The sequence below is a fragment of the Gobius niger genome, assembly GCF_951799975.1.
Source record: "Gobius niger genome assembly, chromosome: 19".
NCBI lineage: Eukaryota > Metazoa > Chordata > Actinopteri > Gobiiformes > Gobiidae > Gobius > Gobius niger.
Genome location: NC_136870.1, coordinates 6190444 through 6447943, shown reverse-complemented (window position 1 = coordinate 6447943; position 257500 = coordinate 6190444). Strand labels below are relative to the sequence as shown.

The 257500-nt window shown below is 43.2% G+C and overlaps 10 protein-coding genes and 1 long non-coding RNA gene across 11 annotated transcripts; 3 read left to right on the top strand and 8 right to left on the bottom strand.

Annotated features, from left to right (window-relative positions):
• The first annotated feature begins 6926 nt into the window (after nucleotides 1-6926).
• LOC306979092 lies at nucleotides 6927-8437 on the top strand. The gene is made up of 3 exons (XR_013793940.1): nucleotides 6927-7048; nucleotides 7677-7732; nucleotides 8273-8437. It is a non-coding gene; the product is annotated as an uncharacterized lncRNA (long non-coding RNA).
• Nucleotides 8438-40591: 32154 nt separating this feature from the next.
• On the bottom strand, nucleotides 40592-41016 carry LOC306978420 (histone H2B 1/2). The gene has a single exon (XM_079576949.1). It carries the CDS (start codon nucleotides 41003-41005, stop codon nucleotides 40631-40633), a length of 375 nt encoding a protein of 124 aa, XP_079433075.1. The 5' UTR covers nucleotides 41006-41016; the 3' UTR covers nucleotides 40592-40630.
• Nucleotides 41017-42771: 1755 nt separating this feature from the next.
• Nucleotides 42772-43083, bottom strand: LOC306979009 (histone H4; the record flags this gene model as incomplete). Its single annotated transcript, XM_079577777.1, has 1 exon — nucleotides 42772-43083. The coding sequence occupies one exon, from the start codon at nucleotides 43081-43083 to the stop codon at nucleotides 42772-42774; it is 312 nt and encodes a 103-aa protein (XP_079433903.1).
• A 3039-nt stretch (nucleotides 43084-46122) lies between these two features.
• Nucleotides 46123-46745, bottom strand: LOC306978972 (histone H1-like; the record flags this gene model as incomplete). Its single annotated transcript, XM_079577726.1, has 1 exon — nucleotides 46123-46745. One exon carries the CDS (start codon nucleotides 46743-46745, stop codon nucleotides 46137-46139), a length of 609 nt encoding a protein of 202 aa, XP_079433852.1. The 3' UTR covers nucleotides 46123-46136.
• Nucleotides 46746-48963: 2218 nt separating this feature from the next.
• Nucleotides 48964-49448, bottom strand: LOC306979169 (histone H3.2). The gene has a single exon (XM_079578024.1). It carries the CDS (start codon nucleotides 49428-49430, stop codon nucleotides 49020-49022), a length of 411 nt encoding a protein of 136 aa, XP_079434150.1. The 5' UTR covers nucleotides 49431-49448; the 3' UTR covers nucleotides 48964-49019.
• A 1131-nt stretch (nucleotides 49449-50579) lies between these two features.
• Nucleotides 50580-50996, bottom strand: LOC306978949 (histone H2A). Its single transcript, XM_079577701.1, has one exon. It carries the CDS (start codon nucleotides 50978-50980, stop codon nucleotides 50603-50605), a length of 378 nt encoding a protein of 125 aa, XP_079433827.1. The 5' UTR covers nucleotides 50981-50996; the 3' UTR covers nucleotides 50580-50602.
• Nucleotides 50997-51834: 838 nt separating this feature from the next.
• Nucleotides 51835-52293, bottom strand: LOC306978178 (histone H2B-like). The gene has a single exon (XM_079576688.1). The coding sequence runs from the start codon at nucleotides 52220-52222 to the stop codon at nucleotides 51848-51850; it is 375 nt and encodes a 124-aa protein (XP_079432814.1). The 5' UTR covers nucleotides 52223-52293; the 3' UTR covers nucleotides 51835-51847.
• Nucleotides 52294-53589: 1296 nt separating this feature from the next.
• On the bottom strand, nucleotides 53590-53916 carry LOC306978822 (histone H4). Its single transcript, XM_079577503.1, has one exon. The coding sequence runs from the start codon at nucleotides 53905-53907 to the stop codon at nucleotides 53596-53598; it is 312 nt and encodes a 103-aa protein (XP_079433629.1). The 5' UTR covers nucleotides 53908-53916; the 3' UTR covers nucleotides 53590-53595.
• A 2479-nt stretch (nucleotides 53917-56395) lies between these two features.
• Nucleotides 56396-96633, bottom strand: LOC306978814 (ras-associating and dilute domain-containing protein-like). The gene is made up of 18 exons (XM_079577494.1): nucleotides 96345-96633; nucleotides 94000-94169; nucleotides 91741-91912; nucleotides 82288-82520; nucleotides 80059-80471; nucleotides 76408-76698; nucleotides 74661-75029; nucleotides 73641-73678; nucleotides 72724-72908; nucleotides 72544-72653; nucleotides 62277-62541; nucleotides 60501-60673; nucleotides 60276-60423; nucleotides 59059-59219; nucleotides 58060-58321; nucleotides 56937-57073; nucleotides 56715-56854; nucleotides 56396-56606 (listed from the first exon to the last, which is right to left on the bottom strand). Exons 1-18 carry the CDS (start codon nucleotides 96464-96466, stop codon nucleotides 56513-56515), a joined length of 3483 nt encoding a protein of 1160 aa, XP_079433620.1. The 5' UTR covers nucleotides 96467-96633; the 3' UTR covers nucleotides 56396-56512.
• Nucleotides 96634-104655: 8022 nt separating this feature from the next.
• On the top strand, nucleotides 104656-184022 carry abcc3 (ATP-binding cassette, sub-family C (CFTR/MRP), member 3). Its single transcript, XM_079577942.1, has 31 exons — nucleotides 104656-104761; nucleotides 126899-127075; nucleotides 130515-130637; nucleotides 132071-132208; nucleotides 140711-140827; nucleotides 142271-142332; nucleotides 143965-144096; nucleotides 144186-144434; nucleotides 145488-145665; nucleotides 146896-147057; nucleotides 147171-147263; nucleotides 148797-149000; nucleotides 149284-149430; nucleotides 151298-151385; nucleotides 152280-152346; nucleotides 153216-153342; nucleotides 153443-153619; nucleotides 155921-156088; nucleotides 157693-157876; nucleotides 158895-159003; nucleotides 160507-160663; nucleotides 161879-162086; nucleotides 164018-164328; nucleotides 172401-172600; nucleotides 173062-173188; nucleotides 174052-174153; nucleotides 176581-176727; nucleotides 178203-178361; nucleotides 178456-178622; nucleotides 179488-179682; nucleotides 183856-184022. The coding sequence occupies exons 1-31, from the start codon at nucleotides 104726-104728 to the stop codon at nucleotides 183965-183967; spliced, it is 4623 nt and encodes a 1540-aa protein (XP_079434068.1). The 5' UTR covers nucleotides 104656-104725; the 3' UTR covers nucleotides 183968-184022.
• Nucleotides 184023-189648: 5626 nt separating this feature from the next.
• Nucleotides 189649-196385, top strand: LOC306979008 (WAP, Kazal, immunoglobulin, Kunitz and NTR domain-containing protein 2-like). Its single transcript, XM_079577776.1, has 2 exons — nucleotides 189649-189839; nucleotides 194832-196385. The coding sequence occupies exons 1-2, from the start codon at nucleotides 189657-189659 to the stop codon at nucleotides 196371-196373; spliced, it is 1725 nt and encodes a 574-aa protein (XP_079433902.1). The 5' UTR covers nucleotides 189649-189656; the 3' UTR covers nucleotides 196374-196385.
• The last annotated feature ends 61115 nt before the right edge of the window (nucleotides 196386-257500 follow it).

The following is a 257500-nucleotide window of genomic DNA, read 5'->3' as shown; positions in this document are numbered from 1 at the left end:
GGTTTTGCAGGTGGAGACCACAGACCATTTCCCTGTCTTCATCCTTTGTACCGTATTTTTGGAACACTTTTGCATTTGTCCAGTGTTCTCACCACTAGAGGTATCATGAGGAGCATCTACAACCCACAGAAGTTGCTCAGGGAGTGATGCTCATCCAAAATGGCACGTCCAGTCGTGCTGTGGCAGGAGGGTTTGCTGTGTCTCCCAGTGCAGTGTCCAGAGCATGGAGGAGATACCAGGAGACAGGCCAGTACACCAGGAGACCTGGGGGGGCCGACCGAGGTCAACAACCCAGCAGCAGGACCGCTATCTGCTCATTTGTGCACGGAGAAACAGGAGAAGCACTGCCCGAGCCCTACAAAATGACCTCCAGAGGGCCACAAATGTGCATGTTGGTCCTCAAACGGCTCCATGAGGGTGGTATGAGAGCCCGACGTCCCCAAGTTGGGCCGGTGCTTACTGCCCAACACCGTGCAGCCCGATGGGCATTTGCCCGAGAACACAGCGATTGGCAGATTGGCCAATGGTGCCCTGTGCTCTTCACGGATGAGAGCAGGTTCACCCTGAGCACATGTGACAGACGTGACAGAGTCTGGAGACGCCCTGGAGAACGTTCTGCTGCTGCAACATCATCCAGCATGACCGGTTTGGTGGTGGGTCAGTGATGGTCTGGGGAGGCATTTCATTGGAGGGCCGCACAGCCCTCCATGTGAGAGCCAGAGGTTCCCTGACTGGCATTGGGGACCGGGATGAGATCCTCAGACCTATTGTAAGACCATATGCTGGTGCTGTGGGCCCTGGGTTCCTTCTGATGCCTGATAATGCCAGGCCACATGTGGCAAGAGTGTGTCAGCAGGTCCTGCATGATGAAGGTATTGATGTTATGGACTGGCCTGCCCGTTCCCCAGACTTAAATCCAATAGAGCACATCTGGGACATCATGTCTCGGTCCATCCATCAACGCCACGTCGCACCACAGACTGTCCAGGAGCTGACTGATGCTCTAATCCAGGTCTGGGAGGAGATCCCTCAGGAGGACATCCGTGGTCTCATCAGGAGCATGCCCAGGCGTTGTAGGGAGAGCATTCAGGCACGTGGAGGCCACACACACGACTGAGGATGATACAGACTCGTTTGGAGGAATTTCTACAGAATTTGGATCAACCAGTGACCTGATTTGTCACTTTGATTTTGACTATAATTTTGGATCCAGACCTCCAGGGGCTGAGAATTTGATTTTCATTTATCATTCTTATGTTATTTTGTTCTCAACACATTGCCCTACACTATGAATAAAGATTTTCATCCGAAAAATCGAATTGATTGACATCTAGGATGTGTTTTTTGAGTGTGCCCTAAGTTTGTGTGAGCAGTGTACATTTTACTATGTACCCAGCGTGCTGCATCAAGCTCAAGTATAGTATGTACTGCTTTCCAACTGGATAATGTTGACTTTGGGTACGACTGTTGGCTATAGCCCAACTCATGTTGTTTCCGATGATGATCCATTCCAGCAGTTTCTGATTCCTCTCCGTTCACTAAATGGCTCAGTTTGTTTTACTTTGGCACCTCCGAGTGTTGGATTGAAAGTCGGCTACAGAATATATCGCTCATGGTTTTCATATTTCAAAATTGACATGATGTTTAGTTTGTTTGAGCAACATAAAAGAAGCATACAGGTGTAGTATACATATAATTTACAGAATTATTCACAACATAATAAGCATAAGTGCAGTGCCGCTCAAAGTGAGTAGGAAGAATTGAATAACTTGTCCAGCCCTACCCCTCCATGATGATTACACTCCGCAATGATCATTATGTTTGAATACTGTTAATTATCCCTAGTGTGCAAGAATCGAGGAGTGAATTTCTCCATTGTAAGATCAATAAAGTCCTATCTTATCATATCTTATCTTCACACATCAGGTCACACACTGCAGAGGCTAAAAAAAATAGCCTACATGATGATTGTAACCATTCCAAGTTGCAATCCACCCACTTCAAAATAGCTTGTTGCTCACATGGTGTTACAGCCCACATCAAAAGCTAGTAGTTCTCCAGTTACTTTTTGAAGTCATTGCCCTGAGTAGTTTTAAAATATGGTAGGCCTACTTTATTTTTTACTATATTTTAGCCAACTGAAATGTTAATCATCGGCCCTGAGGCCCAGAGAGAGAGACTTTTACCCAAACTACAGTCACTGTCTCTGAATCCTTCCTCACAGGTGAAGAACCTGGTGTGATCTTTGACTCTGAGCTGGCGTTTATTCCACACATTAAGAATATCACAAAGATAGGTTTTTACATCTAAAGAACATAGCCAGAGTCGCCCCATTCTCTCTCGGGCCAACATGGAGACGCTCATGCATGCTTTTATCACCAGTCGTATCGACTACTGTAATGCCCTGCTTTCTGGTCTTCCCAAAAAGAGGATCTCAGGTTTAGAGCAGCTCGTGTCCTGACGAAGACCAGGAGGCGGGACCACATTACACCGGTTTTAGAATCGCTGCATTGGCCCGTGTGTTTCAGGGTCGATTTTAAAGTTCTTTTAATGGTTTTTAAATGTCTTAATGGTCTTGGTCCTTCTTATCTTTCAGAACTGCTTTTACCGTACGATCCTTCACGGCCCCTTCGCTCCTCCTCAGGGGTCTCCTAGTTATTCCTAAAGTCAACAAAAAGACTCATGGTGAGGCGTCTTTCCAATATTACGGCCCTCGCCTCTGGAACCACCTGAGGAGGAGCTCAGGGCTGAGGAGGAGCTCAGGGCTGAGGAGGAGATCAGGGCTGCAGAGAACGTTCATGTTTTCAAGACCCACCTTTTTAGCTTAGCTTTTAACTGACTAATCTATTTATTTAATCCTACTATATAAATATACATATATGGGAGGTTGTTCCAGGCGCATTGTTTTAAATGTTGTAATCTGTAAAGCACTTTGTGATACCTTTCGGTATGAAAAGCGCTTTATAAATAAAGTTTGATTGATTGATTGATACTTTATACTTCTACTTGAGTCATATTTGAATGAAGTATGTGTACTTTTACATGAGCAAAAATGATAGTTACTCGTTCCACAGTTTGAAAAAAAAAACCTTTACTTTGACACATGAAGTAGATGTAGTTTGTGTTTATATACTTTATTCTTCAGGTAAATTATTTGGGTTTATATGAGCTAAGGGCATATGAGACCTACACATTTCTTCTTCTGAAACACTGAAGTGGCACCGAGAGCCCCCACACCTGCAGCACAATGATGGCATCACAAGAGCTGCTACAGGAAACAAGGAAGGGACAAAGGAGAAGATGGTGAAAGACTGTTGTGGCGCGGAGGGAGCTGTGCAGGAGGAAGAGGAAGAAGGAGGAGGAGCTGACCAGTGCAGGACACCACGCTCTGAAACATTGTCAAAGGAGGAGGCGGTGCACCATTTCAGAGGATCAGAGGAGCACTGAAGGCAGCCAGCCACCAAAACCAAAACTACCTCCAAAAACATGCTGGTCAGGTTGGCCCACATGGTGAGGACACAGTTTCATTGCATGGTTGTACAATTGCAATTGCACTTATTTATTTACTATCGTCTTGGGTAGAGCGGGCTAATGTGAGACAGTTTTCACATTTGCTGCCCTCGAGCTGAGCTGAAATTTTATAGCTGTAAAATTAACAAATTTCCAATTAATTCAGGATGTTGCCCGGCTCTGGAAATGATGAGCATGTCTTCAGGACAAAAGACAATGAAAATATGATTGTTGTTATAAAAAAGTGGTCACGGGGGAAAATGGGACAGATCAACGAGGTAAAGTGAACCACTTTAGAAATACCATAATGAGGCATGTTGTAACAATAAAAGCTAGACTGACAACCACACATTCCCAAACTAATGTTGGACTAGTGACAGAATCATGGGGATTGGTCAAACAAGTATATGTTTTTAAATGTTTGAAAGTGATCAAAAGTTGGCTACTTTAGAAGTCAATCAAATACAACATCATTCATTCAAAATATTTTAATTAACAATCACAGTGTGGGGGTCAGAACAGTTAGTGTCTGAAGGTCAGAACAGGACAATGGTAGGCGCTATTGTTGCTAGTTCACAATCTCGGGGTCAAATAAACCATTTTGATCCAAAGTAGGGTACTTTAAAAGAAGTTCAAATACAACATAATATGACTCAAAAGTCCCCTACCTTGGATGAATGATGTATTATGGAAATAAATGAGAGAAAGAGACTCGGCTCTAAAAAAATATTTTAGAACAAAACTTGTAACCGATCGATCAATATTTACTGGGCTTCGAAATAAAGTTACACAGGTTTTTAGAAAAGCTAGGGCGACATTTATTCTTAATATAATTAAACTTAAATTCTAAAAAGCTGTGGCAAACCATAGATAAAACTACAGGAAGAGGGAAACCAAAATGCACGACCATAGAGCTTAAAATAGATGAAACTTACATTAATGATGGTACAGTGGCTGATCACTTCAGCAACTATTTTATAGACTCTCTGGTTCCTCTGGTTCCCTTCAATTGCTCTCACCACCTGCATTTCTGTCCAATACTGCACTAAAATTCAAAAGTATTGATGATGCCAAAACAGATAAAATAATACAATCTTTATCAAATTCAAAGGCCAAAGACTACTGGGGACTTGACAACACACTTATCAAAAAACATAGGGAGACTCTAACAACAACAATAACCCAAATTATCTAAATCTAAATCTTAAATCTATTAATGAAAGTGTGTTCCCTAGTGTCTTCAAAGCAGCAGTTATTACCCCAATTCATAAATCTGGTAGTAAAAATGAGGTTAGTAACTATAGGCCCATTAGTATACTACCTGCAGTGTCAAAAATCTTAGAAAAAGCAATAATAGGGCAGTTAACAGAACATCTAAATGATAATAATGTTTTGCACCAAATGCAATTTGGTTTTCGCAGACATCATTCCACTGATGCTGCCTGCTGCTACCTAACGGAGAGCATTAGGGCCGGCTTGGACAGGGGGGGCACAGTGGGTGCTGTGTTCTTGGACTTACGAAAGGCCTTCGACGCGGTAAACCACTCTGTCCTCTTGTCCCTAATGCCCAGTGTAATCTGTCCAGTGAAGCACTGGAATGGCTACATTCATACCTTATTGACCGAACGCAGTGTGTGAGAACTAATAATGCAATGTCCTCCTTTAAGCCTTGCACAACCGGGGTCCCACAAGGATCAATCCTGGGGCCCTTGCTGTTCAGCATTTATATAAATAGCCTCCCTGATGTGTGCAAAGACCTGGATATCATTATGTATGCAGATGATGCTGTCATATTCACACATGGAAAGGATATGCAGACAGTGGCCGCAAAGTTGTCTTCAGCATTGGAAGAAATCCAAAATTGGCTCCAATCCTCATGTCTGACATTAAACACTCGTAAAACAGTTGGCATGTATTTTCACAAAACAAATAATACAAAAGAGATGCCTAACATCTATGTGAATGGAGAGGCACTAAAGAATGTAACCGAAACAAAATACTTAGGGCTCTATTTAGACCAAACACTGACATTCAAAAAGCATATTAAAAAGGTAACCAACACAATTAAATATAATATTTCCTCTAAAACATATGAGGAACAGCCTGACAGTCGCGGCGGCTTTCACTTATTTCAACGCCATGATAATTCCTCACTTTACTTACTGTTTATCCAGCTGGTCACAGGCAAAGAAGACCACACTCAAACCACTAAGATCCGTGTATAATCAGGCTTTAAAGGCACTCGATAAAAAACCACTTCATCATCATCATTGCAATATCCTGAGTAAGTACAAACTGCTCAGTTTTGACAATCTCATTTTATACAATAATCTAAGAACTATATTCAAAATCACCAATAACGCAGCTCCACCACCACTGAAGAACTTTGTCAGACTTTGTTCTGAGCAAAATACAAGAGCCACTCGATCCACTGCAAATAAAAACTGTGTCATACCAAAAAGATCGTCGGCCTTTGCACAATGTGCCTTCTCGTTTCGCTCCATTAAACAGTGGAACGAACTTCCAGACCGTCTGAAACTGTCTGTGGATTTTAATAGTTTTACTCAAAATTTGAAAATGTACATTTTAGATCATCAGTCGTGTCAGCATTAATGAATGTACTGTGAACTATAGAGATTGTTTAGTTTTTTTTTGTGTGTGTACACTTTTAGGAAAAGCAAAGAATGTATTTTATACAGTGATTTTATTGTAGATTGGATTTATAGATTGTAATTGTAATGTTTTATGTTCACACATGTCCAGGGACTGCGGATGGAAAATAGCTGCTGAGCTAAATCTGGTACAAACCATCTCCTCTTGTAAAGACTAATGGTTCTGTACATTGTCCCTGTTTCAATAAATAATGATAAGATAAGCGTGCTGAAGGTCCTGATTTGTTGTTAACAGAACATGCAACTTTAGAGAGCACAATCAGTCTCCAAAGTCCAATAACACCTGGGACCACCTCTTAGTACAATGGAGCAGAACTGATTCCTCCCTCTCCTCTTTTAGCCCATATTTGTCCACCCGCCATGCCCTATGCCCTAAGTCTGCATTATTATTATTATCATTATTATTATTATTATTATTATTATTATTATTATTATTATTATTATTATTATTATTATTATTATTATTATTATTATTATTATTATTATTATGATTATTATTATGATGATTATTATTATTATTATTATTATTATTATTATTATTATTATTATTATTATTATTATTATTGTTATTATTATCATTTTTATCAGTCATGGCGTCGGCGTCGTTGCCATTGGCAACAGGCGCGCTATATAAACCGCATCTGGAATGTCATTTTTCAGAGTCACTTTGACGCTCGACTGAGAGATTACACGAGAGGTCTGTATCGTCATTTCTCACCAAGTTTCTGTCAGTTCTTGCTCATAGACACATTCAAAACGCTTTCTAACACTTTGTTTCTGTGCTTGTATGTGTTTTTTTCCAGATTTACAAACCAACGCTCAACTCTGATTGATCATGGCACCGAATCTGCAGCTCTTCCCTGGCGGTAAGTGTCTTTATAATACTGTATATCAACAAATATTGCAAAAATAGCTTGAATTTTCAATGTTAGTACCCGTTTTGTCCGTGTGGGGGCAGTGCGGCTTTTGCTAATGCTAATGTTTTGGTCAAAAGTGGTCAAAGTAGCTAAAGTTAAGGAAGCTGGTCAGGTTTGGTAACTTTCACTCGACGATAACTTTTTAAAGCATGGTTAATACCTGATAAAAACGGCTGACATTTATCAGTAGGAGTCCTAAGTAAAAAGTTATCGAGGAATTTGTTGGAAACATAAGGTAGTTTAGTTTCACGACGTCTTGTTGTAGTAAAAAGTGGTCAAGCTAAGGGAACGGTCAGTCTTGAGAGCACTTGGTAAATTTCACTGGTCTATTTCTATTTTGGACGTGGTTAATACCTGATAAAAATGGTTTAAATTTATCAGTAGGAATCTTAAGTAAAACGTCATCAAGGAATTTGATGGAAAACTGAGATAGTTTAGTTTCTGGGCGTCGAAAATCATCGTTGTTTGATGTAAACCTTTCCAGTCCAACATTCTAAATTGGTCGATTATTTCTCAGAAATGCATTTGCTTTGCTTAAAAGTAGATTAATATTGGTTCACTTTTGATGCGTTGTTAGGTTTGGATGGCATTACCAGGTGCCCTGTAAACTTACACCAGAGATGCCAGCCTGAGGTCAGTCATATTGAATTATTAACATGAATTACATTTGTTGGTGCCAGTGTTCATTTTGTTGACTCAAATATTTAGTCATAATTTTATTCAATGTATGTTTTTGTCGACTAAAATTGGACTAAAACTAAGTTAAAAGTTGATAATGAGACTAAAACTATGACTAAAATGTCCAGATATTAGATAAAAATGTAAAGAAGAAACTAAAATCATCCAAACTTCCAATGACAGTTTGAAAGAGCCTCATGTCATTTACAGTCAGTGCCAAAGGAACAGCTCTGAGCTTTGTTCATGAGGAGAAGCTCCATGAAGCCGAGGACTTGATTAAATATGATCATAATAAATAAAAAGTTTGTCTTAGATTCGGTCGACAAAATTTTACCTGCAATTTTAGTCGACTAAAACTAGACTGAAATTGAAGAGAACTATTTGACTGAATCGTGTCTAAAATTGAATTGCATTTCCGTCAAAAGACTAGAACTAAAAACATGTTGTCAAAATGAACTCTGGTTGGTGCGAGTTGCTCATGTTTGTACTTTTCAGACCCTGTGGACGCTCCGTGGTTCCCTCCGTGGGACGACCCGTGGGACGACCCAGAGGACGCTCCAGCGGAGGCGGTCGACTCAGACGCGGACGACGGAGGTGAGGTTCATGTGCATTGGGCTCCTGTTTTGTTGCAGGTGTTCGCCCTTTCTGATGAAGAGGAGGAGGAGGAGGAGGAGGACTGGGACGACGGGGACTCTGGCTACGGAAGTCTTGAAGAGGAAGAGGAAGAGGAAGATGAAGACCTGCGCGTTCCTGGACTGGAGCTCCGGGCCCCTCCTGCTCAAGCTGTGGAGCCGGTGGGTCTTCCCCAGATCCCTGCCCCACAGCAGCGAGCAGAGAGCCCGTCTCCAGCCTTCAGCGCCCTGCAGAGGATGGAAGAGGAAGCGCTTCACCGTCAGGACCTCGGTCAGCTCTCTCTCCCTGCACCCTCCCGTCCCGTCCTGGATTTGTCTTCAGGCCCTGCTCCGGACTTCCTGCCCCTCGGCGGTTTCAAGCGCAGCAGGGATGAAGATGATGAAGACGAGGAAGACGACGCCAAGCGCCCCCGCCTCTCCTCCTCTGAAGACTTCGACGGCCCCTCCACTTCAGCTGGGACGTCCGGAGGCTTCACCCGCTACTTCCTCCACCCCCACCTGTTCCAGGACCCGGATTCAGACTCGGACTGAACTTTAGCCTCTGAATTCCGGACCTGGAGAGTCCGTAATGGCGACATTTACCACCGTCCACGCGCCGACCTTTGACCTGTAGATAACCTTCACTTAGTCGTGTCTGCGTGAGCTTCAAACACCAAAAGACACGTTTCTGTAGTAATAGTAGTAATAATAATAGTAGTAGTAGTAGTAGTAGTAGTATTTTTGTGTGCTTTCAAGACAAAAAGACAAAAAACATATTTCTTGTAGTAGTAGTAGTAGTAGTAATAGTAGTAGTAGTAGTAGCAGTAGTAGTAATAGTAGTAGTAGTAGTAGTAGTAGTAATAGTAGTAGCAGTAGTAGTAATAGTAGTAGTAGTAGTAGTAATAGTAATAGTAGTAGTTGTAGTATTTTTGTGTGCTCTATAAACAAAAAGACAAAAAACATTTCTTGTAGTAGTAGTAGTAGTAGTAGTTGTAGTAGTAGTAATAGTAATAGTAGTAGTAGTAGTAGTAGTAGTAGTAGTAATAGTAGTAGTAATAGTAGTTGTAGTAGTAGTAATAGTAATAGTAGTAGTAGTAGTAGTTGTAGTAGTAGTAATAGTAATAGTAATAGTAGTAGTAGTAGTAGTAGCAGTAGTAGTAATAGTAGTAGTAGTAGTAGTAATAGTAATAGTAGTAGTTGTAGTATTTTTGTGTGCTCTATAAACAAAAAGACAAAAAACATTTCTTGTAGTAGTAGTAATAGTAGTAGTAGTAGTAGTAGTAGTAGTAGTAGTAGTAGTAGTAGCAGTAGCAGTAGTAATAGTAGTAGTAGTAGTAGTAGTAGTAGTAGTAGTAGTAATAGTAGTAGTAATAGTAGTAGTAGTAGTAGTAATATTATGTGTGAGCTCTAAAAACAAAAGACATAAAACAATGTGGTAAAAGTATCTGTGTTTCTAGTTTTCTAAATGTAAAAGTATCTGTTTAAAAATGACTCTATTTATTCTACTCTTAGTCATAACTGTTGCACTTTAAGACAAAGTGAGTGAAAAAAGTGTCTTCTCTTTGTGTCGGCCCTTTTCCACTCTGGGCAGAGCAGGGTTAGACAGGACGTCCCATAACCAGAGGGTTGTTTTCCACTCGGGGCAGAGCAGGGTTAGACAGGACGTCCCATAACCAGAGGGTTGTTTTCTACTCGGGGCAGAGCAGGTTAGACAGGACGTCCCATAACCAGAGGGTTGTTTTCCACTCGGGGCAGAGCAGGGTTAGACAGGACGTCCCATAACCAGAGGGTTGTTGGTGCGACTGCTTCTCTGTATTTTAGCTGTGTGTGTTGTAAACTGAACGTTGTCCTGGGGCAGCAGTGGCTCAGCTGGTAGAGTTCCACCTCTAATTCAAAGGTTGGTGGTTCGATCTCTAATACTGGCAGCGCACACTGTCGTTGTGTCCTTGGGCAAGACACTTGACCCGCATTGCCCCAGTGTAGATGTGTGAGTGGAGAGCGTGTGTGGGTGAATGACTGACTGCTGTACTGTAAGGTAAGTGTGTGTTTGGAGCCGGTCCATTCACACTTGCTGACTGTAATAAACTGTAACCAGGAGATTTGGGTTTGTCCATGAACTCAGCAGTTTGTGGGACACTCCCTACTTCCCCCGTTTCTCATGTTTTTGTTTGGTATTGTATTAACTGTATTAACATGTTTAATAAAAGGATTTGACTCTTTGCACTTGATTTTGGTTTGTCAAAAGAAACAAAACCAATATTAAAAGGTGTGACAGAGAAGGAGCTTTTTATAATAAAAGTTAATTTAAAATGGGCCAAAACGTCTTCACCTAATGCCTTCCATTCATGATGATACATGAATATTGGAGATGAATAGGACTGTTAGTTTTCGGCGGTCGGGTTGTGTGTGTTTTTGTTTTGTTTGTTTACAGGGGAAACAACTGGGAGTGATGGCCGCACCAGCAGAGGACGTCCTGACCCGACACCACACGACCTCGGAGTGACCTGTGATTTCTCAGGAGGCCGCTGCTCTTTATAAATGGTAAATTGTCTCAACATTATATGTATATTTATATATGTGTATATATAAGGAAGGAGCCGCTCATCCATTGGCTCTCATTCATACACCGATGTGCACAGGTACTGGAGGCCAGGTGGACCACATGCCCAAGGACACAACGCTCAGGAGCCAGGAATCCCACCTTCTGATCACGAGACCACCCGCTCTAAAGGGTAAATGCTCACATTTATATAGCACCTTTACATCAAGGAACCACTCACCCATTCACTCTGTCATTCATACACCAGTGTACACAGACACCGGAGGCAAGGAGGGGGAAGTGTCTTGCCCAAGGACACGATGACGGTTTGCATCTGCGGAATTGGAACCGCCGACCCTCCGGTCACAGGACGACCCGCTCTACCATCTGCACCACTGTCTTCCTTTCTTGTGGAAGTCACATGTCCCTGACCTGCCCGTAGAGGAGCTCCGGCAGAGGTGAGACGGCGCTGCAGCCGTGTCCTTATGATGTGTCCCCCTGACTGTGCAGCGCCACCTGTACAACACTTTGAGCAGTGACAAATAAACGTAAGTAAATAAGAATGATGATTTGTATTGTCTTTTTTGTTCAGAGCTTATTTAGAAAGCATTGGGGAGTTGTTACAAGTACAGTTTTATAAACAGCCCAGATTTTGCCTCAATGAGAGACAGAGGAGTTTGTTTTTTCAGTTGCACCATTACATTACAGTGGTCTGGTCATAACAGGTTAGTTTGTAGTTGTGAGACACAGAGGGTCAACGTCCTTGTTTTTGCAAGTCCAGTGGTTCACAAACACCAGGGCTTCTTCAGGAGCTACAGAGTCAGCTGCCATTTCTGCCTGGAGATGGAACCAAACGGACACGGGCTCCAGGCTGCGGGTCCCGGAGAAGAATCTGCCGCTCACACACAAACAGCTTTTTGTCAAGGAGGCAGGTTTATGGTTCTCCAATCACAGCTTTGAAACACTATTTGGTTGTCGCGTTTAGTTGTAGAAGAAGTAATCAATCCTGGATCAATGGTGGAAATAAACAAGAATGGATGGATAAGAAGTAGGAATTCAGATTTCTTGGCAATAAGGGAAGCTGTTATTTCTGAAGAAATACTGCCCTCGTGTGGTTAGTGTTTTACATTACAGCCATGTGGCCACACTGGCAGCTCTAAAATGCTTTTGTGCATAGTACACCTTTGGATGGAATCATTTCAATGGTCTGTAGTGTGTCTTTGAGATAATCAGAACACTTTTCATCTGTTTACTGTGTATCATTGCTTTAATCAACAGAACAGGTCAACCAATATCACACATCTTTCAATTAAAAATGCTAAATACAAAAAAGTAAAGCAGTGTTCTGGTGGGTTCAGCCTCACACAGGAGGTATTGGGGTCCAGGTCTATCTTAAAGAAATATGTAACTAACAACGTCACATTAGATCACGTGTAACATAGATGTTGTGCACACAGTAGCATGGCATTCTGAACCAACTGTCTTATTTGTCATGGTTGGCACCACTCATGCAATCCAACTCACTTTGAATTACTAAAATAAATGAACTTTTATTCAATATTCTGTTGTTATAACTTCCAGACATGCAGGTGTAATCTTTAAGTGCATGTATTTTGGAAAACATCACGCCGCTCAAAGGGAGTAGGAAGAATTGAATAACTTGTCCAGCCCGACCCCTCCATGATGATTACACTCCGCAATGATCATTATGTTTGAATACTGTTAATTATCCCTAGTGTGCAAGAATCGAGGAGTAAAACTCACAGGATATATCAAGTAATATGTCTAGTTACTATTACTTGATTGCCTATTTTGCAGCCCCTGAGTGTTTCTTGAGAGCTGAGAGAACAAGTGAATTTCTCCATTGTAAGATCAATAAAGTCCTATCTTATCACATCTTATCTTCACACATCATGTCACACACTGCAGAGGCAGATGTGCTTCATCACTGATACGTGGCTCAAATATTCCATGTAAAAAAATAGCCTACATGATGATTGTAACCATTCCAAGTTGCAATCCACCCACTTCAAAATAGCTTGTTGCTCACATGGTGTTACAGCCCACATCAAAAGCCAGTAGTTCTCCAGTTACTTTTTGAAGTCATTGCCCTGAGTAGTTTTAAAATATGGTAGGCCTACTTTATTTTTTACTATATTTTAGCCAACTGAAATGTTAATCATCGGCCCTGAGGCCCAGAGAGAGAGACTTTTACCCAAACTACAGTCACTGTCTCTGAATCCTTCCTCACAGGTGAAGAACCTGGTGTGATCTTTGACTCTGAGCTGGCGTTTATTCCACACATTAAGAATATCACAAAGATAGGTTTTTACATCTAAAGAACATAGCCAGAGTCGCCCCATTCTCTCTCGGGCCAACATGGAGACGCTCATGCATGCTTTTATCACCAGTCGTATCGACTACTGTAATGCCCTGCTTTCTGGTCTTCCCAAAAAGAGGATCTCAGGTTTACAACTTTTACAAAATCCGGCAGCTCATGTCCTGACAAAGACCACAGGCAAGATCGATTTTAAAGTTCTTTTAGTGGTTTTTAAATGTCTTAATGGTCTTGGTCCTTCTATCTTTCAGAACTGCTTTTACCTTATGAACCTTTCACGGCCCCTTCGCTCCTCCTCAGGGGTCTCCTAGTCATTCCTAAAGTCAACAAAAAGACTCATGGTGAGGCGTCTTTCCAATATTGCGGCCCTCGCCTCTGGAACCACCTGAGGAGGAGCTCAGGGCTGAGGAGGAGCTCAGGGCTGAGGAGGAGCTCAGGGCTGAGGAGGAGCTCAGACCTGAGGAGGAGCTCAGACCTGAGGAGGAGCTCAGGGCTGAGGAGGAGCTCAGGGCTGAGGAGGAGCTCAGACCTGAGGAGGAGCTCAGGGCTGAGGAGGAGCTCAGACCTGAGGAGGAGCTCAGGGCTGAGGAGGAGCTCAGGGCTGAGGAGGAGCTCAGACCTGAGGAGGAGCTCAGGGCTGAGGAGGAGCTCAGGGCTGAGGAGGAGCTCAGGGCTGAGGAGGAGCTCAGGGCTGAGGAGGAGCTCAGGGCTGAGGAGGAGCTCAGGGCTGCAGAGAACGTTCATGTTTTCAAGACCCACCTTTTTAGCTTAGCTTTTAACTGACTAATCTATTTATTTAATCCTACTATATAAATGTACATATATGGGAGGTTGTTCCAGGCGCATTGTTTTAAATGTTTTAATCTGTAAAGCACTTTGTGATACCTTTCGGTATGAAAAGCGCTTTATAAATAAAGTTTGATTGATTGATACTTTATACTTCTACTTGAGTCATATTTGAATGAAGTATGTGTACTTTTACATGAGCAAAAATGATAGTTACTCGTTCCACAGTTCGAAAAGAAAAACCTTTACTTTGACACATAAAATAGATGTAGTTTGTGTTTATATACTTTATTCTTCAGGTAAATTATTTGGGTTTATATGAGCTAAGGGCATATGAGACCTACACATTTCTTCTTCTGAAACACTGAAGTGGCACCGAGAGCCCCCACACCTGCAGCACAATGATGGCATCACAAGAGCTGCTACAGGAAACAAGGAAGGGACCAAGGAGAAGATGGTGAAAGACTGTTGTGGAGCGGAGGGAGCTGTGCAGGAGGAAGAAGGAGGAGGAGGAGGAGCTGACCAGTGCAGGACACCACGCTCTGAAATATTGTCAAAGGAGGAGGCGGTGCACCATTTCAGAGGATCAGAGGAGCACTGAAGGCAGCCAGCCAGGTTTCCTCGAAGGGTGCGCCCAGCCACCCTGCGAAGGAAACTCATTTCGGCGGCTTGTATCTACGATCTTGTCCTTTCAGTCATTACCCAAATCTCATGACCATAGGTGAGGGCGGGAACGTAGATCGATCGGTAAAACGAGAGCTTTGCCCCGACTCAGCTCCCTCTTCACCACGACAGACCGATACAGCGACCGCATCACTGCTGACGCCGCACCGATCCGTCTGTCCATCTCACGCTCCATCCGTCTCTCACTCGTGAACAAGACCCCGAGATACTTGAACTCCTCCACTTGAGGCAAGGACTCCCCACCGACCTGAAGAGGGGAAGCACCTTTTTCCGGTGGAGAACCATGGCCTCGAGGTGCTGACCCTCATCCTGGCTGCTTCACACTCGGCTGCAAACCGCCCCAGAGCAGCTGAAGGTCCTGATTTGTTGCTAACAGATCATGCAACTTTAGTGAGCACAATCAGTCTCCAAAGTACAATAACACCTGGGACCACCTCTTAGTACAATGGAGCAGAACTGATTCCTCCCTCTCCTCTTTTAGCCCATATTTGTCCACCCGCCATGCCCTATGCCCTAAGTCTGCATAATGATTATTATAGTTATTATTATAGTTATTATTATAGTTATTATTATTATTATTATTATTATTATTATTATTATTATTATTATTATTATTATTATCATAATAAATCTCACATCTGTGTCATGGCGTCGGCGTCGTTGGCGTCGTTGCCATTGGCAACAGGCGCGCTATATAAACCTCAACTGGAACGTCATTTTTCACTGTCACTTTGACGCTCGACTGAGAGATTAGACGAGAGGTCTGTATCTTCATTTCTCACCAAGTTTCTGTCAGTTCTTGCTCATAGACACATTCAAAACGCTTTCTAACACTTTGTTTCTGTGCTTGTATGTGTTTTTTCCAGATTTACAAACCAACGCTCAACTTTGATCGATCATGGCACCGAATCTGCACCCCTTCCCTGGCGGTAAGTGTCTTTATAATACTGTATATCAACAAATATTGCAAAAATAGCTTGAATTTTCAATGTTAGTACCCGTTTTGTCCGTGTGGGGGCAGTGCGGCTTTTGCTAATGCTAATGTTTTGGTCAAAAGTGGTCAAAGTAGCTAAAGTTAAGGAAGCTGGTCAGGTTTGGTAACTTTCACTCGACGATAACTTTTTAAAGCATGGTTAATACCTGATAAAAACGGCTGACATTTATCAGTAGGAGTCCTAAGTAAAAAGTTATCGAGGAATTTGTTGGAAACATAAGGTAGTTTAGTTTCACGACGTCTTGTTGTAGTAAAAAGTGGTCAAGCTAAGGGAACGGTCAGTCTTGAGAGCACTTGGTAAATTTCACTGGTCTATTTCTATTTTGGACGTGGTTAATACCTGATAAAAATGGTTTAAATTTATCAGTAGGAATCTTAAGTAAAACGTCATCAAGGAATTTGATGGAAAACTGAGATAGTTTAGTTTCTGGGCGTCGAAAATCATCGTTGTTTGATGTAAACCTTTCCAGTCCAACATTCTAAATTGGTCGATTATTTCTCAGAAATGCATTTGCTTTGCTTAAAAGTAGATTAATATTGGTTAACTTTTGATGCGTTGTTAGGTTTGGATGGCATTACCAGGTGCCCTGTAAACTTACACCAGAGATGCCAGCCTGAGGTCAGTCATATTGAATTATTAACATGAATTACATTTGTTGGTGCCAGTGTTCATTTTGTTGACTCAAATATTTAGTCATAATTTTATTCAATGTATGTTTTTGTCAACTAAAATTGGACTAAAACTAAGTTAAAAGTTGATAATGAGACTAAAACTATGACTAAAATGTCCAGATATTAGATAAAAATGTAAAGAAGAAACTAAAATCATCCAAACTTCCAATGACAGTTTGAAAGAGCCTCATGTCATTTACAGTCAGTGCCAAAGGAACAGCTCTGAGCTTTGTTCATGAGGAGAAGCTCCATGAAGCCGAGGACTTGATTAAATATGATCATAATAAATAAAAAGTTTGTCTTAGATTCGGTCGACAAAATCTTACCTGCAATTTTAGTCGACTAAAACTAGACTGAAATTGAAGAGAACTATTTGACTGAATCGTGTCTAAAATTGAATTGCATTTCCGTCAAAAGACTAGAACTAAAAACATGTTGTCAAAATGAACTCTGGTTGGTGCGAGTTGCTCATGTTTGTACTTTTCAGACCCTGTGGACGCTCCGTGGTTCCCTCCGTGGGACGACCCGTGGGACGACCCGTGGGACGACCCAGAGGACGCTCCAGCGGAGGCGGTCGACTCAGACGCGGACGACGGAGGTGAGGTTCATGTGCATTGGGCTCCTGTTTTGTTGCAGGTGTTCGCCCTTTCTGATGAAGAGGAGGAGGAGGAGGACTGGGACGACGGGGACTCTGGCTACGGAAGTCTTGAAGAGGAAGATGAAGAGGAGGATGAAGACCAGCGCGTTCCTGGACAGGAGCTCCGGGCCCCTCCTGCTCAAGCTGTGGAGCCGGTGGGTCTTCCCCAGATCCCTGCCCCACAGCAGCGAGCAGAGAGCCCGTCTCCAGCCTTCAGCGCCCTGCAGAGGATGGAAGAGGAAGCGCTTCACCGTCAGGACCTCGGTCAGCTCTCTCTCCCTGCACCCTCCCGTCCCGTCCTGGATTTGTCTTCAGGCCCTGCTCCGGACTTCCTGCCCCTCGGCGGATCCAAGCGCAGCAGGGATGAAGATGATGAAGACGAGGAAGACGACGCCAAGCGCCCCCGCCTCTCCTCCTCTGAAGACTCCGACGGCCCCTCCACTTCAGCTGGGACGTCCGGAGGCTTCACCCGCTACTTCCTCCACCCCCACCTGTTCCAGGACCCGGATTCAGACTCGGACTGAACTTTAGCCTCTGAATTCCGGACCTGGAAAGTCCGTAATGGCGACATTTACCACCGTCCACGCGCCGACCTTTGACCTGTAGATAACCTTCACTTAGGCGTGTCTGCGTGTGCTTCAAACACCAAAAGACACGTTTCTGTAGTAGTAGTAGTAGTAGTAGCAGTAGTAGTAGTAGTAGTATTTTTGTGTGCTTTCAAGACAAAAAGACAAAAAACATATTTCTTGTAGTAGTAGTAGTAGTAGTAGTAGCAGTAGTAGTAATAGTAGTAGTAGTAGTAGTAGTAGTAATAGTAGTAGCAGTAGTAGTAATAGTAGTAGTAGTAGTAGTAATAGTAATAGTAGTAGTTGTAGTATTTTTGTGTGCTCTATAAACAAAAAGACAAAAAACATTTCTTGTAGTAGTAGTAGTAGTAGTAGTTGTAGTAGTAGTAATAGTAATAGTAATAGTAGTAGTTGTAGTAGTAGTAATAGTAATAGTAGTAGTAGTAGTAGTAGTAGTAGTAGTAATAGTAGTAGTAATAGTAGTTGTAGTAGTAGTAATAGTAATAGTAGTAGTAGTAGTAGTTGTAGTAGTAGTAATAGTAATAGTAATAGTAATAGTAATAGTAGTAGTAGTAGTAGTAGTAGTAGTAGTAATAGTAGTAGTAGTAGTAGTAATAGTAATAGTAGTAGTTGTAGTATTTTTGTGTGCTCTATAAACAAAAAGACAAAAAACATTTCTTGTAGTAGTAGTAATAGTAGTAGTAGTAGTAGTAGTAGTAGTAGTAGTAGTAGTAGTAGTAGCAGTAGCAGTAGTAATAGTAGTAGTAGTAGTAGTAGTAGTAGTAGTAGTAGTAATAGTAGTAGTAGTAGTAGTAGTAGTAGTAGTAATATTATGTGTGAGCTCTAAAAACAAAAGACATAAAACAATGTGGTAAAAGTATCTGTGTTTCTAGTTTTCTAAATGTAAAAGTATCTGTTTAAAAATGACTCTATTTATTCTACTCTTAGTCATAACTGTTGCACTTTAAGACAAAGTGAGTGAAAAAAGTGTCTTCTCTTTGTGTCGGCCCTTTTCCACTCTGGGCAGAGCAGGGTTAGACAGGACGTCCCATAACCAGAGGGTTGTTTTCCACTCGGGGCAGAGCAGGGTTAGACAGGACGTCCCATAACCAGAGGGTTGTTTTCTACTCGGGGCAGAGCAGGTTAGACAGGACGTCCCATAACCAGAGGGTTGTTTTCCACTCGGGGCAGAGCAGGGTTAGACAGGACGTCCCATAACCAGAGGGTTGTTGGTGCGACTGCTTCTCTGTATTTTAGCTGTGTGTGTTGTAAACTGAACGTTGTCCTGGGGCAGCAGTGGCTCAGCTGGTAGAGTTCCACCTCTAATTCAAAGGTTGGTGGTTCGATCTCTAATACTGGCAGCGCACACTGTCGTTGTGTCCTTGGGCAAGACACTTGACCCGCATTGCCCCAGTGTAGATGTGTGAGTGGAGAGCGTGTGTGGGTGAATGACTGACTGCTGTACTGTAAGGTAAGTGTGTGTTTGGAGCCGGTCCATTCACACTTGCTGACTGTAATAAACTGTAACCAGGAGATTTGGGTTTGTCCATGAACTCAGCAGTTTGTGGGACACTCCCTACTTCCCCCGTTTCTCATGTTTTTGTTTGGTGTTGTATTAACTGTATTAACATGTTTAATAAAAGGATTTGACTCTTTGCACTTGATTTTGGTTTGTCAAAAGAAACAAAACCAATATTAAAAGGTGTGACAGAGAAGGAGCTTATTATAATAAAAGTTAATTTAAAATGGGCCAAAACGTCTTCACCTAATGCCTTCCATTTCTGATGATACATGAATACTGGAGATGAATAGGACTGTTAGTTTTCGGCGGTCGGGTTGTGTGTGTTTTTGTTTTGTTTGTTTACAGGGGAAACAACTGGGAGTGATCGCCGCACCAGCAGAGGACGTCCTGACCCGACACCACACGACCTCGGAGTGACCTGTGATTTCTCAGGAGGCCGCTGCTCTTTATAAATGGTAAATTGTCTCAACATTATATGTATATTTATATATGTGTATATATAAGGAAGGAGCCGCTCATCCATTGGCTCTCATTCATACACCGATGTGCACAGGTACTGGAGGCCAGGTGGACCACATGCCCAAGGACACAACGCTCAGGAGCCAGGAATCCCACCTTCTGATCACGAGACCACCCGCTCTAAAGGGTAAATGCTCACATTTATATAGCACCTTTACATCAAGGAACCACTCACCCATTCACTCTGTCATTCATACACCAGTGTACACAGACACCGGAGGCAAGGAGGGGGAAGTGTCTTGCCCAAGGACACGATGACGGTTTGCATCTGCGGAATTGGAACCGCCGACCCTCCGGTCACAAGACGACCCGCTCTACCATCTGCACCACTGTCTTCCTTTCTTGTGGAAGTCACATGTCCCTGACCTGCCCGTAGAGGAGCTCCGGCAGAGGTGAGACGGCGCTGCAGCCGTGTCCTTATGATGTGTCCCCCTGACTGTGCAGCGCCACCTGTACAACACTTTGAGCAGTGACAAATAAACGTAAGTAAATAAGAATGATGATTTGTATTGTCTTTTTTGTTCAGAGCTTATTTAGAAAGCATTGGGGAGTTGTTACAAGTACAGTTTTATAAACAGCCCAGATTTTGCCTCAATGAGAGACAGAGGAGTTTGTTTTTTCAGTTGCACCATTACATTACAGTGGTCTGGTCATAACAGGTTAGTTTGTAGTTGTGAGACACAGAGGGTCAACGTCCTTGTTTTTGCAAGTCCAGTGGTTCACAAACACCAGGGCTTCTTCAGGAGCTACAGAGTCAGCTGCCATTTCTGCCTGGAGATGGAACCAAACGGACACGGGCTCCAGGCTGCGGGTCCCGGAGAAGAATCTGCCGCTCACACACAAACAGCTTTTTGTCAAGGAGGCAGGTTTATGGTTCTCCAATCACAGCTTTGAAACACTATTTGGTTGTCGCGTTTAGTTGTAGAAGAAGTAATCAATCCTGGATCAATGGTGGAAATAAACAAGAATGGATGGATAAGAAGTAGGAATTCAGATTTCTTGGCAATAAGGGAAGCTGTTATTTCTGAAGAAATACTGCCCTCGTGTGGTTAGTGTTTTACATTACAGCCATGTGGCCACACTGGCAGCTCTAAAATGCTTTTGTGCATAGTACACCTTTGGATGGAATCATTTCAATGGTCTGTAGTGTGTCTTTGAGATAATCAGAACACTTTTCATCTGTTTACTGTGTATCATTGCTTTAATCAACAGAACAGGTCAACCAATATCACACATCTTTCAATTAAAAATGCTAAATACAAAAAAGTAAAGCAGTGTTCTGGTGGGTTCAGCCTCACACAGGAGGTATTGGGGTCCAGGTCTATCTTAAAGAAATATGTAACTAACAACGTCACATTAGATCACGTGTAACATAGATGTTGTGCACACAGTAGCATGGCATTCTGAACCAACTGTCTTATTTGTCATGGTTGGCACCACTCATGCAATCCAACTCACTTTGAATTACTAAAATAAATGAACTTTTATTCAATATTCTGTTGTTATAACTTCCAGACATGCAGGTGTAATCTTTAAGTGCATGTATTTTGGAAAACATCACGCCGCTCAAAGGGAGTAGGAAGAATTGAATAACTTGTCCAGCCCGACCCCTCCATGATGATTACACTCCGCAATGATCATTATGTTTGAATACTGTTAATTATCCCTAGTGTGCAAGAATCGAGGAGTAAAACTCACAGGATATATCAAGTAATATGTCTAGTTACTATTACTTGATTGCCTATTTTGCAGCCCCTGAGTGTTTCTTGAGAGCTGAGAGAACAAGTGAATTTCTCCATTGTAAGATCAATAAAGTCCTATCTTATCACATCTTATCTTCACACATCATGTCACACACTGCAGAGGCAGATGTGCTTCATCACTGATACGTGGCTCAAATATTCCATGTAAAAAAATAGCCTACATGATGATTGTAACCATTCCAAGTTGCAATCCACCCACTTCAAAATAGCTTGTTGCTCACATGGTGTTACAGCCCACATCAAAAGCCAGTAGTTCTCCAGTTACTTTTTGAAGTCATTGCCCTGAGTAGTTTTAAAATATGGTAGGCCTACTTTATTTTTTACTATATTTTAGCCAACTGAAATGTTAATCATCGGCCCTGAGGCCCAGAGAGAGAGACTTTTACCCAAACTACAGTCACTGTCTCTGAATCCTTCCTCACAGGTGAAGAACCTGGTGTGATCTTTGACTCTGAGCTGGCGTTTATTCCACACATTAAGAATATCACAAAGATAGGTTTTTACATCTAAAGAACATAGCCAGAGTCGCCCCATTCTCTCTCGGGCCAACATGGAGACGCTCATGCATGCTTTTATCACCAGTCGTATCGACTACTGTAATGCCCTGCTTTCTGGTCTTCCCAAAAAGAGGATCTCAGGTTTACAACTTTTACAAAATCCGGCAGCTCATGTCCTGACAAAGACCACAGGCAAGATCGATTTTAAAGTTCTTTTAGTGGTTTTTAAATGTCTTAATGGTCTTGGTCCTTCTATCTTTCAGAACTGCTTTTACCTTATGAACCTTTCACGGCCCCTTCGCTCCTCCTCAGGGGTCTCCTAGTCATTCCTAAAGTCAACAAAAAGACTCATGGTGAGGCGTCTTTCCAATATTGCGGCCCTCGCCTCTGGAACCACCTGAGGAGGAGCTCAGGGCTGAGGAGGAGCTCAGGGCTGAGGAGGAGCTCAGGGCTGAGGAGGAGCTCAGACCTGAGGAGGAGCTCAGACCTGAGGAGGAGCTCAGGGCTGAGGAGGAGCTCAGGGCTGAGGAGGAGCTCAGACCTGAGGAGGAGCTCAGGGCTGAGGAGGAGCTCAGACCTGAGGAGGAGCTCAGGGCTGAGGAGGAGCTCAGGGCTGAGGAGGAGCTCAGACCTGAGGAGGAGCTCAGGGCTGAGGAGGAGCTCAGGGCTGAGGAGGAGCTCAGGGCTGAGGAGGAGCTCAGGGCTGAGGAGGAGCTCAGGGCTGAGGAGGAGCTCAGGGCTGCAGAGAACGTTCATGTTTTCAAGACCCACCTTTTTAGCTTAGCTTTTAACTGACTAATCTATTTATTTAATCCTACTATATAAATGTACATATATGGGAGGTTGTTCCAGGCGCATTGTTTTAAATGTTTTAATCTGTAAAGCACTTTGTGATACCTTTCGGTATGAAAAGCGCTTTATAAATAAAGTTTGATTGATTGATACTTTATACTTCTACTTGAGTCATATTTGAATGAAGTATGTGTACTTTTACATGAGCAAAAATGATAGTTACTCGTTCCACAGTTCGAAAAGAAAAACCTTTACTTTGACACATAAAATAGATGTAGTTTGTGTTTATATACTTTATTCTTCAGGTAAATTATTTGGGTTTATATGAGCTAAGGGCATATGAGACCTACACATTTCTTCTTCTGAAACACTGAAGTGGCACCGAGAGCCCCCACACCTGCAGCACAATGATGGCATCACAAGAGCTGCTACAGGAAACAAGGAAGGGACCAAGGAGAAGATGGTGAAAGACTGTTGTGGAGCGGAGGGAGCTGTGCAGGAGGAAGAAGGAGGAGGAGGAGGAGCTGACCAGTGCAGGACACCACGCTCTGAAATATTGTCAAAGGAGGAGGCGGTGCACCATTTCAGAGGATCAGAGGAGCACTGAAGGCAGCCAGCCAGGTTTCCTCGAAGGGTGCGCCCAGCCACCCTGCGAAGGAAACTCATTTCGGCGGCTTGTATCTACGATCTTGTCCTTTCAGTCATTACCCAAATCTCATGACCATAGGTGAGGGCGGGAACGTAGATCGATCGGTAAAACGAGAGCTTTGCCCCGACTCAGCTCCCTCTTCACCACGACAGACCGATACAGCGACCGCATCACTGCTGACGCCGCACCGATCCGTCTGTCCATCTCACGCTCCATCCGTCTCTCACTCGTGAACAAGACCCCGAGATACTTGAACTCCTCCACTTGAGGCAAGGACTCCCCACCGACCTGAAGAGGGGAAGCACCTTTTTCCGGTGGAGAACCATGGCCTCGAGGTGCTGACCCTCATCCTGGCTGCTTCACACTCGGCTGCAAACCGCCCCAGAGCAGCTGAAGGTCCTGATTTGTTGCTAACAGATCATGCAACTTTAGTGAGCACAATCAGTCTCCAAAGTACAATAACACCTGGGACCACCTCTTAGTACAATGGAGCAGAACTGATTCCTCCCTCTCCTCTTTTAGCCCATATTTGTCCACCCGCCATGCCCTATGCCCTAAGTCTGCATAATGATTATTATAGTTATTATTATAGTTATTATTATAGTTATTATTATTATTATTATTATTATTATTATTATTATTATTATTATTATTATTATTATCATAATAAATCTCACATCTGTGTCATGGCGTCGGCGTCGTTGGCGTCGTTGCCATTGGCAACAGGCGCGCTATATAAACCTCAACTGGAACGTCATTTTTCACTGTCACTTTGACGCTCGACTGAGAGATTAGACGAGAGGTCTGTATCTTCATTTCTCACCAAGTTTCTGTCAGTTCTTGCTCATAGACACATTCAAAACGCTTTCTAACACTTTGTTTCTGTGCTTGTATGTGTTTTTTCCAGATTTACAAACCAACGCTCAACTTTGATCGATCATGGCACCGAATCTGCACCCCTTCCCTGGCGGTAAGTGTCTTTATAATACTGTATATCAACAAATATTGCAAAAATAGCTTGAATTTTCAATGTTAGTACCCGTTTTGTCCGTGTGGGGGCAGTGCGGCTTTTGCTAATGCTAATGTTTTGGTCAAAAGTGGTCAAAGTAGCTAAAGTTAAGGAAGCTGGTCAGGTTTGGTAACTTTCACTCGACGATAACTTTTTAAAGCATGGTTAATACCTGATAAAAACGGCTGACATTTATCAGTAGGAGTCCTAAGTAAAAAGTTATCGAGGAATTTGTTGGAAACATAAGGTAGTTTAGTTTCACGACGTCTTGTTGTAGTAAAAAGTGGTCAAGCTAAGGGAACGGTCAGTCTTGAGAGCACTTGGTAAATTTCACTGGTCTATTTCTATTTTGGACGTGGTTAATACCTGATAAAAATGGTTTAAATTTATCAGTAGGAATCTTAAGTAAAACGTCATCAAGGAATTTGATGGAAAACTGAGATAGTTTAGTTTCTGGGCGTCGAAAATCATCGTTGTTTGATGTAAACCTTTCCAGTCCAACATTCTAAATTGGTCGATTATTTCTCAGAAATGCATTTGCTTTGCTTAAAAGTAGATTAATATTGGTTCACTTTTGATGCGTTGTTAGGTTTGGATGGCATTACCAGGTGCCCTGTAAACTTACACCAGAGATGCCAGCCTGAGGTCAGTCATATTGAATTATTAACATGAATTACATTTGTTGGTGCCAGTGTTCATTTTGTTGACTCAAATATTTAGTCATAATTTTATTCAATGTATGTTTTTGTCAACTAAAATTGGACTAAAACTAAGTTAAAAGTTGATAATGAGACTAAAACTATGACTAAAATGTCCAGATATTAGATAAAAATGTAAAGAAGAAACTAAAATCATCCAAACTTCCAATGACAGTTTGAAAGAGCCTCATGTCATTTACAGTCAGTGCCAAAGGAACAGCTCTGAGCTTTGTTCATGAGGAGAAGCTCCATGAAGCCGAGGACTTGATTAAATATGATCATAATAAATAAAAAGTTTGTCTTAGATTCGGTCGACAAAATCTTACCTGCAATTTTAGTCGACTAAAACTAGACTGAAATTGAAGAGAACTATTTGACTGAATCGTGTCTAAAATTGAATTGCATTTCCGTCAAAAGACTAGAACTAAAAACATGTTGTCAAAATGAACTCTGGTTGGTGCGAGTTGCTCATGTTTGTACTTTTCAGACCCTGTGGACGCTCCGTGGTTCCCTCCGTGGGACGACCCGTGGGACGACCCGTGGGACGACCCAGAGGACGCTCCAGCGGAGGCGGTCGACTCAGACGCGGACGACGGAGGTGAGGTTCATGTGCATTGGGCTCCTGTTTTGTTGCAGGTGTTCGCCCTTTCTGATGAAGAGGAGGAGGAGGAGGACTGGGACGACGGGGACTCTGGCTACGGAAGTCTTGAAGAGGAAGATGAAGAGGAGGATGAAGACCAGCGCGTTCCTGGACAGGAGCTCCGGGCCCCTCCTGCTCAAGCTGTGGAGCCGGTGGGTCTTCCCCAGATCCCTGCCCCACAGCAGCGAGCAGAGAGCCCGTCTCCAGCCTTCAGCGCCCTGCAGAGGATGGAAGAGGAAGCGCTTCACCGTCAGGACCTCGGTCAGCTCTCTCTCCCTGCACCCTCCCGTCCCGTCCTGGATTTGTCTTCAGGCCCTGCTCCGGACTTCCTGCCCCTCGGCGGATCCAAGCGCAGCAGGGATGAAGATGATGAAGACGAGGAAGACGACGCCAAGCGCCCCCGCCTCTCCTCCTCTGAAGACTCCGACGGCCCCTCCACTTCAGCTGGGACGTCCGGAGGCTTCACCCGCTACTTCCTCCACCCCCACCTGTTCCAGGACCCGGATTCAGACTCGGACTGAACTTTAGCCTCTGAATTCCGGACCTGGAAAGTCCGTAATGGCGACATTTACCACCGTCCACGCGCCGACCTTTGACCTGTAGATAACCTTCACTTAGGCGTGTCTGCGTGTGCTTCAAACACCAAAAGACACGTTTCTGTAGTAGTAGTAGTAGTAGTAGCAGTAGTAGTAGTAGTAGTATTTTTGTGTGCTTTCAAGACAAAAAGACAAAAAACATATTTCTTGTAGTAGTAGTAGTAGTAGTAGTAGCAGTAGTAGTAATAGTAGTAGTAGTAGTAGTAGTAGTAATAGTAGTAGCAGTAGTAGTAATAGTAGTAGTAGTAGTAGTAATAGTAATAGTAGTAGTTGTAGTATTTTTGTGTGCTCTATAAACAAAAAGACAAAAAACATTTCTTGTAGTAGTAGTAGTAGTAGTAGTTGTAGTAGTAGTAATAGTAATAGTAATAGTAGTAGTTGTAGTAGTAGTAATAGTAATAGTAGTAGTAGTAGTAGTAGTAGTAGTAGTAATAGTAGTAGTAATAGTAGTTGTAGTAGTAGTAATAGTAATAGTAGTAGTAGTAGTAGTTGTAGTAGTAGTAATAGTAATAGTAATAGTAATAGTAATAGTAGTAGTAGTAGTAGTAGTAGTAGTAGTAATAGTAGTAGTAGTAGTAGTAATAGTAATAGTAGTAGTTGTAGTATTTTTGTGTGCTCTATAAACAAAAAGACAAAAAACATTTCTTGTAGTAGTAGTAATAGTAGTAGTAGTAGTAGTAGTAGTAGTAGTAGTAGTAGTAGTAGTAGCAGTAGCAGTAGTAATAGTAGTAGTAGTAGTAGTAGTAGTAGTAGTAGTAGTAATAGTAGTAGTAGTAGTAGTAGTAGTAGTAGTAATATTATGTGTGAGCTCTAAAAACAAAAGACATAAAACAATGTGGTAAAAGTATCTGTGTTTCTAGTTTTCTAAATGTAAAAGTATCTGTTTAAAAATGACTCTATTTATTCTACTCTTAGTCATAACTGTTGCACTTTAAGACAAAGTGAGTGAAAAAAGTGTCTTCTCTTTGTGTCGGCCCTTTTCCACTCTGGGCAGAGCAGGGTTAGACAGGACGTCCCATAACCAGAGGGTTGTTTTCCACTCGGGGCAGAGCAGGGTTAGACAGGACGTCCCATAACCAGAGGGTTGTTTTCTACTCGGGGCAGAGCAGGTTAGACAGGACGTCCCATAACCAGAGGGTTGTTTTCCACTCGGGGCAGAGCAGGGTTAGACAGGACGTCCCATAACCAGAGGGTTGTTGGTGCGACTGCTTCTCTGTATTTTAGCTGTGTGTGTTGTAAACTGAACGTTGTCCTGGGGCAGCAGTGGCTCAGCTGGTAGAGTTCCACCTCTAATTCAAAGGTTGGTGGTTCGATCTCTAATACTGGCAGCGCACACTGTCGTTGTGTCCTTGGGCAAGACACTTGACCCGCATTGCCCCAGTGTAGATGTGTGAGTGGAGAGCGTGTGTGGGTGAATGACTGACTGCTGTACTGTAAGGTAAGTGTGTGTTTGGAGCCGGTCCATTCACACTTGCTGACTGTAATAAACTGTAACCAGGAGATTTGGGTTTGTCCATGAACTCAGCAGTTTGTGGGACACTCCCTACTTCCCCCGTTTCTCATGTTTTTGTTTGGTGTTGTATTAACTGTATTAACATGTTTAATAAAAGGATTTGACTCTTTGCACTTGATTTTGGTTTGTCAAAAGAAACAAAACCAATATTAAAAGGTGTGACAGAGAAGGAGCTTATTATAATAAAAGTTAATTTAAAATGGGCCAAAACGTCTTCACCTAATGCCTTCCATTTCTGATGATACATGAATACTGGAGATGAATAGGACTGTTAGTTTTCGGCGGTCGGGTTGTGTGTGTTTTTGTTTTGTTTGTTTACAGGGGAAACAACTGGGAGTGATCGCCGCACCAGCAGAGGACGTCCTGACCCGACACCACACGACCTCGGAGTGACCTGTGATTTCTCAGGAGGCCGCTGCTCTTTATAAATGGTAAATTGTCTCAACATTATATGTATATTTATATATGTGTATATATAAGGAAGGAGCCGCTCATCCATTGGCTCTCATTCATACACCGATGTGCACAGGTACTGGAGGCCAGGTGGACCACATGCCCAAGGACACAACGCTCAGGAGCCAGGAATCCCACCTTCTGATCACGAGACCACCCGCTCTAAAGGGTAAATGCTCACATTTATATAGCACCTTTACATCAAGGAACCACTCACCCATTCACTCTGTCATTCATACACCAGTGTACACAGACACCGGAGGCAAGGAGGGGGAAGTGTCTTGCCCAAGGACACGATGACGGTTTGCATCTGCGGAATTGGAACCGCCGACCCTCCGGTCACAAGACGACCCGCTCTACCATCTGCACCACTGTCTTCCTTTCTTGTGGAAGTCACATGTCCCTGACCTGCCCGTAGAGGAGCTCCGGCAGAGGTGAGACGGCGCTGCAGCCGTGTCCTTATGATGTGTCCCCCTGACTGTGCAGCGCCACCTGTACAACACTTTGAGCAGTGACAAATAAACGTAAGTAAATAAGAATGATGATTTGTATTGTCTTTTTTGTTCAGAGCTTATTTAGAAAGCATTGGGGAGTTGTTACAAGTACAGTTTTATAAACAGCCCAGATTTTGCCTCAATGAGAGACAGAGGAGTTTGTTTTTTCAGTTGCACCATTACATTACAGTGGTCTGGTCATAACAGGTTAGTTTGTAGTTGTGAGACACAGAGGGTCAACGTCCTTGTTTTTGCAAGTCCAGTGGTTCACAAACACCAGGGCTTCTTCAGGAGCTACAGAGTCAGCTGCCATTTCTGCCTGGAGATGGAACCAAACGGACACGGGCTCCAGGCTGCGGGTCCCGGAGAAGAATCTGCCGCTCACACACAAACAGCTTTTTGTCAAGGAGGCAGGTTTATGGTTCTCCAATCACAGCTTTGAAACACTATTTGGTTGTCGCGTTTAGTTGTAGAAGAAGTAATCAATCCTGGATCAATGGTGGAAATAAACAAGAATGGATGGATAAGAAGTAGGAATTCAGATTTCTTGGCAATAAGGGAAGCTGTTATTTCTGAAGAAATACTGCCCTCGTGTGGTTAGTGTTTTACATTACACCCATGTGGCCACACTGGCTGCTCTAAAATGCTTTTGTGCATAGTACACCTTTGGATGGAGTCATTTCAATGGTCTGTAGTGTGTCTTTGAGATAATCAGAACACTTTTCATCTGTTTACTGTGTATCATTGCTTTAATCAACAGAACAGGTCAACCAATATCACACATCATTCAATTAAAAATGATAAATACAAAAAAGTAAAGCAGTGTTCTGGTGGGTTCAGCCTAACACAGGAGGTAATGGGGTCCAGGTCTATCTTAAAGAAATATGTAACTAACAACGTCACATTAGATCACGTGTAACATAGATGTTGTGCACACAGTAGCATGGCATTCTGAACCAACTGTCTTATTTGTCATGGTTGGCACCACTCATGCAATCAACTCACTTTGAATTACTAAAATAAATGAACTTTTATTCAATATTCTGTTGTTATAACTTCCAGACATGCAGGTGTAATCTTTAAGTGCATGTATTTTGGAAAACATCACGCCGCTCAAAGGGAGTAGGAAGAATTGAATAACTTGTCCAGCCCGACCCCTCCATGATGATTACACTCCGCAATGATCATTATGTTTGAATACTGTTAATTATCCCTAGTGTGCAAGAATCGAGGAGTAAAACTCACAGGATATATCAAGTAATATGTCTAGTTACTATTACTTGATTGCCTATTTTGCAGCCCCTGAGTGTTTCTTGAGAGCTGAGAGAACAAGTGAATTTCTCCATTGTAAGATCAATAAAGTCCTATCTTATCACATCTTATCTTCACACATCAGGTCACACACTGCAGAGGCAGATGTGCTTCATCACTGATACGTGGCTCAAATATTCCATGTAAAAAAATAGCCTACATGATGATTGTAACCATTCCAAGCTGCAATCCACCCACTTCAAAATAGCTTGTTGCTCACATGGTGTTACAGCCCACATCAAAAGCTAGTAGTTCTCCAGTTACTTTTTGAAGTCATTGCCCTGAGTAGTTTTAAAATATGGTAGGCCTACTTTATTTTTTACTATATTTTAGCCAACTGAAATGTTAATCATCGGCCCTGAGGCCCAGAGAGAGAGACTTTTACCCAAACTACAGTCACTGTCTCTGAATCCTTCCTCACAGGTGAAGAACCTGGTGTGATCTTTGACTCTGAGCTGGCGTTTATTCCACACATTAAGAATATCACAAAGATAGGTTTTTACATCTAAAGAACATAGCCAGAGTCGCCCCATTCTCTCTCGGGCCAACACGGAGACGCTCACGCATGCTTTTATCACCAGTCGTATCCACTACTGTAATGCCCTGCTTTCTGGTCTTCCCAAAAAGAGGATCTCAGGTTTACAACTTTTACAAAATCCGGCAGCTCGTGTCCTGACAAAGACCAGGAGGCAAGATCGATTTTAAAGTTCTTTTAGTGGTTTTTAAATGTCTTAATGGTCTTGGTCCTTCTATCTTTCAGAACTGCTTTTACCTTATGAACCTTTCACGGCCCCTTCGCTCCTCCGGCAGGGGCCTCCTAGTTATTCCTAAAGTCAACAAAAAGACTCATGGTGAGGCGTCTTTCCAATATTGCGGCCCTCGCCTCTGGAACCACCTGAGGAGGAGCTCAGGGCTGAGGAGGAGCTCAGGGCTGAGGAGGAGCTCAGGGCTGAGGAGGAGCTCAGGGCTGAGGAGGAGCTCAGGGCTGAGGAGGAGCTCAGGGCTGCAGAGAACGTTCATGTTTTCAAGACCCACCTTTTTAGCTTAGCTTTTAACTGACTAATCTATTTATTTAATCCTACTATATAAATATACATATATGGGAGGTTGTTCCAGGCGCATTGTTTTAAATGTTTTAATCTGTAAAGCACTTTGTGATACCTTTCGGTATGAAAAGCGCTTTATAAATAAAGTTTGATTGATTGATACTTTATACTTCTACTTGAGTCATATTTGAATGAAGTATGTGTACTTTTACATGAGCAAAAATGATTGTTACTCGTTCCACAGTTCGAAAAGAAAAACCTTTACTTTGACACATAAAATAGATGTAGTTTGTGTTTATATACTTTATTCTTCAGGTAAATTATTTGGGTTTATATGAGCTAAGGGCATATGAGACCTACACATTTCTTCTTCTGAAACACTGAAGTGGCACCGAGAGCCCCCACACCTGCAGCACAATGATGGCATCACAAGAGCTGCTACAGGAAACAAGGAAGGGACAAAGGAGAAGATGGTGAAAGACTGTTGTGGAGCGGAGGGAGCTGTGCAGGAGGAAGAAGGAGGAGGAGGAGGAGCTGACCAGTGCAGGACACCACGCTCTGAAATATTGTCAAAGGAGGAGGCGGTGCACCATTTCAGAGGATCAGAGGAGCACTGAAGGCAGCCAGCCAGGTTTTCTCGGAGGGTGCGCCCAGCCACCCTGCGAAGGAAACTCATTTCGGCGGCTTGTATCTACGATCTTGTCCTTTCAGTCATTACCCAAATCTCATGACCATAGGTGAGGGCGGGAACGTAGATCGATCGGTAAAACGAGAGCTTTGCCCCGACTCAGCTCCCTCTTCACCACGACAGACCGATACAGCGACCGCATCACTGCTGACGCCGCACCGATCCGTCTGTCGATCTCACGCTCCATCCGTCCCTCACTCGTGAACAAGACCCCGAGATACTTGAACTCCTCCACTTGAGGCAAGGACTCCCCACCGACCTGAAGAGGGGAAGACACCTTTTTCCGGTGGAGAACCATGGCCTCGAGGTGCTGACCCTCATCCTGGCTGCTTCACACTCGGCTGCAAACCGCCCCAGAGCAGCTGAAGGTCCTGATTTGTTGCTAACAGATCATGCAACTTTAGTGAGCACAATCAGTCTCCAAAGTACAATAACACCTGGGACCACCTCTTAGTACAATGGAGCAGAACTGATTCCTCCCTCGCCTCTTTTAGCCCATATTTGTCCACCCGCCATGCCCTAAGTCTGCATAATGATTATTATAGTTATTATTATAGTTATTATTATAGTTATTATTATAGTTATTATTATAGTTATTATTATAGTTATTATTATTATTATTATTATTATTATTATTATTATTATTATTATTATTATCATAATAAATCTCACATCTGTGTCATGGCGTCGGCGTCGTTGGCGTCGTTGCCATTGGCAACAGGCGCGCTATATAAACCTCAACTGGAATGTCATTTTTCAGAGTCACTTTGACGCTCGACTGAGAGATTAGACGAGAGGTCTGTATCTTCATTTCTCACCAAGTTTCTGTCAGTTCTTGCTCATAGACACATTCAAAACGCTTTCTAACACTTTGTTTCTGTGCTTGTATGTGTTTTTTCCAGATTTACAAACCAACGCTCAACTTTGATCGATCATGGCACCGAATCTGCACCCCTTCCCTGGCGGTAAGTGTCTTTATAATACTGTATATCAACAAATATTGCAAAAATAGCTTGAATTTTCAATGTTAGTACCCGTTTTGTCCGTGTGGGGGCAGTGCGGCTTTTGCTAATGCTAATGTTTTGGTCAAAAGTGGTCAAAGTAGCTAAAGTTAATGAAACTGGTCAGGTTTGGTAACTTTCACTCGACGATAACTTTTTAAAGCATGGTTAATACCTGATAAAAACGGCTGACATTTATCAGTAGGAGTCCTAAGTAAAAGGTTATGGAGGAATTTGTTGGAAACATAAGGTAATTTAGTTTCACGACGTCTTGTTGTAGTAAAAAGTGGTCAAGCTAGAAACCATCAGCTTTGAGAGCACTTGGTAACTTTCACTCGACGATTTCTTTTTTGTGCGTGGTTAATACCTGATAAAAACGGCTGACATTTATCAGTAGGAGTCCTAAGTAAAAAGTTATCGAGGAATTTGTTGGAAACATAAGGTAGTTTAGTTTCACGACGTCTTGTTGTCAAAAGTGGTCAAGCTAACGGAACGGTCAGTCTTGAGAGCACTTGGTAACTTTCACTGGTCTATTTCTATTTTGGACGTGGTCAATACCTGATAAAAATGGTTTAAATTTATCAGTAGGAATCTTAAGTAAAACGTCATCAAGGAATTTGATGGAAAACTGAGATAGTTTAGTTTCTGGGCGTCGAAAATCATTGTTGTTTGATGTAAACCTTTCCAGCCCAACATTCTAAATTGGTCGATTATTTCTCAGAAATGCATTTGCTTTGCTTAAAAGTAGATTAATATTGGTTAACTTTTGATGCGTTGTTAGGTTTGGATGGCATTACCAGGTGCCCTGTAAACTTACACCAGAGATGCCAGCCTGAGGTCAGTCATATTGAATTATTAACATGAATTACATTTGTTGGTGCCAGTGTTCATTTTGTTGACTCAAATATTTAGTCATAATTTTATTCAATGTATGTTTTTGTCGACTAAAATTGGACTAAAACTAAGTTAAAAGTTGTTAATGAGACTAAAACTATGACTAAAATGTCCAGATATTAGATAAAAATGTAAAGAAGAAACTAAAATCATCCAAACTTCCAATGACAGTTTGAAAGAGCCTCATGTCATTTACAGTCAGTGCCAAAGGAACAGCTCTGAGCTTTGTTCATGAGGAGAAGCTCCATGAAGCCGAGGACCTGGATTAAATATGATCAGAATAAATAAAAAGTTTGTCTTAGATTCGGTCGACAAAATTTTACCTGCAATTTTAGTCGACTAAAACTAGACTGAAATTGAAGAGAACTATTTGACTGAATCGTGTCTAATATTGAATTGCATTTCCGTCAAAAGACTAGAACTAAAAACATGTTGTCAAAATGAACTCTGGTTGGTGCGAGTTGCTCATGTTTGTACTTTTCAGACCCTGTGGACGCTCCGTGGTTCCCTCCGTGGGACGACCCGTGGGACGACCCAGAGGACGCTCCAGCGGAGGCGGTCGACTCAGACGCGGACGACGGAGGTGAGGTTCATGTGCATTGGGCTCCTGTTTTGTTGCAGGTGTTCGCCCTTTCTGATGAAGAGGAGGAGGAGGAGGAGGAGGACTGGGACGACGGGGACTCTGGCTACGGAAGTCTTGAAGAGGAAGAGGAAGATGAAGACCAGCGCGTTCCTGGACTGGAGCTCCGGGCCCCTCCTGCTCAAGCTGTGGAGCCGGTGGGTCTTCCCCAGATCCCTGCCCCACAGCAGCGAGCAGAGAGCCCGTCTCCAGCCTTCAGCGCCCTGCAGAGGATGGAAGAGGAAGCGCTTCACCGTCAGGACCTCGGTCAGCTCTCTCTCCCTGCACCCTCCCGTCCCGTCCTGGATTTGTCTTCAGGCCCTGCTCCGGACTTCCTGCCCCTCGGCGGTTTCAAGCGCAGCAGGGATGAAGATGATGAAGACGAGGAAGACGACGCCAAGCGCCCCCGCCTCTCCTCCTCTGAAGACTCCGACGGCCCCTCCACTTCAGCTGGGACGTCCGGAGGCTTCACCCGCTACTTCCTCCACCCCCACCTGTTCCAGGACCCGGATTCAGACTCGGACTGAACTTTAGCCTCTGAATTCCGGACCTGGAAAGTCCGTAATGGCGACATTTACCACCGTCCACGCGCTGACCTTTGACCTGTAGATAACCTTCACTTAGTCGTGTCTGCGTGTGCTTCAAACACCAAAAGACACGTTTCTGTAGTAGTAGTAGTAATAATAATAGTAGTAGTAGTAGTAGTAGTAATAGTAATAGTAATAGTAGTAGTAGTCGTATTTTTGTGTGCTCTATAAACAAAAAGACAAAAAACATTTCTAGTAGTAGTAGTAGCAGTAGTAGTAGTAGTAGTAGCAGTAGTAGTAGTAATAGTAGTACCTGTAGTAGTAGTAGTAGTAGTAGTAGTAGTAGTAGTAGTAGTAGTAGTAGTAGTAGTAGTAATATTATGTGTGAGCTCTAAAAACAAAAGACATAAAACAATGTGGTAAAAGTATCTGTTTAAAAATGACTCTATTTATTCTACTCTTAGTCATAACTGTTGCACTTTAAGACAAAGTGAGTGAAAAAAGTGTCTTCTCTTTGTGTCGGCCCTTTTCCGCTCGGGGCAGAGCAGGGTTAGACAGGACGTCCCATAACCAGAGGGTTGTTGGTGCGACTGCTTCTCTGTATTTTAGCTGTGTGTGTTGTAAACTGAACGTTGTCCTGGGGCAGCAGTGGCTCAGCTGGTAGAGTTCCACCTCTAATTCAAAGGTTGGTGGTTCGATCTCTAATACTGGCAGCGCACACTGTCGTTGTGTCCTTGGGCAAGACACTTGACCCGCATTGCCCCAGTGTAGATGTGTGAGTGGAGAGCGTGTGTGGGTGAATGACTGACTGCTGTACTGTAAGGTAAGTGTGTGTTTGGAGCCGGTCCATTCACACTTGCTGACTGTAATAAACTGTAACCAGGAGATTTGGGTTTGTCCATGAACTCAGCAGTTTGTGGGACACTCCCTACTTCCCCCGTTTCTCATGTTTTTGTTTGGTGTTGTATTAACTGTATTAACATGTTTAATAAAAGGATTTGACTCTTTGCACTTGATTTTGGTTTGTCAAAAGAAACAAAACCAATATTAAAAGGTGTGACAGAGAAGGAGCTTATTATAATAAAAGTTAATTTAAAATGGGCCAAAACGTCTTCACCTAATGCCTTCCATTCATGATGATACATGAATATTGGAGATGAATAGGACTGTTAGTTTTCGGCGGTCGGGTTGTGTGTGTTTTTGTTTTGTTTGTTTACAGGGGAAACAACTGGGAGTGATGGCCGCACCAGCAGAGGACGTCCTGACCCGACACCACACGACCTCGGAGTGACCTGTGATTTCTCAGGAGGCCGCTGCTCTTTATAAATGGTAAATTGTCTCAACATTATATGTATATTTATATATGTGTATATATAAAGAAGGAGCCGCTCATCCATTGGCTCTCATTCATACACCGATGTGCACAGGTACTGGAGGCCAGGTGGACCACATGCCCAAGGACACAACGCTCAGGAGCCAGGAATCCCACCTTCTGATCACGAGACCACCCGCTCTAAAGGGTAAATGCTCACATTTATATAGCACCTTTACATCAAGGAACCACTCACCCTTTCACTCTCTCATTCATACACCAGTGTACACAGACATCGGAGGCAAGGAGGGGGAAGTGTCTTGCCCAAGGACACGATGACGGTTTGCATCTGCGGAATTGGAACCGCCGGCCCTCCGGTCACAAGACGACCCGCTCTACCATCTGCACCACTGTCTTCCTTTCTTGTGGAAGTCACATGTCCCTGACCTGCCCGTAGAGGAGCTCCGGCAGAGGTGAGACGGCGCTGCAGCCGTGTCCTTATGATGTGTCCCCCTGACTGTGCAGCGCCACCTGTACAACACTTTGAGCAGTGAGAAATAAACGTAAGTAAATAAGAATGATGATTTGTATTGTCTTTTTTGTTCAGAGCTTATTTAGAAAGCATTGGGGAGTTGTTACAAGTACAGTTTTATAAACAGCACAGATTTTGCCTCAATGAGAGACAGAGGAGTTTGTTTTTTCAGTTGCACCATTACATTACAGTGGTCTGGTCATAACAGGTTAGTTTGTAGTTGTGAGACACAGAGGGTCAACGTCCTTGTTTTTGCAAGTCCAGTGGTTCACAAACACCAGGGCTTCTTCAGGAGCTACAGAGTCAGCTGCCATTTCTGCCTGGAGATGGAACCAAACGGACACGGGCTCCAGGCTGCGGGTCCCGGAGAAGAATCTGCCGCTCACACACAAACAGCTTTTTGTCAAGGAGGCAGGTTTATGGTTCTCCAATCACAGCTTTGAAACACTATTTGGTTGTCGCGTTTAGTTGTAGAAGAAGTAATCAATCCTGGATCAATGGTGGAAATAAACAAGAATGGATGGATAAGAAGTAGGAATTCAGATTTCTTGGCAATAAGGGAAGCTGTTATTTCTGAAGAAATACTGCTCTCGTGTGGTTAGTGTTTTACATTACAGCCATGTGGCCACACTGGCAGCTCTAAAATGCTTTTGTGCATAGTACACCTCTGGATGGAATCATTTCAATGGTCTGTAGTGTGTCTTTGAGATAATCAGAACACTTTTCATCTGTTTACTGTGTATCATTGCTTTAATCAACAGAACAGGTCAACCAATATCACACATCTTTCAATTAAAAATGATAAATACAAAAAAGTAAAGCAGTGTTCTGGTGGGTTCAGCCTAACACAGGAGGTAATGGGGTCCAGGTCTATCTTAAAGAAATATGTAACTAACAACGTCACATTAGATCACGTGTAACATAGATGTTGTGCACACAGTAGCATGGCATTCTGAACCAACTGTCTTATTTGTCATGGTTGGCACCACTCATGCAATCAACTCACTTTGAATTACTAAAATAAATGAACTTTTATTCAATATTCTGTTGTTATAACTTCCAGACATGCACGTGTAATCTTTAAGTGCATGTATTTTGGAAAACATTCAGTTCAACCTGACATTATACATTTTACTATGTACCCAGCGTGCTGCATCAAGCTCAAGTATAGTATGTACTGCTTTCCAACTGGATAATGTTGACTTTGGGTACGACTGTTGGCTATAGCCCAACTCATGTTGTTTCCGATGATGATCCATTCCTGCAGTTTCTGATTCCTCTCCGTTCACTAAATGGCTCAGTTTGTTTTACTTTGGCGCCTCCGAGTGTTGGATTGAAAGTCGGCTACAGTATATATCGCTCATGGTTTTCATATTTCAAAATTGACATGATGTTTAGTTTAGTTGGTTTGAGCAACATAAAAGAAGCATACAGGTGTAGTATACATATAATTTACAGAATTATTCACAACATAATAAGTATAAGTGCAGTGCTGCTCAAAGGGAGTAGGAAGAATTGAATAACTTGTCCAGCCCGACCCCTCCATGATGATTACACTCCGCAATGATCATTATGTTTGAATACTGTTAATTAACCCTAGTGTGCAAGAATCGAGGAATAAAACTCACAGGATATATCAAGTAATATGTCTAGTTACTATTACTTGATTGCCTATTTTGCACCCCCTGAGTGTTTCTTGAGAGCTGAGAGAACAAGTGAATTCCTCCATTGTAAGATCAATAAAGTCCTATCTTATCATATCTTATCTTCACACATCAGGTCACACACTGCAGAGGCAGATGTGCTTCATCACTGATACGTGGCTCAACACGCTTGGGTCTGCCAGGTCTGACCGGCTTCCTCCCCTGCCAGCGGATCCAGCTCACCACCAGGTGGTGATCGGTTGACAGCTCAGCCCCTCTCTTCACCCGAGTGTCCGAGACACGCGTCCGGAGGTCAGACGACACAACTACAAAGTCGATCATCGACCTCCTGCCTAGGGTGTCCTGGTGCCACGTGCACTTATGGACACCCTTGTGCTCGAACATGGTGTTCGTTATGGACAAACCGTGACTAGCACAGAAGTCCAATAACAGAACACCACTCGGGTTCAGATCGGGGAGGCCGTTCCTCCCAATCACCCCCTCCCAGGTCTCACTGTCGTTACCCACATGGGCGTTGAAGTCCCCCAGCAGAACAATGGAGTCCCCAGTCGGAGCACTATCTAGTACCCCTCCCAGAGACTCCAAGAAGGCCGGGTACTCTGCACCGATGTTGGGCCCGTAGGCCGAGACAACGGTGAGAGACCTGTCCCCGACCCGAAGGCGTAGGGACGCGACCCTCTCGTCCACCGGGGTGAACTCCAACACGTGACGGCTGAGCTGGGGGGATATGAGCAAACCCACCCCAGCCCGCCGCCTCTCCCTGCGGGCAACTCCAGAAAAATGGAGAGTCCAGCCTCTCTCCAGGAGTTGGGATCCAGAACCCAAGCTGTGCGTGGAGGTGAGCCCGACTATATCTAGCCGGTATCTCTCAACCTCCCGCACAAGCTCAGGCTCCTTCCCCCCCAGCGAAGTGACGTTCCATGTCCCGAACGCCAGAAGCTGTGCATGTGGACCAGGCCGTCGAGGCACCCGGCCATGAAAACCCACTGGAATGCACTTCACAATGTTGTCGCTGACAACTCACAGTGCCAAAGTATAAAATCACAGTCAAAGTGACGCATACTTGAAGGATTTTTTTCTGTTCATGAAAAGATTTAATACAACTATATGCTGAAAATATTGCGAGTAGAAAATGCATCCTCCTGAGACTCAGACTCCAAGAAAAAGCTCCTTCAATTTAGCCTTAAAACACAAAAATCTAGTGTTACATTTCCGAAAGAGGCAAAAAGTCATCACTATTTTGTAATTACTTTGTCAGAGTCACTGACTGTGCAGAGCTGGGCTTTGAAAGAGGAACATGTGTCACGTTGAACAATAACAGGTGCATCACCATCTTCAATTATAAAACGTTTTGTGTCCTTATTGTGTACCATATCATTTAAGAAAAAAGACTTACCTTCTAGTCCAGGAACACCATGGAGGTCAAGTGACAAGGGCAAATTACACAGTGCCTCCATTTTTGCATGAAGACCTTTGTCATGTTTTGATGATGCAGCTCAATAAGTACCAAAGAGTATGTTTTAAACGAGGCTCCTTCATATAAGGAAAACCTCACAGTTGCTGGTTACGTTGTTCAGCAACAGCAGAGTTTACGAGAGTACAGAGCGCTGGACAAATATTTAAGCTTCTCAGCGCTTCCTCTGGCCTCCTGTTTTTTGTGAGTATCGTCTGTTAAGCTACACAATTACCTACTTACAAATTCCTGCTCTTTGGTATGTTGTCGAGTATGTTCAGGGGGTCAAATTCCTGCTCAAACTGACTCAGGTGGAAAAAAATGTTGCGACAGCGCCACCTACAAAAGTGAAAAGAATTGTTTGGTACGCTAGCACCCTCTGCAGGTTTGAACTATTTACATATCGAGGCAAAAATGTAGTTTTGATGTTTTCTGACCAAAATCAATCAGAGCAATAATATAGGGTTACAGAGGGGCATAAAACGAAGCGCGGCCCACGAGAGCCATTTAATGCCGCTTGCAGTTTTAATCCGAAATATAATGGATCTTTTAAAATCAGTCCTAACAGACTGCACGTTCAGTGAAAGGAGGGGCTCTTTAATTACTTGATAATCTGGCTCTGCTTCACAACATATGAAACAAATGCAATAAAGCACATCTCATTTTAAGCGTGAGGCTTTCAAAAGCCTTTACATTTTCTTAAACTAATTAGTAATTAAAATGTTAATATGACAAGTTCAGAAAAGGACTTATTTGAGAAACTAGAAGCACAGCTCGTTTGGTGAAGTGTGTGGCTCTTAAAAGAGCCGTTGTGTTGTTCAGAGGACGGACAGTTTACTTGGAGCTGGTGTACTTGGTCACGGCCTTGGTGCCCTCGGACACGGCGTGCTTGGCCAGCTCTCCGGGCAGCAGGAGGCGCACGGCGGTCTGGATCTCCCTGGAGGTGATGGTGGAGCGCTTGTTGTAGTGCGCCAGGCGGGAGGCCTCTCCTCCGATGCGCTCAAAGATGTCGTTGACAAAGGAGTTCATGATGCTCATGGCCTTGGAGGAGATGCCGGTGTCGGGGTGGACCTGCTTCAGCACCTTGTACACGTAGATGGCGTAGCTCTCCCTCCTGGTCTTTCTCCTCTTCTTGCCGCCTTTCCCGGCGGTCTTGGTGACGGCTTTCTTGGAGCCCTTCTTGGGCGCGGACTTGGCTGGTTCAGGCATGTTTCTCTGCTCAGGATCAGCGGAGTGATTGAAGAACAGAGACGCAGCCTTTATTCTGGACTCTGTAGACTCCGCTGTGCCGGGTCTGAGCTGGGATTGGAGGAGCTGCTCTGACGCAGAGGGAGAGGGGGGAGAGTTGGTGGCGTCATGCGCCTTAGTTTGGCCAGTAGCCCGCCATTAACCCGAGAGAAGAGGGGGGAGAGGATCTTTTTAACAAAGAACTGAGTTCTGGAGGGAAAATAAAAAAGCGTTGGGTCTGTTCAAATAGACAGTACAAGCATGAAGGTGACCCAATAAGTAAGTCCTACATTGTCTTTATTGTAAACATGAAACAAAGTCTGGTTCAGGAGGAAAATAACAAACTGAAGCTTAGTAATAAACGAGTCATAAATCTGTTCATGGCTTCACTTGTTTCTCTGCAGGACCATGATGTCGTTTATATCTGACTGTTCTAACAATCAAGCACAAATGCTCTTCCTGTGTTTTGACTGCAGTTCATAGTAATATTTTGATCAGGGAAACCCATGGATCCATGAAGCTCCTTTAGAGCTGAGATATTTGGACATCTTTCATGTCGTGGTCTTTGGCTGCACAGCAGTTTCACACTCTGGGAACAAAGCTCAGGAATGGAGTCCATGTCAGGATTAATTATTAACACCACACTGAGTTTGCAAAACTTGTTTCATCAGCACAGTTTGAAAGACAGTGTAGATAATGTTTTGTAATAAATACTTATAAAATATTATATGCAAGCAGTGTTAATTTCATCGACTAAAATATTTAGTCTTAATTTTAGTCAAAGTGTTATTTTTAACAACTCAAATAGACTAAAACTAAATTAAAAGTTGTTCATGAGACTAAAACTGTGACTAAAATGTCCAGATATTTTAGTCGACTAAAATGAGACTAAATAAAAATGAAAGGGAGAGACTAAAATCATCCAAACGTCTATTGACCGTCTGAAAGAGCCTCAGATCATTTAAATTCTCTGCCAAAGGATCAGCTCTGAGCTTTGTTCATGTGGAGCAGCTCCATGAAGCAGAGGAACAAGATTAAATATGATTATAATGAATATTATCAATGCAAAGTCGACTAAATTCGTCTTAAATTCAGTCGACTAAATTTACTTGCAATTGTAGTCGACTAAAACTAGACTAAAATTGAAACGATTTTTTTGACTTAATCTCGACTAAATTTAAATTACATTTTAGTCAAAAGACTAAGACTAAAACTAAATTAAAATATGCTGTCAAAATTAACACTGTATGCATGTGTATTCATGGTTGCTAACGGATACTAAATAGGGATGGGCGGATCGATACCAAACAGCTACTTTTAAAGTATCGATACTAATTTGCATATAACACAAAAGGATGATTTATTTCTTTGTTCTGAGCCAAAACAGTCACAACAGCAAAGGATTGAACTGAGCCAGACATCATTCTGGTTTAGGTTCTGTTTGTTATTTAAGTATTCATTTTACATTTTGTTTATATATTTAATTTCACATTAACATGGTTTAATTAACCAGTTAAATTAATATAGTTTTAATTGACCAAATTATATAAAACAATCAGCTTTAGAAATGTGTATTGATTGAAATACATTCACCCATATGAAATGACCAGTGTCGGTATCGACATAAAAAGACTCGGTATGGAATAGATTCAAAAAAAAATGTGGTCTCGCCCCTAATCCTAAATGAAAAGCGCCTCTTAGGAAGTGGTGGCCCTTAAAAGGGCCGTTGTTCAAATTCAGATGAAGAGTTAACCTCCAAAACCGTACAGAGTGCGGCCCTGTCTCTTCAGGGCGTACACCACGTCCATGGCTGTCACGGTCTTCCTCTTGGCGTGCTCGGTGTACGTCACGGCGTCACGGATCACGTTCTCCAGGAAAACCTTGAGCACCCCGCGGGTCTCCTCGTAGATCAGACCGGAGATGCGCTTGACTCCGCCGCGGCGAGCCAGACGGCGGATAGCGGGCTTGGTGATGCCCTGGATGTTGTCACGGAGCACTTTACGGTGACGTTTAGCGCCTCCTTTTCCCAGGCCTTTGCCTCCCTTGCCTCTTCCGGACATTTTTACTGTTCTGTGGTTTCAGGATGATATGACCTGAGACTCCACACACTCAGAGTATATTCACTGACTGAGAACCTGAAGGAAGACATGTGCGCACCAGCGTCACCGACTGGACACACGAGGCAACAAAAAACTGCTCTTTTTTCCTAAAATGCTTCATATACACTCAGGAATGACTTTAAACATTTACAAACATCATTCAAGTCATTTGTATTTATTATTAGCTGAGGATGTTTGATCAAACATTAAAAAAAGACTGATTTACATTTTTCATGCTCACCATAATCACTAAGTCAAAGATGTGAATAAAATGTTCACACTGTTAGTGAAAATCAAATGACTTAAAACCAGATGTTTTTTTTTTACACAAAAATGTGAAAACCGACACAACTTCAACACAACCAAAAATGAGAAATGACACAGAAATAGTGTTAAAAATCACACATGGTTTTAAAGAGTGTGTTTTTGCTCAACCAGAGAAAACCAGAAACATCAGTTCAGGAGGGTCATACATTTCAATAGATCTGAACCAATTAGGTTCTGTTTTCAAGCTCAGAGCCATTTCCCAAAGTGTTTCTTCAGACAGAAAAGAGACAGAGATCAAACTCTGAACACAATGATGGAACTCTTTTTAGAACTTACTTTTAAAGAGGGGGTATTATGCTTTTTTCAGCCACATAGCACCAGTCTATAGCACACTACAATGATGACCAAACCTTCTGTTGGTCTGTCAATGCAGTAAATTAGAATAACTGCCTTGTATAAAATTGCTCTTTCAAAATGGCGGAAGCAAATGACTTGAAATAGGCCCCTGTCTCTTTAAGAACCTCTGACCCTTTCCGACACGCCCCCTCCACACGCTGTCAACACTGCGCTCGTTGCGCTCGTTGTCTCAACAGTATTGAAACTACGATCGGTGCATTTTAATTTTTATTGTTGGAAAGGAGCTACTGTTTATCACTTTGTGAACAATGGCCACACAGGATATTATTTGGAGACGAACCTTCCACACCGGACGCTTGGAAGGGGCTCTTGCCTGAAAAATAACTGCTGTTTGGAGGCTTCTCTTTGCATCTGCCATGCCCTATGGATCTCTAACTATACCCCCATGGACGACACCAGGATCTGCAGGAGCCCATACGATTCAAAAGACGGACATTATCTGTGCAGGTGGACAATGGTTTTTCGAGGTTACCCGTTAGCTTGTTATAATCGACTACAGCTCATTGTTGATGAAAAGTCTGCAATAAACCACAAATGTGTAAAGCCAGGCTCATTGTGTGATCATCGTAAAGGCTGCTTCGAGTAGTTGCTGCTTTATTGACGTTATTTGTGCATAATATGCTGCCTGTTTTCAATGAATGTTGTGAAGGTGAAGGTTGTTAGCTTGTCGCGGCTAATAGGGCCTTAGCTCCGGGAGAAAACCACTCGGCTACGACACACTGCAGATGAAATGTGAGCAATAAACTACAAAATCAACAAGCCAGGCTCCGTGTGTGATCGTCATAAAGGCTGCTTCAAGCAGTTGCCTGTTTTAGTGACGTTTTCAATGCATAATATGCTGCTTGTATTCAGTGAATTTTCCCGTTAGCTTGTCGCGGCTAGCTTGTTAGCTTCGGGAGAAAGCCACTCGGCTATGACCCATTGTAGATGAAATGTGAGCAATAAACTTCCAAATCAACAAGTCAGGCTCCGTGTGTGATCATTGTTAAACGGTTCTTTATGAGTGTGGTGGTTTTATTGACTTTATTTGTGCATATTTCTCGTTTTCACGTGATGACTCGAGGTTTAGCTTAGCATTAGCTTTCTCCGGAGGCTCTGTGCATCATCAAGGCCCAGCGCAGAACCAGACACTGAAATAAGTGTTCTTGTCACCGGTTTTAATCCTGGGTGTTTCGGTAACAGAAACACTGATGTGTGTCTTTGTAAAAGTCTGCTGTGGCTCCGGTTCACAACACATGAAGCTAATCCTCCATGATGACTCTGTTTACATCTTAGGGCTAGACACTGCGGGGAGGGGGTTCTGCTGAGGAGCAGTGGTTGGTTACTCGGCTGGTGACGAAAGGTCGGAGGCGTATCCTGGAGGTCGAGGGCGTTTCCTGAAGGAATCAGGCGTTTTATCCCTAAAATGGCCGCCATCAGAGTTTTTACAGATTACTCGAAAATACGTGAATGTGCTAAGGCAACACTTCAGGCATGTTTTCAATGAGGGAATGACTTAATAACATGATGTAAAGCTTGAAAAAGTCGATTTTGCATAATACCCCCCCTTTAAACACATGTATTCTTATTTAACTTTTGATATCATATAATATACTCAAACATGAACAACGCGCAGACCTGTTATTATATATAATTATTTAAATGGCTCTTTTAAAGTGTCTTAGTCGTAGTTGTAGTTGTAGAACAGAAACAGAAACAATTCTACACTGGGATGCTCGGACACTGGTGTAATCTCGTGCGTAAAAGCGCATTCTGTGCGTGATAGTCATTTTACGCACCATCTGGAAAAAACTCAACTTTTAACAATATTTTTATGTAATAAATAAATAGATCATTTCTCCAGCACCACTTTGATTTGTAAGTTCTAAGTGTTATTAGTTATTTGATTGTTATAATATTCAGCATGTTTTAATATCAGGGAAATATATATTTAATGACATCGTCTGCTTCAATGTTTCTCCACATGGACAAAGCGCAGACCTGTTCCTGAGTGATTTAAATGGCTCTTTTATAGTGTCTCAGTCGCTAATATTTATTTTCATTCTAGCCTCATTCAGCAAATATATTCTGTTATATTATCTGCATATTTTAGCCATTCTTGTCTCTCATTAACAATTATTTGTTTAGTTCAATCCTATTTCTAATAAACAGAGACATTTCCACACTGGAATGCGCGGACACTGGTGTAATCCCGTGCGTTAAAGCGCATAATGTGCGTAATAGTAATTTTCCACATTATCTTGACTGACTTTGCCTGAAGCTGCGTCTTTAGCGGAGTGTGTGGCCCTGAAAAGAGCCGTTGTAGGTTCGGGGGGAAGAGAGTGAAGGAGTTACTTCTTCTTGGCCGCGGCCTTCTTGGCTTTAGGCTTGGCGGTTTTCTTTGGGGCCGCTTTCTTCGCCGCGGGGGCCTTCTTCGCAGGCTTCTTGGGGCTCTTGGCCGCTTTCTTCGGACTCTTGGTCACTTTCTTGGCCGCGGGCTTGGCTGCCTTCTTCGGGGACTTCTTGGCCTTCTTGGGAGTGACTGCTTTCTTGGGTGCCTTGGCTTTCTTGGCGGCAGCAGCCTTCGGGGCTTTCTTAGCGGCCGCGGGCTTCTTGGCTTTAGGGGCGGCTTTCTTGGCCGCGGGCTTCTTGGCCTTCTTCGGCTCGGCCGCGGGCTTGTTCATCTTGTAGGAGCCCTTCTTCTGCACCAGGGTGCCCTTCTCCAGCAGCTTCTTGACGGCGAGCCTGACCCGGGCCTTGTTCTTCTCCCCATCGTATCCGGCCGCGGTCAGGCCCTTCTTGAGCGCGTGCAGGGACACGCCGCCGCGCTCCTTGGAGGCGGACACGACTTTGACGACGAGTGCGCTGACGCTGGGGCCGCTCTTCTTGGCTTTGGCGGCGGGCTTCTTCTTGGCGGCTTTGGCCGGAGCCGCGGCGGGAGCGGGAGCTTCTTCTGCCATAGTTTTCAAAACGTCACTCACAACAACAGTCTGAGAGAGTGGAGTTTCCCCGAGCACGAGGCGCACTTAAACACAGCGTGAGAGCCGTAGAGACTCAATGTAACCCGAGGCTGCTGAGCGCGTTTGGATCAGAGGCTGTTGTGCTTTCTGCGCGTCAGGAAAAGGCTCGAAAAGTGAAATAAACGCGCTGGTCAGGACAGAAAAGAGCAGGAGACGGAGCGGAGGAAGTTTCCCCTCGGACTGAAATCAATTACAACATAAATGTGAACGAGTCTGTGCGTCTGGAACGATCCAAACCTTACACTGTGCGCATTCTGGAACAGACTAGTCCCACTCATTTCCTCCTCACATCATCCCAGAGCCGCTCAGGACTCAGGAAAGACACTTTTCCTGTTCCAAACTCGCCTCTGCAGAGGCACAAAGTCAAAGTGTCTCTGTCAGGAGTGAGCTTTGCGTTTGGAAGCCACTTCAGCAGCAGCAGCAAACACACATGAGGTCACGGACTGGAGCTCCTGACCAACTGAGCGGACAAAGGCTTTCTTCTTTTGACCTAGTTTTACTTGATATTATTTTGTACCTGCACAAAACATCCAGCACTAGAGTCGATCGTAATGGAAACAGAGGCGCAGGAACAGGCAGAAAGTCCACATTATCCACGAACATGAGCTATTTGTAACGGGAAACAAGTTCATTCACACAATTACAAAACATTTCACCCTCATATAAAAGTTGAAGGAAAATGTGTCTTTTATAGTAAAATGTTTTTCTCTCTCCTTGTTTATATTCGGAGCAAAGAAACTTTCAGATTCCAGATTACTTTACAGACTTTTTCAAACCAAATCAACAAAACACTTCATATTAAGTGTACTTATTCCACTCAACATGGAGAACACTAGATTTACAAAGTAGCACAAACTGTACAGGCCTAAACTGGCTCTAAAGTCCTGTGATTAATGTTATTGAACCATATCGTGCATGTATATTACTGTCGCTGTCCAGGGTTCTGAAAGTGTTTCCTGTAAACCTAAACGGACTTCTCTTAAGACAGAAGATATTTAAACCATTGACCATATTTAAATATGTACTTAAAGCAGGCGGCCAGTACTCCATTACATTTACTCGAGTACAAGCAATGTACTTGAGTAACTTTTTGAAGTAGCCTAATTGTACCTCTTAGGTAGAAAGAAGTACCAACTACCCTGAGTAATATGATGTGCATAGCATAGCATAGCATAGCATAGCATAGCATAGCATAGCATAGCATAGCATAGCATAGTATTAGTATAATACAAAGAAGGCCTACTCATGAGTAAAAGAGGTTCTCATTCCAGTGGAGTTTCATGCGCTTTATTCGGAGGACACACAGGCTAATTTCATGTATGTTTCATTTTATATCACTACTTAATCATGCATTTTATATCCAGTCCTTTTGAACGATATGAACGGGTTCGCGCAGGTGAGCGGCTTTTTTATTATTTTATTCCTCTTCGGAGGAGGGGCGTCACTTGTGCATGTGCTTATTTTGCGAAACAAAAGTCACTGCTGGAGTGGGGCAGACGGAGAGAGGAGTGGCAGAGGGACTGTTTGTGAATGCATGACCGCGGCCTGCGGGGAAAGGGTTTTAGAGCGTGGCTCTGGGGAAACAGCGCCCGAATTCTCCAAGTGCACGCGCTCTACCGGGCCATGGGAGAGAAAAGGCGCGTGGGTACCGTGAGTGACGAGGCGGCTACAGGAGCGACATCACCGCACACTGCCTCCTCCTCAGTCCGCCCCGGTTTCGGCCCCACGAGCAGCGTAAAGTGAGCATGCGCAAGGCAACGAGTCTGAGAAATAAAAGTCTTAATGAAATAAACTACGGTAAGAGATCGCGTTGAAGCTCGACCTTTCACAAAAGTGTTTTTCCTCCGCTTGCGCGCGGGAGAGATAGGCAGAGAAAAAGTTACGTGAATGAGAGCAAGTTTATTCAGGTCGTGTGACTGTCACTAAAACTCCATAGAGAAATATCGATGTTATACTGTTGAAATAGTTACATATTACGTACTCTGATTCTAGGCGGCTCTTTAAAGTGAACGGAACCCCTCAAAGAGCCATAAATCCCACCACTATCAAGTGCACCTTTATTCTTAAGGCAAAAGTAAATCGGGCACTACTTCTCTAGTAAACTGAAGTTTTCCTGAGTTTGACATGTACAGTGTCATATTAGACTGAAGCGGCTCTTTAGTGAAGTGGTGGCTCTTAAAAGAGCCGTTGTTTCGTCAGAGGAGCCGGTTGTGTCTAAGCTCTCTCTCCGCGGATGCGCCGGGCCAGCTGGATGTCTTTGGGCATGATGGTGACCCTCTTGGCGTGGATGGCGCACAGGTTGGTGTCCTCGAACAGACCCACCAGGTAAGCCTCGCTGGCCTCCTGCAGAGCCATGACGGCGGAGCTCTGGAAGCGCAGGTCGGTCTTGAAGTCCTGGGCGATCTCTCGGACCAGGCGCTGGAAGGGCAGCTTGCGGATCAGCAGCTCGGTGGATTTCTGGTAGCGGCGGATCTCCCTCAGAGCCACGGTGCCGGGCCTGTAGCGGTGAGGCTTCTTCACTCCTCCCGTGGCCGGGGCGCTCTTACGGGCGGCCTTAGTGGCCAGCTGCTTCCTGGGGGCTTTGCCTCCGGTGGATTTACGCGCGGTTTGTTTGGTTCTGGCCATGTTTGTTTGCTCCTGACTGTGACAGAGAAGAGAACTGCAGACGAGCGGAGAGGAGCTGGTTTTATACTGTGAGCGCCTCCCTCTGAGCACACGCTCACTTTCTATTGGTCACCTTGGAGAAGGGGGAGGGGCTGAGCTTCAGCAGTGTTGGGGAGACTTTGGGATTGTATTTAGTTTCAGGACTTAATACTTACAAGAGTTTACGTTGATTTGCGTTATATTCATGTATAAATACGACATATAGTTACACAAATGTAGTTTGTTGTAACGCCTGTTATAAACTTATTTAACACTAATTAGGAACTGGAAACCTCTTGGCAGATGCTCACGAGCAGATCATGTGACACATGTGTTTACTGTTTGTATGAAATCTTTGTTTTATTTTAGGGAGAAATAGTTCTCTCTTAACAATGTGCACTATGAAGCTAAAATGTAGTGATTGAGCACTGGGATGTAATCCTTTGATTCGAGGAAAGAAACTAAACACTCTTCAATGAGAGTAACTTTACCACAATACAGTTACTAAAAACGACTATTCAAAATACATGCAGTAGTTAGCAGTTCCTCAGGCCACTCTAACGGAACCTTTATTATACTTGTAACGATTCTTCTTCTTATATAAAGTATCTCAATTGCTGGGTTGCAGGTTCTAGAATATGATGTCACGGGACCCAACGGGGGCAGGAGCCAGTTTTTCCTATTAACAGCATTACACTTTCACAAGTCGTAGCTAAAAAGAAAATATATGAATTTAAATATGATCATTAAAATCAGTCACTGGGTCCATGATCTCTCTGTACAAGACCAAAAATGTCCTCAAATACAAAATAATTTCTCCTCTATATAATAGTATAAGGCCTTTAGAACAATGATGTCACCAGCAACCCAGCAATACTTCAAGCTTCATGTCTGACCACTGGCACAAAGCACTATCATATCTGTGAATTATCAGTGTAGTTTTATCCAGTATGGATTATCTGTATTGCCACCCAGGGCAGCTGTGGCTACTTATGCAGCTCATCACCAGGTTTATTGTGAATGAATAATAAATGTGTGTCTGGAAACGCGCTGTACCGTGGCCGATGCGTAAAAGCTCAGTGACTGAAGCGGCTCTTTAACGGCTGTGGGTGGCTCTTAAAAGAGCCGTTGTTGTGGTCAGTGCCTCGGACACTTTACTTGGCCTTCTCGGTCTTCTTGGGCAGCAGCACGGCCTGGATGTTGGGCAGCACTCCTCCCTGAGCGATGGTCACTCCTCCCAGCAGTTTGTTGAGCTCCTCGTCGTTGCGCACGGCCAGCTGCAGGTGGCGGGGGATGATACGGGTCTTCTTGTTGTCACGAGCTGCGTTTCCCGCCAGCTCCAGGATCTCAGCGGTCAGATACTCCAGCACGGCCGCCAGGTACACGGGGGCTCCGGCGCCCACGCGCTGAGCGTAGTTTCCTTTGCGGAGCAGCCTGTGCACACGGCCCACAGGGAACTGCAGCCCGGCCCTGGAGGAGCGGGACTTGGCCTTAGCGCGGGCCTTTCCGCCGGTTTTGCCTCTGCCGCTCATGTTTGGGTTATTTACTGTGGAATAAAACTCACAGAGAGAATGAGCTGAGACTGAAGCGCTGCGCCTTTTATGTGCGCGAGCGCGGACCTTTGAGCACCGCACCAATCAGCGGCCAGGCTCAGTCTGAGCCCCGCCCTCTTCTCTCTGATCCAAATGTTGGGACTTTTATTTATGTAGCGATAGATTTGTTAATTATTATTGTTCCAAAGTTTGTGTGAACTCTCGGGCGCAAGTGCCTCCTCTTATTATAGCAGCCTGTACCTTATGCAGTGAGCCTTTTGTACGCCCTTCCCCCTCTCTGCCCTCCTCCATGGACAGTAAAGCATCCCCACTCTGCAATAACAGTGAACTGGACTTTGAATTGCTGCATTCATTATATCTATATTCAGTTCTGACGCTTTGAGGCCCTTTTGATCTGTTTTGTGCCAAGAAAGATTATTCCTGTTTTTGAGCTGTAAACAACCATGTACTTTTGACCTGCCATGATTACACAGTGGGTGTTTTTTAATGGGATCCGACTGAGACATGGTAGAAAGAAAAGTAAATCATTGTGCGTAATCGGGCTGGTAGGTTTACCTTGACAGACTTAATAAGCACCGTAACAAATCGTAGGCTTTTAAATAAGCACGTCCTTCTGTTGCTTTATTTCACAGCATTATATGTGTTCATTATTAAATGGAGATACAATCCAGCACCATGGACAGGGACGTTCTGTTCACTTCATTACACAGGACAGAATGGTTGGTTTTTATGGAGTAACCAAAGAAAGAGTAACCATTTCTCGAACATTCAATCAAGAAGCACAGCTCATTTAGTGAAGTGTGTGGCTCTTAAAAGAGCCGTTGTGTTGTTCAGAGGACGGACAGTTTACTTGGAGCTGGTGTACTTAGTCACGGCCTTGGTGCCCTCGGACACGGCGTGCTTGGCCAGCTCTCCGGGCAGCAGGAGGCGCACGGCGGTCTGGATCTCCCTGGAGGTGATGGTGGAGCGCTTGTTGTAGTGCGCCAGGCGGGAGGCCTCTCCTCCGATGCGCTCAAAGATGTCGTTGACAAAGGAGTTCATGATGCTCATGGCCTTGGAGGAGATGCCGGTGTCGGGGTGGACCTGCTTCAGCACCTTGTACACGTAGATGGCGTAGCTCTCCCTCCTGGACTTTCTCCTCTTCTTGCCGCCTTTCCCTGCGGTCTTGGTGACGGCTTTCTTGGAGCCCTTCTTGGGCGCGGACTTCGCTGCTTCAGGCATGTTTCTGTCTGAGAGAGACTAACGACCAGAGGCGCAGCTGCTGCTTTTATCCCAGCCTCTGTGCCCTGATTGGTGGAGCCTCTCTGTGAGCTGCGGAGATGAGAGGATCTCCAGGGGGTGGGGTGGGGGCGGAGTGACTTTTGGAGGGAAACAACAGCTGTATTGGCCACACCACGCATTTGATCGAAAAAAAGAAAAGAAAGATCCATGATAACATCACAGCACTCACATTAGTGCCTGTCTGTAGTTTCATATTGTCTTCACGTGATGAAACATGTGACCTCCGTTTGTTTATTACATTTGTGCTAAAATGAAATGTGATTCTGGTTTTAGTTCTCTCAGTTTTGGTTCCTGCTCCAGGCTTGTGCAGAAAGTGTCAAATGAATAGACCATAGTTGGACACATTACTGTATGGAGTAGGCAACGTCAGGCTCGGGGGCCACATTCGGCCCTCCAGCATAAAACCTTTGGCCCCCAAGAGAATTTTAAGAAACATTTATTCATAAATCAGAGACCAAATATGTGAAAAGGACTCTAAAATGTGGAAAATACTGTCAAATATTTTCACAAAGCACCTTATAAGGTCATATATTATGTGCAAAACTTTTCTTTGTAGAAAAAAAGGTGGTTTACTTTGGGCTATAATAGTGAGTTTCGGCCCTTGGTGTTTTGGCACTGAAGAAAATTGGCCTCCATGACACAAACTTGCCCACCTCTGGTGTAACACTGATCATAAACTGTACACCATAAAGAGCAGGCAGTGAACGCTTTGACGCAGTGGCTGCGCGCATGGAACATATGACACATTTTACGCACAAGACAAGCTTTTTTTTATTGGTTATGGAGCAAATGGGGGCGGAGGGAGGGAGGCGGATTAAAAGTTACGTGAATGAGAGAAACAGAAGCTTAATCAGGTCCTGTGATTGTGAAACTCCATGGAGGGAAATAGCAATGTTATCTTGTGTGAAATAGTGACATTTTCGTTCAAACAACGTCCATTCGGAGGGAATTTACCTTTTTTTTTTAATGTTCAGAAGAGCCAGTCTTTAAAGTGAACAGCTCCCGAATGAACGGCTGCCTTCAAAGAACCCCATCAAAAGTCAACGTCCCATCACCACTTGATACTGGACTCTCAAAATGAACAAATCCACCAAACCTCCACAAAAACAGTTTGTGTTCTTGTCATAACACTATGAATGCGAGGATGATTGTGGTATGAAAGGGGATGGTGGGTGGATGGAGTTGTAGCTTGCCATGTCATTTTATTCTGTGTAAAGAAAAATTAAGCAGCATTTTAAAATACATAATAAAAAGCTTCTCTTTAAAGAAGTGGTGGCCCTTAAAAGGGCCGTTGTTTAAGTTCAGATGAAGAGTTAACCTCCGAAGCCGTACAGAGTGCGGCCCTGTCTCTTCAGGGCGTACACCACGTCCATGGCTGTCACGGTCTTCCTCTTGGCGTGCTCGGTGTACGTCACGGCGTCACGGATCACGTTCTCCAGGAAAACCTTGAGCACCCCGCGGGTCTCCTCGTAGATCAGACCGGAGATACGCTTGACTCCGCCGCGGCGAGCCAGACGGCGGATAGCGGGCTTGGTGATGCCCTGGATGTTGTCACGGAGCACTTTACGGTGACGCTTAGCGCCTCCTTTTCCCAGGCCTTTGCCTCCCTTGCCTCTTCCGGACATCGTTACAAGTCGAAGAATTAAACGTGGAATGACTGCTGGCTTCAGCCCCTCAGTCTATATTCACTGACTGAGAACCAGAAGGAAAACACGTGCGCACGCTGGCGCCCTCAACTGGATAAAATGTGCAACTCGCCTTTTGTCGGCCCTTACTCCCTTTTTTTTTCTTTCTTAACCCTTGTGTCCCCCATAATGCAGAGTTACACTCGTGGTCACCTGGGGTCATGTTTGACCCCATTTTGTTTCTCTAATATCTCAGCCATAAAATAACATTTTTCAATAAGTTTGGATTCTATCTTTAGTGTAACTTCAGACTAATGGCCTGATACAAAATTTTTGTGTTTTTATTTTTATTTTTTCAGTTCGTAGGCCTTGTTTATGTAAAAAAACCACCAAATCCTGAACAAACAACAGTCAGAAAATATCAAAAATCTAATTCGGAGGATAACTCGGACTATCTGGTCAGTTTCCAAGTGGAAATAGTCAAAATTTTGTGTTAATGCAATTTTTGAACAAATAGTTACACTCGTGGTCACCTGGGATCATTTTTGACCCCATTTTGTTTCTCTAATATTTCACTCATAAAATAACATTTTGAAATAAATGTGGTTCTATCTTTAGTTTGACTTCATAAAAAAATGCACTGTTAGTAAATTTACCAGTTTTTATTATTTTTTGGGTCGGTGGGACATGTTTATGTAAAAAAAAAAAGTTAATTTTTGAGCCAAAAACGTCCCTGTAACACTGAAAATCCTGAAGTGGATATAACTCGAAGTATTTGGTGAATTGGGCACTGGGAGAGGCTCAAAGGTAGAGCAGGTTCTGTTTTTGAAAAATGTTTCATTTTTGAATGAGAGCAAATTGTTACACTCGTAGTCTCGTGGCAAAATCCCATTCATTTCAATGGACATGAGCCGATCCTGCATGTTTTCTGTCTTTGACCTTTTGTACCGACTTCATTTGTGCTTCAAATATGAAAACATTATTATGTTTCCATCCCAGAGGACCTCCTTGACATGCACATTCATCAGATTTTGAATTCACATATTTTTACAATAGTTATAGGGCCTAAAGCCTGAAAACAGCAGCAGCTCTCCATTCATTTCAATGGCAGTGTCTTCCATGTCTGTGAATCCAGCTATATTTTTGTCTTTTGCCTTTCATACTAACTTCACTTCAACTCCAAATCCATAACTTTTTTAAATATACACTCCACAGAGCCTCCACTACATGCACATGTACCGAATTCTGAATTCAGTCATTTTTTCATAGTTTTAGGACCCAAAAACCAGTGCTATAACCCAGTTTCGAAACATAGCCAAACTGTGATTCTCACTCTCTTATTTCAGGAAAGTCTCTATATTCTCATCAAAAAATCTGCTCAAAGCAGAGTTTACATCTTAATTTATGAACTTTTATCAAATTATTAAAAGTGCAGTTTGACAGTGAAAGTAAAAAAGCAAAAGACAACTACATTATTGGTCTGGATTTTAAAAAAAAAGGTTTTTGGTTTTGTTTTGGTTCTCCTAATGATTGTATTGACATGATAAAATGTTTATATGTAAATTATGTTTACTGAGTCTTTTGCCGTTGATTGTGGGGTAAAACAAGTATGTCCAATGACTATAGTACTCTATATTTTTGTGATTTTGTGATGTTTGTGATCAACCCACTCATTTGAGCTATTAATAAAGACGTAAATATTACTGGTATACCCATAGGCACAGCACAGAACATCTAGGCTTTAGCCTACGCTGACGATGTTACTGTCATCATCAAAGACCTATCCTTTATCTGGGGCCGGGTCGTGGAGGCAGCAGTCTAAGCGGAGATGCCCAGACTTCCCGATACACGCGCCTCCCCGAGGCGACACCAGGCTGGCTCAGAGGTCCCTCCAGCATGTCCTGGGCCTTCCGCGAGGCCTCTTCCCAATAGGACATGCCTGGAACACCATAGCTGGCTCCTTTGAACGTGAAGGAGCAGCGACTCTACTCCGAGCTCCTCCCAGGTGACTGAGCTCCTCACCCAATCTCGAAGGGTGCGCCCAGGGGGCCAAGTTGTATCACAAGCACATAGTTTTGAGAAGAGGCTTTTCCTGTCTGCACCAGGCTTTTATTGTTTCAGGCTAAATGTAGTCATTAAACACCAATCTGTTGTAAAAACTGAGGATCAGGTTTCAGATTAAATCTTGTATTCCATATTTAGGTAAAATAAAATAATAGATTTCATGCAGCTTTTATTTCAATGAGCGCAAAATTTCATAGCAACAGGAAATAAATGTTTTCATGTTTTAGTTTAGTAAAGGGCAGCGACATAGTTAAATGAAATCAGTTCAAAGCACAAAAAATCTCTGCAGAATTATGCAGTTCTATTTACCACCAGCAGAGAGCAGCATAATCACAAAAATGACTGTAGCATCAATCATAAGACTTTAGCATTCCATCCATTCAAGTGAAAATGTGTTTGTAATAAAAAGCTACAGGCCCATGAACGAAACGTCATTCAGAACAAGTGTAAAAGCATGTTTATTATCATTTCAACTGACATATAAATACATGTGACTGGTCTGAAGCTGCCTGCCATGACTGAACAGTCTCTTCTCATACACTCAATACTGAGTCTGCACGGCCTTGGTCATCCAGTCCGATCGAGCCACAAGTAAGTGCACCGTGTCTCCTGCCGACTGGATCAGCTCCTTCCCCCTGAAACACACAACAAACACTGAGGCCACAAAGTCTAAGAACACCTGGCAAACCTTCTCCAACAGTCTCTTAACCACAGACAAAACAACTTCCGTTTGCGTGACTGACCCTTGGTAGTCCAGAGGCTGCAGGCTGACCCCATTGACGGCCAGGATCCTGTCTCCCGGGGCCAGTCTCTTGCACAGATCAGCGGGGGAGTCCGGGAGCACCGCGCTGATGAACAGGCCGCTCGCCTTCACCGCCAAGTTCTGCACAGAACACCAAGTACGCAGGGTTAAAGAGAGAACGCTGGTCGCCAAGACTGAAACTACAAGTCAAGCTAATCCTGACCCGTGTGTCCAGCAGAGCCAGTCCGATGCCCCTCTCTCCACGCTCCAGTTCCAGGCTGAACACCTCATCGTTGTTGTTGTCGAAATCCCACCCGTCTTCCTCTTCCTCCGCTAAAGGCTTCATACTGGAGCCATCGGCTTTGAGAGCGGGCGAACGCACAGAAAGAAGAAAAAAGAGAATATTTTAAGTGAAAGTCTAATCTGTGTGAAAGGCTTTTATTTTCAGTCAGTTGGCGTCTGAAAGGTTTTGAAGATTGAAATGCACTATTACAGACTTTGGTCAGGACCATCTATCTATCCATCCATCCATCCATCCATCCATCCATCCATCCATCCATCCATCCATCCATCCATGCCGTTGGAGATCTCTGGCCTTTCAACACAAACTATTTAGCCCGTAATGCTAAGCTAAAACAAAGCTAGCTTGTTTCTGGCCTGGGAGTCCGATGACGACACATGGTGTAAACTTTCAAGCTAAACTGTTTAGAACACGGTCTAAAGCTTGATCGAAAGATGAAGTTGCGTCTACTGCTGTCATGTTGGATCTGTAATTTTTTTTTATTTTTTTTTATCCGTAAACAAACTACAAGCTTCCATATGGCGAATAGTGCCTCCTTGTTCTGTGATTGGTTACCTAATCCATGCGAAAATTTCAGCCACGGTCCCCAGGCTGCTGTGCAGTTCGAAATGATTCGAGCACACACAGCAGTCTGACGTTAGCCAGGCTAACAGGACCCCACAATAGGGCCCAACCTTTAGGTATATTCCAATATCCATTATCAGCCAATAAAAATGAGTGAGTCCTCCCTTTACTTCCTTGGCCTCAAGGGGGGCGGAGAAACATCATGGAGAAAATCGGTCACAAGTTTGTTTCTATTTTATATATTTTATGTTGCAGAATTTTGCTTAGAATTTTGGAACTACAGGAGATAGAGACCATTGGTATCCACTGACTTTTTGTCTTTCAAACAAGCTCTGAAGAACCTACTAATCATGAATGTCCTGAATAAAATAGCACTATGCCCCTTATACAGCTCCAAACTTCACAAACTCACTTTATCGACTACAACCAGGCACCAGAATACACCTTTGAACACATAGAAAACCCCTCAAACATGCTGCACCTTCTTTGTGCACGTCCTCACTGGAGCTGCGTGGACTGGCCTCCTTGTCTCGCGTTGGAAGTCCTTCGGGGAAGCTCTGATGCGGGGTGCGTGGGGTGTTGGGAGGGGTGAGCAGACAGGGGTGCCCGCTCTCCTCATCTTTGTTTTGAAGCTGGAGATGCTGCAGACTTTGCGATAAGGAGCTGAGGCTGGGGTGCAGGGGGCTGGTGGGAGATGGAGGAGGAGTGCCGCTGTGCGCTTTAAGGCCGGACTCTTGAAGGGCCTGATGAAAGGTCAAATAGATCCATGAATGTGGGGTTTTGTAGGAAGGGGAAAGCAAAAACAGAATGCACAAAAGCTTTATTATTCACACATTATACAAATCATCTGTGAACCCAAACGGCCAGGCTTTTTTCCCCCCCAGTAAGGTATTCTTCACCTAATTTGCCTGATTTACTGAGATTTATATACAACTAGTTCTGTTTTAAGCACACAGGTTATGGGGCAGGATTGTGGTGAAAACATATTAGCCTCACAACATATTTTTATCAGAAAGTATTAAAACAAAGCCAACCTGTAACAACACTGGCTGCTCGGTTACACTGCCCTCACTCCCCATTTCCACCTCAATATTTATCTTGTCGCCGCAGCTGCTCGGTTGTATGGTCGAAGTCGTAAAGCCTATTATTCCAGCTGTACTTTTTGTTTTCACTCTAACTTGAGTAAAAAAAAAAATCCCATTATGAGTGAATCTGGACGTGGCAATAGCTTCTGTTTTTTTGTAATTAATCTCAACTTTACCTTAACCTTTTAACCCCCGCCTTAAGTTCCATAAGCCTATAGGCCTTAAAAAACAATAATAATCTAATCTTTATGCTGTTCAACTATTATTTTAAAGCTATGTTCCTCTTACTTGAATTAATATTACTTTATTTCTCCGTCTTTTGTCTAAAAAGGCCAGTCAATCGTCTGAAGTTTCATTCTAAAGAACTAAAATAAAGGTTTTCCTCCTGTGTTTACCTGCAGCTCAGTGCTTCCACAAATGTGGCCGATGAACTCCTTGAGCGTGTCCAGCTGCTGCCTCAGGCCCGGGTCTGTTACCTGTGCCCCCAGGTGGAGGAGGAAGCCCCCGTCTGGCAGCACCAGAGGGTGGTGGGTGTCGAAGCTCTCCAGGATGTCGCCTGGGAATGACACAAACGGAGTTCAGGATCCTCGACTGGATTGGGATTACAGTCATTTTTTGGACGGTTATTTGACTAAATTTAATGTGAAGCCTGAAAACCACTTATTTTGTGATTGCAAAATAAAAACAACATACAAAAACTAAACTAAACTAAACAGAATAATGAAATTTAAATCGAGCACTAAGACAATGAGAGGCACGATTTCAACACCTCACCAGTGTCACTTAAAGTTAAGAACCATTTCCTACAAATGCCAATGTTTTACATCAGTGGTTCTAAAGTGGTCTGGCTCCGAGACCCACCATTACCTTCATGACAAGCTGCCACCCAAATAAAACTGTCATTTGTCATATATTGTATAAAATATTGCATTTACCACATGTTTTTATTATGTTTTTATAAGCCGTAGATTTGCTTTTAAGACAAATTATGATCAAAACAACCCAACAATGTTAATTTGAACAGACTCCAGTGTGTTTCTGTGTAGTTTCAGATGGAAAGTATTGAAAAAAAGTTCCCTTTTCTCGCGACCCACTTTTGAGTCCCAACCCAGCAGTTGAGAATCACTGTTTTACATTATATATGACCAAGTGGGATGTTCTGCAAGGACATTTAAAAATACACTATAAAAACACACTATTTCTCACATTGTTGAGTACTTTAACAGGTATTTGCATAATAATATTTCTCAAAATCATCTTAGAGGTTCTGTGCTGGAGGGCCGGATTTGGCTCCCGGGCCTGACGTTGCCTATCTCTGCTGTATAGGCTGTACATCTGAACACCGGACATGGACAGTGTTTAATTCACGGTGGGATAAATAAAGTTCTTAGTTTGGCTGATAGAGCTTATAGACAGTGGAGAGGGGAATGTAGTCATGTGCTCTTGTTGTCTGGTCCCTGGACTATCTGTAGTCTGGAGCACGGTGTCGTAGTGTAAAAGATGAGTGCTTCCGATAGAAACGTACTGCCAATTTGCAGCGCTACACAATTCAAAACTTAATGTGCAGTTAATGTTACAAAAATGTGCAGCATTTTCCTCGACTAGAACTTACACGTGTGCTGGGCCGCCGCTCGGTCCAGGACAGAAGGGCTCCAGACCCGCCGGGCCTGGTGCGCCATGGGGCTGTAGAGGCTCAGCAGGTGGTGCAGCTGGGCCGGATGCAGAGCACCGTGCAGCGAGCGCAGGGAGGACCAGCACGTCTGCTCCAAACACAGGGGAAGATGTTTATAAAAAACAACAGAGAGCAGCAGGCGTTCCAGTGGTGCGATGGCCTGACCTTCAGCAGAGTCTTGCGGGGCGTGGCCAGCAGGTTGATGGCAGACGATAGTTTGACTGTATGGTCTTGGGCCAGTTCTCCCAGTCCGGTGTCGTGAGACCAGTCCAGGATGAGGTCCAGGCTGGCCCTCAGGTGGACCCCTCGGGACCACTGGTAGAAACCCTCCTCGGAGCCTGCACAATAAGAAAGGATTCAGACATATGTTTTATTGAAATGTATGTATTTATCCAAGTAACAAATGACTTATGTAAAGATTTTGAGGATCTGTACTGTTTGAGGAGGTTTTTTATTGAGAACTTTTTACTTTTACTCCACTACATTATAATAGATAAATATAACACTTTCTTCTCCACATCATTTCTATAAAGACTCCAAAGTAAAAAGTCAAGTTGTCTATGAGTTTTGTTTGCTTTAAAAGCCTAATAATGCACACTCCAGAACAGTAGGTGGCGCTGTACAGATGTACTTTCATGTTTTTGATGTTTGCTGTTTTCCAAACACTTATTTGAACGGAAAACAGTTCAGTACTTTTAACTTTAGTAATCATTTGTCTGAGCAACTTTCACTTTGATCAGAGTAATATTTGGCCTGTAGTATCTGTGCTTTTCGATACCAAGTATTGTGAGCAGCTCTGTTAATGTATTACTGCAGGGTAATGAGTGATAAAAAAAAAAACTAACACATGTTTTGGATTTTTGTTAACAGCTGCTACGTAACGGAATACAACAAATTGAAAGCAGTCTGAAAACCTCTTCATGGTTAAAGTTTCTGTGCACATAGTCAGTAAAGACTGTTGTTCAAAATACTGCAGTTCTCGTCATCACCAGCAGAGAGCGGTAAAATCCCAATAATGACTGGCCATGAGGACTAAAATATCATATTCATAGGGCTGGAAATATATAGACCTTTTTCTTATGATAATTAAAAGCTGTGTTGTAACATGTCATGCATATTAATGAGCCTGCATAACTACAGTCAATAGTGACATGAACTCTGCCAGGACAAGAGACAGGCCCCGCGAAACACTATGACACTATTAAAAGTCTTAAAAGGCTCTTTCATGCTATTTCATGTAGCAAATACATTTGGGTAAACAGACCCAGCTACACTTTTAATACTCTCTGTCAGACAGTTAGTTTACAACTTTTGAAAACAAGACATGCCTTGAATTTTAATTTGTGAATCATAATACTTATTGCAAAACCATTGCAAAAATGGCCAAAGAAAGGCCATGCGCTGTAATATTTGGTTGTAAAGCCTTTAGCCTTAAGCGTTGTTTCTCAAAGCTTCTGCAACATCCAAAGACCCAGTGTTCCGTTGCCTTTTTCACCAAGATCTTGTATTGATGATGGGAGAGTGTGACCACAGTGCAAAGCCTTCTCCAGCACATCCCAAAGATTCTCCATAGGGTTAAGATCTGGACTCTGTGGCAGCCAATCCATCTCTTGCTCCCTGAACCACTCTTTCACAATGTGAGCCTGATGAATCCTGGCATTGTCATCTTAGAATAGGCCTGTTCTGTCAGGGAAGAGCTGATGGAATAACCTGGTCATTCAGGATGCTCAGCCGATCTCATTCTTTGGGCTCAGAGTGTTGCTGAACCTCCTGGTGGACACTTGTGGTCAGGCAGTGTATTTTCATTTAACTGTAAATGCTAAGTTCATGTTTCAGTTTTCTCTCAAATAATAGAGCTCGCCGTGGGCATGTTTTCAAAAGTTTCCTATAAACTGACTTTTCCCTAAAGGAGTTTTCACTAAGCGAGTTGCGAGCCCAAACCTCTCTCCATGAGCGAGTTGAACAGCGACGCGTTGATGAAATAGAACAGATAGGCGATGAGCTGGGCCGATAACTCCGGATGCAGTTGGCTGTCCTGAAGCAGTCCCCATGTGTGGCTGAGGACCCCCACCACCCGCCGGACCTCATCAGGAACGCGGAGAGCGGCACCATCCAGGCCCGGAGCACTCCCTGTGGGCTCGGGAGTATCCGGACTCTCCCTGAAGGGGTTACAGTCCAGAACAGGCGGCAGGAGAGGGTACAACACCTGGAGGAGGAAAATACATGTGAAGTTGTGGGAATGCACAATATTATTGCAATATTTTTCCACTTAAATTCAAACATAGCAAGACCTAACGCACGTTTGACTGATTGATTTTTGAGCCCGCAAAGTTCATGCAAAAGATCCAATGCAAAACAGAAGCCTGTAGAAGGGACCACTCCCCCTCTGATGGGAACACGCTTCTCCATGGAAACAAAACAGAAAAGACGATTCCTGTGGGCTCTTTGCGGTTGGCAAAGTTCACTTTATGCTGTAGACTTATTGATTTCCGAGGTAAAACAAAGCCTTCTGCACTGCAGCTCAATTTTCAGACCACCCAAACTTCCTCTACCCTCACATTACTAGTACCAGACACATTACTGGTGTGCGTGAGTTAAAGTGTCTTACCCAGGGACACACAGCAGGGATTTGAACTGGCAACCCTCCAGTTTATAGACCATTTTACTACACCACTGATGCCACTGAAAAGTATCTAATATTCAAAGCAGACCTCCAGTGTTTACCAAGGGGATCCTACAAGAACTACAGACTATTGAAGTTTTACTCTCTGCTTTTGCTGCCTGGTCTTGTCAAGCTCCGAGTGAGTGACGGGAGATTCAAAGAGATCACAGGCAAGTGTGAAGTTTCAGAAGAAGCAGATGGCTGACATTCAACACCAGGTCATGGGGAGGAAGCGAAGTACAGCACCATAGATCTGGCATTCCACGAGCAGACTAAGCACAGGGAAGAGGGAGATGGAAGGAACTTGCTCCTGGCCTATGCACTGAATGGAACAAAGAGGCTAGGTCAAGTAAGTCAAAAGCAGTGACGTGCGGTGAGGTTTTCGACTGCTGTGGCACATGTTGTATAGACTCCAATAGAAAGTCAGCAAAACTGCAGCCCTATGCGATTTGTAGTCTCTGGTAGCTGTGTAGCTGTCTAATCGTTTTCAACTTAAAAATGTATTCTCACAAAATAGCTATAAAAAGACTCGGATGACATTAACGGGGCACAGACTCCACCCGGCTGCGTGATAAGTTGTTGACGGTCGTTCCCGGATAGTGTGGAGGGCCACAGATCAGTGGTCAGTGCAGTGATCCTTTCTACTCGATGCATTTAGCAGAGGTTTTCCTGTTCCCCACACCTTTCATTAGACTTGGAACAATAATGGCAGCTCTTTCAGGTTAAAATCATGTAGAGTTATGAAACCTGTGGTAAAATGTGCCATCTCTGGCAAAGTGTGCCAATTTATTTAGCGATAGAGAGTTGCCAATTGCATCTTCAAAAAGCCGGTTTGATCAATAAAGTTTTCGCTTTTAATCATTCTTTACGCTTAAAACACCTCCCCATAAACTGTGCAGACATATTCGACATCTGAGAAAACAAATCATAAAAAATATATATATAGGAAATCACTATCATAACAGTTTATTGTATATTGTATGTATTTATTTCGCCTGCCTCCCTTCACCCACACTGGTCCAAAGGCATTATATTGACAATTGCGCACAGGAATCGTGATCAAATGCGATCTACTATCGGCCACCCGTGGACGACGTCGTCCAAGTCTGTCCTCTGCATTTGACCCTTTCTTCCCCCAACGCTTTTCCAGACCGTGAGCTAGAATCTTGGTCGGGACAGTTTATCTGGAGGATCAGTCTACTGTACATGCTTTGAATAGTTGGGGGACAAAACAGTGTGCTTGGGGGAAGTCCATCCAGAAACACAGGCAGAACATGCAGAAGGGCTTCAACATGGCTCAGGAATCGAACCTCCTCACTGTGCCAGTTCAGTATAAAGATTAAAAGTCATTAAAGTAGTTGTTGAGAAGTTCAGTTATCCATCAATCATTCGTTGCCGCTCTTGTAGTTTCTTTTGCCAAGTCTGCATGCTCCTCACAATGTTCGCTTTGTTCTACTACTTCCTTTTCAAGTCTTCCGGGGCCAGTGCCAGCTATAGATTCCTCCAAAAGGCTGAACATAAGTGGCGTGGGCAGAGCATGGCACCGCTACAAGCTCGCTGAGAGATGACTTCTGAAGGAATCCACCCTGAAAAGATCCTTTTACGCGTGCGCTAAGGCCGGGCCAAACTGCTGAAATGACTCCTGTCTAGGGCTGGGTACCATGACATTTTTTGTTTTCAAATATCAGCACTTTAACCTCTTACCACCCACCTAAACCAAATGCAGTCTGTCCTCTTTTGGCTGTGTAACACCTCATTTGAAAGCTAAGACCCACAAAACTGATCTTTTTCCCCGCGTTGTTGCTGTGTTGTGTCACCTTTTGTAAGTTTTTTTTTTTTTCTTTTTTTTCTTTTCTTTTTTGTCACATTTTTGTTGAATTTTTGTCACTTTTTGGTTGAGTTTTTTGTCACTTTTTGTTGATTTTTTGTCTTTTTTTTTGTTGAGTTTTTGTCATATTTTTGTTGAATTTTTGTCACATTTTTGTTGAATTTCTGTCACATTTATGTTGAATTTTTGTCACATTTTTGCTTTCTTCTTATTTTTTGTGCCTATTTTGGTGTTTTTCCCAAGAGGCTTTTTGATCAGGGTAAAGCCAAACTGGAGAAAATGGGTTAACAATACTTGGTTTTCGATACAATACCTGAACGATACCTATACAGAAATATTTGTTGTCAAGAACCAGAAAACAGAGCAATAATGTGTGGGAGATCTGCTAATTTACAATATCGGGTCCATCTCCAGTGTTACGAAATGTGTGTAAAATGGGGAATAATTTGGGGAAAATGGGAGAAATTGTGGCAAAATTAAGGAAAGATTTTGTCTGTGTTTTGTTTGTTTTGAGAAAAAAAAAAGTGGGGAAATAGGGATAATATTAGCAATGAAAATGAGAGAAAAAAAATTGGGAAACGAGAAAAAAAATGTGGGGTAAAAATTGCTGTCCCTGGACCAATAGCATTTTTTATATATTTTTTTATATTCTTTTTTTACTGGTAGTACCTAAACCTGTTTTTCTACACCAGACTGGTAATGTTTAACACTATCCAGCCCTATTCCTGTCACACATGGACCAACGGGAATTGAAGCCAAGTAATCTTTCGTAATCCAGCAGGGAGCCGCTTCTTTCGGCAAACATTGATTATGGGATGTTTGCGCCGTGTTGACAAGTAAACAGGCCTTTAGCCGCAAAGCTGGATGAGTCTCTGACGTGCCTCGAGATGAATTGCAAAGTCCGCGGCATCTTTTGTTTTCCGTGACCGCAGCCATTTCGGCGGACAATGGAGGGGCGGGTGGGGGGCGGCCGCAAGTGTAAACATGGGGTTTCTAATAATATGTTGTGTGTGAGTTGAATCCGAAAGTTTGGAATTTTTGGAGTCGCTAGATATATAAAGCAACGATCGCCAAACAAAGAAGTGCTGCACAATGACTAAGCAGGATAACTACATGTGTATTTTTATAACTGCTGAAGTTAAAAAAACTGAAAAGAACAAAAACAAGACAAGACAGTTGATCTGAAAGAGCTGCAATTTCAAGTTTGTCGTGGTGTAGTTGGTAGAGCAGGTCGTCGTTGTGATCGGAAGGTCGTGGGTTCAAATCCCAGCTCCCCACCTTGCCTTCATAGTGTCTCTATGAATGAAAGAGCGAATGTGTGACTGGTTCCTTACTGTAAAGCGCTTTGGGCCTGATAAAGGTAGAAAAGCGCTATATAAGCTGAGTTTACCATTTACAGCGCCCCCCACAGGCCACTATTTCAAGCGAACAACCTGCTAGCAGATAAATGGCTCAGTATGGGATGGTGATGGTTACTTTTGCACAATAAGCCAGGTGTTCCCAAAGTGGGGAACTATGACTTCTAGGGCAGTGGTTCCTAAAGTTCCCAAAGCACAATAAGCCAGGTGTTCCCAAAGTGGGGAACTAGGACCTCTAGGGCAGTGGTTCCTAAAGTTCCCAAAGCACAATAAGCCAGGTGTTCCCAAAGTGGGGAACTAGGACCTCTAGGGCAGTGGTTCCTAAAGTTCCCAAAGCACAAAAAGCCAGCTGTTCCCAAAGTGGGGAACTAGGACCTCTAGGGCAGTGGTTCCTAAAGTTCCCAAAGCACAATAAGCCAGGTGTTCCCAAAGTGGGGAACTAGGACCTCTAGGGCAGTGGTTCCTAAAGTTCCCAAAGCACAAAAAGCCAGCTGTTCCCAAAGTGGGGAACTAGGACCTCTAGGGCAGTGGTTCCTAAAGTTCCCAAAGCACAATAAGCCAGCTGTTCCCAAAGTGGGGAACTAGGACCTCTAGGGCAGTGGCTCCTAAAGTTCCCAAAGCACAATAAGCCAGCTGTTCCCAAAGTGGGGAACTAGGACCTCTAGGGCAGTGGTTCCTAAAGTTCCCAAAGCTTATCTAGAAAACAAGTCAATTGAAAAATAAAAAAATGCATACCAAGCGTACAAATATCCAAACCCCCTGAGCCTCCACTAAACGTAAGCATGAGCGTAAATGATTATCTCCACTAAATCATTAGCCGCTACTCCCGGTGTCTGACCTGCACTAGCCCCCCCACCCCCCCACCCAGTCTGTGTCTGACAAGTTTTGGGAGAAAAAAGTGCCTCTGAGCCAGCTGTGTGGTGACAGGCGTGATGGATGTCAGGGCCCCGGAAAAAAAAAACTGGAGGGAAAAATGAACCTAACCTCAGCCATGTAAAAATGTTTGTGTTTAGCGAAAACCCCAAACACAATAAAATATCTGCTTTGCGTCTTGTTCGATAATGCAGTAATTACCCGACATCAAAATATGCACATGTCGGCAGAAAATCTCCAGTCGACCGGTCGGCATCTGGAAGTCGTTTAAGGCCGGCTCCGATAACCGCATCCACTCGCTCAAACCGAGACGGACAGCAACTATTTCGGAATTTGTAGTTTCCTCTTTGAGACTTCTTGCAAGCTCTTCTTATATTATGGGTGTTTTTTAGCATGATTTTTTTTATTTATTTTTTTTACTGTGAGCCGGCTCACCTCTCCGCAGACCTGACTCGTGATTTTGGGAGTGATAACCCTCAGCAGAAATATAGCATTGCTGCAGGCGGGCAAGTTTATGTTTTGAGTTTTATGGCGGTTTAGTTGCTGTTGCACCATATAACCTGGAATGCTCCGCAGTGCAGCTTTAATGACTGCTTCTCATTTGGTTGGATCTGAAAGTAGAACAATATGCAACAAGAGAAAAAGGGAGTCAGACAAAAAAAAAGAATAAATTGAAATAGTTTAGGACCACATGCCTTTAAAATGCCAAATCTGTGCAAAAATGTGGATTCAGTGTCATTTTCTGTCAGGTTTTCACACTGTTATGATGTCCTGATGGCAAAGGCTAAGAAAGCCCGTGGTCTGGTTGTTGAGCTGCATAAGCAGAGACTCTCGTAGCCCGCCATCACTGCTGAGGTGGGACGCAGTAAGACAGTGAGTCGACTCCAGTAATGTGGGTCCAAGATCCTCCAGCCAATCGGATCTTCCGGCTCAGTGCAGGTGACATTTTTGGGGGGTCTTACACTTGACTTTTTTTGTTACAAAACTTAAAATAAATATGGTGTGAGGCGAGAGGCCCTGCTTATGCAGCTCAACAACCCAAACTTGAACTAAACGAGAATGTTTTTTGGCCTTTGCATCAGGACGTCATGACAGAGTGAAAATGACACTCATGACACTCCCCATTTTTGCACAGATTTGTCCTTTTAAAGGCATGTGGTCCTAAACCTTTGATCAGCTGCATAAACGGACTATTTCAGTTTATCTGCTGTTTTCAATAAAAGATTAACAATGTGTTGCTTTTGTCTCACTTTGTCTCACCTTTTCTTCTTGTTGCATATTGAAGTTCTACCTTGTTAAGATCCAAATTTTCAAATTTTTAAACTAGTCTAAAGGGATTATACGGAGTTTAAAAATGTTAAAATTATGTATTTTCCTCCCGCAACATGTTCCAGCCATGTGTAGAATGAACCTGTTCACCACAACTGCCTCTAAAATCCTGCAAGTTTTACTTCGGGTCCGAATTGTCATCATGCACGAGCTTAATATAGAAGATGCAGTTACATGTATGACCTGAGGTGGCAGTAGTGAGCATAAAATGGCCAACTTGCATCTAGCCCCTTTAAACTTTTGATCAGGACTGTATACATAAACTACTTCAAAGTGTTAAAGCTTACTAGTACTGTAAGCTTGGGGGATGCCTCTTAGTGATTTGAAAATGTAACATATTCCAGTAAGAGTAGTGTTACTTTTACATGACTTTACTAGTAGTGATCCAAATACTTTGCCTGACCAAAAGCCAAACGTCAAAAGATCTAGTGCGTTCATTTTTCACCAAGATCAAGAGTTTGCATGTTCTCCCATGTCTGCGTAGGTTTTCCCTCCGGCCACTCCAGTTTCCCCCAACCACTAAAAACGTGTACAATAGGTGAATCCTCCAGCCAGGTGATTCTGACCATCAAAGAGAATCACCTGGCTGCTCCTGACGGGTCGCCCCAGCGGCATCAAAGGATGGGTCAGGTGCAGAGGACCGATTTTCAATTAATTATACCTTAACCTAAACCTAAAGCCTTCTCCAGCACAATATCTGCGTGACAATGATGTGTCATCCACTGGTCATTCAGAATGTTCTTTGGGCTCATAGTGTCGCTGAACCTAGACCTGACCGGCTGCAGCGACCCCAGATCAGAACATTTAGCTACATCCAGACACTTGATTTTGTCCGGCAGTGAATGGAGAACTTACCACATAATACAAGGCAATGAATCAAAGTTAAAACTATGATTTCTTATACTCCCATGTTAACCGTGTGACAAACCTACTCCCGCTGAGTCCTGCCCGCCTCTGCTCATAACTGGCATGGACTTGGCTGCTTCTGCTCGTATTCTTCTTGATGTGGTCATTTAAATTGGGCATATACGTCACTGGTGAGGCAATGTCATTGTGAATAAAGGTTTTTCTTTCCTTTCTTTAAGAATATAAAATAGGGCCATCTCTTCATTATGTTTTTTTTTTTGGGACAGCGTTTTTGACATACGCCCACACGACTGGAAACGGCTCCGAAACTTCCCCCGGGCCAGCTCTGGTCCACGCCAAGCCAAGCCAAGCCAAGGGTGTGGTGCTTTTTGGTGAATGTGCATGGAAATCCACAATGCAATACTCATTGGAAAAAAAAAAAGAAAAGGAAAAGATCACCAGTGCTAGAACATCGTGGAAGAAAGAAGGAGAAAATCATACAGTGCCGTTGAGTAAAGTCAACATGTGCTTGTAATCGTCTCTTTGTGTTGCAGTGCTTTAAACAGGCAGATCTATTTCAGTGCCAGAAAAATATGAAATCACTCCTTCTTGATCAAATCAGCGCTTTGGGAAAGAGGGAACGTCTGGTCCAACTTTGGGGTTAGCAGGTTTTATTCTGTTTTGCGGCCGCCTTTGCGATTTTCTAAACGTGACCATCACTTGAGTAAAATCGCCATTTCAAATTGTTGCCATCGGATAATGACAAAAGGTGAGTGATTCTCAAACTTTGAGCACCACCTCATTAAAGATTTGACCTTTACCTTAAAAGAACCACTAGGCCTAGATAAAATCAGGACTAAAATGGGTATGAAAATCGACCTAAACCTGAACTGAGTTTGGCATTGCCCATTGCCAAAATAGGGACAAAAACATAATTTAAAAAGTGACAAAAACATGACTATCCATCCATCCATCCATTTTCTTCCGCTTTATCCGGGGCCGGGTCGCGGGGGCAGCAGTCTCAGCAGAGATGCCCAAACTTCCCGATCCACACACACCTCCTCCAGCTGTTCTGGGGGGACCCCGAGGCGACACCAGGCCAGCTCGGAGACATAGTCCCACCACCGTGTCCTGGGCCTTCCACGAGGCCTTGTCCCACTAGGACATGCCTGGAACACCTCCCGCGGGAGGCGACCAGGAGGCATCCGAAACAGATGCCCGAGCCACCTCAGCTGGCTCCTTTCAACGTGAAGGAGCAGCGACTCTACTCCGAGACATGACTAAAAGGTGATGTAAAAGTCACAAAAAAGTCACAAAAGAGACAAAAAAAGATGAAAACATGAAGAAAAAAACACTTAAAAAATGTGACAACACAACAAATGATCGTAAAAAAAAGTTACGATCAGTTTTGTGGGTCTCGAGATGCACAAATCCAGCTTTTTTGTTACTGATGACGATACTGGGGTTTGAGTAGGGTTGGGCGATTTTGGGGAAAAAAATATTATGATTATTTACCTCATATTGATTGATCTCAATTTTTGATTCGATTTTATTGTTTCATAATAAATTAGATACATCTTGCTGATTCATAAAATTAGATTTTTTATTCTATTCAAACCTCAGCTCAATCAAAAACCAACACTTTCCTTCAGTTTCATTTTCACACACAAAAGTCTTCCATCGTCTCATCCAAACTCCATCATAGGACTTTAACGTCGACTGGTTTACATGTCTTTGACACAAACGATACCTAATTTTGAGATTGACCAATTTAGAGATTGCGATTTCGATTAAATTTCAATTAATTATCTACCGATACCAAGACTTCCTTAAAAGTGTCTTTCTCTGAGTGAAAAATGTTATTGACTCTTCTCCATTGTATGATCAATAACGTATTTTATTGTCATGTTACAGATCAATTATCGATTATATCTACTGATAAACTCTTGGAAAAACATTTAACAATGATGACTTTTCTACACTAAATATCCTTGGGCATATGACAGGCTTTAGGTTAGGCTACATTTGTATAAATAACTCTCATGAAGTGATCTGATCCTTACAAATATGTTAGATCAGTTATTTCTAAAACACAAACACTTGGCCTCAGCAGTGGCCGATTTTGCTTTATTTGGCTACTTTAGGTATTTCTATCATAGTTTATGACCCAGCCTTGATTAGTTTTTGTTAGCATTAGCATGCTCCCGTTAGCTTTAGCATGCTATTGCTATTGAATTGTGCAGGTTCTAAGCTTTACAATGATATACAGCATGCCCATATTCACTTTGATTAAGGTGGTAAAAGTTAAGTGTTTTTAAGGCATTGAGAGCCAAAACTAGTATCGGTTCAGTATCTGATATATGTAGCCGATACCCAATATCGTATATTTTCCAGTATCGGCTCCGATATCCGATATAAGTATCGGATCGATGCATCCCTAGCTAGCTTTCAAATGAGGCGTCACACTGGCCTATAGGCTGTAAGCTCCAGTCGAGAAGCTCACAGATTTCGGTAAAGGCAAACTGGAGAAAATGTGCTGGGTCCAGGCGGGTGGTAAAATGGTTAAACTAATCCATGCCTAAACTGGGTGTAAACCAGAAAAAAAAAACGAACTTAAATGCACTTTGAGTTGTATTTCTCCCTTACTAGGCCATTTGGGGTTTACTTACTGCTCAGCATCAGCCTATACGGACATGTCGTTAACCGTTTCTTGTAAAACATTTGCTCAAATTCCAACAATTAGCTAAAAATGCGATCCTGGCAACAATTAAAGCCACCAAACACACACGCCAACACAAACGCACCTCTGCGGCCGCTCCGTTACAATCCTGCAGCCTCTTTTGTCCTTGCCTCGCCTCGGATTATTGACTTTACTTAACGCACACATCGTTACCAATCGGTGCGAGCCCACACGGAGGCAGGGTTACAGCTAAATGGATTGAACACGCTTCCGCAGGGCCGGGGTTGAGGCTAAATGTTGTGGTCGCGCGCTAAAACATCAATTGATCGCTTTACGAGAGTTCAGGAAGTTCAGAGAGTGCAGCGAGAAGCACAGACCCGCGCGGGACATGCTGTTGCAAAGAGGAGGAGGCATTCCAACATTGCACTACAGTAGATTGCTATGCTCCGGATCTGGATCTGGAGGCCTGGGCGCTGCGCTGTCAACTGCCAACAGCTGGTGACAGGCTGCCACGGTGGCGGCAAAGGATGGGTCAAATGCAAAAGAAACAGACTTGAAGCAAAAGACTAACATTTTTAAAAGGAATTGAAGTCACATTAGCGTTGGATGAGTCGACGAACGTGTAAACTGACCTTGGTGACATAATAGACGCACTGTTGAAACGCCAGCATTATCACCTCTTCCAGGACAGCGATCGTCTCCTCCATGGCCGAGCGCACACAGGAGATATATATCTGGAGAACTGAAAATGGAACAAAGCAAATCCAATTTAAGGAACACTTTGTGAAACACTGGATTCCAACATGACTTACTCAAGTGGCATTCAGTCCCTGATGCGTGACCCTGCTCTTGGCGGCTCCTCCACTCCAGGAGCACAGGCAGCTGGGTCTGAACAAAGTGCAGAAGCTCCAGACTGTTGGACATCCACTCCACCAGAGGGCGCAGGCCCGAGATCACAGCATCCAGGTAAAGAGGCTGCAGCTTCTCGGATTCTAAACTGGAGAAGAAGAAATAGACCTGTTTGTTTTACAACGGTCTGCTGTGATTTTGTATAGTTGGTTTGTCTAAAAATACAAATAATCCTAATCCTAACCCTAATCCTCACCTTAAGGTTAACCATTTCCCTGGCCCTTTCACAGCAGACTGTCCCTCCGGAGCATACGATCTAGCACTAACCTTTGTTAAACGGCATGGGAATTTTACGGCCTAAGGCCCGACCTATATGGATTTTTGGGGTCCGATACAGACACCTAAAATGAAGGCATGGCCGATAGTCGATAATTATGTAGTCCTTCAGGCCAATAATTTAAATAATTTAATATTATGCATTTTTTTTTATCTCTATTTTTGTGGCTCCGCATTAGCATTGAGTGACGCTCAGCTAATGAGTACATTTGGGCAGGAAACATGGTCTTGCTCTGTACTGCAAGCAGTGCGTAATTTGATTCCCCCGTTTGGGAGAACGCATTCCCCCAATTTCCAGTTTTTCAGGATAAAGGATCCGGGAAATGTTTAGGAGGATCCAGCAAAGCTTTGATCTGATAAAATGGTGTTTAATGAGAGTGTTCCGGCAATTTTTTGGCGCGTTCTCCGAATCCATCACATCAGACAAAAAGTGTTCCTGAAAATACTCATTTACAAATTAAGCACTGACTGCAAGTAACAGGAACAAGCCTGATGCCGTCATAAAAGGATATACATTCTACAAAGTACAGGGTACAGAACTTACTCTACAGCCTGAATTGCACTGATGGCTTTGGTCAGCTCCTGTGAAAAGATGCAGGGAGGTCATCTGATGAGTGATGTTTTAGCAGCATTCCAAAACACAATAGGCAGAGGTGGGTAGAGTAAAAAGTACTGTATGAAAAACTATATGAAAAAGTACAATTACTTCAAAAAGTTACTTAAATACATGTACTTGAGTAAATGTAGCTACCCACCTCTGACAATAGGTATGATAAAGGAACATATATAGCATTTAGTTGAGCAGAATATCACCCATTCATTATCTTCTATGGCCCACAAATGATCCACAGTTGGAGGGTGTACTTGGACAGACAGTTCTCTGATGCAGAGAGACCAGAGTATGTCGCTAACTCACTAGCGCTAAAACAAAACTCCATCATTCTATTGAAAATCAGCAGGGGAAAAGATCCACGCAGTTTCAACTCCCCACAGTTTGAGTTAAAGCCTTGAGAGCCGCGATCTGCAGCGTTTCGTTTATTGAAGACCTTCAGATGGCAACACTGGGATTCTTGTGTTTATACATCGCGCCACACAGGTTTGTGGAAAAAAAGAAACCGACGAGTGCAGTGTGTGCTTTTAACAACTGTAAACCTAGACGCTAAAACATCTCGCCTGATGCTGACTGGTCGTTGTAAACATTACCGTCACGCTGTGCTCCTTCAAAGGTGTGAAACATGGGGACTCCCAGAAGCTTCAGCATTTTTGCCAAAGTGGAGAAAAAAAAACTGCGACAAAAACGAGGAGAAAGTGTCCACTCCTGTAGTGTGAGGAGGTAAAACATTCCAGGGCACATTTACTGAGCATTTAGAATATCTCATTTTAATAGGCTTCACTGCTCAGAGGCAAAAGCCAGTAACAACAAAGTGAAAGACTGGTATGTTTTTGTTTTGAACGTCCAAAGCCTGCTCGACATTAAGTTTTTGTGTGTTCAGGCTTTTGGTTAAACTGCATCGCCGGAGTGTTCCTTATTATCTAATAACTGAACTGCAACTCTGTGACTTACCCAGACCGTGCTCTGCAGACGGCTGGCTGTGAGCAGAAGCAGCCGGCGCAGCTCGGAGGCCTGGAGGCGGCTGGCGCAGTGCTGGACACACGCGCTCAGCAGAAAGGCGACGGTCAGAGGCGGCCGCTCGCTTGGTCCCGACGCGATGACGTCCTTCAGGACCATCTCCAGCGCGTGCGCCGGGAAAGTGACAGTCAGGTCCTGTCCGTCGGGGCCTTTGAAGCACGGTGCTGCTACGGTGGGGGTGTGGTCGGGGCACGCGGAGAGGCAGGTGTTGCACAGGACCGGTTCGTTCGGAGAGGTGGGAGAGTGGGCCGGCAGCCAGGGCACAGCGGGGAGTCTGGGCTCCGGGTCCGTTTTAGAGGATTCCTGAAACACAAAGAGAAACGTTAACTGTCACCGTTAACTGCGTATTATAATAAATCTTTAATATTAAAGCCGCTGTACCCAGTATTCCCCAAACAAAGCCAAGCTGCACCGTGCTAAATGCTAACAAAAACTAGCCTACTTTGCTTGAAAATAACCCGCTGATTAGCTTTAATCTCTTACGCCCGCCTTTTCTCCAGTTCGGCTTTACCTAAATCTAAAAGCTTCTCGAATGGTGCTTGCAGCCTATAGGTCAGTGCAACGCCGCATTGTTGATAATTTGTGATGTTTCAATGCTAGCGGCTACAGGACAAATACATTGAACAGGCTAATGGAAGAGAAAAGTTTCCCGGACTAGGCAGCTTGCTAAGTGTCCGTAAATGTTAGCATTGAACACCACTCTATGATCTCTCTTTAAGAAGAATTCTGTATACTATCAGTACATGATCAGTGAATTGGTTTGGGATACCGCTAATAAGTGGCTGGTATTGACATGAAATCTGATATCGGTATTAGTATCGGAATAAGCGTAGACCAATGGATTAGCTAAAGTAACAAGACTGCATAAAGAGCGCAGTGCCCATCTCGACTGCGCATGCGTGGGTCAGGTTCAAATTTCGGCGCCTAAACAACCCACGCCGCCATCGAAATGTGTGAGCGAGTTCAGGTAGCAGACCGTGAACACTGAAGTCGATTGAGCCACAAACCGTGAACTTACAGGCTTTGGTTTAAAGACTTTAGGAATGTTTGTTGCACAAATTTATTTGGTCAAATAACTGAGAGAAGAGATAGAGGCTCAGGGCGGCTGCTCTGTAGGCAGTAGCGGGATCACCCCATACTGACACTGTCACTTTTTAAAATCATTATCAATGCTGTGGCGTACGGCGTCAATCATGAAAATATAATAAAGGAAAGAATGAATTTAGATCCACTTGTGGGTCGGTCTGGACGCAATTAAAAAGGTTGTTTTCTGTCCACCTCCCAAAGCAAAGATTGGGTCTGGACTTTTTATGCAGTCAAAAGGCCAAGAATTTAGTAAATACGAAGGTGGAGAACGATTTCTCATTCCTGTTGTCTTTCTCAGTAACAGTCCTGGCTGTAACATGAAATCCTCAGCGACTAGAAACTAAAGCATCAACTTTCCAGCGATTGACAATGTCCAAATCATAGCTCTCCGCATCGCTTTTTGCAATCGGTGAATAGCGTTGTTTGGTAGCCAAAACATTTGCCATAATGCAACGCACGGCCCGAGATGGGCACTTATTACAATTTAGATGTGCCAAATGTGTTTATGGCATTGTTTTAGTTCACAGTGCACTTTTTCAGATAAAAAGAATCACAAGCAGGGCCAAAGATTCAGCCCTTCTCAGATCCCGCCTACCGCATGATCCGCGGGGTCTTTGAACATGAACAGGTAGCGCTCCCCGAAGCCGATGATGTCGCCCGAACTTAGGGTCGTTTCTGTCGTCAGCGGCTCAGCGTTCCTGGTCACCGCGGCGTTGGGGCAGGGGTGCAGGGATGTCGGGCAGCCGTCTTGGTGACGGTGGAGCTGGCAGTGCGTCGGGAGGATGTCGTCGGCGAAGAGCGCTACGTCGGCTTTAGGCTCCTGGTTCCGACAACGCGCTCGACCGACCGTGATGTTCTGATTCGCCAGGAGGTAGATGATGAAGTCCTGAATAGCAGAGAGACGGGGGACAGACAAAGTTTTACCACATGTTGAGTTTTTAAGCCAATTATTGCAATTAGTAGCTATTGAGTTTTTTAAGATTCAGTCAAAAGTGAAATTCTAGGAGTCTAGGAGCATTACAGTGGACGCACGCTGCATGTGAGGCTTCAAAATAAACTTAAAAACATTATTTTGGAGCCTCAGCGTTAGTACTTTACTTTTATATTTTGAAATGATGTTTTTGTAAGAAATAGCTGGTGAAGAGTTTGACTGGGGCTTCTCCTGCTGGCACCTGTAGGAATAGCTTAATAACTAACATGGACTAATATTTAAGATCTCTTCAGGTTTTAACAATGACACGATAGTATCCAGGAGAGACAGAAATACAACCAGCTGAAAACAAGAATCATGTAGATTTTGTTATATTTGTAGAGGTCAAACTACAGGGTTAGAGAGTTTTATACATTAAAGTAGGGCTGGGACTATGTCATTATTATTGAAGCAGTGCAGGCTGCTCTCCAAGCGATTTGCAGTATAGGCCTCGGTTTCTGGGCTGCAAAGTGTTTGGAGGCATTTTTATCTTGCACTTTATTTCCCCAGGATGCAAACAAAATACTTTTTGTTAAAGCACTTTTTAATCTGAACACTTAACACAAAAATATGACGTTTGATTTATTTTGATATACAGATTGATACAGAGGGCCCACTATGATACGTATTGCGATACAAACTGCAATACTCACGGTAAACATAAATCAGTCAGAGATGAGTCAAACAGCTATTAACCCTATCAACTTTAAGTCAAAAACATTTGTGTCTTTTTTTTTTCTACAACTGAGTCAAAAGTATTGCGACTTTCGGCTTCCGATACAATGCACGTATCACAACAATTGCGATATATTTGACGATATAATTGACAATGGACAAACTACTTGCACCTTGCGCCTATTGGGAAGAGTAATTCAGTGATATTTTATAATTTTTATTTTTTAACCACACACTCATTTCCCCCGCAAACATGATCTACTCAAGTAATTTACATCCTTCACTTTGTTTTTTCACTTTTCAAGCACCTGTCCCCGTGTTCTACAGTCAGTGTTTACGCACGAACATAAATTATATCGTGTCCACAACGATATCAAAAACACATTTCTAGTTGCTCTTTTTTTTTCCGTCTTTGTTATTTTTTGTCACGTGTTCTTTAAAATTGTGTTATTGTTGCATTTCCGGCCAGTTTTATGTCGCTCTTTTGCCACTTTTTTTGTCACTAATTACTTGTCATGTGAATCCATTGTATTTTCAATCCGCGCCCTGATTAAACAAACAATCTCCCGTGATCCCAGTGAGTGGCGTGGCCTTTGTGATTACGTCGGTCAGTCCCTTGTGACGCCTTCTCTTTCCAGCAGAGCAGATTTACCGCCAGAGCCTGTGGAGCTAGAGCCGAGCGTGTCCTGTGAGTGCAGCAGTGACAGTTGCGGCGGGAGATAATCATTCAGGAAACAGCACTGGCTCTGTCCTCTCTGTTTCCAGTTTGCTGACCGTTGACACAATAACGACTCTCCCCTGTGGTTTTTGTCTCTGAAATGATGACACAGAAGTTTGCATTGGACCTAGTTCAGCGTAACAGTTAGAGGAGGGTTTCTTTTGAATGTGTATTAAATGCAGTTACTCAAATCTCAAGGGTTACAGCCTATAGGCCAGAACAACGCCTCATTTGAAAGCTAAGGCCTACAAAAATCATCTAATCGAATCTCTTTCCTCACGCTGTTGGTCACTTATTTGTCACGTTTTTGTCACCTTTTCATCGCTTTTTCCCCTCACGTTCTCGTTTCATGTTTCCTACCGTTTTGACACTTTTTCAAGAAGCTTTTAGATTCGGGTAAAGCCAAACTGGGAGTTTTAATCAAGAGGTTAAGTGTCTGCCAAAGTACAGCTTCAGTGACTACTTATGTGACTTTTATACCGTTCATTCATTGACACACACATGCAAGTTAAAGGGGCTAGATGCAAGTTGGCCATTTTGTGCTCACTACCGCCCCCTCAGGTCATACGTGTAACTGCAGCTTCTATATTAAGCTCATGCGTGACGGCACTTCGGACCCGAATTAACACCTTTTTGAGCGACAGTGCAGGATTTTAGAGGCAGTTGTGGTGAACAGGTCTGGGCTCATTCTACACATTGCGACATTGCTGGAACATGTAGGGGGAGGACAATACTTAAAGGTACACTGCGTAACATTTTGGACTATACTGTTGCCGGCAAAACAAAACATGCTCCTAATGACCAGCTCAACACAGAAAATGCTATTATTGCAGTGTGTAATAAAAGCATGGACATGGATGAGAACCTAACCTGTTTAAATCTCAAAATCTACTTCCTTTCGTCACATCTCCATGGAGACGAGCTGGAGACATACCCACTCCCGGTTAAGTTTACAGTCATATCGTAGGACGGGTGCGCTTCATAAATGTTTGTTTGTACATTAATGGGGTATTTTTCAATGATGAAAATATCTGTCATAAAATAAATGCTTGTATTTCAATTGTATTTATTGGGTAAAATTCTACGCGGTGTGGCTTTAATTTAAAAAAATGTTTAACTCCGTATAGTCCCTTTAATATTGATTAGGGCCTAGACATTACACTACTTGCTTCTGCCAAGTAAGGAATCATTCTTCTTCCAAGAAACACCTGACCCCACTATATCTTTAGATACCAAAACAAACAAAGTTTACCTGTACTGTCATGAATACGTAAAACTGTAAGACCTTTTAATGCATTAAAATTGCCCAAATAATATTTTCGGTGATAACATCTGAGTAATGGATAGACAGGATCAAATTCATGAGGTTTGTGAAAATCTGTAGAAAGTTCAAAGTTTGCTTGTTTTCTGGGGTCAAGGATCAGGATTGGGATTTTATAAATCCTTCTGACCAAAAAACCTTTGAAATTCTTGCACAAGACGATAAACTGTGTTGTCTGTAGGTGTTACTTCAAGAGCAGATGTCGTCACCACAATTGCGAGTCTTTGGGATCTGTTCATTTCAAAGAGCCGTTCAAAAGACTGGCTCTTTTTAATATAGAATTTTAATAACGCCATCCAGATAACTAACAATATCTAAGATCCCATCGATAAAAGGCACGTTTTTATTTCAGTGCATTTAGCTTTGACTCTAGTGCAAAAAGCTTCACTTGTGTGGAAGTGACTGAGAGCTGACACAAACATGTCCAGGGAGTACTTAGCTTACGTCTCATAATTACTCAAGTACACCCAAAGTAACTCTGTTTAATACCCCTGGCCCAGACTAAACAGATCATCTGACTTGTCCCGTTGCGGTGCTAAGACAAGGTGCCTGAATGCCTCACCTGTGTGCGGCTGTGCCCCTGCAGCAGCAGCAGGTATGGACAGTCGTGAGGCGGGTGAATGGAGTACTGTGTGCCGCTATCGCCGCTGCTCTCCGTCTCCTCTCTCTCCCACTCGCCGGCCTCTCGCTCGGCCCCGGGCCCCGGCTCACACTGGCCCTCTGTTGTGGGGTCCCCCACGCGTCCCTCCTCTGAGCGTGCCTCAATGTGCCTCTGTTCCAGGCCTGTTTCGGGGAGCTCAAAGATTTGCAGTGAATTCTGGCTTTGATGCGTTGGGCTTTTATCCGCCGCACAGTCCAGCATGTCGGTGGAACTCCTGCTCCGCCACAGCTGGCTGCGGCCGCTCGACCTCTCCACGAGCGTGGAGGCCACTCTGGAGCGGCTCTTCTGAAGCTTCCGAGCCTGCGCGTTGATACCTGAAACAGGGAGAGTAGACAAAGTTACTGGCTGTAATTGGTCTGAACATGGAAGCAGTTGAGACGTGGACAGTCTCACACTTTGGAGCTTCTTCTGGATCAATCCAAGTCATTAAACTCTTTGAAAAATGTGATTATTAAGAATGTGAATGCGTGACAGAGGCTCATCAATTATGCAAACTACTGACCATAGCGCAATTATTTTACAAGCAAATAACACATTTTAGAAGATACGGCAAAAAGCTTTTATCAGTTTTCAGTATATTAAGTTTCTAATTATTTAGGCCCGAGCACCATCAGGGCTGGTGACAAGGCTCTTAAAACCGTTTAGCACTCGCCTCGCCTCGAACACACATAAATATATAATGCAAAAATCAACATTGTAATTGTGCAGAGCGATAAAAGTCAATAGGCAACAGTAGCAGTAAATACTAGGGCTGGAACGATCCACTTTTGTCACGATTTGATAAGTATCACGATTCTACATACAATACAATACAATGCAACAAGTAATTATGATAAGTCATATGTTTACATTAAAATGACTCCAAAGTTTGTCAACCAAGTGTTAAGATTGAATTGTGGATCAACCCAAAATGCAACAATGTGCTGTAACTGTTCCTGGAATGTGTGTGATGAAAATACCTCCAAACATAAGTATAGAAAGTATTGCAATACTTGATAAAGTATCGATACTTGGTATAGCAGAACAAAGTATTGCGATCCAATAATAAATACTAATCTGTCATCACAGTACTTTGCAGTAATAATACGTTAATGACTCTATATGTAAAAGACTGTACATTTATGTACAAATGTCCCGCTTATTACCAACAGTGTATCATTTGTTTCAAATTTTCGAGCACGTCCACCCGTTTTGGCACTGGACGTGAAACATGAACATTTGTACAAATAAATGCACCGATAGACATCCACCCACGCTCTTTTCCCCCCACAGTAAAACAAGTTGTGCGCAGGCTGGTGAGGTGCCAGCCGTTAGCACATGCAGATTTGGGGCCAAAGTCAACAAGAAGCGGCGTACAGGAAGCAGAGCCGCTCGGAAAGAGCATGGAAAGTCGGAGAGAAGAGGCCGTCCACGCAGCGGGCATCCACAAACGCACTGTCACCGGCTGTGTCATCATCCCGGGCGGAAAACAACACCAGAACACATAAGATCATGGAAATAGCGCTGTCGGTGTCAGATTTGGATGTTTGGAGGAGTCAGATGGAAACGTGTTATGAGCTAAACGGTAAAAGTTTTACAGAATATTGTAAAAGCAAAACTGTAAAACAAGGGTGTGCCGCAAATGTTTTTAATAGGTTTAGAGCTAGAGGCTTTCGGCTATTGGCTTCTTAAAAAGTTGTATTTCAATTTTAAATATCCGTATCAGCATTGGCCTTAGAAAATCCCATATTGGTCGACCTCTAGACACAAAGTTTTGATCAGACTAAGCAACGACACGGTCAAAGCTTGGCTCCTCTGCTGGACTGAACTACGACAATCCTGTCCCGGAAATTGGCACGGAATGAATCGCGAGCTCAAATTTGTAGCCGAAATCTCAATGAGGAAAAATAAACCCATTAAATACAGTTTGTCCAGTGTGGTCTGGCAAAGTGTTCTCTGGAAAAATAGTGCCCAGAAACCACATTTAACCGTGGGAACGCTACGGCTGACCTTAACACCGACAGCTCAGTGACTTGATGCCAGGGTTTTCAAAGTTTTCTCTCGTAATGAACTTTTTTTTTTTTTTGGGTTGAGGCGATGGTCGTGCAGGCGGGGGGGGGGGGGGGGTGTGTGGTGATGAAGGCGCAGTACCGGCAGTGACCGTGTCCCTTTCCCTCGACGCCATCTCCTCCACAGAGCTGCGTCTTTGGATTTCGAAGCGCCGGGCCAGGCCCTCCCGTGGCTTCCATAGCGACTGCAGGAGGAGCGGCTTCTCGCTGTCGCCGACGACGCGGACTCCCTCCGTCTTCCACTGGCGGTTGCTGATGGAGCCGATGGCGTCGCAGAGGACGTACGAGTCGGCTTCCCCTTTGCTCAGGCCATAGCTGAAACAGAGCAGAGTGTCGAAAATGAAAGCTAGATCAAACATTCTATGCGTCATTATGGCTAAGACACGTGCTTTGTGGGGTAAAAAAAACAAATAAAGAAAGACACCATAAAAAGTGACTGGACATCTTTGCTCTCTCTATGAAGAGATGTTGCAAAATTAGACCTGGCTTGATACAATTCATGTTCAGCAAAGATGAGTTGAGGTAATTAGCTTTTCTGACCTGTTTCTAGCACTGGTTGCGAAGGCTCTATAAGACCTAAGAAATCAATAATAAGCGGATACGGCATTTCACCGAGCGCAATGCATGCTGGTCCAGGTTAAAGGTCAGGACTACCCAGATCGTATCCCAAACTTAACATGACCGAGTGTTACACAGATATGGAATATTTTGAGCGTTGAAAATCAATGTTTTAAAAGAATTCTGTAAGAAACGGGAACACAGTGTTACTGGGAAGACAACAAGAACTCGTGGCCCTTGATAAATCAATCAATCAATAAAAAACAGTTGTTGTATTAAGTAAATAGACGTATCAGTTACAAATAGCATTACTAGTTAGCTCTATGTCAAACTTACTAATTTAATCCATTCGCGTCACGACATTCTGGATCTTTTCTTTCAGTAGGAAGTTTGATGAGTACGTATGGTGGCTCGCATATACACTGCTGTGAGGTGGACAGTCGCACTGCAGTGGAGAATTAATGTGAACCTGGCATATCGCCATAAAACCACTTTAAGCGACGTAATAGTCAGTAAACAGCCGGCTGTTCTACTACGATAGTCTGGTTTTAATGGGCTTTGTTGAAACCGTGGGTAGTTGTGAACTTTGGCCGCGCATGCGTACTGACAATGCTGATTTGGCTTATTACAGATAAAGGATCTATGTGATGCCTTCCCTTAGTCTTTAGAGTGGAGGTAGCACATGGCAGGTAGCAGCAAGTCAAACACTTTTCAAGACCATTTTTATGTCTATACAAAATATTGTAATGCCACAAAAGCAGACGCAACACGTAAACCACGCTAAAGACCCTTCATTGGTCACTTTCGCTTGCACGCGGTCTCTGTAAACACTATAACAAACACTGGTGGATTATTCAGATATTCATCGTGATGCTCCTCAAGGCAATGGGTGAGTCCTTGTTTACACCACGGATCTGTCCGGGTTCAGCGCTGTTGTTAACTCTATCAGGACATAAACAACTTCTTTGTGCTCTCATATCATTGTGCTAAGGGTAAATGCATTGTTAGGGAACAGTCTGCAGTTTAAATTAAGCTACGTAGCTGTTTGACTGCCGTCTATAGAGTAAACTTTTGTCTTGTTGTATGTAATGCTAGTTCTGTGGGTATTTGCTGGTATGTGGTTACTTCTTTTTAGTCTGAGAAGCAGGTATAAATGTGTTGAGTACATCTGATAGTAAAAAAAACAACACAAACACGGTGTGCAACAGCCTCACCTATAGTTTACATCATCAGCCAACACTGCATTTATAACTTCTCAAGATGTATATCTATTTCCAGGAAACATAAGGCAAATCGGACACAATGGGAAACTTTTGACTAAAAATGTGTGTAGAACAATTGAATGTGTTTTGGACCAAAGTGTTTGTATTTTAAGACGCATTTCGAGGAATGTCCATTTTTCCAAAGAAATTGTGATTTGATGTGTTTGATGTGTAGGCCTTAGCACGGCCTACTAAATTACCTTTAAAGGGATATTTTAGGATTTTTGACATAGGGCCTCATTTCCTAGTTATCCAGAGTGTTGCAGATTTCTGGAGATATTTGTTTTGTAATTCATGCAGTTCTTATATTTGAAGAGTTACGTGGCGCTAGGCTAATGCAAGGCTAACGCATTTCTATGGTATCTGCTACACTGCATTAAAAACAGTCTGACCCGCTCCACAGAGCACCTGAGGCAAATCACTTAACGCCAGACTAACCATATAAATGTCTGTGTCGATAGAATAATTTTTGGAATATACCTGACCTTGCATCACATGAATGGACTATTTTCTAGCAGATCACTCCGCCGCTGCGTGGCTTATACAACCACGAAGCTGATGCTGCTCAAATAAAAGGTCTATTAAATCCAAAATGGTTAAAATTACTCTATCGACACAGACATTTATATGGTTAGTCAGATTTTAGTATATGTCAAAAATCCTGAAATATCCCTTTAATGCTTTTCAATACATCCGGAGACCGACTCTAAGCACGGTTGTTTATTACACACAATTAGCAATGTGTACTTGGGTTTAGCATCTGGATATCAACTGGGTGAAGTCTAAAAATGGCTGACCCTGATTACCTCCTGAAGAAGCCCATGTTCCACAGTTTGAGAATCACTTGCACAGTGAGCTGCTCCCCCCCCTTTACTTGTGCAAAGTAAAACAGTGTGGAGCCTGTAAGAGCTCGCGGCTGCAGGCTGTAGGTCAGGTATGTCCCATTAAACGCACTCTGGAGGATCTACAATTAGGTTTTAGGACGTGCACCAAAGTCTGTAAATCAGACACAGGCACACACGCTGCTAAAGGCGCACATTCCACATAGGATACAAGTTTCAAACATTGAGCTGTTGGTGTATATTGTTTCAATGTCCTGTATTGTGCTGTTTCAATCTTGTGCAATTATGTTTTACAATATAAACTCAAGTGCGTTCATCGGGAGCATGTCGGATGATGGTAAACGTTTTATGGAGATTTTTTTTTAATCAAAAGTAAAGGCGCCACGCTGATGGTCGATCCCGACGCGTGTTCGTTTTATACATGGAGCTGGGGCAGGTGCGAGGGCAGGTGAGGGGTGTGTTGGGGGTGCACCATGAGAGGTGAGGGGAGGTGTTGAGCTTGTCTCTGCTTCTGCGAGGAAGCGATCACTTGCTGTTTCGAAGGTGGCGTATCTAGCCATGCAATGTGGGGATGCAACAATTCCAGTCGGGCAAAATGGAGTAGATGAGGACAGCTTTAAAGGAACAGGCCACCGTATGTTCTTACCTGAGCTAAGACAAGTTTATCCGCACCACTTCCAACTTCACCCACGTTTGGAGCTACAGGAATATACTAGGAGAGGCCAAATGCTAACAACATCTTTGGTCTTTTTGCGTGACTGAGAGCAGACCGGACAGGAGCGCATCAACTCGTAGGTAAGCTCAGGTAAAAAAACATATCTCAGTATGGAAAAATGGTGGCCTGTTCCTTTAACTCTAAATCAGTGGTGTTATTTGTTTGAAGCCTTTATTTTTGCAATAATGACTTAATCCTAAATATTTGGTAACCCGGCTTTGTATTTGTGCCTTTTCATTGTATAACAGTAGGTGCAACACTCTACAAACCCTATGTTTAAAGAGGGGGTATTATGCTTTTTTCAGTCACATGGCACCAGTCTATATCACACTACAATGATGACAAACCTTCTGTTGGTCTGTAAATGCAGTAAATTAGAATAACTGCCTTGTATAAAATTGCTCTCTCAAAATGGCTGTAGTGAATGTCTTGAAATAGGCCTCTGTCTCTTTAAGAACCTCTGAGCCTTTCCGACACGCCCCCTCCACACGCTGTCTGTGGCATCAGTGGGGAGGGGGTTCTGCTGAGGAGCAGTGGTTGGTTACTCGGCTGGTGACGAAAGCTCGGAGGCGTCTCCAGGAGGTGGGGGCGTTCCTAGGAGGACTCAGGCAAACCTATCCCTAAAATGGCCGCCATCAGAGTTTTTACAGATTACTCAAAAAAAGGTGAATGTGCCAAGGCAACACTTCAGGCATGTTTTTAATGAGGGAATGACGTAATAACATGATGTAAAGCTTGAAAAAGTCGATTTTGCAAAATACCCCCCCTTTAATGATTCTTCAGTTCTATTTGGAATAGAAAAATTCCCTTTGCTTTGTGTCTGAAATGGCCGGTGGCGACAAACACGAGCCAACTTTTCCGAGCTCGTAAGTTTGAAATACAATTGGACAGCGGCTGTAACCTTTTGATTGGACCGGCCCCTGCAGTTCAAAGCGTTTCCTGGTCTGCGACAGCTGATTCTGATCAACCTGCTGTAAGTGTAGGAGATACAGGTCTTAACCCTGCAGTCTGCGACGAGAGGGGTGCAGGAGCGCAGAGGCGCAGGGGGGCCCGAGCCGACGCATTCATCACCTCCAGGTAAAAAGCTGCCGCGATAATGACTCGCATGTGTCTGTCTGTTCCCTTACACTACACAAAGAAAATCTGAAAGGTTACATCCAGGTTTATGGTGAGATATGCCAAGAGGAATGCTAGAGCGAGAGGCCACGGTGGAGTAGTGCTTTTTTATAGAATACCTTCTTCTTCTTAGAATACCTTCTCTGTGTGAAAGATGGGGTACTATGCTTTTGCAGGTATTTGGTGAGTTGGTCAATCACATCTTAAACATAGTCTTTGTCTCTCACTGAAACATGCATAGCACTTTGGGCAGTGTCAACTGTATTTTAAATGTGCTTTATGAAAAAACTTTGACCTTGACCTTTACACCAGTGGGGTCATTTATCATGAAATTCAACCTGGAAGACTAATTTCAGTATCACCCACCTCCACCTTAGCCTATCAGTGCAGAGCCACACTTTCGTTGCAGCCAATTATCGCCCTCGGCCCCGGGTTTAAGCCTCTGCTTTGCGGCTGTGCTGGGACCCACCTCCACCCCTTCTATCCGCAGCTTCACCCTGCGACATCTTTCACTGGTCTCCCAAACCACCACCAGTGTCCAGGCTCCGGGAAAGACATTCCTAACTCTAACCTACCCATCCATACTAACTATAATCATATATCAATGTCTAATGCTGGGGTCTGATCGCCAAAAGTATGTCAATAAATCTTTCTAATCGCTGCTCGTCTCTGTTTGAGTCTATCCAGGTTGAAATGCATGTGTTACAGTTGTAATTGACGCTGGTTGGTCTTGAGACAGTTTCGTGGCTCTTACAGCTCAAATAAATAAAACATGTAAATAAATGGTCTTTCATGAAATAGACAAACATCACCTTTCAATTGTAAAGTTCCAGACCGGGGTGCCCAAAGTGGGGCCCACGGGCCCGCCGACACAATTCTGTTGGCCCGCCAGAGAGAGAGTGACCTACTTTTGCGCTGTGTGGGGTTAATAGTAACTCTCTTCCATTCATCTCAATGGTAAATATGGATGCAGTACACTTTTTGACCACCAGCGTCAAATTGGGGGCGCTGTTTCACTCCTTTCGCAAAGTTAAGGAAACACTGTTGTGGTGTTTTGGCATTTATCAATTACAGAGCGTTGTAGCAGCAACATTCCCAGTTTTCCAACTTTTATTGCAAAGGTTGTTGATGTCAACAACACTATATGTTAAAAACTGACTCATAAAAGAATTGATGCTGAACTGACACAAAATAATCTAATGTGGCATTTTCTTTGAGTGAGCGAATGAGGTAAAGTTACTGTAGGGGCTGTAGATACAGGTGTTTATGCACTAAATTGCTACAATTGTTGATTTTGTTCTACTAAAACTAGGCTTTTGCCATAGTTACCATTCATTTTAATATAGCATGTTATTTGCATAGATAGAATCAAATGCAAATGTTGGCTATTGAACAAATAACAAGTAAATAAAATAAAGTAACTTTATAATTTGCAGTTATGTGTGTTTTTCGTGCTTGACATCGCCGTGTTTGGCCCGCGACTCACAGGCACTTTTTCATTTTGGCCCTCGGAGAGAAAAAGTTTGGGCACCCCTGTTCTAGACAATGAACAATGTAGTATAGTAGGTATGAGGTATCAATGAAGCATGTCAAAAATCAAAGAACCCTGCCCTATATACTATAAGCTTTAGACTTATCCAACCTTACAACTGATAAGACTAAGAGCAAATGTTGTCTTTTCTCACTGCAACTTGAACTCGAACCATTGAGGGGGACAAAGCCATCAGAGATAAGCTAACTGAATCTATTTGGCTTTGTAAACGCCACTTGTACAAGCTGAACGATCATGTCCCGTTAAGTTGAGGCTAAACCAGCGGCTGACATTTTTCATTCACTCTACAACAAGTTCGGACCGACACCAATTGAAACCGAAACAGTCCTGGTTTGTCGCTACGTCTCGCGAAATAAGACGTTTGGCACGTTGACACTGCGCTCATTGTGTCTCCGTCAGAATAAACAAGACAGATCTCGCTGCGTTAAAGATACAATGAGCTCATGACATTAGGGAAATCTGTGAAAACAACAAACATATCCACACATGTCCACATTCCAAAGCATTGGATACGTTTGTTAAATGAGTTTTAGACGATCATTTTTAGCGAAGTCATTATGTACATTTGACGCCAATTTGAATCCAATGAAATGCTTTTAAATGACACTGACCCTCTTGACCCCCGCCTGAACCGAGCTCATTTTCTCCAGTTTGCCTACACCCAAATCTAAAAGCTTCTTGAAAAAAGTGTCAAAAATAGTGACAAAAATGAGACGAAAACAAGGATGAAAATGTGACAAAAAAGAAATGACCCAGAAAAGTGATGAGAAAGCGATGAAAAAGTGACCACAATGGGACAAAAAAAGCAATGAAAACATACATTTTAAAAAGCGACGATAACGCGGCAACAAGGCGGCAAAAAGATCCTTCTAGATCAGTTTTTAGGTCTTAGCTTTCAAATGAACAATGTAGTGATTATCGTAACGGACCCAGCGGTTTCTATTGTGAGAAAAATAAGAAAAATGGGGGGAAATATCAGTAATACAAATGGGAAATTAGGGGGAAAAATTGGGAAAACAAGAAAAAATTCAAAACTTGGATCTTAAGATAGACAATACTTGCTTTCGATACTTTCATTTTGTCGATACCAGTAGTATCTAAACTTTTTTTATTTTGTTTTACAATACCACACTGATATGGTTTAGCGGTACCCAACCCTACTTTACATCATCTGTGCTGACGGAGAACTCCATTTCTTTCTGAACATTTTTTCCCGGTGCATCGTATTGTTTAACTTAAGTATAAAGAGAGTAAAACCAGGCTCACGGAGGGACTGGCTTGATCCGCAGCCGAGGTGGAATGTGCTCATCTGTTTTCACATAAACAAGTGATGTAGCGTGTGTGTAATGGATGCAGCATAAGAGCTCATACTTCGCACATGTGGCCGACACTTGTCCTGACGGGATTCGAGCCAATATCAGCGAGTCCCATTTCTACAATTTAACAGTTCGTCATGTGCACATTGTAAATCATGTTTGTAAATCGGAGAAATGGAACAACGGAGAGGACTTTTGCTCATCGGACTGTTGACTATACTAAGGTTTCCAATTCCCGATGCGCAAGATCTGTGACAACACGAGTCAGTGGGGAGCTGCTCTGATTAAATATAATGTGTTTTTAAGTGGGTGCTCTGGTTTCTATAATTGAGTAAATAATTAGGACACATTTGTCTCTGTATTTCATTAAACATGTTCTGCAGTCGACTTTCACCATTGTCACAATAAGCAATTTTAGCAGAAAATAGAAAAGCATTTTCGAGCATGTTTGTGATGAAGCCTAGCCTATAGTCCTAATTATTCATAATTTTCCTCCATATTTAGCCTCATTTTTGGTCCTGATTTGACACAACTCATTGGGAAACAATCACTTACAGTTATGTTTAAATGGAAAGTAGTAAATACAAGCTTTCATTTTAGCTAATGGCATGCAAACAAATCAACAGCGCTGCGATGAACAAACACTGAGTGAATAACTGCCCAGGGGTTTTACAATTTAAGCTTTCAACATTATTGATGCTGAAATAATACCCTCGGTATGTTTTTGACGAGGGAACAATGCACAAAACATTGAGTTGAAGCTAGGCCTGGCAGGTGAAAAAAAAAAAATAGATTTGTCCCATAGTACGCAATGTTGAGATTCTTTTTACCCATAACATCCTTGTTTTACTATCAGAGTAGATAAAAAGACAGATCTCACCCTTTACGATGCTTATTTTATAAAGTTTTGTCCACTAGCGAGCCGGAGATTTCCCAGAAATAACAACATTGCGGCGCCCCGGCCATTTTTCCATTCATTCATTCGCAAATATTGACATGTATGTATGTGTACTAGGTAATATTTGTAATCCAAATATGGTAATTTCCTTTCTTGGAGACAGCAGTGGCTAAAGACAGGAGGAATATGCACGTGCATGTGCAGACGTCGCAAAACTTTAGGGCCCGTTTGCTCAAAATGAGGTTTTCATTCCACTCTTGCAACAGCGTCTCCACTTTAGTCGCTCCTACAGGCTCCAAACTTTACAGGCTTGGACTTAACATTATTTTTTCAGAGGAATTTTTTAATGACTAATTCCCAATCAGATTTCTTGAACACAAGGCGCAATGTGAATTAAAAAAAAGAAACTTCTGTTATAATTAGCTTATAGCAGATCCAAAATGAAAACAATCTATGTAACTAACCTTAACTAACCTTATACCTTTAAACCTGGTTCATACATTATTGGATTTAGTCGCTGAAAACACAGCATACATTTTGGCCATTTTTATGCAAAAAAATGTGTTATTTTTATAGAATGTTTGAAAACCAGAGGTCGACCGATATTTGGGGATTTTACAACATCAGCTATCGGTCGATCTAGCGATAGGTGACATCTTTGGAATAGGAAAGAGCTAAAACATCCCACATCTGCCTTGGCCTCAGGGGAACAGAGAAACATTGTGATGAAAATTGGTTAGCTACGAGTTTCACTAAACCTTAGTCGATATGGATATGCTGCATGTTATTCTGAAGCACAGAACCTGGAGAATTCAATCGCTGAGTTAGTTTTAACCTCCGCAATTTTTTTTTGATCGCCGCACAAAATGCTACGGCTCGAAACAGTATAATAATGCTAGCGGCAGCATGCTAATGCTAGCGGCAGCATGCTAATGCTAATGACAACTAATCAAAGCTGGGACAGAAACTATGATTGAATCACCTAAAGTAATAAAATATAATTGGCCACTGCTGGATTGGCCAAGTGTTTATGTTTTCACAGGATTATAGACATTTGGAAAAATCTGACAAAAATATAGGTCAAAAATATTGGCCGTGCATATCGACATCGGCCTTAGAAAAACCCAGATCGGGCGACCTCTAATGAAAACATAACACCGTTTTTTCTTCTCATATTTATGTCAGTAACGTACGTAAAAACAAAAAAGTCTCTTCTTTTTGCCCTGTTCACCTGCAGGGTCTCAGAAAAAGCGGATTGAGTGAAATCCGGCCTTACCGTTCCAGCGCCTCCTTGACCAGCTCTTTGGCGCTGGACTGCGTGGTGGCCAGGACGCTCTTGTAGTGCGCGCCTTGGTAGATCTCGCTCCCGAAGATCTTCAGCACGCCCGGCGCCGTCACGTGATTGGACAGTTCACACGGGTCCTCGGCGATCGGACATGTAGGAACGGCTGCAACACATGATTTAACTGCGTTATTTTTAACCGCTGCGCGCGCCAAAACCACACTCGTAAAAGCCAGCACTTCCCGGGTTTATGGGGGATTATAAATGTTTGCCAGCCGGGGAGTCCAACCATTATTTCGCTAATATTTTGGAGAACTTCACATATTTGTTCTAACCAGAATGGGAAAACTCACCTTCCAAGTTTTGTTTGCAGTCTTAATGGTACTTTTTATGGACTTTTAGCGGAATAGCCTCAAGAACATGCATAAAAACCAGGTAAATTGTGCTGCCTCAAATTAGTACAGTTAGTACAATTAGCAAAGGCTATAAAATGTTGTGTGGTATAATAAGCAAGTAACACAAAAAAAACTATTTAGCCATTCCATTTCCTATGAACACACTTATGGTGGATAAGTGCCCAAGGTTAGTCTTTCCGTGAAAAATCGTTCATTTCTTAAAATAGCGAAGAAATAATGCAATGTAAACATGACGTGAGACAAAAAAACAACGAAAAACAAAAAAATAAAGGAGGAAAAAAAGCAATGAAAACAAATAAGTGACAGAAACATGGTGAGGCGTTACCCAGCCCTATAGTCTGTAAGCTCCAGTCGAGAAGCTTTTAGATTTGGGTAAAGCCGAACTGGAGAAATGTGCTTGTTAAGGTTAAAGAAAATATATTATTATGAAATCAAATAGAGAATTGTTTGCATATTTAGTTATGTGTTTCATTGCCCAAACCTTCTCTATTTGAATAATAACTGTATATTGTAACTCATGCATTAGCTTTAAACAATCTCATAATTTGCCAGTTTAGTGCAACAGTGGTTCAGACGTTACTGAATTTACCCGCCTGAGAATGAAAGTTGAGGGAAAAACAAACAAAACAAACATTGACATGAGTTCAGGACTGGGTACCGTTAAAAATTCAGGGTGAAAAGTTACTAAGGCGAGACACTGCAGGTGAATAGGGAAAAAATGTATATTTACAGATATCAATTTGAGACTGTTGCTGTGGATTAACTGGCATAAATGTGAGAAAAAAAATACATTGCAAGTTTTCTGTCATTTTATCTTTTCATATAAGAACAAGGTGTTTTATGTCTAAAAATGCCCCAAATTTCCCATCTTTTCGGCGGCAAAATCTGAATAATGGACAGAGCTACATTCAAATTTATGGTTTCATTTTATTGATGAATGAGTTACCAAGACGTTTTCAGAGGGGATTTGGGATATCTTGTTCAGTTTTAAAATAAGCTGTTTTTTAGCAGAAAATTTTGTAAAAAAAATATTTTCGCCTTATTTTTTGACATTCAAAACTCAATAAATGGGGCTAGGGATTAAATAATAAAAAATCCCTCTGAAAAAATCTTCCAAATATTGTTCAGTCCAAGGCTGGAAAATGTGAAGTCTTTAGGTCCGACTGACGTGGACATAGTGTCGCCACAATGACAGAAAAATGTGTTTTGAGAAAAAGGCCCTTGAAATTGCATTGTCCCATATAAGTCTATGGGGGAACATTGAATCAGCGCAATGTTTAAACATGTTATTGTGAAGATTAGGCATTTTTTCTGTTTCCGGGTGAAAGCTTGTATGTTCAGAGACCAATTTGGCCCAAAACCTGAAAACTGAAAAAATTGAGTTTTGCCTGTAATGTCTCCCCTTAAAGTAAGTATAATAAGTACACGTGATGAAATCTAAATTGTAACTTTATTATTTGCTGCACCGATCAAGCTAATCCCCAAATGTGGGGTGTGAACGAACAGTGTAGAGCTTTGAGAGTTGTCTTAACTCCCATCTGAACCGAGCACATTTCCTCCAGTTTGGCATTACCCAAATTGAAAGAACAAAAAAGCATCAAAATAGCGACGAAAACGAGGATGAAAACGCAAAAAAAAAAATGATAAAAACATGACAATAAAGCGATGGAAAAAAAATGTGACAAAAAATCACAAAAAAAAAAAATTAAAGTGAGGACAAGGCGGAAACAACACATGGAAAAGGATCAGTTGAGATGAGTTTTGCAGGTCTTAGCTTTCAAATGAGGCGTGACTCTGGCCTGTAGGCTGTGAGGTGGGGGGTTAAAGTGTCCCTCACCGCTGGCCTTCCTGGTGGAGATGGACAGCGAGGTCTTGATGCTGGACGCCATGGAGCCCGGGGCGGACGACGAGGTGCGCAGGAAGACCCCGGAGAGGCGGTTGCTGTGGTTACGGAGGCGGCTTTTGCCGGACTGCCTGACGAGCGCGCCCTCGGCCGATGGCCCGCACCTATAGTGGCAAGGGAGGCGTCGGTGAGACTTTCACAGACTGATATATGCAAGTATATCGAACACTTTCAGAGTCATTCAGTTGTCGCAATAAAGATATGATTGTTGAAGAAACGTCTGTTCAAATAATGAAGGTTGCGAATATTATAAGCTACCATTTGTTTTTATTAAGTAAAAAAAAAGATTTCAGCCTGATACTTACAGTGTGAAGAGTCTCTGTGAAAATGTCCAACACCACATTGAAATAATTAGGTTTTGTTCGTTACTGCACAAGCTTAAGCTGCTTACGGCTCAAAGGTCGCCATGACGTCAACAGCGGGAAATCTCATTTTTGAGGCGGCATTCTTTTTATTCTCTCTGAAAATGCTTTTTTCCCCCCTCTCCACTTCTCCACGCAGAGCAGCACGGAGTTGATATTTTTTTTAGTGTTGAAACCATTTTCCACCGACCTTTATTATTTACTGTTCGTTGTCCCAAATATAGAGAATTCTGTCATTTATTTATTTGTTTGTTCATTTTTAACCCATAAAAGGCCTTACTTCTCTATGGAAATATGAAATAATAGAAACATTTATTTCAAAAATGTATATACTATATCGGAAATCTGCATAAGTTCCAAAGTGATGTCGCTAAATTTAGACTTTTTCCTATTCACCTGCAGTATCTTGCCTTAACAGATTAGAATTGGTCGTTTATGTAGCTATATATTTGTGTTATAATGTTTTTTTCTTTCATTGTAAAGCAGTCAATAAATAAAAAATACGCTGACTCAACTTACCTTAATTCAGACCTGGCCAAACTTCAGTTCTGCTTCTAGATAGTTTTGTTTTAGGCCGTGCACTTGTCTAAACGACCCAAAAAATGACAAATAAATCCATCTCTCTATCCGCTTTGTGATCAATTTGAGGTACAAGAACGGCAGAAATGTGCTGCAACATCACTTTACACCTTCCACTTCTCACTTTTCAGCAAAAATATTAAGATGTTTTTGTTCACGAGCATTTTTTTCCCCACACTTTATTGAAATAGTTTACAAATACACCTGCAAAAAGTAATTCACCAGATTAGTTTCAACGTCTCAATTTGAGCATAATAATCCAAATTTGAGTTGTTTTAACTAGTTATGATGTAGTTGGGCATTTCACATAGATTATTCCACTTTGTTTCTGACATAAAAGTTGAACCCAGGTCATTCTCTGTGCCAATGGGGTATGAAAATGTCTCTTATCCCATTGGCAGCTTTACTTTCTTATTTCAAGCCAGACTACTTCAGAACTAGTCTCAAATGTCATCAAACAAGCAAAGTAATCTTGGTCACATCAGGAAAAAAGTCTAAATAACTAAAACAAAATACATTTCCTCAATTCAAGTCATTTAAGCCAAAGCTTCATATTTACTTGTTGTACCGTTTTCAAAGAAGTCCCTTCGAAAAATGTTGTCAACTGATATATTTAGTCATAATTTTAGTCAAAGCAATACTTGAAAATTGGACAAAAACTAAATTAAAAGTTGTTATTGAGCCTAGAACTATGATTCAAATGTCTTCGTAGACTAAAATAAGACTAAAGAAGCCTCGTATCCTTCAAATAAAGGAACAGCTCTGAGCTTTGTTCACATGGAGGAAGCTCCATAAAGCAGAGGAGCTTGATTAAAGGCACACTGCGTAACATTTTGACCTATGACATTTTGTCATCAATACAAAAACATGCTCCTAATGACCAGCTAGACACAGAAAATGCTATTACTGCAATGGATAATCAAAGAATAGATTTGGATAAGAACCTAACCTATTCAAAACAAAAAATTCTGCTGCCTTTAGTCAACACTTCTATGGAGACGAGCTGGAGACGTACCCACTCCCGGCTAAGTTACAGTCTTGACTTAGGAGAGCTGAGCCGCTCAAAGCAAAGGCATTTATGAGGTGTTTGTCAATGATGAAGATAAATGCTTTTATTTCAATTTTATTTATTGGGCAAAATTCGACGCGGTGTGGCTTTAAATACGAGTAACGTAAAGTTGACTAATGACTTTGATTCAATCGACTAAACGTACACGCAATTTTAGTCGACTAAATCTCGACTAAAAATTGAATCACAATTTCGTCGAAAGACAAAAACTAAATGACCCTGAGGCGACTACATTTCAGTTTCGATCTTGCTCATAATCGCGCACTCACTGCTGGGAGCCATCGCTCGTCTTCCTCCCCAGTTTGGCGAAGCGTCTCTTCGGCGAGGCTGCGGACGGCGGGGGCCGGGCCGCCGGTGGGGGTGCTCTCGGCGGGAGAGAAGGTCCACTCATCCCTGTTTCACTGCGCTTCTTCCTCCTCCTTGAGTGCTTCTCTCTGTGCGTGGAAACGTGTGCGCTTCAGTCATGTCCCTGTAGCTCCCTCCTTCCCTCTCCCTCTCTCTCCGTGTCTCTCTCTCATTCCAGGGATGTTTCGGGGGCATTCAGCTGCTGTCTCATCATCATCATCACCATCACCATCACCGCACACAAGCACACGCTGCAGATGTTTCCACTTCTTCTCCAAACCCCATAGACTTGACGTTGCAGCAGCAGCAGCAGTACGCGTGCGTCACTGTGGGAAAGGGAGATGAGCGATAAGGCTAAACGTCAAGTTGCATCTGAGTGAAAGGCTGCAGAAGTCTTACAAGTCTCGTCTCCAATTAAAAACAAACACAAAAAAGTGAAATGTAGAAGGTGTCGCGTTTCAAACTCCCTCCTCCAGGCGCGAACCAGATGTGCGCGCGTCTGCCGGGGATGAGCCAAGCGCGTCCCGCCCATGCGCTGCGAAAATGGAACTTTTCATTCATGCGCCGACATTAAATCGTCTGAAAGGTTTTGGACTGTGTGTTGTGTGTGTGTGTGATAGCAGGGAGGAGAGAGGCTAAGCTAACAAACTACAGCACGTTCAGATAATGCTGGGATATTTTGTTCTGGTAAAGGTTTCACCCTGTCTATGTTTCAACTACTGGGACGTCACTTTTGGAGGTCTTAGCTTTCAAATGAGGCATTGCTCTGTTGCTCTCCAGTCGAGAAGCTTTCAGATTTGGGTAAAGCCAAACTGGAGTAAAGTGCGCGGTTTAGGCGGGGGTTAAGGGGTTAAAGGGGTCACAAGAATGTACTGGAGCTCTGTGACCTGCTGTGTTCTGAAGAAAACCCATTGATTAGGATGAAAGTTCAGCATGGGTGAAGCCTTGCTCGTCTTTGTGCTTCCACGACTCCATCTGGTGGCGGGACTTGGGAAGTTCTGTACAAGTCATGGCACAAGAAGGCGAAGAGAAAACATTCATTTGGTGTGTGATTATGGTGAAGCTACATGTAGAATTGAAGTCTAATTTAGAAATAGTAATTTATTCTATATCAGTGATTACAGCTTTAAAAATGTAATATGTTTGTAGTACATATTACTGTTTCAAAAATGTCGCTGAGTTACGCTACTTTGTGTTACTTTTGGAAAAATATAAACAGAAAATAGTCACTGAGCAAAAGTGCAGCAGGGTGGATGATAAAATACACTGTTTTATGGTTGTGTTGCATCTGATTTAACATTTGAAATGCAGTGTTTTATGATGTAGATGCTACAGACCTGATCTGAAACTGAGAGAGTTATTAATGCACAAATGCAGCTGCTGCTCCATGGTTTCTGGTAAATGACCCTCGAATGTTTTTCAAACTCTGTCATCTTTTGGGAAGCTAATGGCGAATAAAAACAACATTTGTTTTATTTTATTGTTTATTTTTTTTGTAACCTTTATTAAAGCAGTAAAGTCCCACTGAGATTAAGAATCTCTTTGTCAGGGGAGTCCTGGGCCCAAAGGGGGAACCATAAAACCGTAAAACAGGACATTGAGGAGGTGGACAGTTCCAAGTACCTGGGTGTTCACCTCAACAATAAACTGGACTGGTCCCACCACACCAACAGCCAAAGTGGCCTCCACCTTCTGAGGAGACTGAGGTCCTTTAGAGGAGACTGAGGTCCTTCTGAGGAGACTGAGGTCCTTTTGAGGAGACTGAGGTCCTTCTGAGGAGACTGAGGTCCTTCTGAGGAGACTGAGGTCCTTCTGAGGAGACTGAGGTCCTTCTGAGGAGGCTGAGGTCCTTCTGAGGCTGAGGTCCTGCTAAGGAGGCTGAGGTCCTTCGGAGTGAGCAGGCCTCTGCTCAGGACTCTTTATGACTCTGTGGTGGCCTCTGCTCTCCACGACGCTGCCGTGTGCTGGGCCCCGGGCCGCACAGAGCGGGACAAGAACAGAAGCTGGTCAGGAGGGCCAGCTCTGGACTCTGTGGAAGAGGTGAGGGACAGGAGGGTGTTAGCCAAGCTCACCTCCATCATGGACAACACCTCCCACCCACTGCACTGGACTGTAGAAGAGCTGAGCAGCTCTCTCAGTGGCAGACTGAGACACCCTCAGTGCAGGACGGAGCGCTACTGCAAAGCCTTCATCCCCACTGCTGTCAGACTGTACAACAAGACTGCAAAGTAAGATGTGCAATAATCTCTGAATAAGCTGCACTACTGACAACCTGCACTAGGACTGTAAACTTTACATCCCGATATTATACTCATATAATCTGTTCTGATTTTTATCCTATATTTATTTATTTTTATTTATTATTTCCTTATTGTTATATTTCCGCCCCCTCAGATTTTTGCTTTACTTATTGTACATAAGATACTGTTCCTGTCTGTTTTTGCACAACCTGAGTGATCTTATTGAAGCCGATTGTAACAAGTGAATTTCTCCGTTGTGAGATCAATAAAGGATTTTCTTATCTTATCTTATTTTGCTTCAGGAATATGTGTTAATAGTAAAACCATCTATCTCAGGGGTTTGCTTATCTATTGTTTTAAAATCCCGTGTGTTTAATACTTTATTACAGCTTTGGTTTACTGGTAAGTAAATTATGTGGGATTCTAAGATTAAACAGCCAACAGTTACAATAATTGGCCACTAGATGGAGCTCTCCCCGCCTGTTTTTATCATAGCAATAGAAATTGGGTGTATCCAAGCGAGCGCATTACTACAGAGTGTAATCAAAGGGGAAATGCTGATGACTATGTATGAATGATATAATTATGAGTATGCTCCGCTCTAATAACACGTGCTCTCTGCAGTATTGTTTGCTTCATACAAACAGCATTAAACAATTGTTTGCTATGCAGAAGTGGCATGTCTTCATTTGTCTGGGCACAGTGCAGCAGGTTCCTTGTGTAAACCAACACTTCACGTCTGCCTGCAGAGCCACAGTAAATGGGCTTAAAGGGCTGTGGGAGGAGCCACATTAAGCCTACTTGCCAAACTTGACCCGTGCGATACCTGAGGGATTGTGACAGCTCCCACGGTGCAAGGGATTTCCTCAGCTCAAAACTGTCTTCATTCATCTCTCACAAAGCCCATGGAACACTCAACACCCTTTTTTTTGCTTTTAACCTGGTATATAAAAGTTTGGCCAGTTCTGTAGCTTCTGTAACCACAGTCTCTAACCAGCACAACAGTTTTCAGCAGTAATGGCATAATTGCACATGTTTTCACAATGTACCATTAGAACACTGGAGCCTCTGCACACACATGTAGGTATTACATTAAGTATCATGTCTAGACTTTATTTCTGATTTATATAATGTTATCCTATCTTCCAAGAGAAAATATTACATTCATTAAACACAAATCTGTGCCTACTGAGTCTTAAAACACATTTTTAAGATAAGTGGGGGCCAAGCTGGACTTGTTTATAGTCAGCTCTATGAAATATTAAACACCAGTCCTTTCCCCTTTGCTTGTTGACTCTTCTTTAAGTCTGTAAAGCCGAAAGCAAATGCATAAACTAATGATCGGAGACACACGCCAAACCTATGATAACTGGAAAAAAAACTGAAATGAAATTTGGAGTGGACACCCATACGACATTTAAAAAAAAAAAAATGTCGTATGGAGAAGATGCATGTCATGCTTGTTTCACCAACAGAAGTATTAAAGTTTTAAAAAATGAGGTTATCTGCTGCACCAGAGCCCCGGGCCGAGGCGTAGGGGTTGCAGTGATATCACGCTCTAATCTTTCTTCTTAATCCCAAAACTAAGAAACAGTTTCATTCATTTGAAAGCCTAACATTGTCACTTATCCTTCTAAACTGGAGAGATAAAACTGTAATAGTTTTAACTTGCATGTGAATGTAAAATTGTTCCTGATGATAACTGAGCATTATCCTTGAACTAAGTCAATTTGCGTGACTAAGAAATCTAGTATTTCTTACACTTCATTTTTCATTTTTTTCATTTTATTTATTTATTTCATTCAAAAGTGATGTTCACAATCACAATAAAACCGCCAAGCCAACACAGTATGAATGAAACGGAGCAGAGGAGAAGAACAAGTCTTATAATATCTGCCCCTTTTGTTACTTCACACTTTACACTTCACATTGTTGTTGTATGTCTACATACATATATTTACAGTCTTATGTATATACATATGTATATTTACAGTATTAACAGATGTTTTTATATTCTATATTCAGTTTTTCAATATATAAAATACAGAACCTTTGTATTCTTTAATGTTTACAAATGGTCAAAAAGAAACAAACCGTCGTAATCATGCTTGTTCAAATCAAATATCCCACATTATTCATGTCCAAGTACTTCATACTTTTTTAACATTGTGGCTTTTATGCGTTTTTTAACACTTTAAAGGAGCTATCCTTGATTTTTTTTTTATTTTCTGTTATTGGAATAAAATGTGTTTTGTCCTGTAGTATATGGTAAAAGCCGACATTTATCACACACAAAAAACACTAGTTAATTAAAGCCTTTTAAACAGCATTTTTCACAGTGAAGTGACAGTTTTCCTTCCTGAAAGTTGTGAAACCTGGTTTAAACTCAGTCCCTGTGATGAATTTTGATGTTGTAAATGCATTAGGAAAGTTTGAGATGAGTTTGGACCAGAAAATAGCTATTGGAAATGAGTGAGTGTCCCTGTTTCTTTGTACAATCAGGTATAGCTCCTTTAAAGAAGAAACCTAGCTGAGAGGCTATAACTGCTCTGGCAAATCATTTTTTCTTGACTTTGTTCACATCACTACTTAACAGTGACCGAATCTTGGCTTGTAACGATTATTTCAACATTATGACACAGTAGGTGAATAATTGTGCCTCTACTTGTTGGTCTGGAGGTGGTAACCATGCATTGCTCAATCTTGAGGCAAGTTGCAGCGTATAGAGATAGCCTGCTGTTGTCCTATAGATAGACATAGACAGTTAAACGATCTTCTTAATGCTGTTATAGATACTAGACCGGGAGCCAGACCCCCTCCTCAGGCACATTTTTGCTACCTTTTCCAAACTAGTATCTTTCAATAGAGTATATCCTGGGTCATTACCAGTGGGGACCCCCCATTGCAACTCGGCCCCGTTCGGCTGTGGGACCCCAAAAACCACTAACGGGACAGGCTTCAGACGGACTTTGTGATTCTATCCAAAGTGGTGCTGTGGTCACATACAGAGTCAGAGATAAATGAAATTTAGAACAAAGAAAGCTGACATGATGAGGAACAAAGGAATATGACAGTTTTGGGCTTTAGCTTTTTCTTTTTCCTTATATTAAACTATATATCTACAAAAATGCTAAATAAATGTCATATAGATAAGAAAAGCGCTTCACAAATGAGTGCATTATTGTATTTTGTGTTTATCTTTACCTTTTCAAATGTAAATAGAAAACTGCCCTAACTCATTAGCTTCACATTGAGCCCAAGATGAGCTCAGTACCTCTAACGGATCAGCAGCTATAACAGAACATGTGTTCATGCTCCCTCTCAGTCTAGAGCTGTGGATCCTCATGCATTTGTCCATAAGCATCCAATAGCATTTTTGTAAATATATGGTTTAATATATGGAAAAAAGAAATAGCTAAAGCCCGAGACTGTCATATTCCTTTGTTCCTCATCATGTCAGCTTGTTCTTAATTTCATTAATCTGTGACTCTGTATGTGACCACAGCACTACTTTGGATAGAATCACAAAGTTCCATCTGAAGCCTGTCCCGTTAAAGTGGTTTTTGGGGTCCCACAGCCGAACAGCCGAGTTGAAATGGGGGGTCCCCACTGGTAATGACTCAAAATATACTCTATTGAAAGATACTAGTTTGGAAAAGGTAGCAAAAATGTGCCTGAGGAGGGGGTTAGGGGTTAGGGGTTAGGGGTCTGGCTCCTGGTCTATACTAGACAGTAGTGTGGCTATCACCAGACAAAATATCACAAGTTATATTTAGTCTGGGGACCACCGATTCATTTTCTCGTAGGAAAGGTGTGGTTAACGATCGACCATAGCTGTTTATTGTCATTATTATCTGTAGCCTAAATAAACTTAAAAAAAAAAAAAAAGTTTTATCCGTAAACAAACTATAAGCTTCCATATGTTGAATAGTTCGTCATCGTCTTGCCGTCCCTCCTCGTTCTGTGTGATTGGTTCCCAAATCCATTTGAAGATTTCACCCATGGTCCCCAGACTGCTGTGTAGTTCGAAATGATTCGAGCGCACACAGCATCATGGGTATTCCCAGGCTAAAAATGCCGATATCTCCGAAACCGATCACATTTCCGAGGCCTCGGGGGAGCAGAGAAACGTCGCGGTGAAAATCGGTCACAAGTTTGTAGCTATTTCATACATTTTATGACCTTTGTTTATCATTTCGGAACAATAAGAGATAGAGACTTGCCGTTTTTTTTGTTTTGGAATGCCTTTCAAACAAGTTTCGTCTAAAGTACCTACTAAGCATGAATATACAGCGCCCCCTGCTGTCACAGTTCAACACTTAAAGGGGGGGGTATTATGCAAAATTGACTTTCTCAAGCTTTACATCATATTATGTCACTCCCTCATTAAAAACATGCCTGAAGTGTTGCCTTGGCACATTCACGTATTTTTGAGTAATCTGTAAAGACTCTGATGGCGGCCATTTTAGGGATAGGTTTGCCTGAGTCCTCCTAGGAACGCCCCCACCTCCTGGAGACGCCTCCGAGCTTTCGTCACCAGCCGAGTAACCAACCACTGCTCCTCAGCAGAACCCCCTCCCCACTGATGCCACAGACAGCGTGTGGAGGGGGCGTGTCTGAAAGGCTCAGAGGTTCTTAAAGAGACAGAGGCCTATTTCAAGACATTCACTACAGCCATTTTGAGAGAGACATTTTATACAAGGCAGTTATTCTAATTTACTGCATTTACAGACCGACAGAAGGTTTGTCATCATTGTAGTGTGATATAGACTGGTGCTATGTGACTGAAAAAAGCATAATACCCCCTCTTTAAGAAGCTTCTGTCACGGTTTGAGGTGGAACGAAGAAAATAAAAACCCAAAATGCAGGACTGCAACAAAACTGGCGATGTTTAATGAACGAAAACTAAAATAACAAAATCAGGGCGGGGCAGGCAGGTAACGAGGGAAGTAAAGCAAAATCACAAGGACAGAACACATGTCAAAATAAAACACACTAGACCAAAGACAAAGACATACAAAAACAGGGGAACAAAAGACAAATCATGACAGCTTCATTCACAGGATTATAGACCAGACATTTTCCAAAAATATCAGCGGTGCATATCAGTATCGGCCAATCGAAAATCCCCGATAATCGTTATCGGCCTTAGAAAAAAAACAATATCGGACTCTGTTAGATATATTTCTATATATCTATCTATTTACTACATCAATAAATGTTTTGCTATCAGCAATTTTAGAGATAAAAAAAACAAAACAGCTTATATGTCGCCAATCGGCCATGCCAACCCCCTTTGTATCAGTATCAGACCCCTAATATCCATATCAATCAGGTACTATACTCGGTGCATAGCAGATGGGTAAATAATAATAATAATTTTACTTTTTTTCACTTTCCCATACCAAACTAATCTTAACCAGGCTTCTTGGTACAAAAAGCAGGCTTTTGTGAATCACCAAATAGGTTTTCATTTGAGCTATGAATTAAAGTTCCGTCATGGCGCAGCCTTATTTGAACTTTTAACCCCCCCAGCTACTACCAAGCCACAAGAGAGCAGACAGGAATGCGTGGGTGAGGCCTGGGCTATTCTCCTGCAGCTGGTGTAGTATTAAAAGCTCTCTATTTCACTACACTCAACCCCATAACTATTTTCTCGATCGGAAACGTGACTCGGCAGTTTTTGCGGACTTGTCATGTTGACTTGAGTCATGCTGCGTATGCGCGTGGAACCAGAGCGGAAAGGCGGAGCCTGGAAAGCCCTGCACACACACACAGCGAAAAGCTCCTCTCGCTTTTTAACCCCCGCGACAGGATCATTCTTTAGCTCGGGCGGCCGATGACTTTACTTCGACTCGCCGGAGAGGAAGCTGCGGGGGAGCGGCTCCGCGGCGCAAAGCAAACCCAGAGGTCGCGATCGTCTTTGCCCGCGCGTTTGGGAATGTGAACAAAACGGCCTCGGTGCGTAAAAGGGGAAGAAGAAGCAAAAGAAAAAAAAAGGTGACTGGCAAGTGAGGGCTCGACCTGTTGCGGGGGCTGAAGTCGCTCCCGCCGCCAAGGAGGAGATGGAGCGGCTGTGCGGACCGGAGCGCCCCTTTTGGGTAAGTTTACGAACACATCCTGCGCCTCCGTTGGGGTTTTGCGTTGACTTCGCGCACTACCTGGCGAGGTTTAGACCGCGCCGTGTTATCATTGGCTGCTTTTGTTTTTCTTTCCGGGCAGCCATTCAGTCGGAGTCCTACGCCACGGCATATAGGCTCATGGCTCCCTATAAATAACCCTCTTAATGCGCATTTGCTCGGTTAACCGGCTCCCAATTAATGTCGCACCGAATCACTGACGGAAGTTTCAAGACTTAACACGTGTTGCACGATCATACTGCTCAAAGCCTGGGGTAGCAATGAATGAGATGTTCTATTTGTCCCATTGTAACCCAACTTAAACCTCTTAACCATTAACTCAGCGCATTTTCTCCAATTCATAAGATTTTGCCTTGTGTTGTTGCGTCACTTTTTCATTATTGTCACTTTTTCCACATTTTTGCAATTTTTCTGTCGCTTTTTAGTCATTTTTTGTCGCTTTTTTTTCAGGAAGCTTTTTTTAGATTTAGGTAAAGCTGAAGGCTCATATCCCCCCAGCTCAGCCGTCACGTGTTGGAGTTCACCCCGGTGGACGAGAGGGTCGCGTCCCTACGCCTTCGGGTTGGGGACAGGTCTCTCACCGTTGTCTCGGCCTACGGGCCCAACATCGGTGCAGAGTACCCGGCCTTCTTGGAGTCCCTGGGAGGGGTACTAGATAGTGCTCCGACTGGGGACTCCACTGTTCTGCTGGGGGACTTCAACGCCCACGTGGGTAACGACAGTGAGACCTGGGAGGGAGTGATTGGGAGGAACGGCCTCCCCGATCTGAACCCGAGTGGTGTTCTGTTATTGGACTTCTGTGCTAGTCACGGTTTGTCCATAACGAACACCATGTTCGAGCACAAGGGTGTCCATAAGTGCACGTGGCACCAGGACACCCTAGGCAGGAGGTCGATGATCGACTTTGTAGTTGTGTCATCTGATCTCCGGCCGCGTGTCTCGGACACTCGGGTGAAGAGAGGGGCTGAGCTGTCAACCGATCACCACCTGGTGGTGAGCTGGATCCGCTGGCAGGGGAGGAAGCCGGTCAGACCTGGCAGGCCCAAGCGTGTCGTGAGGGTCTGCTGGGAACGTCTGGCGGATCCCTCTGTCAGTGGGGTCTTCAACTCCCACCTCCGGAAGAGCTTCACCCAGATTCCGGGGGAGGCGGGGGACATGGAGTCAGAGTGGACTCTGTTCTCCTCCTCCATTGTCGATGCGGCTGCTCGTAGTTGTGGCCGTAAGGTCTCTGGTGCCTGTCGCGGCGGCAATCCCCGAACCCGGTGGTGGCGCCCGGAAGTAAGGGATGCCGTCAAGCTGAAGAAGGAGTCCTACCTGGCCTTGTTGGCTTGTGGGACTCCTGAGGCAGCTGAGAGGTACCGGCAGGCCAAGCGTGCTGCGGCTCGGGCGGTCGCAGAGGCAAAAACTCGTGTCTGGGAGGAGTTCGGGGAGGCCATGGAGGAAGACTATCGGTCGGCCTCGAAGAGATTCTGGCAAACCATCCGGCGCCTCAGGAGGGGGAAGCAGTGCTTCACCAACACTGTTTACAGTGCGGGTGGGGGGCTGCTGACCTCGACTGGGGATGTCGTCGGGCGGTGGAAGGAGTACTTCGAGGACCTCCTCAATCCCGTCGTCACGTCTTCCAATGAGGAAGCAGAGGCTGGGGGCTCGGAGGTGGGCTCGCCCATCACCGGGGCTGAAGTCACCGAGGTGGTGAGAAAGCTCCTCGGTGGCAAGGCTCCGGGGGTGGATGAGATTCGCCCTGAGTACCTTAAGTCTCTGGATGTTGTAGGACTGTCTTGGCTGACACGTCTCTGCAACATCGCGTGGCGGTCGGGGACAGTGCCCCTGGATTGGCAGACCGGGGTGGTGGTCCCTCTCTTTAAGAAGGGGGATCGGAGGGTGTGTTCCAATTACAGAGGAATCACCCTCCTTAGCCTCCCCGGTAAGGTCTACTCCAGGGTGCTGGAGAGGAGGATCCGGCCGATAGTTGAACCTCGGATCCAGGAGGAACAATGCGGTTTTCGTCCTGGTCGTGGCACACTGGACCAACTCTATACCCTCCGTCGGGTGCTTGAGGGTTCATGGGAGTTCGCCCAACCAGTCCACATGTGTTTTGTGGACCTGGAGAAGGCGTTCGACCGTGTCCCTCGTGGTGCCCTGTGGGGGGTGCTCCGGGAGTATGGGGTCCGGGGCCCTCTGTTAAGGGCTGTCCGTTCCCTGTATGACCGCAGCAGGAGCTTGGTTCGCATTGCCGGCAGTAAGTCAGACCTGTTCCCGGTGCGTGTTGGTCTCCGCCAGGGCTGCCCTTTGTCACCGGTTCTGTTCATTACTTTTATGGACAGAATTTCTAGGCGCAGCCAGGGGCCGGAGGGTGTCCGGTTTGGGAGCCTCAGAGTCTCATCTCTGCTGTTTGCGGACGATGTTGTTCTGATGGCTTCAACGAACCAGGACCTCCAGCACGCTCTGGGGCGGTTTGCAGCCGAGTGTGTAGCGGCCGGGATGAGAATCAGCACCTCCAAATCCGAGGCCATGGTTCTCCACCGGAAAAAGGTGGCTTCCCCTCTTCAGGTCGGTGGGGAGTCCTTGCCTCAAGTGGAGGAGTTCAAGTATCTCGGGATCTTGTTCACGAGTGAGGGACGGATGGAGCGTGAGATCGACAGACGGATCGGTGCGGCGTCAGCAGTGATGCGGTCGCTGTATCGGTCTGTCGTGGTGAAGAGGGAGCTGAGTCGGAGGGCAAAGCTCTCGATTTACCGATCGATCTACGTTCCCACCCTCACCTATGGTCATGAGATTTGGGTAATGACCGAAAGGACAAGATCGCGAATACAAGCGGCCGAAATGAGTTTCCTTCGCAGGGTGGCTGGGCGCACCCTCCGAGATCGGGTGAGGAGCTCAGCTACCCGGGAGGAGCTCGGAGTAGAGTCGCTGCTCCTTCACGTCGAAAGGAGCCAGCTGAGGTGGCTCGGGCATCTGTTCCGGATGCCTCCTGGTCGCCTCCCGCGGGAGGTGTTCCAGGCATGTCCTAGTGGGACAAGGCCTCGTGGAAGACCCAGGACACGGTGGTGGGACTATGTCTCCGAGCTGGCCTGGTGTCGCCTCGGGGTCCCCCCAGAACAGCTGGAGGAGGTGTGTGTGGATCGGGAAGTTTGGGCATCTCTGCTGAGACTGCTGCCCCCGCGACCCGGCCCCGGATAAAGCGGAAGAAAATGGATGGATGGATGGATGAAGGCAAGAAAATGTTCAGGTGGGGGTTTAGGAGTTAAGGAAGTTTTGAAGTCTTAATAGCTTGGAGAGCTTTGACAATACACTGTACTAACACGTCCATAGGCGGTTGGTAAGGAGGTAGTGTCAAGAAAGGATTACTGCCGCTTTAAGTAAGAAAGACATTCACATCCATAATCTCAAGAGAACAGGCCTGGAGCGAAAGCAAGTGTGCTATCGTCTTCACGGCGGTCACACAAGAGGAAGCGGTCAATTTGCTGTTCAAGATGACAAATCACTGTCTGGTAGCAAGCAGAGGGCACAGTTCTCTGTGTGGGAAAACGTCTTTCCTCGTCCATGCAAGTCCACCAAGTGAGTGTTAGGGTTTAAATTGTATTCAGATCATAGATGGTGCCCAGTCAAAAAAAAAAAAAAAAAAAAAAGTTGGGGTCAATCCCGCAGTCTCGTGGTTGGGAGCCCGGCGCTCGACCTATGGAGCTAAACAAGCGGAGCGAACTGGCACTGCCGCACGTAGATTATTATTATTTGCCGAAAGCGGAGTAGCAGCTTTACAGGTCAGGCGATATTTATTGAACCATTTTGTAATCAAATTTCGTCCGGGTGCCCAAAGATTTGAGTGGGTGCCCCAGCCCCGCAGCACCCATGGGATCGCCGCCTATGATTGCCAACTTGGGACTGTAAATGGGGGTGGGGAACACAATTTAAGGCTCCCTATCCCTCCCCTTTAAACGTTCTGTACCCTGCATATGAGCCACCATTGTGCAATTCCCTCATACAGCGCTCCAGAGACATTCTACATATTCGTTATCTTGTTTTGGACTAAATAGCGCCACAATAAATCACAACTGAACCAAAACCACAATTGAACAAATACGGCATTCATTTTCCCAGCGCAATATCCAATGCAAACAACAATATCCTGTTCATGTGTGCACAAGCCGCTGACTCTGTAGTTTCGAGCTCTATAAACTCGTGAGGAAATGTAACATGTCATTCTTGTATTTGTTAAGCAGTTCCATCTTGCTTTCAGTGCCCCCCCCCCCCCAAATGTCGGTGCTTCTGGATGTATTAATGCGCACTGTGACCGGAATCTTGAGTTCAAATTGCAAAGCTTATCGTATTTGCAATTTGAGTTTCTGTAGTTCTAAAATTCATTTCAGTTCTCGATAAGTGCCTCGCCGCAGGGACTTAAATATGCGCAAAAGTTCCGTTTTTGTCTCAATTTTAGCCTTGTTTCTGTCCTGACTTTTTCTATTTTAAGCCTTGTTACGACACGCTTTGAACATTAAATGATGATCAGCTCACACTGTTTGTTCCATTTTAATTGTGCGTACAGTGTGTTGCCATTGTTTCCCTATAATAAAAACTTTGACAGAGTTAATTGGGGTTGTTGCGTGATGTGGTTTGGGGCGGCAGAACTTCCTGTTGTTCATTTCCTGTTAAAATGACCTCGTACCCATTAGAGTAAGTATTTTATAAAGAGTCTGTGGTGGACAGTTGGGCTGAGTGATTTTTCCAAAAAATCAATATTGCGCTTTTTTTCAATCGACATTGTGATTTCAATTTTGTCGCATATAACTAAAATATAGCCTAAACTGAGACAATGTTGTTGCTCATTAAATATTTAACTGACTTATTAAAGCATTACTTACTTCTTCGGCCTTAATAATAATTTTAAATATTCAAAATAGCCCACATTTATATAATTGTATTTGTTGTAAATAGCCTAATCAATGTGTTGCTGTTTTCTCTTACTTGTGTATTAGTGAGTGCTTGTGTCTATTATTCTGTAGTATCGTGATGAAATTGCAAATGCAATGAATCATTCAGCCCGAGTGGAGACTGAGCTCCTGGTGGATGATACTTACGCTTGATGTAGGATGTAAATACTTCAGTGGATGAGACATGTGTGTTTATAAAGGTGGGAGAGTTTGTGTTGTGTAAAGGCTCATGTTAGTATGATGAATTATGAAATATAAATAATTCTCACTCATAACAACAATCGTCTTGACCGTAGTTTTCATTTCATTTTGGTTATGTGGTTTTATTTACTTCAAGACAAACCCTCCGACCTTTAGTAGGTGTTTATCTTACATCAAGTGGTTAACAGTAAGTACCATCTACCGGGAACTCACTGTCCACCATGTTCCAATCTTTAGAAATCATTATAAAACATGATTATCGGAAAGGGTCTGAATAGGAGTTTCCACAAGCACCACAACTAACTGCAGGTTAGCGCTTCCGCCACGTCGTGCAAAAACTGGGGGCCTAAACCCCCGCACCGTCTGCACCCACTCGCCCCGAGGCTGGGAACCACTTCTAGGACAGACTTGTATGAGTAAAACTTATGACCTAGAAATATATCATTCATGCTACAAAAGTGCCCGCTCTCTCTCAGCCGTTATCTACGTTGGCCGTCTTGTTCAAACATCACCTGGACTCATAATGAAAGCTATGGCCTCTTTGCGTAGACTTCACCTTTACATTGTGGTCGTTTGTTTGTTTGTTTGCTCAGTGTCATTCAGGGTTGTAGTTGTCGTGCACTTGGCGTCATCGACTGACTGTGTGGGATCCATGAATGAAACCTGGATATGTTTGTTACGGGTCGGCCTGCGCTCACTTTGCATCTCTCCAGGAACAAATGACAAACAGTGTGTTGTAATAGGGCTGCGTGAGAAACATGTGTGAGAGACCACAACTAGCATTTTAATTGTGTTGCTTCCTCTTTCATGGTTTGTAATAAAGAAACATCAGGTTGTGGACCCTTTAAAAGAAACACGCAAGAAATTCGTCTATTTACTGTTTTGCTTGTTTTCCTCCTTGCAAAAACTAGACTACTAACTTAGGAAAACCATCACTAGAACCTTTGTTTGAAAAGAAACAGTGTAAATCTAGTCAGGTGGAAGACCTTGGTGACCTTGGTGACTTGTTGCAACATGGATATTGTGTCATCTAATATTGAAAGAGGAATTTGGCCAAATATTGTGCAGCTCAGACTATACTGTTATAACTTTGTAATGTAACGAGTTTCCCAAGTGTCTTATTTAATGAAATTTACATCACACTAGTTTGGACTTTTTTTTTCTGTTTGTGTATTTTATGTTTATCATATCAATTATATCCAAGTTGTAATAGTTTCCCCACACTGTTTGTACAATTAAACATGGACTAATGCCAAACTATTGACATAGATCTAGAAGGAGGAGATGAGTCTTTGAGATCTGTCTATTTCAAAGAGCCGTTCAAAAGACTGGCTCTTTTTAATGTGAGATTTTAATAATGCCATCCAGATAACTCACAATATCTAAGACGCCGTCGATAAAAGGCAACCTTTTTTTTTAATTGAATAACCTTGAAAGTACAATGGGACTGCAACTGTCTGACAAAAAAACTTTCACTCGTGTGGCCTGATCCGGTATTGGGCTGATTCTCGTGTTTTTCAGGGGAGTTTTTTTTCACCTTTGAGATCCAATTCAAACCGTTCACCCCATAACCCCCTCTTGAACCAACCCAAGTTTGGCTACACTAAAGCAACAAAAGAGTAGCAAAAATGTGGCAAAAAAGCGATGAAAGCATTTGTTTTTTGTTGTTGTGGTCCTGAAGTAGATGATTGAACAATTCTAGTCAACTGTTGCCGCTTTATTTCTTGACAAATGAAACTTTTTTTTTTTTTAAACAGCCAACGACTGCCCAGCCCGTTGCGGCTTGGGTTACGCTCAGCCGCGGTGGTGTGGCCATACATTTCACGCGTGCTTATGTGGGCAGTAACGTGTTGCGTAAGCTTTGGAATGCATGTCTTTGTGAATTTAAGGCGAACTGCTGAAGGGTCTGTCAGGCAGAATGGAAAGTGAGAGCAGAAGTGGAGGATTTATGATGACCTAAGAGAGATTCGCTGGGAGTGTTTGTCTCTTTAAGTTCAAATTAGTTCCCCAAGGCTTGGTCAAATCCGTGTAATTTTTCATTAGCAACAAAAACCACGACCTGGTTTAGATTACAAATATTTGTGTAGGAAGAGTGAGGCTCATGGGATGATCAGAGGCCGGGTTCGCTTGTTCAGAGTGTTGCTAGGCTTCTAGAATGTTGAAACTCGAATTCGATATTAAGAAAAATCAATATTCACACCACAATACAAAGAAACTGAAACTAAAGATACATTTGTCAGAGTCATATTTTGTATTTCGTTTTTGTCATAGTCATTCCTCCATGTGGGTGACAAGTTAAAGTGCTAAAATGTTGAAAAACAGCTGTTTCCAGTTAGGCACGTGCCTCAAGAAGAAAACAATGTATTTCTTGTTTGGAAAACCTGCATGTAACACTGGTTAAATTCCGGATATTGCGTGATGAGTTGTTACGTGTTGTACAGTAGGACAGAAGGGGGAAATCAGTATCAAAAGTTGGCAATAAACAGGAACAACAGACTCATTGGTTACTCCCAGTCATTTACACCAGTTTATTCTAAAAAAAAAAAAAGTAAAAATTCTGCAGTGTCACAGCGGTTAGCACTCGTGCTTCACAGCAAGATGGTCATGGGTTCAATCCCCGAGTGGGGCCTTTCTGAATCAGAATCAGAAAAAAGTTGTATTGTCAGTGAACAGGTTCACAGACCAGGACATTTCTTTGGTGCAATCGTGCACCATGAAACACACGACATAAAACTTAAGATAAATAATCAACTATAAAAACGTTAAAACTACAAGGGAATGCATAAAATAGATTAAAATAATAATAATAATTTAACACAGAAGAACAGCGCCTGTGTGGAGTTTGCATGTTCTCCCCGTGTCTGCGTAGGTTTCCTCCGGGGGCTCCAGTTTCCCCTACCACTAAAACATGTACAATAGACCAGGATGAATGAGAGTGTGTTTGAGAGATCGAGTGTTGTTCAACGGATGGAAATCATCCCACGGCTACAATCCAGCGTGGTGTGTTTACATGCATGAGCCAACACAGAAACAAAGAAGGTTGCATGAAGGTTGTCATTTTGTTTTAAATGAACTGGGCCTTGTTTGTGTGCCGGTAGTTTTCGTTGTATCAAGCTGTAATATTGACTAAATAAAGCATCGATACCTGCTCAAATGAATGAGTGACTTCCCATTCATCTGTCAGAAACAACTTGCAGTTTCACTGAGAGGAAATCGAAAGTCCAACTCAGCAAGTTAACTGCGTGCGGATGTGAGGCGGGGATTTCCTTTGCAACATGGAGTCAGTGGGGAAAGAGACAAAAACAGGGAGCACTGTTGACCAGGGAAAAATTCACTTTGATACTGAGTATTAGTGCGAGCCACATTAGCAACGTTATTATCATTATTTTTCCCCAGATGGCCTTTAGCTTCAAGACAAACACTGTATAAACAGGGACGTCTCCTCCACTGAAGTGTTTACATACTACAGTACAGCCTGTTCATTCACCACTGTCTGCCAGGTTATCTTTATTTATTCTAAGTGGAAGATAATCCCCATAGGAATTTCACAGGTCTTCGCTGTCAGTAAAGTAATTGCGCTAGAATTAAGGTGTCTAAAAAGCATGACATTTGATTCCAACATCTGCATGTCTTTGAAATGATTGTCTTTGGTGTCAAATGTTTATTGAAAGCACAAAACATATGCCCCCCCCCCCCCCCCCCAACAACATTCAGTTGCAGATTTTGCCACAAATTCTGTTCATTTTAAGTAAATTCTAGCATAATTGTTCCAAAGTCAAATATCCACATTTTCCATCATTTCTCTGTTCACTGGAATGGATGAAAATCTTTAGATATTAATATATATGCAAAGACTGTCGTTTGTGGCATTAAAACAATTAGTTTAGGCATTAGATTCATTGTCAGAAGGGGGGTGCGACAAGGATGTATTTTATCCCCAGCACTCTTTAACCTATAGTGACTTTGTGTGACGTGACTGTAACGGAATGACTGTGGATGGATTAACAAGCACATGCAGTGTCCAGTCGCTGCAAGAAATGCTGAACTTGCTTTGCTTTACTTGTCAGGAGTACGGAATGGAGTCAAATGCCGAAAAGACCAAGACTTTGTGTGTCAGTCAGACTACACCAGACAGTTTTGTGATAATTGCTGAAGGCATTTGTTTGAAATGAGATCAACAGTGCCGATATCTTGGAAGTACTGCCACAGAGGATGGAAAATTGGACAAGGAAATAAAGTGTGTGGTTCTTAAGAAGAAACCTCAATCTTCCATTGAAGATAAGGCTGCTTAGATGCTGTGGGTTTTCATTGGTCACAAACACCATGAAGAAAAAACTGCGCTCTGAAAGGAAAGCGACAGACCAGGAGATGTTAGCTACTGCTGGCACCGAAAAAAAAGAGTTGTTTTTGTTCTAACGCAGAGGAAGATGAGGTATGCTGGTGAGATTCTGCGAGGATGTGGAGGAGAACTGCTAAATTTAGTGTTGATAGGATGTATAGAGGGGACTCAAGCCAGAGGAAGGCAGAGAGGAAAATAGTCTGACGATATCAAGAAATGGAGTCTGCCTTTCCATTCAAAGTTGTTCAGGTGTATCCCATTATATTACCTAAGTAACTGCAGCCTTCACAATGTTGTTACCGTTATTTTAAATTCCAATTTTCCTTCTTTCCACTAAATCACTTCCCCTAATACCCTTTAATCCGTTTGAGAAATTGGACATTCACTTTTTAATCACCCAAAACCAGCCCGTTGTTTTCCACGTGCAGTTATGGCTCGGCCCGGAGCGATTCCTGACCTCCTGCAGACTTTACTGCTGTGTGAGCCCCTGACACTGGTGCTCTGTAACACAGACCAGATGAATGGCAAGAGCTCGGGTCACAGCGTTAAATATACACACTTCCTTCTCTTTATGTTTGAAATATATTCGAAAGAAAGTGGAATAATCCAGTTTAGAGTAATAGTTTGTTGTTTGCCCTGCAAAAGCTTAATAACTTGCGTGAAATTTAATAAAGCCGAAAGAAACAAAGCTGTCCCTCCACTCACTTTGCAGCAGCCACTACAAAGTCAGATCTGAGATGAGCGTGAGCGTGGCAGCCCTCGACACCACTCAAATGCCCAAATTTACCAAATGAAAAGGATTTAATTGGTCAAAAACTGTCATACTGGCTGTGGAGTTCTGCAGTAGTCGCGAGGCAATTGTAGCTTATTGCGCTACAGCTGCAGAATTCTTGGAGTGACTGAATCGGGAAAAAAAAAAAAGTTTGCCATGTGCCCTGTTTGCAAAAATGCACAAAAGAAACACAAGGCTTATTAGAACGCCCGCCGATGATGCTCTCTTCATGCATCAGGAGGTAAACGCAGCACAGTGGCACTTACACACGTTGTAAATGTTACCTTAAACCGCAGAGTGGTGTTGTGGCACTTAAAGGCATGTGTGGTTTATTTATAGAAAACTGTAGTTGTTTTGGTGTTGGGGGGGGGGGGGGGGGGGGGGCGGCATGCTGATCGACTGTATAAGCCTGTTCATTTTAAACTTTTTTCGTTATTGCCGTTAGACTGGGGATCACTGTACCAGGGACACAACCCGGGATTATTGTTGAAGCGTATACTCCATAATCACACCCTGAGCCTGTGCTTCAACGTGCGTACTTCAATTCAAGCATCCGATTAAATGGTTGAAAATCAAGCAGTGATTTTATTTCATTACATTCACGCACCCTCACGCAACTTTGACTTTCATTGGAGTGACAATACTATCTGTGCTTTAACTTAAGTAATGAAATCAAGTACTTTGACCTCCACTGGCCCCAATCAATTTGTAAGTCCTCTTTTGACATAAAGTTCACTGCACGGCCTCTTACACAAATGTGAGGAAGCCAAATGCCACTCTTGTTGTGGTAGAAGGGCTTTTACCCTGGATAATGTATATACAATATCATATTGCTGCAACATTAAACGAGATCAAAAGAAAATTGTGATTGGAGGTGAATGAGAGCCGCCTAGTTACTTTCAGTAACTGCTCTTTAAGTTCTCTGAATGTGCATGGCTAAGAACTCATTGTCACCAGGCGAAATCTCAATGGTATCATTAAATATAACCGGTCAGGGTTGGTTCTAAATCAGTGGTTCTCAAACTGTGGTCAAGGAATGGGACCAAAAGTTGAGGCCGCTATGATACACTTGCCCTGCTCTACTTACTGTGTGTGTGACTCTTTTTGACAGTAAACGAGTTCACCCTCTGCCGATTAGCCTTGGGATGTGTCCAGCCGGGCTCCTTAGCAAAGAGTTTGCTCCGGGCGCCAGAAAGGCTAGCACCAGCTCTGGTTTAAATCCCCCTACAGGGTTTTATGGAGAAAAGGCATTTTGTTGTTTGCAGGGGGACACAAAATTTCCTTCATTTCCGCTTTTGCACTTCTCTAACTGACCATTTCAGTCCGAGCTCGTACTGAGATGAACTTGTGCCTGTGTGGCCTTTCCTAAATGATGATGAAAGCGGCGCCAGCTCTGTTGCTTCTAAAGCGCTGTCATTTGTCCGGCGTAATGTTCACTACAGAGCCGGATAAATCAACTTGAGATTCAGTAATAGACTTTTTCCACTGCTTTCAAAACACTCCGAGATGCTTTCCACATCCGGCACACAAGTACAGTCGCCTATAGGAAGATATGGGACATGAGAGAAAAGCAGCAGGGTCAGGAGTTTTTTTTCTTTCATGCTCATTTTATTCTTGTTCTTGTCACTATTTTTTGACGCTTTGTTTTGAGAAGCTTTTCGATTTCGGTAAAGCCTAGAGGTCAAGTAACTCTTTCAAACGACAGCTCCACCTCGAACAGCCCCGTCCAGCGTTCGGCACTCTGACATGTTACTTAGCGTGTTCATTAGCTCAGGTGTAGCCGAGGTCACGTCTCCCCGGGGCTCCTATTGTGTACAACCAGGAGAACGAGCTGCTCAGCAACCGCCCCCGCTGGGAACTCAGACGTGTCCGCTCACAGAAGCACTTGGGATAATGGTTACTGTAACGCACGGAGGGGGGAACTGCACTTTAGACGATAGTAACAAGATCCTTTTTAACATGTTCAGCTGCATCGACATTTAAGAGGAGGCTGGATTATGAACCCGCCGACCTGACGGGAGCATCAGGTTGAAGGATTGTACACATAGGAGTAGCTAACGTTCTCGCAGGCGTGGACCTGAGCCACACCTGTTCATCTTATTTATCTTCCACATTGACAGCGATCTGTGTTGCCTCTTGTCGGTCACGGTGCTTTCTTCTGAGACCAGTTTGCCCCGTGTCACAGGAACAATGTGTCACAAGGACCTGTATCTGCGGCGGTTCGGGTTTCGCCTTTAAACTGCAGTGAGGCATAACTGTGGAGGGGAAGCAGCCCCTTGCATTTGCTACCAGCTGTCTCTTAGGCCTTTTGTTGACGTCGCGTTGCCACCTGGTATTTTAGATTGTTTACTGTTGTAGCAGGGGCGAGGAGGGTGGCCTGAAAAGATTCACAAGACAGTAGGGCTGCTCGATTATTGACAAAATAATAATCACGATTATTTTTGTCATAATTTAAATCACGATTATTCAAACCATTATTTGTTGCCTTTAAAAAAAAAAGTCGATCTTTGTTTTATTTATTTATTAATCAAAACACTATGATGGTATTTTATGTTTTCTGGACAGTCATAAAAGTACAAATGATTTCAAGTGCGCCTTGATTAAAGAGAGGTCTCTGTTTCACACCTGCCCCCTGCTGGCCAGCCCTCACACCTGCGCAAGTAAACTGAGCAGCGCGGCCTAATGACATCATCACACAGCGCCGTTTGTTTTTATGTCAGACAAAAGCTTGAGCCGTGGCACGTAAAAAGCCAAGGGAAAATAATCCCAGCGGCCTGAAATAACGCAAGTCTGCTTTGCAAAAAAAAAAGAAAATTGGAAAAAAAAAAAAAAAAATTTAAAAAGAAAAAAAAATGAAAAAATGAAATAAATCGATTTTTTGCGATTATGCTCATTTTGTAATCGTTTACTGTTGTAATCGAAATCGTAATCGAATTTCGATTAATTGCACAGCCCTACAAGACAGCTTTGAGTGAGTAACTGTTTTAGTAATGGCGTAATCCAACAAACAAATCATAAAATAAGATTCAATTTAGGGGCTGACCGATATATCGGGCGGGGCGATATTTGGGGATTTTACAATATCGGCTATTGGAAAAAAGACAATATTTCCGGGGCAGAAAATGACAGAGACTTCCCGTTTTTTGCAAAGTCAGACCTTTAAAATGAGTCGTCCCACAACTCCCTCGGCCTCAGGGGATGTGAGAAACATCGCACTGAAAATTAGTTGGCTTCAAGTTTCACTAAACCTCCGACAATATGGACATGCTGTTTGTCAATTCAGTCGCTGAGATAGTTTTAGCCTCCACTATTGTATTGTTTATCGCCGTGCCAAATGCCGCAGCTAGTAACAACATGCTAACGCTAACAACAGCTAATCAAAGCTGGGACAGAAACTATGATCGGATCACCTAAAGTTATAAGATGAAATCGGCCAGTGCTGGAGCGGCTAAGTATTTGGTTTCACAGGATTATAGACCAGACATTTGGAAAAATTGGCCAAAAATATCGGGCGAGCATATCAGCATCGGATAATTAACAACCCAAAATATCGACATCGGCCTTAGAAAAACCCCAAATCGGTCGGCCTCTCGTTCAATTGCTGATATTTTACTGATAAAACTACTACTTTATAAAACCCTTCCTAAAATGGAACACGTCTGCACGATTGGAAAAGGAATGCAAACCTTATTTTATACTTTTTTTTAAATATCTCAGTGTGAAGCTTTTGCCACTTCAACCTTTGATAAAAACAAACAGATTTTTCCTCTGGCGACAAAGAAAAGCCTTTGTTCTCATGAGCAACTAATTAAACCTGATGTTTACCTTTCTTCTAAAGGACGTAGATTTGAAAAGCTTTTCAATCTGACGTTTACCTTTGCACAGACTCTTAAGATAACGTGTGTAGAACACTGCGTGCTGTTTGGCACTTTGAATTTTAATGATTCCCTTCAGATGTGATGGATGCCGAGTGTAGCCTGGTGTAAAGCGAGCGTATTATATTGGCTGCAAAAGCAAATCATTCATAAAGTGTTTGCTGTTCTACCCCCACTGGCACTTCTGTATTAAAAACAAGCTCCAACATTAGCTTCATGCTACATGCTAAGTGCGAGCTTAAAGTGCCAGTGTTTCACTTCTAGGGATGGGACGATAATTTGGGGTCACGATTATCTTGGCCAAAATAATTGCGATTAACAATATTATCACGATATTTGCCTATTCGCTACTTGCACAATACCATAATGCATTGCGCCTTGGGGGGTTCGCTGCTGTAAACAATATGGCGGTGCAAGCTGTCATCGAAGAGACTAATATTAATCTTCCAAATACCATAAAAAAATATCAAATTCCACTAATCCAAAGCTTAATAAAGTCAAAAAAGCTCTGGTCAACCTCGTGTGCAGAGCTTTGTAGTTCTGGATCACGTTTTTGATTGTTGGAGCCATTACGAGCACAGCAGAAGTTGTTTTTCATCATTGTTTGGCTGTAGCTTCACTCGCACTCAAAGGCCTCCAGGTCGTAGCTGCCCCCCAAGGCGCAAAGCATCATGGGTCATGTGCAAGTAGCGAATGGTTTAAAAAAACACTGAAACTGCAGAAATGATGGGGATTGGGCGATTATTAAATATTCCTCTTCTTTGTCTGCTGTAAATGTCACATTGAGTGAGACATAAGGTAAGTATTTAAAGGCACACTGTGTAACATTTTGGACTATACTGTTGTCATCAACACAAAACATGCAGCTCATGAGCAGCTCCACACAGTAAATGCTATTTCTGCAGTGGGTTGTCAAAGAATGGATTTGGATGAGGAAATAACCTACTGAAATCTTAAATACTGCTGCTTTAGTCACATCTCCATGGAGATGTACCCATTCCTGGTGAAGTCACCGGCACTGGTTGTCTGATGGATTTATCGGTTATCGTCTTGCACGATAATAACGATATCAAAAAATGTAGCGATAGATTAATTGCCGCATTTTTTATCGCGATTAACAATATTATAGTTTATCGTCCCATCCCTATTCACTTCTACTGTGTTCATTTTTGTGTGTAAAAATGAAGCATAACATTAATAAGATCCAATCTAACTCATCTTTATTTGTGTGTGCTGAATATGCCTAAAGTCCTCCAGGAAACGTCTAAACAGAGAGGAAAGTAGTGATTCCCAAAACAAGGTTTGTTCCGACTCCGCTAGGCCTCGTCTCTTAGTACGACATGTATGTAGGAGAAAAAGAAACAACTAGAGTAAACAGGATGTTATAACATCCCACGTTCATACACACACTGGAGTGTCTATGCCCCCAAACCATCAACGTTTTGCAAGACAAACTCTATTCACACTGCAAACATCCACAGGCCCGAGCTGCACTGCTGTTGAAGGTGGGGCATAAAGTATGTTAGTGAGATACATATGTAGAGTCGATAGATAAGATTACACGCACATGTGCTTTCTGAACATACAGGGCCACTACTATTCCATACTGCACGTCTCCGATAGCATGTGAAAAGTGTCTACGTCTGGAAATATTTTTTACTGCAATATAAGGTGACACAATATTAATATCTCAAGAAGCCACAAGATGCAACATTATCACTGAGGTCTGCCACCGCAACAACCCAATCGGAACAATTTTAATGCTGATTCACGGTTACAAACATTTCACAGCAATGTTCAAGTTGCTTCTGAGTGATCTTCTTGAACTCCGACTGTAACAAGTGAATTTCTCCTTTGTGAGATCAATAAAGGATTATCTTATCTTATCTCTTTTCATTGTTTTCTTTGGCCACGGAGTAGGGATGGGCGATACCACATTTTTTGGAATCGATACAATACCGATACTTTTGGGGTCATTTTTGTCGATACCGATACTGGTCATTTCATATGGGTGAATGTATTTCAATCAATATACATTTCTAAAACTGGTTATTTTGTAGTACTTTAACTGGTTAATTAAACAATACTAATGTGAAATTAAATACATAAACAAAATGTTAAATGAATACTTAAATGACAAACAGAACTTAAACCAGAATGATCAGCCCGGCTCAGTTCAATACTTTGCTGTTGTGACTGTTTTGGCTCAGAACAAAGGAATAAATCATCCTTTTCTGTTGATAATTGCTGCCCCGCCTTCTTTTTACATATGCAAATTAGTGTCAATACTGTTTGCCCAATATCGATACTTAAAAAATAGCCGTTTGGTATCGATATATCGATACTTTGGTCTACCATCACAAAGCAGCATAAACTCCACACTCAGGGTTGCCAGATCCTATGGCTAAAAGTTTGGAAATGAACACAGATGGACCGAATTCTGGGGGTGAATTCTGCTTTTCAATAATAAGAAGACATTTAATGATCAATAAATAATCCTTGTCCATAGGTCAGTAAGTGCACGAACAAGCCCAGTCATTTCAGATGTTTTGAATGTCGAGATGCCGCGTGGATGCAACCTGCTGAATGCAAAGAGGCAGCTGTCCGTGCGATGAATCATCAGCCCACTTGCATTCCACACTGCCCGCCCGTTCATTTTCAAAAAAAGGCAAACACGCCACAGGGCCCGATTCCCCCTCACTTTGAAAGATGTTGCGCCTATTCTTTCGTCTCGAGCGCTAAAAAAACACCCGCCGCGGAACGGGTCGAGCAACTTTACTCCACTGGATCATTCACCTGTCACCCGCATAGCAGACAGAAGGGAGGGGCTTCTGTAACTTCTCACCGGAGCAAAGGTGTGGAGACAGAGAGAGACAGAGAGAGAGTGGGCAGCTGTGTTTATCTTAGCTCTGTGGGAGTTCAAACAGATACGCAACACCCCCTATTTGTGTCATTAGTCATGGTGGACTCAGCGCCGGTCACCTATTTGGATAAGTAATAGGAGACAGCACAGTAAGGCGGGCGATATGGCCTGAAACTAAATCACAATATAATGAGAAATATACTGATAATGATGTATTTGCCAAAAGTTTACACACCCTGCTGATTTTGGCTGGATAATATGCACACACATTTACACAAAGGGGTTTGAATGGCTACTAAAGGTCAGCATCCTCACCTGTGACCTGTGTTTGTAGTTATTGTGAGGGTTTAAAAGGTCAGTGAGTTCTTGGGGCTCCTGACAGACCTGTCATCCAGCTCTGCACTGACGTTTCTGTCATGGGGAAAGCCAAAGAATTGTCAGAGGATTTCCAAGAAAAGGTCGATGAGCTAAATAAAATGGGAAAGGGCTATGAAAAAAAAAGATATCCAAGGTGCTGTGAGAGTATCGATCGGCAGTTGTTGAAACCAAACCGCGGTCAGGTTGACTAACAAAAAACAAAATTCAGTCAATTCAGGGGCAGGAAAATTGTGGATGAAAAGGAAAAAAACAAGAGATCACTTCATCTGAAACGCAGGACTTTTCTAAAAATAAAAATAAAAACATTGTGATGAGAAATGATGAGAAATGGTCTGCACGGCTAAGTTGCCAGAGGAAAACCATTGCTTCAAAATAAAAGCATCCACTTACAATATGCCAAACAGCACAGAGACAAGCCTCAACATTTCTGAAACAATGTCATTGATGATGGAGCTTTTTGGCCACACCGATAAACGTTGCATTTGGAGGAGTCAACAAGGCAAAGGTTCATCACAAGGAACTGTACACCATTCCAAAAGTGAAACACGGAGGTGGATCACTGATGTTTTGGGAGCTGTGTGAGCGTTAGGGAACTTGGGCAAAACTGATTTCAGGATGAATGCAGCACGTTATTAAAGAATACTGGAGGAAAAGTGTCATCAGCCTTGAAGCTGCACATGGGACGCACTTGGACGTTCCAACAAGACAACGGTCCAAAACACAAGGCCATGTCAACCTCTCTTTGGCTCCAGCAGAATAAAGTGAAGGTTCTGGAGTGTCCATCTCAGTCTGCTGACCTCAATATCATTGAGCCACTGTGGGGAGATCTCAAACGTGCAGTTCATGAAGACAGCCCAGGGATTTACAGGAACTGGAGGCCGTTTTCCAAAAGAATGGTCAGTTTTACCATCCGAAGAAATAAAGAGGCTCATCCACAACGACCACAAAAGACTCCAAGCTGTCATTGATGTTTAAGGGGAAATACACAGAATTAAGAACTGCAGTATGCAAACTTTTGATCAGGTAGTTTTTTTCTTTTTTCAATGTGATTCAAAAAGAGCAAACAGTCGTTTCACCACAACTGGCTTCACACAACCACTGACTATGAGGGGGAAAAGAGTGTTGTGTTATCATTCATATTCTCTGAAAAATGGCCAATAAAAGAAAAAAAAAAATCTGCCAGGGAATGTAAACTTTTGAGCTCATCTGTATTTAGGAAGTTAACTGGACCCAACAAAATACAAACTACGGATGGAAGTTAGCATGGTACTAAATGTTTTTAATGTATCTGCACATTGTCCAAAAAATAAAAGAAAGAAAGGAAAATCTGAAAGACAACCTACAAAACGTTTCACATTTTATAACAAATGTTTTCGTAATACAGGCAGTAGCAAAATTAGACGTTATTTAGATTAAATGCTTTTTGAATTCAGTTTAATTGAATGCTTTTTAAAGCCACGTGGGAAAACCTGCTGCTGCCACCCATAGTGTCTGTGGACGAAAATAATTAGGCCTTGGGCTAATGCAGTTGTTGTGAAATTTGATCCTGTCATACTGGAAACTTCAAAGGTTTATAGATACAGACGGCATTGCGTCATACAAGGAAGTATGTTTTGAGAAGCACAAGTTTTCACTCTTTTTAGCCGTTTTCTGGCATAATATAAACTTATTGATCACACGCTATTAAAGTCAAGTCTAAATCGGGTCCACGTGTATGTTTATTTCACAGCAGATGGTTCCGTTGAAGCGAAAAAACGGCAGTCATAGCTAGCGTTGGCATGTAGCACCATGTTAGCATTCCATGTTAGCATTCTCTGTTATCTATGTATTTATGGGCTGTTCAACTACTTTGCTCCTCTCCATGACTTTGTATCTTTTATTGGGTAGAAAACTATATGCATAATTCAGCATTTGTTAAAGGGGCTAGATGCAAGTTAGCCATTTCATACTCACTACTGCCACCTCAGATCATACGTGTAACTGCAGCTTCTGTATTGAGTTCGTGCATGACGGCACTTCGGACCCGAATTAACACCTCTTTGAGTGACAGTGCAGGATTTTAGAGGCAGTTGCGGTGAACAGGTCTGGGCTCTTTCTACACCTTAGGACATTGTTGGAACATGTAGGGGGAGGACAATACTTAATTTCAACATGTTTAAACTCTGTATAGTCCCTTTAAAGTAGTGTTGGAGTAACTATAGAAAATTTTGTCCTCTTTGTTTTACCTTTACTGTTTCAAACATTGGTGTATGGGCGATTCCAGAGATGCCGTCTGTATCTATCCCAGTGGGCCGTGAAAGGTCCAAGAAAAATTGGTCCAAAGACTGGCTTTAGCCTCTGGACCACAGTTTGGACTCTTTCTGCTCTAGAGGTTTAGTCAGTTTGCGGCTTCCGTGTGTCTGCATCCGTGCTGCACAACTGAAATCCATCTTATCAACGGCGCATTTCGAATATATGCAACAAGGAGAGAGACTAGTGGGCTTAGTTTAGCAGTTCATGTTTCAGACTTCTCTCAAATGCTGAAGCTCCTGGGTGTGTAGAAAATGTGAGTTGTGAACTGAAAGTTGATTTTTAAAAGCATAAACCCCATCCTGAAAGTGTCTGTGTGGTGACATGACCCTCCTCTTTACCTCATTACACAGTGAAGGATGTTCTGGGACCACAAACATATATTTATATTTTTCACAAAACAACTTGCACATTCCATCTCACTGTTTAGGATCCGCGCCTCGTCCCAGCCCTAAAAGGACGCAGACCAAAGACGGATGGACATTTTCCTGGCACGTGCAGCACTTTGGGTTACTCACTTCCCCTTTGCACTTTTTATATCAATAGGCAGGTTTCCCATTTAACTCCGCCACGCCTTTTGCACACTTTCAAACAGTGCAGAGGAATGTGGCCAGGTTTACCCAGACAACAGCGGCCAACCTTTCCCCCTGATTCTCTGCCTCCAATCTCAGGGTTTGATCTGGTGTTTCTGGGAGTGTTAGCAGTCAGAAGCGTTTTTAGCGTGCGGAAAGTGTTTACACATCCCACTTGAAGCGAAACATCTGGCTTTAAAGATGTGTTAGTGAGCCGCTGTGTAGGAGGTGTGTGCGCCGGCGGTTTCAAAGAGTTTGAATTTATAAAAAACTACAACTGTTTGGTTAAAGCCTATGCCTGGCGTGGCTTAGACGTTGTGAAAATAGATCTGAAAGCTTCTGCACTTGTGAAGGTTCAATTCTGCACTGACAATAGACCCACTTCTCCCAAATATTGTTCTCTTTTTTCAGAGTATCCTTCACCCCTCACAGTTGGGGAATATCAGGTGCCTTAGGCTGTCTACAATAAAAAGTCAAACACGGGTATTTGTGCTTTAATCTATTAATAATGGACTCTCACAGTTTTAACTGGGCTCCAGCAGGAGTCCAGGCTTCTGTTCTACACAAGCGTTTTTTGTTTCATGTAAATCCATCAAATGGTGACTGAGGTGTTGAAATCAGAAAGAAGTTTTGCAATTGCGCTTTTTCATCGCTGATGCAGGAGATGCCATTGGACGCTGAACTGACTCAGAGCAGGGGCGTTTAGTTGGAAAGGCAACAAAGACAGAAAGGCAATAGTGAGCAATGTATAAAAAATGCATAAATAATGTGTCTTTCATTTGCTTGACTCAAAGCTGACTGTGGAGACGTCTCCGGCCCGGATTAAGTGTGCAGCAGCACTTTTCAAAGGCCGTCCATCACTTGATTTGATGATTTGAGGAATAATATTACACAAATCAGAGATCAAATGCCTGTTAAAGTGGTCTGGAAATGTGAGAAATACTGTCAATTCATTCAAATGTCTTAGCGGAGCACACTTTAAAGCCATACACTGGAAAAAGAATGATCATTTTAAGGAAGAAATGACATAAATCTACTTGAATTAAGAGATTAAATCTAAAGTTTGAGTAGATTAGGTCTGGTTTTAGATCAAATAAAACCTCTTCATGCCAGTGGAACAAGTACACATTTTTGTCTTAATTCAGATTTGTCTGATTTCAAATTGGATTTCTGACTGTTCCATTGGCATTAGCATTTTTATCTCATCTTAGTTCAACCCAACTCAAATTCAGCATAAAGAACCTTTTACTCAAGCGATTTTGAGTAATTTATCTAATTTAAGATGGTCATTTTTCCAATGTATATGATCTATAACACTGGCATTTGTAGAAAGTGGTGCTTTACTTGGGCTGCAATCAGAGGGTCTGGCCTTTGGTCTTTTGACGATGAAGATAACCGTCCCTCCAAATGAACTTGCCTACCCCTGCTCTTCAAGGTGAGCTACAAGTCTGCGTGGGCCAGTTTAATATTAATGAAATGAATGAAACATCCCGCACTGTCTTCACGCAATCATTACATTTATAAAACAATAGCCCAAAGTGAGTATTCACAAAATTAAAATAATCCACAGGACTGTCAAATGTAGTAGCTCCCACTGTGACAGATCTTTGACGTGTGATTTTTTTTTTTCTCCTGGAGCGTCGCTGCCCGTGTTTAGAAAACTCTAGAGGAATAAACTGTATTATTGATGTGGAACTGAAACAATGCACTTTAGACCTGTCAGAAAGTCCCAAAATATCAATTAGACATGCTCCAAAATGGTCCAGCCCTCGTTTGTTTAAGAAAAGACAAAACTATCGTTATCGCAGTGTTATCTAACAGTATTTGCTTTGTGTACTTACATCGATGTGACAGCGACCTCTTCACCTTTTGTGTTTTCAGGAGGCCAACCTGACATTCCACGCTGACCGCCCCGACCTTCCCGAGTGCTTCCAGCTCACCGTCCTGTCATGGCTGCCCTGCATCTGCCTGTGGGCCGCGTCCCCCTTGTACCTGCTGTACCTCAAGAGGAACAACAGGGGCTACATAATGATGTCTATAGTGAACAGGTTCAAGACGGTGAGATCTGGGGGAGAAAGGTTGAATGTATGGGAGAGCTCCATATTCAGTCATACACGTTCTGCAGTCATTCTGTTCAAAGATTGTTGTTACCTTTGCAGTGCTTCCAGTAAAGTGGACATATCATGCAAAATATTTCACTACATTCACGTAGATTTGACTAATCCTTGGGCAAAACTAAAGTTACATTTAGATGTTTCTTCTTCAACGGTGTCAGCGCTTCGTTCTGCACTTCCTGGATACAAGTGTGTTATTGTTAAAACCCGAAACTGTCTCATAATCCCACATTATGTTGGTTCTGAGTCGGTCTGCTCAAAGCGTGTTCATCAGGTCATGCTAAGGGCTGCTAGCTACGGTTGGCCGGGATTTTAACTGTATTGTATTTTTAGCTGTAATTTGTGTCATACGACCAATCTAAATGATAACTCAACCCAAGTGTTGTCCACTTTGACACAGATTTAGCCACTTTTCAAACCTCCTGTGACTATTTTTGGAAACAGGGCAAAAAACAAATGTTGTTTGACTCCAGGATTTTAGTTAAGTCACCATCTCATCCTGGAAGTTTTTAATAAAGTCACCATTGCAAGAAACACAAAAGGGACACACGAGGACAAGATGAAAGACTGCTGTGGAGCGGAGGGAGCTGCTCAGGAGGAAGAGGGGGAGTTGGAGGAGCTGACCAGTGCAGGACACCACGCTCTGAAACAGGGACAGAACTGAAGGCAGCCAGCCAGGTTTCCTCTATCTCCAAAAACGTGCTGGTCAGGTTGGCCACAGCCACGGCGCTCAGGACTCACAACACCTGAACACAATTTCGTACTATAGATGGATTTCAGTGTTGACAAACATCAGACTGATGTATCAGTCATTTATATTAGATATCAGTTGTTTAAGAATAATGGCAATGAATGAACTGCTGAGTCGTCTACGAAGTCATAGAAAACTTGTCACTTGAAGACGCAGCGCTTATTTAGGCCAACATTAGCTATGAGATTGTACTTGTTAAATATTGCAACTAACAGAAGAAGAAGAAGAAGAAGAAGAAGAAGAAGAAGAAGAAGAAGAAGAAGAAGAAGAAGAAGAAGAAGAAGAAGAAGAAGAAGAAGAAGAAGAAGAAGAAGAAGAAGAAGAAGAAGAAGAAGAAGAAGAAGAAGAAGAAGAAGAAGAAGAAGAAGAAGAAGAAGAAGAAGAAGAAGAAGTTTATATAGCGCCTTTCACTTTACATGGGACAATTGTACAGTCACTCCATACTCGGTGGTGGAAAGCTACATTTTTAGCTTCAGTTTCCCCTGGGGGAGACTGTCAGAGGCGCTTTCGCGACTACACACGTCTGCGCCAACGGACCCTCTAACACCACCATACAATCACTCACACACATCATTCATCCTGGCCTATTGTGCATGTGCCCGGAGGAAATCTACGCAGACACGGGGAGAACATGCAAACTCCACACAGAAAGGCCCCGTGCAGGTGGGAATCGAACCCAGATCTTCTAGCTGTGACATTAGTTTGGACGGGTGCAGAGTCATGTACCTGCTCCACTGGTTTTTAAGATAAAACTAAAAACCAACGCTTCCATGTGCCATATCAACACACACAACACTTCAAATGCTTTTCTCAAGCCATGCAGCGGATCCTGACGATAATTTCTCTTTATCAGCTCTTTATCAGCTGGTCCTCTTGTCCCTCGAAACGAGTTGACTGTCAGCTGCCAGACCTGCCTGTTTGTTTTAAAGTATTGTGATACAGTGGCATTGTGTTGTTTTTATACGTTAACAAAAGCGTGTTGTGTCGTGTGTTACTTACTTACTTACTTACTTGCTTGCTTGCTTGCTTACTTGCTTGCCTGCTTGCCTGCTTGCCTGCTTGCCTGCTTGCCTGCTTGCCTGCTTGCCTACTTGCTTACTTGCTTGCCTGCTTGCCTGCTTGCCTGCTTGCCTGCTTGCTTGCTTGCTTGCTTCCTTACTTCCTTACTTCCTTACTTGCTTACTTGCTTACTTGCTTACTTGCTTACTTGCTTACTTGCTTACTTGCTTCCTTGCTTCCTTACTTCCTTACTTCCTTACTTGCTTACTTGCTTACTTGCTTACTTGCTTACTTGCTTACTTGCTTACTTGCTTACTTGCTTACTTGCTTACTTCCTTACTTCCTTACTTCCTTACTTCCTTGCTTGCTTGCTTGCTTGCTTGCTTGCTTCCTTGCTTCCTTGCTTCCTTGCTTCCTTGCTTCCTTGCTTCCTTGCTTCCTTACTTCCTTACTTCCTTACTTCCTTACTTCCTTACTTCCTTACTTGCTTACTTGCTTACTTGCTTGCTTGCTTGCTTGCTTGCTTGCTTACCTACTTGCTTACTTGCTTACTTGCTTACTTGCTTACTTCCTTACTTCCTTACTTGCTTACTTGCTTACTTGCTTACTTGCTTACTTGCTTACTTGCTTACTTCCTTACTTGCTTACTTGCTTACTTGCTTACTTGCTTACTTGCTTACTTCCTTACTTGCTTACTTGCTTACTTGCTTACTTGCTTACTTGCTTACTTGCTTACTTCCTTACTTCCTTACTTCCTTGCTTGCTTGCTTGCTTGCTTGCTTGCTTCCTTGCTTCCTTGCTTCCTTGCTTCCTTGCTTCCTTGCTTCCTTGCTTCCTTGCTTCCTTGCTTCCTTGCTTCCTTGCTTCCTTACTTCCTTACTTGCTTACTTGCTTGCTTGCTTGCTTGCTTGCTTGCTTGCTTGCTTGCTTACCTACTTACTTACTTACTTACTTACTTACTGCCATGTTTTGGTCCATATCGCCCAATCCTACTGCTTACCGTGCTGCAAAATTGAAATTGCAACTTAGTTTTTCAATAAGTTAATCTCACAGCTGCCAGCAGGAGGAGCCCCAGTCACCGTCTTCACCAGCTCTAGCCGCTATTTAATTGTTACAATTTCATTGTTGGAGACAGAATTTGTCTTTATAAACCGTAAAATATCAATTGCTTAGGCGCCAAAATAATCATTTTTAAGTCTATTTTCAGCCCCATGTGCAGGATGTGTCCACTTTATGAGACTGAATCATGTTCAACAGGTGTGATTCTTACGTTTACGTATATCAAGTAGCCATGTGCTGCTGTGTGCTCAGTGTCTGGCCTGTAACAATCAAACAGAGCTGGAAAGGCCTCCAGACGCAAACAGTCACTGTATTAGCTGCTGCTGCCGTGGTTTTTACAGCAGCTTTAAATGCTGGAGTATGATTTAAAAAAATGTTTATTTTCATTCCACTTGAGCAATGATGGTAATGAATTTTTTTTTAGTTTATCTCAAAAATATGAATACGTTTAATACATCCAACATAGATTTGACCCGCACTAACCTAAGGGTGGAAAAGGTGTATTTCCGTCATTGAATATTGAAAAGCTCTAATTTGAAATAACAGTCTTTCTTTTCCCTCTCTGTTGCCACAGGCGTTCGGCTTGTTACTGTGGATCGTGTGCTGGGCAGATCTTTTCTACACAATCCACCAGCGGCGAGAATTCAGCCCTCCGCCCGTCTACTACGTCACTCCCCTGGTGCTCGGGATGACCATGGTAAAAGAATCATTTTACTGCAGAAGTTCATCAAATACAGGAGTTATGGTTGAAAGTTGGCAGTGCAGTAGCCAAAACACTTTAATACAATAAATGTATTTATTTAGAGCTGTGGCTCTCAACCTTTTGAGCTCTGGGGCGCCTGTACATGCTTCCCCGAGTCCGCAGCACCTACATATTGTTTTGTTATATCTACACTATAACCCTGATGAGATCATGTGTCTCTCAGCTGTTTGAATTCAAGGACATTGATTGGATGATGCAGGTCATGTCGGCCACAATTTCCTTTGAAAAAATAAAGGTTCTTATTTTTATAATCCATGTAAGGCATGGATTGTTGTCTTGTCAAAGGCCAGATTCTATTCTGTTTTGCTCCTTATTTTATTCCAGGCTCCAGGCTGATGAGGAAACCTACTAATGGCCTAAATTACACATTAAAGGAATAGGCCACTGCTTTTTCATACTGAGATATGTTCTTACATGAGCTTAGACGAGTTGATGCGTAACTGTCTGGTCTTTGTGCGTGCGCTCAGTCAAATGTTGTTAGCGTTTAGCCTCTCCCAGCAAAGATATAGCTCCAAACTGGGATGAAGTTATAAGCGACCAAGCTGTTCCACGTTTTCCCTGTTTAAATACAGTTACGTGAAATGTTAGATGATCCAAGTCTAGTTACACAAATGAAACAATCAATTTTCTAAGCCGATAAACACAACTATATTGTGAGTAATAACACCTGGAGTACTTCGATGTACGCTCAGTAATATCGTCGGAAAAAGTACTCACGATACTTTTTCCAATACCTGTACTAAAATATTTGACGTCTAGGACCAGAAAACAGAACAATAGTGTCTGGAAGATCTGCAAATTGGCAATATCGGGTTCATCTCCAATGTCAAGAAACGTGTGAAAAATTGGGAATAATATGGGGGAAAATTGAGAGAAATTGTGGCAAAAAAAGGAAAAAACTGTGTAAAAAACTAATGGTAAGTAAAATGAGCAAAAATTATGGCAAGAAATGGGTAAAGGAGTGGCAACAAAATTGGGCCAAAAATGGTCACTTCCTTAAATGCTGTCCCTGGACCAACAGTACACTTCGATCTAAAGATAGAAGATTCTTTTTTCAGTGCCTGCTTGTTATACTTTTTCTAATACCAAACTCCGGCAATTTACTGCGCCACTACCTAAAACTAAACTCTCTCCTTTAGGAAAGCTTTGTTCATTCAAGCGACAAACAATGTTTTATCCGACCATGAGACGTTTGAACTGCAGCATTACGATCGGCTTTGTCACCAGAGCCTGCACAGTTTTGCCAACACCATTTTGTCAACAGACCTTTGGAGGCCAAGTCAGGCCACGGGGGAAAGCCGTGGCGGAGCTGCCTTACCTCGCCTGACCTCACACCAAACTGACCGGTGTCCCATGCTCTCTTTCAGCTGCTGGCCACGTTTCTCATCCAGCTGGAGCGGTTGCGAGGCGTCCAGTCCTCCGGGGTGCTCTTCATCTTCTGGTTCCTGTCTGTGCTGTGTGCCATAGTGCCTTTTCGCTCCAAGATCCTGCAGGCCTCGAATCAGGTCAGTGTGCGATCACGTGAGAGCTCCCCCACAGGTCAAAACCACGTCCCCAAACTCTTTCCCTGCTCTACATACACAAGAGTCACTTTGCTGGTCAGAGATAACAATTGTGGGAAGGAATCCACTGAATTACACCACACTGACGAACTTTTGGTGGACAACTCAACGCTCGATGCTAGATCTCCCTTTTCATATCAATAAATCCATTTAGTTCCATTTTGGCCTCGTTTTGGTGCTGATTTTGTGTTTTTGTCAGAACTTGCTCAAAAACAAATGCTCCGGAGATTGAGATAATACGCCAATAATCTGACTGGTGTGGACAAAACTCTCCATGTTGATGTCCAACAGGTTACAGCATATTTACATCAGCCAAGACATTATTTAAAAAGTCAAGGTGCCTTTGAACCACTCCGTTAACTACTGGGTAAATAGCACCCCTGGTAAGTGAATGCTAAACCTCTTAAGCATTTGCCTTAACCAAGGGCATTTTCTCTAATTCAGCTTTACCCAAATCCATAAGGTCACTGCAGCCTATAGGCCAGAGTAACTCCTCATTTGAAAGCCAAGACCTACAAAACTCATCTAAACTGATCTTTTTCGTCACATGGATGCTGCGTTGTCGTCACTTTTCTGTTACATTTTTGTGGCTTTTTTGTTGTTGTTGCATTCTTGTCACTTTTTCATAGATTTTTTTTTTTTTTTGGTCACATTTGTGTCGCTCTTTTGTTGCATTTTCATCTTCGACACATTTTTTGTCACATTTTTTTTTTCTTATTATTTTTATTTGTAAACTTGGGGTTTGGGTGAAGCCAAACTGGAGAGAATGTGCTCGGTTCAGGTGGGGGTTCAGAGGTCAAAATAAAATATGTGCTTGAAATACCACACTGCAGCTACGTTAACCGCCGTATTCCACATTGAGCGGTGTGACCAAACAGTCCCTCTCCCCTCTCTCCATGGCTCGACCCGGTCATTTCAGGGCAGAAGGAGAAAGTGGGTCTGCCGTTTAGCTCCTTATCTCGTCCTGTACACAGCGCTGAACTGCCTCCTGACTGCACGAGTGCCTTCACACTGCGGCATAACCACGGGCAACACTTAACTCCTTCACACCCGCCTCAGCCAAGCACTTTTCCTCCAGTTTTACCCAAATCTAAAAGCTTCTGGACTGGAGCTTGTAGCCTATAGGCCAGTGTAATGCCTCATTTGAAAGCTAAGACCTACAGAACTGATCTAAGCTTTGTTATTGTTACTTTTTCGTCACGTTTTTGTCACGTTTTTGTACTGTAATGCTCAACTGGAGAAAAAAACTCGGATAAGGTGGGGGTTAAGAGGTTTATAAAATGCAAAGCAGGGGAGTATATATAACCTCTGCTCATAACACAGGCCTAATGGGATGTTTTTAGGTTGTTGATCCACATAAGAACTTGGCCCAGAGGTCTAAACTGTTGGAATGAAAAGACTCTGAGCGTAAGCCGGCACTACTTTCACCGGGCGACCTCGATTTACGATCGTAAACACACTTATAATACCCAAACAAGTGCAATTCAGTCATTCTGACGCATATTTAGACTTTTGGAGTTGACTTTTATTGTTTCTCTTCTGTTGTCGGCTGCTTACAGGCGGAGGCTTGGCAGCACAGATGTACCATTGTACGAAATGGAAGCATATACGAATAGTTTTCTGTTGTAGTTAATACAAACGGTTCCACATCCTTGTCCCCAAAGGCCTCAACAAAGTATGTGTCGAGTCGATTTTTATGTTGTTCGACTGGAATCAGCTCTTACAGGAAAGAGAACGGCAACAACATCTGGATTTTCAGTAATACTCCCAAGTAAATACCTTCTGCATGGACTTAATACTGTATAACCTCTAAATTACATTTCCACTCCATTCCATTAGGAGTTTGGTATATCTTTAGGACCAAAACAGTCACACAACTCAATTTGGATTTTATTGCACTAATTCCAATTGTCTCTGCTCCTCTGTCCCTCGCACACAGAAGAAAAAAAAAGATTCTAAATAGTTCGTTTTATTTAAAGGGCTACTAACCCCTCCTTCCAGAGCCTCAGTATCAGAGCCTCAGATTTGAAAATCTCAACAGAAAGGGGGCGTTGCCTGGAGGACTAAGGGGCACGCGGGAGGGGTGAGGGGTGGGAGGGGCTTGAGGCTTCTGACTTCGACGCTGCACCTGCAGCGCTCCTCGTAAACAAAGTCCGAGCATGGGAGCATGGAGTTCCAGCGAGCTAACTTATTTAGCAACTTGTTCCACTGGGACAGCTCGACAGCTCTCTCTACACAGGGGGGGCATCGTGGCAGACAGCGGCCTTGTACCTGAGGCGCTGGCTCATTTATTCCTCTGTCATTTACAAAGCTAGCGGCTTAGCATTGAGCTCGATCGACGTTAGCATCGCAGCTAAGGGACGTAACTGTCCTGGCTGCTTCAGAATTTACCGATCTATTTTAGATGTAGACTTTTGCTGTGGTCTACGTTAACATGGGAGATGTATCTCAGTGTCCTCAGCAGAGTGTGTGATATAGAGACGTGGCTATTTGTGTTACAAAGATTTTTATTATTTTTCTTACAGCAAAGTGCACAAAACATATCAAATAAATATATGTAGGCCTGTATTATAGAGCAGGAACACTGTCTTTTTGAAATTGTTTTTGGTTTGCCATTGAAGATGTGAGACAGAATCATTCAGGTTATGTTTCTCTAAAGGCTTGACTGTAACATTGTGAACCCAAAGAGCCAGTTAGCCCTAAGTAAATAGCCTGAAGTAATTTCTATTACTAAATTTAGTGAACTAAAAGGTTTAACCAACGTTAACACATACACTAAACTACCACTGAATGATGACACTGTAGAGTAAAGACTATAATGAAGTATTTATATGTATGCTTTTTTTAGTTGAATATTGAAATATTAATGAAAATTATAGATCTTGTTTTGTACCAGTACTTGATTCTGCACTTCTGGCTCTTACAACAGTGCAATTTCCAAATTATAGCACAATTTCTTTGGTAAAACTTACTACAAACTTACAGCTCACATTTCACTTGAGGTTGAGCTGCATGTGCCACTCACTTGGCCTACATAGATGTGTGCAATAAACAAATTGAACAGACAAAGTTGACTGGTTATGTTATACAATACCAACTGTAATAAATATACATGCAGTAAGTTTTCAGCTTCTAGAAACAGTGGTGCTGCATATACCTTCCTGTGACATATCTGACAGAACATATACAGGCTTCATTTTTTTTTTACTGCCCACAATTAAATCTTGCATGAAACATTGATTTTAATCTATTACGTTGTCCAATGGGCACAGAATGGTTCAGGCACAGGTCCTTTGTGTGCTCCTGATATGGGAGAGGATCCTCGACCACACTTTCAAACAGCAGGGCCATTAGTTGGTCAAAGTAGACTGTAAACAAAGCACAAAACATTTGTCCTTGTAAAAGCATTGGTTGTGTTGTTTTTAATGTGACATACCTGAGGTAGCTCTGGTCTTCATGGCTCTCACTGTGTAGTCTCCACGCTTGAATTTTGGATACACTATGACGATTTGCCTTTTTTAAATCAAAATTCAAGGCACCAACCTGCACCCTAAAATTTCACAAATAAACATTAATATGCAGTATCTATTTTCTAAACATTTCAAAGTGATAAAATAACTAGTGAATATTTGTTGAACCTTTAGGAATCATTACCTGGCCAGCATTCCTTTGAATAAGAGGCCCAGACTATTGTGAGAGAATCAGACTATGGAATGCCTCAATATTTGAAGTGTGGTATTGTGGGCTTATTTTAGCTTAATCTTTCAAAAAACGTGGTGTTAACAAAAGAGTAAGAGTCTCTCGCATGCTGCTGTGCCTACAAAGAATTATAAAGAATTACAAAGAATAATAAATTGATATGTGAAGTGTAAATACATCAATATAAATTAGATATTGGGAGGAGTAGTTGTAATTACACATACTTGATTTTGGCCACACTCTTGCATCATCCCCAACCAAAGGCCTGTGAAGACAGCGAGGGGACAGGGGGTTTTCCGTGGACATTCTGAATGTAGTTGCCCAGATGTCCACTCAGCCACAGCCTTTGATGGTGACCAGTAGAGATGATTCATATAGATGGTTCACAATGCTTTTCTTCCACCTCGTCATTTCCTCCGTTCACCTTTTCTGGCCCAGCGCATCATTTTTTTCCAATCTCTGGGACACAAAACACAAACCCCTCCTTCTCCATGCACACGCTGTTTCCAACCTCATTGCTCTAATAAGACAAAAAAATAAGAATATGAGTTCTATCATAATGCACAGTTATCCAAAGTTACATATTTATGTTTGTATTGTAATGTTTTACCTGGACTAGCTCGATGTCAATGACTTTGTTACTCGTTAGATTCATCATGGTGTAACTGCCATACTTGGCTGAATGTCCTACATGAATGCAAGTTATACATTAGCTGACTTTTAATACTTCAGATAAATGTTTATTAAATGTATTTACCAGGTGAATCTGCCCGCATGTCCCCGCCCAGTGACACAGAGCCGCTTTCAAGAGCCTCCCTGATGAGGTTATCCTGCTCCAGCTTCCACTGCCAGTTGACCGTAGGGATGAGGAGCTTTGCCTGGTGCCTATAGAAGCACTGCTCTGACAGTCCCTGAATATTGAAGGCCCCCAAGAACTATAAAATTAAAACATCTGTTATCATCGGATAATATATGGAAAAACAAAATGTTTTTGTAGTGCCTTTGAAATCTGGCTAAAGGATGAGCCGGTGAACAGCACAGCAGCACAGAGCTGTAGGTTTCCAGCTGGGACGTTGTTCACCATGGGCTGACTGGACCACTGACTGGAGAACTCACAGCGAGGACACTGTTGAGTGACCCAGACAGGACATCGCCTAAACAGCTCCAGCAGTTGGTCCTCAAGAACAATATATTTTTTGTCCTTGTGTGGAGGGACTTCAGTGGGAATGCTATATAAAATAAAGGATATTTCATCCCTCAAAAAACCAGGACGCTGTATATATTTTTTCAATTAAAACTCTAGATTTTCTTTGTACCTTGAACAGTTCACAGTGCTGGCACTGTCATCGATGTGGAAGCTGGGGTCAGACGCTGACACCCTTACACCTTCTCCTTTTTAAAGGTGTAGAGGCTGCTCTGGGACTGTCAGGAAGAGGGATTTCCATCAGGTCCCCTGTCCCACAACCGACGCTTGTGTAAGCGGTCCGGGCTTGAGTAGCTGTACAAAACACAAACAAAAAAAACACGTTTAAAATGGCAGTAATTACACAACTTGTGTCTAACTACAGTATATAAAAAAAACAAAAGTGTAGACTGTTTTATACATAAAATGACAGTACTGTATAAAGGATAAATAGATTTCACCTTTGCGTCGCCTGCTCGGCTTCACATTGGCCTGGACACTTGCATGCCTTGTAATGACTGGATCAGTCTGGACATTTCTCTCTGCTCACTTTTGGCTGAAAACATAACAATAAATAATATTTATAAAGTGCACACACAAGTGACATGCAAACACATTGTTTGTATTGATGATTTATAGGAATACAACCTAGGATATACTTCAGAATATGCCACCCTATAGCAGATCAACCAAATATTTGTATCAGGTTAATTCTGGCTACAGTCGGCTACTAAAAACTTCCAAATGGTTTGGCATTTTGAAAAGCTGCGTCCAAATAGGTGTAAACTTTGGTTCAGTTCAGAAAACTTGTCAACATGAACATAATTATCAGAATTGATCCTATTTTGTGAACCTGTTCAACAACAATGGCAATAACAACTATACTGATTCTGAAACCACGTAAGAACAGCTCACATCTGTGAGCGCCCTCTCCTCACTGACCACACGGTCCACCTGGAGTGGTCAGCCCTCTCCTCACTGACCGCAGTCGAGCATCAAACGGGAGCAGAGCGCGCACGGAGCGGGTCAGTTTAGCCTCCGACACACAGTACGTTCTAGCTATACGTTAGCTATACAGGCTAGCTTGTAGCTACTGTCAAAAGCTACAGTCATGTCAAACTTAGATTAGTTTGGTGCTCAGACTCGTGCACATTTGCGCAGTGTTGGCGTAACTTTGCAGACTGATGCATTAGCAGGCTGCCCCGGGCAGCGAGTAGACGCGCTTATAACCGGTGGCTGCTGTTCCTCAGCCACAGTGAGCGAGTGCGGGACACATCGCCTGGAGCTGAGGCTGCAGAGTCTATTTACACGCCATATTTTTTCAACATATCTACACGACTCATGTGATTGGTGTTATCAGAGGCCAAACCGGCGAATTTGTTTGAGACACTACAATAACGATCTATTCTGACGTGCACATCAATATTCTATATACTGTACATGACTCAATCTGTGAGCAAAGTAGCTTCTACTGACAGAAATGACCGGGACAGAGTGAACCAAGTGCCTCTTTTTACAGCAGCTACAATCAATGCAATTACTACCAAACCCAAAATGGGTAAATCATTATTTTTCTCACTCACCTCACATTGTTGGCGGGGCAGGAGTGTCGGTGGGGACGGCCTCGCTCTTCAAACGGAGAAGACTAGCATAGCCCAGTTCAACCTCGGTGAAGTTGGCGAAGGAATCAGCACGTAAAATGGTCTTTGCAAACTCCAGCCCCACTACGCTACACTTCCTCCCCATCCTAACACAGTACAATTAACAACTAACAATTAAATTATACACGATAGACCACTAAAAGCAATACTAACAAACGCCCTAAGCTAAATTGAGCTAACTAATCTAACAATAAAAGCAACTAGTGATTACAACTACAATATTCAACAACTAACACTACTAAAACTATACACTTATTTATAATAAAAAAGCTATCCTAATAAAATCTACCTAAATGCTATGACAACTAATCGCAAACCTGACAATCGATGATAATATTCTCTCGTTATTCCAACTCCAACTCGCTACGGGGGCGTGAGCGAGACTGAGCCTTTTTATACCCCAGAGCGGCAGAGCCCGTGACATCATCTCTCGCCTCCTGACATCATCTCTCTCCCCTCCGCTAATTGGGTGCCGAATTCAAAAAATCAAATGCAGTACCGACAGTTCGCTGCAGATGGCGCCACACAGACGGTTTGGGACACAAAGACAGGATTTCAACAAATTTGCACTAAATTGTTAAAATAGTGACATATACACGTAGACAACACTATAAGATACCCATTTATACAACTTAGCTAGAAAAAAAAGTTGATTTGGGGGTTAGTTGTTCTTTAACAAACTCGTTGCCTTGCACAGGATCTCAAGCTCCTCATGGACTGAAGTGGAGATAGTGGCCGTTCTTTTTGCAGTAATGCTGAAAGCATTGGCCTTTTGCAAAAGCCCCGCCCCCTTAGCAGCTGTTAGCTAGCTTTGTTAAGAAGTGAGTGAGAAAATGTCCAGATTGAGGGAAAATTGGTGCCCCAACAAAGGGGGCACTACAACTATGGAGGCTAAAGCAACAGTGTCTCATGGAATCGTAAAGAATCCCTTGTAATATCTTAAATGGGCGGCATGGTGGCGCAGCGGTTAGCGCTCACGACTCACAGCTAGAAGGTCCCGGGTTCGATTCCCACCTGGACAGGACCTTTCTGTGTGGAGTTTGCATGTTCTCCCCGTGTCTGCGTGGGTTTCCTTCGGGTACTCTGGTTTCCCCTACCACTAAAAACATGTACAACAGATTCCCCTCTGGGGCCAGGACTCTCCTGAAAAAGAGATTCTTAATCTCAGTGGGACTATCCTGGTTAAATAAAGGTCAATAATAAATGCAACCGGTACAGTCATGCGGACTTGTCATGCTTTTGCACTACCAGGTGAGTTCTCTTATGTAAATCTAGTGTTGAAAAAATATGAGTGTTATTCTGTAAATTAGTTTAGCTTGCTAAACCTACAGGAGCTGAATGCACCAGATGCTTGTTCAGACGCCGCTGCTACTGGCTGCAGTGGCTATGTCTCCCCCGCTGCTCTGATTCTTATTGAGTGAGGCAACATAATAATAATCTAGCCACAACGTCATCCATGTACTATCTGCACTGGCAAAACAGAACCACGCACAGCGTGCCGGAAAGTCCAGCGGCAGAAACAGCTTTTCTTGTGATGATGTCCAGCAAAAACAGCTCATGAAACTCTTGGCAAAGCGACATAACAGAATCTTACCTTGGCTTACAAGTTAGCAGGCGTTGTTCTTTGTTGTTGTTGGGTTTTTTGGGTTTTTAAAGGGGAAAAACATGGCGCACTCTTAGAAAAGGATCAGCATGTGGGTGGCAAGTGGTTTCGACCATCACAACACTTACATAACAACACGGTTAACACATAATCCAAAGAGCCATTTCCACTCAATGGTCATTCAAAGGTGATCCGTTGCTGTGGACGAATCATGTAAGCGTGAGCCGCGTGTGTGGAGGCCGTGCTTTTCCCGCCGCCTGATGCGTAACCAACTGCCTGTTCTGTGTCCATGTTTTCAGAGCGACGCGTTCCGACTGACCACCTTCTACCTGTACTTCGGCCTGATCGTGTGCGAGCTCATCCTCTGCTGCTTCAATGAGAAACCCCCTCTGTTCTCCAGCGTGGTCACCGACCCCGTGAGTCAAGAGCTGCCTTTCTTCCACCGTGTCATTTAGGCTGAATCCACCTTACATTCATGTTTTTTTCTATGTGTATACATCCGCCCTTTGTCTGTTTATGGGACAAATATTTCTGTATCATTTTTGCTTCAATTGACAGTAATTGCAAGGGATTAAAACGATGAAGTACCAGGGAATATGGTCCGTATTTCTTGATAACAATCTACGTAGAGCACACATAAGGGTGGTTCACAACATTTAACTTTGGACATATTTCAGTAGATCGTTTTTTGCCTTGTTCCAATTGCTATTCTAAGCATCTGTACCAAAAATTGCAATAATTACTATATCGATTTATTGGACGATACCATTTTCAGACTTAATAAATGCACAACACACTGCATGTGTGTAAATACAGAAGCATCAACGCTCTCACTGCGCTGAGTAGGGCTGAACGATATGGACAAAATTTCATATCTCGATATTCATGCAAGAAATCTCGATACGATATAACTACGGGTTAGTGGAAAACCAGGCATTTTTTCAGAAAAATAGACATAATAATAAAGAGTGCCGTTTTATTGATGAAAATCTATATTGTTTATGTCTTGCTTTTTTCCATTTCAAAATCTTGAATGTTCATATTTCGATATCGATGCGAAAACGATTTATCTTTCAGCCCGAGTGCTGAGTGAGCTGAGCATCATCAGTCTGTGGAGTCGCCCTGTGCGCATAAATGACCCCATAAAAACATGGCCCTGGGAGGAAGGTCTAAAGACTTGATGCCAGGTCTTTCTTACGCACGAGCAGTTCAACGACTGTCTCCAGCCTTGTCACTCGCCGCTAAATCCATTCCTTTGAAGGTTTAACTGAAGGCCAGATTAACGGCAGGTTGTGTCCGTGCTCACAGATGAGAATCTGCGATAAAAACGTCTGTCCTTGAAGGTCATGATCGACAGAGAGAGGTCCTTATTAAAAACTTTCAACAATCTGTACTTAACGAAGACCAAAAACAGTTTTCGCTCCGCGTTGTTCACGGACACAGAGATAAAGTATCAAAGAGAAAAAAGTATGCACACATTGACGATATAGTGTAGCTGTCCTAATGTTCTTACACATGTCGCATAAGTACAGGGAGACTGGGAAAGATTATTAATGACCTCTTATCTTTGTATCGTCCAAGTTTCTGTACGGATGTTCCAAATGTCAACACGAACAAGGCAAAATGCGATCTGGCAAAATCTGGAAAAAGCACATGCTAGCAAATCTACGGCACGTGATGGACACGTCCAGGTCAATTCCATGTTTCATCTCTGACATAACAAAACTTATACGAGTTATTTGTTTGAAAACCGCCCAAACTGCTACTGGCCTGTCCCCTGCTAAGCTGGAGTTCGAAAGTGCTCGTTCTCGTGTGACCTCTGCTAACCCATTTCTCTGTGCGCTGTTCTCTGTCCACAGAATCCCTGCCCCGAGCACACGGCCGGTTTTCTATCCACCATAACCTTTTGGTGGTTCACAAGGTTTGTTCTCCCAACTCATTTGTAGCAGAACTTAGAAGAGATCGCAACAAGCCAAGGGTTATTATAGTGTGTGAGTTGTTCAACCTTACACATCAACTTTATAACTTCTCTAGCCTGAAATAAAAAGAGTTTAGAGAAGGTTTTAAATGTCTTCAAGAAGGTCTTAAATTCTTACTGAAGGCGTTTATTAGGATAGGATGTGGGAAACAAAAAGGTGTTTCCTAACCTTTGACCTGTACCGTACCCTGGATTAGATACAGTGTCAGTCTGACAGGCCAGTCCCAACAAGGACTACAATTGAACCCAGACTAAACTATGTCAAAAGCATGACTGAACAAGACATAGCCTCCAAAACAAACTGAACTGACAGGACCATCAGTGACCAAAGAGTTGCACATAGAGATTCCAAATGACATTGTGAGGCAACAAGGATTTCCTCAGTCAGGACTGAGCCAGCGCTCCACCAGGGCTTGTGTGTAGTACTGAGCAGAGAGAAGCAGATAACACTGGACGAAGCCCTCGTTATTCCGCCCACAGCGACGCTGGGCTCAGTGTGTATTGTGTAACGTAACCCAGAGCTGCGTTTGTTTGTGAGCACTAAAGCATCCTTCACCTTGATGTAATCTTATACGGCCCACGCCATGGTCATTTCCACTGAAACGAGATCCTTAATGGTAATGATTAGCGTCTCTGGGAAATCCAACTTAGCTTTCAAATTGAATTCAGACTAATAGAAGGAGCGCAGAGCACTGGGCAAAGTGAGGAAAGACAAGCATCTTTGTTGTTTTTACTGTATGTCGTGTTTTTCATGGTTGGATGTTAAAGGAACACGCCACCGTTTTTACACACTGAGATATGTTCTTACCTGAGTTTAGACGAGTTGATACGTACCCGTCTGGTCTTTGTGCCCATGGATGAGCGTGGTAGCTTCCAACTTCACCCCTGTTTGTAGCTATGGGAATATACTGGGAGAGGCTAAATGCTAACAACATCTATGGTCTAGTGGGGGACTGAGGGCACACACAAAGACCAGACAGGTACGTATCAACTCGTCTAAGCTCAGGTAAGAACATATCTCAGGATGTAAAAATGGTGGCCTGTTCCTTTAACAAAGTTCCAAGTAGTTTAATCTGCAACCAGAAGAGAAGGGAGTGAGACAAGAAAAAATAGTAAAGCTTTTATTGAAAACAACGAATATACTGAAATAATCTATTTTGACAGTCAAATAGTATATATTATGCTGTTTTCTTCCAAATTCATTCCACTCTTTAACAACATCTCCACTTTAGTAGCCTCTACAGACTCCAAAACTATACAGTCTTGGACTTAAAAATATTTTTTTGTTTTTTTTCTGTGGGATTTTTAAATATCTAAATCCCAAATTTGAATTTTTTCAGCAGACTATGAATTAAAAACCTGGCTTTATCCATTATTTAAGTCTGGTCACTGAAAATACATATATCCATTTATATACATATATATGTAACTTTTGGTGAGTTCTATGATCATACAATGACCTACAGGATGCTGGTCAGAAACATTCTGTACACAAAGCCCATTTTATCCAAGAAAATCCACTGCCATGTACGGTTTAAACTTATTTTATGTTGTCGTGTGTTTTGTCTTGCGCAGTATGGCCATTAAGGGCTACAAGAACCCTCTGGAAGCCAAAGACCTGTGGTCCCTAAACCAGCGCGACAGCTCGAAGAACATGGTGCCCAAACTGCTCCTCGAGTGGGACAAGGAGCTGGCCAAAACCAAAAGGTGCTCACTGGGTCAATACTGGTCCATAGTCAAACTGTTTCCCTTTACTTTCAATCATTTATTCTTTATTTTTTTTCCTGGCGTTTCAGTGAGACAAATGCCCCGGCCAACCAAGCCGTGTACTCCAAGCCCCCGCCGTCTACGACCAATCACGTGGGCGGAGCCGACAGCCGCAGCCCGGAGGAAGTGGAGGTGCTCTTGTCCAGTCGGAAGGCGCCTCCCCGACAGCCCTCCTTCATGCGCGCGCTGGTCAAAGCGTTCGGCCCGTACTTCCTGATCGGCTCGGCCTTCAAGCTCCTGCAAGACGTCATCACCTTCGTCAATCCGCAGCTTCTCAGGTAAAACACTGTAACACATGGAAACTGTATGGGCTACATTTGAAACTTTCCAACAAATCCAGAGTTGTTCACAAACTTCACACAGTAATTAGATCTGAAACGAGTTGTTGCTCATAAACACTGGCTTTTTGATTATAAAATGATGTGCCAGGGAATAATGCAAACTTTCTACTTCTTCCTCATTTCAAACTATAGTGCTACTGTATGTGAGCGCACACGTAAACATGTCGACCTTGTTTTTGCATACTGACTTTGCATCCTGCTGCCTCTCTTCAAAAACATACTCTTAATATGGTGTTTCTCTGTTTACAATGCAAAAGTGATGGAAACGCGTTTGTGGAAGTGGTTAAAAAATAGAAAGGGACGGCGCTCTTATCAATGCAGCCTTTATCTGGAGAAGAAGCCACTCTGGTTAGTTCATGTGCGCTTAGATTGAGGATATAAAGTGATCACATGAGCGTTTATATCACCATGACTACAGCTTCGCCCCATTTGGAGCTATAGGAATATGCTGGGAGAGGCCAAATGCTAACATCATCTTAGGTCTTCTTGCGTGACTGAGGGCACACAGTTCTTCCATACTGAGATATGTTCTTACTTAGACGAGTTGATACGTACCTGTCTGGTCTTTGTGCCCGTGGAAGAGCGTGGTAGCTTCCAACTTCACCCCCGCTTGGAGCTATAGGAATACGTTGGGAGAGGCCAAATGCTAACAGCATCTTTGGTCGTTTTGCGTGACTGAGGGCACGCACAGAGACCAGACAGGTACGTATCAACTCGTCTAAGCTCAGGCAAGAACATATCTCAGTATGGAAAAACGGTGGCCTGTTCCTTTAACACAGTGACTGCCCTGCCCTTTTTGTTTCCACTCGGCGTCTTCTTTAAAATCAAAATCAAAAGCTAAGAATGTCGATCCAGTGCTGTGTAAAAGAGTAAAAGTGTCACCAAACTTCATACATTTTGTGAAAAGGCCATACTAACGTTATGTAGAAGAGTAGAATAAAGCACTCCTGGATCCGTTAAAGATGGCGTGTGCTCTCTTTATTTGGGCAGGATGCTGATCTCCTTCATCAAACAGAAGGGCGTTCCCGACTGGTGGGGCTACGCACTGGCCTTCCTCATGTTCTTCACCGCGATTCTCCAGACGCTCATCCTGCACCAGCACTTCCAGTACTGCTTTGTGACCGGCATGAACGTGCGCACAGCCATCATCGGAGCCATATACAGGAAGGTACTGCCACTTCCAGAACAATCAGGTCAATGCTCTAAACCTCAGGTGTGTAGGGCGTTTACTGGGTTGGCATAGAGGCTACTCAGTATGTTCCACTCTAGTAATGTGCCATGTCTTGAAAGCTTTAAGCCAGATTGGAATTGACAATTGAACATTTCACTACATTCTGCTAAATGTCTTGATGAATAAGTGAAGTATGTGAAGAACTATTCATTATGAGTTAAGCATTAACTCCAGTAGTTAAGTAGTTATTTAGTGTTAGTAAAACTTAACTACAAAGTCTGGCTAATGCATAATATGAGCCCATTTGTAAAAAAAAAAAAAATCAACAATCGTTGATAGGTCTGGCTGAAGTCCACTTTACAGATGGAGAGCGGAGCAATATCTCCTGAAAAGTGCAGTTTTTGCCCCTGTGTGCAAAGTGAGGGAAGAATTGATTACAAAATCAAGAACTCCACAAGCAGAAATGAATCCATAGCCTAAATGTAGTCTCTCCATGTCCTGCTTTTAGCCACTTTTATTAGACAAAGGTCGGTCTCACATGGTTTATAGTTAGATGATTTTACATTTGTGGTGTGAAAAGTAGCAACGCAGCCCCTATCAGCCCGTTATAAGAGCAGCAAAACCTGATACTCGATATCTGCTTTTATATTAAAAGGATGAGATGCCAACAAAATCCCTGAAGGTGCAGTGCACACTTCTGTCCAGCAGACGGTGTATGTGAGTACATAGGGTAGTTTATCAAGACAGATGATCTGTTTCTACTTCCTTGGATGAATATGGCTCTTGAAGGCGACTCTGGGGCTTTCTAAAGTAAAAGTAGGTTATTGCAAAGTATTTACAGACCGTTAGTTGACTAAATATCAATGTGAGAAGCTTCACAACACAATATAATGAGATTGTGAGTTTAGACAGTCAGAGTTTGTCCTCATGTTCTCCCGTTCACATGAGGCAGAGCAGATGAGACATGAAACTACCTCCTCCAAAGTTTTCAGCGGTGTGTAAAAGAATGTACATTCGGTCCCAATGTGCCGCCGTTTTGTCGCCGTGTAAACTGAGTGTGTAGTCTACAAGAATTTAAAGTTTAAGAATAAAGTAATACAGCTTTAAACGTGTTAGTGTTGCTATAAAACAATGGTTTCTTTTAAAAGTTTAGAATGAAAGTACTCATGATGACTAGTTTATAAATGCCTAAAGTTGTTTGGAGAAGTGACCGTGTCTCGCTCACAGTCCCTGGCCATCACAAACGCCGCCAAGCGCTCGTCCACCGTGGGGGAAGTGGTCAACCTGATGTCTGTGGACGCCCAGAGGTTCATGGACCTCACCACCTTCCTCAACATGCTGTGGTCGGCCCCGATACAGATCATGCTGGCTCTCTACTTCCTCTGGCAGGTGAGAACATGAAACATGACCCATGTCTTATGTAACCCACCTCGAGAATTGTTTCATACTAACCGAAAACAAACATGGGTGTGCATTGTAAAGTCCTTGTTCCTGTTTTCCAGAACCTGGGCCCGTCCGTGCTCGCCGGAGTGGCCGTCATGATCCTCCTCATCCCATTGAACGCTGTCATCGCCATGAAAACCCGAGCCTTCCAGGTATTCCCCTGCTACTGCCGCCACTAGTTTTGATCAGATAACCTAGTAAGGCGAGACACTGCAGGTGAATAGGAACGATTACTGACAGAGATTTCTATTCCAGATCAATAGATATAGGCAGAAATTAGATATCATCAAATCCTTCAAAAACAACGGTCAAATTTGGTGTGTGTAGGAGCTGGAGATGTCGTCAAGGGCGCGAGAACAACACCGTTTGAGATTTAGGCCACACGTAGCAGGGTATTTATAAATTCACCCTCCATCTCGAAAAAAACTTGAGTTCACACAGCCACACTGACCGGAGATCGCGTGATAGTAGACTGTCCTCGTGATAGCTCCAACAACGGCAGCAGCGAGGACCGTAAACATTCGTCTCTCCATTTCACCCGGAGGGGGACGACTTCCATCTCCCAGCAGCTCCAGTGTGTCCCAGTCTGACCCCAAACCACTGTAGGCGTCTTCGAGGAACGTGTCTTGGACGTGGAGCGGTACCTTGGCTAACCTTAAGGTGAACAAAAGAGCCAAGCCTGAAATTGTCTCTTAGTATTTGAAGCCTACCTTTAATGGGACATTTCAGGATTTTTGACATAGGGCCTCATTTCCTAGTTATCCAGAGTGTTGCTGATTTCTGGAGATATTTTTTTTGTAATTCATGCAGTTCTTATATTTGAAGAGTTTCGAGGCGCTAGGCTAGTGCAAGGCTAGCGCATTTCTACGGTATCAGCTAGCCTGCATTAAAAACAGTGTGACCCGCTCCACAGAGCACCTGAGGCAAATCACTTATAACACCAGACTAACCATATAAATGTCTGAGTCGATAGAGTAATTTTAACCATTTTGCATTTAAAACACCTTATATTTGAGCAGCATCAGCTTCGTGGCTGTATAAGCTACGCAGCGGCGGAGTGATCTGCTAGAAAATAGTCCCTCAAAATATGGTAATTCATGCGATGCAAGGTCAGTTATATTCCAAAAATTATTATGGACACAGACATTTATATGGTTAGTCTGGCGTTGTGAGTGATTTGCCTCAGGTGCTCTGTGGAGCGGGTCACACTGTTTTTAATGCAGGCCAGCTGATACCATAGAAATGCGCTAGCATAGCACCACGAAACTCTTCAAATATAAGAACTGCATGAATTACAAAAAAAGTATCTCCAGAAATCAGCAAAACTCTGGGTAACTAGGAAATGAGGCCCTATGTCAAAAATCCTGAAATATCCCTTTAAGTGTATTGTCAGTAAAAATTCTTGTTCTAAAAAGGTGGAAAAGACTAAATGGGACGAGCCATCGTGCATTTTCACTTTGATCTGATGGCTTTCAGTGACAATACATATAACGAAACGAGAAGAAAAGGAGCAAAGTGGGCTGCTCTGTTCAATTGTCATATCAATTATGAGGAAATTCAGAAAATGGAATTCAGGGCGCTTTTCATAGCCCCCCCCAGTCCAACGCCCCTGGTTGTTGGTACTTTCAGAAACTCAAATATCGGATAACTATATGATAACTCGGCGTCTCCTCTGTGGACGGCAGGTGGAGCAGATGCAGTACAAAGACGAGCGCATCAAGCTGATGAACGAGATCCTGAACGGGATGAAAGTGCTGAAGCTGTACGCCTGGGAGAAGTCGTTCATCCAGAAGGTGCTGGCCATCCGACAAAAGGAGCTGAACGTGCTGCGGAAGACGGCCATCCTGGGAGCGCTGTCCACCATGGCCTGGACCAGCGCCCCTTTCATGGTAAGCCTTTGCCCTGGTAATAAGTGCCGGTGCTCATTGTATTTGTAGACCTTATAAGAATACACTTTCAGTCAAGTTTTGGGGAAGCTCAAAGGTGAAGAAACATCTCGTCTTATGGCACTTGAATCACAGCAAAATATATATATAGTTTTTTTTTTATTCATTTCTGATATTCTGATATTTTCTTTTGAACTTTTCTTGCTTCACTCCTACCAACCAACCAGAAGCAGATCCTCTTTTTGCCCAAATGGTCCCTGAGTAAAGTATGATTGTGTGGTTGCAGGTTGCCTTGACGACGTTCGCCGTGTATGTGACGTCGGACGAGAAAAACGTTCTGGACGCCGAGAGGGCCTTTGTGTCGTTGTCTCTTTTCAACATCCTCCGCTTCCCCCTCAACATGCTGCCCCAAGTCATCAGCAGCCTGGTGCAGGTACAAGCGGACATTCCACCTTTTCAGAAATCAAACTAATGTGTGTGTGCACGGAAACACAATATACAAGCCTGGAAGAAGGTCTGTGAGGCAGGAGAAATGGATCAAATGTATACCAGGGCTGGAACAACGAAGTGAAATAATCGAGAAGACGAGGAAGAGCTTTATATGCCATCAATAATCGGGTTATGGTCAATATTCCGGTTTTGAAACATTTGGAATAACCCGTTTACATGCGTGAGTCACTCCTGTATGCATCAATTGGGATATTCCGATCCAAACCACGGCGTCTCACTGTCTTTCATCAACTTCCTGCCCATCAGGGTGTTTTGTCTTGAAGCTAACGGCTAACGCTATATAACAATTAACCTCTTAACCCCCACTGAACATATTTTCTTCAGTTCGGCTTTACCCAAGTCTAAAAGCTGCTTAACTGGAGAGCTTACAGGCCTCATTTGAAAGCTAAGACCTACGCTACCTAAGCTAAGATTTGTCCTTGCATTGCCAGGTTGTCGTCACTTTCTTAGTTCTGATGCTGTTTTTGTTGGTTTTTTGTCACATTTTTGTTTGTTGCTATTTTGACTCTTTCTTTCATGAAGCTTTTAGATTTGGGTAATGCCGAACTGGAGGAAATGTTTTCGGTTAAAGTGAGGGTTAACGGAGCCGCTCAAAAAGTACTCGTCCTGTCTATTGTATAAATACACTAAATAAAAACTGTCCCTTTTTTAGCCTTAAAGGGATATTTCAGGATTTATGACATAGGGTCTCATTTCCTAGTTATCCAGAGTGTTGCTGATTTCTGGAGATTTTTTTTTGTTGTAATTTATGCAGTTCTTATATTTGAAGAGTTTCGTGGCGCTAGGTTAGTGCTAGGCTAGCGCATTTCTATGGTATCAGCTAGCCTGCATTAAAAACAGTGTGACCAGCTCCACAGAGCACCTGAGGCAAATCACTTATAACACCAGACTAACCATATAAATGTCTGTGTCGATAGAGTCATTTTAATCATTTTGCATTTAAAATAACTTGTATTTGAGCAGCATCAGCTTCATGGTTGTATAAGCTATGCGGCGGCGGAGTGATCTGCTAGAAAATAGTCCCTCAAAATGCGATCATTCATGTGATGCGAGGTCAGTTTTATTCCAAAAAATATTCTATGGACACAGACATTTATATCGTTGGCGTCTGGTGTTATAAGTGATTTGCCTCAGGTGCTCTGTGGAGCGTGTCACACTGTTTTTAATGCAGGCTAGCTGATACCATAGACATGCGCTAGCCTAGCATTAGCCTAGCGCCACGAAACTCTTCAAATACAAGAACTGCATGAACTACAAAAAACAATATCTACAGAAATCAGCAACACTAACTAGGAAATGAGGCCTTATGTCAAAAATCCTGAAATATCCCTTTAATAAATGATGAGTTAACACTTAATTCATCATGAACAATCCATTAGTTAAGTGCGACTAACACTAAATAACTACTTAACAATGAATAAGGGAAGTATGTAAAGAACTGTCCATTATGAGTTAGGCTTTAACTGTAGTAGTTAAGCAGTTTTTAAGTGTGGGGAAGAGGTATAAAAATACAACAAACTCACAGACTGTGCCTCTCTCACTGCGGTGGTCCCTGATTGATTAATACACTTGGTATTGCTGCTGATACATTGATAATGTCCGTGCCTAATGTATCTCGATCTGTCTGCTTAAGAGAATTCACTGCTGCATTGATTTTTGAAAATCACTTCACTTTCTCATAAGTCGCTCCCCCAAAGCAAACAAAACAAGCATACTACTTGACTAAATACTGTCTAAACCTAAAAACAAACATTCAAGTTTGTTAAAAATGACTGTTGACCTTTTTCCAGGCCAGCGTTTCACTGAAGAGGATCCAAAGTTTCCTGAGTCACGATGAGCTGGACCCCGAGTCTGTGGACAAGAAAGGCCCCGGCGCAGGTTCGAATATACACTATATCTTTCTATATAAATTAGATGCACTTTCTCATGGTCGAGTTATGGACACATTGGACACAATCTGCTTTAGGTAAATATTGTAAAGTGGAAAGTAAATTCATTAAAGCAATACTAAGTAACTTGTTGACCTTAGTAAATCCTTTCAGTTGTCCCTGTGGGGGTAATACAAGTGTTAATGGGATGATTGGAGGGTCTTTCATCTCTCCCTGGTGTCTCTGGCCAGAAAACCACACTTGCAGCTTGACTGCCACCGGACCGGAGCCACCAATACACACTTGTACGAAGAAGAAGCTAACGGGCAAAGCTAACTGTGGGCTAGCGCCACTTAAACAGTATTTACAGCCAGGTTTGAGTGCAAAAAATGATCTCCATTGTGTATTTGGATGTACAATATCCCTCTGTCCGTTCATCTTTTCTGTCAGCGTAGTATTTACTCTCACGGACAACTAATAAGTAAAAAATCACAACATGCTGCGACACCTGCAGTTGCGCTTATGGCCTCTAGGGGCAAGAGTTACTTGGTACTGCTTTAACCAAATAAAAACATCATTTTAAATCTGGCTCTATCTATTAATTGGTTTTCGTCGCTGAAAATATCGGCAATTTTAGCCATTTTTCTTTTTCTCTGTTTATATGAACATATAAAATGACAGAAAACTAGCATTAGCAACAGATACCACCACATTTAGCCCCGTATTCACCAGCAGTGCCTTAAATCTCTAATACAATGGAAAGCTCCTCGACGGCCGAGAACCTACACAAACAACATCTAACTATATTATTAATAGTAAAAATCCCCCAAAACTAACTTACCAATGGTGTAAAAATGCAAAGACCTTTTCTGAAGACATGCCTTAATTCTTCCTCTTTCCACAGAGTTCACTGTGACAGTTATCAACGGCAAGTTCACATGGGACAGACAGGACCCCCCTGTGCTGCACAGGTACAAGCTACACCTACCTAGCACTAGTTAGTCGGGTTGTTTGTTGCCATCTTTCTCCACCAATATGAAATCACACCAACTCTTGACTGGATGGATCAATGAACGAAGCAGCCAGAGGGGGAAAACAAACGAAACTTTCTCCCATTTCTCCAACATTACTTTAACAAATACTGAATTATGAATATATATTGCTAATTAATAAAGACACAGGAGACATGGAGAGCAGGTTCGACAGCCCATAATAAGTAAAAAACAACAACGATGCTAACCAGGAAGTTGCATCTATTCAGAGTAAACAAGCCCTCCAAATAAAAATTAAAAAATATGCTAAATCCAAGAACACACTGCTTGTTGTGCAAAGCAAACAAAAGTCAATTCGCCTCGACTTCTTCCACTCTAAAGACCAGATGAAGGCATCAAAGGCGTGACATGAATACTCCCACTGTGAGTATTGGAGTATTTAGTGTCTACAGAGCGGGTTTCAGCTGCAGCATTAGCAGGCAGATACACTCATAGTATAGCTGTAGTAGTAGAATCATATCTGTGTACTGTACGCACCTTCGCCGGGCTCATTCTAATCATCTCAGTGCTCAAATTGCCTTTACTATGAGGTAGCTATCTGTCTGAAATGTCTAGCGTGATCGAAAATGAACAGAAACCGAGGCTGGATGAGAGAGAACGAGGTGAAGTGGTTAAAATAAAGCAAAAGACAAATGTTGCCAGCCAGTACAGGGAATGCATAGCAGCAGAAGTCAAATGAGTGTTTTGATTTGACAAGAGGTAAATCTAGTAAGTTGATTTAGGGTAATATGAAACTTGTCAGTGAGGATTCAAACCGAGGGCTGTTGCTTTGTTTCTCTGTGTTGCAGCATTAACATGATGGTGCCTCAAGGCTCTCTGCTGGCCGTGGTGGGACACGTGGGCTGTGGGAAGTCCTCGCTCATCTCGGCCCTGCTGGGGGAAATGGAGAAGATGGAGGGAGACGTCTCTGTTCGGGTGAGAGTCTGATTCTATCTATACCAGTGATTTTAGGCCCCCTCTTGATGAGCACACAGTGGCAGCAGCCTAAGCGTGTTTTTTTTTCCCACCCCTTCAGGGCTCGGTGGCCTACGTCCCGCAGCAGGCCTGGATACAGAACGCCACCCTGAGGGACAACATCCTGTTCGGGAAGGCCCTCAACGAGTGCAAGTACCGCTGTGTGCTGGAGGCCTGCGCGCTCACCCCCGACCTGGAGGTGCTGCCGGGAGGGGACATGACTGAGATCGGGGAGAAGGTACAGAAGCTGTCAGTTTGCAGAAGTGCTAAAAGTCGGGACACGGCTGGGGTTTTTTTTAGGCAGCTTTGACTGCGACCAGGGTTTGAGCGGTCCGCATTGGTTCTTTAGTCTATAGTAGGGGTTCTCAAGTGGCGTAGGGACCCACCATCACCGTAATGTGACAAGCCCTAGTTATAGCATTTTATTCCAACCCATAAAGCCCTTTGCCGTTTGAATCAATACATTTTTTTAGACACAGTTTTCCTTTGAACTGGTTCATTTAAAGGGGCTCGATGCAAGTTTTTTTATACTCACTACTGCCACCTCAGGTCATACGTGTAACTGCACCTTCTAGGTTGTCATTAAAACCTCTCCAGTCACTTGAGTTGTTAATGTGCAGCTTTCCCATCGAAAACTATAGTGGGAAAGAAAAAGTGAGCACACTGTTTAATTGGTCATAAAATATGGTCTGATCTTCATTAAAGGAATAGGCCACCGTTTTTACATACTAAGATATGTTCTTACCTCACTTTAGTCGACTTAATATATCCCCGTCTGGTCTTTGTCCGCGCGCTCTGTCACGCAAACGGAGCACATACGCAGCCTCTCCCACATGTCACATAGCTCAGAAAAAGCTCACGATAGAAGCTACCAAGCTCTTCCACGTGTTCCCTATTTAAATAAAGTTACGTGAAGTGTTTTCATGCGAAGTATATTTATCCAGAAATGTAGCATGTCGATTTTATAAGCAAATAAAAAGGGGGACTATATTGTGAGGCGTAATGATACGAGGAGCACAGCGTCCGCGTAGTAACTCCTAAAGACTTCCCCCGCTCACTTCCGTCAATAACCTTTAGGAGTTACTGCGCGGACGTTTTACTCCTCGTATCATTACGCCTCACAATATAGTCCCCCTTTTTATTTGCTTATAAAATCGACATGCTACATTTCTGGGTAAATATACTTCGCATGAAAACACTTCACGTAACTTTATTTAAATAGGGAACACGTGGAAGAGCTTGGTAGCTTCTATCGTGAGCTTTTTCGGAGCTATGTGACATGTGGGAGAGGCTGCGTATGTGCTCCGTTTGCCTGGCAGAGCGCACGGACAAAGACCAGACGGGGATATATTAACACGTCTAAAGTGAGGTAAGAACATATCTTAGTATGTAAAAACGGTGGCCTATTCCTTTAAAATCATAGGAATGAGTAAACAGTGTCTGCTGAAACTAATACCACCCAAACATTTACATGTTATCATATTTTTATTGGCCAAAACATGTAAACATTCACAGGAGAGGGAGGAATAAGTAAGTACACCCCCTGAATCTCACTGAACTGCAGTAGTTCTGAGGAGGAACGGTCCAAGATTCATCCTGAGTGAGCGCCTAATCTGCAACTACAGAAAAGCAGTTATTGCTGCAAAAGAAGAGTCAGACAGATATTTAATACATGGGTGTACTCACTTATTCACATGCTGTTGTAAATGTCTCAGGTTTTTCTGCAAAATATCTTGATAAACTTGCGAATTTATTTTTTCCATTGATAGCACATCCAGGCCCTGAGGAAACAAAACAGCCCCACACCATTATTCTCCCTGCCCCACACTGCGTGCTGTTCCATTTGTCCTCCACACTGAGTTCCACTAAAAAAAATGAACTTTGGGTTAATCAGTCCACAGTATATTTTGCCAGTATTGCTGTGGAGCATCCAACTGCTTTTCCGCAAACCAAAGATGAATATTTTGGGCGGAACATCATGTGTGGAGGAAAAATGGAACAGCACATGACCATCAAAACCCCATGCTCACTGTGAAGTCTGGAGCTGGAGCATCATGGTGTGGGGCTGTTTTGTCGCCTCAGGGCCTGGACAACAAATTCAATCAACTTTACAAAAACAAGTTCTTTTCCTCATGATGACAGGGCTTTCCTATTATGTTTATCAGTTTCCTAGTTAAAAACGTCGATATAGGATCCGATGTCTCTGCACTCACTGACCTCGGCTCATTTTCTCAGCGCTCTCTCCCAGTCTCTGCTCCCAATAAGTAAAATAAATGTGTAAATGGGTGTTTGTTGTCCGGCCAAGTTCACTACTGTATATTGTCTTTTAATTTTGATTTGCAATATCGTGAGACTGTATTTCATGTTGAAAAATTGCTTTTTATTGGAAAACGCTGTTGTTATTTCAAAGTAGCGGCAAGAGGCATTTTCCTGCAGTTTTGTTTACTTATTATTGTAGTCTATCCAACATGTGCCATGATCACGTTCCGCTACTTGTTGCCTCCCAACACTAATCACACGATGACTGAATGCTGTCCAGGGCATTAACCTGTCGGGCGGGCAGAGGCAGCGGGTGAGCCTGGCGCGGGCCCTGTACAGCGACGCGGACGTCTACCTGCTGGACGACCCTCTGTCTGCGGTGGACGCGCACGTGGCCAAGCACATCTTCGACAACCTCATCGGCCCAGAGGGGGCGCTCAAGGGCAAGGTGAGGCTCGGTCCAGGAGGGTTTTTCTCCTGGTCTCTGTTGTACCACGCGCAGTAAGATTCGAAACAATTACGCTAAAACGGGATGCAAATGCTTTACGTGTTGAGCAAAATGTTTGAAAAGATGAGAAGCAGCTTTTATTGTCCTTTTATGACAGTTCATGCAGCAGATACAAGGACTCAAAGCCAGGCTGCACCTCAGTGTTTTTAACGCTTCGATATGACGCAGTGACTCCCAAGATCCAGATTTTAGATAAGAATGTAAGAGTACTCAAATAAATATGATTATTATTATTATTTTAAGCGGTTCAAAACTAATATTATCTGTGTAATGACAATGATAGTCGACGTGTGGCCTGGGAATTTTGATTCTGAGGTAAATGCTTTGCTGTTGCTCAACAATAACTTCATTTTGCCACTTTGGATCTGAAAAACGTAAGCAACAGCTTCTACATCAGCCAAGTGTTTTTTGTAATTGAGAGGAAATAGAAAATGTCATATCGTGAGGAAAATAATCTCATTTCAGCATCATATTTGGAAGCTGTTTGTGTTTATAAAAGAATAGTAATGATGAAAAAATGAGAATGAACAATTTTAAATTCCCTTGTAGCGCTGATTAAGCAGAATTCTCAGTCCGACACTGCAAAAGTATCTTAAATTAAGACAACACAACTACATCTACACTACAACTACATCGGTTTTGCTTGAAGTAAATTAAGGTTTTGGATCTAGTTTTGTGTGTGGTGATTTATTTTAACTTAATTTAAGCTCTTAACCCTTACCTGAACCGAGCACATTTTCTCCATTTTGGCTTTACCCAAACCTGAAAGGTTTTTGAAAAAAGTGTCAACATAGCCACGAAAACCAGAAGCAAACAAGGATGAAAATGCACCAAAAAGTGGTAGAAAGAGCGGTGAAAGTGCAGCAAAAAATCAATAAAGTGGCAAGATGAAAATGTGCTCGTTTAAGGCGGGTGTTAATATGTTTCAGGAAAATTGTACTTATTTCAAGTTTACAGTGTACTTTCTAGAAATGGAGTGGGGTCCTAATCTACTCCCCCTAACCAAGTGCTCCCTCTAGTGGGCTGTTCAGAACAAGCTCACTGAGTGCAATATGATTTTATTCCAACATAGGGCCAGTGTTACAGCATCATTCCTTCCGGCCCTCCAGCATAAAGTAAATCCTCTAACCCCCTGATGATTTTGAGAAATATGATGGCACATATCGGCAATCTACACACCTGTTGAAATACTTGACTGAAGTGTTGGGGCTTTGTCTAGAACAACTGACGCTGAATTGTTTTGATAGTATTAGAACGTTTGCCCAACGGTGGGGAAATGCTGTATGTTGATATTAAACAAGCTAAGACGGGGACAAACTGCAAATGTTTACCATAAGTATAAGTTGAATGTAGGTTCTGAAGCAGCACTAGTTGAAAATCACTGCTCTAAAAATAATGTCAATTTTGTCTGTTCCATTTGTTTGGGTGAGGCCCCTCCTGTGTAGTGGGAAGTCTCTCACTGTCTGTGAGAAATAACCCTCACCTAATAGCAAACATGAGCTTCAGAAGTCTAAATCACTTTCCTGCATGTGTTCGTCACGCAGACCCGTATCCTGGTGACCCACGGCATCAGCTTCCTGCCTCAGGTGGACAACATCATGGTGATGGTGGAGGGGCGCGTGTCGGAGATGGGCTCGTACCAAGACCTGCTCAAACAGAACGGAGCCTTCGCTGAGTTCCTGCGCAACTACGCCCTGGAGGACATCATTGAGGAGGACGAGGCTAACGGTAAGGTCTGGCTAACCCAACGTTCATGTAGCATTCTGAAGCTAACGGTAAGGTCTGGCTAACCCAATGCTCATGTAGCATTCTGAGGCTAACGGTAAGGTCTGGCTAACCCAACGCTCATGTAGCATTCTGAAGCCAACTGTAAGGTCTGGCTAACCCAACACTCATGTAGCATTCTGAGGCTAACGGTAAGGTCTGGCTAACCCAACGCTCATGTAGCATTCTGAGGCTAACGGTAAGGTCTGGCTAACCCAATGCTCATGTAGCATTCTGAGGCTAACGGTAAGGTCTGGCTAACCCAATGCTCATGTAGCATTCTGAAGCTAACGGTAAGGTCTGGCTAATCCAACGCTCACGTAGCTTTCTGAAGCTAACGGTAAGGTCTGGCTACCTCAACGCTCTCGTAGCTTTCTGAAGCTAACAGTAAGGTCTGGCTAACCCAACGCTCATGTAGCATTCTGAAGCTAACGGTAAGGTCTGGCTAACCTAACGCTCATGTAGCATTCTGAAGCTAACAGTAAGGTCCGGCTAGCCTCCTAGGAAGGATCTACCAACTATCCTTTCCTAGGATGGTTTGGTAGATCAACCAGTCACAAGTCATGAGAGTGAAACGTCACACGTATATCAACCAATCAGCTTAACCCTGACCCTGCCCAAGCCACTAACCTTAAGGATAGTGCTCTGGTGCCTAATCTTAAATTAGTCTCTGATTGGATGATGAATGTCCACCGTAACTATCCTAGGAAGAATATTTTTGCGTCCGGCTAACTCAACGCTTACGTATCTTTCTGAAGCTAATGGTAAGGTCTGGCTAACCCAATGCTCAGGTAGCATTCTGAAGCTTCCTTTCAAATTGAATATCTGTGAATATTTATGACTTATTTATGACACAATCATTAATAAATATGTAGATTCATCGTTCGAAGATTTTTGGTCATTCTTCTGAAGTTACTGCCTCTCCCATGGAATCGTAGTGTCCTCTGGCAGGCCCTTCATTCTTGTGTTTGCGTGTTCACAGATGATGTTTTAGAAGAGGAGGAGCTGTTCCCTGAAGATGCTCTGAGTAACCACACGGACATCGTCGACAGCGAGCCCACCATTAACGAGGCCAAGAGGACCTTTTTACGGTAACCGCACCAGCAATGTATGGAAAAACCAAAACATTTGCGGCAGAAGACTCAAAGATTACTCAAACATGCATGAATGGCTCATAACACCAACTCCAAGTCTGTTTTGGATGATAGAACAAGGAGATGATATATTTATATTACAATGTCGTTCCCTCGTCAAAAGCCTAGCTGGAGTTGGATTTTGAGACATTGCATTGCTATTACAAAAAGTAGGCCTCGGGGGTTTGTTTTGATGTCATACGCAGTGAGGTCTATTGCATAATGTTTTCGGACTGTAAAGGACATAAACACTAGTAGGACTCTGTAAAAGCTAAATGACAGCGCTGCAACAAGGAACTGCCATTAGTTGTCCTCAATGAGTGATCAAGCTGTGGTTGTTTGTGGCTGTTAGCGGTAGCATTGTGGCAGTGGTCCTGAATCTGCAGTGACATTTTTATTCTCACTACTGCCACCTCAGGTCTCACGCGTAACTGCGGCTTCTATATTAAGCTCGTGCATGACGGCACTTCGGACCAAAATTAACAACTTTTTGAGTGACAGTGCAGGATTTTAGAGGCAGTTGTGGTGAACAGGTCTGGGCTCATTCTACACATAAGGACATGGCTGGAACAGGTAGGGGGAGGAAAATACTTAATTTTAAAGGGGGGGTGTTATGCAAAATGGACTTTTTCAAGCTTTACACCATGTTATTATGTCATTCCCGCATTAAAAACATGCCTGAAGTGTTGCCTTGGCACATTCACGTATTTTTGAGTAATCTGTAAAAACTCTGATGGTGGCCATTTTAGGGATAGGTTTGCCTGAGTCCTCCTAGGAACGCCCCCACCTCCTGGAGACGCCTCCGAGCTTTCGTCACCAGCCGAGTAACCAACCACTGCTCCTCAGCAGAACCCCCTCCCCACTGATGCCACAGACAGCGTGTGGAGGGGGCGTGTCGGAAAGAGTCAGAGGTTCTTAAAGAGACAGGGGCCTATTTCAAGACATTCACTACAGCCATTTTGAGAGAGCAATTTTATACAAGGCAGTTATTCTAATTTACTGCATTTACAGACCAACAGAAGGTTTCATCATCATTTTTAAACTCTGTCTAGTACCTTTAAATCCAATCCAATCTGATACTCTCAAAATGCCTGGATTGGGACATCCCTATTGACAAGACGATTGTTTCAAGAAACCAGGAACTCATTGTCCACCACGGAATCTTTAGAAAATATGATTCTTCGAACAGGTTTCAAGCTAATCTCCATGGGTAATGAGTTGGACGTGAAGTACTGGTGTTCTCAGATTCAGGTTAGTGGAACTAGCGTAGCCACATCATGCAACAAGCCAATGCCCCCGCTTTAAAATCACAATTCTCCATGTAAATCTATAGATGAAAGTTGTCAGTGGATAAAACAGCTTGCTTCGTATCATATGGCCTAAAGACTGAATATAGACCTACCTATGATTTCCTTCATTCAACACTCAAAAGACTCGGGCGTTTCCACTGTGTCGGCGCAGGCAGATCAGCATCATCTCGGCGGATGGAGAGGGCATGCGGTGTCGCTCGGTGAGGAGGTCCTGCGGAGGTCAGAAGAAACACATGGAGGCCCAGGAGAAGAAGAAGCCCCAGGAGGTGAACAAGCTCATCCAGGCAGAGACCGCCGAGACTGGCAAAGTACGAACACGCACTCACACAACCAGTACTTACTTTTGCGGGCCCTATTTAAAAAAAAGTACAAATGATCTTTCTGGTAATAGCCTTCATTGCATATCACTGTTTATATCACCGTCATCTAATTTCTGGTTAAAAAAAATAAATAATAGGAATGCTGGTTAGAATGTATTCAACATGATGGTAACTTCCTACGGTGATAACACTTTCTTCCTTTGCCCTTGTTTATTTCTTATAAAATTAGCCGTGTGTTGCCGAAAATATGCACAACATGTTAAAAACTTTACACAGTAGGTAAATACTTAACCTGAGGAGACTCCCATGTAGGGCTGGGTACCGTTATTTTATTTTTTTGTTAACCGTGCTTCATACTTCATAGATACTTGGTTTTCGATACCAATACCTGAACGATGCCATTTCTGATACCTACATTAAATTTTGTGTCATCTAGAACCAGAAAACGGAGCAAAAAATGCGTGTGGAAGATCTGCACATTTACAATATCGGGTTCATCTCCAGTGTCAGAGAATGTGTGAAAAATGTGGAGAAATTGTGGCAAAAATAAGGAAAAAATGGGGCAAAAATGGGGAGAAATAGAGAAAATGTGAGTAATAAAAATTAGCAAAAATTAGGGGGGAATGAGGAAAAAAATGGGGCTAGCATTGGCTCAATTATTATTTTTGGATCGGAAAAAGTAAGGAAACTTTTTTTTTTGCGGTTGTCTTGAAGCTAAAGGCTAATGCTAAACACCTAGCATGATATTTACTGTTTCTTTCTTTTTTTAACCTTATTTTATGTTTAATTCAAAAATGTGTACAGGAGGTTTTTTACGAATCCAGTCCAGAAGCTTTTAGAATTGGTCTTTAGCACCTCCTGCAGGCCGTTGTGGGAATGATATTGAATATTGGGACTGTGAAAACAAGCTTTCACCATACGGCATGTTAGCTGATCCGTAGCGCCATGATGAACACACATTTCGAGCTCAGAGCTGCTCAGAACAAGTCCAGTGATGGATTATGGGATTTAAATATGCGGAGGGCACTTTTGCGTTCCCTCTTGGACTCTAGCAAACATGCTGTAGATCGTCAGCTATAGAAGAAGAAATGACCGACAAGACCAGAACACTTCTTTGACGAGAGAACAATATAGCATGGTTAAAAGCTAAAACAAAACCAAAAGATAAAGCCTTAAACGAGTGTCCCCCGTCCCCCCCTCCAGGTGAAAGTGACGGTGTACCTGGAGTACGCCAAGGCGGTGGGTCTGGTGCTGTCGGTGGTCATCTGCCTGCTGTACGGCTGCCAAAGCGCGGCCGCCATCGGAGCGAACGTCTGGCTCAGCGACTGGACCAACGACGCGGCCACCAACTACACCCAGGAGCGGGCGCACATGAGGGTGGGGGTGTACGCCGCACTGGGCATTGCACAAGGTGAGGCGTGCGGGAGATGTGGATCGCCCACTTTCCCCGGGCTGAACAAAAGGCTTGACCATCCCTTTACTTTGACAGGTTGAGCCTTTAGATCAAATTACTGTGATGAAGTGATGTCTTTTCAGATTGTGGTCAGATTCCATCTTGTGCTGATGCAGTCGATCCATTTGAGTTGGCCAGCAGTTGGGACAAGCCAATCAGATCGCGAGTGGGCGGGCTATTGGTTTTAGATGTAGTAGCAAATAGAAATAGATTTTTTTTAAATATAGGAAAATGGCAAATGTGATATTATGAGCAGTTTTGCGTCAAATACTACATACTGTAGTTCCCATGTGGTTGTCAGTCGCCCAAATGGTCTTGATGACTTGTAGTTTGCGTTGTTTTGGTGGCTAATGCTAACAATTTTTTTTTGCATCCGGGCCAGCCTTTGGAGTGTTCTGCTCGTAAAAAGGGAAGGGTCTATTATTGCAGGGGTAGGCAACGTCAGGCCTGCTGGGGCAAGCAAAAAAAAGAAGGAAAAAAAACATCCCTTGAGAACACCCTCTGGCCCCCATTATGATTCAGAGAAAGATAATGACACTCTAATTACTTTAATCGGTGTAAAAATCTTTAAAGTAAATAGACTTTTTATTCTTGGGGGGAGACCTCCAGACCCCCTTACGCCGAATTTACACCAGAGAAATTACAGCGCGTAAGTGTTGTAGCGCAGCACACGTGCGTCACTTTTTTCTTCTTCACTTTTTTGGGATCATTTTGCCTATAAAATGGATGATTAATAACATTTCTCATGATATATCATACGTTTTGCTAGTCGTACATCGTTTCCTTTTTTTCTTTTTAGCTCACTTTGCTTAGCTTGTGCATTTATTTATAGAAACAGCACCGAGTAGAAGGCGCACCTTGGCCTTTCTTCTTTTGGTAGAAGAAGTGAGAAGACTCAACTTTTCGTCGTCCATCACAAACACAAGGATGCCGCGTGTTGTGAACTTGGAAAAATCAACAGAAAACTTATTTTGACAGGGTGTCGGAAGTTTACTTTGAAAGACTGTACCATTTTCCCGTCTAAAATTCCGTAATTTGCCGCGTATACACGTCCGAATTAGAACTCCATTCTAATTTAGGCGCAGCCTCGCGTCAATGCGCCCGTCCGACGCGCGTATAACAATGCTAGCGTAAATATCATGATAGGTTAGAGTGGAAAAAAGTGACGCGCTGTAATTCCTCTGGTGTAAATTCGGCGTAACAGTGGAAAGTGGTCCTTCACTGTTGACCCACCACAACAACCAGCTAGATGGTTATTTTAGAAGTTAAGCCCCCCATTTATTGACTCGGGACAGAAATCGTCCCAAGCAAACTTGCCTACCCCTGGTCATCGCACGTTGGGTTTGGAATGTTGTTTTGCTCCAGTTCAGCTTTACCCAAATCTAAAAGGTTTAAGCCTGTCAGAGTCGCACCCCATTTGAAAGCTAAGACCGACAGAACTGATCTAGAAGGATCTTTTTCCTTGCATTGCTTTTGACTTTTTTGTTATTGCTTTTTTTTGTTGCATTTTTTCATCACTCTGTCACTTTTCTGTTACTCTTTTGTTGTTGCATTTTCTACTCTACTTTGTGTCGTTTTTCTGACTTTTTAATCCCTGCTTTCATCACATTATTGTTGCTATTTTGCCACTTTATTTCAAGGACCTTTTAGATTTGGGTAAAGCCAAACCGGAGAACGTGTGCTCGGTTAAAGTGGTCGTGTGAAAGTGTGAAAACGGGTGAACTCTTTACTTTGCAAATGTTTTTTGTTTTCTTCTGATTTTCACCTTTTCCCTTTTTTATCACTCAGGACAGATTTATCTATTTCTTCTAACCGGTGTCTCTCTCCCCCCCTCCCGTCCGAACTCGCCTTCTCCTCCTCCCCCCCCCCCCCCCCCCCCCCCCCCGCAGCTATTTTGGTCTTTTTTTCCTCCCTCACCCTGTACATGGGCAACGTGGGCGCGGCCCGCAAACTCCACCATAACCTGGTCGCCAACAAACTGCACACCCCCCAGTCTTTCTATGACACCACGCCCATAGGCCGCATCATCAACCGCTTCTCCAAGGACGTGTACGTGATCGACGAGGCCCTGCCCGCCACCGTGCTCATGTTCCTGGGCACCTTCTTTGTCTCCCTGTCCACCCTGCTCGTGATCGTTTCCAGCACGCCCATCTTTGCCGTGGTGGTCGTGCCCTTGATTTTTGTGTACGTCTTTGTGCAGGTATAACTCCCACCCATCCAAAGCAAGCGAGAGAGAGAGAGATGTTCTGGTCAGAGGTGGGTAGGGTTGACCAAATATCTACTCAGGTTACATTTGGTAAAAGTAAAAAGTAATATATATATACAATGTGCCCTGGCTAAAGCTCATATCAACTAAAATAATAATAATAATAATAATGCATCTGTATTATATAGCGATTTTCTGGACACTCAAAGACTCTTTACATTGCATTATTCATTCACTCCATACTTGGTGGTGGTAAGCTGCTATTGTAGCCACAGCTGCCCTGGGGTAGACTGACAGAAGCAACGCCACCACCAACCACTCACTCACAACATTCACTAGGCTTTCTGATGTTCCTAAACGGTCTCCCATCCAAGTACCGACCAGGCCCTTCCCTGCTGAGCTTCCGAGGTCTTAAGGGATCGGGCAGAGCAAAGGCGGTGTGGCCACAAAATACTGGCTGCAGGAGCTCTGCAAACACACAAAACAATCACAGCATAGACCTTTTTGTTGCCTTTAGTGGAAGTGGAAGCAGAAACAAATAACCTCACAGCATATACATTTGCAATGCAGTTTTGTTGCCTTCATTTATTCTTTAGAGTGGAGGCAGACACAAAAAACGAATCCAAGCGGAGGCACAAGGCTATTTAATATCCAAAATTATTGTTAAAAAAAAAAAATTTTTTAGATTTTTGCAGAGAAAAAATAAATTACATACAGATATATACAGAAATACAGTATATGTAATTCCCACATATTTTTGTAGATCTGTGTGACTATAGATAAAAGGGAAAAACATCAGCTACTTTTTAGTGCTCTTCTTTTCTAAAGCAATGGTAACTTGAGTAAATGTTTGCGAATTTCTACCCACCTCTGGCAGGCCTTCCTGCATGCCGGCGCCCGCAGCGTTTAACCCTGGCTTTTGTCCCTCTTTTGCAGCCTGAGACATGGGGATTCTAAGCACTTCCTCTTTGCTCTCCCTGCAGGCACTTTTTCTTTCCGTTTGAAGCTTTGCACATGCCCTGACTGACACTCTCACACACACACACACACACACTTTATTTGTAGGAGCAGAAGTCAATGATGTGTTGTATTGGTGCCCTCTAGTGCCGAACCAGTGTTATCACAGTAGAGTAGTGTCTTTAATTACGTTTGATTTATTTTAGGGAGCGCCAAGCGAAAGGACTGATTTTGTGTTATATATTTGCTGTCCTGTACTGGATTCCTCACAGATATGTGGAGGTGTGCTTTTTAAAGCGAGACACTGCAGGTGGAAAGATGGAAGCGTTTAAGAGCAGGCATGAGCAAAGTGCCACCCGGGGGCCAAATGCTGCCCTCTTGTTTTATTGGCACACATCCCCAGAGATGGTGCTTTTTACTGCAATCTTAATCATTTCAGACAATTCAAACTTCAAATAGTAATATTCATTGTGAGACAAAGCTAGCACCAGGGGCGGATGTACAAATAAAAATCACGGGGTGGCAAGCAGGGTCAGGGATCATTCCTGGGGCGGCAACACAATTTACAGTGTCAAATCTTTATAGCGGGGTGCGCAAGTTTTGCCTGGTTTTTCGTTTTTCGTTTAGATGCAGGCTGAGCCTCCCAAAATGATATACAAATAGTAGCATTGTCCATAGGGGGTTTCTAACTCAGGTATAATTTTAACTTTCATTTTTTTTTAAAACAAAAGAAATCATCATCTTGGGAGCCACAGGAGAAGGCACCTGGCTCCTTATTTAGCTATAAAGTTGTTATATTCTTTGTCTTGTCAAAAAAGATCTGTGAGGACCCCACTAGCTTCTAGAGCAGATATGAGACATCACATGACATCAATGGGTTGGCACCTGGTCTGGTTAGATCCATGCCACCCCCCTAGATCCGCCCCTGGCTAGCACTATGGTTCCAATCCTATATATAGGCGAGGGGAATGGTGTAAACCTGTCTTAAATACACCCAGTTGAATGTTTGAATGCATTGACAACCAATCTGTGGCCCTCCATGACCTGCTGCTTGTCATCTCCAAAGCGCTGTGCTGTTTGTGACCGGTGCAGAGCAGAATCGAGCTGCTGAACATTGGCCTATAATAACAGTGGAAAAGTATTTTTAGCCCCAAAAGGCAGATGTAGTGGCGGAAGTTGAGACTTTGTGTGCGGAGATACGTCTTTCCCCCGTCTCTCTCTGCAGCGCCGCCATCCTTCCCTTCGGCTCCAGAGAACATCACAGCCCGCTAACTCTCTGTATATTTGCGGTTGATTGTTTTACGTTTTGCCTGATGAATGTACGGAGAGTTCATGCACGATGCCTGTGTTTCTTTTGCACCTCTTCCTCATCGTTCTCATAAAATACGGGATTTTTTTTTGTCAAATGCAATAATAAAACAGCGGTGCAAATACTGTTCAATGCCATTCAGGCACAGTGGCCTTTGTGTGGAGGCCCTCGGAGCATTTGATGGCAGACGCACATGGCGGCACTGGGAGAGAGAGGACGCTAGGTGGATGTGCTGCACCCCCACCTTTGCCGCCACGTACAGAGGACGTACAGAAATCAACTCACAGTGCTACCTGACCCACTCTTTCACAATGTGAGCCCCATTACTCCTGGCATTCTCATCTTGGAATACGCTCATGCCCTCAAGGAAGACGAAATCCACATCTGGATGGACAAACCAGGTCCTTCAGGATGTTCAGGTCTTCAGTTGATTCTCTGGGCACATGTCGCTGAACCGAGACCTTACCAAATGTAGCAACCTCCCGGCTCAGAACAGTTAGTTACATCCTGGTAAAGGACGCAGTGTATATACAGTAAGAAGATGATGTTGGCAAGGTCTGCGGCTACACACTTGAAACCACAAACAACATTTTCAACACTGAATATTTGATCGTAGCGTTTCGTTGTTCCACGTTATTAAACTTGGCTGTGTGCGGGTGCTCATGCTCCAATCAGCAACATGTGTGTCCTTGGCTAAAAGTCCAACAAGAAATGGATACCATTCTGGCTCTTGATAACTCTGGCCAACACTAAAAACCGTTGTTCCGCCTGCTGTGTCTTGCTTTAAACTGACTGGAGGCTCTGGTCGGTGTTTGGGAGCAGCCATGCCAGTCTCGGGGCGCGGGGGCGGAGTGGTCGTGTTAACCCGCTGTTCCCTCCCCTCCGCAGGTCTGTTCTTGTTGGTAAACTGCCTGTTGTGCCGGGTCTACAGCATGCTGCGTACGGCCAAAATCACACACGGCAACATGCTGCAAGGGGTCCTGCGGGCCCCCCAGGCCTTCTTCGAGAGCACCCCCTCCGGGCGGATACTCAACCGCTTCAGCAAAGACGTGGACGCTATTGACTCGCACATTCCAGACAATATAGACATATGGATGCGCACCTTCTGGTACACTCTGAATGTGCTGCTCATATGCTGTGCCCTCACCCCAGTGTTCCTCATAGTGGTAGCCCCGCTAATGCTGTTCTATTGGTGGGTTCAGGTAAATAGGACGGAAGTCTGCTAACTCATACACGCATGTGAGTGCAGTGAGTGTGTGCCGTAGCCTGTCCTGCTGTAGAAGGAGCGGAGAGCTTTAGAGTGGACTTCTGCTTGGCCTGTCACAATGATCATCGGGTAAATCGCATTTTAAGTCATTGAACCATTCCAGTGCCATTTCCCTTCCATAAAATATTTATCACAATTAATCTTTAAACCAATAAAAGTGCGTTGCATAGATTTTTGAACAGGTCCTTCTCCCCAAATCGTTTTATCATTGTATTACCTTTACTCCATCAATGTTGATTCAGACTTTGGGCCCGATATTTGGGCCCGACGGGGGCACTAGTAGCCCTTTTCCACCAAGCTGGTGCCGGTGCTGGTTCTGGGCCAGTTCCAGTTTCAGAACCGGCTCGCTGGCTCTCGGTTCCAAAATCTGGTGCCGGTTGGGAACCAATTAAAAGCTGGACCAAGAAATGAGCACCAGTGATGTCAGCAGCTGGGGGCGTGGCTCTCTCCTCCAACAAACAATCAATATTAGTTAGTTTGTGCTTATAACTTCCTGGAGAAGCCAAAACAGTCTCTGTGGAGGAAACTGTTGTTTTGCTTTATGCTCTTTAGCTAAAACAAGAGTTAGAAAGAAGAAATCAAAATGTTAACGGCTGCTGTGACTGAAACATAAACTTATTTTTCCGTATTTTACAACCAGAAGTGGCTGTAGTAAGATGTTGCTATCCATTGTTGATGTTGACTTCCCAAAGCGTTGCTATGACAATAGGCACTGCTCTCATTTTGGTGGAAAACCATGTCAGTATGGAACCAACCCGGCACCAGAACCAGCTCTGAACCTCTAATTCTAATTCTAATTATATCAGAAATAAGATTTTTTTAATAAAACTATCCTTTTGGGAAAACTTGTCCCATAATGTCCATTATCATTGTCAGAAGTTATCTAAAATGATAAGATAACACAAATTTTGCTCATTTTTTTTGTAAATATCCATATTTCCAATATTCCCCTGTGTGTCGGAATGGGTAAAAATCTTAAAAATCTATCTGTGGCATTATAAATATTGTGTTGACTTGGTGTCTCTGTATCTGTATAAAAGATTCCAACGATACAATGGCAGTATTTTCTGCAGCTGAATATCGCTCTTCAGATGTTGTTATTGTGACAGGCCTGAGTTCTAGTCTGCAGTCCGTAGTTAGTAGTAGTGGGAGCTGTATTTGTACTGTTTGGTCTGATCTACTGTAGATGAACATAGATAATAGAGTTAGTAACTTTTGTGCCGTCTTCCCATCATAAGCTCCAGCACTGGTCCGCGATGACCTACAAAATATAATGGGTAAAAATGTGTAGATCAGCCAAAAAAAAAATCTTAATTTGCTTCCATTATAGCTTTGTTTTGGTCTTGATTTATTATGTCTTGTCCTAAAATGGTGCAGAGAACTGTGTTGAAACGGTTCATGTGTTGTTTTGTTGATGTCATGAAGTCGTAATAAGCAGTTCGAAGCTCAAATCTTTAATAGTAGCGATTGGTGTGAAGGGAGTTTTGTCACTAACCTGATGGCTGTGGTCCGACTCTGAGCAAACCTTTCGGCTGTTCACACCCTGCTCCTCTATTGTCTCTCCACTTCATCATTATCATCATCATCATCATCATCACTTCTCACTCATTTTGTTTTGTGGTAGCGCAAAAAGAAATATCTGCATCATTCAAAACAACAATACTAGATGGAGAAAGAGATGATTTAGGCTTGTTCAAAACTGTTTACTACGAAAAAAGTTATGTTAGTTTAAATTACTCCAATAAGAAAGAATATTTTAGATATTTTGATACTAAAAACAAAAGTTAATAGAGATTTATTACGTAATTTAAGTGCAACCTTCTTTCTTGAAGTTGAAGTTTCCAAATGAGAAAGAAAGAAACTTTTCAAAAGTAAAGAATCAAGCTCCCTCCTGATTGGACCTGGCAGACCGGTTCATAGGAAAGCTTGTCTCACTGGTTAAAGTGATGGCACTGGGGATTCTGATTAGGAGTAGCCTTGGTGTGAAGCCTCCTTTTTATACTTAATTAATTCATGATGTAGTTGTGTAACTTTATGCAACTACTCAAATTGAGCCTTTTTCCCTGATGTGTATATTCCTTTTTGTTTTGCTGTGAACAAACTAATACAGAACACCTGCTCTTCCCCACTCTACATGTCTAACATTTGTGAAAAGCTAACCAAATTTTCTGAGCAATGTAGTTTCCGTCACATAACCAGAGCCGCTTCTAGACACTAAACGGGCCTCGGGTAAGATGAATACAAGGGCACCAAAGTGGCAATTTTATAAAGACGAAGTTGAAAAAACATTTGAACATTTTGCGACACGTAAAGGAAGAGAGTCAATTCCATATTCCATATTTTCACCCTGGTCTACATATCTGAATCAGGAGTAAAGCCTGTGGAAAAGTCTGTGGCCCTCATCTCATCTTCCTCTGGGTAAAACTATGGGAGGGAGGTTCTCCGGTCTCTACCGAGATCAATTAACAGGAAGTGGAGCCCTTCACAGCTCATATCAATGCCCAAATATCTAGTTTAATTTCTAGGTTATAATGTGACCACAGGAATAGCATAGGAACAGCAGCAGATTAACAAAGACTTGCTAATCTACTTTGTGCACAACTTCAAATCATAACAACGCCGCCCAAAAAGTGACTTCCTTTTTCGATCCAGCACACCAAAATAAAAGCATTATCTTATTCATTAGTTCAGCAGTTCATTAGTTTAACTTTCCTTCTGCCCATCCGACACTTAAAATGTGCGTGTTTAATTATATTCTTTTAATGTTGCCAGCTGAACTAATCAATGAGACGAGCTGTGTGCTTTTATTTTGGCGTGCTGGATCGAAACAGGAAGTCACTTCTTGGGCGGCGTTGTTCTGATTTGAAGTTAAGCACAGAGTCAATTGAGTGGGAACAACTTGAAGAAGTGGGTGTTGGCAGTTTTGGTTCTCTTAGGAGGGGCCTGAGTCTTAAAGAGGGGGTGTTATGCTTTTTTCAATCACATAGCACCAGTCTATATCACACTACAATGATGACAAAACCTTCTGTTGGTCTGTAAATGCAGTAAATTAGAATAATTGCCTTGTATAAAATTGCTCTCTCAAAATGGCTGTAGTGAATGTCTTGAAATAGGCCTCTGTCTCTTTAAGAACCTCTGAGCCTTTCCGACACGCCCCCTCCACACGCTGTCTGTGGCATCAGTGGGGAGGGGGTTCTGCTGAGGAGCAGTGGTTGGTTACTCGGCTGGTGACGAAAGCTCGGAGGCGTCTCCAGGAGGTGGGGGCGTTCCTAGGAGGACTCAGGCAAACCTATCCCTAAAATGGCCGCCATCAGAGTTTTTACAGATTACTCAAAAATACGTGAATGTGCCAAGGCAACACTTTTAATGAGGGAGTGACATAATAACATGATGTAAAGCTTGAAAAAGTCAATTTTGCATAATACCCCCCTTTAAAGCGACCGCTCTGCTTTTGGGTGCAGTGTCACATTCTGACCACAAGCGTTTAGAAGAACTCAGCCAAACAAGTTTCACAATGAATATGCCAAAAATTCACTTTGAATAGCGGAAAACATAAAAATTAGCTTATTTCCTGACCAATTAAACAATTTGGCTGGCAAGTGGAAATGATGTAATGCTCTACTCTACATAAAAATAAAAATGTTTCCGAAGTGAATGGGTTGTTGCATCAATCCCGCCAACCACCTAAAGAGCATAGACACTACTCGTCTCAAATACCGTTAAAGGGGGGGTATTATGCAAAATCGACTTTTTCAAGCTTTACAACATGTTATTATGTCATTCCCTCATTAAAAACATGCCTGAAGTGTTGCCTTGGCACATTCACGTATTTTTGAGTAATCTGTAAAAACTCTGATGGCGGCCATTTTAGGGATATGTTTGCCTGAGTCCTCCTAGGAACGCCCCCACCTCCTGGAGACGCCTCCGAGCTTTCGTCACCAGCCGAGTAACCAACCACTGCTCCTCAGCAGAACCCCCTCCCCGCTGATGCCACAGACAGCGTGTGGAGGGGGTGTGTCTAAAGGCTCAGAGGTTCTTAAAGAGACAGAGGCCTATTTCAAGACATTCACTACAGCCATTTTGAGAGAGACATTTTATACAAGGCAGTTATTCTAATTTACTGCATTTACAGGTTTGGTCATCATTGTAGTGTGATATAGACTGGTGCTATGTGATTGAAAAAAGCATAAGACCCCCTCTTTAAGTATACAAACTGAGGCCCCTTGTAAATGCCCACTTGGCCCTCCCTGTCGTCACGGCTCTGCGCCTAACGTTAAAAGGCTCCAAAGCTTGATGAATTCATCTGTCTGGCATGTAGAGTGGAGCTTGTATAACTCTGGCGTTACATCAAGCCCGTCGGAGCGCTCTGCAGGTGCTGCTTGCTTTCATTAGTGTGTGCATGGCCTGTGCGTGTGCCAAATACTGTTGTTCTTCTTGCGTGTATGTGTGTAATCCCCTGTTGGCCCAGCGTGTTCCGTTGTAACGCTTGTATTTTATGTTTTCTCTCCCCCCCCCACACCCGGGCCGACGTAGAGGTTTTATGTTGCCACGTCTCGCCAGCTAAAGCGCCTGGAGTCGGTCAGCCGCTCGCCCATTTACTCCCACTTCTCGGAGACCATCACGGGCTCCAGCGTGATCCGCGCCTACGGCAGGCAGTCCGCCTTCGTGCGGATGAGCGATAGCAAGGTGGACGACAACCAAAAGAGTTACTTCCCGGGTATCGTGTCCAACAGGTAGGTGGTCCCGTCAGTGCGCACGAGCGGCCGGGGGCAAAGGAGCCCTCTCGCAAGTCAAATATTTATTGGATAGGTCACACTCAGAAACTTTTATCTAAAAACAGTTAGCATTTAGCCATCAAACATTGTAAATTATGAACGATCAGCTGTTGTCGACCCACTGAACACATAAAAGTGAGGGCAAAGCCTAGTTAGAAAACATTAATGGGTGTAAAGACCTTTTGAGATTTGACTTTTGTGTCCTCTGAGCTAAATACTAAATCATTTAGACCACATAGCATGCATTTTAGGCTAATCTTCCAGCTAGATACTTTTGACTAGCCCTAGATCTGATCCCATTGGTCCCTGGGCCCTGTGCCTCAGTGTGACTAAAGCATGGGTCTAATGCACATAGGCTTGTACTGTATTGCTTTAAAATTGCTCTGTTGTTCCCCGCTGATCGTGCGCCCCTCTCTCAGGTGGCTGGGCGTGAGGATCGAGTTCATCGGGAACTGCATCGTGCTGTTTGCCGCTCTGTTTGCGGTCACTGGGAAGGAGAGCCTCAGCCCGGGCCTGGTCGGGCTGTCCGTCTCCTACGCCTTACAGGTACACGGCAAATTTGTCACTTGCTACGCACATTCAAACTGGTTCAGGAGCTTTAACCGTGTTATAACTTTGTTCCCTCGTCAAAAAACATACCTGGGTTAGTAGTTTGCTTGAATAATCCTGTTTGATTTTGTTGTTACTTTTACTCTAAAGAGCTCCAATCTGTATTTCCTGGATTTTGTTGCATAATAGATAGAACCCAAAGTGTCCTTCTCTATCTTTAAGTTCATAAACTACCACCGGAGCCATTTTGAAAAGTTCTTCTCTCGAAAAGTCATTCACGACAGGGTCCTCTATTTTTTAGCATTCCATTAAAGCGCTACTAAGTAACGTGTTTACCTTAATAAACCTTTTCTGTAGTCCCTCTGGGGGTAATACAAGTGTTAATGGGGTGATTGGGGGGTCTTTCATCTCCCCCTGGTGTCTCTGGCCAGAAAACTACAATCGCAACTTCCCTGCACCGGGTCGGAGTCACCAATACACACTAATGGAATCACGAAGAAGAAGCTAACAGGCTAACAGGCAAAGCTAACTGTGGGCTAGCGTCACTTAAACAGTATTTACAGCCAAGTTTGAGTGAAAAGAAAAATCTCCATTGTGTTACTGGATGTACAATATCCCTCTGTCCCTTTGTCTTTTCTGTCAGCGTAGTATTTACTCTCACGGACAATTAATAAGTAAAAAATTGCAACATGCTACGACACATACAGTGCTAGGTGCACGAGTTACTCAGTACTGCTTTAAGACAAACAATTCTTTCTGCTTCTTACAGAGGGCACTAAAACCACACAACACACAAACCACACAAACCATCACAGAAAGGTTCTCTTTTGTGATGTTAAGTCTCCACTTGTGTCCCGCAGGTGACCATGTCTTTGAACTGGATGGTGCGCATGACGTCCGACCTGGAGAACAACATCGTGGCCGTGGAGCGGGTGAAGGAGTACTCCGAGACGCAGACGGAGGTGGGATCCCAGTCAGACGTGTGTCATGGGGAGGGAATGCTGTCAACAAAACAGGAATTTACTCACATTAAGAAACAAACAACACTGAGCTGGAAAGCAGAAGTAGGACTTCTAAACGCCGGCTGTGAAAGGTATTCACTGCAGGGCCAGCTTCACATGAGGTCAGGAGGTTTGCATGTATCGTTTAAAAGGGAGCAGAACAGATCAGAATAGGGTTTTCATGTAGAATTTGCCTGTTTTTGACCTCGCTGCAAAATGTTGTCTAGAAATTCTATCTGGAAGTTGGAAAAAAAGTTTACAAAAAATAGATGCAAGAAGAACCAGACTTGCTACACTTAAAGCAAGACACGAAGCTGCAGATGAAAACATGGATTTTTCACGCAGCTTTCTCCCTTAATATTTTATCTCGTTTTAATGTCAGAGCATGAAAAAAGAGAAAAGTTTTCCTTTACGAAGCTTATTCACAACATGTTGGGAGATTTTCCAGAAAGTAAGTACGACAGTACTTCCCCAGTACGGCTTCCCACACTTATTCATGCACAAATCTTGATATATTTGATGTCTATGTGTAACACGAATGGGGACCGAGATGACGCTGTAATCCAAATGTGGTCTTTTCCTTTTTTGGGAGACAGCAGTGGCTAAAGACTTTGGGATCTGTTTCTTAAAATCAGGGTTTCATTGAACAATTTCTCCACTTTAGTAGCTCCCACAGAAAACACACTTTCCAATCTTGGACTTTTTGAAGGTTTTTACAGAGAGATGTTTTTTATGTCTTATTCCTAGCCTGATTTATTGAGCTTTGAACCTAAAAAACAAGGTGAAATTTGAATTTTTACAGATTTTTCTTCTGATAAATGGCTTATTCAAAAACTAAGCAAGAATCAAAATCCCCTCTCGACAGTGGCACAGATGGTTGAGCGGGTCGTCTCATGATCGGAGGGTTGGGGTTCGAATCCCGGCTCCTGCAGGTGCAGACTGTCATTGCAAGACAATGCCTATGTGTGAGTGGTTGGTGGTGGTCGGAGGGACCGTCGGCGCAGATGTGAGCAGCCTCGCTTCTGTCAGTCTACCCCAGGAGAAACTGTGGCTACAAATGTAGCTTACCATCAGCATGGACTGAGTGAACCCCCCCCCTTTCATGTGTGCAGCGCTTTGGGTGTGACTTGTGTCATATGAAAAGTGCTATATTCCCTTCCCTTCCCCATCTGAAACACATCTTTGTAAAACCACACATTTAAACCTGGCTCTATCCATTGTTTTGATAGAGCCAGACAATTTCTACCAATTTTATGCATATAATGCCTTTTTATATGAAAATGTAAAATTACAAAAAACCTGCATAACACTGTTTTTCTCCACATATTTATGCCCATAGTTTCTACTTTAAAGAGACTATACCTAGTTTAAAAATGTTAAAACTAAGTATTTTCCTCCCCCTACATGTTCCAGCCATGTCCTAATGTGTAGAATGAGCTCAGACCTGTTCACCACAACTGCCTCTAAAATCATGAACTGTCACTCAAAAAGGTGTTCATTTGGTCTGAAGTACCGTCATGCACGAGCTTAATATAGAAGCTGCAGTTACACGTAAGACCTGAGGTGGCAGTAGTGAGTATAAAATGAACAATTTGCATCTTGTCTCTTGAAGTTACTTGAAATAAGGTGGATAGTTTTTATTTTATAAAGTGCAGATTTACTAGCAGATGTTTTTGCAGTGGTTGAGATGATTAATAAGCTTAATTATGTTTGTGAAACATATACATGTCAGTGCTATAATAAGTTTACAAAGGACATTATGTAGTTGAAGCCTTTGTTCTTTTCTAATTTCAACCATTCGTTGCTGTTGGTCTCATAGCTCTACTGAAAAGGGGGGAAATGATTAAGTCTTATGATTAATATGGCACGTTTGTGGACCCATATTTTAAATGTAAACCTTCATGTTCAACACGGGTGAACATGTTTATTTAAATTCCTCACCAATAAGAAAATGGGGGTCGCGATGCACCATCCTTTTCAAAAACAATAAAGCTTTATTTATGTATTTTATAATGTGAAACAGTCTGTCTAAGTACATAAGTAATATGGACTAACTTGTGCCTAAACCTGTAATAGTCTAAAAAGAAGAATCCACAGAAAAACCGTCTGCTGGACATGTTCCCCAGGGCGGGCCCGCTGATGTACTGTGTGTGCGTTCTTAGCCTGCCTATATTTTGCAGCAGCTCAATAACCTATCTAACACATCTGTGCTGTACGCCGCGTACCTGCATGAGCTGGTAGAGTCGTCAGTGGACACGTTCGCTCTGACCTCTTTCAACTCTGTCCCCGGGGTCAGATGAAAGTTTGGCCCGCTGCATGTCGAAGAATGATAAACAAATTAGTGCGCTGTAACGACTCACTCAGGATGGTTTCTGCGCGTGTCCCCAGGCGCCGTGGGAGATCCAAGACAAGAAGCCGCCGCCCGACTGGCCGACGCAGGGGAACGTGCGGTTTAAAGACTACAGCGTGAGATACAGAGAGGGGCTGGACCTGGTGCTGAAGGACCTCAGCCTCAGCGTCACGGGAGGAGAGAAGGTTTGTTCCTTTACGTCCTCGTGTTGTAGCAGAAGACCAGAGCGGGGGCAGATACAGTGAAGAGTTGTCTTTGGAAGGAAAGCAATACAACTGTGACTGTGAGAAACAAAATATCCCTGCAGAACCCTAGACATAATACAATATGTAATAGAATCCTCGCTTCTTAGTTTCAGAAACATCTTTCTGTCATCCGATCAGAACACAGAAATATCCTCCGACAAACATTCACTTTAATGTCCTCCAGCAGTTTCACTTTAGGTTTAAAGCTGCATTATGCAACATTTGATGCCGGGAAAAAAGTTGATATTTGTGAGAGTTTGACCCAGCGGCTGTATGAGTGGACACCATGGCGCCTTTTCTTTCGATCACGGTGGTCTCGCTCCAGGATGAATTGTTTTGTAGGCTTTTTCTGGTGAGAGTCTGCAGTGAAAACCTTCCAAGCAATTGATCCTGGAGCGTCCTAGAGACAACCCTGAGCAAAAGAAAAAGCGCCATGGTGTCCACTCATACAGACACTGGGTCACTTAAAAGTCAAATACACAAAAATATATATATTTTTTTTAACATAAAAAGTGGCATACACTGCGTTCCAAATTATTATGCAAATGACATTTTTCTAAGATTTTCTAAATTGTCAACTCAAATGAGAGTCGGCATAATTTTCAAGTCTTTAGCTGTTAGAGGATCATTTAAATGTGGCTGATAACATTTTCAAAAATACATATAGTAAAAACCTCAAAATCCACTGTTCCAAATGATTATGCAACTCATCGTTTCAATACATTTTAAAGCTTGTAATTAACTGAAAATGGTCATTTGTTGAATTTGTAGCATTAGGAGGTCATATTTACTGAAATCAAAAGATATTTCAATCAAAAAAATATTAACAGGTCAAGTTATATTTTACCAAAGGAGCCCTTGTGTGAGAGCAGCTTCCAAATTCTGAAATCCATTAAACTTGTGAGTTTTTGGACAGTTTCTGCTTGGATTTCTTTGCAGGATGTTAGAATAGCCTCCCAGAGCTGCCGTTTGGATGAAAACTGCCTCCCACCCTCATGGATGTTTTTTTTGTTGTTGTTGAGGCTCCAAAGGTTCTCAACAGGGTTGAGGTCAGGGGAGAAGGGGGTCCACATCATGAGTTTCTCTCCTTTTATGCCCATAGCAGCCAGTGATGCAGAGGTATTCTTTACAGCAGGACATGGATTGGAATTGGATTGGAACACCTTTAAAGTGACGGAACTGTAATTCAGAAACTAGGCAGGTTTAAGCTACTTCACTAAATCTCCACAGGGATAAAATGTCTTCCATCATACCACGCTAATTCCCCTAATTCCCCTCGCGTACGATAAGGTCTATAAACAGGATTGATGGACTACAGGCTAGGGTTAGACAAGCTTTCTTCTTTCTCTCAAGGCACATACAGGTGATTGAATTAACAGTCCCACCAAGCATCCCTTTTGTTCTCACGTCTGCAGATTGGAATAGTGGGTCGGACGGGAGCGGGCAAGTCCTCCATGACCCTGTGCCTGTTCCGACTGTTGGAGGCAGCAGGGGGGGAGATCTCCATCGACGACGTGAAGATCTCTGAGATCGGCCTGCACGACCTGCGCTCCAAACTCACCATCATCCCACAGGTGATTTTGGGCCACGTTTCTCCCATCCCTGCACTTCAGTGTAATATCAGAGTGAGCGATAGTTCTACGTATTGTGTTTTGCCCCCGTGCACAGGAGCCAGTGCTGTTCTCTGGGACCCTCCGCATGAACCTGGACCCCTTCGACACGTACAGCGATGAGGAGGTGTGGAAGGCCCTGGAGCACGCTCACCTGCACAAGTTTGTGAGCAACCAGCCGGCGCAGCTGCTGCTGGAGTGCGCCGAGGGCGGGGAGAACCTCAGGTCTGCACCTTTCTGTATGAGCAGGGTTTATCCTACGAGCAGGATGTGAAGGGCTTTGTAGATGTCCACAACTGCCCAGTCCATTTCACCCGTCTGATACCAAGCACAATGCAATCATTTGAAACAATATTTTTTACATTTCTGACATTGAATTTGATGATTTTTTTCCCAGAGCCCAGATTTCCGATTGGATTGAACAAAATCCTATTGACTTCTTAACTCCCGCCTGAACTGAGAGGATCTTTTTTTCCATCATTTTTTTGTTTTTTTGTAACTTTTTTGTCATTTTTTCGTCCATTTTTTATCACATTTTTGTCACATTTTTTGGGTCATTTTTTTTGTAATTTTTTATCAATTTTTTGTAATTTTTTTGTTACATTTTAACACATTTTTCTCATATTTTTGTAAAAAAATTTGTCCAATTTTGTCGCATTTTTGTAATTTTTCCGCCAATTTTTGTCAATTTCTTGTAACATTTTTGCCACTTTTTCATCAATTTTGCGTCACTTTTTTGTCAATGTTTTCTCACTTTTTTTGTCACATATCCTTCATTGTTTTCGTCTCAGTTTTGTTGCTATTTTCACAGCTTTTTTCCAGAAGCTTTTGGATTGGGGCAAAGCCAAACTGGAGAAAATGTACTCGATTCAGGGGGGGGGGTTCAGGGGTTAAAACAACCCAATTTGTTTTTACATCGATTCTTCAAACAAAGCAGAAAAAGCCCCACGTTCTCTCCCTCTCTTCCAAAAATCGAAGCACTTCAATCAAGAAGCTCTTTAAAACGACCTTTGTTCAACAGCTTCAGGTTTTAACATTGTTCAAAGCCACAGTAATGTCTGACGGGGGGGGGATGTGTGTGTGTGCACAGCGTGGGGCAGAGGCAGCTGGTGTGCCTGGCCCGCGCACTCCTCAGGAAAAGCCGAATCCTGATTCTGGACGAGGCCACAGCAGCCATCGACCTGGAGACGGACGACCTCATCCAGTCCACCATCCGCACGCAGTTCGAGGAGTGCACCGTGTTCACCATCGCCCACCGCCTCAACACCATCATGGACTACACCAGGTACGGCCCCACGGTCCCCTTCTTTGAATATACACAATGCATGAGAATGTTTTTATGGATGTTTTTACTCATCAGATTACTATCAGATATTGGAGCCGATACTGAAAAAAAATACAATTTCGGGTATCGGCTACAAATATCCGATACCAGTTTTGGCTCTCACCGCTTTAAAAGAACAACTTTCACCGACTAAATCTAAGTGAATATGGACATGCTGTATACCATTTTGAGAATTCAGTCGCTGAGTTTGTTTTAACTTCCACATGTATCTTTGATTAGCGCCGGCTAGCTATAGCATGCTAAATCTAGCGGGAGCATGCTATTGCTAACAGCAACTAATCAAGGCTGGGTCAGAAACTATGAGGAAAAAATATCTAAAGTAGCCTAAAGATGGGCTACTGCTGACGTTTATGAAATTCTGTTCAAAGAATAACTGACATAAGATATTTTTTCATGCACAAGTTGTAATGATCAGATCACTTCATGTGAGCTGTTTATATTCGTATAAAATAGCCGGTCCCAGGAATAGTGTTGAAAATCCAGTGGTCATTGTTAAATGTTTTCTTTCTTTTTTTATTATTATTATTATTATTTTTTTTTTTTTGCAATTAATGGGTTTGTGCACTATAAATACATAATAATAAAGAATGCCATCCATCCATCCATCCATTTTCTTCCGCTTTATCCGGGGCCGGGTCGCGGGGGCAGCAGTCTCAGCAGAGATGCCCAAACTTCCCGATCCACACACACCTCCTCCAGCTGTTCTGGGGGGACCCCGAGGCGACACCAGGCCAGCTCGGAGACATAGTCCCACCACCGTGTCCTGGGTCTTCCACGAGGCCTTGTCCCACTAGGACATGCCTGGAACACCTCCCGCGGGAGGCGACCAGGAGGCATCCGAAACAGATGCCCGAGCCACCTCAGCTGGCTCCTTTCGACGTGAAGGAGCAGCGACTCTACTCCGAGCTCCTCCCGGGTAACTGAGCTCCTCACCCGATCTCGGAGGGTGCGCCCAGCCACCCTGCGAAGGAAACTCATTTCGGCCGCTTGTATTCGCGATCTTGTCCTTTCGGTCATGACCCAAATCTCATGACCATAGGTGAGGGTGGGAACGTAGATCGATCGGTAAATCGAGAGCTTTGCCCTCCGACTCAGCTCCCTCTTCACCACGACAGACCGATACAGCGACCGCATCACTGCTGACGCCGCACCGATCCGTCTATCGATCTCACGCTCCATCCGTCCCCCACTCGTGAACAAGACCCCGAGATACTTGAACTCCTCCACTTGAGGCAAGGACTCCCCACCGACCTGAAGAGGGGAAGCCACCTTTTTCCGGTGGAGAACCATGGCCTCGGATTTGGAGGTGCTGATCCTCATCCCGGTCGCTACACACTCGGCTGCAAACCGCCCCAGTGCGTGCTGAAGGTCCTGGTTCGTTGAAGCCATCAGAACAACATCATCCGCAAACAGCAGAGATGAGACTCTGAGGCTCCCAAACCGGACACCCTCCGGCCCCTGGCTGCGCCTAGAAATTCTGTCCATAAAAGTAATGAACAGAACCGGTGACAAAGGGCAGCCCTGGCGGAGACCAACACGCACCGGGAACAGGTCTGACTTACTGCCGGCAATGCGAACCAAGCTCCTGCTGCGGTCGTACAGGGAACGGACAGCCCTTAGCAGAGGGCCCCGGACCCCATACTCCCGGAGCACCCCCCACAGGGCACCACGAGGGACGCGGTCGAACGCTTTCTCCAGATCCACAAAACACATGTGGACTGGTTGGGCGAACTCCCACGAACCCTCGAGTACCCGATGAAGGGTATAGAGTTGGTCCAGTGTGCCACGACCAGGACGAAAACCGCATTGTTCCTCCTGGATCCGAGGTTCAACTATCGGCCGGATCCTCCTCTCCAGCACCCCGGAATAGACCTTACCGGGGAGGCTAAGGAGGGTGATTCCTCTGTAATTGGAACACACCCTCCGATCCCCCTTTTTAAAGAGAGGGACCACCACCCCGGTCTGCCAATCCAGGGGCACTGTCCCCGACCGCCACGCGATGTTGCAGAGACGTGTCAGCCAAGACAGTCCTACAACATCCAGAGACTTAAGGTACTCAGGGCGAATCTCATCCACCCCCGGAGCCTTGCCACCAAGGAGCTTTCTCACCACCTTGGTGACTTCAGCCCCGGTGATGGGCGAGCCCACCTCCGAGTCCTCAGCCTCTGCTTCCTCATTGGAAGACGTGACGACGGGATTGAGGAGGTCCTCGAAGTACTCCTTCCACCGCCCGACGACATCCCCAGTTGAGGTCAGCAGCCCCCCACCCGCACTGTACACAGTGTTGGTGAAGCACTGCTTCCCCCTCCTGAGGCGCCGGATGGTTTGCCAGAATCTCTTCGAGGCCGACCGATAGTCTTCCTCCATGGCCTCCCCGAACTCCTCCCAGACCCGAGTTTTAGCCTCCGCGACCGCACGAGCCGCAGCACGCTTGGCCTGCCGGTACCTCTCAGCTGCCTCAGGAGTCCCACAAGCCAACAAGGCCAGGTAGGACTCCTTCTTCAGCTTGACGGCATCCCTTACTTCCGGGCGCCACCACCGGGTTCGGGGATTGCCGCCGCGACAGGCACCAGAGACCTTACGGCCACAACTATGAGCAGCCGCATCGACAATGGAGGAGGAGAACAGAGTCCACTCTGACTCCATGTCCCCCGCCTCCCCCGGAATCTGGGTGAAGCTCTTCCGGAGGTGGGAGTTGAAGACCCCACTGACAGAGGGATCCGCCAGACGTTCCCAGCAGACCCTCACAACACGCTTGGGCCTGCCAGGTCTGGCCGGCTTCCTCCCCTGCCAGCGGATCCAGCTCACCACCAGGTGGTGATCGGTTGACAGCTCAGCCCCTCTCTTCACCCGAGTGTCCGAGACACGCGGCCGGAGGTCAGATGACACAACTACAAAGTCGATCATCGACCTCCTGCCTAGGGTGTCCTGGTGCCACGTGCACTTATGGACACCCTTGTGCTCGAACATGGTGTTCGTTATGGACAAACTGTGACTAGCACAGAAGTCCAATAACAGAACACCACTCGGGTTCAGATCGGGGAGGCCGTTCTTCCCAATCACCCCCTCCCAGGTCTCACTGTCGTTACCCACGTGGGCGTTGAAGTCCCCCAGCAGAACAATGGAGTCCCCAGTCGGAGCACCATCTAGTACCCCTCCCAGGGACTCCAAGAAGGCCGGGTACTCTGCACCGATGTTGGGCCCGTAGGCCGAAACAACGGTGAGAGACCTGTCCCCGACCCGAAGGCGTAGGGACGCGACCCTCTCGTCCACCGGGGTGAACTCCAACACGTGGCGGCTGAGCTGGGGGGATATGAGCAAACCCACCCCAGCCCGCCGCCTCTCCCCGCGGGCAACTCCAGAAAAATGGAGAGTCCAGCCCCTCTCCAGGAGTTGGGATCCGGAACCCAAGCTGTGCGTGGAGGTGAGCCCGACTATATCTAGTCGGTATCTCTCAACCTCCCGCACAAGCTCAGGCTCCTTCCCCCCCTAATAAAGAATGATATTAAATAAAAACAAACAAAAAGAAACATATGTATATACGTACATACATACACACACACACCCACATACTGTACATATACATACATATACATATATACACACATATACATGCATGCATTCACAGCACATAGGCACATTTATGTACATACACATACAAATAGTTACACAAATACATATACCCATCTGCGCGTACATGCACGTACACATGCATACACACATATACACACATACATTACATATCCATTCAACTCAAATTCCCTTATTTAAAGTACTGTAGCCTCAAATAAATAGTTATAAAGTAAAAGGGAGGAGGGGGGTTACCTTGAAAGTCAGTTGTTACCTTGTCATTTACGTTGTATACATGTTAAATGTTTTCTATTAGTTTATTAATAGATATAATTGATGATTGAGTCTCTTGGTATCGGTTAATATCGGATATTGGCAGAGACTCAACCCCCCAGTATTGGTATCAGAAACAAAAAAGCATCTCTACTGCAAGTGAAACGAGGACAAAATGATCTCTACCGACCCAGTATGCTGCTGCAGCCCTGTTAGAACCCAACATTCTTTACGACTAATTGTTTTTATTTATTTTTTATTTTTTTGCAGAGTGCTGGTGTTGGACAAGGGAACAATAGCAGAGTTCGACACTCCCACGAACCTTTTATCTCAGAGGGGAATCTTCTACGGCATGGCTAAAGACGCCGGGCTAGCTCAGTGATGCTAACCGCGCCGCTGCCTGCGCTAGCGAACACGCCCTGCGCTCTGAAGCTGGCTCCACAAAAAGTCATCCCTGGAAAAGTTACTATAAAGCGAGCTAGGCCTGTCACATGTTACATTCTCCATTCCACATTCCACTGCCTAAGAATTCAACGCCTAAAGATGAAAATACAAGTACAGCACGCCGGTTTCTAAGGCACTGTCGAATTCGGTGTGTCACATGCGTGCAATTAACAGGAGCATGCTAAGTACGGCATCAGCTATATTGCTAACATTTGAAAAAAAATAAACAAAAGCAACACAACATAGCCATAATGCAAAATCAACTCTGTCATGATATAACATCCATCTCCCGTCAGAAACAGACCTGGAGTTGTATTTCATTTCATTCATGCAGTTTCGAATAATCCTCAGGAAATCCTGTTCGCTTTGGTCGTTTCTTCTTCTACAGCTGAAGCGCTCCGACCTACTTCCTGGTAATGTTGTGTCATTAGTAAAAGCCAAAACAGTCCTCTACATCGATGGTTCCCAACCTTTTTATTGCCTCGCAGACCCTTTGACTGGTTCATTTTGAGTCATTTGTTTCTCCTAAAGTCATTCCCTCTGGTGCCTGAAGAGGGAGCTCCAGGCAAACCTCACTCCAGAGTCACGGTCTTTCCCTCACGTAGACGTCTCTAATTAAATCAATGCTGGGATAGCCAAAAGAACTCAATTACGTATGATATGTCCACTTTCAGGTCAACTTCCATGTTTCTGTCTAACGCTGACATACTGCCCCCTTGTGGCCACTGCTGTTACTGCGCCCCGTGAGCTAAAAGTCCGGTAAACCGACAAATGTGAACATGCCCCTGAACACCCTATATCGTTATTTCTAGTATTTAGCATTATGTTCTATAACGGCATGCTAACTAATCAATAGTGCCGCGATGAATGGAGTTTGAGCACACTTGGACTTAATTTTACTCAGCAGAATCAAGTAAATAGAGATCGGAGCGCTTCAGCAGTAGAGGAACACACAACCAACGTGAATATAATCGCTCCAAACTGCGAGAATGAAACAAAATACTCAACTCAATTCCAAACCAGAAATGACCTGTTGTTCATTTCCCAGACATGAAGTGGCAAGTGGGTAATGTAATTATTGTGGCGGGGCTAACTTTGGGTTTCTCCATGGAACAGCGAGGGAACTTCAGCCTCATCCAGGCCGTCTTAATAGGCACTCATGTTTCCACGGAGATCTGCCTCTATAGAAACGGTTCCAGCTCCGCGGATAAACCCGGGTCACCTCTATAGCCCTCTGAGCCAGCTTCAGCAGGCGGCCCAGGACGTGCTCCTCTCATCTGCTCCGACAGCGAAGCCAGGGAAGGAGCTGCTGTTTTGGGAGGCCAGGCGTGGACCATTCCAGACTTGGCTCAGTTGGAAGTACTCCGGACTCTCACGCAGGATTAGAGCACTTAACCAGGGCAGGGAGTCCAAAGGCCGTGAGGGACGTTCAGATAGTTTTTCACTAAACAACAGCACCGATTCCAGCGTTTACGATCGCTCCCATCGCTATTTCTCGCCTGTGTCGATCAGTTTGTTGGAAATGATGAAAGCCAAAAGTTTGCCAACACCTGGACAATTTTATACCTCATTTGAAAGCATCGATTTTTCACAATAAGGAATGAGCACGGATGTTTAAGATGGTTCCTCACCAGATGCTAGCGCAATAGTTGAGTTTGCCAGAGCTTTAAAGGAAAACTTACCCTCAAATCCACTTTTTTTTGGCTGATAAACTGTATAAATGAGTGTCCAATTGTGTTGTCTACATATCCTGGTCATATTTTTTGCAATTTAGTGCAAATAAGTAAATAGATCAACTTTCTGCCTTAAAACGCCAGTGTGGCGCCTCTACGGGCGAAATGTCTGTACTGCATTTGATTTCGAAAGTGGTGCCACTGTTGGAGTAGGCGTGAAATCTGACGTCAGAGGCCAAATCTGATGTCACTTTCCCTGCAGCACAAACACTACAATGAAACGCGCCCACACATGGCCCTGGCCCCGCCTCCAGCAGTGAGGAGGAAGTGGGGGAAGGGGAGGGCGGTTTACCTGTAAGGTGACTCAGGCCTGTCAATCACAGACCCATCGAACCCCCACCCCCCTTAACGCTACTCAGGAGGAAAATAAAGGAAACATCATTTGTGTTTAATCTAAACAAACCATGCCGTGGTTATGTTTACAAGGCAAAGACGTTTAGTCCAGCTACAGCAAGATGTTAGCATTCTACCGCAGTTAGCATTTAGCCTCAACACAAATAAACCCATGTTTCTGAACAGGGCACTATATAAGTATTGTGGGCGATTTCACAGGAAATATTAAAACTCTAAATTTACATAAGATCTGACTCCATAAGATCATTTTAAACACATTTAAACAGTTACGTTTAAAGTATTAAAGTATCAAAAAGGTCTCGCCAAGCGTGTTCGTTGATCCCAAGGTCCAAGGAGAAACCACCAGAATTCAGTAGCTTTAGTCAAAGAAGATTTATTCCCTATAACAATTACAATGTCTAAACACAGGTTCTCTGAATGCTAAAGTCCCGAACAATATACACGGTGCTCGAACGGGGCCGTCCCAGGAAACGGCACAGTCTAACTGCGCTCTTACAAATATATATCAGAAAAAATGTGACGTTCACGAAGAGATAGGAGATGAGTGGAGCTCGGGCCAAGGTCATCAAGCCTTTCTCTCAGTAGTTTTCCACTACAAGTGTCTTCCTGTTGCCTTATTTGGAGTTATTTATTCACCGCTTCACCGGACGTCTCCACAGGTTTGAGCAAAAGAATTCAAGAGCAAGAAATGGGGTATTGTTTCAGCAATGTGCGTGTGAAAAGATTGGTTTTCAACTGAAACTTAAAGCACATAGATTAAACTCATAAAAAACATTCAATAGCATTATAAAATATAACATTAACTAATAATCATCAATTTCCCACAGTATGAGGTCTTCACAATGGCAGCCATAACAACAGTCATATGTATACAACACTTTTGAAGTATAGGCTAAGTATTTTTCCACGATCGTCTCTCAAAGTTGATACAGCTTCTCAGTCTTTGCCCGAAATGTCCCTCGCGTTCTCCTGCTCCTCCGCACTCGGCGATCGCTCTTTCGTTTTTTTTGCACTGACTGCCTCCCCCTGCGTGAGCTTCACGACATTAACCCAAGGACCCAAAGGACAGCCATTGCCACCGCCCTCCCTCTGAGCCAAGCCTGAACCATTAGTGCCTTCTGTGAGCGGGATCAAGTTTGCCAGTAACTGAATGTACCGGAACCGCCAACTCTACAAGCTGAATAAACTATACAAATGCAACTTTCTTTCTTTTTTTAATGTTATTTGTTTTTGTACACAGAGAAATGTGCCACTGTATTTTGATCATAGAGCGTACACCGGCAGTTTGTGTTATACCCACCTTTGTTTTTGTTTTTTGTTTTTTACATTATTTAAAGATAAAGGAAAGTCTCATCTCGGGAAGCGTGTTCAGTTTTTATGTGTGATTCTGTTGTAAAACCAAATCTGTAAAAAACTTGAATTGTCTGTCACCAAAATAGAAACTATGACAATGCCTTTATTAAAAATTGACTGAGAATGTTTTTTTGTTTTTTTTATCATCATTATAATGGCTAATGTAGAGGTTATGCCAACAATGAATGGTTTACCGCTGACCTAAATGTTTGTAAATGTGGTTCAGAGAAACAGTCAAGGGCAGTGGTATCCGGGCAAGACTCACAGCTCAGCCACACCTTCTATCTCTATGATTGTTGTGAGTGGGGTTCAGGAGAGTGTGTTCTGGGCAGGGAAGTGTACCACAGAGGAATGTGAGCGTGCAGGTCTGAGCAGGGCACGCACACTGCCCTGCCGCCATGCTCGCCTTTACCTGAGACGCATACTGTATACGCGCTGCGCTCTCCCCTTCCCGTGGGAGTGCGTCGGGAAGGCTGGCCTCAGGTGGCTCTGTCCTCAGATGAACCGCACAGTGTTCCAACGCCGCTGGAGCCGGTTCTCATGTTCTGCGTCTGTCTGCACACGCCTCGTCTCCAGGAGCAGCTCCAGAGGAACAGGTGGAGGAAAGGGCTGCGTTTGATGTGATCCAGGGGTGTGTCTACAGTGCAGGGTGGACCGGGCGAGCGAAGGTCCCCAACAAACTCACCAACCCCCACATGTTAACACTCCCAACAATATATTGACTACAAGGTGATATCGAAATAATATTGCTGTTTGGAAGAGTTTGGGGGATGACAAACTATGGGGGGGAATAGGGAAAAATTGGGAAAAAATATCGGGGGGAGACTAAATATGGGGGGGAATGTGAAAGTGCTTTTTCTGGCCTTTTTGTAATCGGTTCAGGACAAATGTCTTTTTTAAGCGACTTGTAAATGTACATGTTTGTCAGCACATTTCCACATGTTTCTGATGGTTTATACAAAATAATCGTTATCGAGAAAGTCCCCAAAAACACTGAACTCATTTTTGTCGATGTCGCCCAGCCTTGCCCCACAGACGCACCTACACAGGTGATGAAGTCATTCCTCCACATGTGAGTGAACCTCCTGAACCCAGGCCGGACTGATGAGTGTTTGGTGTTGAACTGTAGGTTCACGGTCATTACGTCATCAGCCTGTGTGTCCAAGACTAACCTCCTTGAGGAGAAATGAAAAAACCTTGAGATGTGTCTGTTTTCTTCATCGTCAAGTTGCTGCCTCTTACAGCACACTTACCTCCTTCTTACTTGTTTTTTTTTTTTTAATCTCTGAAGTTGAAGTTTTGGCTCTGCTCTGCGGGAATCGTCTCTTCTGACTGACATAAAAGGAATCGTGTGAAAGAGCCGGCTCTTCAGTGAACAGTCCCTCATCCCCGGCTGCAGCAGCTCCGGCTCAGCCTCAGCCTCAGGCTCAGACTCAGACTCAGGCTCAGGCTCAGGCTCAGGCTCAGGCTCAGCCTCAGGCTCAGGCTCAGGCTCAGGCTCAGGCTCAGGCTCAGGCTCAGCCTCAGGCTCAGGCTCAGGCTCAGGCTCAGGCTCAGGCTCAGCCTCAGACTCAGACTCAGACTCAGGCTCAGGCTCAGGCTCAGGCTCAGGCTCAGCCTCAGGCTCAGGCTCAGGCTCAGGCTCAGGCTCAGGCTCAGGCTCAGGCTCAGCCTCAGGCTCAGCCTCAGCCTCAGGCTCAGCCTCAGCCTCAGGCTCAGGCTCAGGCTCAGGCTCAGGCTCAGCCTCAGCCTCAGGCTCAGCCTCAGCCTCAGGCTCAGGCTCAGGCTCAGGCTCAGGCTCAGGCTCAGCCTCAGGCTCAGCCTCAGCCTCAGGCTCAGGCTCAGGCTCAGGCTCAGCCTCAGACTCAGGCTCAGGCTCAGGCTCAGGCTCAGGCTCAGGCTCAGCCTCAGGCTCAGCCTCAGCCTCAGCCTCAGGCTCAGGCTCAGGCTCAGGCTCAGGCTCAGGCTCAGGCTCAGGCTCAGAATCAGACTCAGAATCAGACTCAGACTCAGACTCAGACTCAGACCCCTCCCGAGCCTCTCAGAGGCTGAGGCATGTTGCTCCTCGGCGCGCCTTCATGGAGCCGCATCTGTGAGACGCTGCGGAGCGGGATCAGCACTTTGTCTTAGTTTGTCACGGGCACTTTTCTCCTCTCTTCCCCTCTCGGAGCGCGTGCTGTCGCGGACATGTGGCTGAAGTTCCTCCGCGGGCTGTGGATGCTCGTGTGCGCGTCCATGTGGCTGCAGCGGCAGCTCGGAGCGGTGCCCACCGTGCCCTCCACACACGCGGGCATCTGCCCCAACGACATGAACCCCAACCTCTGGGTGGACGCTATGAGCACGTGCACGCGCGAGTGCCTCTCCGACCAGGTCAGTCTGCCACGGACACGGTTATTATCATTGTTTAATGTCAATGCTGATAAGATAACGTGCATGTGCTGTGTTAGTGTTAGTGTAAGGTTATAAAGTGTTAGTGTAAGAAAATAAAGTGTTAGTGTAAGATCATAAAGTGTGAGTGTAAGGTCATAAAGTGTTAGTGTAAGATCATGAAGTGTTAGTGTAAGGTCATAAAGTGTTAGTGTAAGAATATAAAGTGTTAGTGTAAGGTCATAAAGTGTTAGTGTAAGAATATAAAGTGTTAGTGTAAGATCATGAAGTGTTAGTGTAAGGTCATAAAGTGTTAGTGTAAGATCATAAAGTGTTAGTGTAAGATCATAAAGTGTTAGTGTAAGAATATAAAGTGTTAGTGTAAGATCATGAAGTGTTAGTGTAAGGTCATAAAGTGTTAGTGTAAGATCATAAAGTGTTAGTGTAAGGTCATAAAGTGTTAGTGTAAGAATATAAAGTGTTAGTGTAAGAATATAAAGTGTTAGTGTAAGGTCATAAAGTGTTAGTGTAAGAATATAAAGTGTTAGTGTAAGATCATAAAGTGTTAGTGTAAGGTCATAAAGTGTTAGTGTAAGGTCATAAAGTGTTAGTGTAAGAATATAAAGTGTTAGTGTAAGATCATGAAGTGTTAGTGTAAGGTCATAAAGTGTTAGTGTAAGATCATAAAGTGTTAGTGTAAGGTCATAAAGTGTTAGTGTAAGAATATAAAGTGTTAGTGTAAGATCATAAAGTGTTAGTGTAAGGTCATAAAGTGTTAGTGTAAGAATATAAAGTGTTAGTGTAAGATCATAAAGTGTTAGTGTAAGAATATAAAGTGTTAGTGTAAGATCATAAAGTGTTAGTGTAAGATCATAAAGTGTTAGTGTAAGATCATAAAGTGTTAGTGTAAGGTCATAAAGTGTTAGTGTAAGAATATAAAGTGTTAGTGTAAGATCATAAAGTGTTAGTGTAAGATCATAAAGTGTTAGTGTAAGATCATGAAGTGTTAGTGTAAGTTCATAAAGTGTTAGTGTAAGAATATAAAGTGTTAGTGTAAGGTCATAAAGTGTTAGTGTAAGAATATAAAGTGTTAGTGTAAGAATATAAAGTGTTAGTGTAAGATCATAAAGTGTTAGTGTAAGAATATAAAGTGTTAGTGTAAGGTCATAAAGTGTTAGTGTAAGATCATAAAGTGTTAGTGTAAGGTCATAAAGTGTTAGTGTAAGAATATAAAGTGTTAGTGTAAGAATATAAAGTGTTAGTGTAAGGTCATAAAGTGTTAGTGTAAGATCATAAAGTGTTAGTGTAAGGTCATAAAGTGTTAGTGTAAGAATATAAAGTGTTAGTGTAAGATCATGAAGTGTTAGTGTAAGGTCATAAAGTGTTAGTGTAAGAATATAAAGTGTTAGTGTAAGATCATGAAGTGTTAGTGTAAGGTCATAAAGTGTTAGTGTAAGATCATAAAGTGTTAGTGTAAGGTCATAAAGTGTTAGTGTAAGAATATAAAGTGTTAGTGTAAGAATATAAAGTGTTAGTGTAAGGTCATAAAGTGTTAGTGTAAGAATATAAAGTGTTAGTGTAAGATCATAAAGTGTTAGTGTAAGGTCATAAAGTGTTAGTGTAAGGTCATAAAGTGTTAGTGTAAGAATATAAAGTGTTAGTGTAAGATCATGAAGTGTTAGTGTAAGGTCATAAAGTGTTAGTGTAAGATCATAAAGTGTTAGTGTAAGGTCATAAAGTGTTAGTGTAAGAATATAAAGTGTTAGTGTAAGATCATAAAGTGTTAGTGTAAGGTCATAAAGTGTTAGTGTAAGAATATAAAGTGTTAGTGTAAGATCATAAAGTGTTAGTGTAAGAATATAAAGTGTTAGTGTAAGATCATAAAGTGTTAGTGTAAGATCATAAAGTGTTAGTGTAAGATCATAAAGTGTTAGTGTAAGGTCATAAAGTGTTAGTGTAAGAATATAAAGTGTTAGTGTAAGATCATAAAGTGTTAGTGTAAGATCATAAAGTGTTAGTGTAAGATCATGAAGTGTTAGTGTAAGTTCATAAAGTGTTAGTGTAAGAATATAAAGTGTTAGTGTAAGGTCATAAAGTGTTAGTGTAAGAATATAAAGTGTTAGTGTAAGAATATAAAGTGTTAGTGTAAGATCATAAAGTGTTAGTGTAAGAATATAAAGTGTTAGTGTAAGGTCATAAAGTGTTAGTGTAAGATCATAAAGTGTTAGTGTAAGGTCATAAAGTGTTAGTGTAAGAATATAAAGTGTTAGTGTAAGAATATAAAGTGTTAGTGTAAGGTCATAAAGTGTTAGTGTAAGATCATAAAGTGTTAGTGTAAGGTCATAAAGTGTTAGTGTAAGAATATAAAGTGTTAGTGTAAGATCATAAAGTGTTAGTGTAAGATCATGAAGTGTTAGTGTAAGATCATAAAGTGTTAGTGTAAGATCATAAAGTGTTAGTGTAAGGTCATAAAGTGTTAGTGTAAGATCATAAAGTGTTAGTGTAAGGTCATAAAGTGTTAGTGTAAGATCATAAAGTGTTAGTGTAAGGTCATAAAGTGTTAGTGTAAGATCATAAAGTGTTAGTGTAAGAATATAAAGTGTTAGTGTAAGATCATGAAGTGTTAGTGTAAGGTCATAAAGTGTTAGTGTAAGATCATAAAAGGTTAGTGTAAGATCATAAAGTGTTAGTGTGAGGTCATAAAGTGTTAGTGTAAGGTCATAAAGTGTTAGTGTAAGGTCATAAAGTGTTAGTGTAAGAATATAAAGTGTTAGTGTAAGATCATAAAGTGTTAGTGTAAGATCATAAAGTGTTAGTGTAAGGTCATAAAGTGTTAGTGTAAGAATATAAAGTGTTAGTGTAAGATCATAAAGTGTTAGTGTAAGAACATAAAGTGTTAGTGTAAGATCATAAAGTGTTAGTGTAAGAATATAAAGTGTTAGTGTAAGATCATGAAGTGTTAGTGTAAGAATATAAAGTGTTAGTGTAAGATCATAAAGTGTTAGTGTAAGATCATAAAGTGTTAGTGTAAGATCATAAAGTGTTAGTGTAAGAACATAAAGTGTTAGTGTAAGATCATAAAGTGTTAGTGTAAGAATATAAAGTGTTAGTGTAAGATCATAAAGTGTTAGTGTAAGATCATAAAGTGTTAGTGTAAGGTCATAAAGTGTTAGTGTAAGGTCATAAAGTGTTAGTGTAAGATCATAAAGTATTAGTGTAAGATCATAAAGTGTTAGTGTAAGATCATAAAGTGTTAGTGTAAGATCATAAAGTGTTAGTGTAAGGTCATAAAGTGTTAGTGTAAGATCATAAAGTATTACTGTAAAATCATAAAGTGTTAGTGTAAGATCATAAAGTGTTAGTGTAAGATCATGAAGTGTTAGTGTAAGGTCATAAAGTATTACTGTAAAATCATAAAGTGTTAGTGTAAGGTCATAAAGTGTTAGTGTAAAATCATAAAGTGTTAGTGTAAGATCATGAAGTGTTAGTGTAAGATCATAAAGTATTACTGTAAAATCATAAAGTGTTAGTGTAAGGTCATAAAGTGTTAGTGTAAGGTCATAAAGTGTTAGTGTAAGATCATAAAGTGTTAGTGTAAGATCATAAAGTGTTAGTGTAAGATCATGAAGTGTTAGTGTAAGATCATAAAGTGTTAGTGTAAGGTCATAAAGTGTTAGTGTAAGGTCATAAAGTGTTAGTGTAAGATCATAAAGTATTAGTGTAAGATCATAAAGTGTTAGTGTAAGATCATAAAGTGTTAGTGTAAGATCATAAAGTGTTAGTGTAAGATCATAAAGTGTTAGTGTAAGGTCATAAAGTGTTAGTGTAAGGTCATAAAGTGTTAGTGTAAGGTCATAAAGTGTTAGTGTAAGATCATAAAGTGTTAGTGTAAGATCATAAAGTGTTAGTGTAAGGTCATAAAGTGTTAGTGTAAGGTCATAAAGTGTTAGTGTAAGATCATAAAGTATTAGTGTAAGATCATAAAGTGTTCGTGTAAGATCATAAAGTGTTAGTGTAAGATCATAAAGTGTTAGTGTAAGGTCATAAAGTGTTAGTGTAAGATCATAAAGTATTACTGTAAAATCATAAAGTGTTAGTGTAAGATCATAAAGTGTTAGTGTAAGATCATGAAGTGTTAGTGTAAGGTCATAAAGTGTTAGTGTAAGATCATAAAGTATTACTGTAAAATCATAAAGTGTTAGTGTAAGATCATAAAGTGTTAGTGTAAGGTCATAAAGTGTTAGTGTAAGGTCATAAAGTGTTAGTGTAAGGTCATAAAGTGTTAGTGTAAGATCATAAAGTGTTAGTGTAAGGTCATAAAGTGTTAGTGTAAGATCATGAAGTGTTTGTGTAAGGTCATAAAGTGTTAGTGTAAGGTCATAAAGTGTTAGTGTAAGGTCAGAAAGTGTTAGTGTAAGATCATGAAGTGTTAGTGTAAGATCATGAAGTGTTAGTGTAAGATCATAAAGTGTTAGTGTAAGATCATAAAGTGTTAGTGTAAGGTCATAAAGTGTGAGTGTAAGGTCAGAAAGTGTTAGTGTAAGGTCAGAAAGTGTTAGTGTAAGGTCATAAAGTGTTAGTGTAAGGTCATAAAGTGTTAGTGTAAGATCATAAAGTGTTAGTGTAAGGTCATAAAGTGTTAGTGTAAGATCATGAAGTGTTTGTGTAAGGTCATAAAGTGTTAGTGTAAGGTCATAAAGTGTTAGTGTAAGGTCAGAAAGTGTTAGTGTAAGATCATGAAGTGTTAGTGTAAGATCATAAAGTGTTAGTGTAAGATCATAAAGTGTTAGTGTAAGGTCATAAAGTGTGAGTGTAAGGTCAGAAAGTGTTAGTGTAAGGTCAGAAAGTGTTAGTGTAAGATCATAAAGTGTTAGTGTAAGGTCATAAAGTGTTAGTGTAAGGTCAGAAAGTGTTAGTGTAAGATCATGAAGTGTTAGTGTAAGATCATGAAGTTGTTGTCTGAGCTGTAGCTCTGATGTCACTGTGTTTGTGCAGGAGTGTGAGCTGACAGAGAAGTGCTGTCAGAACGTCTGTGGGAACCACAGTTGTGTGGCGGCCCGCCATGTGGACAGGACCAAAGGGCCGGTGGGGATGCCCACAGAGGTCAGCTGTACCGGCTTCACGTGCACGCAGCAGGGCTCTGAGTGTGGCATCTGGGACGGCCAGCCTGTGTGCAAGTGTAAGGAGCGCTGTGAGAGGGAGCCCCACTTCACCTGCGCCTCCGACGGCATGACCTACTACAACAGGTGCTACATGGACGCTGAGGCCTGCTCCCGAGGCATCACTCTGACTGTGGTCACCTGCCGCTTCCACCTGAGCGGGCCCAACACCAGCCCGTCCCTGCCCCAGGTCACCACCGGGCGGCCCACCACACCTCCCCTCCAGACCACGCCGCCCGCCCCCACACAGCCGCAGCCCCCCGCGCTGGTCAGCAGCCCCCTGCCGCAGACGGTCAGTGTGGGAGACACAGCCAGCTTCCTGTGTGACGTGGCGGGGCGCCCACGGCCCGACATCACCTGGGAGAAGCAGCAGCCCGAGGGAGCAGAGCGTTTGTTGATGAGGCCCAACCACGTGAGGGGCAACATGGTGGTCACCAACATCGGTCAACTGGTCATCTACAACGCCCAGCCCCAGCACTCCGGAGTCTACACCTGCACGGCCCTGAACCCCTCAGGCTCAGTGCAGGCTCACCACCCCCTCACGGTGCTGCCCTCAGAGCCTCTCCTGACCCCGGGCACCAACGTGAGCCGCTGTCCCCCAGAGGAGTGTGTGAAGCCCCCTGACAGCCCTGAGGACTGCCCCGCTGAGCTGGAGCGGGTCAGCTGGTTCTACGAGCTCAAAGCCAACAACTGCCTGTCTCTGAGCCACTGCCAGAGCAGAGAGCCGCCCGCCTCGCAGCTCTTCGACACCTATGAGGCCTGCATGAGCTGCTGTGGCCCCGAGCTGTCGGGCCCCTGTGGTCTGCCCAGCCTGCAGGGCCCCTGCAAGGCCTACGAGCCCCGCTGGGCCTACAGCAGCACTCTGCGACACTGCCAGTCCTTCATCTACGGAGGCTGTGACGGCAACAACAACAACTTTGAGTCCAAAGAAGCGTGTGAAGAAATGTGCCCCTTCCCCAAAAACCACCACTGCAAAGTCTGCAAGCCCCGCGGCAAGATGGTGACCAGCTTCTGCAGGAGCGACTTCGTGATCGTGGGCCGCATGAGCGAGCTGACCGAGGAGAAGGACTCAGGCCACGCGCTGGTCACTGTGGAGGAGATCCTCAAAGATGAGAAGATGGGGCTGCGTTTCTTCGGTGCCGAGCCTCTGGAGGTGACCTTCCTCAACATGGACTGGACCTGCCCCTGTCCCAACATCACCGGGGCGGCCGCAGAGGGCCAGGTCATCATCATGGGCAGTGTCAGCGATGGCATGGCTGTGCTGCAGCCAGAGAGTTTTGTAGGAGCCTCCAACCCTCGCCGCGTACGGAAGCTCAAAGAGGTCATCTCTAAAAACACATGTGACATTCTCCGAGCCATCACCAACAGCCCTCAGTAGACTGAAGCGCCACATGAGTCTTTCTCTCTAAAATATCTATGTCCTTTGAATATTTATTGTGGTTGTGTGTATTATTTTTGTACTGCTTGTACTTGTGATAAGGTTGAAATATGTGAAAAGTAAAAGCGTGTGCGTACTGCGGTGTCTTTGTGGTGATCAGCAGCACGTGTGGCTTTGATATCCGAGTGTACAAACCGCAGAGGCCCTGCCCGCTCCTCAAACAACAGCCCTGATTCCACGGAGTCTTGTGGGATTGTAAAAACTCTTGTTGTGGTCTGATGGGAAGAGGAGCCCGGGCCCGTGTGCAGAGTTATGCCTTTCATGGCGTGCCAGCGGCAGGCCCTCCGCCGGGGTGTTCTCCTGTTTCTGTTTCCCCCATCGAGCGCCGCCCGGGATCAGAGCGGCTTTACTGGCAGCGCCCCGGGGGAGGCCCGCACACTCCAGCAGCTGTGGAGCCACACACGAACGTCCCGGGACCAGCAGCACCTCGGATCACACGGGCCAGAGGATTGAGGCAGACACACGGCACTGCCCGGTCAGGTTCACCAGGTCGGCTTTAACCCAATCTAAAGCTCCTTAAAAGAGTCAAAATAGCGACAAAAGCGAGACGTAAATGAGGAAAGGCAGCAAAGAAAGCATCAGAAGATAAAACAAAAAAGGGTTGAGGAAAAATCCTAGAACAGTTTTGTAGGCTTTACACTGACCTACAGGCTGTAAGCTCCAGTCGAGAAGCTTTTAGATTTGGGTAAAGCCGAACTGGAGAAAATGTGCTCGGTTAAGGCGGGGAGTAAAGAGGTCAAGGCCAAACTCCAGTGTTCAATTTTTCAGGTTTTGGGATATTTTGCTCTCTGAACATAAACTTTCTCTCGCAAACAGATCATTTCCAGGTTTTCCCGATAAGGCGCTCAGTTATTGCAGTGAGTCACCGTGGGGGATTGTTTCTCCGAGGGCCATTTTCTCCACACTTATTTTTCCCACATTGAGGCAACAGCGTCCGCTCTTAAAGAAGCATGTGCACCAAAACACTCAGTTGATGGTTTCTTAACAAGGATTTCTCAACAGCTCAGTCTTTGCCCCATTAACTGAGTGTTGAACAAGACTTTCTGCCTTTTACTGATTTTTTTTTCTTTCACGAGTAAGTAAAGCTGGGCAATATATTCTCTGTGTGGAAGGTGTTTTCAGTTTGTTAAAAAAAAACGATTTCTTTGAGCGACAAAACGATGTAAATTGAGATGTTTGCATTGCTTCATTATCGTTACCGGGTAAGTTTCCAAAGATATTGAGATTTATTTTTCATTTTTGTCAATATTGCCCTAATACAATATCCCAAATCCCCACTGAGCAAATAATAGTAATTTTTCCGAACAATTATCACGTAATACTTGTGTGGGTTTTGGTTTGGTTTGGTTGTTTTTTATCTGAAATGTCTTGACTCAAAGCCGTATACCTGAAGAGGAAACTAAACTGAAATGTTGGTTGAGGTACAAACTCATCACTAATCTTCCTCACATATTTGTAGCATCTCAGTTCTTCACAGGGACATGTTTATAGACACATTTCACAACTTGCAGGGTCACTTTTACAAAAATGCCAGAAAACTATCCCGTAAGCCAACTTTCTCCTAAGGGAAACAAATAAAGTAAAGTAAAGTCTGTCTGAGTTTACAATATACTAAAGGAAGACGAAACAAATTTCATTCTGTAACTAAAAAAATAATCAGGTATAGCTGCTTTAAAGGTGCACTTTGCAACTTTTCATGTGAAACATAAAGTTGATATGAGCGCGTAGTTGACCTTTCAGTGACCCTGCAGATGCTTGAGTGGTCAGCATGGCGCCTCTACTTTACCATGGTGGCCCCTAAGACGCTCCAGGATCAATTGTGTTTTAGGTTTCTGGTAGGTTTAACTTTACACTATTTAGGCTATACTTTGTATAGATCTTGTGGCATTTTTATGGAAAGGCCTAGTTTTATTGTATATGACTTTATTGTTTGTACTGATAGTAAAAGTGTCGGGGGTGACGTATTACAAAAGTAACAAGTTATAAAAATATATTACTTTTTTCAGTAATTGGGGAATATTACTTATACAAAATACAGTAATATACAATTTAAGAAACTCAAGTGTCCCCCAAATAAAATGCAGCACCAAATCAAGTTGGACTCTAGTGCATCTGCAGTTGTTAAGGCCACACCGCCTTCGCTCTGCCCGATCCCGTCAGACCTTGGAAGCTCAGCAGGAAGGGCCTGGTCGGTGCTTGGACGGGGGACCGTTTGGTAACACCAGAAAGCCTGGGTGAATGTAGTGAGTGAGTGGTTGGTGGTGGTCGGAGGGGCCGATGGCGCAGACTGATTGCCTCGCTTCCGTCAGTCTACCCCAGGGCAGCTGTGGCTACAATAGTAGCTTACCACCACCTAGTATGGAGTGAATGAATAATGCAATGTAAAGCGTCTTTGAGTGTCCAGAAAAGCGCTATTTAAAACCAATGCATCATTATAACATCGTCTAAACAAAACATGAGAGAATGGGGAAAAGCAAAGGAAAATGAAATCTTTGAATACTCTTTTGCTCTGTGGCATTACTACTATTTGCAGTTTACATTTTGCCAAAAGTAACTCAAAGTAACTCAAAGTAGTGTAACTCAGTTACATTTTTGTAACAGTAGTATGTAATACAAACATACAGTATTACATTTAAAACTGCAACTGCTACTACAGAAAATATGGCCTAACATTTTGAAAGATATGGATATAATCTGATTATTCTTATTGTTATTATTGTGATGTGGATGATGCCTAACAGAACTGTTAAAAGAGGTTCCATTTCTGATGTAAATGTACAACTTTTCTCCTGGATGTTGCACAGTTTCCCAGAGACGTAGAAGGACCAGGGTCTAGTTTCCGACACAAAAGAAAGTTATGTCCAAAAGTCTGTGAGGTTGTAGATGGTGGGCCGGGACAGAGACCTCATAGTGCACCACCTAGGTCGCCTATGCCCGTCTGGCAAAGGCCTGCAAACCCTCTGACACTAAAACAATAAATGATGCTTCTCTGCCTGATTTGGAGCGAGGGGAGGTCAGTGAGGTCCTCTCCCAGGCGGAGGCCAGGCGCGGGACGCTACCACCGCCCGTCCCGGGGTCTGGGGAAGGCATCAGCACGCGGGTGGCTTTCCGTCCGTGATTGATAGGCTGCGTGCTCTCTGTTCATACCATTTGGAGCGTGTTCAGAACTCCAGGTTGGGGGGGGGGGGGGGGCCCACACGCATCAGGTCTGGGCCCGGGGCTGGAGGAGCGTGTCCCTCCCGCGGGTGCTCCCCTGGCTCACAGTTTTGTTTTTTTGTTTTTTGTTTTTTATGGCTCTCTTAAAAATGCTCACCCTGAACATGGGAAGAGGAGGTGATGCAATGTCGAAACAAAATATCGTAAAATCACTGAGGTCAACTTTCAAAATGTGTAAAAGTAGAGTCATTTAGTCATTAGTCATTTAGTCATTAACCAACAGGTGAGCTTGGTTTCCCCCCATCCCATGAACCTTCCCCAGAATCTGAGCATTCTTTTCCACTGAGGCTATCGGCCCGGGACACCATGTTACTGCAAGTGCTCAGTATTACTTTCAGGATGTATTTCAGAAACTTAAGATGAAGTCTTTTTATCTAAGTAAATGCACACAACATTGTGGGAGCAGAGTAACTTATTAAAAGCCATTATAATCAAAGAGAACGCCAAGTATTTAAAACATGGCCGTGATCTGTCTCTGCTCCCAAAATACAATGAAAGGTTTAAAACTTCATCACGGTTCATGCAAACTATGTAAAATAAGAATATTAAATAATCTTATTAGGAAATGTGGACATGAATTTGTGATTTATTGACTCGCAGAATATTTTTGAATGTTTTATCGGGAAAAAGTCACATAGCTCTGGGCTAAATTAAATGAAAACTGTTTCCATGTGCTTCTCTATTAGAAAACAAAACATAGACCAAAGTTTCAAAATAAATTGGCAAAATAAATATATAGAATCAGCGACCAAGTAATTGAAATACCTTGGTTTGGTCATAATCCCTCAACATATCAAGAAAATGTCACAAACAATACAAAGAACTCTAAATTGTTAATTAGACATTATATTCCAAACAGGCCGCCCTCCTGTACATGTACTATATGATATTCTCATGTATATCATACTGTATGACAGCACGGGCCACTATATGTATTGGATCATCAATCAAGCAAGATCATGGACAAAAAGCCGATCTACCATCACTGCAGTATTCTTGACAAGCATGAACTACTAAACTTTGAAAATTTAACTTTGGCAAGTTGTGTCTGGAGCCTGAAAATGCTTCCACTTTTTCGGGATGATATACAGAAAACAAGCATGGTCAAAAATATTTCACCCACCACAGCGTTGTCACATGGGTCATAGCGATGTTTAGACAAAAAAAAACTCTTTGGAGCCAGGCTTTTAAGCCGTTCTAGGTAGGTCTGAAGTCCCATTAGAATCATGTCTACCAAGTGTCTTTTGGAGTCGCCCCTGACCACAAGGGGGCGGTATTACAGCAGCGTCAGCTTCCCGCCATGAGGACCATAGGGAAGCGCGTTCTTCGCCTGCGAATTAGCACGATTAGCACTAGCTAAAAGCTCTTCATGCATCTCATCAGCTGCAAACATTAATTGTAACTATGTTGATTGTGTCTTCCCTGATAGATAAATAGATAAAATAAAAAACATTTGGGTCCACACATGAACAAGTGCCATTAGCATCGCATAAATGTTGTCTAGAGGGCAGGGCTGAAATGGCTAATCGATTAATCGACGACTAATCGATTATTTAAATAGTCGACAACTATTTTGGTAATCGATTAATCGTTTTCTGGTTCACACAGACTCAAATGCAGCAAAAATTACATAAAAATGTAGCATTTTTGATGAAAACCTACTTTGTTTATATAGTTAGGGTCAGTGTACATTTCATGAATAGAGCTTCCAACAAACATGTCTCTTTCATTTACTCCATCAACACATCTTCAAGCAGCGCCACTTGAGCTATATGTGAGATTTTTTTTGTTTTAAATACAATTTTCCTACACCATTCACAGCCAAGCGATTACTCGATTAATCGTAAAAATAATCGATAGATTAATCGATGACAAAATAATCGTTAGTTGCAGCCCTACTAGAGGGGACATTGCAAGCAGTGACGTACATATCCAAAACAGTGCACACCGAATCATCAGTCATATAGTGCGTTTCACAATTATTCATTACATTGATCAACAAGCCAGACATGAGCAGTAAATCCACTTGCACCGTGTGGTTCACGTCATGTGTCAAATGGTACAACCTGTTTGTTTGTTTTTTCTTTCCGAAGGATAAAAATGTTACATCCTTCTCTTTGGGCCTGTTTGTTGTCTTCAGTAGTTGTATGTTTTTAACTATGTTGTGAATAAAATAAACAGAGATTGAAATAAATTGAATCTACTGTGTTGAAATATCTCAATGGTACCGTACTATTACCACAAAAGACAGTCACACATTTTCTCCACACTTCAGTCGTGCTCAGTAACATGGTGGCTCCGCCTATTGTTGTATAGGTGTAACTACACCACCCCCCTGCCCATGATCGTAAGATGGGCTTCAGTACAGGACACACAAACATTGGACCGATATTCATTTTGCTTGGCATTCGGCCAACGCTATGAAAGGCTCAAAATGCACTGCCAACTAATCCTGATTCTAAAAACCCTGAAACCCTGAAAGCGCTTCTGTAATGACTCTTTAGCGACACTAGAGGGCAGCACAGGGTCACATATTTCCCCATACCTATCGAGCAGCTTTCAGATAGACAGACAGACAGACAGACAGACAGACAGACAGACAGACAGACAGACAGACAGACAGACAGACAGACAGACAGACAGACAGACAGACAGACAGACAGACAGACAGACAGATAGATAGATAGATAGATAGATAGATAGATAGATAGATAGATAGATAGATAGATAGATAGATAGATAGATAGATAGATAGATAGATAGATAGATAGATAGATCTATAATATATTAATCTTTTCTGCAGATTCATTTCCCATCATCCCTTTGGTCTTTGTAGCTCAGGTGAGCGAGCCCAGGCCCTGTCACACAGGTAGAGGAGGAGCAAGTCGGCATCTTGGACATGAATCTGACCATCATGCACCGCTCACTCATCTTAAAGGGGCTAGATGCATGTTTGTGATTTTATACTCACTACTGCCATCTCAGGCCTTATGCGTAACTGCAGCTTCTATAGTAAGCTCGTGCAGTGACAGTGCAGGATTTTAGAGGCAGTTTGACTAATAGGTCTGGGCTCAGTCTACACATTAGGACATGGCTGGAACATGTAGGGGGAGGAAAATACACAATTTTAACATTTTTAAACTCCGTATAGTCCCTTTAAACACACCTAAGCCCTATTTTGGCAGGAGCAGAACAGGATAGACACTTGAGACCAGTTCCCTTGAGGGGGTCATCCCCCACAGGTGTGCGTCTCAAGTGCCTTTAGGTGAAAGACGCCTGGAGCCGTTTGGAATTGGCCAGTAGGAGGCGCTGCGAGGCTACGCAGTGCCTGTCAATCAACAGTGGTTGTGCATGAATCACTGGAGGGTGGGGGCGAGGGGGGTGGGGGGATTTAGCGCAGTAGCTTATGGGATGGCACATAGCTCCTAATCACCGGTTAGCTAGCACCAGAGGTCCCTATGCTAAAGTAGCTATAATAGTTAGCATTGAGGCTCCTCCCCCAACTCCTTCCTAACTGACAGCCCAGTTCAGAGGCTTCTTATCATGGACGCTGACGCACGTCCGGTTTGGCGTTAGACCTCTTACCAATCTGCTCGTTTCGGGAGGGGCCCCAAGTCTCTGCCGCTCTGCACGAACCACTCACGAGGCAAAGCAGTTGGTGGTAGATGCTTTCTAAGTGTTTCCAAACAAAGATGCATCGTCTCATAGACTCCCAAACCAAAATGTGCTTTGTTTTGCTCAACACTCAGTTGCCATTGTCTCAGAGCACAACGCTGATCACCAAAACAGGTCGGCATTTGCTTAAATATGACAAATGTAGTGTATATTTTTTCTCCAGTGCATTCTCCCTCATCCAAAGAAGGGGTTCCCAAACTTTTCAGGCCGTGACCCCCAAAATCACTCAACCAACAACTCGGGACCCCCCTCTGTTAAATGTAGTTAGCATTTATAATCATTTTTCACTATAATATTCTGTCTTCAATCAAAAAGACATCAGGCATTTTAAAAGGCATTTTTACCCACATTGTAACCTCCCCTTTAAAGAGGGGGTATTATTCTTTTTTCAGTCACATAGCACCAGTCTATCACACTACAATGATGCCGAAACCTTCTGTTGGTCTGTAAATGCAGTAAATTAGAATAACTGCCTTGTATAAAATGTCTCTCTCCAAATGTCTGTAGTGAATGTCTTGAAATAGGCCTCTGTCTCTTTAAGAACCTCTGAGCCTTTCCGACACGCCCCCTCCACACGCTGTCTGTGGCATCAGTGGGGAGGGGGTTCTGCTGAGGAGCAGTGGTTGGTTACTCGGCTGGTGACGAAAGCTCGGAGGCGTCTCCAGGAGGTGGGGGCGTTCCTAGGAGGACTCAGGCAAACCTATCCCTAAAATGGCCGCCATCAGAGTTTTTACAGATTACTCAAAAATACGTGAATGTGCCAAGGCAACACTTCAGCCATGTTTTTAATGAGGGAATGACATAATAACATGATGCAAAGCTTGAAAAAGTCGATTTTGCATAATACCCCCCCTTTAAATATCAGATTTGGAGCCCTAAAAAGCTATACAATATTTTCCAGCCTGCAGCCGATAAATGACCCCCAGTTTTGTGACGCAATAGAAACCAGGAAGTGCAGTAGAAGAAGAAACGATCGGATCCAAAATTGCCGTTGCTTTGCCTTGTTTACAAACATCTCGCCTCTCCTCGGCTCAGCGTGGTCCGTGCACATCCGGTTATGTAACCACGCACACGCACACACGCACACACACACACACGCACACGCACACACGCACACACACACACACGCACACGCACACACACACACACACACACACTGTCCAGCGAACGGCCGACTCAGCGTTTTTCAGCCTAACCTGGAGCAGACCGAGCGGAGAAAGTGCGGATGGCGTTGGTTTGTCATTCGGCGGCGGCGGCGGAGGAAGAGGAGGAAGAGGAGGAGGCTGACAGCTGCCCTCTCCCTCTGCTGAATATTTCATCTGTGTCCTTTTGTCTAACGCTGAGGCCACTGTAATACGAACCACGCAGCGCTTACATAAGGGCCCGGGGAACGCGTGGGCGAGGAAGGTCGGGCCGCCGTTTGGTCGTTTGGCCGGCCGTGATGAGGTATGGATGGATTTATGTAACGCGGTAAAGGCTGATGCCGGTCCGATTTGTGCAAACAAACACTGAGAGGCACCGGTCACTGTGGCTAGTGCTGCTAGTGTCGCTTACCGAGTGTTTGCTCATGTGCTAAAACAAGTAGCACGTGCAAAAGTGGATGAGCAGCAGCAGAGTCATGTGTGCACTTTTCACTCACGCCGCACTTTATTTATATGTAGCACATTTAAACAACGAAATGTTTCCAAAGTGCTGCACATGAGAGATCACAAAAACAATCAAACCAAAACAAATTCGCTCCACCACTAAATGAGCAAAAAAAACTACATAGTAATAAAACAGATTCTTCATGCTCTTTGTTTTTACATCAGATTTGTGGCTCTGAAACTGTACTTTTACACATCATTTGAAATGTTAAGTCAGGCGCAACTCGGCCACAAAACAGTGTTTTTCTGCTTGCAAACGTCTTATTAAATGACCCTGTTCATGTTTTAACCTACTGCAGTATCATTCATAGTGTTTTGGTTATTGAATTAGCCTTAGGAAGCGATAGGTGTTCTATTTTCTATTGACGTATTTGTGCCCAATGTGGTGAGTGAGGGTCAAAGAGTCACTTGTTAAAGGCTTGCTGTCTACTGTTGCCCCCCACATACATTAAAGAGGGGGTATTATGCTTTTTTCAGTCTATATCACACTACAATGATGACCAAGCCTTCTGTTGGTCTGTAAATGCAGTAAATTAGAATAACTGCCTTGTTTGCTGATGACACCACCTTGTACAGTTCTGGTGACGATCTAAACCAGCTCCTAGAAATGGTGGAGAGAGAGTTACACAACCTCAAAGTCTGGTTTGATATTAATAAATTGTCTCTAAATATAAAGAAAACAAAATTTATGATTTTCTCGAACCGAAAAATTGACAGCCAAGTAAACCTAATGCTCAACAATCTGCCTTTAGAACGAGTTTATGAAAACACATTTCTTGGAGTTATAATAGATCATGATCTAAATTGGAAGTCACAGATTAATAATATCAGAATGAAATTATCAAAAGCAATAGCGATATTATATAAATCCAGATATATTTTAAACAAAGAAAGCTTAATTCTTATATATAACTCATTAATCATGCCATATATCACTTATTGTTTAGAAATTTGGGGAAATACCTATAAATCAAACACAAAAAAAATGTTCACCCTACAAAAAAAGGCAATAAGACTCATCACATTCTCAACCTACAACCAACCAACCCATCCCCTATTCAAAAACCTGCAAATATTGAAATTCTATGATTTAGTAGATTTGTACACAATAAAAATGATGTTCAAAGTAAAAAATAAACTTGTGTCACAAACACTACAAAATATGTTCACCGTCAGACAGAGCCGGTATGAGCTCAGAGGAGTGGAGATGTTTGTAAAGAAAACATTTCAAACAAACACCATGAGATTTTGTGTTTCTATTAAAGGGGTCGATCTCTGGAATAACTGTACAGAGGATCTCAAATCATGTCCCTCTCTCTTCCACCTAAAGAGAATGTATAAAAGTATTATACTTGAAAAATACCTTAATTCTGTTTACTAGTCTGTTTAAGACTGTCAACTTACCTTAAAATGTGTATATATGTATGTATGTGTGTATGTGTATATATATATACATATATATATGTATATATATAATAAAATCCTTTTGAATGTCTGATGTTATGTTGGAAAGTTAACAAAAACACGTGCTGTAAGTTTAAAAAAGACAAGGGTAGGCAAAATAAGCATTAGCTTCAGCCTATACCTTTTCGGTCATTTTTGTATGTTATGTTATGAAGAAGTTTACTTAACTGAATGTAAATCTTTTGTCATAATTTTGACCGAATAAACTGAAACTGAAACTGTATAAAATGTCTCTCTCAAAATGGCTATAGTGAATGTCTTGAAATAGGCCTCTGTCTCTTTAAGAACCTCTGACCCTTTCAGACACGCCCCCTCCACACGCTGTCTGTGGCATCAGTGGGGGCGTTCCTAGGAGGACTCAGGCAAACCTGTCCCTAAAATGGCCGCCATCAGAGTTTTTACAGATTACTCAAAAATACGTGAATGTGCCAAGGCAACACTTCAGGCATGTTTTTAATGAGGGAGTGACATCATAACATGATGTAAAGCTTGAAAAAGTCGATTTTGCATAATACCCCCCCTTTAAATGAAAGCTGAAAGCCTTGGCTTGAAGTTGAACACAACGTACCAGTTCACGTGACATCCATGTCAGGCCCACGGGCCAAATCCAACCCTCAAGCACACATCTTCTGACCCCCCATGATTTTGAGGAATACACTGCCGGACCACAAAAATAAAAAGATATTTGGCTGTAGCGTCTTTAGCTTTGTGGCGTTGCTTCATTAAGCTTCTGTGGTGCTTTATGTGTAAACAAAATTGCGTTCATGTGTTGGGTCAGTCATGAGCCACTGTGGGCCGACCTGACCAGCATGTTTTTGGAGGTCGGGAAACAAGCGTACACTGTAAAAAATGTCCGTGAAATTTACTGAAAATTTCGGTAAAATGGTGACTGAAAAAAATTGTAAACTGAAAAACGATAAAACACTGTTTAATTAACAGTAATGTTTAGTTAGATGTTTAACCACACAAGACTGTTACTTTTAAAGAAACTTGATGTTAAAATAATCAAATTTCTTTGTAGTTTCAACACAGAAAAACTGCAAAACAAAAACCAAGCAAATACAGTTAAATGTACAACGGGAGTCTATTACTAAAAAACGTAAGGACTTGAAACTAATGTTTACGAGCAATTAACTTAACCATTACTCGTGTTTGACATTAATCATCATGTAAATTGTACTGAAAAAACTTGTTTTAATAACGGGGTGGTTTTAGTAAATATACAGAAAAAAACTGCTAAAATAGAAAGCAGTCAACAGTTTTATTATGTTAAATATACAGGTCATTCCGTAACCTTGTTTACAAAAATTCTGGCAACCACAGCTGCCAACGTTTTTTTGTAAAAACAACGGATTTTTTTTTTACAGTGTACTGCCTTCCCTTCAATACCTTCAGTATCCTCTGAAACGGTGCCCCGCCTCCTGAGTTTGTCCCTGTTTCAGAGCATGGTGTCCTGCACTGGTCAGCTCCTCCACCTCCTCCTTCCTCTTCTTCCTGCGCAGCTCCCTCCGCTCCCACAACAGTCTCTCAACATCATCTGGGACAAGCGTAGTAGACGAATATGATCCGTCTCATTCTCCTGTGAACATACATTCGCCAGAACAATAGTCAGGGTTGAAGATTTGTGTGGCTTCGCTGTGAGTCTTGCCCGGATACCTCCTCGTTTGTCCCTTTTTTTGCTTCCTGAAGCTCCTCTTGTGACACCTCCACTGTGCTGCAGGTGTGTGTGGTTCTGGGTGCCTCTTCAGTGTTCCAGAAGAAGAGGTCTTTAGGTCTCAAATGTCTTTAGCTCATACGCTAGCTGTTTGTTTACTTTTAAAAAAGCCATATTCAGGTAAAGAGCACTTGTTTTGATTAGTGTATTATAGCACACAACAGAAACCAAGGCCGTGGGAACCCAGGGTGCTGAGGGCGCTGCAGCACACCCTGGTGGATAGTTTGTGAACTGCAGGCAATATTAACACCTTAACTCCCAACTGAACCGAGCACATTTTCTCCAGCTTTACCCCAGTCCAAAAGCTTCTGGAAAAAAAGGTGTGAAATTAGCAACAAAACTGAGACGAAAACAAGGATGGAAATGTGAAAAAAGTGAGAAAACATTGACGAAAAATTGACGAAAAATTGACGAAAAATTGACGAAAAATTGACGAAAAATTGACGAAAAATTGACAAAAAATGACAAAAATGGACAAAAAAAGTGAGAAAAATTGGACGAAAAATTGAGAAAAAATTGAGAAAAAATGACAAAAATTTGACAAAAAAGTGAGAAAGATTTGTCAAAAAATTGAGAAAAATTGGACGAAAAAGTGACAAAAAAGTCACGAAAATTTGACTGAAAAATGAGACGACTGCCCAACAAAAAAAGTGATGAAAAAAAATCTGACGTGAGGAAAAAGATCCATTTAGTTTTGTAGGTCTTTCAAATGAGGCGTTACACTGGCCCACAGGATTTGGGTAAAGCTGAACGAGAGAAAATGCTCTCGGTTCAGGCGGGAGTTAAGAGGTTAATAAATAGGATTTATGCACAGAAAAAGCATTTTGGGGGTACATTTTGTCCCTCAGCGCCCCCTAACTAACAAATCTTCCCACGGCTCTGACAGAAACTCTTGTTAATATATTCCAAAAGACCCACAGACTGTTGACTGTGCAGAACCACACGACTGTTGGAGTCTGCCCCAGCGTAGTTTCTTTTGACGAACATGAACATTTGTTTTCGTCGAGCTTTAGTCCGATATTAATGTACTGACCAGCCACTCACTGTTCAAATATGCATCTGTTTGAGCCAGTGTTGCTAATGTTCACACACCACAGACACGTTTGTCCTTCCCTACGCAACCCTGCTGGTATAAATAGCCCCGCTTGAATCCCCAATGTTCCCAGCGCGGGGGCAGCGTCTTGGTCCGGGGTGATATTTTTAGCCCGAGCCGCTGGAGCGAGGAGGTCAGGCGCAGAGCACGGCCCGCTGGGACAAACAGTCAAGTTGTGTCTGCCCTAATCACTCAGTCGTCATGACCCCAATCTCTCCACTCTCTGTCCTCCTGCTCCTTACGCAATCCCCACAGAGAGAGAGACAGAGGGAAAGACTGGTCCAAATCTCCACTGCCCCGCTTCCCTCTCTCTCTCCACACTGGGGATTATGCAACGCTCTTTAGAAGTTTAATCAGGCAGACCAGTCGCAGCACCGGGCCCTGCGTCACAACCAGGCCCGGCATCGACCGCTGTGTCAGAGAGCCGTGATGCTTTAACGCCGGGGAAACCAGGAAGAAGCCGGGGCTTAGACATGCACAATCAGGTATGGTCATGTTCGAAGCAGCCAGAGGGGGAAAACAAAGAGGAGAAAAATAACAAAGCTTTCCCCCCCATGTCTCCAAATCTACTTCAACGAAAGCTGTATTATGAATATATTTTTCAACTAAATAAAGATACAGAGACTCGGAGAGGAGCAAAGTGGTACTGCTAGAGGATAACATTAAATCGCCATTCATCATACTGGGTCAAGCTGTAAAGTCGTACTATCTCTGTCATAGCCTTGACTTTGACTTAAAGAGGGGGTATTATGCTTTTTTCACTCACACAGCACCAGTCTATATCACACTACAATGATGACAAACCTTCTGTTGGTCTGTAAATGCAGTAAATTAGAATAACTGCCTTGTATAAAATGTCTCTCTCAAAATGGCTGTAGTGAATGTCTTGAAATAGGCCTCTGTCTCTTTAAGAACCTCTGACTCTTTCCGACACGCCCCCTCCACACGCTGTCTGTGGCATCAGTGGGGAGGGGGCTCTGCTGAGGAGCAGTGGTTGGTTACTCGGCTGGTGACGAAAGCTCGGAGGCGTCTCCAGGAGGTGGGGGCGTTCCTTGGAGGACTCAGGCAAACCTATCCCTAAAATGGCCGCCATCAGAGTTTTTACAGATGACTCAAAAATACGTGAATGTGCCAAGGCAACACTTCAGGCATGTTTTTAATCAGGGAGTGACAGAATAACATGATGTAAAGCTTGAAAAAGTCGATTTTGCATAATACCCCCCCTTTAAATGGTAGGACTAGTGCAATGTCTCGAGTTCATGTCTCCGGGTCCCGCACCGATGGTAAATAAACATCTCCAGACTGCTGCCTATTCTACATCTATCCTCTCGAACACCATTGCTATTTCTCTACCAGGTACAACAGCCCATAAATACTTAAAAACGGGCAATGCTAACAACAATAGAGTTCGGGAAAGTCCATCGTTACCATGGAGATCCGCCATCTTTGCAGCTGTTAGCATACATTTCCATTGACTAACATTAGTTAAAAAAAAGTATAAAAAGTGGAGAGAAAAAAGGTGTGGAACAACTCTGTTAGCTGCTGAGTTACTGCTGGTAAATACATCTAACTCACTGTGGTGTCCAAGTGTTTTAATGTGAATAACTCCAGTATTTTAACTTCTAAAATCTCCATTAGTTTGCAATTGCTGCTAATCCCATAATGCTTAGCGATATGACGTCACAACCCCGAACTATTCTAAAGCTAGCTTCCTGCAAAACATGCTCACGTTAGCTAAGACTGACGTTTCTTCTTCTGGACAATCTTCTGTGAAAAACATCCATATGGACCCGATTTTGACTTGACTTCATTGCGTGATAGATATGTTTAACCTCTTAACCCCCACCCCCACATAGTTTGGCTTTACCCAAATCTATAAGCTCCTCGACAGGGTAACGGCTCCAACGTTTTTGCTCCGTTTTTTGGTGCTTTTATATGTTTTTGGTCACATTGTTGTGGCTTCATCACAATTACGGTAAATCTAAAAAACGAAATGCGGCAAAAACGCAATGAAACGCGGTGAAAGCGCAACCAAAATGTGGCGAGAACGCGACAAAAAAACGACTATAAATTTGCAACAAAAACTAGAAAGAAGCTCAGATCCGTTTTGTGGATCTTTCAAATGAGGAGTTACTCCGGCCTGTAAACTCCAGTCGGGAAGCTTTTAGATTTGGGAAAAGCATACACAGGAGAAAATGCACGTGGTTAACCTCTTAACCCTCGCCTGAACCGAGAGGATCTTTTTTCCTCACGTCAACAGATTTTTTTTTCCATCATTTTTTGTTGGGTGTTCAAGGACAAGATCGCGAATACAAGCGGCTGAAATGAGTTTCTTTCGCAGGGTGGCTGGGCGCACCCTCCGAGATCGGGTGAGGAGCTCAGTTACCCGGGAGGAGCTCGGAGTAGAGTCGCTGCTCCTTCACGTCGAAAGGAGCAGCTGAGGTGGCTCGGGCATCTGTTCCGGATGCCTTCTGGTCGCCTCCCGCGGGAGGTGTTCCAGGCATGTCCTAGTGGGACAAGGCCTCGTGGAAGACCCAGGACACGCTGGTGGGACTATGTCTCCGAGCTGGCCTGGTGTCGCCTCGGGGTCCCCCCAGAACAGCTGGAGGAGGTGTGTGTGGATCGGGAAGTCTGGGCATCTCTGCTGAGACTGCTGCCCCGCGACCCGGCCCCGGATAAAGCGGAAGAAAATGGATGGATGGATGGATGTTCAACTCATTTTTGTACGTTTTTTGTCATTTTTTTGTCATTTTTTTGTCATTTTTTGTCACATTTTTGTCATTTTTTCGTCAAATTTTTGTTTTTGTTTTTCAAATTTTTATCACATTTTTGTCATTGTTTGTCACATTTTTGTCATTTTTTGTCATTTTTTTTGTCATATTTTCTTCAATTTTTTGTCAATTTCTTGGGGGTAAAGCCAAACTGGAGAAAATGTGCTCGGTTCAGGTGGGAGGTAAAGGGGTTAAAGAGGGGGTTAAAGGGTTAAAGTGTACCAGAACGTCTTGATGTGTGTTGGGCCTATCTGTTGTTCCCATGAACTGTTTGGTGCGAACATTTATGGAACTGCTGCCTCGGTCACTGGAGAAAGAAGTGTGCCGTCTGCATTGTTGCATTTGATATAATCTTATATTTATTTTGTAGACATAAAAAGGCTAAACAGGCAAACAGTGCATCTCTCACCTCACCTTCCATGAACTCTCAAAGTGGGAACTGAGATCATAGAGAGCCATAGTTGTCCTGAAGCGGGTGTTCTACTAATGTGTCCGGGGGCGTTCTTAGATCACAGGGCGGTGGATCGTGTTATAAAGGGGCGCACGTGAAAAGAAACCTTGACCGTCAAAGCTTCGCCAACACGTGGCCTGTACGTTTCACATTGTTCTCTAAAAACAAATCAGTCGTGGTGTGTCCGCGCGTCAGCCGTCGCCCCACGAAATCTTTCATTCCGTCTTCCTGTACTCATTATTTCTGCAGCAAACAACATAATTAGGTGGCTATTTTCCCGCTCAGCATGCGCTCTCTTCCACAGAGACTGAAATGTTTAATGGCGGGTGCAGTTATGTGTGGCGGGGCAGTGCTTGTTTTATAACCAGCGGGGGGGGGCAACCGTGTAGCGAGACTCTATCGACAGCCAGCGGCCGGACGGGTTAAAGCGGCGGCTGTTGATTAGAAAACGCTTTAATGATGAGATGGAAGGTTTCCTTTGCTTGGTTTCGAGTTCAATATCGCCTTTGTCGCCGTAATAAACACACTTAGCTCCCTCTTGGTGGATGTAGCAGCCGCTGTCGGACATCAGTGCTAGCGTCAGAAGGTTTTGTGGTAGCCGAGCTCTGGTGGTGTTTTTTGCGGAGGGTGGGTGAGCTGTGCTTGGGAACAGAGGAGCATAAGCCCTTTTCACAGATTTGTCACTTCCCCTGGCGAAGCACTATGAGCGTGCACACTAGCTACTGGCCACTAGTTTGTCTAGGGTTTGAAGCAAGGGCAAGGGTTTGGTGTCATTATTGGTGGGGACAGTTTAACTCCACACCAAGATCAAAAATGAATAAGAAAATAATGCCTTCAGACTTACTAAAAGTCAGCCGTGTGGCCCTTCAATTCATTGCAGCGCTCAGAAACCAAGAAAGAAGATACAGAAGCACAAATACAGACGGCATCTCGTCATAGAAGGGGGCGTGGCCTTGCCGAGGGGGAAAATACAATCTTTTTAGCCATTTTTTGGTGAAATATGAACTTCTCTATCACATACAAAAAAGTACAGTGTAAATCGGGTCCATGTGGATATTTTCTCACAGCGGATTGTTCAGTAGAAGTGAAAAAATGGCAGTCAGAGCAAGCACTAGCTGCCCATTTATGGGCAGTTGAACCACTTTGCCCCTCCTTGAGCCGCCACCTTAACGTGGTGGAGGGGTTTGAGAACCTGAATGATCCTGGAGCTCTGTTGTCGGGGGCTTCGTGCCCCTGGTAGGGTCTCCCAGGGCAAACAGGTCATAGGTGACGGGTCAGACAAAGAGCGGTTCAGATGAGAGACCAACAGGCCCGGTTAGAAACATGAGGCCGTCCTTCCGTGGACCCACCACCTGCAGGAGGAGCTATAGGGGCTGGTGCAACGTGATTTGGGCAACTCCAACAGCTGCCCCCCCACGACCCGGAAACGGACAAGTGGAAGAAAGTGGATGGATGGACGGATGGATGGACGGATGGACGGACGGACGGACGGATGAACCACTTTGCTCCTCTCCATGACTTTGTATCTTTATTTAGTAGAAAACTATATTCCTAATTCAGCATTTGTCGTAGTTTTTGAATAATTCGAGAAAGTAAAGATTTTTCTCCAAATTGTTTTCCCCCTTAACTGTTTTCAAAAATGACCATATATGGCCGATTCCAGAGAGGTCGTCTGTATCTGTCACTCCTCTCACATTCGATTATGGAAAGAGCATACCAACAATTTTTAAAACATCTAGTCTGCCCTCACTGTCGCTCAGTTATAACTCGGAAATGTGAAGATCTCCTAAACAGCTACAAATAATCTTTGCAAAATGATGAAGTTATTAAAAAGTGGCACATTATGACAAAATCGTAACAATCTCACCTCAGGACGAGTTGGCATGTTCTCCCTCCCTGCGTGTATTCGTGAGTTTCAGTCATCACTTTCTCCTGCACAGGCACCATTTTGTGGATTTTGGACACGCACACGACAAGACCCTTCATGTGCTTTCACTTAGCCGTGTTTACCCGGGTTTTGGGCACAGCACTGAGTTTAGTGGCTTCCAAATCACAGCTGTTTACAGTTTTTCGCCAGAATTGGTCAACGATGGTCAGGATGAAAAGTCAACGATGAAAAATGAGTAGAGCAGGTTTACAGATGATGTGTCAAACATGGCTTTCACAGGCAAGGCATTCTGGGAAGATTCGAAAGGGAATGAACTTTCCCGTCAGGACACGTATAACTATAAGAAATGCCAGTTTTTCTTTAGTTAACCTCTTAACCCCCGCCTTAACTAAGCGCATTTTCTCCAGTGCAGCTTTACCCAAATCTAAAAGCTTCTTGACTGGAGCTGACAGCCTGCAGGCCTGTGTAAGCACCTTATTTGAAAGCTAAGAGCAACAAATCTGGTATGAACTGATCTTTTTCCTCATCACTTTTTGATGTGTTTTTTTTTCATTGCTTTTTTTTGCTTTTTTGCTGCTCATTTGTTGATTTGTGTTCACTTTTTTGATTTTATTTTTTGTCATTTTTTGTTTTATTTTTGTCATTTTTTTGTTGTATTTTTGTTATATTTTTGTTGTATTTTTGTTGTATTTTTGTTGTATCTTGTCTTTTTTTTTTTGGTCTTTTTTGTCATTTTTTGCTATATTTTTGCTATATTTTGTCATTTTTTGTCATATTTTTGTTGTATTTTGTCATCATTTTTTTGTCATATTTTTGTCATTTTTTTGTTATATTTTTGTTGTATTTTTGTCATTTTTTGTTTTATTTTTGTCATTTTTTTGTCATATTTTTGTTGTATTTTTGTTGTATTTTTGTTGTATTTTTGTTGTTTTTTGTCATATTTTTGTCATATTTTTGTTGTATTTTTGTTGTATTTTTGTTTTATTTTTATCATTTTTTGTTTTATTTTTGTAATTTGTTTGTTTTATTTTTGTCATTTTTTGTTTTATTTTTGTCATTTTTTGTTTTATTTTTGTCATTTTTTTTGCTTTATTTTTGTCATTTTTTGTTTTATTTTTGTCATTTTTTTGCTTTATTTTTGTCATTTTTTTGTTTTATTTTTGTCATTTTTTTGTTTTATTTTTGACATTTTTTTGTAATATTTTGTTTTATTTTTGTCACTTTTGTTTAGCCTTCATCACAGTTTTTCCACCTTGTCATCGCAAACTGGAGAAAATGTGCCCGGTTCAGGTGGGGGTTAAGAGGTTAAAGCAGTACTAAGTAACTTGTTTCCCTTAATAAATCCTTTCCGTCGTAGTTGGGGGGTCTTTCATCTCCCCCTGGTGTCTCTGGCCTAGAAAACCACACTTGCAGCTTTCCCTGCTCCGACCCGGAGGCCCCAATAAACAATAATGGAATCACGAAGAAGACGCTAACCCTGTCTTTTCTGTCAGCGTAGTATTTACTCTTACGGACAATTAATGAGTAAAAAAAGCAACATGCTACGTCACCTGCAGTGGCGCTTATGGCCTCTAGGGGCATGAGTTACTTAGTACTGCTTTAACCCCTTAACTCCCACCTGAACCGAGCACATTTTCTCCAGTTTGGCTTTACCCCCAGTCCAAAAGCTTCTGGAAAAAAGCTGTGAAAAATAGCAACAAAACTGAGACGAAAACAATGATGGAAATGTGGCAAAAAAGTGAGAAAACATTGACAAAAAATGTGACGAAAAATGTATGAAAAAGTGGCAAAAATGTCACAAGAAATTAACAAAAAAAATTACGAAAAAATGACAAAAATGTGACAAAAAAATTACAAAAATATGACAAAAATGTAATAAAAATTTGAAAAAATTACAAAAATGTGACAAAAAATGCCAAAAATGTGGAAAAAAAATGACAAAGATTTTATAAAAAAAATACAAAAAAATTACAAAAAAATGACGAAAATGTGACAAAAAAATTACAAAAATTGGATAAAAATTTGATTAAAAAAAAAAAAAATGGTACAAAAAAATTACAAAAATTTGATTCAAAATTGACGAAAAAAATGAAAAAATGTGACAAAAAATGACAAAAAAGTTACAAAAATTAGTTGATGAATACCCAACAAAAAAATGATGGAAAAAGAATCAAGCAATTAGCGAGCTTGCCGTTGTAAATGGGTAATGTGAGCATTAACATTTTTGTTTGCAATAATTCTGTCTTCAACAGAACCTTTTTACCAAGCTAGTTCTGTTTACTCAAAATGCCGGGAATGACAACTTCCTGTCGCCTTGTTTTCCTATGGAGAGTTAATGAGATGATCGTTTTGCATTCTGCTCTATGAAAATGACTTCCTGGGTCATATCGCCATTGGACCTTTTATTGTGCATCGAGCTAACATTAGCCGTTTGCTTCAAGATCAAAATAACTCGCTTACATCTGTATAAACTAAAGTCGCCTTATCCTTCAGTGAAATATTTACACCTGACAAAACATCATTGATTAGTAACATGTCCTCCACAAAATGTTTAAATATTGTTTTTGTGTGATCACCTTAATAGAACTATAATGTGACAGGAAGTGGCCAAACGGAGCCTCTTGATCCGTGAAAAGGTTCTTCAGGTCCCGCTGTTTACGTAAGATTGAATTCCAATGCAGGGTTGACACACAGTACACCAGAGAGTTGAGAAACTATTACCGGCCACAAGAGGTCAGTGGAGGAACAAAGTGGTAACCATTGTCAATATGAAGGTGTTAAAGTATTGCATGTTAAAGAACAACTATAGTACGTCTACAGTTCGGGCTTTCTAAGACATGTGTATCCCGATGGAGCGCCGGAATCCTCGGGCTGAGTCATGCGTGAGACGTTCCCCCGGATTCTCTCGTCTCTCTATATATAAACATCTCTCGCTTTTGATTTAGTCCGCCTTTCATGTTGCTTTCCGCTGCAGATTCGTCCACTCCCACCCTCCCTCTCTCCCTCTCCCCTCCGTCACCTGTTACCGTGGGAAGAACAGCGCTGACATCACACCGGCCCCCGTTATGCAATCCCGCTCCGACACAGGCCTATCCCATACACCCATTTGTTTACATGTAGGTTAATCCCTTTACTTGTACTTCACAGCCTATGGGCAATATCGCCTCATTTGAAAGCGAAGACCTACAAAACTCATAGGAACTTTTTTTTTGACACATATTCATCACTTTTTTGTGGCTTTTTTGCCATGCTTTCATCTTGTTTTTTGTTGCTTTAGATTTGGGTAAGGCCAAACTGTAGAAAAAGCACTCATTTAAGGCGGGTGGTAAGAGGTCAAAGCTTGAAAGTCTAGACTCAGCAAACTTGTTCCGATCCTGTCCGGGTTCAAACTCTCTTCCTTTTGCAGATTAGCCTGACCACAACCGAGACACATACAGACAACGCCACACAGGTTCATTGGGGGAAATAAATAATTAACATGAAAGGCACAAAGGTTCAACTATGGCAAAGAAGCTGGCGTGTTCCTTTAAAGGAACAGGCCAGCGTTTTTCCATACTGAGATATGTTCTTACCTGAGCTTAGACGAGTTGATGTGTACCCGTCCGGTCTTTGTGCCCGTGAAAGAGCTTGGTCGCTTCACCCCGTTTGGAGCTATAGGAATATGCTGGGAGAGGCTAAATGCTAACAACATCTTTGGTCGTTGTGCGTGACTGAGCGCACGCACAAAGACCAGACAGGTACGCATCAACTCGTCTAAGCTCAGTAAAGAACATATTTCAGTTTGGAAAAACGCTGGCCTGTTCCTTTAAGCATTCACAGAAGCTCTCGTTTGTAACATCCGTTGGAACATATTATTCGCTTTCAGTTGAATCACATTTTCGTTGGCGGATTCCGTTGATAGTTCACGTGTTGAAAACATCTGGTAGCAACACAGCAACATGGCAGCGCCCAAATCCAGCACGAGGCAAGGTGAGGTTCTCAAACTACATTACACTATGTAAAACCTGTGTTAGTGGGGGCCACACCAACATATAAGAAGTAAAGAGGAAGTGCGAGTAAACATGGGTGAGTAGACACAAAGGCTACATTTTTCAGTTACATTACAAAAAAAAATCCCTAAACTGACAATTGTGGTACAAGCCAGGATAAAGCTTTATCTTCACCTAAAGCTCCAACAGTTTTTTCCTCAAGGTTCTGAGGGTCGCGTACAAGTAGGGTTCGATCATTGCAAATTATGAACGATCCAGATATTTTCAGCTGTTGTCAACCATTGACCACATGTATGCGAGGTCATGATTTCTGTGGTATCTCTCCATTCTCTTCAAGCTTCACATGTGGCAGAATTGACAAAACAGCCATAGCTTAACTGCATAAGCTTTGATATGCAGAGAAGTATTCCAGTGTGAGGTAATGGTGCATCATCGCAGGAGCTAACAGTGGCTACGAGACCAGAAATCTGATCATGATCTGATTTCTGGGGTGCTCAGAATATTGAAAAGACGTGTAAACTAAACTACAGCCATATCACAAAGACAAAGAGCAATATATATGATAAAAAGGCTGAAGATTGTATCTTAAAAAATAAAATAAAAACAGAAAGGTGAAACCCGTGCTGTATCAATTAGGGAACCAAGCTCAAGACAATAATGTCACTTTCAGTTGCTCTAAAAATCCAAATCTGCTCCGGCTCATGCAAAACCCTTGGATTTTCTGATTCCTGAAGAAAATGTAAACGCATCAGACCTGATTATTGGGTTGTCTGATTCCTCCTGTTATCTGATTTTTCTGACCATGTAAACGTAGCCATAAAACAAAACGTAGACGTAAACTCTAAGCATTTAAGCCGAGTCGGTCTGTACTTTAATATGTGACAAATCTACACATATAACATTTGGGCATTCTTTTCCTGTTTTATCAGCGAAATGGGTGGAGCCATTGGCATGCAAAGTGGGGAAGTACAATGTTCTTTCTTGTGGGGACTGCCCTCTGCTGGCTGCAGGGGGAATTACCCATGAAAAGAACAAGAACGGCATGCTAGCAAATCAATGGCGCCTCGATAAATGTTGTTTTTACGGCTCTCAAAAGTGAAATCGCGCTAATGAGGCAAATACTGCATTACTCCAGGTATGTGAAACAACACGGTTTCAAAACGTCGACCACATCATGACTAACATTGAAATCGAGACATTAAGAAGTGAAAACAACTTGCATCCTAATCCGATATAACAGTTGCATCGTTTCCCTAAAGCTATTTTTAGCCTGTCACATTACTCACTGATAATTGCCGGCATCTTTCTTGGTTTACGCGGCGCTAAACTGTTTTATTGATACATTTGTCCCCGCAGCATTCACGATTGATGGGACAGCCTGGTAACATTGGAGCCGGCGCAGGTAAACATCCGAGAGCCGTGACCCTTTTAATCACTTTCATCCAACAATTAACACTGTAATTGCCTCATATTTCTTCCCTTATTGCTATTCATACACATGCGAGATAATGTATGGGGCAATATCCGCACCACAGCTTTTTAGACTCGTGATTCTCAGGCTGTGGTGGGAATTTTGGACTTTATTCATCTTAGGTAAAAAAAAAAAAAAGTTATTTCTTTATTAACAATAAATGTTTTTCTTGTTTCGACATGGTTTAAATCTCCGTCCAGGTGGGAATCGAACCTGGGACTTCAGGCCGTTCTGTGTGGGGTTTGCGTGTTCTCTCTGTGTCTGCGTAGGTTTCCCTGACCACTAAAAACATGTACAATAGGCCAGGATGAATGAGAGTGTGTTTGAGAGTGCGAGTGTGGCTACAATCCGGTGTGGCTTGTTTACATGTATGAGTCCCATGTGTGTTCCTTAACATGCACTGTCCCGACCAAATGAAGCAGACATCTTTTGACCTCGTCTATGGAGTCTGAAACCTGTGTATGTATTGATGGTATTGAGGTATGCAAATAAAACTTTGGAACACAGTATTTTTGTGGTTCTTAGTGGAGGAGGACACGCGTCCGAAACCCCTAAACACTCAATCAGAGCGGAGCTTTGCACGGGGCAAATCCTGGCCGCGAGCCTACTGCAGTGGTTCCCAAAGTGGGACCCGGTGTCATGATTTGTCTTTTGTTCCTCTGTTTTGGTATGTTTTGTCTTTGGTCTAGTCCTGTGTTTTATTTTGACATGTGTTCTGTCCTTGTGATTTTGCTTTGCTTCCCTCGTTACCTGCCTGCCCTGCCCTGATGTGTTTCACCTGTGCCCCGTTTCCTCTTGTATTTATACCCCTGTGTTTCCCTTGTCCTTTGTCGCGTCATTGTCTTCGTCAGCCCCGGTTTGTTTGAGTTTTTGGTTACTTCTGGATTTTGTTATTTTGGTTTTCATCCATTAAACATCACCAGTTTTGTTGCAGTCCTGCATTTTGGGTTTGTATTTTCTTCGTCCCACCTCCACGCATGACACCCGGGGCCATAAGGGGGCCACGATGTCCATGGGAATGGCTGCATTAAATAATACTTAAAAATATATTATGTCATTCAGGCGTAGGGATGGGACGGTAAGCGGTTTGTCCCGTGGTATTAAAATGCTACGGTATCACTACCGTAAGGATTCCCTGTCTGACCGTATTAAAAATGCTTGTCTTATATGCTATTCCTGCCAAAAAGAAAGTTGTGCAAACCCGGATCTGTCGCGTCAAAAGCTGAGAAGCAGCTGTTTAGCTCGCGTTACACTAACCTGTTAGCTTTGTGGTTTGGATTGTTCATCATCGTCCATCAGACGTGCACTAGACAACACTGTTATACATTTTATTTTTCAGAAGACGCTCAGCCTTCCTTTGCCAAATGCTCATCAAAGACGCACTGATTTTCATTAGCCAGGGCTAATACTACTCGCCACTACGTGATGTAAACAAACCTACGCACTACTGCACTAAAGTCTCCCCAAAGAACAATCTGATGCATCGCATATGCAGACAACATGATTATTCTTTACCCTCCAGGCATCACTGCAGGACAAGGGGGAGTGGAAGCTTTACCTGATGCAGTTTGCTCGTCGGTCAATTATTATTAGCTTGATGCAACACTTTTTGCTTCCTAATAGTAAGCCTCCCTATTCAGGCGTAATCAATACAATGAACACGTGTGTCAGAGGCCTATAAAAAGTGCAGTAGGGTCTGTGACAACTCCCCCCCATTTTTTCCCTTGACATCACAAACATAGTGGCACGTGCTTCTTTTGGGACTCTTCTTTCTGTACTGTTGTGCAATCATCATGAAAATAGAAAAGATTTGCACTTCAGATGATTGAACCTGATTACTGAAGTTTGGCCACATCACCTTCTATACTAATGTTCTAATCTGACACAAAGACTGGGACGGAGCAGAGGAGCGTTTGGCTCGTTTCCTCGAGCTCACACGGGGCCCTGCGTAGGATCTGTTTGCAGTGACTGAGGCGGCTCGTATCTGCACGCCTGTGAGAGGGCACCGTCAGCAGGGCAGTGCGAGGGTGCGCGTGGGAGGTGTCGCTTTGACCCGCTGGGTGAGACAAATGAGTTCTGACCTTCTCTGTGGCTGCATGGGGAGCTGGCATAAACACAGCAGAGTGGACTGGCAGGACGGGCGCGGGGTAAATAATAACAATACTCACATCATCACGGAGAGGTCAGCAGCTGGACTTTAGACAGTCAGCGCTACGTCTCCGTCTCCTGGAGGGTAAATCATAATAATATACAAATGAAACCTTACTTGCTTTATTTGTTCATTTATATACAAACTTACCTGCACCACGTGGTTGGAACAAAGGTGAGGCGTGGTCTTCAAATCTGGCTGAACTATGTGGAAACTGGTTTAAACTTTGCTTTGAATTTCCTTTGCATATGATTTTTGGTTTGTATTTTTGTCTTAATTTAAGGCCAGGCGAGCTGTGGTCCTAACTTAGTGCATATTTTTGGCTCAAAGTGAGTTCAGTTGCATTCACACGCTCTCGCTCCAGAAGCCGCGCCATCGCCGAACTTATTGATAACGGGCGCATGCACTTCTCTGATGAAGTGCATGCGCCCGTTATCAATGTGGGCACATGACCAGGAAAGAGCGATGAAAGTGAGGAGCAGAGAAGAGAAGTACCTCGATGATGTACCTCCAGAGCAGTAATCCAAACGTCCGGTCATGCAGCACGTATTCTTTAAAGGATCTGCATCATGCTATTTTAGCCATTCCAAAGTAAAGTTAAGGCATTTATATGACACATTGTTCCTCTACCACTATGGAGTTTCTGGAGGTATTTTTCAACCCCGGAAGACAAGACACTTCGATTCAGTTACTTCACAGTGCAGTTATAAGGAGTTGACATTTTCAACACAGCTTCATAAATGGCTAACACGCGTTTTGACTCACCACCGCTCTGGCCGCTCCATCGTCGCTGGTTATAAGAGTTTGATCCACTTTGGTTCTGGCCGAGGTTCACCAAGCATCCATCAGTGAAGTGACGGTCACAGAAAAACACTGTTTTGGCTGATACTCGCTGAATCACGGAAAGAAAAAACAACTTCTGGCGAGTGAACTCTTCTTTAGGAAGGTTGAATAAAGTCCTCGTAGCCAAACGCGCTTTTCTCCGCGACCAGGGCTGGCCTGGCCATCGGGAGAATCGGGAGTCTTCCCGGTGGGCCGACGTACTTTTGGGCCGGTTGGACCAGTCAGATCGAAGATAAGACCTGTTATGCCTTACACCGGCCCACAATTAGCCATTAGAATCTCTATCATTACGTAGATGCAATTACACAATTCCTCCAATAGAGTTCGGGAATGTGACGTCATATCGCTAAGCATTATGGGGTTAGCAGCCATTGTAAACTAATGGAGATTTTAAAAGTTAAAATACTGGAGTTATTGTTCACATTAAAACACTTGGAGACCACAGTGTGTTAGATGTGTTTACCAGCAGTAACTCAGCAGCTAACGGAGTCGTTCCACTGGTTTTTTCTCCACTTTTTATACTGTTTTTAGCTAATGTTAGTCTATGGAAATGTACGCTAACAGCTGCAAAGATGGCGGATCTCCATGGTAACTGTGGACATTCCCGAACTCTATAGAGGGATGTGATGCCTTTTGTGCCCTTCTGGTGGCGCTTTCTTGAGTTATGGTTCCCAGGATTCAGGAGGATTGCTGAGAACTGCGTGAATGAAGTCAAAAACCACTCTGGGGGTGTTTTTGATAAGGAAATAGCACAACAACATGGTTAAAAGCTCCAAAAAGTCGATTTTGCATGATATAGCCCCTTTAAAAAGTAAGTCCTTTCTTCGCTCAAAAGGGGGGAATTAAAGCAAAACTATGCAGAAAAAGATCAGGTCCAGGCACTTATTTGCAAACGTAGAAAATGCTTTCTTTGTGGGCCAGAATTAAATAAAGCATTGTTTACTTTTGCAAATAAGTGCCTGGTCCTGATCTTTTTCTGCATATTCTATTGCCTCCATGAGCACCGTCTTTTTGCTGGACACCAGGAGCTCCCTGTCCTACTTTCTGTAAAGCAAAACTAGTTGGATTGCGGTGGGCCCCGAGAGCAGCTTTGTGGAGCGGCCCAAAGTCCTACAGTTGGATTCACACCGACTCAAAACCCGTGCTCTCAGGTCGAGAGGCCCTTTGGGTAAAAAAAAACAACCCAACTTTCCCATTACCCCAATTTTCCACATGGAATTTTGCAGGGAACAACAACTAGCGGCTACTTCCCATAAACTGGAGTTCAGTTAAAAAAGGTTTTACAATTACACACACAGAAATAAAAACTAATTTGATTCCGCTACTAGGAAAACAAAATCAGGTATAGGGCCTTTAATGTCACGCTGGGAGGTCTTCTGTTACTTCTAGCATATCATATGGCGTGCAGTGTTTCGTCTGAGTGAATACGCTATCCGCCAAGTGCAAATCCCCAAGCTGGACGACGGTTTTGATAGCAGAAGTCTTTATGTCGGCCCGCTTTTGGAGTATATTTATCCGTCTAAATTTGAAAAACCATCTGCTCCGTAAAGCTGCCCCTCATTTGTTTACCTCGCTACATTTGGCGTTGTTGGCAGGTAACGCTGTAAGTTTAGCCGCTTTGTGTTCCACTCCCTGAATTATGCACCGCTTTATTATCCCGGCTATATTTGTGTTTGCCAACGTGTCCACATGCTGCCTGCTGCCGGCCCGCGTTATTTATGTCGGCGGGTCAGGTGACAGGCCCGCTTGATTATTTCCTTCATCGTGCGTCAGCTCAGCCGGACACGAGCAGTGGAGTGAACCTGCGGCGGGCTGAGGGTGTTCAGATGGTTTGAGAGGGATGTGTGTGGTGAGGGGAAGAGCTCATAACCCAACAATCCTAAAACCAGTAGTGTGCGACCTGGTTTTATCTATCTTTTCGTGTGTAAATGAAAATCCACGTCATCTCAGCGCCGCCAAGTGTTGTGGTTCCAATTCACTCGGACCACCCGCCCCCTCGCAGCTCGAGATTCTCCGATTGGCTCATTTACGAAGGATGCACCTGTGGATCCTCCGCTGCCTCGGGAGCATAAGAAGTCCCCACAATGCACCACAATCAAACCCACCAAAAAAAACACAGCAATATGACAACACACAGAAAGAAACCGGAGGAGCACGGATCACACTCCAAAGTTCTTGGGCGTTTGTCCTAGATTATTTCACTTGTTCTGAGATGTTTCTGACTCGTTTTGATACATTTCGTCCTTATTTCAGGTCATTTTCTTTGCCAATGGGGTAAGAAAATTGTTCTTATCTCATTGGCAATTTTACTTTCTTATTTCAAGCGAGATTTACCCTAGAACTGGTCTGAAATGTCCTCAAACAAGCAAAGCAAACTTGGTCTGATCAGGAAAAGTGTCTAAATGAGTGAAAACCGCTCAAAACAAGAAACATTTCCTCACTATCCTAAATATCAAGCTTGATATTTACTTTTTGTAGTGCAGAGGAGTGAGTATGGAACTGCTGGAACAATCAGGTGTGCACGATCTCCATCACTAGAGTCAATTTTGGCATCATGTTTAACAAAGTTCCAGTCTTGGCCCTTTGACTAAAAAGTGCATTCATTGTAGTGTAGATTTTTTTGTGTGATAGATATGCAAATACACGAGTAAGCACATACATGGGCATATACCACTGCAGTATGTTCTCTTGCTGCAGGGAGCACTTCCAAGGCCTTCACAGGGTGCAGGGACTCTGGCACCAAGGGCTATAGGTAAACAGCAGTCATGGAACTGCGAGTCATGTTGATACAAAATATGCCTTATATCCTTCAGTCAACTTTGTACCACATGTCACAGAGCCATATTAGAGACCATGTGCCGCTGTAACGCCTGACCAGGCAAAGAAAAATGGGACAACCTCAAACGAAAGTACAAGGTTAGTAACATATAGGATGTTTGACCAAAATGACTAAAAATGGATTAGAAGCCAATTAACACAAACATATATTTGTTATATTATAATAAAAAATGGTCAGTTACGACTTTTCTTTCATCTTTCCAGGATTGCGAGTGCCCCAGGTCGGGCCAACAGCTTCAACTTGGACCTATGACCCTCATGGACGAGGCATTGGGTCAAACCGCTCCACGAGGTGCTCCTGGAACAAGCGCCGCTGTTGGCTCCGGCCACGACCCTGTGCCCCAAGAGGAGGACAGTCCGCCACACCCCAAGGAATCAAAACATGACCAGGAAGACGGCTTTCATGAACTCTTTAAAGAAGACGTCAACGACACACAACAACTCGAAGACACAAGGGACAAATGGACCAGAAATTTGATATGCAGTTGAAATTATTACAAAACAAAAAGGATTAATAACTCCAGGGTCCACTGGATTTATTTGTTTATCCCTGAAAGAGTCAATTTGTGTTGAATAAAAGAACTTTCACAAGAAAATTGTTATGTCATCACATTTCATGTACAAGTGACACATTAGAGGACTGATATGTGAGGAAAACTCATTCCCCATTGATGCTATGCTGAAATGCTAAGTTTTCATTGAGGTGTTATCAAAGTCATCATAAGATCCTCCTTTTCATTCAAACTCCATTGACTCAGTGGTTTTGGTGTATATATATTTTCATGTCACAATTCATGACGGCCTGTTCATTTGACAATAATACAATCAATGCAATGTTGGCCTAAAAAGGCAAACTTGGGGACATTAGCAATGATGGAAAACAACTGACACACCAAGAAGCACAGACGGTTGTTCATGTTTTATTGAACTATAATTTCATTCCTGTGCAGATCCGGTGACTAAGGTGTAGATATTAGTGGGATTTTGTGTGAAACTGAGAGCAGAGTCTTAACATCAATATCCAGTATCACACATTAGTAGTTACATTATTGTTTACTTTGTGACTCACCTGTGCATAATCACGATCGAGGTGAGTTTGTTGTGTGTGAGTGCACAAAACAAAAAGGAAACATTTTCAGATCAAATGAAGAATAGTTATTATGTAGTAATATATACACACAACGTAGCAAGTGAACTCCCAGGGTCTGCAGTATGGTAAAAACCAGTTGGATTTTCACTTACAAAATCCTTCTGAGTCTTAATTTGTGCTAGTGCAGCCTCCAATAGTTAAAACTCAGAGACTGAACTTGAGGTTAGTCCAAAAATGTGATCTTGCATCCATGCATTTTTCAACAACCCAGACTGAGTTGATCGTTGCACCTTGTGATCACTTTCACCTGATCATTTCGGTATTCAAATGACCTCCTCTACAATACAGGCCATAAACCAGCAGATAATCATTTTACACACTTCGCCTCAGCTCTCCAAATGAATGCTGCATAATTTGAATCCTCTTTCATGTTGAAATCGTCTGAATCTTTCCAAAGGTAAAAGCATAAAGCAGCGTGTTGGAGCCACTGTAAACATTCATGTATAACAGCTGAAATAATGAGACCCTTATTATTCTATTCCTGAACTTTCTTCTCACAGCGACGGCTTCATAGCGCCGCCATTCGCATTAATCAGCAGGAGATCCGCGCTCCGCTCGCATAATTGCTCTAACATAGACCTGACTTTTTACAGATTTCTTGCACTCGAGGTAAAACCAGGCGACCTGCCAGTGTCAGTCTTCAGTCTCCTTCCTCATCAGTGGAGCATGTTTTATCATGCCGATGATGAGGCCGGGAGGACCAGCTTCAATCCGTATCAGGGAGAGGGTTAGGACTTGAAAGTGGACAAATCATGCACAAGATGCCCAAAAAATACGGCGGAACAGAATATACTTCGATATGGATTTTGCACTAGTGGAAATGTACATTCTATTATGGCTTCTTGCTACATAGTTTACCAGTACTTTGGAGTTTCATTATGGCACTAACTGTAATCTGACGACGTATTGTGCAGCCCTCCGTAGAACGTTTGCGGTCATGACTGGGCTAATGTCAAGAGCACAGAAATAACACGTGTTCATTCTTCCAAAGGCACACTGACATGAAGGGCCACCCGACCCCCGGGCTCTGGAACACCTGCTGGGCCTCCAGGTTCAAATCAGTCCCAAACAAACCGTGACAACACACCGGCTATTTACAACCTGAGCCCTGCTGTCCAATTAATCACCGACCGGCAACAGGCGCACCTAAAATTACCACGGCAAGTCCAGCTGCCGCCACAGACGCCGCAGTGGATGGGGCGTGAGGGGGGGGGGGGGGGGGGGGATTAGGATGAGGGGGTGGTGCAAAAATATTGATAAAGCAAGTGTGTCTTATTCAGGATTGGTTTAGACCAGGGGTAGGCAACGTCAGGCCCGCGGGTCAAAACCGGCCCTCCATCATCAAACTCTGGCCCTCGAGATGATTTTGAGAAATATTGTGACCCAAATCAGAGATCAAATGCCTGTTAAAGTTCTCTAGAAATGTGAAAAATACTGTCAATTCCTTAAAATGTCTTAGCAGAGCACCCTTTAAGGCCATAATCCTGAAAGAATGATGATCTAAAGGAAGAAATGACTTAAATCTACTTGAATTAAGAGATTAAATCAAAAGTTTGACTAGAGTTGGTCTGGGCTTAGAGCAGATAAAACCTATTCTGGCCAATGGAACAAGCAGGGGTTTTTTTTTCAAGTTTTTTCTTAATTCAGATTATTTTGTATAATTTCAAGTGAAAAAGAAATGTTTTTTTACAGTAAAAGTTAATTTGTCTGATTTCCAGTGGGATTTCTATTTGTTCGATTGTCATTAGCGTTTTGATCTCATCTTGAATTTACTCACATTTAAAAAAAAAAAAAAACTTTATTCAAGCGATTTTAAGTCATTCATCTAATTTAAGATGGACATTTTCCCAGTGTATATGATGTACAACACTGGCATATGTAGAAAGTGATGCTTTACGTCAATGGCTTCAGTTGGAGGGTCCGGCCCTTGGTCTTTTGACGATGAAGAAAACCGGCCCTCCACCGAGCAAACTTGCCCACCCCTGGTTTAGACTCTTTGATTTTGACACAATATAACATAATCCATCCATTTATCCGTTGATGGGTTGTGGGACCTTCATGGCTCCTCCTGCAGGTGGTGGATCCATGGGCGGACGGCCTCATGATCCTCGGGCGACGTAACCGGGCCCTCTAAGGGACTGACCGAACAGCTTGCGTGTTAGACGAGGCCCCTTAGCTCCTTTCAAGAGCCAAATGTTGTGCTAACATCCATCTTTAAAGGCTTAAAATGATACGGCTCAAATCCACGGGTCCACTTTGGACGAATCGTGAGGCAGTGTTACTGTGAGATGATACTATTAACAAGGTGGCGGCACGCTGCTCCATATTTACTAACAACCAAAGCCTGCCCTTGGGAGTGAAAGAGGCCAAGTGGGTTCGTATTCAGCCTGTCTGAGGACCAAAGGGACAAAAGGCACTAAGGCGTCCCAAGAGGTGCACTACAGTCCAACCGGTGTGACCGAGGAGGCCACTGTTACAGCTTCACACCTGAGTATCACCAGGAGACAGGCCACAATTTTGCGGTTTGAAAACTCCAGGGTGTCTCGCACGACGGAAACGATTGGTGGTGACCTCGCCCTGTCATAATTACCACCATCTCATAGACTTTGTGGTATGGGACCTTTATGATTACGAGGTGATGAGGAACACTAGGAATCTGTGAACAGAATGATACACATTGCAACATTTGGAGAGTACATTCTAAACCAGGTCATTCCTATTCCAAACACATAACCACATGCCCACGGTGGCACTTATCGCGTCCCCCCAGGGCGGGCATGGCACTGGCCCCAGGCTCTCCCCGGAACATGCTCCAAACAGTGAACTTTTGGACTTTCTGTGAACACACTTCCCTCCTCTTGGCTGCATGGTTATCGGCCGTAATAAGGTGGTTCCCTGGCGCATGATTTTAAATGTTTACCCAGTACTCACACTGGCACTCACTGTCAGCTCCGAACTTATGGCCAGGCCCAAACCAGCAGCCACTGAGATGCACACGATCCGCAAGTAAATGATGTCAACAGAAGCTACTTTCCAATTGGAAACTTCCTGGACGACCAAGAGCCTACTCAAACATCTCTGTAGCAGCATGACTTGCTTGCCTTTGCTAAACTTGTTACTCATTCACTTGACTACCTGCAGAGGGCGCTCTATTGGTTTCTTTGGTCGGGACAGAGCATGTTAATGAACATACATGGGTCTCATGCATGTAAACAAGCCACACCGGACTGTTGTCTTGGGCTAATTTCAATCCGTCGTCCCCCATGTGCACTCTCAAACACACTCTCATTCATCCTGGCCTATTGTACATGTTTTTAGTGGTAGGGGAAACCAGAGTACCCAGAGGAAACCTACGCAGACACGGGGAGAACATGCAAACTCCACACAGAAAGGCCCCCGTCCCTGGTGGGAATCGAACCCAGGCCTTCTAGCTCTAGGCCAATTTCAAATCATGACAGACGGTTCTCACTCAGGAAATGTCTGATGTTACTTCAAATTGATTAAACATACAATATTAAAAGGGAGGGCATGAAGCAAAATGGAGTTTTTGGAGCTTTTTACCATGTTACCCATCTTTGAGTAATCTTTGACTCTTCTCCAGTGGGTATTAATCATAGAAGGGCGGCGGCAGCTCTCCATCTCTTGCTAGATGTAACGTCCTCATAGCGGAGGAGGGGCTTATGGTGATATTGCTTGAAAATCAGGAAGGGAATTTAATGGATACTTTAGCTTTTTAAGATCAATATTACATTTAACCAAACTTAGTAGGGTATTTCTAAAACCACCTTCTGGCTAGAAAATACGTTTTTTTAATTTTTTTTATGCCATTCAACAGCATATGTGCGTTGTCAAGTACATTCATTGCTGTTGGAATCTCTCCACAAGTGTCTGCACATTCAGATCAGCTGTTGGAATTGGGGTGTGCACCGCTACAGCTTTACAGACCTGCCTCGCAATTTTGAGGCAACCTGCCGCAACAAACCAAACGCGTTTTTCCACTTTTTGCTATCCTTCATCAGACAAACAGTACAGCGAGCGAGCACCTTTCTTCACCACACTGACTCTATAGTGGAGTTGCTAGGACGTAATAACTCCGAACAAAGACAGGAGCGAGGGCCGCGACATTTGATATGCTCTTCCTTGCCGTTTCTCGGTTGGGGGGGCGACTTCATCTCAAAGTTCTCGTCCCGGTTTGATCCCAAAACCGCTGTTACCGTCTCCCCAAAACACAGGACCGCAACTAAAACTGGTGCTGTTTAATAACGAACAAAATCCTAAACCTAGAGATGGCAACATGGTGAACACAAGAGCTACGTTGTAAACTCTGGACATTAGCGTAGCATGTTTTGGTCACAAATATACACATTAAACAGAAACACAAGGCCAAAAAAAAAAAATATCACCGTGTTCGCCAAGTAGACCAGTGGTAGATTGTCTCTTAAAGGGGGGGTATCGTGCAAAATCGACTTTTTCAAGCTTTCCATCATGTTATTCTGTCATTCCCTCATTAAAAACATGCCTGAAGTGTTGCCTTGGCGCATTCACGTATTTTTGAGTAATCTGTAAAAACTCTGATGGCGGCCATTTTAGGGATAGGTTTGCCTGAGTCCTCCTAGGAACGCCCCCACCTCCTGGAGACGCCTCCGAGCTTTCGTCACCAGCCGAGTAACCAACCACTGCTCCTCAGCAGAACCCCCTCCCCACTGATGCCACAGACAGCGTGTGGAGGGGGCGTGTCCGAAAGGCTCAGAGGTTCTTAAAGAGACAGAGGCCTATTTCAACACATTCGCTACAGCCATTTTGAGAGAGCAATTTTATACAAGGCAGTTATTCTAATTTACTGCATTTACAGACCAACAGAAGGTTTGGTCATCATTGTAGTGTGATATAGACTGGTGCTGTGTGATTGAAAAAAGCAGAATACCCCGTCTTTAAAGGCATAAAAAGGATTATTTTATCACCGTGCTCTTGACTCTTGACTTTTTCCTCGGGCGGTTTTACACTCTCTCTAACGTCCGGCTCAAACGTCACATCCCGTGACTATGGACTAAATTAATATCTCTGATGTACAAAAATAAAATATAAAATTACGAGGTGTCGTGTTCAACTTAGCGTCAGCTACAACGAACAAGGACAAAACAGACATGTCAAAACAAAGCACAGGACTAGACCAGAGACAAAGAAAGCGTACAAAAACAGGGGAACGAAAGCAAACCATGACATGAACAATCGATTAAAACCATATTGTAGGAAAATATCTTTGTTTCGTGAGACACCCTGCTTACATGTGGACAAGGCCTCGGATAGTGATAAAGCTGTGTTTCAGACGATTCCCAAATACCTTGAAAAGCATAATTCTCACTCTTTATTGTTCTATGTTTCCGCAGTGTCTCACGTTCAGACCATTCGGCTCCGCGCCTGACTCTGAGCGATCATTAACGTTAGAATGGGCCGCACAGTCATTATCCTTCCATCTTGTTTACCCGCTCCGGAAAACTTTTGCAGCGTCTGGAGCGTCTTCTCCCGCAGGACCTCGCATCCTCTTCTTCTGACGCCAAACAGCAGCGGCGCATTTGCATAATCCCAGTTAATGCGGCGCGCTAACCGAGCCCGCTAATCACGCGTGCGGCAGAGGTATCACTTTCTGCACGGCGAACACAACGGCTCGGAGAAGTAAACAGTCACAGGCGCCATAATAAAGGCACACTCACATTCTGCAGCAGCTTCGTGGGAGGAACGGTACCTGTTTTATATAGGGATAAAGGGTGGCCGAAACAGAACCATATTACTTTTGGACTTTTGGACCATTAACGACACTCCTCTCACAGAAAAGGCTATCTGTAATTTCGCGGAAGCTTTGCACCTGCATTGGGCAAAAGCCATTTTAGCAGATTAGTTTGATCCAAAATACATTTGAACATCTCTGTCAAGAAGTAGAGTTTAACACATGGGGTAGAAGTGCGTGATTGTGACTCTTTTTGGTGCAATGCCAGCGCGATGGCCTCCAGATTGAGGCAAAACGGGTTGCAATGTGCAGTGGAGGGATTTTTACAAATATGCAACGAAGAGGGCACAACAACTATGGAGGCTAAAGCACTGGCCTCATGTGAAATTGGAAAATATCGTGTGGATTGGCCATGCTCTTGCACTACCGGGTAAGTTCTCTGTCTTGTACTGAAACAATGTGAGCGCTATTGTTTGGTTAGCAAACTCGCTAAACCTACAGGAGCCGAGCGCACCAGCTGCTCATGCGTTTATTATCTGACACGCCTGACGAAGTTACGACTGAAGTTACGGCTTCCTCATTCTTATGACCTGTGACCACTCAAACTTAAGCCCTCAGTGCCCTGCACCCAAGTGTAGCTTTTAAAGGATCTGTTTCATGGTATTTTAGACATTCTAAAGTAAAGTATAGGCATTTATATGATATATTGTACCTCTACCACTATGGAGCACTCATTTTTGTGATAAATATAAGTATTTTCTGGAGGTATTTTTCAAACCCGGAAGACACAACGCTTCAATTCAGTTAACTCCGCCCCCTCTCTCCGCACATACAACTTTAGCAGTAGTAGAAGTCTAAATACGGAGCAAAAAAGTGAAAGTTACTTCATGTTGCTATTATAAGGAGTTGACATCTGCAACACAGCTTCATAAATGGCTAACACACATGCTAACACACACGCGTTTGGATTCACCGCTCTGGTCCATCGCTGTTTACGTTATGGGATTCACGTTGGTTGTACAAGTTAATCCACTTTGGTTCTGGCCAAGGTTCACCAAACATCCATCAAGAGTCACAGAAAAACACTATTTTGGTGATAGTCGCTGAATCCCAGAAAGAAATTCCAACTTCAGGTGAGTGGCCTTTTCTTTAGGAAGGTTGAATAAAGTCCTGAACCTCGTAGCCAAACGTGCTTTTCACTGTGACATCATCGTTAGGTAAGAAAAAAGAACAGGCGTGTCCTGAGTAGGTTAGAAAGAGCTCCTTCTTCACAGCTTTTTTCTCCGCAGGGGCAGCGCGGACCTGGGGTGTTTTTGAGAAGTCTTACACCACCTAGTCACGCACTGACCATCTCAATGTTTTTTTTATCCTGTTTTTAATGTTTCTAGGACTCAACTGTATAGTGTCTTTGAAAGCCGCCTTTAAGTAAAATGTCTTATTATTATTTATAAACGCTTCCTTTAGCACTTGAAAAGTAAAGAAAATCCAGCGGCAGAAATAGCTTTATTATGGCGATTTCCAGCAACGACAGCTCATGAAACTCTTACCAAACGTTTTTACCAACAGTTTTTGGACCAATGGTTGCTATGAAGTATGATCAGACAATGACCGTTTTTGGGCGGGGTTTCGCAAAAGGTAGAATGAGAACAGAGCAAAACGGATCATTTAGCTATATGTTCAAAACACATATGGATACGCCTGGCCCCTTCCGTCAGTCTTTTGGGTCAACTACATTAGCATTCAGACAGTGCAAGAATCCTAATAACGGAGCAGTACATGTGCTAACCACTGGGGGCACTACAGCACACAACTCACCAGGTTAAGCAGAACAATCGTATACCTTTTACAAAAGCGATTAGAACAAATTGCAAGCAAGCCGTCTGTGTCACCTTGCAGATTCTCACCGCAGCTCCGATTGTGATTTACCTCGCGACGCCGCTCCCCACATGAAGCTCTAGCGGTTCCCGTGGTCAGATGAAATCCCTCACCTTTTGCCTGCTTGAGTGGAAAGAGTGAGGCGCTCCACCTGAGCCTGTGCTGACCTGCCGGGCTCTGGTTTCCCCCGTGTGTTCACCTGAAACCTGCTGTCAGTCACCGAGCCACGCTGCCCCCGTGAATGAAACAAACACACACACACACACACACACACACACATCCCATCTGCTAGCATCACCGCGCCGTGGTTAGCTCCAAAACAACAGATCGGCTTACGGCTCGGTTATGCTCTTCTTTCTTCCTACTGTCTGAGCACGTGGAGAGACTAATATTTAGCCTGTCCGCCGTTGTTTCCACTGGGAGACATTTGAGGATGTTGCTTACACCTGGAAACAGTTGGCCCCTGATCTCCTCAGAATGCGATACGGGGGATGCGGGCCGCTGTTGTTTAGCTCCGTGTAGGGCTGGAAGAGAATGTCAAAACAGGCAGGAGGCTCAGCTGATCGACCTCTGGCTGTCACCGCCATGTCTCCGCGACTTTAAAGGCCTGGGTTTTCCCTCTTTTCAGCTCTGCTCAAGTCTGCTGTCGATGTAGATTTGTTGTCCTCGCTTCCCAGATTTTTAACCGCGGTTATCAAGACGGCGAGTTGAAACAGCTGTGACTGTTTGGGTGGAAATGTTTTGTGTAAACGTCCATAAATAACAGAGCAGTAATCTATTGGGAAAGTGAGTCAGAGTCCGGCTACAAGTGACCACATTTCTTTGGGACATTATATTAAAAGGTGAGACAGTGTTTCTTTGTGTGAACAGAGAGGCATTGGGCATATCTTTTCATGACGGTTCGGACTGGAAGTGAACGGCCATGGTCTTTGACAGATTCTGCTAATTTACTGAAATACATTTTTAGCCGTGACTCATTTTCATTTGAGTTTTTGACCTGTTACTTGCCTGATCGGGGGGCTAGGGTAAGGGTTTGGGGCTAGGGTTATGATTAGGGATGACAAATATGATGTAAGTTGTGTTTCACCCACATAGATCTTACACTTATTGTTAGAAACTAGAAGATCTTGGCTTTCAAATGAGGTATCACATGTGCGTATAGGCTGTAAGCTCTCCTGCCAACGCCCTTTAAGATTTGAATATGCATAACTTCTAACCCTAACTCTAAAACGAACCCTAAGATGTCAGGTAACAGGTTAACTTTTAATTTCATCTCCATACATCCTGTATGGAGTTTCATTTTGTAAAAAAAAATCTATCCAGTCCAGCGCAAATTATTTTTAAAAGGCGCAGCTCTACCATCTTCACCGTTTGTTAGCATGCCTTCAGCAGAAATGGTGGCTTGTGTGCAAACTGTGCATAAAATTTGGCTAGTCTTGAACAATTATCTCTATCATCCCTACAGTTCTTAGGTATTAAGGACCGGAAAGAAATCTGACTGTTATTTCACATTTATGTCCATAATTGTGTTACATATTCCACAAAGTGGGTGCTAGGAGGCTATGATACAATCCTGTCACCTCATATTCTCGTGCTCAAGTGATGTAATTCGCTTTAAAGGGGCATAATGCAACTTTTCATGTGAAAAAAATAATATTTACAATACATATTTGTGTGTATTCAACCTTGTAGTGACCCAGTGGCTGTATGAGTGGTCAGTATCACAGTGGTCTCTGGGACGCTCCAGGATCAAGTGTTTGGAGGGTTTTCACTGCTGACACACCCTCTTACCAGAAAACCTGCAAAACAATTGATCCTGGAGTCAAAATATGCACGAATATACATTATATGTATTATTTTGCATAAAAGGTTGCATAATGCACCTTTATTATAAGCCAAATCTTTAAAAGAATGTCTCTTTTTTATATTGACATTAGAAGAAGCCAGCCAGAAAAGCATATTGTCTTAGACCTAATTTGCGTTTGATTTTATATGACTCAGGATTTATTCTAAACCTTCGAAATGTGTGTCATGTAAATAATATTTTGTACCACAATTAAAAACGAGAGGCTACAACTGCCATACCAAGAGATCTGCCCAAGAATGCAAAGCTAGCATAGTGTTCGCACACAGGCTCCCTGTTAGCGTAGCGGGCTGAGTAGCTGTTGTGTGTCATCAGTTTAGTGGAGTGTGTGGAGGTTAGCCAGCTGAGGTCAGCACAGACGCTAGCCGGGCTAATCGTTGTTGACAGAGCCTGGCCAGTGTCCTGCAGCGGCTTACAGAGGCAGTTACCACACTAGCTCGAGTTTAGCGACGGAGGGCTAAAGTGGACAAGCAGGGGAGAAAATAGCCCCGTGCACAGCCACGGCTAAAACAGGAGCACGGCTAATCGATGCTAACGTATACATGACAGGACAAAGAAAAGTGAAAATATGTTTGTGTAAGTAGCTTGTTTCTCCTGTAGTGAATAGCTTTCCGATGCTAGCTGATTTTCTACATACAATTAGCTATAAATCGACTTTGATGCTTTAATATTGAAACTAAAAGGTAAACATGGCCCCATCTTTGGCGTGCACTCCACTGAAGAGTTAAACAAAGATTCTTTACTGTTACTGAAAACAGGCACAGTGCAGTGGCAGACAAAGGATAGTATTTATGTGTTTTTACTGGGAACCGAATCATTAGAATTCATTGATTTCCAAGCGCTGTTTAAAAGTACGGCTGTTAACGTCAAGAAGTCAGTCTGATGTATTATCTGAGAATCAATCAGCATTTCGGCATTAAAAAACTCACCAACGCGTAGCAGACCTGTGGTATGTGGACATAAAAGCTGCAGTAAAGTGCAGTACATCTGATCAGAAACATCTGAAGTTTGAAAACATTCTGTCTCAGAGTTTTAGTGGAGAGGATTAGGCCAACATCATTCATTGTGTCAGTTTGTGATCAAAACGATATGGGCAAAATGTTATTTCCATTTTTGACCTTTTTAGCTCCTGACATGTTTAACCCCTTAACTCCCACCTGAACCGAGCACTTTTTCTCCAGTCTGGCTTTACCCCAGTCCAAAAGCTTCTGGAAAAAAGCTGTGAAAAATAGCAACAAAACTGAGACGAAAACAATGATGGAAATGTGGCAAAAAAAGTGAGAAAATATTGGCAAAAAAGAGACGAAAAATGGATGAAAAAGAAAGAAAGTGACAAAAATGTGAAAAAAAATGTGATAAAAATGTGACAAAAAAATGACCAAAATGTGACCAAAAAATGACAAAAATGTGACCAAAAAATGACAAAAATGTGACAAAAAATGACAAAAAAATTATAAAAAATGGACAAAAAAATGACAAAAATGTGACAAAAAATGACAAAAAAAATTATAAAAAATTGACAAAAAAATGACAAAAATGTGGAAAAAAATTTGATAAAGATTTGACAAAAAAATGACAAAAATGTGATAAAAATTTGACAAAAAAATGACAAAAATTTGACAAAAAATGACAAAAATGTGACAAAAAATGACAAAAAAGTTACAAAAATGAGTTGAACATCCAACAACAAAATGATGGGGAAAAAAATCTGATGACGTGAGGAAAAAGATCCTCTCGGTTCAGGCGGGAGTTAAGAGGTTAAATAAGCTGTGATTTTAATTCCACGACGAAACCTTTACGCTTAGCAAGTGATGGTGAAGTGAGGCATGTCCTGGATACGTTTGACCTCAGGAGGAGCCGCAGTGCCAAGAACAGCCACTAGGAGAGATCTAAAGATCACTCAAAGATGCGCAATGGCCTCGAAAAACACAGCTCCAGGTCTGTATTTGATTAGCATACATTAAAACATGGTAAAAAGCTCTAAAAAGTACATTTTGCAATAGCCTTTAAATGGCCTTTTGGAAAACATAACCGCCTTTTGTTGGTCTTATATATTGTGTGTTCATGGTGATTCGACTCTCCTACCTGTTTTCCCCCCGGCCGCGCACCGAACGCAGAATGCAAATGAGCGCGGCCAGTGTGAGAAAAACGGAAGTGGACCTGAATGCCGTGTAATGACTTTCACGCTCACAATGGCGTCCGTACGGAGAGGGAGCGTGAAGGGCCCCCGCGCTCACAATGGAGCAAAGATCTGCGAGAATCAAAAGCCACGCCGCGCAGCAAATCACGCGCGGACGACATAAAGACTGTGTGGCCTGACAACCAGCGGAAGAAGAAGAAGGAAGGAGGAGGAGGAGGGGGGCTGTGAGGAGAGGCCAGACCCTCCGAGTAAATCTGTCAAAGAGTCAAAGGCTGTTTGCTCTGGCAGGCGAAAGTTTAAAGAGCTTATTCAGTACGGCTGCACGGTTTTGAAACATGTCTGATTCTGACAGGGATTTCAATCGGTTTACACAACTGACAACTGGACCTTCAAGAGAAAAGGAATATGCATGTTTCCTTTTCATTTTGTTGTTGCACGGGATTTGGTCAGGCAGTGTAGATGACCAGTGTTACCAGTACTTTTACTCAAGTAATCATAGAGCTTATCACCTGACGTGTGAAGCGCAGACAGAAGGGGCTTTAACAGGATTGTGGCGGTCCCCAGGCCCCTCCCCTGAGCCCGGCTGACTGACGGGAGACCTCCGGCGTCAGCAACACAAACAAATCACCCCTCTCTCTCCCGGCCATCGGGCAGGAGCGCCGTGAGACGATGGGGCCTCCCAACGAGCGGCGCCTCTCAATTATGGGGGAAGAGCGAGTTACGGCCCATGCAGGCATGATATAAACAAGGTGCTCCGATGTTTTATTCATCCAATTCACGATGAGCGGCCAACTGCACAAGCCAGCCTCAATCTTGTCATACTGCTGGAAATGGACTGCAAGAGTGCTAACTTTTAAGGGGCCTGTAGTGACTGACTTTTCCATTCAGGCGTGCTGGAGTAAACGTGCACGTTCAGTCTGTGTCCTTCTCAAAGGCTCCAAATAATGCAAGGAAAATGGTGGAATCTGTCTTTTTACAGTGCGTTCCAAATCATTATGCAAATTGTATTTCAGTGTCAAAAAGGTAAAAAAAAAACAAAAAAAATTCAATGAAACTCATGGATGGTATTGTGTCTCAGGGATCTTTGAATCACTGACATGAATGTGATGACAAGCTGTCAGGTAAGGGAAAAACTATTGAAAAAAAGGACTTTACACATTATTAAACAGACCATTATTTTCAAGCAATACGGGAAATAAAAAGGGTCTCTCTGCTGATGAAAAGCGTGAAATAGTTGAAAGCCTTGGACTAGGAATGAAAACCTTCGATATTTCATGAAAGATTAAGCATAATCATCGTACTGATAAGAGATTTGTGGATGATTCAGAGCGCACTCCGGTTTGTGCCGATAAAGGCACAATGAGGACGGTTTCTGCCAGACAAACACATCAGATTAAGAGAACAGATGCCACAAAGCAGCAGACAGGTATCTGAAGCTGCTGGTGCCTCTGGAGTCTCCCGAACATGAAGGTGTCGGACCCTCCAGAGGCTGCAGTTGTGCATAAACCTTCTATCCGGCCTCCCCTAAACTGTTCATTGAAGCTGATGAACATAAACGGCTGCAGTGGCTCAGAAAAATACATGAAGACTCATTTTCAAACAGTCTTGTTCACTGATGAGGCCGTGTAACCCTGGATGGTCAGATGGATGGAGTAGTGGATAGTTGTTGAATGGCCACCATGTCCCAACAAGGCTGTGACGTCAGTAAGGAGGGGGCGGAGTCATGTTTTGGCCTGGAATCATGGAGTGAGAGCAAATTATATTCAATAATTATATGCACATTTCACACCCGTGTACAGCTTTGAGCGGTAGCAAAGTGAAGCAGGAACACCCCCAAAATAAAAAGCTATATTCTACTTCTAGCTTCAATCGCTCAATAAAAATGTAGGTGAAAACTATAGAACAAAATCAGTTTTTGTTGTATTTACAGCATATTCTGAGGTGGCAAAAAAATTTACTCAACAGCAACAAAAAGTCAGGTAGCCCAAATCAAGCCGTCATACACATAACCCAGATCAACTCCTCCCTCTACTGGCTTCCGGTGCGTTATGGAATTGAATTTAATATTTTGTCATTTGTTTTCAAAGCTCCTCATTGACATGCTTCCTCATATCTGTCCGAGCTTTTGTCCATTGCCCACCCATGCAGAGCTCTGCACTACTCCCCTCAGATGGTTTTGGATTTGCTCAGGCCAGGGTCCAGGCCGTGGGGCAGGGCCCAAACTGTGGAACTCGCTCCAAATAGAGCTGCCAGTCATAACTGACCTGCCGCTGTAAACTTTGATTTGATTGAATAAAGTCATTTCACTTTATTTTTTGGTGAATTCAAGCATTTATTAAAGTAGTTGTTCTCTCGCTTTGTTTACCGCCTTTGGCGACTTCAATTTTGATCATTTGTGGGCGTCCCCCTGAGCAGTGTTAATTTTGACAACATATTTTAATTTAGTTTTAGTCTTAGTCTTTTGACGAAAATGTAATTCAATTTTAGTCTAGTTTTAGTCGACTAAAATTGCAAGTAAATTTAGTCGACTAAAATTAAGACGAATTTAGTCTTTGCATTGATAATATTCATTATAATCATATTTAATCTAGTTCCTCGGCTTCATGGAGCTGCTCCACATGAACAAAGCTCAGAGCTGATCCTTTGGTATTGAATTTACATGATCTGAGGCTCTTTCAGACGCTCAATAGAAGTTTGGATGATTTTAGTCTCTCCCTTTCATTTTTATTTAGTCTCATTTTAGTCGACTAAAATATCTGGACATTTTAATCATAGTTTTAGTCTCATGAAAAACTTTTAATTTAGTTTTAGTCCAATTTTAGTCGTCAAAAATAACACTTTGACTAAAATTAAGACTAAATATTTTAGTCGACGAAATGAACACTGCCCCCGAGAGGTATCTGGCTAGCTCAGTCACCTGACTTGCACACAGGAGGTCCTGGTATCTGTTTGCACAGTAGCCCACTTCACTTTTCAACACAATCTCAAGGGCCTATCTCACTGGCCTGGAGACTAGTTGGAGACTCCAGTTGCCGCTGATCTTGGAGATGTCTCAGAGACGTCCCTGGAGATAAGGTAGTCTTGGAGTCTCCGCATGGTCTCAAGCAGTTGTGTGTGTCACGAATACTATTGTTGTCCTCGACCTGTGAAACGTTTCTGTGACGTCTATGCAATGTCTCAGAGACCTGTCGGTTACCAAGAAGATCCCAAAGGGGCGTATGGAGTCTCTCCTTGCAGGGACATCACAGAAACGTCTCACAGGTTGAGAACAACAAATAGTGTTCGCAACGTTGCCGCAGTTTGCTTCGTTTTCACCAAGACTGCCCTGGAGACTTGCCTCATTGCCGGGGGACGTCTCAGAGACCTCTCTGTGACCAGCAGCAACTCGAGTTTCCAGCTAGTCTTCACGCCGTGTGAGATTGGCCCTTCGTATGAGCACAATCAATCTGAGTTGCCAGTCACGGTAGTCTCCGCAACTCTGCAAGAATGCGCATCTAAGTCATTTTCTCTCTCGCCAATTTCCAGTTCATCATTTGTCTCTACGTTTTCAAGTGCCTCTATGTTTGAAAATCTCCGTCTCATCCTCTGACAGTCCATTTGTGTGCTGACCAACGCAGCCTGTAGCGTTTTTTTGTTTTTTTGTGTGCACGCAGCTTTGGACGCCCACGCGATGAATCACTCTCTCTCCGTCCCGTTTAATCCAGCCTTCATCGCCGACAGCTCGTAAATCTGACACCCCATAAAGAGGCGCGGGGGCCGTCTCGTCACTCGTCGACACAAGCGCTTTGCTGAGCGCTGCAAGAAATGAGGCGCGGAGCCCGTAAATGTAAATACAATAGTTAATCATCGTAAAGGCGGCGTAATGTACGGTGAGAATGGGGTTTTGCTACTGAAACACCTGCGAGGCCTGAGGGATCTGGTGTTTGATGCGCTGATGTCCCAGGTTTGGTTCCCATCTTACAAAGCAGACTGAGCACGACTGTCCCAGCTTCAGAGACAGATGCGAGTCTGTCAACTCCCAAGTCATGAAGGTCCAAGTCCCAAGTTCTCTTTTGATTTGTATGGGGTAATAGGGTAAAATTTGGGGTATTTTATTTCAAAACTGACTTCTTAGCCATTTAATATTGCACTTGCAGCTGAAGCGTGAGAGCTAAACCCTTACACCCCTAATATTTTGAATGCTCCAGTCCATGTATAAAGTCCCTGGCTCTGCATTTTAAGGAAGCGGGGCTTAAATGCCTCAAAACAAGTCTTTTAAACATGAGCTGCTTGTCCATGCAGTCTGAAAGTTAGTTTTGTTTTTAGTTTTTCTGTCATTGGTTCCCCTGTGATGCCCCGGCCCATGTATGCTCGGATTCGCCCCTGCTCAAAGCAGATTCAGCCTTCAGTCCCGCTGTCACTGGGCTCTGTGTGGATGCGGAACATAGCTACTTAAAACACCGCTCCCAAGATTTTTCTCAATGCTACTGTCCACTGTTTCGAACACAGAGCGCGGGTCCAGCATGCTCCTCTAACAATCAGCACGGCTGCAGAGGAGAGGGTGACCAGCACTAAGTTCCTGGGTGTGCACATCACACAGGGAACCTCTCCTGGACCATGCACACCACATCATTGGTCAAGAAAGGTAATCAGCGTCTCTACTTTCTCTGCAATTTGAGAAGAGCCAGAATCCCAGCCTCTGTTATGTCCAACTTCTACAGAGGGACCATAGAGAGCATCCTGACCAGCTCCATCACTGTGAGGTTCTTCTACAGAGGGACCATGGAGAGCATCCTGACCAGCTCCATCACTGTGTGTTCTTCTACAGAGGGACTATAGAGAGAATCCTGACCAGCTCCATCACTGTGTGGTTCTTCTACAGAGGGACCATAGAGAGCATCCTGACCAGCTCCATCACTGTGTGGTTCTTCTACAGAGGGACGATAGAGAGCATCCTGACCAGCTCCATCACTGTGTGGTTCTTCTACAGAGGGACTATAGAGAGCATCCTGACCAGCTCCATCACTGTGTGTTCTTCTACAGAGGGACTATAGAGAGCATCCTGACCAGCTCCATCACTGTGTGTTCTTCTACAGAGGGACTATAGAGAACATCCTGACCAGCTCCATCACTGTGTGGTTCTTCTACAGAGGGACTATAGAGAGCATCCTGACCAGCTCCATCACTGTGTGGTTCTTCTACAGAGGGACTATAGAGAGAATCCTGACCAGCTCCATCGCTGTGTGGTTCTTCTACAGAGGGACTATAGAGAGCATCCTGACCAGCTCCATCACTATGAGCCAGCACTGCCTCCTGCCGAAGGAGCCTCCAGCCCATCGTGAGAGAGGCTGAGAAGATCTGTGGAGCCCCTCTCCCCTCCATTAAGAACATGTACTCCACCCGTCTCATCCACAAAGCCGTCAGAATCACCAGGGACCCTTGGCACCCATCACACAGTCTCTTCAAGGTAATGCCTTCAGGACTGCGGAATCCATGGGCCAAGTCCAGTCGACTGAAGAACAGTTTTATCCACCAGGCAGTCAGGAAGCTGAACTCCCTCCCTTCCCTCTCCTCCCTGTGCTACCCTCGTATAATACTATTATATTCTAATGCTCCAAAAAGTACATGAAAGAAACTGTTGGGTTTGTTTGTGGCTTTTGGGGCATTTCTAAGGTAGGACAGTTGCTTTCAGAAACTACAGGAAAATCTCAACATTATGACATCAAATAAAAGTGCTCTTTTGCAGGAGGACAATATGCTTGACCTTCTCGTCTGTACTGCAGTCCGGAGGCTCAAAAGCATCGCCGGCGGAGTTTTCGTGATTCACAAAGAGACTACACGTAACATGAAAGGACGGATGAAGAGGAGAGAAGCGGAGATGGACGGATAGAGAGATGAGAGAATAAGTGGAGCCAACCCCGGAGCCAGGTGAGTCAGCTCAAAGGTCAGGCGGTGGAAACATGTCAGGCGATATCTCCGGACGCCAAAACAGCAGATGCCCTATTGTGAGCTGCACAGAACCAGAGGGATGGACAGGCAGGCTCACGATGCGAACTTCGAAAAGCTCCACCGCAGCTCGCTTTCTACCAGGAGTCTCATTTTATATCTATCCATGAGCTTATTGGCTTGTGGACGGGCCAAAGATAAATGGGAGAAAATGTGGCCGTTTACAAAGTATTTACAATTTTTAAAATAGGTTGATGCGTCCAAAACACACAGACTGGCTGTTATTTGACTGTTTACACCTCTGAGCTTGGGCTGTTTTGAAGTCCTGCCACTGAATGGACCGAGCTAACGCGGTTACTCCGTTGCACAGTCTCACGCTGGCTGCTTGCAGACAGATTGCAGGCATGCACTGGGAGAACAGAGCCGCTCTCTCTCGGATGTAAACAAGTCAAACGTACGGTTGTTAGCGCCGCACGTCAGCTAGCAAACTGCGCTCATTAGCCAGAGCGCAAACATGTTCCCCTGGCCATGTCGCACTGGCTTCATGAATTTTGGAACGGGATTTTTAATGGGGAACAGATTTATCTTTTAAAAGAATCTGCACGTCTAAGGCTATATCCACACGAAGACAGAACGCTGATAGTTTCGGAAACGCTCTCTGTAAACACAAAGCCAGCTCGGTAAATGTGTGCGTCCACAAAGGATGTTTCTCAATTGCCAGGATCCTTCCTCCATAGTTGACTTCGTTGACTTCCTCTGGAGTGGGTTCTTCTCACCGCTGTATTTGAGTTAATTTGGAACAGCCTCCAGAGCGAGTGGCTGTGCCGTGTTATGTGTCAAATCATAGGATAATGATAATAATAATAATGCATTTGTTTTGTACAGCGCTTTTATGGACACTCACAGATGCTTTACATTGCATTATTAATTCACTCCATATTGTAAGCTATATTGTAGCCACAGCTGCCCTGGGGTAGACTGACGGAAGCGACCGTCCGTCTACCCCAGCCAGTCTGTGCCATCGGCCCCTCCGACCACCACCAACCACTCACTCACTACATTCGCCACGCTCCCATCCGAGTACCGACCAGGCTTTTCCCTGCTTAGCCTCTGAGATCTGACGGGATTGGGCACAGCAAAGGCAGTATGGCCACAATAAAATGTCGATCTGTGGTTACAAAAACAACTGTTTAATAAATAAAAGAGGCCAGGAAGTTCTTTATAAACTGGTTTTGGTGAGGTGTCTTACTGTTTGAACATTTTGATCGGAGTAAAATAATAACATTTGCAAGGAATTCAATTCAAATATTAAATATATTTAGCAGGTCCAGTTTATCATCCCCTCCTGAACCACCTTAACGTGGTGGAGGGGTTTGAGCGCCCGATTGATCCTGGGAGCTCTGTTGTCGGGGGCTTCGTGCCCCTGGTAGGGTCTCCCAGGGCAAACAGGTCCTATAGGTGATGGATCAGACAAAGAGCGGTTCAGAAGCCCCTTATGAGAGAAGAAGAGGCCTGTTTAATCATGAGGCCGTCCTTCTGTGGACCCACCACCTGCAGGAGGAGCCATAGGGGACTGGTGATGTGATTTGGGAAACTCCAACGACTGGAAGAAGATGGATGGATGGAAGGTTATCGTTAATAGTCTACAATTGTAAACTTAAGTTAAAAACCACAGGCCTGATTTCTCAATACATTTACGGCTACCTACTAGGCCTTTCATTAAGATTCACTTTAAATAGACTTCTTTACAGCACTTCTACCATTGACTTTATGTTTTCTACAAACACACAACAAACTACAAAACGAAAATAACTTTTAATATTCTCCTGAGTGCAAACAAACTACATATCATATTTAGGTGGTTCCATTGCTAAATAAAAGAAAAGAGGAAAAAAAACAAGGTTGTAGTGCATTATGGGTATTATGTAGCTCTCCAACGGGGCGAGGATCCACAGGTGCACACTTGGCCTGAGTGAATCGGAAACACCACTCGGCAGCGTGTGATTATGATTCCTCCAAAGTGATTGAGACGTCGAGGAGAAACTGCCATGGACTGACTCACATCTGTGAAAACGCCGCAATACATCTGCCAGGCCAGTGTGAGGCGCTGTGGTGCTACCAAAGAAAATGGGGCAAGACAGTAGATCGTGCCTGCGCCGTAAACTTCTCAATGGATTTACGATCGACAGAAGAGACGAGGAGGTGAATTCATGCTGCAGACTCCGGAGACTGAAGCAGAAAAACTGTCAGCGAGTGGACTTTCACTGTCAGTCCAAAAACACAGGCTGGATCGAGGCTAACTCTGCCGTGGTTTTCCTCCGTGTCACCTGTGGCTCACCGTGGGGCAGTTACGGGTTAAGGATTTCATGTGGATGAATTGACAATAACGCTATCTTTAACCTTTTTCAATAAGCTGCCTGTCTGTACTTGTCATATAGGTTTTTACACTATATAACGAAACAGCAAAGTGTTTTATGAGTTGGGATAAATATTCAAACATTTGCCAGCGCAGTTGGAACCCTCTGCTTTAAAAGGCGCTCCGAGGCCCCCCTTCGTTTCCATCCCAGGCTGACCTCCGGGGGAGTCCGGCCTGCAGTGCATCAGAATGCTATTTGCTCTCTCGCTCGCCTCGGTCTAGTGAAATATTTAAAGCGCAGAGAGTGCACTGGCGGGGAGTTATGACCGAGCGGCCCGTGAATCCTGAGCACATAGGCTTTTGATGGTTGGCATAAATGAAACATGGCGCTGGGGCCGGAGAAGACTCAATACAGACCCGGCCCATTAGAAGAGGGGATTTGGATAAAAGCAGCGCCGCCTCCACAGCAAAACAACGCAACAATGTTTTGATGGGTTTTTCCAGAGGGATTTTTTTTTTTACATCTAGCTCCGAGCCTGACTCGTTGAGCTTGGAACACCAAAAAAGGCGAAATTGGATTTTTTTTTTACAGATTTTTTCCACTTATGACCTGTGAGTCTTGCCCGGATACCTCCTTGTCGCTTCCTTCTTCCCTGTCGCGCCTCTTGTGACACCTCCACTGTGCTGCAGGTGTGGGGGGGGGGGGCTAATGGGGCCTCTTTAGTGTTTCTGAAGTAGAAATGCGTCGGTCTCAAATGTCTTTAGCTCACAAGCTAGCTGTTTGTTTACTTTTAAAAAGTCCCTCATGGCTAGCGTGGACTGCAGTAAAAAAAAAAAAAAATCAACTGAACCTCCAAAAACACGGCAAGGATGGACAAAAGTGCAGAAAACAACAACAGAAAGTGCACATGTAGTTCGCAGAAAGAGGAAAAAACAAAACACAGATGTACCAAGAGAGAGGGAGGTTGCTGCTTGTTTACACGTCTTATTTTTATATTAAGACATAAAATTACAGTTTTTTTTTCTTTCTCATTATAATGTCAGTAATGCTCAACAAAAGTTTCTAAATGTATATATATATATATATATATATATATATATATATATATATATATATATATATATTCCCTGCCAGCATCTTACACCCCTGCAGGGTGTAAGATGCTGGCAGGGAAAGCTTACATGGAGCGCCATAACCAAGTGGCTGGTATAGTGTACAGGAACATCTGTGCAGAGTATGGGCTGGAAACCCCAAGGTCAAAGTGGGAAACACCTCCAAAGGTGGTCGAGAATGACCGAGCCAAGATCCTGTGGGACTTCCAGATACAGACGGACAAAATGGTAATGGCGAACCAAGCGGACATTGTGGTGGTGGACAAAGAGCAGAGGAAAGCCGTTGTGATCGACATAGCAATACCAAGCGACTTCAACATCAGGAAAAAGGAACACGAGAAACTAGAGAAATACCAGGGGCTCAGAGAAGAGCTGGAGAAAACCTGGAGGGTGAAGGCATCAGTGGTGCCCGTGGTCGTTGGGGCACTCGGGGCAGTGACCCCCAAACTGGAGGAGTGGCTCCAGCAGATCCCAGGAAATACATCAGACATCTCGGTCCAGAAAAGTGCAGTTCTAGGAACAGCAAAGATACTGCGCAGAACCCTCAAGCTCCCAGGCCTCTGGTAGAGGACCCGAGCAGGAGGAAAAAGAGACCACCCGCGGAGGGTGAGGAAGAGTTTTTTTTTTTTATATATATATATATATATTTCACTATTCACCTGCAGTGTAATACACAGTATGAACAAAATAAGCTCTGATGTGTTATTAACCTCTTAACTCCCGCCTGAACCGAGAGCATTTTCTCCAGTTCAGCTTTACCCAAATCCTGTAGGCCAGTGTAACACCTCATTTGAAAGCTAAGATCTACAAAGCTCATCTAAATTTATCTTTTTCCTCACGTCATCCATCTTTTTTTGGGTGGTTATTCAACTCATTTCGTAACTTTTTTTTCATTTTTTGTCTTTTTTTTTTTTTCATTTTTTTTCTTTTTTTTGTCAAAGTTTTCTCACTTTTTTGTCACATTTCCATCATTGTTTTCGTCTCAGTTCTGTCGCTATTTTCCCACCTTTTTTTCCAGAAGCTTTTGGATTGGGGTAAAGCCAAACTGGAGAAAATGTACTCGGTTCAGGTGGGAGTTAAGGGGTTAAAGCAATATATTTTCTTTGACATAGAAAACAGCATGGCCGAAACCAATTTTCTAAAAAACAAAAATTGAACCGCCCTAAAGTGCCCGGGCTCTTCTGTCACCATGGCGATGTGTAGGTGCGCTGCCCCGGGGTGCACCGTACCAATGCGCTCTTATCTCGCCGGTGCAGCGGCCCGCTAACATCCGAGTGGAGATTAAAAGGGTCTTCCTATTATTGGTGCAGGAGGTTTTACGGCCGGCGAGGGCGACGTGGGAATCGGCGAGATGAAATGATACAGATGGGGGACATCAAACACAGGAGATGGTTCCTCGATTGGCTTCCTCGAGGGAGAGAGAGAGACAGAGAGGGCAAACGGGGAATGGAAATACAAAGAGAAGTTGGATATTTATTATACAATGGGAACTAATAATGTCAGCGCGTCCCACTGTCTGTACACGCCCCAGCGCAGTGTGATGCCGTGTTTAATGTTTACGTACGGAACGCCACAATTACAGTGGGAGGAAGAAGTATGTGAAACCTTAGGAATTTCTCACATTTCTGCCTAAACTGGTCATAAAAAGTGGTCTGATCGTCATTAAAATCACAAGAATCAGTAAACAGTGTCTGCTTTAACAACAAATACCATCCAAACAATTACATGTTAGCATATTTTTATTGGTAAACATTCACAGGACAGCGAGGAATAAGTGAGTACACCCTCGGCTGGTTGACCCTCCTTTTGTGGCGACAACTTCATCACTTCACGTTTCCTGTAGTTGAAGATTACACAAGGATCAGGATCAGTCTTGAACGATTCCTCTTTACAAAACTGTTCAGCACAGTCCTGGGATGTCTGGTGTGAAGGACTTGGTTGAGGTCATGCCACAGCATCTCAGTGAGGTTTAGGTCAGGACTTTGACTGGGCCGTATGTTATTCTTCTGAAACCATTCTGAAGTGGATTTGCTTCTGTGCTTTGGGTCATTGTCTTGTTGCAGCTCCATCCTCTGTTGAGCTTCAGCTGTTGGACAGATGGCCTCAAGTGTTTCTGCAAAATATCTTCATAAACTTGTGAATTCATTTTTCCATGGATGATATCACGTTGTCCAGGCCCCGAGGCAACAAAACAGCCCCACAACATGAATCTCCTGCTCCAGACTTCACAGTAGGGACAGGGTTTTGATGTTGGTGCTGTTCTATCTTTCCTCCACACATGACATTGTGTGTTCCTCCCAAACTATTCAACTTTGAGTCCATCAGTCGACAGAATATTTTGCCAGTGCTGCTGTGGAGCATCCGACTGCAACTTCAAATGTGCAGAAACGTTTTTAGACAGCAGCACGTTCCTCCATGGCGTTCTCCCAGGAACCCCATTCTTGCTCAATGTTTTACATATTGTTGATGTGTCAACAGTGATGTTGGCATGTGCCTGTAAGTCTCTGACTGACACTCTAGGGTTCTTTCTTATCTCATTGTGCCCTTGGAGTCGTCTTTACAGGACGGCCACTCCTTGGAAGTGAAGCAACTGTGAAGCCAAACTGTCTCCATTTACAGATGATTTTTCATCAAGACTTTTAGAGAGATGGTTCTGTAACCTTTTCCATCTTCATACAAATCAATAATTCTTGATCGTAGGTCTTTAAACAGTCATAGTGCACATCAGACAATGCTTCTCAACAAGAGACATTCTTAACCTCAGGTCGGCTCTCACCTGACTCTAAATGTCTACATAAACTTGTCTCATTGGCACTTAGAGCATTCTTTGTCAGGTTCACTTACTTGTTCCTCCCTCTCCTGTGAATGCTTACATGTTATGGCCAGTGGAAATATGCTAACATGTAATTGTTTGGGTGGTATTAGTTTAAGCAGGCACTGTTTACTCATTCTTGTGATTTTAATGAAGATCAGATCACATTTTATGACCAACTTAGGCAGAAATGTGACAAATTCCACAGGGCTCACATTCTTTTTCCTCCCACTGTACACTCACAGTGAGAAGTCAAAACCCAAACCATAGCTGGTGGATGAAAATTGTGCAATAAAATAGTCAAAAAGTGTCAACTACAGTCAATATCATATTATCTGGTTTAATGACATGAATTTACATGGTTCACTTTGCAGTTTAATAGCAAAACATGCAGCAAATACATGATGTTTTCAATTACAGTATTTTTTTAAGTATTGTGTCAGTATCTTTGGTGTGTCTTAGCTTCCACAAGGACTGGACGTTAGCTCCGCAGTCTTCAGCCCTTTCTGCAGAGGCACTCCCATCGATTCACCTTAGAAAACACTGCAGTGATGACTTGTTGGTGCAAATGAAAATTGGACATTTTACACAAATTTTACCACTTGAACCAAAGAACCAATAAACGTTTTTTTGCAGTCACTCTGTGGACATGGAGGTTTTGACCATTTTGTCTTAATTGTCTGTCATTTCGTCTTTTATGTCTGCTTGCTGTTATTCTGTGTTGATTTTCTACTTGTTCTTAATAACTATTCCAAATGTCTTGTCTAATGTATTTGCGTAACGTGTAGTGCCCCCTTTGATTAGCACTGAAGACTGGACAGTGTGCAGTCTAAAGTCAAAGGAAGGCGACTCACAGACAATAGTAAGCTTTTTCTGGGTTTGTGTGAGGGCAGCAGTGCGGTGGAAAGACAGTATAGAAAACTCCTGACATGCCTATTTCCCATTGATTTCCTGTACAGGAGCTATACCTCCCTTGCACCCACGTAATCATCTGCAAACAAGAGAGCAACCCATTTTCTCGGCAAAAGCATATGTCGTTTTCAACAGTGTTAAGGTGGAGGAAAGGCGTTGTCATGGCTACACACTTCTGCCGTTAATAATTGTGGCTTAGGGAAAGGCTCTTTGTATCAGCTGCATCTGCTCAGGCTGCAATTAAGCATTATCAAAGATCTTTAATAAAACTCTCGATAGGACGTGGCCAGAGCAATCCGTGGCCCTTCTAACCCAGCGTAATGTAACGGAAACACCACTTATTTCCTTGATAATGTTAAGATCCATGAGAGATTTCATGACTCTGTGATAATTGGGGCTGACCTTATGTCATACCTGACAAGAAAATAAAGTTTTGCAGCTTTTCAAATGTTATTCCAGTTTTATAGGAGGCATAGGCTTTAGAGTTTCCTCTGTCAAACACTTCAAATCATTCACTTCTGTTTATGTCAGATATAACATTTGTTTCCTACTTTAATGCTAACCTCTGAACCCTGGGAATGAATGGAGAAAACAATGCTAACACAGCTGAACAACACGGCTAAAAAACAAGACGTTTCAAAGAAATGATCTGATCCTGACTGAGATATGAGACTTAGACATAAAAAAACCAAACAATGAGTGCGTCTCACCTTCTGTCGTTGGATCAGCAAAGATGTTGCTCGTGGTTTTGCATCGGTGGCAGGGGTTAGCCTCACCAGCCAGTCACGAGATGGCCGTAACGTTTCTAGAGTTTTAATACAGTAACGCAGTATTAAGTAACTCTTGCCCCTAGAGGCCATAAGCGCAACTGCAGCTGTTGTAGCAAGTTGCAATTTTTTTAAAACGTATTAATTGTCCGTGAGAATAAATACTACGCTGACAGAAAAGGCAGATGAAGGGAGAGAAGGATAGTGTACATCCAATTACACAATGGATATCATTTTTTCCACTCAAACTTGGCTATAAATACCGTTTAAGTGGTGCTAGCCCTGCAGTTAGCTTTGCCCGTTCGCCTGTTAGCTTCTTCTTCGTGATTCCATTAGTGTGTATTGGTGGCTCCGGTCCAGTGGCAGGAAGTTGCAATTGTGGTTTTCTGGCCAGATGAGAGACCCTCCGATCATCCCATTAACACTTGTATTCCCCCCAGAGGATTTATTAAAGCCATTTTAGCCAGTCCAAAGTAAAGTATAGGCATGTGTTATGTATATGATAGATTGTACCTCTACCACTATGGAGCACTATTTTTTGTGATAAATATAAGTATTTTCTGGAGATATTTTTTAAACCCGGAAGACACAACGCTTTGATTCAGTTAACTCCGCCCCCTATCTGCGCTCATACAACCTTTGCAGTAGTAGAAATATAAATACACAGCAAAAAGTGAAGTTACTTCACATTGCAGGTATAAGGAGTTGACATCTGCAACACACAAGCTAACACGTGTTTGGATTGACTCACTGCTCTGGTCCATCACTGTTTACGCTATGGGACTCGCGTTGGTTATAAAAGTTAATCCACTTTGGTTCTGGCGAAGGTTCCCCAAACTGCTGGGAACTGTGTGAATGAAGCCAAAAATCACTCTGGGGGTGTTTTTGAGAAGGAAATAGCAAAACAACATGGTTAAAAGCTCCAAAAAGTCGAGTTTTGCATGATATAGGAACTTTAAGGTAAACTACTTACTTAGTATTGCTTTAAATATCTTTGAGTGTTATTGTAATATACCAGTAAAACATGTACAATAGGGTCTCCCCTAAAATATATGAATAGCCTTTAGTCACAGCCTGGACAACCTACAGGGCGCCCTATAGGCAAGACTGGGCTTTTGGGGCTATGATATAAATGAAAGCAGTCCTTTGGCAGACACTTGGCAAAGCCTATTTATTTTATTAGGATTATCAATACTAATGTTATTACTTTCATTTATTTTCTAAAGTGGAACATATACAATATAGTCTGCACTTCAACTTCAGAGTACAGACAATGACTCAACCTTATCTAGAATGGACAACTCCTGGACGACTGGGAGCAACATAAAACATAAACTTAGTCAAATAATAAACTATAAAAACTTTAAACTATGAGACTATAAGCAAGAAGATTAAAACAAATATGATTAACAACAATAATTTGACACAGAACAACAGCGTGACTGCGCACACTCCAGCAGATGGCGCCCTAGTTGGCCACTCAGGTCACCTATGCCCAGAGGTGGCGCTCCCCATCTATTTTTTATCATCTTGGCCAATCGATTAGTAACCTCTTCAAATTGAAACAGTCTATTATTATAATAACTAAAGAAAAACGGGCGACAAAAACGTTGGCCTGTAGGCTGTAACCTCCAGTCGAGAAACTTTTAGATTTGGGTAAAGCAGAACTGGAGAAAATGTGCTCGGTTAAGGCAGGGTATAAGAGGTTAACCTTCCAAGTACCACCAGACCTAGATCAAGATCAAAACAGACAAACCAGGTCTAAAAAGGATTTAAAGTTCATCCAAACCAACTTTGCAACTACAAAATGAAATAATAATATTCGAAAACTCAAGACGTTCCAAGCCATTTTTATAATTTCCCCTTTGGCACACAAGTCCCATTTGTATTTTTAGCTTGGCTGGCTTTTCCTGCCCCGCTTCATATTTGCAAAGCGTTCTCCGCATAGCTCACCGCGGGGACGCACCCATACCAACCTCAAAAAGGACATTCATTCCACACCCGCGTCACGGCGCCTGACGACATAAGGGAGGAATTGTTCCGTGGCGCAGATTTGCATACAAGTGTTGGCTAGCTGCTGCTGTTGAGGGAAAGGGGAGGGGAGGGGAGGGGAGGGGAGGAGGCGTCTGGGGAGAGGGAGGGTGAGGATTCTCCTACGCTGACGCACAGAGCCGGACAGGGGCTATTTTTAAACCTATTCAAGTGTGCGACTGTGTGAGTGTGTGTGTCAGGACTATAACCTTCACCACAGCAGCAGCAGCAGCAGCAGCAGGCAAAGCAAAACAAACAGAGGGAGGGAGGGAGGGAGGGAGGGGGAGGCAGAGGAAGAGAGGGGGGAGAGAGAGAGAGATGAAAGAGAGAGAGAGGGTGAAAGAAAGAAGAGGTGAGAAAGAGGATAGAGGAAAGAGGTGAGAGAGTGAGAAAGGGGAGAGGAAGAGGAAAGAGAGGAGTAAGGGAGAAAGAGAAGAAAGAGATGAGAGAGGGAGAAAAGGGAGAGAGGAGAGAGATGAGAGAGGGAGAAAGAGGAGTTGGGAGAGAGATGAGAGTGGGAGAAAGAGGAGAGAGGAAAGAGATGAGAGAGGGAGAAAGAGGAGTTGGGAGAGAGATGAGAGTGGGAAAAAGAGGAGAGAGGAAAAGGAAAGAGATGAGAGAGGGAGAAAGAGGAGAGAGGAAAGAGATGAGAGAGGGAGAAAAGGGAGAGAGGAGAGAGATGAGAGAGGGAGAAAGAGGAGTTGGGAGAGAGATGAGAGTGGGAGAAAGAGGAGAGAGAAAGAGATGGGAGGAAGAGGAAAGAGATGAGAGGGAGAAAGAGGAGAGAGGAAAGAGATGAGAGAGGGAGAAAGAGGAAAGAGGTGATAGAGGAGAAAGGGGAGAGAGGAAGAGGAAAGAGATGAGAGAGGGAGAAAGAGGAGAGAGGAAAGAGATGAGAGGGAGAAAAAGGAGAGAGGAAAGAGATGAGAGAGGGAGAAAGAGGAAAGAGGTGATAGAGGAGAAAGGGGAGAGAGGAAGAGGAAAGAGATGAGAGAGGGAGAAAGAGGAAAGAGGAAAGAGATGAGAGGGAGAAAGAGGAGAGAGGAAAGAGATGAGAGAGGGAGAAAGAGGAGAGAGGAAAGCGATGAGAGGGAGAAAGAGGAAAGAGGAAAGAGATGAGAGGGAGAAAGAGGAGAAAGGAAAGAGATGAGAGGGAGAAAGAGGAGAGAGGAAAGAGATGAGAGGGAGAAAGAGAAGAGAGGAAAGAGATGAGAGAGGGAGAAAGAGGAGTTGGGAGAGAGATGAGAGTGGGAGAAAGAGGAGAGGAAAGAGATGAGAGGGAGAAAGAGGAGAGAGGAAAGAGATGAGAGAGGGAGAAAGAGGAGAGAGGAAAGAGATGAGAGAGGGAGAAAGAGGAAAGAGGTGAGAGAGGGAGAGAGGGAGAAAGGGGAGAGGAAAGGGAGGAGTAAGGGAGAAAGACAGGAGAGAGAAAGAGATGAGAGAGGGAGAAAGAGGAGAGAGGAAAGAGACAGAGAAAGAGGATGGAAGGAGAGGGGAGGAGAGAGAGAATAAGAGGGGGAGAGATGAGAGAGAGAGTCGTGGAGAGAGAAGGATAGAGAGAGAATAAGAGGGGGGGGGGGGGGGGAGGAAAGCCTGACAAAACACTCTTTCACTCAGACACTGGTTGTGGCCCTTGTGAAGTGGAGGAGCGCCTTCTGACTGCAGATTGTTTGGAAACAGAACAAGTCACGTTGTTGGCAAAGGAAGTGGAAATCCACATTGTTCTGGAGCTCCGATCAGACGGCTCCAGCCCGAACACGACTCAAGCATACAGGTTTTACTAGAATGCTGAAAATGAAGTCTTCAGTACTCAGTAATGGCCTATATAAGTGGGGTCTCCTATCCAGCTCCAAACGGTACCTCCACAAACATGATCTGAAATGTCTGTGTTTGTATTTCAGTACTTCTAAACAGTTCAAACGTGCGGCACGAGCGTACAGTATATGGCTGATGAGTCAAGTCCAAAGTTCACGTGTGTTTTGTTGGTGCTAATATTAGTCACGGCCATTTGGAGATACAGTAAGTCATGCTCATGTGACTGACAACACCGTCGAGTACACAAAGTACAGCCGTGGAGTGCTGGGTGTGTGGGCTCCCAGGGGGCTGCGGGACTTTTAGGCCACCAGAAAAAATAATGATTAATGACGGACTCTCGAAACTGGGCTATTGTCGGCCTTTAGGTGCAACGAGAAGACGAGTCAGGACTGCAGCATTACTGAAGCTACAGGTCGGTCGAGTCCCCTCTGCATACTGGTCAATAAAGGGTTAAAAAATATTACTCATATTTGGTATATGTCAAGTAGACGTAGATCTATGAGTCTGAGTTTCCAAAGTAGAAAAAAAATATTAAAGTAAGTGAGGGACACCATGCTCTGAAACAGGGACAAACCCAGGAGGCGGTGCACCGTTTCAGAGGATCAGAGCATTGATCCCCTGACCTCCAAAAACATGCTGGTCAGGTTTCATTTCGTTGTATAATTGTACAATGACAAATAAAGCGCTTACTTACTTACTAACTTACTAACTTACTTACTTACTTACTTACTTACTTACTTACTTACTAACTTACTTACTTACTTACTTCCTTACTTACTTGCTTACTTACTAACTTACTTACTTACTTACTTATTTACTTACTAACTTACTTACTTACTTACTTACTTAATAACTAACTTACTTACTTACTTACCGTACTTACTTACTTACTTACTTACTTACTTACCGTACTTACTTACTTACTTACCGTACTTACTTACTTACTTACTTGCTTACTTACTTACTTAATAACTAACTTACTTACTTACTTACTTACCGTACTTACTTACTTACTTACTTACCGTACTTACTTACTTACTTACCGTACTTACTTACTTACCGTACTTACTTACTTACTTACCGTACTTACTTACTTACCGTACTTACTTACTTACTTACCGTACTTACTTACTTACCGTACTTACTTACTTACTTACCGTACTTACTTACTTACTTACTGTACTTACTTACTTACTTACTTACTTACTTACTTACCGTACTTACTTACTTACTTACTGTACTTACTTACTTACTTACTTACTTACTTACTTACCGTACTTACTTACTTACTTACTTACCTACTTACATACTAACTTACTTACTTGCTTACTTACTTACCATACTTACTTACTTACTTACTTACTTACTAACTTA

Excerpts from the sequence above, each read along its gene's own strand:
- LOC306978420 (XM_079576949.1), bottom strand. The coding sequence starts at position 41,005 with ATGCCTGAACCAGCCAAGTCCGCGCCCAAGAAGGGCTCCAAGAAAGCC.
- abcc3 (XM_079577942.1), top strand. The coding sequence starts at position 104,726 with ATGGAGCGGCTGTGCGGACCGGAGCGCCCCTTTTGG. Across the intron at positions 149,001-149,283 it reads GGACCAGCGCCCCTTTCATG|GTTGCCTTGACGACGTTCGC; the intron begins GTAAGCCTTTGC and ends GTGTGGTTGCAG. Across the intron at positions 176,728-178,202 it reads GCGTCACGGGAGGAGAGAAG|ATTGGAATAGTGGGTCGGAC; the intron begins GTTTGTTCCTTT and ends TCACGTCTGCAG.
- LOC306978178 (XM_079576688.1), bottom strand. The coding sequence starts at position 52,222 with ATGCCTGAAGCAGCGAAGTCCGCGCCCAAGAAGGGCTCCAAGAAAGCC.
- LOC306979008 (XM_079577776.1), top strand. The coding sequence starts at position 189,657 with ATGTGGCTGAAGTTCCTCCGCGGGCTGTGGATGCTCGTGTGCGCGTCC. Across the intron at positions 189,840-194,831 it reads GCGAGTGCCTCTCCGACCAG|GAGTGTGAGCTGACAGAGAA; the intron begins GTCAGTCTGCCA and ends GTGTTTGTGCAG.
- LOC306978949 (XM_079577701.1), bottom strand. The coding sequence starts at position 50,980 with ATGAGCGGCAGAGGCAAAACCGGCGGAAAGGCCCGCGCTAAGGCCAAG.
- LOC306978822 (XM_079577503.1), bottom strand. The coding sequence starts at position 53,907 with ATGTCCGGAAGAGGCAAGGGAGGCAAAGGCCTGGGAAAAGGAGGCGCT.
- LOC306979169 (XM_079578024.1), bottom strand. The coding sequence starts at position 49,430 with ATGGCCAGAACCAAACAAACCGCGCGTAAATCCACCGGAGGCAAAGCC.
- LOC306978814 (XM_079577494.1), bottom strand. The coding sequence starts at position 96,466 with ATGAGTGGACCTTCTCTCCCGCCGAGAGCACCCCCACCGGCGGCCCGG. Across the intron at positions 82,521-91,740 it reads GTCAAGGAGGCGCTGGAACG|CTATGGCCTGAGCAAAGGGG; the intron begins GTAAGGCCGGAT and ends GCTCTGTTTCAG. Across the intron at positions 60,674-62,276 it reads CAACTCGCTCATGGAGAGAG|GCTCCGAGGAGGGTTTCTAC; the intron begins GTTTGGGCTCGC and ends CTTATTGTGCAG.